We start from the raw sequence: 288,358 nt of genomic DNA on the forward strand, positions 1-288,358 counted from the left end.
TTCACAGATACTGCAGTCTATGCAGCCACTTCAATTGCAGTTATTCACCAAAAGCATTAAAGTGGGGAACTTCCTCCACAACACCATGTCTCTCTGTGCGTGCCAAGCCAGACCAAGCCAAAGCAAACCATCTGACTCTTACCTTGCCACCCACCCCGATGCTCATGCCCTCAGCACATCATGCTCTCCCGTGGGAGTCTGCAGAACAAAACTCCTGGGGCTCAGGAACAGACCCGGGCTACGGTGGTGTTACAGGCCCTCAGTCTGCCCATCAAGAAAAACAAGGAAGGGAAAAGGAACTTGGTTACAAAACATCATGGATCTGGTGACAATGCCTCAAAGGGGAGCATAAAGTAAGGCCAGGTTTATTTTGTGTATCACCTATCCTTAGGTGATATAAAAGCCCTTAGGCCTTACCCAAAATCCTTGTTAATCATGGGTTAACAAGTTTGTGTGGATGGATTAAAGCCTCTGTGGCACTTTCTACACCTACTTGCTTCTCCCAGACATCCCTTGTCCTTTATATGTATCAAAAGGCTGACAGAAAATCCTGAGACAAACAGAAAGACCCTCGTCTGGGTCTGGGGGATATGCCCACCCTTCAGGTGAATCTCTTGTGGCTGCAGAGCTGCCAGCAGAGGCAGGACATGTCCTGCTGTGCCCACACAACTGTGGGCTCACTCAACCCCAAGACAAGATGGAGAAAATGGGGCCCTCTCTAAGCATAAACCCACACACAGTCACTGTTGCTGTTTTCTTGGGTCAGGCAAGGACAGTAAGGATGAAAAAATGTGGAAACAACAATAACGCTCCATAGAAGTATTGTAACAACATGCTCCTCACACAGCTTCGGCAAACCTGCTCTGTGATGGCCGCTGAGGCTGGGGATACAAACATGTTTCTTGACAAATGCAGAGAAAATATTTAGCGCAAAGCCGAGTGTCCAGCTGGTATATTGGAAATGTTTGACAGATGTCACTGTCACATCCATCTGGATTGATTGTGAGGCCTTGGCAACATTGTCATTTTCTGAATTACTGCTTGTGAAGAATGGCAGTCCCTACTTCAGCCCTTGTAAAAGGTGTTTCATTTTTCAGTCCCTCCGACGCTAACCCAGAGCAGACACCAAAAGTGCTCTGTTCATGAGCTACCTCCTCACAACCTTTCAGGGTCCTCATCTCACCTTTCTATTCCCCTGTCCTTACTGGTCCCCCTCCAGTACCTCTCCCTCCTGGATGTCCACACAGTTTATAAATGGGAGGAAATACCAGGAAGTCCAGCCTGGTAATGCAGCTCTGACCTGGGATCAATCACCTCAACCATCAGCACAGAAAATATTCAGGAAAATACCTGTGAATCCATTGCAGACAATCTGGGTCACACTTCAGGCAGAGATTTCTCTCTTCATGAGGACGGTATGTGGGCTCTGATCCTTACCAGGCCCAGAAGCAAAGAAACATGATCAACAATGATGACACAGAGTTAATTAGACATATCAGATGAGGGTTGATCAGAAGGACTTGTCTTTACTTGGGAGCCAGTCACAGGAGCCAGAACTCCATAGATCTGTCTCTCCCTCTCCCTTTTCCTCCCATGTGGAGATGAATCTATAGCATTCAGCGATAAAGTTTTGCTCTGTTTTAAACCCAGCTAGGCCACCAGGCATGGGAAATAGCAGCCAGTGACACCTGAACTGCAGGGAACTCTGAGCAAAAAATATGACCCAGGAAAGGGCTGAGAGCGGATTGAGAAGAATCCCAACCCGTGCATTTGCTGACAGCTGAAAAGGCATCAGGCATCTCCATGAAGCAGCTTTCCCCCTCCTGGGCTGACACAGTGCTGTTGGATCCAAAGGGCACAAACGCCGGCTGCGCTGCCTGACGTGCTTCAGCAGGGAGAAATGCTGCAGCCCGCATTTGGCAGGGTGATGTGCTGTCAGAGCATTTCATAGCCGTGGGGCGCAATTACCAAAAGCTCTGGCGTCTGCTGTGCTTGATCTGTGCTTAGGTAGAGTCAATAGGCTGGTACCCGAGGGGTGCCCAGCCAGAGGCAGAGGGCAGGGTGTGAGGAGCACAGGGTGAGCATACTGCCCCACACGGGGCAGATGAATTTGGCACCAGGCTGTGGGCATTCTGCAGGGGCTGTGGAGCAGAAAGGGGGAGCACTGGGATGCATTTAGTCCCAGTAACTGCTGAGGGTCCCTGGCTGCATGCAGGGCTGGGAGACGGGGACTGAGCAATACACATATGCACAAAGGCCAGCCCCAAGGGAAATAGGAGTGGGGAAGCAGAACGGGGACTAGCAACTTTCCAGGAGAAGGGGACTGAATTGTATTGGTGGTTGTTTTATCCAAAGGGTAAAAACCCTTTTCCCACTGGTCCTCTGGTGGGAAACAGATAAGGGGACTTTGAGGGTCTCACAGGTGCTGTGCAGGTCCCACAGGTGCTGTGGAGCGGGCTGCCAGCCCATCTATCCCAGCTGCTTGGTTCCTGCTGCCCACCAGCAGAGTGAAGAGGCTTTGAAGTGAGAGCTGGAGCTGTGTGTGCCCCAAACTGGTGTATCGCTGGGTTCTGCCCATGGTGTGAGACTTGTCAGAGTGTCTCTATTTCAAGCTGGTTCAGCTACAGCTGATCCATTAAGGTCCCATCAGCTCCCAGGAAGACATGAAGACAATGCAGTTTATTTGGCTGTAAAGCTACCATAAGCATTGGGGACCTCAGGATAAAGCTAATTTCACTCTGTCCCATGTTCCTTTCCTCAGCTCCACTGCACACAATCTTTGGCTCCTTTAAAGCACTCAGCAAATAAAATGTCAGAATATGTCAGATTTTTTTTTTAATTTGAGAGGTTGGAAATTGCATGTAAAATCAAAATGAAAAAAATAATGTAGTTCAGTCTGCTTTCTTATGATGCCTCAGTAGAATGTTTTTCTCTGCAGTCTATGCATAGGAACAGCTGAAGATCTTTTTTTAAGACATCCTTTACTGAAAAAATCCTGTACTGATGAGTGATGTTACTAAATATAAAAGCGGATCTCTACAGTGGCCACATTAACAGATTGCTAAGTATTATGAGACAAAAAGTGCTTGTGTAGGGCTGCAAAGAGGCAAAGATAATACAAACTTTGGAATCAGATAAAGGTGACCAGCGGGACCGTGAGTCAGTAGTCACAGTATGTGGAGTCAGAGCCAGCACAATCTGGAGGAACCAAAACAAACACTGCAGTATTTTTGGAAGGGGAATGCTGGCAAGCATAGCTTTACCTGGGCAAGATGCAGTGCAGCAGATGGCAAGATCCTGAGGGGGGAGAGAAACTCAAAGGTGGGAAATTAAGCCTCATGGTCTTTGGCAGTCAACCAGGAAGTTGAGAAAACTCAGTTGGAACTGTACAAAAACAGCGGCGGCTTTTCCCCCACTCGCACGCTCCAAAGTCGTGCCCTGAGCAGATGCAGCAGTGTGCAGGGACACAAGGCACTGGCCTTTGTGGCCTGGTAGCTGTGCGTTGCTCACGACTTGCTGGCAGCCGTGGTGGGCAGCCATCCTGCTGCTCTTCAGCTCTGGAAGGCTTCTTCCTATAAGGAGCTCTGCTCACTGTGACATGATGAGGGAGTCAGAGTCCTGGGAGAGACTTTTTTTTCCCCCAAGACTAAGACCATCCACCCAAGTTGCCAGGAGTTAGGTGGAGAGATCCTTGCATAGCTAACTCTGGTTGTTTGCAGGGTAAACTGTTGGTTTAGAGGGGGTACTTATGTCTTATGGCTTCTGGGAGGGGTAAAGTGAGTGAATGGCAATTTCTGCTATTGACCATGATCTCAGCTGCCTTCCTCAGTAAAGATAGTCTGAGATCTACCCTGAAAAAGTAACCTCTGCTGTGGACAGGTTGGGGAGAGTTACAGAACTGTGGGTCATGAGAATTTGGGGATGAGCAAAACATAAATGAGCAGAGAAGGTACCTGACTCAAATCTCCAAAATCAAGGACCTGGGAAGGGAAGATGAGCAGAGCAGTGTGCATTGCACTGTGGAGGGCATCCAAAGCATCCAAGGAGATGGTCAGCTTTGCCCTGAGGCCTGGCAATGACAATGAATGCAAACAGTCACCAGAGTCACCAGGAGTGCTCCCTGCTCCCATTAATCCACCTTGCATCAAGCCTCCTCCACATGCTGTGAGATGAGGACAAGGAATTCCACCAAAGTTAGCATGGAGGGTTTTCAGAAAGGGAAAATTGAGAAGAAGGTAGGGCAAACTGGATGAGGGAAGCAAAGTTATTAAAATGCAAATCAATGTAGATAAATAGGTTTGGGGGAGGGGAGTCTGAATTTAATTCATTTAAGAGAGCAGAGATGTGAGGAACAGATCTGACACGAATTTCAACAGAGGTAATGCCATTATGAATGTGTTTGTGTGTTTCAAAATGGTAATAGGGGACACTGAGCTATAATGTTTGCTAAAATTACATTTCTCAACACCTCTTAGTGCCCACTCCTGCACACACATGCACTGTGACAGTCCATCCAGAATCCCAGTTCACACCACTGGAAAAGCACCCAGCAGATTTTTTAGGAAGAAGGTTTATTGTAACTACTTCCAGTTAAGAGCACTTAAGCTACATTTATTTGCCAAGTAATGTTGACTTCCTGATTTTTATGTGAAAGCATTTTTGTTTCAAAGGCAAGCCATAAAAGTAGATTCCCCAGTCTCTTTTCTCAGCAGCCCAAGCAATACAGCACTGAAAATCTGTCTTAGATTGAGGTGGGGATAACTTTTTTTCTGAAAACCTGTTGTTAAAATATTGGCAGCACAAAGCTGTTTTAACACCACTGATTCCAAACAAAAGGAGACACAGACATGAAGAAATTAAAAGACTAAAAACAGAAGCATATTTTGATTTCCCAGAGAATACAAGACACGCAAGAGTTGTGTTTGCGAAGGATTGGCAGGATGAGGAGTTGCTGAACTGGGAGCAGCTGTCATAGCAACCACATCCAGGCGGAGAACTGGTGTCAAGTCACCTGGAAGGAAATTTCCCAGCTCAGAGGAACACTATTTGAGAAGGAAAACTTTGGAAGCTTTTGGCTGAGACACCTTCATAAAATCTGGAGGATGCAGGTGAAGGAGTGCTTGCTAAGTGATGCCTTGTAGGAAGGGCAATGGTTTGAGATAGAGACCTGGCTCACAGGCTTAGTTCAGCCTTTGGTTTTCACAGGCAGCTCTCAGCAAGATTGCATGAATGTCCACCTCATTTTCCTCCCCCTCAAATGGGCAGAACCATTCACCACCTTTGCAAAGTTCTTTGAGATCTGCCAGAGGAAAAATACTCTATCCTGACATGCACCAGCAAAGATGCTCAAGCTTTGATAATGACTTTTGGGTTTCAGCAGTAGTATTTTCCTTATCTGTGGAGTGGTTTTTGCACTTAGCAGCTGAGGGACATCACCCACTGGGCACACATGGCTCCTCTGGGAACAGAAACCTTCCCAAAGCAGCCTTCCTCTCTAGCTCCAGCTACACAAGATCTCAGGTCTTATGCGTGCTGCCCTGGCATGGGCAGCCCTGTGCTCACAGATTCACTTTTAGTGCCCTGGTCCTTTTGCAATGTCAAATGAGAAATATAGACTTTCAATAAAAGACAAAAATAAATAAATAAATAAATAATCCACTGACAGACTCACAAGCTAGCGGGAGACAGGTACCAGGATCTCAGGCATGATTGTATGGCATGACTAGCTCATAAAATAATATAGCTATATCTGAATGGTATTTTGTCTAGTTTTGTCTGTTTATCCCATTTCTCAGAGTACTCCTACCAAGTTCCCCTAAGTGACTGTTCAAAGGTGTCTCAGCATTCTTCTTGTAGTGCCATTACTTTAGATAGGTGTATAAGTTATATTCTTATGAGATCTGATTGATTGCATTTAAGCCCAGCCCTCGCACATTGAGAATAAAAATTGTTGTCATTGAGCAAACGGTAGGATGCTAAGAATAAGTGGGTACTTTGTCACCAGCAGTAACACTGCAGAAACCAGTCCAATTTTTTTCTTGCCTCCCTCAGGTTGCTCCTCCATTGCGAAAGCTCCCCAGCATGTCCCCTCGTCATGTTCAGCTATTTTTGGATGCCATTTCTCCACAGGCAGTTGATCCACAAATCAAACAAAGCTATGGAGTCTCCCAGTGTTACAGAGATTTTCTGAGGTTTAGTCCTGAACTGATATCACATGACAGCTGAGAATATCTTGACTTTTTTCATTAGGCATGGCTCACAAGAGGGAGCCCATGCTGTGCCCATAATCCAAAGCGTCCTTAAGAAACCTCTGTCAGGTTGTGACATAACCTAAGTTCTGTCAGGTTCCAGAAAAGAACCAACTTCAGAGTTAAAGAATAATGATGCAACAGGGCCAGTCTTCCTAACGTCAGCTCTCATGTTCTGTGTAAGATGTGTAGGTTTTAATATTGGTGAAGCCAACAGCTACATTCATGAAACTCACAGAATGTTTAAAATGTTTGCAGCATTTTTTTGTTTTCCCTGCATTAATTTTCAATACAGCAGTGTACTAAAAAGAAGACAAGTGATACAATGGAACACTGACAGTGTGGGACAGTCATTATGATATCCTTCAGATACTTGAGGTGACATTGTTTTCCCACAAAACAAATGGCTTATCACAGACTCCATTACTCAGGAGACAGTAAACAGTTTCCACAATGCATGTTTCTTAGGAGCTAAAAGGATCTTCAGGACATGCCTCCCTTGACTGTTTGGAGGAATCTTTTTTATGCAAAGAAGTCTAATTTCAAGAAATAATACTGAACAACATATACATGTTTCGTATTCCTTTTTTTAACCCATTAAGAAAACACGGATGTCTGTAGATACCAGTGTAGATTCAGACAACTGAATTAGGAAGGAGGTTGGTGAGGGGTAAGCAGCTGCAAGACTTGAGGTAAATAGACTGGAAAAAATAGTGATAATATAGATAACATCTGGAAGTGGTCTTAGGGGTATGAGTCTCACAAAGCTGGGCAAAGCAGAAAAGATGGTTGGTGGACTAGGTGTTGCAATTTGGTCTCCACAGCAGATTATCAGTGAAATGTAAGCTAATTAGGAAACGTTCCTGCTAAATACTTGAATGCCCTTTTTAATTTCCATGGTCCTCAAGATTTTGGTAGTGAGTATCCAGTCAGTATTCTCAGTCAGGCAGAGCACAAGCACTTCAATTCACCTTTGAGTCAGCTAGAGGCATCTTGTGTGGAGACAAGATGTACTAAATCAGTCCTGCAGGTGGTCTGAGTTGTCATTTTGGACATACCTATTAAGGTCATGAGATATACTGGAATTTCATATCTTCATGGAACTGTTACCTCCTCATCCCAGCTAAAACCATAGGCAGATAAAACCATAAGCATAATATCATAGGCAGCTCCCTGCCCTGAAGAACAAGTTACAGAATCACAGAATGGCTGAGGTTGGAAGGGACCTCTGAAGAACATCTAGTCCACCCCCCCCTCCCACATCACCCCCCCCCCCCCAAGCATGGTCACCTAGAGCACAGGACAGCATCCAGGTAGGTTTTGAATATCTCCAGAGAAGGAGATTCCACAACCTCTCTAGGCAACCTGTTCCAGTTTGTGTTCCTTGCTTCTTGTCCTATCACTGGCCACCACCGAGAAGAGTCTTGGCCCCATCCTCCCTTCAGATAATTATACACATTGATAAGATCCCTTCTAACCTAAGATCCCCTCTTACCTAAGTGTTAATTTAAAGATTAAAACATTGTCTTTATTTGGAGGATGACCTCTTTCTGCTGTGTCCTGGAGATTGGCTGGCACTCAGGGCAGTTAGGGTGGCTATCAGAGTCTGTCTACCTCCTTCCCAATCTAGCTGCTGGCAAAATGTACAGGAAAGTTCTCAATCACCTCTGCTTATTTGTTTATCTCATGTGTCACGATTCAATGACTTATGGTCATTAGGAACCTGGTCTCTTTTCTAGCCCATGCCTCTCTTCTTGCCTTACAGAGAGACTTTGACAAACTATAGGGATGGGCAATCACTAGCTGTATGAAGTTTAACAAGATCAAGTGCCAGATTCTGCACCTGGGATGGGGCGATCCTGGCTATATGTACAGGCTGGGCAACGAAAGGTTGGAGAGAAGCCCCACGGAAAGGGATCTGGGGTTTCTGGTCATAGCAAGCTGAACAGGAGCCAGCAGCATGCCCTGGCAGCCAGGAGGGGCAACCGTACCCTGGGGTGCATCAGGCCCAGCACTGCCAGCCGGGTGAGGGAAGGGATTGTCCTGCTCTGCTCTGCACTGGGCAGCCTCACTTCAAGCACTGTGTGCAGCTCTGGGTGACACAGTTTAAGAAAGATATAAAACTATTAGAGCGTATCCAAAGGAGAGCTACTAAAACGATGAATGATCTGAAGGGCAAGGTGTATAAGGAGTGGCTGAGGTCCCTGGGTTTGTTCAGCCCCGAGCAGAGCAGGCTGAGGGGAGGCCTCATGGCGGCCTGCAGCTCCCTCAAGAGGGGAGCGGAGGGGCAGGTGCTGAGCTCTGCTCTCTGGGGACAGCGACAGGACCTGAGGGAACAGCATGGAGCTGGGACAGGGGAGGGTCAGGCTGGGGGTTAGGGAAAGGTTCTGCACCCAGAGAGAGGTTGGGCAATGGGACAGGCTCCCAGAGCAATGGTCATGGCACCGAGCTGCTGTAGTTCAAGAAGCGTTTGGACAACACTCTCAGACACATGGTCAGATTTTTATGTAGTCCTGTGTGGTGCCAGGAGTTGGACTCCATGATCGTTGTGGGTCCCTTCCAACTCGGGGTGAGTATTATTCTATGATTCTGTGACGGAAGGGAGAAAAACATCTCAAAATTGCCACACTGATCCTGAGGTCTGTCCCTATCCAAAGCATTGCAGTTGGTTAAAGCATCATCTCAAGGTCAGCATGAGGGACCAATACCTGTGCTGGTGAAAATGCTGGACAGCTTAAAACCAGCTTCCCAGCTGCCCCAGAAGCTGGATCGTGAATTGCTGTGTTTCTTGAGCAATGCATTTCAAAGACTGTCAGCACCTTCACTCCGCGTTGCTATAAAAGGAAATAAACATTCAGATTGACTGAAATGCCTCCAAGCAGCTCAAAACATTTTATAATTGTGCTGAAGGCAGCTCTGAATGGTCCTGCTGTCTTAGCAGCAATGAAAAAGGAAGAGCATGCTTTGCTGCTAAGTACATTTACTTCTTGACTGTTCAAATCATCTGTCTGAATGAGGCTCAGTCAGCAATGTTTCCTAATTATGAAAGCTAGTGAAGTGCCCTGCATTGAGTGCTGCATTCACAGGAGTTTTACTGTGGCTCCCAAAGGAAACTGTGTATAAACTAGACTGCCAAGTCTTTTGTATAAAGCATTTGTCTATTTTAAAAATACAACCCTGAAATGTTCATGTAGAGAGTGAGAGCATTTGTACTGACGAATACAATGGCTTCCACCAGGAAGGGCAACATTTTGTAGGAGCAGGATTAGAGGAGGAGAGAAGAAGGGACAAGTGCAAGGCTAATAAACATTTAATTAGACCTCAATCTTGCTAATATTGGATGAGCTGGAAAAAAAAAAATAGCTTCACTGTCTGAAACATAAATTATTGAAAAAATGGGAAGCAGCTACGTTTTTTATATACACAAGTCTTCTGATGCAGCATTGGGAATTTCAATACCAAGGATTTTCATTCAAGTGTATTAACAATATCACTTAAAAACAAGTTTTCAGTTTATCTTATTTGTAGACTCCTATCATTTTTCAGCAGTTTCTGTCTAGTCATCTGTTAAGTCTCTCTGATTGCTTGTTTGATAGCTGCAAGTTAAGCATAGCTATGCTGCAGGCCGCAGGTCACACAAAATCGGCTCCTGAAAGGTATGCTTCAGTGATCTGACACCATTAGCTGAAAACTCCTTCAGATTCCCCTTGAGAGACAGACTGGCCCAGAAAGCTGCCCGATAATTCACATTACTAGATGTCGACAGTATGCACAGGCATAACAACCTATAGATTGAGAAGTCATGAAACTGCTTACCAGTACGTGATAAAAACAGTCACTCTTCAGAGAGAGGCAAATATTGCTTCTACGTGTTGACAACAAATGCAAATTGCTTAATATTTCATTTCAGTCCTAAACGCTTAACGTGCTTCGTCTTAGAATGTCACTACACATCTGGGCATGGCTGGCTTTATTTTCTATATGCTGCTGCCTTGTAAAAAGGTAACTTCTTCCTTTTTTACCACAGATTGGTCTGTTGCTTGTGGTGTGACTTCTTCTTGCACATGTTTTTGCCCACCAGGACATCAAAAAAAATTAAAAGATATTAGTGATTACTACTATATAGACATTGTTGACATTTTCGTTGTTGAATTGTTGAGACTGGAGTATAACAACAGCTCAGGAAGTGAACTCACTTAATTTACAGCAGTATACTATGGCATCTTTTGGCATAACTCTGAAATTAGGTACTCTGATCAGTTAGTGTGAAACAGCTTGAAACCTTCCAGAAGTGTCTGCCGTACTCTACAGCAGCAAGTTGCAGCAAAGGGTTGGAAACTGTGAAGTGGAGAGAATGGCAATAGATGATCCCTTCACAGCAGGCTTTTGAGAAGGGATAGGGTCAGGTTCCTGAGGGGGCTTTAGGGGACACGGATATGTTGAAGTCAACACACAGAAGCAGGGTGACAGAGTTGCTGTGCAAAAGAAGCTCTGATTTTAGCCAGAGAGGTAGGTGTAGCAATGCACATAGTCTTTTTAATTCTTCTGTGCACCGTTCCTAGAAGTGTAAAAAAACTAACAATATGTTGAAAACAAAGAAGCTGGCTGTATCTCACACTCATAATTCTTAACATGGCCTCTGAGCTCCACAGAAGTATTCTGTCCTTTCAAATATTTTGTCCTAATTATAGCTTGTGTTTCAACTGCAATTTCCTTGTGGTGTTTCCTTACCATTCAGCAGAAGAAAGTCCTTTACTAATGCTTTCTTTTACTGGAAAGTGGGAGTTATTTTACTTTAGGATAGGAACCAGAAGCCCTATTAATAGATTTGGAAATATTTGTCCTAGGTGCTGTACAAATAGAAAGCTTACTGATTATTTTCAGAGGTATAACATAGAGGAGAATAACCCCAATGCTTCATATGAAGAATTACTGAACCATAGTGAGTAGTAAGTACAGAACGTCTACTACCACCTGTAACAGGGTCCTCAATGATCCCCCAGTATATGACCACATTTCTACTTTCTGTTCTTTGTCCTTTCCATCTGTCAATAGAGAGTCCCTTTAGACCAAACTAGCATGGTAATATCAGCTAAGCACTGCAGCCTTTCATCATATAACAGATTTTACTTTATATTCTTTGAAATGTTCATTATGTTCATTAATCCAATTTTAATTTTCTTCTTCTGGAACAGGCAAGATAAGGACGCACAGCTGTCTTGCATCACAAAAAGGTGTGATGTGGACTTTATTATCCAAATTCAGCTGCTTGTTTTGCTTGTAAAACTAATAAAACATTTTTTTTTAAGTTTCTTATTTGTGAAGACAACTCATAAATAAAGGCTAATTGTGAATATTATGTTCTGTATATTTTCCATTTGTAGGACTTTGTTTTAGTTAATTCTCAGATGATAAGGAACATTTAGATAAGTGCAAAACCAAGAAAGGACATTTCTGTTTATAAAATGTACCTACATATTTACAAATATGCATGTGTGTTTTCTCCATAGGAAACAAAACTGGACAGTTAACCAGAACTTAACACAAAGCCAGGTATAGAAATTTTATCTTTATTTCCCCCCCCCCTCCCCAAGTCTGTGCCTGAGTTAAGCCAGTGGGCTTTTTACCATTTGCTTCTATAGCTTTTGGATCAGGGTCACAGAGTTTGGTCCAAGTCCATTGAAATGACTGGGATCCTTAACAGAAAACAAAGTATTCACATGAACAGTTTGCTTTCCGTTTAGCAGCTACCACGCTTTCGAAAGCCGTAGGTGCTGAAAAGCAGTCATACCTGACGGAGGTTTAGGGTACAAAATAAAATTATTGGGCTTAGGGGCAGAGGGATTTGAACAAAACCACATGCTCTGATGTCCTGTGTAGCATGCTGCCACCTGTGACATGATGAAGCACTCGGTTCTTTGGTGATGAGCGAGAACAAAAGTGTTTTGCAACAGGATCCTGTCTACTTAGCCCTACAGTCTAACATTATCAACTTGTACTTACAGTTTTTCTGGCCAGTGTGAAGATGGTCAAAGTTACCCATAGCTCCTGGAGAATGAAAAGAGTGTGAAGACATTCATGTATGCAGAGAAGGGCTGTGTGCAGTTTTTAAAATCACCTGGATCACCTGAGCACTATGGCCACTGCCATTGTCTGTACCCCTGGTCCAAGAGCTCAGGCCTGGTGCAGGGTCTCATGCACCAGGGATGCTGTGGGATCTGTGTGTTGGCATTTCCTTCTGCCCAAGGTGGGACTGCCTCTGAGGGGGACAGGCAAGATGGGGTTGTTCTGTCTTTAACTTGTTCTCTCTGTGCTTGTCCCCACAGATTGTGAGAGGCACAACTTTGTCCCTGCAATCATAGACTTGCATTTAGCACAGGCTTCACGTGAGAGGTGGCTGCTCTCTGCTCTAGAATTGTTTTACCATTCCCACTCTGACAATGCCAAACCGATTTATGACAGCTCTAGTGGAAGATGTTCTTGGGACATGCTTGGAGATGGTCATACTTTTAGTGATGCTCCTTGAGAAGACATCTAAGGGCCACAAGTTATCACTGTATGAAGGAGGATGCTTAACATATAGTTCAGCTGCAGCCAAGGAAAGGAAATAGCAGTGCTTTGGGTCCCTGTGATGCAGATACACATAATGAAGTTGTGCCGTATGTTCTATTCAGATTAACATTTTCCTTGTGATGGCTTCATTTAATATGCTCATCGTAACAGCATATCCCTAACATACTCATATTCTTAGCAGATACATCTAGCAGACTAAAAGGCCATAAGCTTGTCCTTGAAAGGAGTCAGATTCTGTCCTTTCTCAGTGAAAACATCTCTGTAAATTAGCTAAAACATCCCTATAGATTTCATTTTGTTTCTTGATGAGGAACATGAGAAAAAGCTACTGAGTTATGTTTAACCAAATAACCATGCTTCCTGCCACTGACAGGACTGAGCTTGAAGCCATGTTCCAAAGTTTTCCTCACTTTCTCTGATCCACCATTATTTAAATAACAATAATAAAAACACTTAATACTTACTAGAAGGCATATATTTAAAACCCTGTCTGCTTAAGGGATTACACTAAAATGTCTCTTCTAAAAAAAGACATATCTAATTTCACCATTGTCTCTCTGAAAGGTTAAGTAGGTAGAAGAGAATGAATGCTTATTTTGATGTACAGATTATCTGTCTTGTCATTCAGTTTGATGTTTTCCATAGACTATTTCAAACTCTAGAATGACAGATAAATTGCAGTTGCAACTGGTTTATGAATTTTCTATCACAGAAAAGGAAATAGAGGAGTTAAACCAACACAGGAGCCAGCTAACTCTCATTTCAGAGTCAAAACATTTTTTTTTTTTCCACAGACATACATTGGTATTTTTGGGAGGGAGCAAAGTCTATGGCATTTAGTGAAAAAGTGAGTCATCTGTTAACATGCAAGTCTTGAAAAGTAATGTCTTTTATTACACAAAGAGCACAATGCCCTCTCAAACTCCAGACAGGGCCTTCACATGCTTCATATTTATTCAGTAAAGCTTCCCTCTGACTTAATGCTTAAATGACAGAATTTGCACTTTCTCTCTCAGGAAATAATGCTCAGGACAAGAAACTCAGCACTACACACCATGCTGTTTGGGAGATGAAAGTCCCCAGCTCTCTGAGGCTCGTGTGGGAGAGTTTCCTACTCAATCTGTGTTCTCCTGAAGCCATTCCCAAAGACCTCACTTATGCAAATAAGTTATTGCAGCAAGTTCCTCCACCTCCACTTGTCTCACTCAAATTTATGTATAAATTCTGAACCTCCACAGTTCACTTTTTCTTCTACCCTGAATATTTCTAGCTTTATTGATGACCAATTTTTCCATATTTGGTTATTCAAAGCAAAAGCTAAACCCACAAAGCAACAGGAACCCAGTCTCGTTTCCACTGGTAACCCCCTGTGACCTAGTTTCACTGACTGGGAGCAATCAGCATGCATTTATGAAGAGTAAATTCTGCCAGACCTAAACATTGACTTATATGATAAAAACTATGTTTGTGATTGAGGGAAGAGCAGTGGTTATCATTTGCACTGATTTTAACATGTTTTTTCACATAGGCTGGGCAAATGCCAAGTTCCATACTTTTGAAGGAAAAAGCCCCTGCAGTGACACAGGCCGGGGACTGCATCACCAAGGAGCTGCTCTGTAGAAAGAAAGGACCTGGATTCTGGGGACAGCAAGCTGCGTAGGAGCCAGCAGTGTGACCTGGCAGCAATGGTGGGCAACAGCTTCTTGGGCTGCATTGACAGGAGCAGAGACAATATCTGCAGACAAGTGATTGTCCTCCTCTTGTGGCACTTGTTAGAACACATGTAGGCATCGTGTCTAGTTATGGACTCACTTTTACAAGTCTGACATCAGCAAACTGGAGCGGGTCCAGCAGAAGTAATCAAGTTCATGGCTAGAGGGCTTGTCCTGTGTGAGGAGGCCAAGGGTTGGTATTTACTTGGTTTGGTGAAAAGACAGGTTGGGGGGACAGAGGTGTTAATGATGACCCAGAAGGTTGGACTAGAGACCTCCTGAGGACCATTCCCACCTGACTTACCTTGTTGTAGCTATCCCATGACTTATCTTAAGGTATTTTCTGATACTGAACAGCAGTCTATGGCCATATGACTTGTTTCTATATAGATCCTGTATTAGGAGTGATGGAGGGAACTTGCTGCTTGCTCAGTGTATTTGTTGGAAGCGTACTATGACCACTGATCTCCATGTTGCCAGTGAGCTCTGGAATAAAGGGTTACCTGAAACATAGAAAATGTCAAATTACCCAGAGAGTGAGACTTTGAAATAACAATGTAGTAGTAGAGGGAAGACTGCTGAAATAGTTTTAAAACAGAGCTTGAGAAATTTCTGAACAGGATTACATGATACAATTGCCAGTAATGGCACAGACAGCATTCAATAATCTAGGAGTCTGCCCAAGCTAACATCTTTTGTTTTGACAAATATAAGGCCAAGCTCCTCATCTTCAAGAATAAATAAATGAAAAATTAAGCATAGTAAATATTGTAAATATTTAATTGGCACTTCATACTGAGAAACTGAAAGCAGTCTTTCGTCCAGTTCAAAGTTATTGGAGTTTGTAGCTGTGATAACCATGATAACAAATGTTATTTATATTCTAGTGCAAATAGATATCAGAACAAAAATGAACAAATATAGACAAACCTAATTAAGCTGTGATTGGTTTATTCATATCACAGCAGCTGAAGGTTATATGATAACCAGCTACAGAGCAGGTGCAGCACATATATCATTGGCCTGATTATTAAAAATCAGTACTTCATTCAACTCCAAATTAAAAAGGAGATTGTATACAGATTCAGAGAAAGTCAGTCATGTTATATTGTATGGCATTGTAACAAAACAAAAAAATAATTTTCTTTGTGAAGTAATTGCATAGTTCCAGTTTATCATGATAAATCAAGCCAGAACCTGACCACGGGAAGATCGAAACAAATTCAAAATCACACAGAATCACAGAATTTTCTAGGTTGGAAGAGACCTCAAGGTCATCGAGTCCAACCTCCAACCTAACGCTAACAGCCCTCCACTAAACCATATCCCTAAGCTCTACATCTAAGCGTCTATGTTCTCTATGATGCAAGGACAAGGATATAATCTAGGGAGGGTCAAATTTAGAATAATAACACATATTTTTATAGCCAAGTCATTGAAACTATGTACAGCAAACTGCAATATCAGTGGAAGGAAAGACATGTTTCCACAGCTGCATGCCGTTGAAAGGCAGCATTTTTCTGAGATACTTGCCAAAGATCTAGCTGGCGCCTTGGGAACCACAGCCAAAGTTGCGTTTATACCTCTCTTGGTTTTAATAAAGTGTCAATTCACAACTCCAATGGGCAATCTTGTACTTACCATGAAGATATATGGAATGCCACTGACCTCAAGCAGCAGGTTTGGAAGGGCCCTGAGCACTTGTGAAAAGGGGTGAGCCTAGAAAACCTGGAAGCAGGAGGGAAGAGTGCAGTGCTCAATGTCCTACTGCTGCTGGTACCACTGGAAGATATTACAGGGAGGCAAGCCCACATCTCCATGGCATGGTTGGTGTGGTTCTCAGCAAAATTGTAGTTGGATGTGATGTGGCTATTATGGGCTAATTTGTGAAGGGTAATGTACAATTTTATATTCACCACACAGCACCATAAAGTGAATAAATACTGCTTAGCCTATAATGAAACTCAATAAAATCCAGTTCAGCAATATCAGGATTGATCTCTGTAACTGACGTTGCTATTTCTACAAACCTCTGAAAAGCTGCTGAGAGTAACGTATGGAGCAACTGCGCAATTTCAGAGTTACAACAGCTTCAACCAGAAGAACCAGAAGAACTGTAACTAAAACATACATGGTAGCTTTGAAATACACAATGACAGAAATATCATATCGAGAAAACAGAGCAGAAAAACACATTTGAACCAGAATAACATCAGTTAAAGCCATGATTGGCTCTTACAAATTGTTATTCTTCATGTTTGTTTTTTTCTTAAAGAAAATAACTTTTTTGTTTTGAGTTTTGTATGCATGGTGCCAGTGCCTTGTGGAGGGATTACCTCCTGGCAGGCATTTAATCAGTGCGGCTGCTATTAAAAAAGGAAGGGCTTGTTTCAGTCAACTAAACGGGGGTACACAGCACTTCGTGAGATGCTGAGTCGACAGCTGCCAAGCCAGAATGGAGAAGGTCTCCCTGAAGTCCTGCATCCTGCCTAACAGCATCAGGCAAAACTATTGGATATGCTGGCACATCTCAAGTGATAATAGACATCTATCCTCGGGCAATGCAACTGAACCCTAAATGTATGTGTTTTACAGGGAAAAAGGATACAGCATGGTTTGAAGGTCATGATTATTTCCATGACACAAGCACAAATTGCAAATACTGATCAAGGAAAAATTTATTTACAGAGATTTTTCAAATACAAACATAAAATAGCACATTTATATATATATATATTTTTACAAAAATGAATATTGAAATAATAAACATGGTACAGCACAATACAACATCAATGAGCTAAACATAACAGCGACAAAAATCTATGTCTGGAAGAAGTTTTCCTGTCAGTCGTACAGAACCAACAGAGTTCTACAGTACTGTAAGTGGAATTTTCAATGGACAGAAAAACGTCCATTTACTGCACTTCATAAAAGTACTATAGGCAAAGGCTACATATGCCAAGTTATTATGTTGCATTTTTTGTAATAACGCTGAAAACACAGAGGCTTAATAAAAGATCTATAGGGCTGAATAAGCAGTGGCTAAATGTTTGGGGAAGAGAAATGTGTAGAGAATATACAAAATACTGAAATACTGACAAAGTGGCTTATTGGTCCTTTTATTAAGTTTAATGTATAGATTAAAAAGTGTTGTAACACTGAATTTTAAACCACCAAAAAGAATTTAAAAATAAAAAAATAAAAGGAAAAGAAAGAAGAATCGCACCAAAAAGTTTTCCTCTCTACTCATTTTGTGCCATGGTCAACATCCGTGTGTGTGTCTGTGCTTTCAGGAACACCATGCTGAAGGGACCACCAGGTACTTACTACTCCAGGCCTCCAGCACCATCTTTTCACCAATCCCTCAATTAATTGGTGCACGCAGAATGTCACAATTTGCCAAAATGGAGCTTTCCTTGCTTACACAGTCATGTATTTGTGGAGTAGACCACAGGTGCGCTCTGGTGAAGAAGCCCTTCCCCATCCAACCTGGTGGGGTGGCTTTGGTCCACAGTCCACCCCATTCCCCAGGGCTCCCAGCACCACCCACCATCCCTCCCTGCACCGCTTCAGAGTGAAAGCACTTAAAAATTTCCTTTTTGTTGTCGTTGTGGTCCAGAAGATGCCTGCAAGCCCCTCATGCTCCTGGTGGCAGCCCGTACCCTGGGCCGCTCAGTAGGGGTACTGCTTCTGCTTCTTGCCTGAGAAGCAGGCCAGCCAGGTGCACACCAGCATGGCCGCGGCTGCACCCCCACCTGTGCAGTAATAAGCCCAGCCAATTTCGCAGGTTCCTGCAAGGGAAACAGAGAGAGAGATGATTGAGAAATCTGGGGTTGTTGTCTCCACAAATATGTCAGCAGTGGAGAAGGCGCCCCTTGGCCTACCAAGGCGAAGGAGAGCCTGTGGCACCATTTTCCACAGCAGCTGCTGTCAGAAGAGGGCTTTTCCCCCCTTTCACATTTTCTCCTTCTCCAGACAGCTTTTGAGGGTTTACTTGTTTGTTCCAGCAGTACACCCAGTGCCAATGCATGTCATACAGGATGGGGCCTGGCTCCCTTCAGAAGGAGCCAGGCGGATCCACCTCTGCCATCACTCAAACTGAACCCAAGTGCAAGCCATCAAGTGACAAGGACAATCATGTCCCAATCCCACCAGCGTAAATCCTGACCAGGCCACACTGAAATGCTTTCTTTTATTGCTTTGCCCCTGCAACCAAAACCTTGAGGAAGGCAGGGCAGAGAATTATTTAGGAGCTATTTTCTCTCCTATATCTCTGCTCTAGTGGTATGCATTTACTGACCAAATAAATGAGCTACCAGACCTCTAAGCATATATTCAGGATGTGTGGGTTCATCTGTGATGAAGGTGCTCCTGCCTGTGTAGTCACACAATGAGAAGGGCCTTTGAAAACTGCTTTCCAAGAAGACTGATTTGGGGCAGGACTTGAAGCAGCACAGCTATACCTACCATGCCATGCTCCACCATCTCATGCATTAGGACCACATGGCAGATGTCTCCATCTGGCAGAGCATGATATGGCGTGAGATAAAGACCAGGACAATGGATTTTCAAGAGATGAAACAGAGGCTCTCCAGGGTGAAGGAGCACAGGGGCTTCTATGCAAGCGGAGTCTACAAGTCCTGCCTCTTACGTACCCTGCCAGTAGGGTCAGCAGGCAGTGTGCACGTAGAGCAGTGACAGAGACATCAGCACACCAGTAGTATCATAACAGTATAGGACTAATAGTGACAGCAAAATGGTTGTGTGCTGGTGCAGTGCAAGTAAAGATCCCAGTGGATCCCAGTACTTTCACAAGTTGCCACCACAAACAGAACAGACTTAAGGACTGATCCTTAGCTCCCACTAAGGTCACAGTGCCAGTGAGCACAAGTTTAATTAAAGTGCAAAAAGCAAGACACTTCTCTGTCCCTAACCAATGACTCCACTTAAAACTTCACAGATCTTTAATCCGGTGTGTTTTAATAGTGTCACAACAATATGGCCTTGAACGCATTCAAAGGTTTCAGTATCCATGTGGAGCCAAAGTCATCACCAGTGCATAGTGTTGGGGAATCCCACAGTGAACCATAAAGTCATTGCTCCCCTTCCAGGCACCACTGTGCATGCAGTAGATTAGATGATCACAAAAACAACAGCTACTGAAGAGACTAAGCCTCCTTGCAGAGCTCTCAGAAAATAAAGAGGTGACTGCTGCTACTCCTCAGAGTCTCAGCTCATCTCAAAAGTCATTTTCACTTTGGCTGCACCATGTTGGTCATCTTGATTTTGACTGCTTGGGACTCATTACAACTGAAGTTCTCCTTCAACTGAAGTGTCCCCATCTTGGGTGACACCTCCCTGCTTTGAACAGTGAGTGCTCTCAGTAAGGTACAAGCAGAAATACAACATCTTTTTCCACCCTCTGGAAAAAGCAGCAAAACTCATTTTCATCCCCTCCAGAGAACAGGAGGTAAAAACAGTTTCCAGCTAGAAAGAGCTGAAACAGGTGGCACGTCCGTACTCTGTCCTAATGGTGTGCTCTAGGGTCAGGCTTTGGGTCAGGCAATTATCAAGTCTGCTAATCCTGCCTTAGGCACAAGATACACAAGATGTCTGTACACCCCAACACGTCAAATGCATTAACATGCCTGAAGGCAAACAGCACGTCCATCAACTGTCTGCAGGATACTGGCAGCCTTGTGAAGAGATGTCAGTGGGAGGCAACGCTTATGCTCATGGCTGCTCTGAAGATCTCAGGGCGACACCACAGCACACAGTATACTGCGTCTTTTCTTCAAAAGTATCAATTTTTTAATTAAAATGAAAGGTCGAATGAAACAAAAATCCTGACATGACCGGAGGACTTCAGAAGCTGAGATCTTGGTTTGGGCTCATTAGTCTCTCTCCTTAATGTGCTGTAGTAGAGAGAGATTTATTTGGTTTTGTAATCTTGTTGTGCTCTGTATATCGACATCATTTTTGGCTCCATTACAGAAGACCACACAAAGAGTCTGACTTCCTACAGAGAAGACCATCAGAAACCACAAAGAGCCGCCAAGTGCCTGACAATGTCTCTGACACTGATCCTTGTCTGACTGTACAGCAGCTCCTAGACAGACCTGTCTAGAACAATTCCTTTGCCTGTGCACACAAACCTATGGCTTATGTTGAGAATTTCAAAACCAGAAATAAGCATATACTGTACATCTAAATCCATTGGGCTGCTTTGAAAATTATAGTATTTACACTAGAGTGGGAGGTGCTAAAGCATTTATTTTGATACTATGGAAAAAAAAACTGATAGGTTTTTTTGAACAGCTAGGTATTCTAAAACTACTAAAGACTTGTAGTGGCAGCTTGAAAAATTAAATCTTTCTCATCGTGATGCTTCCAAGTAGAGAAAATAAATGTTAAAATGCTATTTTAAGAATAGTTTAAAGATTTACCTGCTTGCACTGCCCAAAGCTGTGACCTATATGGAACAGAATGAAGTAAATTTCACCTTTTGTGTGGTATTATTTCAACTTTTGTGCAGTAACCATGGGAGAGGGGGAAAGAGCGCCTGATACATATTAAGAAGAAAGAAAGAACTGTTAAGTCAGTGTCAGAGATGTGCCAACAAATACAACATGCACATTTCAGTCTTGGATGAGGAGAATAACGTTTGTTTCTCCATACCATGCTCCATTTACCCTAAGGACCACTGTCCTACTTAGTGCTCTAAGGCATGGCAGGCAGCCTCTTGATCTAACAAATGCAATGCAGTTCACAAGTGTGAGCTGGGTCAAGATGAACAAATGCAAGAACGGGAGAGTGCGGAACAATGGATGAACGAGTAGGGAGCCTGACCTTAGAGCAATAATAACACAGCAATAAACCTGGCCATTATTTCCAGCCTGTGTCAGGAGCAATGGGAGGCCTTAGACAAAATAGTTTGATCTGTGCTTGGATGACACTGAGCAGAACAGCATTTCAAGCTATTGTGCTGAATAAGAACCTGCAGCGGGGAAGGTGTCTAAGGGTATAGGACTTAGACATTCTTTTCATTTTAAGTATAGCCAAGTCCTAAGTTCATAGCTAAGTATAGCTATAAGACCAGAGAGAATCCATTTCAAAGGCACCTGTTGAATGATTGTCCACACTGCTAGCCGCATGTCAAACTGAAATAATGGTACCCCTTTTATAAGGCTGTACTGTACAAGGGAAAAAAATAAATTTGAAGATAATTTTTCTGCTCTGGTATTCTCATTTTAATATGTGTATGAGCTATTTTAATCCACTGTAGCCTAAAGAAATATTGTTAGTTGTCAATAATTGGGTAATTGAACTGCAATTTAAATTGCAGAATTACTTTTGTTTCACTGTGATATTAAATTCTCAATTTATAAGAAACATGAAGATTTATAAAAAGCAGGGTTGATGAGTAATTAAACGCAACACAAAATGAGAAGAAATACACCTATAGAAATGTTTTATCATAGAGAAGATAGACTTTGCTTTCTGACTTCGTAGTTTTACAAATATTGCAATAACAGGTGATAACAAGTGCTGTTGAAGAACCCTTTCTCATGTTCAGCTTTTATTTCACTGACATCAGTAGAACTAGTCATGTATTCAGAAGCAAGGAGATGGTTAAGTGCTTTGTAGAACTGGGCTTAAATTTCACCATCAAGTAGGGCACTTCACTTTCATAGAGCCCATCATATTAAATGTTAGAAACGTTGCACTGCAGTTTCCCATTTTCCTTGTTTATGTCAAATCTATAAAATAAAAAGCTAGACTACCTGATAGAATTAAAACAATTAAGTGAAAACTTGTCAATTTTCATGCAAACACAAAAGCTGTTGTTTTCCTCAAGGGTGCATAAGAATACGTATATACATGTAGAAGTGTGCCAGTCTGCTGGGGGGTGTGGAGAGGCATGCAAGAATGTATACACGTTCTTGCTCATAAGATTGCTGATCTGGTTTCATGCCAAAGTAAATTCCCCACCAGTTCAAGTACTCTTCTAGCTGATAGAGATGATGTGCCCACAGCAGCTTCTTTCTCTGCACAGAAGTGGTGTTGCTTTTAATGAAATAGTCTTTTCCTAACAGCTATGGAGGAGAAGTTGTAGCTTCATTTTTTATTTATTTATTTATTTTTTAGTTCTGGATCCTATTTGGGGGGAAAGGAGGAAAGAAAGGAGAGGGGAAGGCAGGGAAGAGAGCATAAATAATTGGAGTTCTTGCCTTCTGGTTGCTCAGTGAAACAGGGCTGTCCAAGTCAGCTCAGGTAAATTTGTAGCTGACCATTAAGAACTCTGTTTTCACATTTGGTTTTACTGGGATTGGCAGTAAAATAGTGTCATGATTAACTCTGAAATCAGAGAATCATAGGTCTCACAGCTATTGGGCTGGATGGCCACTTTCCAAGCAAATAAAAGGAGACAAGAGTGGCAACATGATGTTCCTCTCTCTTATAAAAGGACTGAAAGAAATTGCAGCCCCTTATTTTAAAGGACAAAAGCAAGGTGAATGAGGACAGTATGAAAAGAAGACTCCACAGAAAGGAGTCCCATAGAATATAAGACAGTACTTGCTACATTCAAAGAAGTCAAAGAATGTGAAAGGTTAGTTTTGGATGGAAGAGCTTATTAGAAAACACTTCTTTGCCTTTTTCTGATTTCTAAGGTAATCTTCAAGGCTGTGATATGTGTCCCCTAGTTCCTTCTCACGCTCCAATATATAAGGCAAATACAGATTAAGACAAATTTGGGAGTGAGTGAACTTTGGCAACAAAAACTCTGTGGATACTTGATCTCTTGTGGAGCTGTGCCAGGATCCAGTTGCCAAAGCAGAGTTTTACCAGGATTTCTATTTGTGATGTCGTATAAAAAACACATAGTTATCAAGGTCCTGGAAATAACATATGATGTTCATCTAAAATAACCAATAAATGACACTTATGGAAAATATCCAGAATATGAAAGTGTCTTGGATGCAAATTTGTTAATTGCAAGGCTAAGTTTCTTAAATATTTGCACCTTCTTTGCTGTTAATGTTAAGACTATCCTGGGCATGCAGACTGCCAGTATTTGGCAGACTCTGTAATCATTTAACCCTAGCTACAGCCTCTTTTCCAAGATGAAGAAAAAAGGTTTTTAGAACTACCCAGGCTGAAGAATACAAATGATACAGCTTTAAAAATAAAACCTACAATTCTTTCTTGCAAAAGCCTGTGCAGGAACTCCAATTAACAGCTTCATATGAGAGTCCAGTACTACAGGGGAATGTGAATTCATGTAATCAATGAGGGTGTTGGAAAAAGTAATCAGTGAAGAAAGCAAGGAATGTGATGTTAAGGAATATACAGGGATTTGGAGATATGAAAGCCACGAATGAATGTAAAAGATAATCAGCTAATTAATAAGAAGGCATGATTATTTTGAAACAAAGCCAAGATAAATTAAATAGTTGAAGATTTTTTTTTTTTCTTGACACAGTTACACAATGAAAAACCATCACGTGAAATCAGCTACAAAAGCAGGAAAAGAACTCAAAACTTGGAATGCATCCAGAAAGGATTAAAGTAGTTTCATGAAACAAAGAAAGTACTCTATGTAAGGTAAAAATGCAGCTGAACAAATAGTTTAATATGCAATAATGAATTTGGCGAAGGTGTTTTCTTTCTGTCTGTTGTATGGGTAGGACTTTCTCAAGGTCTTTTAAAAAATGTATTCTTTCCTTCACATGTACAGATCAAGATATTTTGCTTAATTATAATTGGTCAAGTCAATTGCATGGGCATTTTGGTATGTAATTAAATGCATGGTGTCTCATAAAGTTCAGAAGTGTAAAACTGGCAAGGAAATGACAACGTTGAAATTCTCCAGCTCTGCTGTTTGCAGACACTCCTGTGACTAAATCTCCCTTTCTTTGGAGGATTGCATGATTTTGTTTAATAAAAACTCAAATGTGCTGCATGAATGTAAGGTGGAACAATGGAAGGGGAACTGATACCTTGTCCCATACCTCTTCAATACTTCGCTGAAGAGTGAACTTCAAGCTATTTAAAGATCTAGTGGATGAGATCCACTGGAACTCTGTCCTCAGGGACAATGGAGCTGAGCAGAGCTGGCAACTCTTTAAGGATGGTTTCCTTAGAGCGCAAGAACTCTCCACCCCCCTGGGTAAAAAGTAGGCAGCAAGGGAAGGGAACCAGCATGGGTGGGCAACGACATGCTGGTCAGACTGAGGTGCAAGAAGGAAATGCACAGGCAGGGAAGACAGGGACATGTGGCCTGGGAAGAGTACAAGTATGCTGCCTGGGTGTGCAGGATGGGGGCAGAAAAGCCTCTACTCTGCCCTTGTGTGGCTCCACTTGGAGCACTGCATCCAGGTCTGGGGCCCCCAGCACAAGAAGGATGTGGGGCTGTTAGAACAGGTCCAGAGGAAGGCTACAAAGTTCATCAGAGGGTTGGAGCACCTCTCCAATGAAGAAGAGCTGAGAACTGGAGATGTTCAGCCTGGAGAAGGTTCCAGGGTGACTTCATTACAGATTTTCAGTACTTAAAGGAGGCTTACAAAAAGATGGAGAGCCACTTTTTGCTCAGGCAGACAATGACAGGAGAAAGAGAATGGTTTTAAACTACAAAAGGAGAGATTTAGATTAGAGGTTAGGAGGAAATTCTTCACTCAGAGGGTGAGGCACTGGCACTGGCCCAGAGAAGCTGTGGATGTCTCATCCCTGGAGGTGTTCAAGGCCAGGCTGGATGGGGCTTTGGGCAACCTGGTCTGGTGGGAGGTGTCCCTGCCCATGGCAGGGGAGCTGGAACCAGATGGTCCCTTCCAACCCAAGCCATTCTATGATTCTATGACCTTGTAACAATTACAACGCTCAAAATCTCAAGAGAAAAATAACTCATGTCCTGGCAATGAAGAGCTCTCCTAGCTCACTAAAAGAAGTCAGCAGAAAGCTCACTTAGTGCAGCTAAGTTAATTTACTTAACTTAATTTCACCTCTCTTTGGACATCCACAGTGCAGAAATCCACACTGGACTAGTTCTCCAGATTCCCTCAGGAGACAAAGGGGAGAAAAAGCCAGTTATAAAGAGTGATGCATTTCATCTTAAGGTAGTCATCTAAGGTACATATGGTGAACCCTACCCTAGTAGCACCTATTTTAAAATTTCTTTAACTATTAAGGGATCCCAACTAACTACTTCAGTTGCCCTTTTCAAGCAATAAGAAGCAGCAGGTACTTGCTCCCAGGTGGTCTGGGTCCCCATCTGTAAATTCCTGCTTGTCTCCATTGACTCCAGAGGGTCCCTGCATGGTCTGGCTCAGGCAACTAAGGTAAGTCCTTTAGGTTAGACAGAATACCTTGACCTTGACATAATCACAAGAGGCTTACAAAGAATTAAGAATAAAAGATAGCTGGGTAGCACCAGAGAGGAAAAGTTCCTTGATGAAACACTTTCTTTACTAGCATGTAGGCTGACTCATGCATTTATCTGAGAACTCAGCAGCTGTAGCTCAGGGAAGCTTACAAAAACTGCACTCAGCCACAGTCAAAAAAACTTAACTGGTAAAAACTTTTGAGTTGTTTGCAGAGAATCTGTGAACAAAGAACCCAGCTTTGTCAGATAGACTGCTCATAAACATACAGCTTTGAAGCCCTTGCCTTTAATAAGATTCTAATAAATTGTCCTACCCTCTAAACACTTTTCTTGATAGTGGTGGCACTGTATGTCAACACTCAGCCAGATGCTGAAATGATGCCACCTAAGGCCAATTAACTAGTTGACAAAGCTTCTTTTTTTTTTTTTTTTTTCACTGCTTTCTGTGTTCTGTTCTGTTTTGTTTTGTTTTATGTTGTTGTTTTAGTAACTGCACTGTTTGCTTTTAAAGATCATTTACTCAAATATTTCTATAGAAAAAAAAAAAAAAAAAAAAAAAAAAAAAAACAATTATCAAGTTAACAGTCCTGTTTAAGATATTTCAAGCACTCTAAAAGTAGCAAAAGTGAACCTTAATAACATTTTTTGGAAACAAATAGACCTGCCTGCACGGAGAAGCTTCTGAGAGCTTTTGAGGACAATTCAACTGCTTGTTTAGTTCAGGACAGCAGCCAGCCTTTTAACTTTTTTAACCTGCTCTCCAGACAACCGCTATGGCCAGGAGAGCCTTTTCACAGCAGTTCAAAGACGAACCACCACGGAGGACAAGCAAAGGTGCATGTTTGGAGCCATCTGCCTGGGCTGCTTTGGTTGCTGCTGCAGCCTTGCCCCAGGCCTAGGATGTCCCTGTGCATGATGGGCAGCAACGGAGCGTGACAGCTGGAGAACACGAAACAACGGGAGAGGATCTAGTAGGACTTGCAGAAGAAAGAGGGAAGGGGATGTTCCCAGCCTTGGAAGGATGGCATGAACTCAAACAAGCACAGAATGCATTTCAGGCAGGCTGTGGCAGCAGCACCCAGGTGGGTAGGCAGGGCATAGCGTGCCTACAGCCACGCCTGAGATGTTCAAGCCCTTGCTGCCAGATCTGCAATTTTCATTTACTTTATTAGCAAATAAAAGCATCACAAAAATCAAAGGTGAACCCAAAAGGTAGGTATGCATACCAAGCTATGTCTGTGGGATGCTCCTTAGCATAAATGATCACCCAGCAGAAAAAATAATAAAAATAAAAAGAGAGCTGAAGCAGGACACACACAACATAAAAAGTAATATCTCACAAAAAGGAGTAGGACATAAAATATTCTCAAGCACTAATCACCCAGGCTGAGCCCTGGCTGCCCAAGTACACTGTATCCCCTCAAAGGAAGAGGTTTTTTCTTGATGTAGTTCAACTTAAAAATTGAAGTTCATCTTAAATGTAGTGTCTTCATCCTTTCGGGTTAATAAGGTAAGTGCATAATATCATTTCTTACATCTGATGGTAGGGGAGTGGCAGCTGGAGGTGAGATTAAATTTCCTAGGGCACCTAAAATGGCATGAGTCATCTACGTTTAGACAAACGAATCTCACTCTAGATAAGCATTTTGCTGTTCAGGCATTTAGGTATTGGTCTTGTGTTGCTGTTTTACCAGATGCCAACCAAGGCTTGATTTTGTGAATTAAACTGAACATGTCCTGTCCTCTCCAACACTTTCTGTGGGATTTAGCTACCTCCACACCCATCACAACTGAGATAAGCATGCAACAACTGAGCAGCCTCTGCATATGCGTCTAGGGAAATTGATGGCCTAAAATGAAGTCTCTTACTGAGTTTAGACATTCAAAGCCAATTATAATGTAAACACACATATACACCCATGTTGTCCTTTAAAAAATATGTGCAAGTCCAGAAGTTTTCTTCACACAGTTGAAGTTTTGCAAAATATGCATTCCTTTGCAAATATCTGATGCAGTCTTACTTTAAGGCAGGCCCCCTCACTTTAATGAATTTCCTGCTTAAAAAAAAAAAAAAAAAAAAAAAAAAAAAAAAAAAAACAACTCATTTTTCAGCTGTTATTCTTCTGTGGTACATTTAGGAATGAAAACAAACCAAGGCATTAGTACCTCGAGCTCAGCAAAATTGAATGTGTGTTATATGATATGCTTATAAAGATGGTTGTTTTGGGGAAATTGCTTGCCAATTCCTTTTGCAGACCACAGGATTGTGCACACCCCTCAGACAGCAGCTCTGTACTGCTGAGCCTGACATGCCACATCAGTGCTGTCCTGCATGGGCTCACAGGTGACTCTGGGGTGTAAATAATGCAGCATAACAATAACAGTTTGCACAGTGATGAGAGATTGCAATCCTTCCTCAGACATTTGGTAGAAGAAAAAGGCAGTCACTTAGCATGTGCACTGGTAGTTTATAACTCCAGTCTCTATCTAAGGCAACGGTAATTAGACAAAGGACTTTCACCCAGTCACTGACCAAACTATTATGTTGGTTTTAAACACGAACATCTTTCTTCTCACCCTATTTACTAATATTGCCCTCCTTCTACGAGTTACCACCCGAAAAACATCACCAGAGGACTTCTCTGGCTCATAGTCTCATGGTTTGGTGGGAACTCAGCTCTACCCAGGATACAAACTAGGATGCCAAGGTGGAACACTGCCTCCACACAGGTCCCACCTAATGCTGGGGAGCTGGGAGTCACAAGCAGAGGTGCACAACAGAGACCCAGGAACAACATGACCTCAACCTTCCTGCAACAAAATTTGCCAGAGTTCATTTGTCAAAGTCCTGATTTATCGTTGTGTTTTTTTTTTTTCCATGTTGGCAAAAACAGATTGCTTGAGATGAGCAGACAGCAGGTCCTTCTACAGGTGCACAAGTCTATTTAGAGGTTACTCCCCATCCTCATTAGCAAAACAGCTCATCTATTGAACGTGATTTAATCAACAAATGGGGTTGTCTTTGGCACAGCATCTTCAACTGAAGAATGAGTCCTCTTTTTAGAGATCGAGTTGTACAAATGCTTTCATTTGGTTGAAAAAAAAATTAGACCAATTAAATACACAAATGTTTAAGTAAACCATTTGGTCGTAGTTCAGTTAATAAAAAACAAATATCCAGTTTTAAAGAGCAGCAAACCTCTGGGCATTTCACAATGTCAGCTCAGGTTTTCTAGAAGAAAATAACCTAATCCACTTACATGTAAATGAAAGGCATGGTTATTTTTCCTGCAGCCTTTTTAAATATTGCTTTGGAATTTACACAGAAATGTGTGTTTGATGGGGGTGGAGGACAAGGGTCCCCTCTTCACAATCTGGGCTATCTCAGCACTATTTGGAGAGCCTATTAGTCTAATGCCTTTTCAGAGTGCCTGAAGACACAGAGAAGCATTTCTTATCTAGCACACCCACTACGGATTAGGCTTTTTATGGGTTCTTAGCATTGCTATTTATTTCTTCTATCTAGTTATGAGCATATAACAGACTTTTTTTGTTGTGTTTTGTTAAAGCCATTTTCATTTAATTGCTAATTTTGGAATATTTCTGGTTAGCATTACATTTCAGGTATCACAATCCAGCTGCTTCTCAACTGAGTCCTTGCAGTCCCTCCTCTGCACCTGCCTCTTGCCCTTCTCATTCTCCTGTGATGTAGATGCAGCTCCTGGTTTTTCTTTTCTACATCCAACGTCAACCTTTTTCTTTTTTTCATCTTATCTTTTGCAGGTCCCCAGAAAATCTTACTAGCTGCTGAAGCCCTATCTTTGCTGGCTCTGTGGTCAAATCTGGTAAGCTTTGACTTTTACTAACACCCGTGCTCTCCAAGGCTCCCTTCATCCATGCTGCACCAGCTGCTCTGCCATCCTTGAAGAGGAGGCTGAAGCTGTCTCGTGTTCAACATCCCTCTGCTTTGAGCATAACCACATGCACCAAATCAGGCTTCTGTTGCCGTCCATGCTAGCACCCCTGGCAGCAGGAGGAGCAGGACCAGCACTCCCATTGCCACCATTTACCCCATCAGCAAGTCAGCCCAGAGTTCACAGCAGCTCCTAAGGGAAGGTTTTGAATGCAGTGCATGTATGCGTGGTTCTTGAGGCAACTCGTTTCACAGACTCAGGAACAGAAAGCATATCATTGTGGCTTAATCAAATTAAATATTCAAATGAAAGCAATAATTACTAAAATTTGTCTTGAGAGTTGGTGAGATTAAGTCTTTGAAACATCATTTTTGGTCTGCAGGCTATAATGAGGAAACCAATCTCTAATGATGCAGAAACTACTAGAGGGTTTGGGTTATCATTAACCAAAATATATTTATCAAGTGAGATGAGCATCATGGCTATTAAACAGACTTTGTACAGTACGACTTCTTCACAAATGACCTTGGTAACACAGCATCAACCAAGCACTGACATTACCTTAAAAAAATCAAAGCCACACATCTAAATTTACTGCTGGTGTATGTGGAAAAGAAATGTTTTAGTGGCAGAGCTTCCTAGTGAAAATCACTACAGCAGATTTCAGCTCTCATTATAATCTGTTAATGAATGTGTTAACATGCGATTCCTGCAGATCAGCATTGACACCAAGTCTAGGCATGCAGAGCACATGCCTTACACGGGTCCAGAATAAAATAGGCATACACACGTTCACAGTTAATATAGTACGTCCCCTGCTTATATCCCTTATGTGTACCTAGAAGGAAAGCTGAAATCTTTCACATGGGTTTCTTCACTGCCTTTAATGGCAAAATAATTTAATTTAGGCAAACAAATGACTCAAGAAGCAGGTGTTGAAGGTGGTCTCAGAGAGTGCTTTGATTGAGAGCACAACTGTGTTTAGGGTTATAGTTTGCAGCTGTCTAAGTACTGTCCTCAAGGAGTTCACACTGGTGTGAGACCCACATCCTCATGGGTTTTCAGATAAAGAACTTGGAAAAGTAACCCTTTTCTGCACTCTGGGGAGAGTGGTGAGTGAAGCCTGAGAAGGGGCAGGCTGTCAGGAGGTACAAGCAGGTGTCATGGGAGCAAATTTTGCATACTTTGTTGAAAAGAAAATTAAACATTAATAGCTCAAAAGGATATTGAAGTTCAGAATAACAAGGTAAAGGTACTAGGGCACATAACACATTCCCTGAGCAACACCATTAAGTAGATGCTGGTACCATCAGCAGTGGCAGTGGTATAGGTAGATGTTGTTGCTGGTAATGAGAATTTCTGGTCCCATGCCAGAACAAATGCACTGCAATACACCACACGAATAGTGTAAGGGAGGGTGACCTGAAGCATCTCTTCCATATATATATATATATATATATATATATATATACATATATATATATATATATGAAGCTATTTGTGCAATCCTTTACCTTTTGATCTGAATTGATTTGAAAATCATAGAATTATAGAATTTTGGGGGTTGGAAGGGACCTTGAAGATCATCTAGTTCCACCAGACAGAAGAAACATCTCTGAGTTGGAAACAAAACCCCTTGCTCTTGAAGCCTGCCCAAAATATCAGGACAAAATTAAAAGACAATGCAGCAGGTTTGCATTTAACCCCAGGAGAACGTTTCTGTCCACTGTTCTTTGCACTGTGATTACTGCCAGGCTTCCACGAGCTGTCCACACAAAGCTATGGAAAGAGTTTCTGACAGGAACTGTAAGGCTTAGCTCGCAGGATCTCAGAGATGTGTGTATGCCTTCCTGGGAGCTGGAGCTCAGTGTGCAGAGGGCTGGGATGATCAGTTTCTTTTGCTCCTGCAGGATGATTGCAGATCCCTCTCTTCCTCGAGTGACACAGGACCAAAGAGTACTTATAGAGCAGGATAGCAGCATCTGCATCCACCCTTCTCACTAAAAAAGGACTTGCATGTTCATTTAATCAGATCCTGATCATTCACATTGCTTAATCCTTAGCTCCCTGCTGGGCCTCTGTTTTCTATCACCCCAATGAGCTCTCTACAAGATGCTCACCCCATGCTGTGTGGGTGTGAGCCCAGCTTCACCGCATCCTTGGCTCTCATTTAGCTCAGTGCAGACATCACCGGTAAGACCAGTTGTTTGTTGCAGAAAAGGCTGTCATAGGGAGCAAATGTTATTTACCAGCTTTCTGAGGTTGTGAGTAACCAAAACCATACTCCTACACTTAGTTTAGAAGCCCATAAGCATGCCAGACTGCAAAGATAGTTAACTGCTCTTATTGTGAATTACCTCAACCCATTGACACGATATCTCTGATCTGTCCCTGTCCTGATTTCTAGGGATGTTAACTCACTGATTGCAAGACTATTAAATCTGATGTCTTAAATATAAATATACGTACATACATTTCTTCATTTATTTTATAATATTCTGCTGGAAAACATTCCCAGGAAGCCTTAAGTCCCCTGCCTTAGCACCACGTCAGAAACATGCAATATGAATACCCTACAGCACACAACTGGGCTGTTCCTCCAAGACTGCACTCGTCTCTTTTGCTTTCATGGACAAGAAACAGAAGAGTATAATGTCCCTGAGATGCTCTGATAATGACTTACCCAATTCAAACTGGTTGGAAAGGTTACCACAAGTTTGTCTGACTTCTTCACTGTCCCAGCCAAGAGGATAGAGAGCACAACCAGAGCCAATCAACAAACCTACAAGAGAACAGAAAATAGAAGTTTACACAAGCCGCCCCTTGGGAATCTCAGATTTAAAACAAAACGCACAAACACACAAACAAAAAAAAACCACTCTTTTTGTCCTGAGAACAGTAGGAAATAATTTGGGCTTGTACTGCTTCAATCTGCTACATGGTTTTACAGCTGGTTGGTGTGCTGGAGGCAGACTTGGCTATTCAGCATCAGATGCCAACCTCAGCTTCTGTCTGAGAGCTTTTAAACTTCCCTTGTCTCTGCAGAACTGTTGCATACACTGCTTGGAAAACTCAACACGGGGTTAAACAGAAGCTGTGTTAATCACAGCATTTACAAGCTGATTGCTTCTGATTAATTAAAACAACAATCAACCAGAGTTTATCATGGTTCCAACAGGAGAAAGTGAACTGACAGTTGTGCTAATCCCTCGTTGTTTTCCTTTATTTTTCACCCCTTCAAAAGTCAAGGAAGAGTCATTTCATGTCACCTGATCAATTCATACTGCAGGTACAAGCTGCACAAAGTTTTCTCACATTATTTCAGCAAAACAACCGAGCTCTTGAGCCATTCTACCTGTTGTTGTGCTCAGCTTAGCATTCACAGTATGCTTTGCTTTCTCCAGTCCTCATGCTGTCCAGAACAGATGTGCTTCAGCTAAGTCTTTTCCTTCACCAGATCTTGCTGGGAATCACTCAACGGGACATGATTATTTCGTAGAAGTGGCATTTTTATCATATTGCATTCTCAGCTGTCACTGCAGCAGCTGCCAAAAAGCAGGTGTAGCTGGCAAAGATCTTTCTGTTATTTTTTTTTCTTTTAACAAGGACAGCCTAAAGAGAATAGTTGAATGTGTACTAAATCATTTAATTTTACCTCCTTTGTGTCAGATCTTATAAGACTGGAAGTGAGTCACTATGTAGATAACAGCTTGGGTGCACCTCGTACTTTGCAGGATGAAGAGGCAGACAGTTCCTCAGAAAGTTCGCAGCATGGGTTTTCAGTAGTGCCTTTTACCTGTTAGGTAGGCTGGGACAGGGTTTCAAGCCCTACAACCACAGCTGTATGGCCTTGAGCAAATTCCTTGAGCTCACACCACCTCACTTTTCCTCCTTTGGCAATAGGAATAGAGACAATGTGCTCCCTGGCAGAGCTATTCTGGTGGTATGCTCCTAGTGCAGCAAAGCCCTGGATGTGGTGACAGAGGCCCTGGGGATGTCACACCAGTCTCACAGGAGTCCTGAGAGTGATTCTGACTCAGGGCCTGGACGTATCTGCACATTTCTACAGTCTCTACATTTCTACAGTCTCTATCCTGATGATATCTACGTTTTTCATGTTGCTGATGCTCCAGTAAGATATAGCAATCACCTTATTATTTTATTGACTCACTTAAAGACATAAAGAAGCTCTGTCCCATCTTTCTCCTGATGTTTGATGCTCTTAGCACCTTAGCAATTAGCAGAGGAACCCAGCAGCTCCTCCAGGCCTACCTGCCCCTGGTCAGGCCCAATATTAGAACTTCCCCCTATAAATTCAAATTTCTTCCTGCTACTCAAGTCTACTTCCTTTCTTCACTGAGTAGCCTCTGCCTGCTCCTCTCTCCATATCTATGTTATATAATAGAAAAGAAATTCTGGAGGCAGGCCCCTCACGGATGGTGCATTGACCCACAGCTGTACAGGCAGAAAAGCAATTAAGGGCACATGAATGCTAGACATTTTCAGAACTTCACCTGACCTGGATATGGTTGCTTTTAATGTTCTCACTAGCAGCATTCACAGTATCATCTGAATTTTTTTTCCCCTGGGGCTGCAGAGCTGACAGCAGCTGGTAGGATCCATGTAAACGAGAGTACCTTACACTTAAATTCTCTGAAAGGATATTTCTCAGACAAGAGAACTTCAGCCAAAACTGAGTCTATATTTGTCAACGACAGCTTAAGATTCTTGCAAAAAAAAAAAAAAAAAAAAAAAGACTGATTCTCACATGAGCTGTTAAAGCAAGAAGGGCACTGTGAAACAATTAGAGCATAGAGTGAGTGGGGCAGGACCCTGTGGGGCAAGGAGACACTTCACCATCAGTGATAAGAAAGGCTGGGGAAGGGAGGATGAGCACCCAGGTACCAGAGAGTCTCACAGGGTGATGGAGCCCTGGCCAGCCCTATCGCCTCGTTTCAATCAGCTTGGGTCCCAGCCCTCACAAATGCTTAAAGGGCTGCATTGCGAGGGGCAGGGAGGTGGGTGCAGGGGTAGGAGGGCAGGCGGAGCAGCAGCCAGCCCTTCTGCACAAATAGGTCCTGGGAAAGCCTTCTGCCCCACTCTTCCAGGAGAGCACAACAGCAGCACTGCAGGCAAGTGAAAGGACTATTAGCATGACAATGCTGCCCTTCCAAACCCAGAACAAGCTCTTGCTCGGCACTTGCCAATTACTCTCCTCAGGTGGCAATAGTCTCTGGTGCACACTGCATTCACAGAGGGCTGTTTGTTTTCAGCTCCCTTTGAGTTTTGTTGCAGCAATAGTTTGTTGCTTGTTGGTTGTTTATTTTATTTATTTATTTATTTATTTTCCCACGAATATTAATCACAACATTTTCCTCTGCCACCCTCCAGAGCACATCCTCTTCCAAACACCTCGTACCAATTCACTCTGCCTGCCCTCAATGCTAAATTACATACAGAGGCTGCAGGCCTTGGCTACCAAACCTCAGCCAGGCCTCTTCACCCCCGTTTCATACCCTCTGTCCCTTTTCTGTAAGTACATCTTTGTAAACTCAAAGCCCAGTTTCAGTCAAAATTTAATTTTGGGGGTCAGGCTGTGCCAGTTTTAAAACCTATGGGTTCTTAAAGTACCTCGTATGGGAGTATCTGGTCATGAATTAAAATCTAGCCTCTCCTTTGGTCTAAAATGAAATTATTATTTATTGATAAGAATAATTACTATTAGAAATAATCCTAGATTTCCTTGTTTCTTTCACAAAACCAGGAAACTCTTATGTACTCTACAGAGTAACAGCCTCGAATGTAAGCCTTGCTTAGGCACAGACATAATGTCTAGCCCTGTTCTCTGATCAAGTCATTTAAATCTCAAAAAATTAAATTAGGGGATGGTTGAGAATGTACTAGGAGAATAGAATCAGGATCTTTTTTTATACTAAAACCCCAGAGATACAGTTAAAAATACATTAGTAGTCCAATATACTGTAATGTTAAGTTGCTCCAAAGACGTAACTTCACTCCCATGAGGGTGCTTATCCTGAAAGCCAGCCCATATTGTTTAATAACCAGAGTAATTACTGTCTAATAACCCACTGCCTCACCACTACCTGTGCCTTCCAGAAACGAATAAACCCAATACAGACAAAATAGCATGCTGCGTCAGAAAAACTCTCTATAAATGGGACAACTGCTTCTTCAGTTGAGAATGAAATTTGGCAGGGCTGAGTTTCTTTCATGGAGCACAATGCCAATGTCGCCATGGACCCCTCTACCAAGAACCCATTTCTGAATGACCAAGGACAGCAGGAGCAGAGCATGTAACACCATACCCAAGAGACTCTAAGGTCCAAGTAGGATTAGCATTGCTGTGGTGTGGTCCCCAGGTGCAAGGGGCAGCATGCTTACATGCTAAGGTCGAGGTAGAAAGCCATGGGCAAACACAGAATTTCACAGAATCACAGAATCACAGAATTTTCTAGGTTGGAAGAGACCTCAAGGTCATCGAGTCCAACCTCCAACCTAACGCTAACAGCCCTCCACTAAACCATATCCCTAAGCTCTACATCTAAACGTCTTTTGAAGACTTCCAAGGATGGTGACTCCACCACTTCCCTGGGCAGCCTGTTCCAGTGCCTCACAACCCTTTCAGTGAAGAAGTTCTTCCTAACATCTAACCTAAAACTCCCCTGGCTCAACTTAAACCCATTCCCCCTCGTCCTGTCACCAGGCACGTGGGAGAACAGGCCAACCCCCACCTCGCTACAGCCTCCCTTGAGGTACCTAAAAAGAGCGATAAGGTCGCCCCTGAGCCTCCTCTTCTCCAGGCTGAACAAGCCCAGCTCCCTCAGCTGCTCCTCGTAGGACTTGTTCTCCAGGCCCCTCACCAGCTTCGTCGCCCTTCTCTGCACCCGCTCAAGCACCTCGATGTCCTTCTTGTAGCGAGGGGCCCAAAACTGAACACAGTACTCGAGGTGCGGCCTCACCAGAGCTGAGTACAGGGGGACGATCACCTCCCTAGCCCTGCTGGTCACGCTGTTCCTAATACAAGCCAGGATGCCGTTGGCCTTCTTGGCCACCTGAGCACACTGCTGGCTCATATTCAGCCGACACACTCCTTTTAGCAACCACAAAAGCTGCCAGAGGCCGAGGGGGCTGCCAGGAGCAGAGTGACACGTTGCCATCGGGCAAAAAGGCTTGCACCTGGTTTTGTTACAAGTACCAAGTGGCCACAACTCCTAAAGCTGTCATTTTGACATCTCTTGTGATATCTGTTATTCTATTGGTTTTGATTCACCTTCAAACGTTTCCTGCAGTGGCACTGGTAGACTGGTATGGATTTAAGCCTATTGACAAAGCAGTTATGTTCCTGGTTCTTCTCACAGACAGGGTGAGGGCCAACGCATGGACCTACCTTCTGTGCATTTCCACTGAGACTTAGAGCCCACTAGTCATTAGACTTTAAATTTGCACAAGTTTTGCCTTCTACCCTGTGGTACATATATATGCATGATTGCATGTGTGTGATGGGACAGAATCTGTCCTATTGCTTTCAGCAGGATTCCGCATGACTGCAACAGGGCTAGTACCACCACCCTTATTTTATGCATTAAATCTGGGGTGTGCCTCAAAGCCCATGATGTTAACAGGACTTGGACAAAAGCCCTCAGCCCCTCCTCCCCTTCCAGTCAATCCATTCATGCTTGTAAGCAACTCAGTGTGTGGACCAGATCCTGGGAAAGCAAAAAGACTGCACACTATTATCTCTAATAATTCATACATGTGCTCTCATCCTATCTGTTTAATCACAGAGAACGCAGATTCCATGGAATAGCTGCAACCTTCAGTTAAGTAAATTAAATAGAAAGGCCACAGACCCAACAGAAAAACTTAAGCTAATTTTGCTGCTTCAGTAGAGAGAGGTGGCTGGTTTAGCTCAAGAGTCACATCCCGGCCTGCCCTACAGTTAACGTATTTAGCTAGCTATTCTACCCAGGGCACCACACCCATCTTTACAGCTGCTTAAAATGCTTAGGATGCCTATAACATTCCTTGAGAAAAGGAAAAAAAAACACCCATAGTGCTGTAATTACCATCATCTGTCATCTTCCATTATCCGCTACAGTCATTAAAAGAAATAGAAAGGGGAAGGAAATGTGCAGGTCCCTAAATGGCTGCTTCAAAAAGGGGCTGAAGCTTTGAGGTGCTGATTGCTGGGATGGGGCCAGCAGGCAGCAGAGGTGCTGGTGGCACATGGCTGCTGTTTGGGATGCTGCACTATGTGCCAGTGGAGGTGTTGGCACTGTCCCAGACCACCTCTTCTGGAGCAGTTCTGCATTCAGGAGTGAAAAGGGCTTCTTGCTCAGTGCTGAGCCTGAGGGGCCATGAAACACTGCTGTTGTAAGTGTCATGACTTAAACACAGCCAACTTTGGCTACGCAAAGCTGGAATTAAGAGCCTGGCTTCAATGTTTAAGAGTCCCATCTAGCCACTTGGTTCTTTTTATAGTCCATGCAGGGAGGTGGATACTTCCAAAAAGCAAGCTAAAACCAGCCTATGTGCTAGGTGAAGAGCTGCCCAGACCTTCTCAACACAAAACACTGGACCTGCTTTTAGAAATCCTGAGCCAGTGGTTTCCCACATGGCAGCTGTTGTGAACCTGCAGCTGTGCGAGCCCTGCTGCCCCTCCTGGCTGACTGCACTGACCTTATACAAGCAGCACACCACAACTCCCTGAAGCTGCAGCATCCCCAGGTCCTACAAGTTGTGACACTACAAACCAGGGGAGGAGCCACCTCAGTGATAAACTATTCAGAGTGATTCTCATCCACCCCACTGCCCTCCCTGTCACTCTTGCTGCAGGTATAACGCACGGTTGTACTTTAGCAACCCTTAGTATCTGAAAGATGATCTTGTTTGTCCGGAGGTGTGATTGAAAATAATTGCATCTAGCAGGTTCTGCACACAGCTGATGCTGCTGAGCAGGGGGTGGTAGGGAAGGGGCAGTAATTATATCAGTGGTTTGGCACAGATGGAGGTTTCATCTTTGAAGTGATAAAGGCGTGATTTGTGGCGTGTAGCAATCTGCTTCCTCCAAGAGGTAAATACCAACCACTATTAATAACCCCAGGAACAGCAGTTCTCAAACAATAGCTAGAGAAGGATTAATAAAATGAGAGACATAACCAGATTTCCCTACATCACTGGGCTCAGTAAGGCCAACAGTGATCAGGAAAAGCCAATGCATAAAACCTGAAGGTTGCAATTCCCTGCGGTGGGCAGTCCTCAGCCTGCTTCTGTGGCTTAAACAGGAGCCTCCACCCAACAATGTGCTTCAATAACCCTTGTAGTCATCACCATAAATTAATTGTCTGTAATTCTCATAACAGTACATAGCTAGAAAGCCTTGGTTTACAGGCTCAGCTCTTCCTCTCTCTTGTTGAAGTCATAGTGTGTCCAGTTGTTTCATGGCTCTTTTCTTTTTTGTGCCAGCCCATTTGATCATTGCATCACCAAAATCTGTTAAAATAAAGCCAAACATTTCCCAGCGTCCTTCCTTCTCCCTTGAATAGGATAAACCTAAGTGCATGATTCAGACAAATCTGATGGGAAAACCCATCAGTTTGATCAATAAAGAGAGGTCATGATGGCAGTAAGTGGGGCTCTTAGCATTGGACTTAGCCTCCAAGTCTTGCTGCTAGAAAATGCATTTTCAAATGGGAAGAGAACCAATAATGGTTTTCCTTTATTCTGGCCTTTTTAAGTGTCTGCAATGCTTTTTGCATGGACACTGGAAACTGTATTCCTCTTTGTACATCCCAGCTACAGTTATACCCTACCAACACAGCCAGAGGGACTGCCTAGGCACCAGGAAGGACCTCTGTGGGCAGCATGCAGGGACAGTCTGCCTGGCTGTGGCCTCCTGGGAAGCTTTCTGCACCTGGAAGGAGCCCAGGGCCACTGGGAAAACACACTGAATTTGCACCTAGAAACAAAGAAAATGGATCAAGCATGATCTGTGCACTGCTGAGAGAAAATAACAACAGAACTGAAAGCTGCCTGTTGTGTGGTTTCTTTCTAGTGGGGAAAAAAATATCTTTAAAATATGTTCCTCCTTTCTTTCCCCTTCTCTCCTACTTTCTCCCCTTTCTCTGACCAAAAAGAAACCTTGGATTTTTTTTTATTTATATTTTATTTTTTTTCCTCTAGGCATCTCTAATGAATGCCGCTCATATCTGACAGATATTCAAGCCATCTGGAGAAGCTGTCAGACAATAATTTGGAAGTCATCCCTTTCAAGACCATTTTAATGATGATTTTTCCTTTCACATCTTTTCTCTATTAAGCTGGTCTGAATCTTCAAGGATGATAGAAAGTTTTCACACTCCCATCTGTCACTTGAAGGTATAGTAATATCTACAAGCAAAGCAAAACCAGTTTTTAGATGAGGCACAGACTTTGACTCTCTGGTTCTCGTGATTTAAAAACTCTTCTCACCATTTACCTAAAAATGAGCCTGCAGTGTACATGTAAAATTGAGCTGGCACATGAAGATCGTCTGCTGCTTTGAGATGTACTTTAGTGTTTGAAAGGGATTGGTTAAAAACCATGATGTGAAGTACTTCATTTTCCCTCTTTAAGGTCACACTCCTACTGCTTCTCCTGACATCATCCCTCTGTCCTTTTTTTTCTTGTCTGTTGCCCCATTAGAGAAAAGTAATTATGTCAGTCCCTTCCACTACTGCTCAGCATGTTCTCCAGAAAATCCAGGCACGCACTTGACCTGGGCTTTTAGCAAGTTTAAGCATGGTATCTAAACTTTGGGCAGCAGTTCTCTGCCAAATCAGTAGTCACTGAACATAGGGCATATAACTGGTTCCTTGAGGCTGAATGGAAAGTGTGTATGTTGAGAGAGGTACACTTGCATAGTATGTGAATAAACTCAATAAGGGAATCACTTGTCTGAGTGCAAAACACAACGAAACATAAGAACAACAACAGAAATCCCCGAGAACAGAATCCTACAGCAGGCGTTGCAGCTGCCTGCCAGCTGCCATCACGCGGCACAGCAAGGAGCTGTGGTGCTAACCAGGGGCACCATCGATCTGATCAAAGGTGGTGGGCTCATTACTACAGAGGTGCTTCAGGCTTGGAGGGGGAAATCCTCACCCAGAGATGCTGTGCTACCCACCAGGTAGCAGAGTAATGGCCTTGTCTGTTTTATTTGTCCCTGGGAGGTTTTAAAACAATGCTGAAGGCTTCAGAAAATAAGAGTCAGGGATGGGAAAAACCCAACAGAAATGGAGAAGTGGGAAGAGTAGAGAAATCACAGACCTGTTAATAAAAATAAGTGATTTAGTAAGACCCGTTTGATAAAAGCACGAGTGGCAGCACTGTGACAGCTGATGCCACGGAAAGGAAAGATCCAGCTTCGTTTTCAAAGCCATTCCAAACTGGTGCTCGTGCAGGGAGATCCAGGAGGCTGCAGCTCCCACCACTTCCAACCACTGAAAATCACCACTGGAAGAACTTGTAGTTGGATTTTATAAAGCAGCAGGACTCATACCGCACAGCCTACATGGGTTGGTACTAGATAATAGAATACCCTAGAGTTTAATCCTATTTTATGTATGCAGTAGGAGGAGTAATATGATTTTTGAGAAATAGTTGAATTACAACATCTGCTAGATGGATGTTTCACTGAAAACCCCTTTATTACTATTTATTATACAGCACCATTCACATTCAGAGGGATTTAGAGAGATCCAAGAAGACAGGCACCTGCTTGTGCAATTTAAATCTTATTGCTTATGGTTAAGTGAGGCTAAGGGAGACCTCAGACTCACTGTGGAGGCTATCTAGAGGTCACACCAATCGATTAGAGAATTAATATTCACCAAAGCAGAGACTACAGACTGAGTCCCTTACTATCAGATCACACAGTTCTTCTTATACTTCCATTCTCTCAGACAATGAAGATGCAAGTATTTGGTACGAAGTGGGATGTCCTTGGCTATTGTCCATGGCTATTGTCCATGGCTATTTCTCCTGGCCAGTGAGTGCTGGGTGTGGGCCATTGGATATAAGAGATTCTGGCATCCCAAGGTTTTCTCCTTTGGGCTTCATGCAGTATGTGCTGGTTATGTTCCCGTGGATGAGGTAAGTGGAGGATGAGCAAGACTGAATGCTCCAGTGTTTAGCCATGAGGCACAGCATGAAGCAGTTTGGATAAACCCAGATTTGGCTGCTTTTGTCAAAGGGAACACCTGGAGGTATGAAAGTGATTATTGTGGTCATGATTCAGGACTGGTCCTGCTTTAAGCAGAAGGTTGAACCATAAGACCTCCTGATAACCCTTTCAACCTGTAAGACTTTAGGAATCTGTTTTTCCATCATTCAGGCACCTCAGCTTAAGGCAGTGGGGGCTCAAGTCAAGTGTTTGTATAGGACTACTGGCATTTGAGTGTGGTATCCTACCTGGTAACTAACTCCTGCTCCAAAAGAGGTTTTGTTTTCAAGGTGCCTTACATGGCACAGGGCACAGGAAACCTATGAAGATGCCCATGAAGAGACAAATTAATTTAGACCCTTGTTAGTATAAGCAACGGAGTCTAAAAAGCTATATTTCTCATCCTAAAGAATACATAAAGATAGGTCTACGTTTAGGACACATCGAACTCTGTCTAACTAAGTCAGCAAAGATATTCACAGGGGACTGAAAGACAAGAAACAGGGCCAGCTGGGAAAGCCAGACCCTCCTGGACTGGCAGATGGAGGTTGGATAGCCAAGGGCATCTTGAATGGGAATAGACACGTAGGTCAGCCGCCGAATTATGCTCCACCAGCAGTACTGACTCAGAGTGGGATTTGGCTGCCCAAACACAGCACCTTTCACCAGTTCCAGCACTGTTCAGGATCTCACTTGGCCTCCAGATACCTGTTTAGGGAAATACAAGTCTCCCCGAAGTCCTCTCACATACCTGCCAGCCCATGCAGAGAGGTCTTGCAGACCCTAGAGTATCTCTAACAGCACAAAGCATCAAGATTTAGGCTGAGTTTCACCCTAGATATCTATTGATCTTAATGTAAACTTAGAAACCTACTTCAAGGGAAAATATCTGTATTGTAAACACCTTCGAAAAAACCTGTATGAATCTGTAATTAAATCATGCCCAAAGTTACCTACGCTTTATTTTGAGCCCTTATCTTCTATCTTTCTGCCCTCATTCTGCCCTGAAGATGCAAATGCCTCAATTCCTGTCACAAACCCTGCCTTCCTTTATGGGAAATGACCTGAATGTTAGGGGAGAACAGGCGATTAAAGGAAAAACTGCCTTGTTCCTGAGTGGAAACCTGTATGCTATATCTTGAAATTATTTCTATGGAAACAAGTTGCTGCTTCAAAATGACCCTGACCTGTCTCAATTGCCACCACCAAGCTAGACCACTCAGGACTTGCTTTGGCAAGTCTCTTCACAGTTCCCCACAGTCTGATAATTATAAAAATAAATAAATAAACAAAATATTAAAAAAAAAAAAAAAAAAAAAAAAAAAAAAAAAAGATTGACACCTCTTTTTCTGGAAAGGGTGTGACCTGGTCCTGCTAAAGGCAGAGTGAAGCTGCAAAGTGGAACTGAAATGCCTGAAGAACTCCCTTGACTGTCAGCTCATTTTGTTTGGCAAACCATGATCACTGCTTGTACATTATGAGCTTTATGGAGAAAAAAAAAAATAAATATGCCTGAGAGTTATCACATGCCATCAGACTTCTTTATGTGACAACCCATCTGTATGCTCACCCCATCATTTTGTGGCTCAGAATCAAATGCTTGACAGTTCAAAGAGTCTAAAGCAGCATATGGCATATGACATAGTGTATTTAAATAGAAATCACTCCATTAGAAACACAAGGATGCCTACTGTAATTAATAAAGAGTAATTTAATAATTATCTTCTCAAACTACATAATTCTCCATGTAGCCATTGTAGTGAAGGGGATATTCTTTTTCATTAATATGAATTTTGATAGCACCTGGTCGCTAGATAAAACCAGCCAGAAGCTTTGCAGAAGTGCCAGGCTCTAAGGATTTCCTAGTACATGAACGGATCTCATGCAGGACCATGAGGAGAGAAATAAGGAAAGATAGTCCGTGTCAGTGAATATGCCTAGGCTGACAAAAAAGATAAATGGGCAGGCATTGCCACATCTTTTGAATGCAAACTAAGCAGTCTAAGATTGTTTGTAAGCACAAGGAAAAGTCTGCAGCAGAAATTCAGCCCAACTCTCCTAAGCACCACCACTTCAGCGATGTCGCCTCTAGCTTACCCCAGCATTTGGAAATAATCAGACATGGATTAAACCCCACAGAATTACTTTTCCATGTTTATTAGGTTAGTAATCTGTGAAGAAGAATAGTTTGTAGATGCTGGATAACGCAACAAAGCTGTCCAGACAATTACTTCACTTTGGTGGCAGATCCCCAGAATGAGAGGGGAACTGGAACCGATGCAAAGCATATATCCAGTAGGGGAATGCTACATACCAGGTCTGCTCCCCATCAGTCTTGAGGACACTTTTCTATAAAAGACAATTAGTAAGATAAACTACTATAATGCTGTAAAAGTCACTGGCAAACACAGCTGAGACTCACTTTTCCCTTTCCACTATTTTCAGTGGTGATTCACAGGCTTTAGCCTCCCTCTACTCTGCTAAAATGTACACACCAGCTTAGTTGACACACAGGCCCATAGTCATCAAACACATATCAGAGAGCGTAGAGCTCTCTGATGGGTGTCATAGACAACTGAAGTGTTATGAAATACCTGGAAATTGGTGAAGGAGAAGGCAGTTTAATTTATTGTTTGCTACTGCAGCTGCAACACTTTTTAACAGCTTTTTAAAATACCTTCCACATCCATGAGGCTACATGCAGAGCATGCAGTTAAGCACATGAATTAATGTATGCATGAACAGAGTTGTACTCAATGCAATTTGCCTTTGTGCTGAAATTATAGTGTAAAATTAAAATAAACAGAGTTCAATCTAAGCAATAACAGACTTGATGTGAAATGAGTCATTCCTATGGCTTTCCCAGTTAAACTGAAAACAACTATAGACCCGTTCCCAGCTACTTTGTTTTCAGTAAGAGGAATAACAAGGTTCAGCACATCTCCAATGGGAACTGTGTAGCGCTCAAAATACCCTTTGCATACTGTCAATTTTTTCTCCCCACTATTTTTACATGCTCTAAAGTTTGTTTCATATGACATACCCAAGAAAGGGATTTTTTTTTTAATATTTTTTAAAAGCAAATTAAAACCACAAAATTTTCTATACTTACTTTCCAAAGGTGTTCAAACTCAGCAACTGAACCAATTTGCAGAGGAAAAAAAATGCTCTATCAAGTCAGTTTCCCTCAAATAGGTCCCATTTTTCAGTTTGTCATAAAGTGTGATAAATCATAATTTTGGAGAGGAGCTGTAGTTCGTTACAAATATATTGCACATCTGTAGTTCAGAAACATATGGTGCTGCCACTTATCCTCTCCAGAGAGAATCCATATGGACAAACTTATCAAAATCCCAAGCACACTTAACTCTTGCTAATCTACCTGGGTATGCTTCTTCCATGATGGGTACAAGAGTCCACCTCTGATCTCATTTTAAAATCTTCTCGTCACCCACCTGTGGGTTATCCCAAAGCAATAGAATATCTCAGCACCCTCCAGCTCTTCATGTTGAGAGGATTTTGCTTTCTGTCTTTCTCCTGTATCATTTAGGAAATTCTTTTATACACAGAGCATACTTAAACACACACACATACAAAAATATCTTGGAAATGGGTTGGAATTGTCCTATCAAGAAGTCATCTAACCCATCCTTCTGCCTCAAGTCAGGATAAGCTCCCTTGTATCTTCCAAGGCAAATAACTGTCTTATCTCTTCTTATAAGGCTCTTACAATGGAGATCCCACCCTTTTCTAAGACAATCTGTTTTTGTGTTTCTGTGTCTGCAACAGAAGCTTTTCATATTATCTAACCTAAATCTTCCTTCTGATAGTTTAAGTTCACTCCTTAATCCACAGACTTTGCTAAGCCCCTGTATTGGTTTTACATGACAAAGTTTTGATACAGGGGGCTGCAGGGTTGGCCTTTGTGAGCAGAGTCCAAAAGCTGCCTCATGTTAGATAAGGGCCAGTTTCAGCCAGCTCCAAAGTGATCCACTGCTGTCTAGAGCCAAGCCAATGATGTTTGTGACTCTGGGAGAGCAGACTTAGGAAAGGAAGAAAACTGATGTGCAACAGCAGCTGGGAAAGACGAGTGAGAAGCAGGCCTGCAGCCCCCAAGCTCGGTGCAACAGGAGGGCAGGAGGTGCTCCAGGCACACAGCAGCAGTTCCCCTGTGGCCTGTGGAGAGGCCCCTGGTGGAGCAGGCTGTCCCCCTGCAGCCCATGGAGAGGATCCCATGCAGGAGCCCATTCATCTTTCTGATTTTTCCTTCAAAAATTTAAAAACTATGCTAGAATACTATCAGACCAACCAAATAATGAATCAGTCTCATTGCATTCAGCAGAAAGAGAGAAATGAATGAGAGAGAAATCAAGTTAAATGAAGACCTCAAAGGTGATGGTAGCAGTAACTAGCAAAACCCTAAAATGAATTGTCTGGCTCTGGGAGCTCATTGCTATTCTCTCTTCCCACAAACTTTTCAGAAACAGTGTTTATGATCAGCAAAAGACTCTTCAAGAACAACTTTGCTATAAAGGCTGTCCTTGATAAAAGCCTATCAGTGCCTGGATGCCATCCCCAGCACTTAATATTTTTGCTCCAATTTACAAGATCATTGGCTTAATGGATTAATACTTGGTGACTGGAGCATGCAATTGCTAGGTACAAGCATGCATTCTTATTGGGACCAGGGAGCAGGGAGTGCTGAGCAGCAGCAGTAGCATTTGTTGGACCTCCTACAGGGACTGAGGGAGAATGTAAGCAAAACACATAAACAAAGAAAATAAACCAGGTATGAGACAATGTTAGATGGCTTCAGATGCAATGAATGATGGCACTTAGACTACTAGTAAAGCCTTTAAGGAGAAAGAGGGAAAGTCCTTTTTTTTTTTTTTTTTTTTTTTTTCCTCCTTGTGTAGAAACCATTATCTTCATTCCTCATTCAAAACCAGCTATCTCCTGTGGTCCTCACTGGCCATTTGTACCACTGATCCTTGCTTGAGTTCCCTCAATTTTTTATTTCAGATCTGATACAGGTGACCTTGTTAATGGCACAGTGTTTACTGTGGCACAAATAAGACCACCTGCAAATGTCTCCAAGCCAAAGTTGTTCAACAGAGCTGTTCATCCAGCAAATAGCCCAAGACTGGATCTGGGGCTAGGTTTCTGGTGTGCAGGTTGCCCCAAGCTGGTTACAGAAGCTCAGCTGCAATCCCTCCATTGCTCTTGGTTCGTGCAGGTGGCTCATGCTTGCCATGATTTTCATAAAATAGCATCCTGTTAGAAAATGTTGATGAGGGTCTCATCCTTAGAGCCCTCCTTGACCCCTTTAACATGTGCCAAATATTTACATGCTACTCGATCTTGTGTCCTAGAGTGCTGGATACTTACAGTAATGCTAAATGCAAAAATGGTACAATCAAATTCAAACCTCTTCACAGAAAAAGAAGTTTTACCAATGAATTACATAAAAAACATGACTTTCTCTTATGGCTTGGACAAGTGCTGGAGCAGCTATGGCCCCATAAGGGTTATGGGGTATATTTTTAGACTTCTCAAAATATTGCCATTTAGCACGCAAAAATGCACATGACCTTCTACAGCTACTTCTGACTGCCAGAAATTGTTCAAAACCAAGTATACTGCATCATGAGAGAAACTCTGTCCTTCCTCAGCTTTCTGCTTAAAATGAGAATAACACCCAGTAATTGCTTTGAGGGAAGTGATAGTCTCTCCCTCCTGGATCTGACAAGACTTTTCCTTGTCTGACTTATGTACTCCAGGGGCAACTCCACTGTAACACAAATTATCTCCAGAAGGATCAGAAGAGCCCTGTAACTAAGTCAGAAACATGGAGATCACTTTCATCGTGGCTTTTCTGAAATGTAAATGTTCATTTTAAAATGACACCATCACAGCTTCTAGGTCCAGCTGCTCATCCTTTTTCTTTGTATTTTACTTCCACTGAATCCTTGTTCTGAATTATCAGAACAATAATTAGATTCAGGGAAGGGGGGGCAGGCATTCATATTCCCCTGAGAAGGATAGATAAAAGTTTCATTTCTGAAAGCTGATGTGCCAACAGTGGATAGTGGGGAATTGGGAACCCTGCTTAACTGCATGGGAGAGTTAAGTTTATTAATAAAACAATTTAGATAAACTCCATTTATGCGTTATTTGAACAAGGATCTTGGCAACTCCTTATTTAGCATCTTGAACACATCAGGAATTTTAAAGAGGAGGACTGAAATGTTGCCTCAAACTGTAAAAGCTTTGACAGAAGTGGGTCTGGGAAGTAATGAGTTGATTTTTTTTTTCCTTTTTCTGCTTCTCCTTTTTCTTCCTCCAACTAAAAACAATTTTCAATATCCTTGGCATAACTACTTTAATGAAGCATAATTTATTTGATCCTTACACAGCCCCCTTAGGATTACTTCTTGCAGATAGCCAATTATAAACTCTTACATACTTTATAGCCCTCATTATGTGTGACAGAGGCACACTAATAAATAATGCAAAACCCCTTTTATACCCAGTCTACCTTGTAAGAAAACAGGGGTCTGGTATGGAGGGAAAAAAGCACATTGTAATGCATTCTTATTTCCAAATGGACTGAAAAAGTTTCTAGCTTCAACTTGCTTCCTTGGGACACTTTTTTTTTCTTTTCCCAGACTGGACTCCTGTGGCTTGATTCATTACTAGATAAAAATCAAGTTTAAATAGAAGTGGACCATGACACACAGACTGTCACTGCCCTGTCACTTCCTTGTGACATCCTGTCAGATGCAGAAAAGAAAGGAGGTCTGGAAGCAGAATGACCAGGTTGAATATGAATGAATTGATATTCAATTGTAGGCTTTTCACGGTAATGAAGCAGAAAAGGCCAAGGCCCAAAGAGCACTTCTCACCCTGCCTGCTCTGCCTTTCTGGTGCAACTTCCATACCCTGCCAGCGCTTGGGTGAAGGCTGGGTGTAAGTAAAGCAGCTCTGACTGTCCCTCAGCTGGTAGGATCCAAAGAGTAAAGTGAATACTGCAGGACAGATGAGGTTGAACATACATATACAGTGTCCCAGTGGACTGCTTATGAAAAAAAAATAAAAAAAAATGTTTTTGTCTTTAATTGACAGGATGCTACTTTTTGAAGCAAAAGAAGTTGCTGCTATAATGGTTGAAAAACGTTGCCGTGATCACTACAGAGACCTGATGAGCCACAAAGGTTGCAGCCTGCCCCATCCCTATGCAGGCTTATGTGCAACCGTTGGTACTCACTCCCTTGAAGTCTTCTTTCCCTATACAAGTAGAGGGGATACTAGTTCCAAAAGGCACAGAGATTTCTTGCCTTTAAATATGTGGTGCCTGGAGACTTTGGGGGACAGCAGCAAGAAGGAGGGAAGGTGTTCATACAGAGTTTGAACAGTATGGGACAAAATTTCATTGGGTCAATTGTGATTTTATTAGAGGACTTAGGCTGAACTGAAGCTCATTTCAACTTTCTGTCCTTTTCTTTAACTAGGAAAAAGAAAACTTAAAACAAAAAAATCAAACCAAGAAGCAAGTAAATAAGCCCAGCTTTCCCAAGTACAGAGCCCACCACAGCCCTTGCTCCAGGAGGAGTGGGCACAGCTACCTCCACAGCCTGGATGTGGTGTCCTGGAGCCTGAACACACAACTGTTGGCACCAAAATGAAACATTATTCCCCAGATAGTGTCAATGTGGCCACAGGTAATTACACAGTCTGACTCTAGCAGACAGCTGGGTCTACAGTATCTTTCAATATCTCCATGTGGCTTAACACAGACGTAGAACGATTGCATAGAAAGAAGAAAGCAGAAGGAAAAGTGGCTGTGTAACATAAATGCCTTAGGTATGGTTAAGTTAAAGCTTTACCACGGGGCCCTGCTAGATTATACAATTAACTCAGCAGACCTTCATAGCTGGCTGCGGGGATGGCAATGAACAAAAGAAATAAAGACATTTGACTTTGTGCACAGCTACAAAGAAATTATCTGCCATATTAACTACAGGGTTTGACTAATGTACACTGAAGCACTCACCTTCAATTAGCCATTTAACCCAGCATATCAAGCTGTGCTCTGAAAAGGCTGGGATACGGTAAGTGTTCCTCTTGCAATAGCAACAAGGGCTGGCTACTGCCAGAGGATGCACTAAGCAATGGGCTGACAAATCTCACATTTCCAGCAATGAAAAAAAAAAACATGGTATCTTTTCTATTTTGTACCCTCCTTCACTTATGATGATCTCAGTGGCTACCTAACTCCATCCGGAGCAACACGTTCCTGGGAAATGATGCATAAGTATCAGTAAAAGAACTGATCTTCTACCTCAGTGTTTATGAGCACACATTTTGTCTGCTTTTAAAGTGAAATAACAATAAATTAAACATGAGATACTTTTTGCAGTTCACAGGCAACAACAACAAAACTTATTAGTGTAAACACCTGTAATTTTGGGTTAAAATGTCCCTAGAAATTAACTTTTATCTGAAAACTGACCAAGACAAGGTTCTGGTGTCTACAGTCTGGGTCTGAATCTGCCCCTGTAAACCCACAAGAGCAGTGTCACATTAACTTCAGCAAGGTCAGCAGCAGGAACCTGGATAAAGTTATCTTCCCACCTGGCTGGAACTGAGGTATGGTTTGAAAGGTTTTCTTCTCCCTGTCTGCAACCCTTCTGTTTACAACTGTCCCATCATCACGTCTTCCTCAGGATGAAGCAGGATAATGCCACAAGCATTTACATGGCTGCTTGGGAACTGACACAGTAGAATATGAGCATTTTTTATTTCCTGAGGGCAAGGGGCACCACAGAGTCAGGAATAAGAGGCCAGCAAGCAATAAATACTTAAACAAGCTTAAGCTATAAAAAAATAAACATTTGTGCAACTTCAGCCTACATCAGATTGCTGTGTCCCAGGTCTCTGAGCATAACAGGTCCAGAAGAGTTGCAGAAATCAGAGATGGGAAAGAACAAATTGCATCCATTCCCTCCCTTCAGGAGGTTTGCTCCCCATGGTAGTCTGTGGTGCTCGGTTCCCTGAAGCACGTTGCTCTCATCTGTGCTGAAGACCATGGTGCAGCCAGTCCAGTTTCAAAGGTCCCCAGGCAATAAAGTTTATGGCTTTCCTGTTGCAACTATTCCATGGCCAAGTGGATCACTTTGGTCTGACGTCAGGGGTGTGGTTAAATGGAGACTTATATCTCTCTCTCACCAGGAAAACATATTTTGAAAGTTAAGCACCTGCACTTAAGAGCTCTCCTTCTGTGGTTAACAGGACACAAATATGACTTCAGGGTGAATTTCATGTCAAAGCTGAGCAGATCTAATGGTATGCTAACATTGAAAGTGTAGTTGGCACCTCTGTATGTTCCCAGCTATGTCATCTTGCCTCTTCCTTTGGGCCATTTCAGGCTAATATGAGCCAGTTCAGGGAAATACACAGAGGGGGAAAAAATTAAAATAAAATAAAATAAAATAAAATAAAATAAAATAAAATAAAATAAAATAAAATAAAATAAAATAAAATAAAATAAAATAATAAAGACTGATTTTTATATGGTTATTCTGCTGGCTTTAATTCTCAAAAATGGCTTACTGATGGGCAAAAAGATTGTCAAAGGGCCACCTCCTCCTGGGTACCCAGTGAATCACCTAGGGAAAATGAAAACCATAGTCCAGGCCATTTTAAGCCCACTGTGCATCGAAAATGACCCAAACAGGTCAGGACTGCAACCTGCATACATCAAGGGAACAAGGGCATCCTGGCAGCAGTCTGACAGCCCACCAAATGGGCAGAGCCAAGGGGACCCGCAGCACTGCCCATGGCTGAGAGCGGCTGTGGAGCGATGGGGTAAGTTGGGCTGACAAAATAGCTTTGGAGGCAACTGCACAGAAATGAGACAAGGAGGGCACTAACAGCTGCAAATGTGACATTGAAGGATAGTCAGAGGCATATGAAATAGGAGCAGGATGAAGGCTAAAAGCTGAAGGGGCACCAACTTTCAAGAACATGGGAATAGCTTCTATATTAAAGGCAGTTAAAAGGCCAAGGAGGAAAAGATTGTGATAGGAGCCATAAACTTAGATTACTTGCATCAATAAGGGAGAATAAACTGTTGTGTAATATGAAGGGGCCCTCCAGTCAAAAGGCAATTGGTGTTGGAAAAGAGGTTTCTTAAGAGATAATCCCTTCTCAGTTCTCTGATATACAGCCTTGCTACTGTACTACCCAAATTCGTTTGTTATAATGACCTGCCTAACTGCCTAATAAGTATCATTCAGTCTGTCATCAGAAAAGGAGTTCATGACTGCAATAAAAAGCTTGGATGCGATTCAGCAATCCAAAACACCACCGCTCTAATTTATTCATTCATTTATTTTTCAGTGGTGCAATGACGCCGGCCACAATGGTATTACATGAGGCTGGTTTAAGTATCCAGGAGAGCTCAGGGAGCGGAAAATTCAATTCCCATTGCCATGGTGAGCGATGTATATACCACTGAAGGGAGCTTAACTCCCAGGGCAAGAAGGGTGGTCTCCCTGCAATATTCCCTTTGAAGGCAGGCACTGTACTCACAAAGAGCATTATCAACACTCAGAACTCATTACTCCTACTGGAGGTGAAGATGCCTCCAAATCTCATCCGGGTGGAAACCCCTCCCAGCTAGTGGCAGTACTGAAAATATGTTGCTGACAATTGTCAGATAGATTTATTGTACCATGCATTACGAAAAGTCCTCTGCAAAGCTGTGCAAAGGCAATGTTTTCTAATTCTTTGTGACCTATCACAAGGCAGGCTATCTGAGAGCTCCCCCATCATTGCCATGTCACTCAGCTGACAATAATTCAGCTGGTTTGGGATATCTCCCAAACAGAAGACAGTGTAGAGATGCAAACAGCTTTATTTACTGATTCTTTGCATCATACAACAAAGTTAGGTGGACAGTTTGCAACGTTAATGCCTCTCCCAACTCCAGGGGTGCAGCTTGCCTTCCCTCTGCAGACCCGTTGTCAAAGGAGTCTTTGACACCCATCTTCTGGTGACTACCTTCATGGGGTGCTGAAAGCAGGGGTGCACAAAGCACCACACAACGTTGGTGCTCGTTGCATGCACAGAGGACTCTGTGCCATGAATTAGGATGAGGTAGTGTTGTACTCAGCTGTACATAGCTACTGACAGGTCTACAAGCACTAATCAAGACAATGTTGTTCTCAGAACTGTAAAAAAGAAGAGTAGCTTCCATGTTCAATTATATTTAAGCCTTCCCCAGTGATTAAATCTGTCTTTTTGCTTGTCTCTGACAGTTAAAACATGTCCTGTATGTAAAAAGTGACTGTTGCAAATGAATGATTTAGATGAGTGTCAGTAAAACTCTCCCATCAGTAGGGTCCATGAAAAGTGCAGACAGAGAAACTGAAATTTACATTCTCTTCTGAGGGGTTCTCTGGGCTGGAATCCCCTTGGTTTGCATCCTGCCTTTGTGAAGAAGCTCTTCTGCTATGGGAATGCTATGCAGTAATTATTTCCTCCAGCTCTTGAAATCAAGGACAACCCTTATTCTGTTATTGCTACCTGGAGCAAATCCCCGAGCCAGATGTCTTTCCCTTGACAGATGATGCTTTTACCAGCAGAACCATAACACAGATACCTTTTAATGGGAGTGGGAAGAGAGAAAGGCAGCGTGATATTTTACTTAAATACCAGTTCAAATCAGAAGTTAGGGCTGAGCTGTCTGCAGGAATAATCTGCCTCATACCAAGAGGAGAGACAATGAAAGAAGGTCAAGGTAAGTCAAACTGTTTTGCATTTGTGGCAGGGGAAGCGTTTGCCCTGGGGTTGCCGCAGCTCAGTTGATATGGGGCAACCAGTCAAGCCCTGCATATTTCAGTGTCGACACAATGCCTGCATTTCGTGGATATTTCCAGTGAGTCCATCCTGCAGTCCCCAGGGTTGTTAGAGAGGGGCTGACTACATGCAGATCCTGTGGAAGACAAGAGTGACTTCTGTGTAACCTTGTCCCAGCTGTGCAAATACCTGTTCAGTTTTCACTGACGCTCCTTGGCTATTAAAAGGGGAGGTGGGAAACTGGATGATCCCTTCAACAGCCTTTCCAGGTGAAATTTTAGAGTAGAGGTGTCCAGAAACAGTCCTTGCACTGGGAGCATTGGGCACCAATGGCTGCTTTTTGTGAACAATGAAGAAGAAATGAAATGCTTAGAAGTTCCATTTAGCAGAGAGATGTGAAAGATTCCCATTTTGCCCATAGTAGAAAAGAAAATCATCATCATCACAAGGTTTCTTGCCTTAAGCTGCCATTTTATTTTAATAAGACCTGCTTTTCCTGAGTTTCAGTAGAGGTAGATCTTATCTGACACATTTCAGGTGAGCTAGTGTGACTGATTACTTACAGATGGGAGAAGCTGGGGACAAAGAGTAGAAAAAATAAGACATTAATATACAGCAAATCCTATTTCAGCTCTTGGATAGAATATTGCTTTCTCCAGGGAGCAAACAAAATGCTTGTGTCAGAAATAAAATAAAAGATCCAGAGAGTTTATTATGTGTGGGTCTCCTTCCTCACCTCACCAGCAAAAAAAAAAAAAAAAAAAAAAAAAAAAGAGTTAATGAAAAGAGTTAATGCTGCTGCTTGACATCAACTTCACAGCCAAGGAGATCATCCTGATCCTGTTATGGAGGTGGGAGCACAGCAGCACCTTTCCTAAAAGGCAGGGACGGGACAGGCAGCTGAGCCAGCCCGCTCCCTTTCTCCTGCACCCACAGGCTTGATGGATGGAGCTAAATTAGGTCAAATCACTGCAACAAAGGCAGGCGATGTGGCTCGGAAAAACAGTGTGAATGAGGAGCAGCAGCCCTGTGCCCGATTTCATGGGAGGTTGTGGTGTGTGCGGGGGCTGGGTTTGATTTCTGCCCGAACTCCTGGGAGAAATGCATTATCTACTGGTGTCACTTTGCCAATTATTTTAATGCGATACTTTTCCAAATGAGAGTGTAGGGTTTATTACTACATTAATGATAAGCCTAAGGTCTTCATCGAGGGAGAGGAGACTCAGCCTGAAGCAGCACACCCAAACCCTGCAAGGTCCTGCAGCAGCTGGTGACTGAATGCACTGCTCCCAACAGCTCTGCCCCCATTTCTCCCCTGCCCTCCCCCTTCCCTGTCTTGAACTTCCAGCAAGGAATTGTGCCTTTGTCATCATTCAGGGTGTTGGTGAACTCTAACCCCCCTCCAGCAGCCCCATGCTATGTGTGGAAGCATCTCCCCTCCATCCCCCCGGCAGGATCAGGCCCCAGGGCTGGCCCATGCCTGTGCCTCTATACGTGACAGGGCTCTTCAGCATAAAAACAAGCTGGGGATTTGCAGCCATTGAGATGGTATCGTCAGAGGATTTAAAGCATTAGTAGGAGGGAGAATGGGATTAATGGATGTTCCTTCATTTCTAGGCTATCTCTCCGTCAAGCACAGCCAAGCCTAGGTGACACATCGGCACCAAAAATGTGGGAAGATGCAGAAGAGGCCTTGCTTCAGCAACACTGAAGTGTCTTAATAATGGTGTTTATTTTCTCCCTCAGATTTTCTTAAGCACATTAAAAAAAGTAACATCAGTTCCTGATTTCCTTTTCTAGGTGTTAAAAACGCTGTGAGGGGTACCTGCTATGCAACCTGCTCTGCAACGCAATTACACTACGACTACAGCTGTGGAGTCTGATTTACATACACATTTTTGGATACAAGTCAGTGGGATCAAAACACAGTTTCTGCAGGTGAAACATTCTGTGGGGGCAGCTTTTAGGCTGTGGTAATTTCAGGGCCTCAGGGGCCAAGAGCTGGACTGCAAGGGTGGAGCAGTTTTTGCCAAATTTTGGTGTATTTTGGTTCAGGCCTGCATTAAAAAAGAGATCACAGCCATTAATGGTTGTGGAAACCAGATGCTACTGTTTGGTTATTGAGGTTTTACTTCCAGGAAGCATGTAAATCCTCTATTTTATCAATGCATCTTCTTTTTTGTAGTATGAGTGACAGATGGAGTAAGTGGAAATTGCATAATAAAATGAGCAGAAGCTGATATCAGTTTGAATTTGCTCAGACACTGATGATTATCTCGTGCTTTGAATAACAGACATCTATCTGCATGTCTCTCAATAAAGCAGCAGTCTTTGAGCCACAATGTCACAGCTGCAAATTTTCCAAAGTTTTCCAAGTAAAATAACTGGTTTAGCCACCAAAACCTCACAGGATTGTGGTATCTCAGAAAATTAGGCAACCCTGACTTTTCAGGACTCACTGGATCTTTCGCATTAACATCAAAGTCCCACAATTGCAAAACCCACTGTGGGTTTTACAGCATGTAAACAGCCAAATTAATCTGGAGCTCGGTGAGAGATTAACACAAAAGAGCAGAAAGTTGCAAAGCACAGTTTAATTATATCATCACACTCCACAATGCCCAGCAGATGGATTGTGAAGGTTCAGCTTTATTAAAGTCCTGGATTATGCTTCTTTCTGTAGAGAGACAATATTCGCACGTAGTATCAAGTTCATTGAGTAATAATAATTATTATTATTACATGACTTGGATGTAGTGTGATCAGTTTATGTGGGCAAGCACCCATGTTTAAGATTTCTAGCACTAAAAAGCACTGAATAGAAATAATCTAGCTAAAGAGCCTGGAATGGGGTCAAAAGGCAGGGGAAAGCTGAAATAGGAATGCTTGTAAACTAGGAAAATGCAACTTTTGTGAGCTATGATGTGAGACATGAGATAACTGGAGGGAGCTAGAGGGAACATGGGGTGATGGGAGGAGAGGTCATACGGGAACTTGAAGTGAACACATGGGAACAAGAGACAAGCATGAACAAAGTGTCAGTTCAGTAGATTAATGTAGAGTCAAGAAAGTAAGAAGTCAAGGATGTGCACAAGGATTCTGCACAGAGGGATAAGTTAAACGCTTTTGTCCCATGGGAGCGTTCCTGAGTTTAACTGTACTGCTCAATAAACGCCAGGCCAGGAGGCTGAGGCACTGCGTGCTGGGTGGCCACACCATCCACCACTCTGAGGCATTAAACCTTTCCTCCAGGGACATCTAACTCCCCTTAGCACCAGCTCGGTGTGCTCCCAGGGAAAATCACAGATCCAGAAGGCAGTCCAAAAAATTGTCACAATTCTGCTGGTTCAGGAGTACTTTTAAGTGATCAGAGAGGCCATTTATGTCTCACTCACTGCTCCTTAACTCCATCAAAATGGAACAAAATATTTCTAAGGCACATAAAATTCAGGTCGCAAGCTTCTTCAAAGACTTGAACAGTTCAGTTGCTATGAATCACTTTGTTATGAATCATTATGAAATCTGCGAGACTGCTTTTTATTTATCCAGGAACAATCAAGACCTTCATCACAGGACTCCCTCTGTGCAAGATCAGTTGGTGTATTTAACAGTTTCATATTGTGACATGAACTAATTTTTTGAGAACTTGTAATAGAGTATTAACTGCATATGTACAATACCGACGTATATTATTTTTCTATGTGGTTTTGTTTCCAGCCACCTTAACAGGCAGAAAAAAAATACTTATCACTCACAAATGTCAGTTCTGAAAAAGGCACAATAAATCATGCAACAAAAATGCTCTAAGAAAGCCCCTCAACATTCCATTCATGCCCCGGAGCTTGCTGATCATTACATATAAAACACATGCTTATTCTAATAAAATGCATTAAGATTTTATGGCACAGTGTCTTGAAATCACTCAGAAACAACCCAGAAATGTCATTAGCAAGTGACTGTGCCATGTGAATTATAGCTTTTGCCCAGTGTATTATTTCATACTCTGAGAAATCTGATCTACTCGAATCATAATTATTTTCGTTTCCATCCAAACATTAACCTTGCTCCATCTACGGGTGAGTGACCAACCTGGCTCCGAGTTTGTTCCCCTCAGAGAGGGGAGCGCACGCCGGCCCATTAGGAAAACAAAGAGCCAGGCTCTGTTTCATGTTAAACTGAAAACATCTGGTAACATATTTCTTGTTATATTTGGTACACCCTGAACAGCTACTTTGAGATAGCAGGGCAAGCACTGGTATATCAGAGGAAAAGAGGTAATAATGTGTTATTTTCTCACTTGGCAAAGAAGATGCTAAATAAATCATGCGAATTATTCAGTGCTGAGGGACATGTTGCATTTTCTATTTCTGCTCTTTGCTCAGTCTGACATGACTTCAGTATAAACAGAGGTGGGGAAAAAGGCCTTTTTTAATCCCTGAAGTACAGCTTTCTCAATAATCACTGCAAATTGTTATTTTCTAGGTGAACAGTCAGAATCTGGGTCATTTAACACAAGGTTAAATCCCCATCTCCATCATTCCACAGCTTCCTCTAAAACTGGGCAGGCCTTCCCCATTTTACTCCTTATTATTTCTGTGTCTCTTGGATCGGTGTGCAGAGGTGAATGGCTGTGCCAGCAATTCCCTCTGAACCCTAACGTCCCCCCCAAAGTCCTCAGGAGGAGGATGCTCATTGATGCTCCACTTCCATGCAGCCGCATCCTCCTGAAGAGAGCGTGTGGAGGAGGTCCAGCATAAGCAGCATTCCCACAGAAATTTATGCCTCCCTGCTCGGAGCTCAGATCGGGCAAAAAATTATGACACCTGAAAGTACTCTACCAGAATAGCAATAAACATTAACTAATGCAACAGAGTGCCTGGCTTTCATGAAGCCTTTCTTCACAGGCACTTTAAGCAGCGGATTACAGTCCCCTCGATGTACTGTAAATCCTGACTGGCATGTTGGATACCATGAATCACATTCCTGCTCCGAGAGCTGCTGCCAGACAGCGACTGGTCCCTGAAGCAAAGGAGGTGAATTGTCCCCTCCCTGGCCTCACCAGTGCTGGGTAGGCAAGGGCAGGGCTCATTTTGCACGAGTCCGTGAGTCTAATCAGCATTGTAAAAACATGGTTTCAATGTCTCGTTATGCTGCCCTGCTAACTTGTCCCAGCTGGCTTCCTCGGTCTGCTTCCTCCCCATTGTGAGAGATGCTAAAATCATGCACAGCAACTCAGGCAAATCCCATCTCCCTCTCCATCACCAGCCAAACCAAGCCAATGACTTGGCTTTTGCTGCATCCCGACTGTATGTTGGTACAAGAAAAAGTATGCACATTCTTAGCTTAACCTAGGGACACAAACAGAGAGGGTAACTGTGGGGCCAGGACTCCACAGTGCACTGGAAACAGATCTGTTCTGCTTGTCTGAGAGGCTCACCAAAAAGAAGTCTGACACTGGGGAGTATTTTTATTTTTTCACTGCCCTTTATTGTCCTCCTGGATTCACCTGACCACATTCACAAACTCATGCACACCCGTGTTTGGTGGAGGGAAGGGTCTTGATACATAAGTCTTTTCAAAAATAAGCACTTTGTCTTACGGGCAGCATACACTTTGAAATGCATGTTGTTCTGAATTGCAAAGTTAGACCAAATGTCAGGCAGGCCCAGGTATTTCAACTTCAGCTAAGATCAATGTCCTTTTCAGGTGTACTCAATTACACTTCATCTGGCTAGGTGGATACTGCTCCTTTGGCAGTGATTACCAAGCAGATTTTTTGTACTAGCCGAATGGGAATAATCCTACAAAACACTATTACAAGTAGATCAAATATAAATAGACCAAATATAAACAGATGTAACACAATTACAACAGATCCCATTTTGAGAAAGGCTGCTTGTCTCTCTAAGAGGCTGGTTACAGTATCAGCCAGATTAATACTTCTTCCTTGAAATTTTGAATAATGACTCAAAATATATTTAAATGTTATATTTATATTCCCCCAGAAATGATGAGCTTAAAACTTTGAGACGTCACATATACCACGTACTTCTAGCTTGAAACCAGAAAGCTTTAGTCAGAGTGAGCATTTATAATCCACTAATTTCCATATTGTGAAAAGTTCATCTGTCTGGTATATAGTCTTCCTTCTACATGATATTGCAAAGTCATGTAAAAAAAAAAAAAAAAAAAAAAAAAAGCACAAATATCTTGTAGACTAAAAAAAAAATGAAAGATTCCAGTGAAAAATGTAAACAGAGGAAATGACTCAAAGACATGGAAGGAAATAAGTAATCTAAACAGCTGCAGTACTAGAAATGTAAAAATAATTTGAGACATAAGAGAAACATGATCCCCAGTGAGATCTGTGCAGCTGTGTAGATATAAAGATTTATAGATAAAAAGTTCATATGGTGATGTCTTTTCCACTTGCAGAGATGTAGTCAACTTATGTCATATTTATTTCTTCAGAATAATGAAGTAACAACCCCAAAAATTTGTTTCTAAGGAAATGTAATATTTAGATTTTAACACAATAGGTGAAAGTACATAAGGGAAAGGCTGAAGAAGTGTTGGGTAGGACAGAAAAGATGCTTAAAAGAGCAGACTGAGTCTAGTTCAACAATATCAGAGGTTCCATATTGATCTGGAAGTAAGGAATCCATCATCACACTTCCTGTAGTTATGGGACTCTTACTGCTAGAAGAACCTTGGATCGACCAAGATGAGGAACTCAGTTACATAAGATGGAACAAAATAGATTGAATGGAACAGGATTTTACTGGGGTGTCTCATTTTTCAAAAAATATTTTTTTTTCCCTTTCATTCTTAAATATTTCTTAAACTGAAAATGGAACCACTGCCCTAAAATAAGGGTGAAAGGCAAGGCCCAATGGGAAATGCCTAGGACATGTGAACTCCAGGATCTCATAACAAAACTTTAAATTTGTTTCTCAGGGCTAAGTGCCCCATCAGACAGGTTTGGTACTCTTACCAGACAGATTCCTCTCTTTCTGGAATTGTTTGATCCTCCTGAAGTATAATGTAAAAGTCACACACCACCACTTAACGCTCACAGGTTATTCACCTTTCACTTAACCTTTAAAGTTTTGTTTGGTTTTGAAAAATCTTGAAAAATCTTAACATTCAAAGTTTGATATTATTTTGAATTCTCGGAAATGGAAAATAGGAAACCATGTTGCGAAACAGGAAGCTTTTTTTTTCCACAAGCTCTTCCTCATAGCAACTTGTAAGAATAAATCTCAATAGAACTGAAGTCAATTTTAAAACTTTTTACATTTTTTATCAGACATTCCTTTCTGGCCTTTTTAAAGAAGATACTGCTTGTTCTGTCTAGTTTTTCCTTCCAAGTTGACACAGGGCTTCATGTGCTAAAATTCTTATGGATTCTTCACTATTGAGTAGAAAAGCTTATTTTTATCTTTATTGAATTAGCTACATAAAAGCCAGAAGTAGATCTTTTACATTTAACAATTTACAGTCAGATGCAGTGAGATAGTTGCAGTTTTATAGAGCATCCTTCAATAAATGAAATCCTAGCAAATGAAAGTTCAGCACTTAGAAACACGCATCTGTTCAAACTGTCATGTAAAATCTTTTGCCTTTAACTTCTGTCATATCAAAGTTTCCACTTGCATCTAGAGCTACAAAGTCAGACTGATTGCCAATGTTTGAAATGGATGAGTCCTTTAAAAGCTTTCTCCTTTAAAATCATATTATGCAGTCTTCAAAGCAATAACATCAGAGATATTAACAGCCCCAAAGGCTTTATTTTAAAGACCTCATAGAAAAAAGGAAATACTTTAATATTAAAAAGACTTCTGTATAACTCCCAATTCAGGTCATAGGGGGAGAAACTCTTCTCAAAATTTTGAAAATATGTCAACCCTCTTTTGCTGCAAATCCTGGAGCATCTCAGGCTGGGTGATGGATTGCATTAGCTACACTTCCATTGCTCCATCCATGAAGAAAAACACCAACTGTGTTACTGCTGATGGCACACCGACTGTGACAGCATCGATAAAGGAAGGGGTACTTGGAAAGTGTAGTAGTCAATATACAAAATATAAATCGATTACATTTCTTTGCAGCTTTAATAGCTATTGCCTGCCAGCCTGAAGCTGTTCAGACTTGGTTAAGCATTCCTGATAGAACTTGGAGAATGTAGTAGGACTTGCTTTCAATAGGTATTACCTATCTCTTGTCAAATCTTCCTCAATGTGCCTGGGAAGCTATTCACACGTTCACAAAGCTTCACTTCCAGTAGCCATGAGCCTTTGGGAAGAGGCACATCACCTTATTGCATGCTGACTTCCAACAAGAAATATTTCTCAGTGACCCAACAGCTGTGTAGTGCCCAATGCAGTGTCAGTAACTGAGAAAAAGCAGATTCCTAGAATGGTCCCTAGACATCTGTCACATAAGGTCACTCAGTGTTGGTTGAGTGTTGCATTTTTTTGAAGCTTCTACATCACAAGAATGCAAGGACCTTAGATCCTGAATCTGACCTGAGCTTTAGTTAAGCCTCCTTCTCCTTGGTGGCAGTGTGGAAGCTGTGGTGTGACGGAAATTACTTTAACATTAAAACATTTCAGGAAAAAGATCCTACTGATTCTTCCACGTGATACACATAAACTTCTAAGATGCCCTCAGCAAACTTTCTGGCTAATACCAATTGATGTTAATACGTGCAAGCAAGAATGCAGTATGAGATACAAGGATATTGCCCTTAATGCTCTTTCCTCAGCAAGGCAAGGATGAGCTCATCTTATTGCTAAGATAACGTCTCTCTGAAGGCAATCTTGTACATGCTCCATGATCTCTGTCTGTGTCCTTACCAGGCACAGATATCAAACTGCAGTAAAAACGAGGACAGAACTACATAGAGACCCCTTCAGTATCCAGATCCAATGGCCTCCTGGCATACTGAGGCTCACTACTTGTTTGTAGCTCCCTGATCTCATAGCAGGTCTCACCAAGACGTACCAGGATGGTACCTGTCTGCTTTCCTGCAATGCTTCAATGTCGGACTGAAACCACCAGCAGACAGATTTATTTTCCCTCTCCTTATTTATTGTTGGTTCATCTTGCTTGAAAAGCAGCTGCTTGCCTTTTCTGAAAAGCACCTTGTGTTTTGTGATATCATCTAATGCAGGTTCTTATCAGCTGCTGTAACAGAGCTGGAGTCTCCATAAAGCAGCACTCCTCACTGGATCACAGCAGGAAACTACAAAACTATAAATATCCAGGTCTTTTTGTCACCCAGATCTCTGAAGCCACATCTGAGAGAGAGGGTGAAGGCAGGAACGCTGCCAGGGTCAGGGTCTGTGCTGGGCGGTCAGGCAAGGATGGGGGAAAATCCACTCTGCTACCTCAGGAGGCTTCTTGTCAGAGCTGTTGTGCAAGCAATCCTCATTTTTAAAATAATGCTCAGGAGGCAAATTCAAAAGCTTTGTTCCTTAAGCAAGCCATGTGTTACGTGGGTTTGCTTTGAACTGGAAGAGGAAAAGAGGGTGCTAGACATCTGGAACTCTTCATCTGCTGTATCAATGCATTGCCTTGATCTTTCCCTGATTCTTTTATTTTACTTATTTATTTATTTTTGAATTTTAGTTCTGAAAAGTTTGTGTTTTGTTTTGTTTTGTTTTGTTTTGTTTTTAGTTCTGAAATAAAAATTCCAGTTTATTTCTGGCAGTCCTACCACCTTTCTGTAAGGTACCTTAAAACACTTTCCTCTTTCTCCTTTCCAAAGCTTTATTTGTGCCAGAGAATGTCACAAAAACCCTGCATACATGGCAAATAAGTCATGTAAAAATAAGTCACAGAAATACTCAGAGTGATTTAATTCTCCAGCAGGTTACCTGGTCACAACGGTCACTTGCTGAAGAAAGAAGGAAAGCATCCTGGCCACCTCCGCCCCTAGCATTTAGAAGATGTACAGTCCTTGTGCTGGGAGCAGATGTCAGAGAAATGGTAAGAGCTGTGGCCAGGCTGAGTTAAATATTTTGTCATGGAAGCTCCCAAACAAGAAGAAAGATATGGTTCATCAGTATCTGGCAAGCAACCTGCAGGCCTTCCAGCCTCTTAAACTTTGTTCCAGATGCAAATTGTATTCTAAAAAAACATGCTCTAAAAAGAAGGACTTGAAGTATACTAAGTTTCTATGAACAGCTTTAGACTTAGTATCTACATTTATGACACTTTAAATACAACAGATGGATACACATAATTAGCATCCTATCTGCATATATTTGTAGATAAGAAAAGAATACTCTTAATGAGCAAGCGGAGAGCCTGTATTTTCCCTATGTTCTGCAGTCCTCGGGCCACAGCTCTACCTTTGCACCGTATGTAAGATTTCTACTGGCATCACAAGGAGCAGTGCAGATGTGAAATGCCTTAATCCTTTAAAAGTGAAGAAGCCTTACATGTCCTACCTCTTCCACCTGCTCTCTTTCAGTGTTTCAGAACTTGACAGGAAGAACAAGAACAACTTTAAGAAAGAACCAATTCAGCCACTGTTAGACCATCTAGCTTTCTAAAATCAGATGCTTTCTAAAACAGACACTGATTACATGGAGCCTGACAGAGCTCCTGTTATGAAGCTGACCCACTCCCTTCCACTGCTGCCAGTACATCTCAGAAAAGACAAACCATTTTTGCTTATATGTCATGATGGATGCTCCAGGCACAAGAAATACCCATTACAGATCATCTTATTTCTTCTTTCAGAGATCAAAATGAATCTTATCAAAAAAGGAAGAGAAGTCAAGAGATTATATGTGCTTATAAAAAATGTATGAAGGAGAATTTACCCTTGATTTTTGAACATTTACCTTTTTGTGCTTTAAGCAGACCAGAGTTTGCACTTCAACATTAACAGTGTGCATTCTCTGACTAAAACAAGCCTATACTCCATGGGCTTTCATTTATCCTGCCATGAACTACTTAAGCAACCAAATCAAAAGTCAGACATCGATAAACAAGTCAGTGGAAAGGTAAGGAAATAGTTATAATGAGTATTACCTCTGCTTTGATAGGAAGAATATCTACCTGAATGTTGTTTAAGTCAGAATTGCTGAATTACCTCTCCATGAGCACTGTGAAAAAAGGAACAGCTAAGGAGGCAGTGGAGGAGGCAGTGATGGACCAGTGAACAACCTCCATGGGGAAGGATGAGAAGGAAACATTCGCTATAGCTGGCAAGACGTATGGAAAGAAGCAAGCAGGATCTATTGAAAAAGAAGACCTTGCACTCTTGTAAATCCTGTTGAGGGATTTTCCTCTACCAGCTCTGTATGCAGGGAAAAAAAATAAAATAGAATTGAAATCTCTTTGTACGTTAACTTGGAAACTGGACCAGTTTTTTTTTTTTTAATTGACATTTCAGTAAAAACAAATTTAGACGTGAAATTGTGAATTCGATAGTTTCTGACAAACTTTAGAAGGAAAGTCAGATGAAAAGTTCAGATTTGAATAATGCAACTACTGAGCAGCAGGGACAAGCAGTTACAGACATAATGTGTGGAAGACGATTAAAGTCAGAAAGATGTGTCTGCAGCTTCAGCACAGCAATTCTTCTGCCATTTTTCTAATTTGAAGAAAATTAAAGTAGGCACCGTATGCCAGCAAGAGGAAAAGCAATAGATTTATGGCTAAAAATCTTTCTTTCTCGTTCTTTTCTATCTCTTTCAAAAATGCCTTTTCCTAAGGAATCATGCAAACGGAGCAACTGAACAAAAGAAAATTCCAAGCCAAAACAATATCAATAAAAGTTCAATAGTGTTTGTTACTGGTTCAGCAGAATTTGAATCTATTCAAAATCACTGTTTCAATCTATTTATATTTTATAGGATTTAAAAAATGAAATTTTGGATTGTTTTATCTCAGTATATTTCATACCAATTTTGTTTCAAGATGTAAATTACAATTACTATCTTTTGGATACTAAATGATTTAACTTTATAGAAGGACTAAGCATACTGATAACTATATACCTTTCCCAAGGAGCAGAATAAAACTAATCAACCACGAAAAAACACTTCTGAGTTTAACAGAGGCATTTGCTAACAAATGGCAGTGCAGAGAGTACTGCACCTATTAAAATGAAATTAAGGCACCTATTCTGCATGAGAACTTTTTGACAAAGCCATGCATTTGATTGCAGACTAATTTCAGGGCTGTGGTGTGCTGCACATCTCCATCAGCCATCGGATAAAGGGGTGATGGTAACAGGAGCCTGCAGGCAGCTCCACTTGGTGCCAGTGATTGCCCCCCCTGCGTGGCCCTGCCTTTATCTAAAGGTACAGCAACAACCTCTCAGGAAGAAATCCTCTTTTTTTGACAGCACAAATGATGAATAGAGCTGCTTTCTTGTAGGAAAATCCTATAAGAACTTGAATGACCAAACTGGAGTAACTGTTGCATGCCCTGAATGTAGACCATCCAACAGTTCACAGCTCAGGGTTCCTGACATTTCACAGGACCCAAGATTATCTGTGCTACTGCCTTCCTTGTTAGCCCCAACAAACAGCATCTAAACCAGTAATTCACAGAATCACAGAATCATCTAGGTTGGAAGAGACCTCCGAGATCACCTAGTCCAACCTCTGACCTAACACTAACAAGACCTCCTCTAAACCATACCACTAAGCTCTTCAAAGCACAGTCTGAGTGTTTTTCTTACCCAGGTGCTATCGAACCAGCACCTCCTGGCCATGTCTGTGCAACCGAGCTGAGGCCACTCTCCCCAGAAGGACTTCTGTCTTCACAGAAAGTGATTCTGAATGGAGCAATAGTGGGCCAGTGCCAAAAAGCAGATAGGAAAAAAAAAAAACAAAAACATTTAGTGTTCTCCTATACCCATGGATGCTGCTGGTATTACAATTCATATTTCAAAGTTGCAGCTAGTGAGAAGATCAAATTTACTATTTCACCCTCTTCTCTAAATCCCTATTTTTTTAAATCTTTTTGCAAGCAGAAGAAAAAATGAATGATCAAAACTAATGTAAAGGAAATAAAGAGAATTTGTCCCTTTTTTAGGAGGAAAAAAACAAAAAAACAAAAAAACAAAAAAAAAACAAAAAAAAAAAAAAAAAAAAAAAAAAAAAAAAAAAAACAGCAGAGATCTAGCTGCCAGAAAAAAAATGCCTGCTGCTACGTTTCATTTTGACATTTCTTTCCACAGTAAAAGTTAAAAATTCGTTCAGCCAGGACTCAGTGAGACACAAATAATTGTGGGAGGGAAGGAGAGAGTCACTGCATTATTTCATTTGGTATTAACAGTTGTGTTATGCTCCCCACTGACAGCAAGACATCTGGAGGGGGTCAGCAGGGGAACAAATACCTGGGCCCAGCAGTCCTGCAGATGCAGGGAGCAGTTGCAGGGGAGTCCGGTCCCAGCAAGGCACTGAACACCACTAAGGGATATTCTCATCCTCACATAAGCTCCTGACACCTTCAAATGCTGCCAAGCCCATTAAAAAGGTGGCAAATTAACCAGACTAAAAATCAACTATAATTAGAGATCATACAAAGCCTTGCCTTTATTTCGTTGACAGCTCTCAGCCCTAATACTGACTGAGTGACACAACAGCATTCGCTCAAAGTCTCCCTCATTCACAAAAATTCTAATTTAGAAAATTTTGCCATTAAAACAGGAAAGAGATTAGAATTACATGGTATTTAATCTCCAACACCTATATGTGTATATTTTTAAATGAACTGCATCTATGGAGGAGAGCTCAAATGAGAATCAGTAAGCAGTTTCCAGAGTTTCTATTTTTCATTCCATTTTCCAGCTGGTCTGAGTCAAGCTCAAGAGGCACAAATGACTTGTGGAAAGGACCGGACACAGACGAAATCAGTAACCCAGGCAAGGCAGAGAACCAGCTCCTGGAGAACTGGAGCATTTTGCTCAGAGTAAGAAAGAACTGGCTAGTGAAATACTGCTGTGGCATTCATGAAAAAGAGTAGTTGCTACGTGAAATACACATGACAAAGATCTTCCAGGATATAAAGAGCATTGTCCAGAACACTTAGCATGTATAAACCCCCCAAAAGATGCTGACAATGATGTTTGAATGAGTACAGAAAGAGCTTTAGCACTCCCTTGCTGACTGATGTATTTTCCTTTCAGCATTCAGTTTCAACACATGCTGGAGAGTCATTAAACGTCAGGAAAGATCCTGTTTTGGAAATTAAGATGTCTGTGTGGGCGTAAGATTAAATGTTCCTCCATCTTTCAAGCGACTCAATGTCTGAAAGACCCAAATGCAATATTTTGGTAGAAATGCTGCTTAATCCAAGCCTAGCCATAACTTTAACCATTCATAAAGATCTGCAAAAGGGCAAAGTATGCTATCTGTCATTATACTGAATAAGGAGATTTTACATCCCTTCTGTTCAGAGCTTGATTCTCTTGGCTGTGTTCTCAGGATTAAGCAAAACAGCACAGACAGCAGGATTTTATAATATCCTTGACATGGCTGCTACCACCTCTAGTTATTTTTGGGAAGCTATTTGTCTGAAGCTACAATCTGTTCAGCAAATGACAAAAACACAAAGTTGGGAGAGGTAAGAGCTGGAGGGAATTTTCTACGAGGAGCCCGAACTGCGGTCATGGGGTGCAATTTGTGTATTCAGGATTTGCAGTATTTTGTGGGACTAAGTGTGGTGGTGGGTCCACAAGACTCAATATCCAGATTTAGGATATTGAAAACATGAAAGTACTGAACAGGTAAAATGTTACTACGATTATTCAAGATTGATTTAAAAAAAAAAAAAAAAAAAAAAAAGGATTGCTTTTTCCTTGATGACTTTGTTTCAAGTGACCTAAAGCACTCTAATTCAGGCTGTACCACATCTTCTGTCACCCAACAGCCATCACAAAACTTAATATGCATCTTGGTTAATTCAACAGGAATATGACCGTGGTTTCATGCCTGTCCCAGGTCACTCTTGTATGGCCAGGTGATTTTGCAGTGCTGAGATCCGGAACTAATGAACATGGACTGATGGCCTGATTTCTGTCCCAAGGACTAATGGGCAAGGAGGGGAGCTGGGTACTCATGGTGACCACCTCAGAGAATCACAAATGAAATGAGAGAGGCTTAACACACTTGGCTGACTCCTTCCCTGGCATTAAGCATTCAGCATCTGAAACTCAGCCTTCTGCAAGGAGATCCCCGTCAGTGGTGAGGCAACATAATCACTGGTTACTTTTGAAACTATAAACCGTGTGTTATACCCTCTGGATTTCAGAAAGAAGAAAAAAGAAAAACAAAACACCTGTGGCTGTGATTTGTGGTGAGCTCCCTCCACCAAGAGCACTGCGGGCCGTGCAGATTAAAACAGCATGCCTCAGAAACTCAGCAATTCTCCCCAGCGTTATGTGATGGATGAAGTGTGTTCCTGTGACTACAGCATGGCGTTGAGTCACATCCACCAAAACCCAGCAGCCCAGCCGCAAACATTTGGAATATAACTACCCAAGATGAAACCAGGCAGTTTGGCCACAAGGTTCGGTAAGTTAGGTGGGTCGAGGAGTGCTGACCCGAAGGGATGACAAAGGACCAGGGCTGCGGGGCTGAGCTGTGCCCCTCCTTCCTTGCTGGACACCTGGGGTGTCCTCAGGGCTGGATGGGAAGGTGCAGGGAAGAGAAGCACAGTCCCATTGCCTACAAAGCTCAACAGTAATCAGGCAGGAGCATTATGGAAACAATTACAGTGCCTTTTCTCCAGGGAACAAGGCTCTCAAATATTGTATTACCTTTTCTTCCAGCAAACCCCATGGTATTTATTTTCAGTTACACAGTGTATACATTATCCACATGAATCATTAGTGCTAAACAGAGTTATAAAATGAGAAAGCAGATGATAGCACTTTTAACAGCGTTAAGCTATAAAGTGAAGGCTGCTGTCAAGTAGGTAAAACAACAAAGCTGAAACTGAAGGAGTTCAGTAAAGAAAATGCAGAGAGAAATAACTATTGAGTAATCCCCTATATTATTTCTAGCAGGATTATGTCATAATTGGCCTCTGTACTGAAAATGAAAACAGCATTGGATTGAAATATTAATCAGATAAAGCCAGATATTTTTTTTTTTTTTGTATTTGTTAATGAAAGAAAAATCCCAAACAAATTCAGCACCTTGAACAATAGCAAAGGCTATAAAAAAGTCTTGCTTCTGGCACGTTCATCCCAGGGCATTGCCTATTGCCCACCAGTTCATGAATCCACCCAGAGCACCTCAGTGTCAGATGTAGTTCCCCACTGCGCCTCTCCTTCCCCTAGTCCCATGTTGGGGTCCCCACTGGTGACCCTAGTCCTGAAAACCTCTTCAGCAACCTCAAGGCAAGCTTCCAAATACTTTCAGGATGACTAAAAGCCACACTTTTCAACACAGCAACTGCTCAGCAAAGGGGAATGGATGGGAGGAACACTGCTCAGGGCTTGCAGGAACCGGAGGTTTTCCCTCTTGGTGAGTGCTTCACCTGGTTTTGTTGCAGTTCAGTTTCATCAAATAAGGGAAAACACCATCCCTGGCTAATTTGGAGAAGTCAGTCTTTTATGATCTTTCACTTGTTAGAAATGATCCTGGATGAAGAGATCAGAGTGGATAAAATGAGTTTTAAAAGCAGGCTTTCAGGAGTAACTTGCATTGTCAGGCAGTAAAGGAGTCCCCTGCTAGTGCATTTTACAAGTAAATCCTCTCCTCTCCCCACAGTGCCCACTGTAATATCTATCTATATCACTATTATTGTTTCCCTGACAATTTCTCTAGCTCTCCAAAAAGAGAATTTAAAAGTCTTTCTGTTCCTCTGAGAGTTCGTCCTTTGAAGCCCATTAAATCTTCCTCTGCTATGTACACCTCCGAGACAATAAACTGCTACGCCATGATTAATCAGCTCGGATCCAGATATATTTGTGAGGTGGAGATGCTCTGAGAATGGTTGAAGAAATTGAAGGCTATTAGAGCAAACAGGAAAAGAAAGGGAAAAATGAAAGCCCCTGTGCACTAATTGGAAGGTGGGAAAAAAAAAAAAAAAAAAAAAAAGAAAAAAAAAAAAAAAGGGGGGGGGTAAAAAAAAAAAAAAAAGGAACCAAAACCAAAACAGAAACTCTTCCTACTACTTGCAGAATGATGCCACTGAACGTTCTGCTACTCTGAGGAACAGGGACAGGGCAGTACAGGACAATGATGAGTCTCATGGTGGAAGACACTTGGACACTACAGTGATGAATCCTGGGGAAGGGAAGGGAAGGGAAGGGAAGGGAAGGGAAGGGAAGGGAAGGGAAGGGAAGGGAAGGGAAGGGAAGGGAAGGGAAGGGAAGGGAAGGGAAGGGAAGGGAAGGGAAGGGAAGGGAAGGGAAGGGAAGGGAAGGGAAGGGAAGGGAAGGGAAGGGAAGGGAAGGGAAGGGAAGGGAAGGGAAGGGAAGGGAAGGGAAGGGAAGGGAAGGGAAGGGAAAATTGCCTGTAAGGAAATGGAAAACTTCTATTTGAAAAAGGAAAGGAGAAAATGACATGATAAATTTCTGATACTTGAAATGAAGAGTGAAAAATAGCTGTAAAGATTAGATTCCTCTTCTCCTTTTAAATAAAGACCTTGGTTTAATTTTGCCATGCTTTTAAATATCCTGGGTTAAAACCAATTATAATGCTAATTGACTTTGAAGCATTTTCCAAGCAAACACCACTGTAGTAACAGCTGCTTTTAGAAAATGTATGTGCCTGAAGTGGCATGTACCTGCTATGCAGCTCTAGTGGCAGCGTTCTAACAGGAAAGCCACCGTGGAGTGAGAGCAGATGGTAAGACAGAAATAGAGAGTTTCTGCCATTTCTTTTTAAATAAAGAACAACCTGGGGGGGTGAGGGAGGGCAGAGAGAAAAAAATAAAGGAAAAATAAATAAATAAATAAATAAATAAATAAATAAATAAATAAGCTAAGAAAAGGAGAAGTGCAGAGGAAAAAAAAAAAAAAAAAAAAAGAGAGCAAAGCATATGCAACTTGAAATTAATGTAAGACATAATGATCTGCACACAATTAAAACATTCCCTAGCATGGACTTCAAAGGCATACTCTGCTTTTTGCAGTTTGCACGCGTCTGTTAACACAGGTTTCTTTACTCAGTGACTGTTCATCAGTTTGACTCTTCAGATGCCATCCTATGGCTTTAGTACTCGATATCTGAAATGAGAAAACACTACGTCTTTCTTTTAATTTGTAAGGTTCCTCTCACTCTGCTTCCCCTGTTAGGCAGTTTTCACACTTAAGTTTTATTCCCATAAGGGGTGCTGCTGTGAAATGATTTAAAAGGTTTCCTATACAACCAAGGCCTGAATATACATCATCCCCCACACACCAGCAGTGATACGGTGTTGCCCCATAAAGGAATGCAGCCTGTGTAGGACCAAAAAGCCCAGAATGAATTCAAACGTCAAATGCGAACCTCCTCTGAGGTGCCATGACCTTGTCTTCTTAAATCTTGTTGGTTTGCCCTCTCTTGAGGGAGAGGACACCCCTGACCACATCCTCTTGTTTTTATAGTTACTTTTTAAAGTGTCCAGCAACCACTGGGCCCTGAGGAATCCCGACTACAACCAAAACCACACCACGACTGCTGTCCATGTGAGCATAGCGAGGACGACTCACCAAGGCATTTGGCACAGCACCAGTACGATTAGTTTTGTTTGGTGAACTCCACAAAGGGCTAGGGTGTCTCTCAGCCACAGAGTCACATCCAAAAATAAGATTGAATTAAAAGGTTCAGTGCTGATGCCAACCTGTGCCAAAGTGATAGTCAAACTACTCCATCTACCTGCAATCAGCTTAAAATATAACAAAATAAAGGAGACAAAATGCCAGCAAGCTGCATCCTAATCTCCATCTTCTTCCCCACTTCATTTATTTAAGCAATAAATTCCTTAAGTTGCTACTGAAATCCTTTCTCTGGGCACCAAAACTAATTGATCCCTCTGCAAATGGATAGTGCTGTTCCAGAGGAATTGCAAATATGGTGCTTGTCAGCTCATTTGATAGCTCTTGATACATGTGGCAAAGCCTCTCGACTTTGTGATCAAAGTTGCACCAACACTTAGCCAAATGAAAGTCCTCTTAGAAGTGCAGGGGAAATATGCCCAAGGATCTTAGCAAGAATATGAAAATTATTCTGATTTTATTAATTCTCCAAGCTGGCACTCAGTCGAACATCTTTCACAGATACCTTCCCATCACACATTACAAAGACGCCTCTTCTTTGCTTTCACCTTCCCCTCAAAAACAGCCTTCTTGGCAGAAAACAGAGTGTAAAACATGAATCCCATCACACAGTGAATGCAAATCAGGAAAAAGGCATTGTCCCTGCTGGCCGTCATGTCACAACTTCCAAGAAGTCCCAGGAACAACATCATTTTGAGGCCAAGAATTGTTAAATGATTAAAACTCAACCAGATGCACCGTGCAGCAGAAGCAGCCTCTGTGGAAATTTCACGAAGGTTATCCTTTGAAAATGCTAATCAAAAGAAAAATGATTCGCTTTGGTACCAGCCACTCTTTAAAATAACAAAGAGCGTGCTCATTTGGGTTGCAAGACTATTTGTGTAAAGACAGGAAGAACATAGGTTTAGCATAATGATGAGGTCATGTTGTCAGAAGTGAGCCCCAATGAACACGTCCCGAGGGGCCACTGCCATACGGCAAAGGAAAGAAGCACCATGCTGGACTGCAGGGATTATTTTTTACTCTGCAAATGGCACTCGTCACTTCTCATCCATCAAAAATAAGGTGATTGTTCATTATTTCAACTAAATGTTGTTGGTTGGGAGATCCAGGAATCCAGATGAGAAAAAAATCAAAAACAGAGACAACATTATCCTTGTTTTCTACTAGTTCAGCAATAACTTCCCAACTTTTTCTATGCTGTCATTTGTAAAGCTGCCACCAATGACTGGAAGAGAAAGAAAACCCAAAGAAAGAAAACTGACACATCAGAGTTTGACCAACCTTTAGAAGTTACTTTTAATACAGAGCTGCTGTGGAAAGCATGTGTTTGTGATTTGTTAGGAAGTGCCTACAGAGGCACAAAACAGCCACAGCCTAACTTTACTGATTGCCTAAGAAGGCGAAGAAGGTTTAAGTGCAAACCTAATAAAATACATTAGTGAATGAAAAAGTATTGGTAGGAGAGTGTAGTCCTCATAAATGCATCTCTGCAGAGGTGAAGCAGTGCCAGCTCAAGTTGCAGGTTGCCCTGAGAGGTTGTGGGATCTCCATTCTTGGAGATATTCAAAACTTGTCTCAGCACATCCTGAACAACTTGCTTTGAGCAGCAGCTTGAACTAGAGACCTCCAGAGGCCCCTTCCCATCCACATCAACCTGTGACTCTTAAGACAGCTTGGTGCACAAGCAGAATTGATTGCAAGCCCCAGTACTTGTGCAGATACCCCCTGTTGTACAGAGGAAGAGACATAGAGAAGAAGGGGACATCTGAAACAAGTAAGCACTCACTGATTAACCCCTCTGATCCACTTGAGCAAGGTAGGCATTAGCTGCACTTCACAATTCAGGGAACTGAGTGACAGAGGGCTGGGTAATGTACCCAGACCCACACAGTAAATCAATGGACAGCCTCAGGTCCCAGGGCATTTCAGTCAGTGACCTTGCCCTCACTTTGTTATTCCACGATATTTCTCAGAAGAATCAGGGATTATCAGAATATGCCAGTTAAACAGAAAGTGGTTCCTATTTTGACCTCACTCAAAAAGAGTTCTTTGAAGTGATTAATTTGTTTGTGCATTGTAATTTCATTTACACACAGTTCAAAGGTGGAACGTTCTCCTCTTCTATGGAAGCAATTAGAGCCTGTGCTTTTTCCCAATTAAGTGACCCCCTGTCTTCTTCTAAGGGGTTGTAAACCAGAATTAAGATGATTCTGGAGAAAAAAAAATAAATCTATAATAGTAATTCATGCTAGTTGGCCCCTGATGAGGCACTGAATTCAGATGATGAAGTGAATTCTTCTATCAAAGGGTCTTATTCAGCTGAGGTGTGGGAATACCCTTCCGTGATAAAAGCACATATTAGTCAAGAAATAGCTTTCAAGGATGGCTGCTGCCAACCAGCGTAAATCAAGGGCTGCAATTGATTAACTAATTTAAACACTAAAGACAGCTTTGGTTGCTATGGCAATAAAAGAAAGGTCGAAACCCTGATGACCTTGGAGGCTCATGATCCTCTGGAGATCTCAGAAACTAAAGTCTGGAAATATATTAAAAGATATAATGCTAGCCAGATTGCCTCGTAATGGCTTGACTGTTTTGTCAGCTGGAAGGCAGACTTCGCAGCACGTTTTGCACTGGTCTCCAGTGTGCAGATAGCTCTGACTGTCTGATATCTATTCAGCTCAAAAATCAGCTGGGACATCTGAGAGCCTGAAACATTTTCTCTGAGCTACATTGTTGGCCTGTTACTCTCAAATATCAGTTCCTTTTTAAATCGAGTACTTCATTAGCAAGTTCCTATCACTAAGTTAGCTTTCTGGGTATCTGCTCCTAAATTCATTGTGCTTTTCATCCTACGTACCCCCTAGAGATTTGATTCAGAGACTTCTGATGCATAAAAAGTCAGGGTAGAAAGTGGCAGTAGTGCTGTGCCTGAACATCCCAGGAGAAAGGAATACAGCCCACGGAGTGTGGTGGACCTCCAGCTTGCACCACCTGAGGATGTGGCCAGTGATACTTCTGAACTACCTGACCAAGAGTTACACCCGACAGCTGTTTAACCTCAGCTGTCCTCAGCAAAATATCATTAGCATCCTCCTCCACTTATGTTCCTTACCCTGAGAGCAGCAGGGAACTTAGAGACTCTGCCTGCATCAGGTCTGAATTCAGCTGTTGTGTTTTATTAACAGGCATCTGTGAGAAGCAAGCAAAAATAAGCTGACTGCATGACCACAACAGCCTTATTGTGTAGAGCATTTGCCAAAAATGCCTCATGTTTCAATAATCGCACAGGCTGGTCAATTAGCCCTTTTTTTGAAAAAGCGCTCTTTATTTCAAGACATAAAAAATATTCATACGTCTTGTGTTTGAGGACAAAACCTGATTTCTTTTGTAAACATGGTAGGCAGCTTTTCTGAAAACAGGATCATTACTGTGCAGAAGGACCTCACTGTTTCAAAATAAATGCCATTTCCAACTGAAAAGCCTCAGAACATCAAGATTATTTTATCCCACGTTGTATTCATAAAGCTTCGGATTACATTCCAATCTCACTTTCTAGAAAATATCTAAGCATGCTTTCCTCAGTTTTTAATTAAGATGTTTATCTATAATTGGCATTACATTAGCATTGTATTGTACGTTAACCAGGGTAGCATCCACACTTGTTCTACTTTAAAACCACAGCCACCAAAATTACCACTGCAGCTGCAAACTGGCAAAAATCCTGGAGTGAATAGATTCTTGAGCACTTCATATGTCTTTAGATTAACCATTTTGGCTTATTTGTCTGTTTATAGGGTTTAAAATATTTTATGACCTGATCAATAAACTGGAGGTACATTTTCCACCCATCAAGGCATTCTGCAGACTTCATAAAATGCATGAAAGAAAGTTGTTTTTGCTTGACACCACAAAGGAAAGCAGGAGGAAAAGGAATCAGTCAGTTTGTTGGCTTAAGGAGGGTCATAAACTGGAGGATCTGAGGACAATGTTTGACGTTTTGTGTGACAATGACATTTCAGGCAGTGTCTGATTCACCTTCATCAGGGCAGGAATAGGTCAGCAGAGAGCATCAGATCAGCTGCAGCAGTCCCTTACTTTGCTGAATAAGAAAAGCATTCAGTTGCCTGGCTTTACTTTTACTAACAAGAGCCCACTCTGGGTCAGCTCTATGGGATACCAGGCTCATTCAAATATAAAATATTTTAATTGCCACATATCTTTATCCTCTCTTTTTCTTTTGTTTTTTTCTTTTTTTTTTTTTTTTTTTTTTTTCTGCCCTGCATCCATGAAAGCCTTTGTGACAGCTACATGCTGTTTATTTATGTGAGAGCAGATTACAGCCCACTTGGGAATGCCAGTCTTGATGCACAGAGCTCCCTCTGCACTGCTCCAGCAACAGCAGAGGGATGCATCCTTCTGCTATAAAACCAGAGGGTGCTGGGGATGGTTTGGCACATAAGCTTCATAGCTATCAGCATAGCCTTGGACCTTATTGCATGGCATGGATATGTTATAAATCTCCACCGCTATTCACAGAAGAAAGGTGGTCACTGAAGAAATGAAGTTTTCTCTGGTATCCACCCAGATATCCACTCCTTTTCCTCCTGGAAAATGGGGTTTCTGAAGATGAACAGTAGGTGCTTTCTTCACCATGAAAGCTGAAATTTTCACCAGGAAAAGTGCCAAACAGGAAAGTCACGGAGAGCTTGGTTCCTATGTTCCCCATCCTCTTCCAAGTTCCCAGCTGCTGTTCCTCCTCTCTTTGGCACTTCATAACCCCCAGCTGAAAAATAAAAATAGCCTCTGGGTCTTTTCTACAACATTTCTAAATCTTGTTTCCCATCGGAAGGATACATCCATAGGATAGGGTTAACAGCCACATTCAGTGGCTGTGCAGTATGTCATCCTTGTGAGTAACTGTGTCAACAACATGGGTGATATAATGATTGAAAATATCCACAAGCCATCAGCAGACCTCATCACAGTATTGTAGTACTTAAAGGGTGGCAAAGGAGAGGGTGGAGGCTCTGTCTTCACAAACAGCTCCATGGAGAAGACAAGGGGTAATGGGTACAGGCCACACCAAGAAAGGTTTCCTCTTGACAGAAGAATGACATTTTGTACAACAGTGAGAACAATCCATGGCTGGAACAAGCTCCCCAGGGACACGGTAGAAGCCCCATCACTGGAAGCTTTCAAGATGCAATTGCACAGGGTGCTGGATAACCTCATTGAGGCTCCCTTTTCCTACAAAAGGTCAGACCTGATGATCTTTTGAGGTCCCTTCCAACTTGGGCTGACCTACAGTTCTATGAACTGCATCTCTTAGCATTCCCACTCCTCTGCTTTCCCCCACCCACACTTCTTTCTTTCTCTTGCCTTCATTCTCCTCCCAACACCAGCTGACATCCCACTACACCACCCCGGGGGCCATGCGTTCCCCTCTTGGCAATAACACTCCTGGGTTTCCCTCTGTGGTTACATGGCACATGCCCAAGGTTTACAACAGAGGAATGTTAATAGGAAAACTTTATTGAACCAGGCAGACATTTAGCAGATTTTCCACTCCAGGCTGACAGAGCACGGGCCGTCAATGGGGGCTCATCGATTGCTGGGCTGTCTGAGCACGGCACGGTTTATCTCCTCGGACCACCTCACCGCAGCGAGCAGCAGTCGCTGCAGCAGTGCCTATGCTTGCTGGTGCCTCATGTACACTCCTGGCCTTTTTTACAGCCCTGCTCTTGCACGTTCTGCATCTTGTGGCTGTGAAAGGGCCATAAAGGCTTTAAACAGAATGGTTTTACAAAGTAAAGGGTGAGCTTGCATACCTTTTTATAACCTTTGCGGTTTTGTTCAATCTTTTCTTTAAAATACATTTGTCCACTGGAACTGTTAATCTGTAGGTTACTGAGTTTCATTGGTCATCATTTAATTCATTTGACCTAATATCAGATAGGCCTTTCCTTTGCACCCAGTTCCATGAGGGAGTCACCTGAGGGCCAAATCCAGCTTGTAGTCCCAGCTGAGCCCATCTCCCTTCTGTGGTGGCCCCAGAGGGAACAGGCACTCGCAGCCACCACTGTGCCTACACCTGGCTAAGTGCTTGAGGAAATTGGTCACCACATCTTTGTGGCCCTCCAAATGAAGCCCCAAGCCATGAGTTCACCTGAAGCACTTCAGACAATAAGAACATCTAGAGCAGTGAAAAAATGAATGTGCTTCAGCTTACTCCTCCCTCTGGAAACACCAACTCAGCAGTGAGGAGGACTTCCACAATGTCCCAGAGCTGAAGGATCCCAGCAGCTCATAAAAGCCCTGAAGCTCTGTGCTGGTCTAAACACAGTGAGCAGTGTCACCCCAGTGTTTCCAGCATGGGAAAGGGCAAGGCCCATGGGCAAGAAATATCCAGCTCATGTCTCACACACCTTTCTCTGAGCCATCCCTATGAGGCCAAGAAGAGATGAAACCCATAGCTTGGGACCAACACGATGCGTCCCACAGGGCACAAGAGGAAACGCTGAGGAACACCTGGGAGCCACTTCTTATGGTGAACTGGGGGACAAGGGAAGTGTTACGATGCAGGAGGATGGGAGCAGGTTGCCTCTTTGGCTTGGGCTCTGACTTTAATGGGGCAGCTGAGTTTTTTCTAAACATATATATATATATATATTTTTTTTTTTTTTTTTTGCAGTTTTCTTCCCCTCTGATTCTCTTGTATCCTGTATGGAACAGTTAAAATTAGCATTTATTACCATGGATCAACCGATCATTTTTATTTGGCAAACATTGCCTTCTCAGTTCCAGAAGGGAGCAATATGCATTTGTTTGCACGTGTTTAAAAGAGGCTCTCATCTGACGAAGGAAATACCAGTGCAACAAGCCTGCTTTTGTCTGGTGCATTCCCTCACTCCCACCAGCAGAACTGGCCCATACATATTACCCTTCACTCCATAATTCTCTTACATGATTCAGTAACCCTAAGCAAAGGCAATGTGTTGTCATCCATTACCAGCACTTTCCCACCAATGCCAAATTGTTATAATCACTCACTCACCCCAGGCAGTCCAACTCTATGTTTGATATGCAGCCTGACATTCATAGTCCTGCGACATCTGAGGGTTTTTGAGCTCCCCTTTTCAGAATATGTTTGGGCTATATATTCAGTTGACAAATAAAGTAATAATATTAAGACAAAAGTCATCTTATGCAGTCTGAGCACAGGCCAGCTTATACAGCAGAATTTGATGTGCCTCTGATTTGATTGATGCTCACCACATAAATTCCCCTAGTAATTAACCTGCAGTAATAACTCCCAGCCGTGCTTAGGAGACCACCCTCGTGCCCTCCCCAACTACAGACTCATCATTTAAAGTCAAATGGCTTAGTGGCTGCTCCTGGCAGGCTGGGGAGGAATGAAAGCATAAACATTTCTGAGAGAGCAAGAAAAGGTGGGGAGGAGGGAAATGACAAGGCAGTGGGTTCCCAGCTGATATTTTCATTTTGGAAGGATGCATTCTCTTGTTCATTTCACTGACGTGAATTAGGCAAGTGGATGCAGTATGCAGAGGGTGGGCTGATGATGAGGGTGGAGGAATTCCAATCAACAAAGACAGGAGAGCTCAGGAAGTCTCTAAACCTATGTTCAATTTGCCTGCAGCAATCTAGCAGGCCTGACAAACTAAAGTGAGCTTAGATCACCAGCAATAGGCTGCATTTTCAACAATAGGAAAAAAAAAAAAAAAAAGAATCCCAAAGGTATTTAAAACCAGAAGAAATGACCCTCCCGTTACCTACAGAGGACTTCCCTCCCTTCATCTCTTTGTCCCTTTTGCTGTGTATCCTCTAGAAGCAGACACAAGGAGCAGACAATAAAGGCTGTCACGCTTACGGTCCTCAGGATAAGGAGTGCATCAAGGACTTAATTGAAGTGCACTACTCTCCTGCTACTTGTTTCCCAAAGCTTGTAGAAAGATAAGCATAAATTAGAGCAGCTCTGAAGTAGCTATCTTCATATCAGGAGCTGGCAGACCTTGCAATGCACTCTGGAAAACAGTGGACCCCCAAAATTCCCATGGTAACTTATGCTATCTTTCACTTCCCAAGTCTTTCCCTAGTACAGAAACAGATAATTAAGCCCAGTACATTTAGCTCGTTAGTGTATAGCTGTGTTTTTTGTGATTGGGAAAAATAAAAAGAAAAAAAAAATGTTTTAAAAAGTACTACGAACATACTTTAAGAGAATAAGCACAGGATTTTGTTCCATTCCGCATGCCAGTCTCCCAGGCTGTAGCAACAGGAGTGTGCACCCATATGGTTAAACCAGCGAGCAGCAGTGTGCATGTGGAAGAACAAGAAAACCTTTCAAAATGTTTCAAGCCGACCCTCCCACAGACAAGCCTCTGGAACAGACACAGAGGGACAGAAACCCTTCCTGAATGTTAAGACCGCAAGCAGGGCTTTACTGGGTCAGATCAAAGATCCTCCTAGTTCCCTATCTGGCCATCTGAAGAAGAACAGAGCCAGCATGTACAGACATTTCCCCAGATACTCCTCCAGGCTTGCAGGTTTTGCAGCTCAAGGACTTTGCCAGCCAAAGGCAATTTCCTTAAACTCAACAGCCCATGTAGAATTTTTCTGCTATGAATTACTGTTTCATAAGAGGCAGTTCAGCATTTCCACCAACTGCTATGAACATTACTTACTACCTGTGTGAAGAAATAACTCCTTTTGTTTGTTTTCAGCTTGCTACTTGCTAATCTTCTTTGATGCCCTTTAGTTTTTAAAGTGGATGGGAGAGTCTGCTGTTCACTGTTCCTTATAACTCATAAGCCTGTGCCATAACCTTTTCAGTAACCTCTTTTCCAAGCTGAATAGTCCTACCTAGTTAGCCTTTCCTTATGTAAAAGCTAGTCTGAAGCTTTTAGCAAATGTTACCATTTTTATTACAGTTCTCTCATTACCTCTATGGTACCGTTAACCTGTTTCTCCTCCAGACACCAACCACCAAGTTCACATCCCCTCCATACGTATCTACCATGCAGGCACATTTATCACATATGATATATTGTCCTATCCAAAGTTATGTTTCAGATGTTTTCATTACCAAGTAACAACATGATAGCTTCTGTAGTATCTTTTCTCTCTCTGCCCCCAAGATCTACTCAGCTGTGAAGAGATTTCCATTCTGCACACACACTGTCCTCTCTCCCCTTCAATTAATTTACGTGGAGACACCAAGACGATCGTCCTTATGAATGTGTGAGTGTCTGCTGAAGCTGTCCCACAGCATTATGGAGGATCAGGGATTAATGAAAAGAGAAAGTGCAATAAAACAGCATAGATAGCATATAAAAGGGGAATATTGACAATGGAGGTGAAATTAAAGTATTTTATAACAATGTTCTTTCTATGCTTGGAATTAACCATCACCTAATTTTGAACAAAGCGTTTGTCGAACAGCTTAGTTCAACTTTCTTTTTGCTGTCATTCAACTTTCTTTTTGCTGTTTGTGATGAGTTATTTATGCTAGCGTATGCCCTAGTGATGGCTTTCAATAACAGGGATAAAAGCCAGTCAGAGCATTCAGCATTATTAGTTATTGCTGTGACTATGTAAAGAGATCTGGGGGCCCTGGGGTTTGCTAGGGTTTTTAAATCTAATTGTGCTCACCTTGAGAGGGAGAGTTACATTGCCACTCCACTTCTCCGCAGTTGGGATTTTTTACTTGAGAGCAGGAGCAAGCTCTTTTGTGGGGCTGAATGTAGAGGAAGGCTAATGAAAGCAAAATCATTTGATCAGAAAACTGACGTTCTAATGAACGCAAATTCGGGCATTGTAAGCAATGTGGATTCCACCTTGATAAATCACCCACCTCCTTTCTCATTGATTTAGTGCAGTAATAAAACACAATAGGCTCCTTTTTTATTTTCTTTTTTCTTTTTTTTTTTTTTTTCCCTCATTGGGTTGTAATGATTTACAATTGCTTTTTTATTTCCTTTCACACAGTGCCCTGGAGCTGCCTCCAACCTTTTCCCTATAAGCGCAAAGAATCCGTATCCTTTGTTCCCGGGGAATAATGCAATATTCATCCCCTGCCAGTGGGCTGGCTGGCGGGAGGCAGCCCAGACGTGAGCCAGCCGCTGCCTTCCCTTCTCACTTTGAAGGCAGGTCTCCTCACCTGTGTGACAGGCTGTCTGCACCAAGCTCTATGTGACAGGGAATAAAATCTCCCCTGCCTCAAAGAGACTGCTCTCCCCTCTTCCACTGAGACACCAGGAGGTGCTGGGAAGTGCCCCAGGAGCACTAATAAGTTGCCGTGCTGTTATTAATTCATTAGCTGGAGCAAGGAACTGACAGTGGATGGGCACAGGCATCTGGAAGCCGCTTTTCTTTGCAGCGGCTGAGGGAAAGGCAGCATGATCCCCAGGGGACTCTTTGGAGATCTAAGCCTAGCAATGACCTCCTGCTGCCGTGGATTCATAGAAGCGCGGCTGGTAAGGGACCACAGATCAAACCCACTGATGGCTTTGGAGCTTGGTTTCTGGTGGGAACTCCAGCTGGAAGTTAGCAGCAAGTTCTGACATGAGTGCTGAAAGGTAGCAGTGAAGCTCTTCTCCCTCCTTTTCACGTGCACCTACCCAAGCCTCACTTTTAAGACGTCTCCACAGAATCTCTTTAAGCACAAAACAAAGCAAGATCTTGACTGTCGCATCACATTAGACAGGGCAGAATAAATGACCACCTTCACTTACATCAGTCCTTCTTCCTACCTTGTCCATCTTGTCACTGAAGTCAACAAATCTATCACTGTTAGAAAACGAAGGGTAACAATGTCATGCATTTAAATTCGTATTTCACACCCAAATGGAGAAACTTGACTTTGCAGTAGGGTCAAAAATCAGAGAGAGGGCTGAACAGAGTCCCCAGCTCTGAATATGAAATGGTTTTGGTTTGAGTTTGAGTAAATGCCGGATTTTGGATTAAAGGTGCCATTATGTTCGAGTCCATAAACTCTTCAGGTGCAATATTTTCATTGGCAAGCAGAATGGATCCAAAGGAAGACCACATGTGTCCACCTGCAGAGTGAAAACACCTTGCCTTCCCCTGTATTTAAAGCCTGATGCACTATTACACTTCTAAGTAATAGCTGTAAAATCTCAAAAGCAGAGTCAAGAAAGGAAAACCCTGCACTGCTACAGAAGGAAAAAACATATTCAGCTCTCCAATGACTGAGTATGGAATTGTTCCGTAACATTGAATTTGCAATGTTGAAAACAAGTTAATCTCACGAACAAAAGACAAGGCTACAGGAAAGCAAGTCATCCCTGTGCTGTTACTAATGATAAATGTGTGTGCTCTCAGCCTTGGCAATACAATGCACTCTCCCCAGATGAGTAATACGCTCAAATAATCAGCCCCGGAGACAGAAAATGGGACAATTTATTCCATCTTTATTTAATGGTCAGCAAACAACATATAATTAAAACAGGTTGTATCTTCTATGGCATGCCCAAGGATTTTAAGCACACGGGCCTTCCATGGATATACTGGAAAGCAAGAGGGAGATTTCTCCGTAAGTTCTTTTTAAAAAATAGCATGTTAAAATGAATTAAAATTCATGTGCATGGAGTGAGACTACAGCTTGGACCACACACTCTTGCAAGGGAATAAGAAACTCCTCCAGTCATTATTTCCTTCCTATGGCTAATGTAGGCACAGAATAAAAGATATCCACTCCCTTTACAGGGCTGGTAGGCAGCCAAAGATGGAACAGGTGAAGCCCTCAAGCCTACTGGCCAGTAACACGAGATGCTTTACTGCTAGTTCATGGCAGCAGCAAATTGCTTCCCAGGTGCACAAGCAGAATAATTGCTCCTGCTGGGGGATGCTGCTGGAAGCCACAGGCACATGCTCACAACGCCACAGATGATATCCAGAACAAGGGTAGTACAGAGAAGGAAGATGCAAGACCACGAGTCCTCCTCCTCTGCACTTTGTTTGGGGTCTATACCTCCCTTGGAAATCATTCCTTTATTTCATTGCATAACCACTTAAAAAGCACTTTCTTTCAAGGATGATTTGAGCTATTTTCCTTTTTTTTTCCATCCACTAGAACTCAAACAGGGGTGTGTTATCAGTTAGCCCTGGCTGCACTGTTTTCATACTTGTTTTTTGTACTCTGCTCCCTACCACTCACACAAAAAGAGACACACAATGAGCCTTCCTGTAGACAGCTCCAGACTTGGTGAAAAAGGCTGGGACATGAGGTCCATGCGTGGTCTTTGTGTATAACACTAGAGAGAGACCACCACACACCTTGTTAACTGAAGTTAACCATAACTGTCTCAAGCTGAACTATAAGAGCAATTCAAGTGCCCAGGAAAATACATGTAGTGCCACTTTAGACATCCTTGCAGAGAGAAGATACCTGCATAGGCCTGGCAGGTACGACAAAGGACTTACCCTCTGGAGCATCAGCTAGAGGCCCAGTGCACTCTGAGGTACACAATGTGCAGCAAGCACCTCTGCTTTGGCACCTAAATGGGTTCATTCATCTAAGTTTCTTCACCTACGTGGTCAACAGATAGACAGACACCTCTGGAAGATGATTATCCCATGCTGGGAGATACATATTTTGAACACCAGTTTACAGTTTTGGCATTGGCAGTACACAGGTTTTCCATCCCCTCTTTCCTCCCCATACTCCACTGCTCCTCAGAGGTGTTGGTGCAAACATTTTGAGAGGGTATCCTGTGAAACAGATGACAGAACTTGTCCAGCTGAAAAAACATGCATCTGAGGGAGGGGGAGAAAGAGAAAGAGAAAGGCAGAGAGAGAGACAGTTTGTCCTGCCAAGAGTGCTACTTTAAAGTATTTGTTTTATATGTATTTCATCTATTTAAAAGATAAATTCAAGAATGTGTTCTTTTACAGTACATATTTGACCCTTAGGGAGCTGAAGTCACCTGAGGCAAAGCCTGTCCCTCTTGTCAGGGAGCTTCCCTCATCTAGACTCTTTGGACAATACCACCATTGCTTTGACACTCACAGGTGGACTTTACTATTAAACAGAAGAAAAAGGCATGCACATCTGTTCCTGTGGCAGCAATGGGAGCAGAGGCTCTCCAAGCCGTTTGGGTGGTTGCTCTGGACTTTTGGATTTCCAAAGGCATTTGTCACCTCAGCAATGAACTATGGCACTTGGGCTATATTTATATTTATCAATGAAAACCTATGCTTCCCCCCAGTTATTCCTCAGAAATCCCAACTCCCTTCACACCAAATAGGCTGAGGCAGGATGACTGTTTCGCCTTGAGTTTACCTGCTTTCCTTCCTAACAGCAGAAACTGCTTCTCCTATTCTGTAAGAGGTCATGGAAAATATCTATAAGCAGGGTGACCAGGACCTATCATTTTACTGTAAATTAATGAAATTACATCAGCAGGTACTGACAGATTTGGAACTTTTTTGAGAACATTTCATTAGTCTTTGATAAAATGCAAATGATTTTATTAACCTGCTGTGCTACAGCTCACAGTGCTCAAGGGTTGTTTCCCTATGCAACTTAATGATGGGAGAAGAAAATTAGATTTTTCACAAAAATATTTTCCATAGAAAGTTTTCAGAAAAAACACCTATTGGCACAATATTACAGCCAAGAATGTACACGAAACCTTGATTCCATTTATATAAATGGGAGTGTTGCCAGTGACCTGGGCAGAAAAGAGGGGATAGGAAAATTCCACTCAACCGCTCCTTCCCCCAGAATTTGCTGATTCATCATTTTTAAATCTTTCATATAGGCAAAGCTTTGGAAAAGTTCAAGCAACCCTGAACAGTAGCATAAGACTGATTTTGGTTTCTTTTTTTGGTCACCAGCTCCTCTGCAGTCTGCCATGGGAAAGGTCAGGAGACAAGTATCCTCCAGGCTTCCAGCATCAACACTAAAAATACATGGAGCTAATCAATCATATTATTTTAATTGTTGGGGGTGGTTGAACACAGAAAGTCTATTCTAGAAATACCCAGGATTTGTGAAAGCAAGGAAAACTATCATTTATATATATATATATATATATATGTAAAGGATATATGTATTTATATATATATATATATATAAATCTTTTTTTTATTTCTCCTGCCAGTGGAAACCAGATACTTTTTGGGGTTGGCAGTTTTTGATATTAACATGTATGCAACACTTTCAGCACTGGTGCAGAATGACTCGTCCTTCAGAGTTCCACAAAACCTAAAAAGAGACCCCGTGTTTATCTCCTCTGACTTCCTGTTTACTGCAAGTTTTCTCTTCCACTCAGATACAGCAGCACAACAACAAAGGCACACTTCACAAAATAAATGCATTGGGAGAAGAACCCTGTGGCAGAGTTCAAATCTCCTCTAAAGATTAAGTACAGGACTTTAGCACTGGGAACCAATCTACAAGGAAAGTAGACCACATCACACTAATGATTTTTTTTTTTACACTACACTCAACAGAAAAAAAAAAAAAAAAAAAAAAAAAGTGTTTGGTATCACAAGCATATGTCTCAACCCAGCACGGTAGATGCCTAAGTTACTGATGTCTCCATCTCTCCAGATATAATCTGGAAGCTATGCAGTACTATTAGTCTGGCACAGTGCTCAAACTAATTATGTACAGAGACACAGCAATTTTGCAGTTTTCAAGTACAGATGGAGAATCTTCAGTTGGCTCAAGGCTGCACCTAGTAACCTTTCTGCACATTGGTAAGACACTTAGAAAAAGTGGAAAGTGTTGCAACATGTACAAATAGCAGAGAAGGATATGAGTTTGAATGTCTCCACATCCTGCAAAAACTTAAAAGCAAATATCTCACCTGGCAAAGGGGTTGCATTTTTTAGTGAAATGCTCATAGGAACAACAGACTGGACCTATTTTCCAGGAGCCTAAAGAACAGACCAGCAGTTTTATATTTGTCTTGGTGCTTTTAAACCAGTAAAGCCTCCTCCTTTATATTCTTCCTCCAGCCACACACTGATTTTCTCATTTCCTGAAAGACAGCTGAATTCAAGTTTTTATTACACTTGTTGGGTTGCAGCAGTCTGATTTCTACAGAAAAGGCTGATTCCCACCCACACACAGAAAGGGAGAATACATGCAAATATATGGCTATGGCTGGTACACACTACGAGAGGCCTCATCTTACTTCCATTTGGATTTCTTCATCTGTTCTGCTCACCTAGTCTTCCTTCGTAGTCAGCTGAGAGAAACAGAAGTTTCTGAGACAAAGCAAAACATTTAAAACTGGCCAGATGAATCACAGCTCTGAAGTGCCCATTTCCTCCCTTGGAGTATGAAGAGTGTCTAGATAATTATTTCAGACATAAATATTACATTGTAAGCATTCCAAAATGGGGTGATGGGTCCCAGTTTAATATTTTAGCCCAGTATTTTTCTATCATACCCTGTTTCTAGGGCCAGCAGTTATGTTTGACTCCTGATCGGTTTAACTCATGTATATTAAATACGTTATATTAGATAGTATTAATATCTTATTTTAGATATACTGGTTATTAGAAAGGAAGTTTCTGAGTAGGTTTATGTTATCAGACAACAAAACGGATTAAAATCTAATATGCTTTATATTTGGCAAGAAAGCAAAAGAATGTGTGATTGAGAACTCTACAGAGAAGAGAAGGGTCCCTCGTCTTGGATCCCTCCTTTGCTGTGACTTAGCACATTCACAGCCCCTCTAAGGAGGTCCTGCCTTGGAGAAACACCCTGAAGATCAGCAAGTCTTGAAGGTGGTGTGGAAAGCTATGTTCTAGGTCCTGTTCTCTCCTGGTATGTACAACATCTGAGCAGCTGAGGATGCAGAAGAATTTATGTGGCTTTTTGGTGCCATCTGAAAGTAGCCATTCATGTAACTAAGCAAGATCTTCCAAGCAACCCTTTCAAAACTGTCAAAGCTTGTAAACTTTTCCTTTTGAAAGACCTTTTCAAAGAATCTTCAGAAAGTGTCATCCAAAGGCTTTAATTTCTCAATCACATGGTATATCCATTTGCAACAGCATCTACTGCAGTGCCTTAAGTGCTATCAATAAATAATGGATGACTCACCCATAGCCTTTGTTCTTTTTAAATAAGTGAAGAGGCTCCAAGAATACCAAATTACCACATCGTTTGTGATGTCCTAATGGAGTCCCCACTTAAATCAGTTAGAGACAGGAAGTCAGAAAAGTGCAGTGATCAGCTGAGGTTTCTAAGCACAACATTAACATCAAAAACCAGGCCCAGGAGTGAATTGATTTTAACATATCATGAAAGACATTCCCTGAGCCTTCCAATCCTTCACAACAGCTGCATTCTGGGCCTCAAGGAGCACTTATATTTAGCTGCTTACAGTGACACTCATCTTGCCAAACCTCAGCCATCTGAGCTAGCCATTTAGTCTGAGCAGCATCAAGACTCCACCTACAAATGATGATGTGAAATAGGTACCTGGAGTGAACAAAACTCCTCCCAGATATATAAAGGTTGCTCAAAAAGATGCTGATCTGGCTGACATATAAAAGCCATATAAAAGTGGGAGACAGCTCCTAATCAGGGAACCACTGAGTTGTTGAGGTTGGAAAGCACCTCTTGAGAACCTTTCACAGAATCATAGAATCGTTAAGGATGAAAAAGACTTCCAAGATCATCTTATCCAACCATCCACCTGCCACCAATACTGCCCATTAAGCCATGTCCCTAAGCACCATATCCAACCTTTCCTTGGGGACAATGACTCCACCACTTCCCTGGGCAACCTGTTTCAATGCCTAACCATTCTTTCTGAGAATAAATTTTTCCTAACTGTTTCTTCCAAACTAAAATTTCCTATTTTTTCCCCTTAGTCTAAACCCTCTGTTCAATCAGGGCCACCTAGACCAGGTTGCCCAGTCAGTGGCCATGTCCAGTCAGGTTTTGAATATCTGGGCACGGTCCAGGGCAACCTGCTCTAAAGCACAGCATAAAGCACAACACAAAATCTATGATCCTGTGACTGTATAACCTTTGCCTCTCACCCAGTGACCATGTAGTGGGTTTCAGGAGTCATTTTGCATCTGAGGAAACACACACTACCATCAAGTGGTTTGGTCCAACCTCCTTCTCAGTCTGTTCCCTCACCACCAGTGCTACCATTCTGGTAGATACAACAAGAAGAGCTTGATGTGGCTAAAAAAAAGTTGTTATTTGTTATATATTTATAAAAGTTATTATTGGTATCATTCATTTTCTGCTCTGTCACTTCCCTGACAAATTCATCATGCAAGTACAGGAGCATCGTGCTGACAGAGAGAGGACAGAAACACATGGCTGGGCAGGGAAGGGAGTAGTAGACCACTCCTGTCAGAGAGGAGGAGGGGAGATGACTGAGACCTCCACCTCTCAGTGCTAATTAGCCATTAGATCAACTCAGCTGCCTGTGAAACCATATCCTTCATTTCCAGAAGAGTCTCTTGTGAGGTTAAAAAAAAAAAAAAAAAAAAAAAAAAAAAAACCACAAATCTATTCAGATCTATTTGTCTTCTTCTAGCATGGTCCCAGCAACAGCTGTACCAGCATATGCTAAGAGACATGAATTGCAAATTTGGGAGTGGCAGCTACTTAAACCAGTTTTGCCACTGAAACAAGAATTACAGTAAATGAAACATTTAAACATGCTTTTTTAGGATGGAATGAACTGCCCTTTGGAGGTTCTTTTCCTCTACAGTGACTAAAGGCATAGCCTAGATAACTAACTTGGATTAGGCAACTGGCAGGTAGACTGCTACAGGCAGCTGAGATGAATCTGACTCCTGTGGTCATATCTTGCTGGTAAGAAAGCTTGGCCTTCAAATACTTTTGCAGTTCACACATTTCACAGGGAGAGCCAAAATGCCCTGTCCCTTAGCAACCACCAGAGACCATTTATTTTAACTTGCTAAAGCTTTTGACCAAGTCCCTCACTAGAGACTGTTATGAAAAATGAGTAGTCACAGGATGGGAGGTAACATTTTGTCATGCATTGGAAAGTGGCTAAGAGACTGAGATCAAAGAACAAAAATAGTCAGCTTAGTTTTAATGTGGCAAAAGATTAACAGCAGGATGCCCACAAATTCCACACTAGAACTGTTGGTTAATGTACTTATTAATGATACAGAAGCAAGAGCAACAGTTACGAGTGACAAAATTATTCATGCTTAACCTTTCAGCAGCAATTGAGATTTGAGAAGGAAAAATATTTTTGTCTATGTGTGCTCTCTGTTGATACAATTTTGAAAGAGATTTTGCCATTAGCATTCTGAACTTTTCTGCATCCAGAACTTCTTTTTCAGATACATCAACCATTACTGGTGAGAGGATACTAGAGTAACTTTACTGACAGCTCAGAACAGACAGTTGTCTGCTCCCCTGTAACCTCCAAGTGAGACATTAGACAAAGACATAAGACTTTGGCACAGGGAAACTACCAACAAACATTCCACAGGCTCAAAACTCAATTCCAACTAGTAGATCTGATTTAATGAGGTACCAGTCAATGAGGCACCATTGTGAGGTCTCCTTTGAAAGCCAAATTGCTTTGCTTTCTTTTTGGTTGCCTTCTAATCTAGGTTATTGCCATCCAAGACATTCAGATTCTTCTTTTTTTTTTTAGTGTCCCATAAGGTTTATCTGATCTGGAGGAAATAATTAAATTAATAATAGCATTCATAGCCTGGGCTAGTCTCCAAAGCTCGTAATAGGCCTGGGACCCCAGGAATGCAGTTTTAATGGATGAAATAGCTTGATGCAAGGTCAAACTCACATGCAATGCCTGCAGCTGCAGGACCATCACAACATCACAATGGCCAGTCTATCATGGAAAAATGGCAAAGTAATAACATAGAGAATGTTTTCCCCCTTAATGTGGTTGGACACCTCTACAGCATTTCTTTCAGAGGCAAAGACAAAAGCTGCAGAGTTGCCTATAGGGTATGATTAATCCTACATGATATTAAACCACAGGTGTAACAAAGTTGTCCCAGAACCCAGAACAAGAAATTGCGAGGCTTTATAAAATACAATCTGCAGGTGGCTACATGAAACCTTTGCACTAAAATGATAGGGCTTTGCCATCTGAAATGCATAAGCCTATACAAAATCTAACTACCTGCTGTAAATTGAAGCACTATAAAAATAAAATTGAACAATTACCTTTTGTGGGCAGTGTAGATTGAGCTATATATCAGCTTTAACATGACTGCAAAGCAGTAAAGTCCCACCAAAAGCAGATGAAAGGCTCCAGCCATGCCCTATTTAAACTTTGGGCTGGGGGTACAGATGGAGTTCAGGAGACAGAATTATCAGAGGGAGCATCATGGCCGTGACAGGGAAAGCCATTGTGTCACCACATCTATTCAAAAGCTTGAAATGACTGGAGGTGCACAAAAAAAAAAAAAAAAAAAAACAAAAAAAAAAACAGAGTTTGCAAATGATGAGACCCAATTCTGCTGGATGAAGGGAAATGAAGGTGTTCATGCCTATAATAGCTCTTCTTTCTTTCACTCCTTCCTTTGATGTCTCTCCTTAAGCAAAACTGGCACTGGACAAAATGATTCTCCTCAGGAATAATAACAGGGCTTTAGAGATGGTTCTCTATTGTTAGCCAGTTATCCACTAATTCAGAAGGTGCCTCCGGTTGTTCTTTATCCTGGTTTGTAAATTATACTGATGAGCTTGCTGAAGTAGCAGCGGTTGTGGAAAGGAGAGGAGTTTGGGGGCATAGGATTTCTGGTTTGGGGCTGTGGGACATTCTCTGCAGAAAGTAGCAGAGTAAGAGTATTTCGTCACCGCAGGGGCACACATCTTTCAAGGTAATCATGTTAGACACAATCTTGTTCAATCTTGTTACAGAAAGAGAGGTTCACTGCATATCTAACAGACAGGTAGGCATACCCAGGCATTACTTGTGTTACGAGCTAAGCAGCCTACTACCTGCTCTGGTCTGGAAGACTTTATAGCCACATTACCGAAGTAATGTGCTAAAGCTAAATCTTCTTCCAGGTCTTTCAGATAATACGCTGAGAAAGAAGATACACTTAACCCAAACACAACCTGGCGCTAGGGCAGCTTTACAGATACTGAAGGCATGCTGCTATCCTGCATTTGATGAAATCAGAGTTGAAGGCACAAGATCTCTCATCAGCCTGATATCCTTTACATCAAAGTGATTCCTACCGACCAAAATCTGATGAGAGAAAACTAGCCTGAGGAAGGCTTACTCATAGGAGTAAAGCTCAGCTGAACCAGACCTTGGGAAGCCAAGGTAGCAGTATATCTATCACATATCAGTGTGGAATAATTTCCTTGACAGTTTAGCTTCAGCTGGGAAAGCCCCTGATCCCCAAAGGATTTTGTCTAAGACAACCATCACAAAATAAACACAAGCTACCACCCATAGTCAGCTGCAGGCAACTTCTGCCCACATGTATGGAAATATTTTGATGCCAAAGTATGCAGTAGATGTTTTTGTTATCTCTATCTTGGCCAAAGGTAATCAAAGAAGGAAAAATAAAAATAAAAAATAATAATAATAAAAAAAAAGCAATGTATGCATGTTACCACTTATCACCAGTTATATCCCTCATGGCACCTAAAATTCATACCCCTCCCAAGCCTTTTGGCTGTTCTGGATTAGGCTGAACTGGAAACATGCTTTCCTGTCCTCAGAAATTCCTGGGATTTCAAAAATGTTTCCTGTTCTCCTTTAGAATGATCTCAGTAATGTTTTCTGAAATATCATGAGGTACCAACACCAACACCTTAATCCCTCCTTGCCTAGAGGAGGCAGCAAGTAGATTAGTTAGAGAGCACATCACACAGGAAAGGGATGCTCAATAGCCTGATAGAGAAAAATTTCTATGGGCTATATTTTCAAAGGTATTTTGGGCACTTAAAGATACGAGATTGATTATCTCTGGTATATCTGAATAGCAAGGTAGACTACAATAGGGTAGTATCTGGCATCACACTTGGCCTTGGGAGTTAGCTTGGAGGCTTTTGTTTGTACAGTCCTCCAAAAGATATTAAGTATATTAAACAGTGGTAGGTTCTATGACCTGTCCCTCAAATAATGGGCTATTTAATAAAGGTCAACTGAGGTGCTATCTTGCATGTTATGGGTTTAGGTAGCAATTCACAGATCTATATAAATACATTCCAGTGATTGCACCCTATCACGGTTTCCTTTGAAGATACTTCTACAAGAATTAGTAGGTTTCAATACTATCATGACTATTTAAGATTATGTTTAAATGCCTCAAGGTCAGCTCTGAACTTTTTCTCCCATGTAGGAATGTAAGACCTCAATCACACCCCAGTGACTGAATGCACTTTTTTCCCTACTTAAAAATCCATAATGCCATTAAAAATGAATACATTGTTGTTAAATAAATGTATGAAGCTCAGATTAAAGCTGTTTGTATTTCCTGCCCTCTGTCAATTATTAATATTGCCTATAATAGAGAGATTAATACCTACACAGTGGGGGATAAACATCCAGAAAACAATATAAGCTTTCTCTTCGGAAAGAGAATTATTTGCTCAGGTTTCACACCCAACAGGAAGCAATTCGGAGGCAAGGAGCCTACTCTTGCACCGGTCAGCATACATTTGAACAGAATGAATTGCTGCTCAAAGTCTGGTCACAGAGAAGGGGCAAAGGCATGGCCCGTTGGTGGATAAAACCCATGCGTTAGCATCCACAGAGTCAATATGGGAGGGGAAATGCATTTCTGAGTACAAGAACCAGAGTCAGAAGCTAAGCAATTAACATTGCTTTCATGCCCCTCTGTAATTAACATAGATCAAAGAGGACCCAAAACCATCGATTTCACCAGAAACGGGAGACAGCAGAGTTAGCACCAGCACTAGCAACTCCACAGCAGGTGTAAAAACGCCAATCTCAGCCACAGGCACAAGGCTGTAATACTAACACAAAGCACCCAAGAAGAAAAAAAAAAAAAAAAAAAAAACTTTGAAAAGAAACAACAGTATTTTAACACTCCGAAGTCTATCAACATAATGACTTTGAATTAAAAACACTGCTGTTTCGCAAACAAAGCACATAGGGTTTATGCTACCACAACTTGTATTTATTATAAGTGTGTGATGAAGGAGAAAATGATGTGAGATGATCATGTTATGGGCAAAGATATTAAGCACAAAACAGAAAAAGAAGGAGGGAAACAAAGGAAAATGTGTCAAGTTGTTTTAATTGCATGTTTACAAGCTGATTTTCTTTATTTGCATGTCTCAACTGTATTGGTAACAGTATTTGGTTTCTGCAAAGCGCATTACATTTAAATTCAGTGATGATGAGTTTTGTGCTTGGCACCACCAAGCAAATGTGTTTTGACATCCCATTTGTTTGTCCATGAGAAACCAACTAACACGGGGTGCTGGGCAATTAAGAAGAACAAAACTTGGAAATGACCTGGAAAACAAATCAGGATGCTTTGTTTAGAACACAACTAGTACGAAAGAAAGGCTAACTCAAAACGTGAAAGCAACACACAGTGGCCTTATTTCTTTAAAGGAGAGAATAAGAAGAAACAAGTACTTATCCACTGCATTATTCCAATTCCACAATTGTGTTTGAAAAGTGACGCCTGTGTGAGCTACATTCACAGGCAATATTAAAGGTAATAAAAGTGCCACAACTATAAATCAGCAAATCTATATGGTATACGTGAAACAGAGAACAGCTTGGAATTATAGAGCAGGAAAATTTCCCAGCAGGAGATAAAGGACAATAAAACAGAAACTGCTTTTGCCTGTATTTGGTGCTTTTCTGCTGATACAGTTTCCTGGCGTCACTTTATCTGTCTGCCTTTTTTGATCTGCAAGGTAAAACTCTCATCTGCTCCATGATATTTTGTCACTGACTCCACGGAATCATAAAACATTGAGCTGGAAGGGACAAAAGATGCAATCCAGCCCTTGTTCTGAGGCAGGATCAAACATATTTTGCACTTTGCACTAATTCCAGGAAACTCAGGTTTGGCAAGTAAATTCTAGGCTGAACTTTGAGTCCATCCGTCCTTTATGTATAGCACCTCCAAATGTGTTTTTTTTTGTTTACATAAAAGGAATCGTAATGGATGTCAACCCTTACTGAAACCATTCCATTTCATGGATTGTTATTAGGGTCTACTATTGCGGAGTTATGTTAGTGCCAAATACTTCATGTAGCAAAAGCAGTGGGCTTTGACAGGTTGTGTTTCCTATCAGTCCACTGTCTGTATACACTAGGAAACAAATAATAGGTTTTATATTCAGTAAATAATATGTTGCTTGGCACATCCACAGACTTCCGTGTACAATAAATTATCATGGCAGTAAATGATAAAATTGGTCAGATTAATCCTGTGCTTTGCTCCAGCATCTTGCCACAGATAATACGAATAAGCAAGGCAAGAAATTAAAAACATAAATGTTTAAATCCTTTAAAATTATTCCCATTCATTGGGCTTTACAAAGGAGTATGATCATTTACAAACTGAATCTTTAATATTTAGATGCCAATAGTGGTTTCCTTTTGATCAGTGGGCCTACAAATGAATTCAGATCATCTGAGAGGCTTTAGCTGCAAAGCTCCTGAAATCTCCGAGTGCTGCTACTGCATGTTCGCATGTACCTGATCAAAAATTACCATGAATTATTTCTGATAAGTGTTTATTAAAAGCCGGAGCATGGTAAATTACTAAGTGTACTAGCTTAAAGCAGTTTAAACAGAATATGGCTTCTTGTCACAGTGATGTGTTCAAGCAGCTATTCCAGATGAAGAGATCCGTATTATCAGAGAGCTCCAGCATCAGAGAGCAACCAGTTGTGTCACATAACCTCTGTGCTCCTCTCTGCTGCCTGGGCTAGATTAGCATTCAGTGTGAGCCTGTCCATGCCAATGGCTGGCACTTTAACTATCAAATGTTCAGCCACTATTTTTCCCACTAAACGGCATTTCTGAGCACATTTCTCTTGTGCTCAGAACAATGCCACATACTTTTATGAAGACCTTGAAAGAGGCTTCATCAGATAAAGCACAGTGAAAGTGCAGTTAGTTCATTCTCATCTCTTGTGAGGGCTAGCAAAAGTGGCAATTTTAAGGTTGCAATAACAGAGTCACTTCAGCCTTGTTATAAATCTAGGGTGCTCAGAAGAGGTCCTCCTGCACACCCCTGGCTCTTCTTCCCTACAGTGCCACAGCTCTAGCTCCAGTGTTCGTATAGCTGCATGGTGGGGCTCATCTCATCAAGTCAGGTTAATATTTTTATTTTTTTTCCATGAACTTATCTTTCAGCTGCATCACTTACCTAACCTGTACAGCCATGCAAGTGTATGAAAGCTGATGCTGCTCAAGGGAGTTGGCAAGAACAAGCCACCTCAGGTAGAGAAGAAGGTGGGCCAGCCACTCTTGGAGGCAGCATTGATGTCTCTGGGATGAGAGAATCTGTATAACCACAGATTAATGTTCAAAAGGCAAAATCCCATAATGAATATAGCATTCATCAACATGCTTTCCTGATTTAAGGAGACAAACATCCATCGCAAAAGAAAGTAAGGCTGTTGTATGACATGATCACCTGCAGTACTAAACTAAACTCAACATCACTGGAGTTTCTTTGTAATTTCATAATCTTATTATTACCTATTAATAACATACCACGACTGACCTCAGGATCAGTGCTTTCTTCTATTAATGATTGTACAGACACACAAATACCAAACATAATGGCAACCTACTAAATAAAAGAGGGGTAGGGACTGAGCTCCAGCTCTGGGCCATTGGTTGCCCCTACTCCTACGGTAAACACACCTTCCAGGTCTGTTTTTGCCAGATCCGAGTAGCATTCTCCAAAATAAACCTACTCTAGATATCTTAAGTATCAGAGATGCAGTCATTCAATACTATTTAGCCTGAGGGTCAGGGATGTCTTCCAGCCCCTCTGCCATTTAGTCAACACAGAGGCAGAAGATCCTTGCCTGGAAAAACTACAGGCTGTGGTCCCAGTTACCTGAAAGCCATCCCAGTGGGTGCGTGGAGTTGCTCTGGAGTCCTGGGAGCCATGTGGGGGTACCACAAGGCAGGGAATGGACCAGAACTGGGAGGCAGGACCTCAGGGCAGGCCAAGAAACACAGGGCTGTTGATCTTTGGGGATCAACAGGCTTGTTCACATTTGAAGGAAAAAGAGAAGAACGGGAGAGAAAGGAAGGGGGAAAAGTGTGAAGAAGCAGAACATGAAACAGCAGGAAAAAAAAAGGGCATAAGGTACAGGTGCAAAAGGAAAAGGAAAGGCTAAGGGAGAATAAAAAGAAGGATTTGGGCTAAAACATTTATCAAGCACTCAAAGGAGAAGCAAGGCATGACAGCATTTTGCACGAGCATAATGCAGTAACGTGGCAGGGTGGATCTGAAAAGCAGCAGCAAGATCCCAAGGAGGGTGAGCATCTGTCAGAGTCAGTCTCTGTCCAATTTCACGCTCCAGAGAGAGTGGGGAACTCAGGCCACCTCATTTTCCACCCAACCACATCGGGCTGACACCCTGCGGCATGAAACTTTCCATGTTGTAGGCATTTACTCCTTTAGCTTGTCACCTCATAATGAACAAGGACCACAGCTAGTCATCTGCTTATTCGAGGGAGCGCTGGGATCCTGACAGCCTGTTAAGCAAGCGGCAAAGCTAGGGAGGAGAGGAAAAGGTGTGGAAAGAAATGTGAGAGATCTCGCAGATAATGTGGAGCGGAGGCAGCTATGTAATTATAACCCTAGTTTTATTTTCACTTGACGGCACGAAAAAGGAAGGTAAGGAGAAGCTTTTAAATGAAACATGACATTCCCTTATTAAAGTCTGATTTAGACTTCGGCAGGCTTGCTGCTTTGTGTACGTTCCAGTGCTCCTGCACTGTGGGTAGCCAAACAGTAGAAGTTTAATAAAATAAATTTAAATGGTAATTTCCTGAACCATGAGGGCTTGTTTTCTGAGCAAACAGTCCTTCTGGTGTTGATACCAAAGACAACAGAGCTATCCATGTTGTAAATATGAAGAGGAGAGATATGGTCTCATTTATAGACTTAAAAGTCCTGTTATGCTTGTTTCTTGAACAAACAAAAATCTTGTGGGGACTGCATGGAAAAATCTCATTATCCAGGCAAGTTTGGGTTACCCTCTTCGGACAATAACTGCATTGCTGCCTGTTTGTCAGAAGCATCATAGTCCAGCATGGTCCAATGTGGCTGCACGGAGGTTCCTGTATTTGTTGCTGCAGTCTGACCCAGGCAGCTTCCACTCACGTCGAGGTGGAGCAGTCAGCAGTCCCTGCTGTTTCTTGGGGTGATATTTGGTGATAAATCTGCTTCGTTTTGTCCCATGAGCCAGGGAATCACAGGGTCTGTCTGGATCCAGAGACAGCAATCAGTAATCCCTCTCAGTCATTCACAGTCATCTCCTTTATGCACCACAAAGGGCTTCCCAAGCAGAGTGTTTACACTAAATGGGCAGGTGCCCTTACCCTTTAGACAAACTCAACAATAACTGACCAGCCTTCGTGAATGCTATTAACACCACTTTCAGACAAGGAAATGTGGGTTTCCCTACCTGAGAAGCCTGACACTGCAGCCACAGTTTGCCCTAACAGGTTTCAAAGTTCCTCCCTGGCTTGTATTTGCCCCCAAGGGTGGATAAATCAGAGCTGGCATCTTCTGACACAGCTTTGTCACTGGTTTATGAACATTGCCAGCAAGTGACCAGAAAGAGTAACAATTATAAGCAAATATTTCCTCTAATGAAAGTTGCAGCAGCCAACAATTGAACAAATGCCAGTGGGAGGCTTTTCTCACTTTTCTGTGGAGTCCACTTTTCCCAGTAATGCACAGTGGGAGACTGCTTTGTTGTTGCTGAGTTCAATGGAAAATGCAAAGTTGCCACATAATTTGATATTATATACATTTAGGGCCTGACCCAAAGCCAAGGGACATCAACGGAAGGATTGCTGTTGTAACTAGTAAGGATGGTGATTTGGGCTCTCCCAGACAGGTTTTCCCAAGCATAAAGCCTTACAGAAGATTATCAGTTAATTAACAACAGCACTGGAGGGATGCAACATTGAGCTCTCAAAATTACTTGTTTTAAACCCAAAAACTGGGTTTTGGTTCAGGTTTGCAAGTCAGCCTCTACCTAAGGAGTGCTATGAGCATTCTTTAATCCTTATAATCCTTTCCAACTCACACACATTTCTAAGGATGCTATTCTGGTCTCTCCTCGGGGAGATTTTTGGGCTGTCTCCCAAAACTGCAACATAGCAAAGCACTGCTCTGAAAAACTCTCAGAGGTCATGAGTTTATGCTTAGGTATTCTTAAATGCTTTGTTATTCAGTGCTGCTGAGAAAAAAAAAAAAAAAAAAAAAAAAAAGTAAAAAAAAAAGTCTTGATGGTCACAAAACTGAGAATGCAGCTCACGGTTTATAAAGGTTACCTGGGGTATGGATTAAAGAAAAACCTCCTGTAGGTCCCAAGACACCTCTCCCATTATAGCTGGCTCTGAATAGGCTTTTCATTCCATTGCAATGTCCTGAGGTTCATCAAAGTATCTGGGTTCTCGGGAACAAAAAAAGGTACCTCAATGTCACAACCAGGTACTGTTGTGCTACTGTCCTACTGTGGCAGGACAGAACTAAAAACAAGTCTAAGCACAGGCTTGGGACTGGGACCAGATTTTATTTCTGTCCAAACAGCCATGGAGAGGAGAAGGCACAATGGTACTGCTGCAGAAGTGTTTCTGCCAGTGTCCCCAGCTCCTGATCAGAAAAGCTTGATCTTTCAAAGCCAGCAGCTCTTTCAGATGTGCAATTCTGTACACAACTGCATAACAAGATGCATGCAACAAGAGGCAAAAGTTAACTCATCCCAGCATCATCCAAAAGCTCATCAAAGATCTTTCACGAGTAGGTGCTCCTTGCTTTTTAGGTTAGGAAAACACAAGTCCACTCATCCAGTGGGATTAGACCACAAAGTCTTTCACCATCTCCACTGGAACAAAACCTTTGCACAGAAAATGCTTTGAAAACCAGGAAGGCAAAAAATTCAGTGTGCTGAGATATGGCAGCTGTTGTACAAGCACCACCCTGATAAGAAAATGATTTAATATTGATAAGTAGTTACATCCTTTAAATACCCATATGCTTCTCAAGCAACTCATGTCATGCAGAAGGCCAGTTTGAAGTCTAAATGTGTTTGGAATTAAATGCTAAGTGTGTGCGTGTGGCTTAGAGGATACATAGGTTCTGTGCTGGCTTCAATGCCAAATTGCTACCAGTGAGGAACTTTTCTGAATGTCTAAATACTAGCATTTAGTGTGTTTCTTTTTAGAAAACAAACAAGCAAACAAACAAACAAAATAGCATCTGGAGGTCTTCTTTACTGATATCATCTGTATATAATCAGGTGATTACAAAGGTCACAAAACCTTCTCTTCAATCATTTCACAAAGTCTTGTGCAGCGACTTGGAAGGAGTTTGAACTGGTCATGCAGAGCTGGTCTTCTCTGAACAGCACAACTCAGCCTCCCTGAAGCTTCTCTACAAACCTCAGCATTTCATTCTGACACCATATCCACAAGATTTGGGGTCCACAAAGACGAAGGCATTTCTCAGAAAACTTTCAGGGAAGTCTACATAGATACCAATGGCAGATCTGCAAAGATGTAAGATCCACTGCAACCTATCCTGCAGATCCAGGTGCACGGCACCCCTGGAAGCCGCATCCTCCTGAACTGCTGCATCCATTTTCAAAGAGACCTGGAGATTTTTGGTTCTCCAGAGATACAGAGGAAGGAGCTCTAGGCTCTGTACTTAATGACCTCACACAGTCTGGGGACAAAGCAGACATTCATCACTTTCATTGATAAACAGTAACTTTAATAATAGAAAAACCTCCATCACTGTCAATTACTTATACGTATGCATATTCTATACAAAGAACAGAGAACAGACTTCCCATCAGCACTGTAGTTGGTAGAATAACTTCTGAAATGCAGCCTTGGTTTTTAATAGTTTTAAAATATTGTTTTATATCACTCTCATTCCCTAATTTATCTCTGCCAAGAAGCAAGGCAGGCTCAGAGCAATCTGAATGGTGAGATTAACTAGTGTGCTGATTATCTGTGTATTAACATCAGGTCTGCGATGGTTTCCCATTGCTATGCCACATACTGAAGTGGAGAAAAAAAATGACTTGCTCATAGATTATTAAGGGCAAAATTCAATAAGAGATGGATCGCATATCTAACGACAAGAGCAAGCTCCTTCCCCACACCTCCCTCGCTCACAAATTGCAGCCGTTGGAGTGACTCAGCAGCTCAAACCTTTTTCCTCCTTTGGCTTTTGCTGAGAAGTTACCATACTATGCTCCAGGGCTCTGCTCCAGATGCCTTCCTCACTGCCTGGTGGGGTAGGTGGACTGGAGGGGGCAGCAGGGATGCATTGGAGACATGGTAGGCATCCATCCTTCCCCAGTAGGCTCTCTGCACCCCAGGTGCTTTCCCCTCCCATGCCATACTGAGGAATTAATATAAGGATGTTACAAGAAGTTCATTTGGCACTGATGTTATCACACGGTGTGGGTGCTTGTGATATCAGGGCTAGATTTGATGGTCCAGGTCCCCTTTTGTTCTCATGTAAGAAAGGGATGGCATTTAGCTATGGCAGAGGTTCAAGAGCAAGGCCTTCTCCAGGAATGATGAATACTGTCACTGGCTGAGAGGCCAATCTTGCCTGGTTAAACCCTTGATTTCAACATATATAAATAAGTGTAACAAGTTCCACAATGCAGAGGTTTCTGGGGAGCTAATTACAAGCTCTGCTTTGTTCACCGTAGGTATTTTTCAATTAAAGTCACACCAAGTTTTCCCTGCGTTAACTTGCATGCCCCAAAAGCCCAAATTCTGTGGAGGCTTAATTACAGTTTCACGCTGCTGAGTCCCTTTGGTGCATCTTCTTGTAAGTCACACTTAACATATGTTATCAGCAAACTTAGGGCCCTGCAGCAACAACAACAACAACAACAAAGACCCTTAACAGCTATTCTGCACATCCAGGAGCCTCCAGGAAAGGAATACAAAACATTTCCAGCCAGCTTTCATACCATCCAAATGATGTAATTTATTTACAAGCCACCTCACATTCCTCTGCTACGTTTCACAGGCTAAAGCATCCATAATGCCTCTACACCTACTGGGATCAGAGATCTCTTCAAAGCTGACATGGTAAGACAGCTTTGTGTGACCTCAGCAAAGCCATCCAACCTCCTTAGAGCTTGTTAAACCAAGCCATGAAATGAGCTGAAAGAAGGACCCTTATAAAAAATATACGCTATTTCTAAATTAATCCAAACAAGCTTTCTTAGGTAACTTCATCATTTCCACATAAGGGACAAAATAACATAGCTGGGAGGAAAAACACCTACGACTAAACAGAAGACATGTCTTCTGAGCTTTAGGACACCTCTTCTGAGCTGTCCATCTCTCAGAAGAGAACTTAAAGATCAATATGGTGTTAGACAAGCCTTCGTTTTGGTATCAAGTTGAAGAGGATAAAAATTACACAGATAACCACTTGAACCCTTCTTAGTAGCTGAAGGTGGGTCTGGACTAGCTGGAGCATTAGTCTCATCTCCTATAACCATACCTACATCCTAATACAACTTTTGACTAAAGTTGTTAACATGAATACCTGTCTTAAGTTTTCTACAGCATCCATCATGGGGATATCAAAGCAGCATAGCTCAAGGGGAGTGAGTAATTCTGAAGCCTCAATGTGCAGAAAAAGAGTAAGTTTCCTTCCTAGAAAGTTAATTTCAGAAATCCTACAGTGAGGTTAAAGGGATTAGTTCTCCAGCTGCCACTGACTTTGCAAGAATAACACTAGATGAAGACTGGAGGGGGAGAGGGAAGGGGAAAAGGGAGCTGTGACTCTTCAAAATGCTAGTTAATTGCAAAGATTCTGCTGCTGCTTCAGATGTGACTTGCTGACAGGGAGAAAAATATATCAAAGTGCAAAGGAGATACATCAAAATATCAAAATTCAGCTGAATAAATCTCAAGGGATGACAGAGGATCCATCGTTTAGAACTCATCTAGAAGGATTTTTCAACTTGTTTGCATGAATCAGTCCCTTTTTTTTTTTTTTTGGTGTACTGTAACTCCATTCCTACAAAGTGAACCATTTTTTCAAGACCCATCAGAAATGATTCCATAGAGGCCAGGGTCTGTGACTTGAAGCTACCAGTTGGTACGGATAAAATATCCATGAAAATAAGGTTAGGGAGTTGCATATCCAGTAGGGATGGGAGGTAGCTGGCTGCCTACCCTTGGAGGTACTCTACATTATCACATCATTGCATTATACATACACAGTATGTATGGAGTGATATTATTCTGAAGGTAGATGAACTTCAACAGTCCAGAGGCAGTTGCTTTAAGAATATGAATACATTGCCTTGCTTCATTTCCTGATGTGAGGGCTCATCTCTGCTCCCTTGAATTCCCCACCCTAAGCTAGGGCGAGGCACCAGTTTCGTGAAAACATGCTTTGGAGACCAAGGGAAAGAGAGGGTGAGAATTTTTCCCCAGGGAACTGCCTTTGCCAAAGAAGCACACAGATAATCACTGGCTGGGAAATTTCCACCAGCCTGAGTGACACTTCCAACAGCCTGAATCGGCTCAATTTCTCCATGCAAAGTTACAGTTCAACCTACTCATTAGCAATCAGCAGAAATCAATACCCCGCATTGGCAACCGACATCCTTTATCTAAGGGACACACTGCCATCAATATACAGGCTCAGCAGCATCTGAAGTGACAAGAACAAAGAAACTAGAGGCCTAAAGAAAAACTCGTTCATCTACAAGAGCTGCCAAAAAAGATTCTTCTCAAGGTAGGGCAGTGCTGTGCTTGGGTTTGGCTGTAGAAGGACACATGCTTTATGCCCCCACCCCATGCCCAGGTAGGAGTCTGCATGAAAGCCATCTTGCCCTCAGGAGGAAGAAATACAGGGGGAAAAAAGGGCAGAAAAGAGTAATTTCTGGACCTGTTGTGTTTTGGAGAGGCTGGTTTACACCCTAACAGCCTCAGTTACTGGGGGCAGCAAACTCTGCCTTGCACAGGCCTCTCAAGCCCCTATCTGAATCACTCCGGCGGCTTCTGGGGAAGACACCTTAGGCTTCCTTCAGTCAGAGTCCAGGTGGCAATTCAGAAATACAGCAGAGTATTCAGGTATACACTGAAAGACCCAGAGAGAGCCACCTGGTGCAATTACGAAAAAATGATAGAACCATTTGGTTCATCAAAGTTCACTTAGGTTTTCTATTTAACGCTCTATTTCCTCTGAAAAGGCAGCTTATGATTTACTGAATAACACCAGTGTCTTTCTACCTCAAAGATAAATGTTTGTGATGAAGGCATCCAGTACACATCACCTGTCCTTCCATTCTCTACCTATCCCTGTTGGGTGCTACCACCAATTTAGGTAATTCAGATCTTTACTTTTACCATCCTTCCCATTTACTGGCCTAACACCTTTGGCATCGCTACTGGTTTACACCCCAGCCCAGAAACCATTTGGCACGGGACTGAATAAGACAAATGTGCAGGTGCATTTCTTGTTCAGCCCCCACATCTCTACCGAAAGTTGGAATGCAGCATCCCACCCACTGTGGAGAAGTGTCCTGAGGTTACACCTGAACTTAAATGCCACAATATGGAAAGAAGAAATAGAATGGAAGTTTTCACAGTTTTCCAATTAATTTCCCAGTTTTCCTTCCTACTTTTTCTCTGTGGCTTCCTGAGCTGCAACTGCCTGTTCCCATTAGGGTGTACATGCAGCATCCCTAGGCCTCCAGCAGAGTACCAGGGAAAATCGCTTGCTTAGGACCTGCTCCGTTTCCTCATCCTGCTCCCTTTTAGAAGCTTTCAACAAGGAGCTCTTTGTTTGATCCACAATTTTAAAAACAGATGTTTTAAAATCCCCCATGGATTTTGTAATTGGTTTTCTCCCAAGGCCTCCCAGAGACCCTTCCCCTTGCTCTGATGGACGAAAGATTCTGTGGCTCTCCCCAGAAGAAGGATTAAGTTCAATTTTCCTCACAACTTCAGAAGAATTTCAGCTGCAACGGCTGAAAATGAGGAAATCTGCAGAAATCAGAGCAGGCTCCACATCCTGCTCAGGGTCAGCTCCCCGACCATAACCCAAGTAACGAAAGCAGTTCTCCCAAGCTAAAGAGCTGACTGCTGTGGTCAGGTGTTTTAGCAGGTTCTCAGGTTTTGACTTATTGTCTGGAAACTAATCTCTCAAACGTTCAGTCCTTTCAGTAAACGAGGCAACTGCTATTCCAAAGGCTTTTCTTTGTGAGCTGTTCTTATTAGCTTCATTTATTTCATGTTTTTACCCACCATTTTCTTTATATTTTGACATTAAATTCCATTTGCTGTGCACTGACCCAGTTTCTCAGTACATCTGACATCCCTTTGATTTCTTTTTGCTGCCTGCTCTGCACTTACAGGTAAGAGCAAACATAAGAAGCCTGCAGCTGGGCTCTTTGTGCAGGTCATTTAGACAGATTAGAAACACTGAAGGAAGCAGTAACTCCTCTTCAGGCTTCAATCAAAACTTCCTCCAAGTTTGACACAAGTACTCTCTGTTTTTAAGCAATCCTTTGCTATGCGATGCGTGGACAGCCTGATCCCTTCAGGTTGAATGGGAACCCGGCAAGTGGCACTTCACTGGGTGTCTGCAAAGCCCAAACACAATGTCATGCCAAGTCTCATCATTACCCAGCCTCCTACTTTATGTATGTGTATATGTGCTTTTTAGGACAAAAGCAATGAAAGGCAGAATAAAGCCAACAGAAGGGAGAGGACGTGTCAACCTTAAATGTACCTTCCCTGACTGTAACAATTGAGCAGCTTCCAGGGAAAATATTTAGCTACGTTCATTGTGTGCAGGCTCTGGTGCCTTGCCGTCTCCATACATTTGCTGAAGTCACCCAGTGAGCAGATGCATCTGCATATTTATTAACTCCACCTGAAACATTCAAGATTCTCAAGCATCACTGTCAGCCCTGAGGATTCAAAAGCCACCTGACAAGCCCTCCTTCATCACCCTTCCACTGCCTGGGCAGAATTAGGAGAACCAGAGCTGGTGGCACAGGACCATGTGAGCCTCCCCACATCAGCCCCATGGTGGGCGAAGATTTGAGGCAAAGCCACGGCTGGTCCAAAGTGGCCGATGCTGTAAGGAGAAGGAGACGTGCAGGTGCCGTGACTGTGATGGGCCTAGTATCCTCAGAGGCCTGCTGCCCACCCCCTGCCAGTCCTGGCCTGGAGGTCACCGTGCTCTCCCACCACCCCGCTGTGGCTCCTTCACCCCCAGGGTGGGCCCACCACAGGGGAGCAGCACACACATCGGGATGAAGCAGGGGACCAGTCCTCTTCTCCCTCCCCCATTCCTTCTCCATGCTCCCAAGCATACTTTAAATTCCCCCCCCCCTCGCCTCTAAGCCTTTCCAAAACCCCACGTTTTCCTAGGAACAAGCTACATGTATCCCTCCCTTCAGCTCCCTTTGGATCGTGCTCTCATCCAAACAGGGATGCCACAGCCCCGATAACCCTGTGCCAGCACAAAAGGCAGCTCTGCCTCTCAGACACCTCATCATCATCCTCTCTAGGGCTTTCCTCTCAGTTCTTTCCAGCTCTCTCATCTCACAAAAACCCTGGAGCTTTTTTTTTTTTGCTTTTTTTTTTTTTTTCTCGTGGCTCTGTGCTTTCCTCTCTTTTAATGCAAGCGTGAGTCAAATTCTGTTCTTTGTCATCCCCACCCAGACCTGGAGACACAGAAGAGATCAACAAAGTTACACTGGATCTACATACGGATAATGAGAGCAAAAACTGGCCCTTTGTCTTTGTGTTTTAACTTTTACCTGTTGTATTTTTATTTGTGGCAGTGTTATTGTTAGATTTGCTTTGATGTGTCTGTTTGAAATTCATTAATCTGCAGCACGCTCTAGGAAAGCTCTTTATATGTGCTCTCTACTTAGAATATAAAATTACTTCGCTTTACAAAGTATGTTACAATATTCTAAATTTATGACATTACTATTATCTGAGGAATCTCCAGCTATTCATGAATATTCCCTCTTTGTTTCAAGCCCTTCAAAGTTAGTACAGCTAATTCTACATTTTCTTCTCTTGGCATCAATTGCACATTATACTAAATGCTATTATATTAAAGATCCTCACTGCTTTTCCTGGAAACTTGCTGGCTGGCAGAGTAAGATTAGATCTGGATATTATATGCAAGGCTTTTTTAACAGCTTTGGTTTAAGATGCAGATAGCATGTGAACCTTCAGCAAGATGATGTCCTTAAAAGCATTAAAAAAATTGCATTAAGCTAAATGATGTCACTTCTAATCAGAATTTTTATCCCTTTCTTTCCTGATTAGTGCAGCCTGGGCAGATTTACTAAATATCTCTGCTAGCCCCAGCATCTTCACCTCATGGCATCTTGAGTCAGCATTTCTGACAGCGAGCACACTGCCGTGGAGTGAAATGCATAATGTAAATTAGCATTTAGCAGCGGGACCAAGAAGGTCATTAGCAAATGCTTCCAAATGACCTGTGGCAATACCACCTCCTCTCCAGGCCTGCTTTAAGAAAAATCTTAATTATTGCTGGAGGGAAGAGGGAAGAGTTTCTTGGTGTTCATCTAGGCAGCTGGTGGGGAGCGATGCTGGCATGTCATGCTGACAGCTCCGTGGGCATCTGTCCATGCCTGGTGGTCCCTGGGACAACAGAATTGGGGGCAGGGAGCTGCTTGTGATGGATGGGGAGCCTCTCACACCTGCATCCTGCAGAGCCACTCATTCCCCACCAGGAACAAGCTGGACAACTTCATGCTTCTGCTGTTCCTTTCCTATTTCAGTAACACTATGTGCCAAATGTAAATTGCACCACACGTTGTAGAAGTCCAGCTATAAAAGTGAGACCTAGCACATTTGCTAATTATTGGACTTCTGAGAATCTTCTCATTAATTTCATGCATGCATGCCTGTGTTTGCCTGTGTCAAAGCTCTCATCTGTACCCTAACTGATAAAAGCAATAAAAACCTCTCTACAAATTTGCAGCCTACAAATTTATTCTCTCAGAGTTTCTTGTGTAAAGTACATGCAGTTGCTTTTACATTTTTGTTTCCTTTGGAAGGAAATACAATTCTTCTTTTTAATTATGTATAAATATTTTTACTTAATTTGAAAAAAAAAGAAAATACTTTTGGAATATTTAGTGTCAGCAGCAAGGTCATTAGCTATTATTGGCTTTGCTGAGAAGGGATTCAGAAATGCCAGGTGAAGAACAAACTGTTATTTCTCACCAACCCAGGACAGACAGTAGAGGTTCACCTAGCACAGGACTACCTCAAATGATGACAGACGTGTGGCATAAAGTAAAGATGAAATGTTTTGGCAGAAAATGTCTCCTTATCCTGCCATGCGAGTTTGCAGCTCAGAGATTTCCACAGGAAGCGATAACAGCTTTCCAGCTCCACTGATACTAGTGGTTTCCACAGGACTGAGCCCTTCAGATGTTTCTTCACATAATATACCCCAGTGGGATGACTTGTGGAAGAATAATGCATGTGAGTAAGGATTTGTGGGTCTTTTAAGCCAGATACAGGCAGCACAGTGTGTGGACCACTGTCAGTATGCACTAGCACAGGATCAGATACCCAGAAAAGCCTGGGAGAGACCATTCATCAATGTGAAAGCTTATTATTACATTTTGCAGCATCTCCTTTCTACCACCCCTCACCCCAAGCAGCCTCTGGGCACTCCTGATGGAGCAGGTGCCAGATAAGATTGGGATGTCCATGGGGGAGCACCACGCTACACCACTAAGGGAAAATAAATGGGATTTCTCCCAGGAGAAATGAAGGCAGATAAGGGCTCCTGTGCTGTGTCTGCAACCCACCAAGCTGCTGACAGCTTGGCCCCACGCAGTGATACCCAGTGCCAGGGGAGATTCTCCCGAAGTCATCTAAAATAAAAATACTCTCTGTTTTCCAAAGGCTGCTTCTCCAAAGCACCAGCCTAAAAGCAACAGGTTTCCAAAGGCAAAAGGTGAGATTTCCAAAAGCAGGGGTGAGAAGAAAGGGGCTGCATGCTCCGCGCCTGCACCCCGTCACTATTATGGGTGCTGGAGCTGCTTTGGCCAGGGCTTCTCATTTGCAGGGAAGGAGATGAGTGCAGATTTCATCTCAGAGGCATCATACATGACCCTCATTTGAAGTCCAGAATAGCCTGCACCATTGTCTGATCCCCAAGGGTCTCCCAGGCTGGCTTTATGTCTCCAGCATGTGCTGGTCATGTTCCTCCACCAGCAGCACCGTGTCTTCCACATGTGTGCAGCACAGGCCCCAAGCTTCTCTCCCACCCAGAAAGAACCAGAAAGGACTTGCCACCCAGCTATACTTGCAAGACTATTCCAGGTACATTACCTGCTGCCTTACAGTCAAGACACAATGCCCAAAAGGGTGTCAGAAGTCACCAGACCCCTCCGCTGCCACCACCAGCAAGCACCTCCTGTACATCTGTCCTGCTGAGCATCGTCCACTGAAGTGAGTGGCTGGGGAGGGAGCTCACCAACAGCCTCTGAAGAGCTGCTGCAGCACTTTGCATCACCCCTCACATTCCTGTGAGGTTGGTGCATGGACCCAGCCCTCCGCTGTGGGCTCAGCACCCTCGTCTGCACTTAATGCTGTTCTTTTCTTATTAAGGAATGAATAAAACACGGGACCAGCTACCCAAGCCCTAGAAGTTGCCTAATTAAATGCATAAATTAGGTGGCAAGATACAAAAATGTGTCTGTGGCTTTGAAGGACTTTGACAATTTCAGGCAGATGGCAAGATAGGAATTAGCACTTCTTTCAGCACCCAGCCAGAACAGATGCAACACATAATGAGGGTCAGACAGCAATGCACAACATAATTCCCTTTGCTCTCCCAGGAAACACAGAAATGCTAAGTCACTGTGTCACTACAGATTTTGTTGCTGGAAACATAACAAGTGTCAATTGTCGAGGTGAATTAAGAAAGCTGCATAAGCAGAAGCTGAAGGTAGAAGAGGATCTGCCAAAGAGGCAGCACCAGAGACAAAATACTTCCTAAAGCAGCTCCTCTAAGCTCTTCTCCTGTACACATATTGCTGTTTGTGAGGGGTTTACAAAGAAGGTAACTCTCCCTGAAGCAGTTGTTTCTTTCTCAGTGCTGATGGGAATATTAAGTTAATTAAAAATTGTTACAGGGGTAGTGATTCAAGAGGCATCCGACTACAGGAGAATATTACAGCTATCTGTCTGGCTGTCTTGTTGGTCCATTTATCTATCAGTTACAGTATTTTAACTCACAAAAAAAACATCAGAGCAAAGCAATGGAAAGTTACTCTGTGCTTAACTGCCCAAGAATTATACTCAGGAAGAAAAAAGCATAGATGTAATTTGTCAGCAGCTATAAAAATAGATCTTCTTGAGGCATTACCTGAACTTGGGAAAAAAAATGTTTAATTTGTTGCCTCGGGCCCTCCAGTATTTTCATTTTTCTAAATTAATTAGAGTACATTCGCTGTACAATAGGTAGCTACAAGTAGGGAAGTGTTTCTGTGCATTCATTCAGCTGTTAATTCACAGCCTGACAAACAAAGCTGACCAGGTGTAGAGAGGAATCCCTGTTCAGGTGGCAGAGTTTCTCCTTTGTTCTGCTTTTTCACTGGCAGCATTCAAAACCCGAATTTGCATGAGTGAAAGTCTTGCCTGGGAAAGCAAGCTCACACTTTGGGGTTCTGTTACAATGCCAAATAATTCAAGCAGCTTAAATGGATTTGCAAGGTGGATGCTCAAATGCAGATTAAAGCGTGAATCCACTTCCCAGAAAATCATCTAATTTATAGACGAGGAATCTTCAGACCTCAAGGTAGCCAAAGTGACTTGGCTTTTAAAGGAGATTACTGACAAAAAGCTCTGGCTACCAATCTGCCAGAGACTGACTGCGTGACTCTTAAAGCCCCAGAACAAAAGATCAAAGCCTGCCTCAGTGAAGCCCAATATTCAACCGCTGAGTAAATAACTCCCACTCGGCAAATAGCATTTTCCCAAATACCATATCATGATTCAGATCTCCTCACAGGTGCAAACACAGACTGGAAACGTGTGAGAAAATGTGTCCTGTGACTTTAGAGAACAGTCCGGGAACCTGCACGCACCCAGCACCTTTGAACACTGGGGTGCAGGTGCCATCATGCTCATGAAACCCATGGGCACAGCCTCACTGCAAGGTGATGTCAGTAACGGCAGTACTTTTCAGGCTGAAGCCTTCAAAAGTGAGCTTTTGGCTACCCAACCATCACCAAACCCCCAAGGAGTTTCCCCACCTCAAAGCAGTGGCTCAGCAGACTGGCCTCCTGACTAGGCCCCCAAAAACTGCTGCTCCACCTTCTCAATGGGGTTCTCCCTCACCCCTCTCAGTGATTTTGCTTACAGGTTTCTTTGGCAATCAGCTGAGTCCCACACAGCGGCATAGAAGGCTGTGTCCCCAAATGGAGGGGACAGGGGAGAATGGCTAAAGGGGGCAAGGGAGTGCTTACCCAAGAGACTTTTCCTGTGGGCATGGCTACCAGAGGGGACAACTTCACCTCCCGAGAGGCACTGAGTACCCAAAAGTCTCATTCTGGGACCAAGCTGTCTGCTCTGTGATCATTTTTTGCTGTGTATTGTGAGTACTGGAAGGCTTAAAATGTGAGTAAGGCTGTAAGCAGCCCAGCAAGGTGCAAGGGATGCTACAACATCTGGCCTCCATCTATACCAAGTGTCAAATATAATTATGTGGACGTGCAATAAATAGTCAGGAGTAATAAAAAGGGAAAGTAAATCTCTTGAAACCTGAACATGAAGCCACAGCACATTCACCTGGTAGAGGCCCAAGTGGCCCAGTAATGAAGAATCACCTCCAGAGGCTCTGAATCTGTCCCTTGGGACGTGTGCCATTAGCTTAGCGTGGAGCAGTAGCATTCAACACAGAAAATATTTTTCCCAGTGATCACCACTGAGAAGAACTGAAGAATCTTGACCAAAGAACATTAACTGGTGAGCTAAAACATAAACCCTGCAGTGTTGACACAGTCTTCTTGCAACTCCCGAAAAGCATATTTTACATTCCAGCTGATTCGAGGCACGTCCTGGGTAATGGATAAGAGCACTCAGCATGCCACAGAGAAGCCTGATTTTAAAACAGCAAGCTCCAGTACTCGCTGGAGAACTAGCAGATGCCTGCAGAAGAACAAATGCAACAGAGTCTTGTTCCTGCGTGGCTCTGCAATTTGACTTCTGTCCAGTAGTGCTCACAGCAGTGGCAGAGTGGGAGCAGAAAAGAAAATAAAAGAAAAAAAAAAAAAAAAAAAGGAAATAAATGGCAGCCAGCCCTGCAGAGTCAGGATTCGGTGTAATTCTCACATCTTACCACAAAAACACATGATGTGGCCAAGAGAAAAACCAATTTGGCCCACTGCTCCTACTAGCTTTTGGCATGGTCTGCATCCTTAGAAAGAAAACAAAGAGCAAGAACACTTCAAAGCAGCATGCCTTGTAGTCAGGGGTACAGCAATGGGTTAAATAATAGTATAAGATAGTGCAGCAGTAGCACATTTTATAATGATTTTTTTTTCCTGGTTTTCTGCTGTCATTCACAATGCTTTCCCTAGGGAAATCATTTCGTCACCTCTGAAATGGCAGGATGAAGGAAGACTGACCCCTGCCTAGGAAGCCAGATTTATTCCTCTTAGGTGACTGCATCCATAAAATAAAAGACATCATTTGCCAGCTTTCCTGCATGTCACACTTTTATTCTCTCTTATTACATATACATTTTTCTCTGTCGCTACCCTAGTAAGTTAACTTGTATTTTACTTTCCATTCTACTGGAGGTTTCTATATAAATCTAACTTTCTAATTTTTGAACTGCATCTTCTATTTTTCCCTGCCAAAATTTATCTTTCGGTGCCAAAATTTTATCTTTCTAATAAGTAACTTTGGCCATTACGGGGCAAAAAACACTTTGCAGTTACTCTTGTGCAAATCCAAAATAATCCATCAAGGAGCAAAACATGGCCCCTAGAGTGGTCATGTCTGAAAATGCTTTGGTGTGAAATAACTTTCTTAGATGCAATGCAGAACTTGCTACTTTGTCCAGAAGGTGAAAATCATTTCTTCTACCACTGCTCAGCAAAAAGTCTTTCCTAAAAGCCCTTTGCAGATACCCCTATATAGGGAGGAAGGTGTGTAGCAGCACATATCCTCTCTTCTAGCGTGGAGATACTCATTTCTCCTTGTTGGTTGTCAAGGGGTTCTACACCAGTCACCTTAAGAAGATCTATAATTTTATATCTGTGATACATCCAACCAGCAAAGGGACCCTGTGGAGAGGCAGTACGGAGTATCAAGAGCACTGTAAATTTGCATCTGATTCTTATCTTACCTGGGCAGACAGAGTCTTTTATTATAACCTCTGTTCCACCAAGGAGTCTTGCCTATAAATATTAGTCATGCAGCCCAGAAGAATCAATTTTTATGATGATGACAAACCAAAGCACAAAACTGAACATTTATATGCAGGCTGCCGTTGAGCCATTTGATGATTCACAAATTAGTCCTGACCCTCACAGATCCAGCTTTAAATATTTCACTTTAAATGTTTCTACTGTTTCGAGTACCCTTTAACATAGCTGGAATTTGATCTGCCTGCCACTAAGTAATTACTTAACATAGCCTCTGAGTGAGGGAAAATAGATGTTTTCAAGAACAGTTCCTTTTAGCTACTGTATGCAGGGGAGAAAGATTGGTTTTATTTAGTTTCATGTCGTAGGGCCAGATTTCTTCACATCTGTTCAGACTGAGTAGTTCTTTATTTTGCAAGTAGCTCTGTTAAAATCAAACAAAGGCTGTTTGTCTTCACTCTGGCTTAACCAAAAGTACACTGCATAATCTGAATTATTTTGGTTTCACATACCTTCTAAGGGTACGATCTGATTCTTCCCATTGTACTCAACCACTCACCTTAGACCTGTTTGCACTACACTGAAGTTCAAGATGCATCATCTGAAGTGTTATGCTGTTTACTGGAAACAAGAGCTGTCACCCTGAGTTAGTTTTAGGATGTTCTGAGTGGATCTTTGGCAGGTGTGAAGCCTCACTGAAAATAGTGGCAGCTTCTCCGAGTTTCACAGTTTGACAAGAAACAGACACTTATAGAGGATGCTTGTCTTTCTTTTGGGGAAATGTGATCTCTTTCTTTCTCCTTCCTCCACAAAGCTGGGTGATTTTCAAGGCACTTTTAGGAAGAAAAGATTGTGAAGGAATAGTCTGTTAGGATTTTTCCCTAAAAGCTTTGTTTTCAGGAATATACGGATTTAGGATATGCCTGAGGGTCTCTTCCTGCTCTATTCTTGTTATGTATGATAATTTTCAACCTTCAGTTCATGAGTTCACTCTCTAATCAGGGCCACGACACATCTCAAGCTGTTCACTTTGAATGAAAAGCTTTTCCAGGCTGAAAGCTCAATTTACCCCTGCTAGTGACATTAAGATAAGCAGTCCCTCAAGGGGTCCGGTCTTATCTGATACACTGTGTTCTTTGCAGGCTATGGCAGAAATTAAGTGGAGTTTCATGTACACACATTTGGTACATGTGTTCCCTGTTGAACTGGACCTTCCATTTGCACATCAAATGAAGCTTTCGGTAGCTCGGTTGAGGCCCATTCCCTTGCTGAACATCACCCCTATTACAAGAGCCTATGATAATGACATGCCAATATATCATAAAGACAAAAGATTACTGCACCGTAGGAGGTGGCTATCAATCCATTGCCTATCATCCTGTGTAATGAGTTCCCTATAACAAAGTGATACTTTTTATATCTTTTTTGACAAATGAGTTTTCCCCTAGGGGAAGCTTCATTAGATGTCCTTCACAGCCTCCTATCGCAATGCCGAGACCAATTATTTATGCTAGTAGCACCTAGGAAATTGAGATAAGGTGCTGTGCAAACCCAGAACATGCATGCATGCACACTACAGTCATGCTGCTGTGTACTTTACTGGTGTATGCCTCCTGCAATGTCCTTTCTCTGCAGCTGTTGAACCTGATCCAGTCCTTCTTTCACCTTCATGCTAGGGAGATGCATGCCACTAGTCTGAACAAGGCTTTGTGCAGCCTTTTGCTGGAAAATGTAGGTAATGTCATATGATGGCAAGATTCTTACTGACAGGAAGCAGTTAAGAACATTAATACAAGTATCTGAAAATGATCGTTTAAATTGAAGTCATTAAAACAAATTAAACATACATCTAGGTTCTGCCTTTAGACTAGAAATGGACTTCCTTTTGCTTAAAGGATAATTAGTTGTGAAGGATATCTACCACCAAAACACCAAGGGGAACTAAGGGCCTGGAGAACATTACACCTGGGAAGGTTTAAAGGACTGAACAGGGGATTGCCACTTAAAAAAATCCTCTCAGGAGATGTACTACTGAACCCCAGTGCTGCTCCAACTCAACCACTAAATGTATTATGAGAAAAATCTAGAAAATGTAAAGGAAAATAATATTTTCCCGGGGATGTTTGAATAATCTCCCTGCATTGAACTGAGGTCAATGTCTGTCTCGTGGCATGATGCAAAATGGTTCAAATTAGCTTTAAAAAGGGTGTTTGCATTCCTTAAAATAGCCTGCCCATTTTAGAATAATTTTATATAGAATCCTATCAGACAGCCTGGAAGAGTGCTAACTTCCCTGTGGAACATTATAGATGTCTCCATAAGGAGACAAGGTCAAATGCTGTGTGGAAACTGAGCTTGGCTCAACATTAATATAGTGAGTATTTGTGACAGCGGTGGGGGTCAACATCCTTTTTAAGAGAAGAACTGATTGCTCCAGGACTGCATAATTTGCATTGTTGGCCATGGGAAATCTCTCTAGGTGATTTGTCACCTGGCGCTTAGGATGTGCACTGTAGATCATGACAGCTCTCAGTGGAAGAATTTCTGAGAGTAATGGAAGGAACACAATAGGTTTCCTAGGTAATCAGGGGGAGACAGAAGGAGTAAAGGATTGAACCACGCTAAAGGCAACAGCAAAAATGAAATTCTTATTCAAGCTGGGCAAGAACTTCGCTAGATCAGTGTCACATTATTATATATGCTAGATCAAGCTTTATGACAAGTGTGATGGAGAGCAGTAACAATCATATCTCAGAGAATTTCAGTGTTTCTCTTCTGGTTTTACTTACAGACAGATACTGTGATTCATTTCTCAAAGTATCAGAATGCAATATTTTCTTGCTAGGGAGGATCATGTATCCACAGCACTAACCTGAAGCTGGGAAAGAACATACAGACACTACTTCTTCTATAAAATATTCCTATATAGTTAACACACTGCATCTCCAGAGTACAACAGATACCAGGTCTTCCCCAAAATCAAATCATCACACAGTCTTTCCCATAGCCTGTCAAACCTCCTTGCAAGGGATCTCAGCATCATGCCATCCAGTTATGGAAAAGGAAGCTGAGGTACAGATCTGTGAAAAGATCTGATCAGGAGCATCCAGAAACTGATCAGAGAAGCAAGCAATTGTGATTTCCACACAATCTGTTCTCCAATGCTTGGACTTGTATCCCAATCACCTGGCAATAAAGAGGAAGGCAAGGCAAGGCAAGTCCACAGTAGGTTTTTGAAAGTCTCACTTGAACCTTTTTTCCTGCCCCTCTCTGAGGTGAAGGTCTTGTTAGCTAAAGGGGTTAGCCTATGGTGATGGAAATCAGTTGTTCTTCCTCAGTTCAAGAACAACAGGCTGCCTATAACAAACTTTGCATTTCCCTCATCCCAGTTCTAGGGGGCTGTGTAATTAATTTCACTTTCAGTCAGTTGCTTTAACATAAGCATCTGGTGCCATCTGAGTTTCCCTAGGGTATCTAAGATGTCTGCACAAGCCTGGCACATATGACACAAGATCTATGAGAAACCCACGCAATTCTTGTGAGGCAGCTGGAGGTCAGTTAGGATTTCTTTGGGCATCTCAAATGATGCTAAACACCTGTGTTACAGCAACTGAATGGAACTTTTTAGGTTGGTGACAGACAGAGTTAACCACAGATACCGATTCAGCACATTTTAGACCTGAATTTCCCATTGCAGGTGGCCTATTTCTCATCGCTGACATCAGAGGACACCTACGGCAGCCACATGCAGAAGTCTGTTTCCATACGTGCCTGAAGCGGGGAGGGATGAAGCTGAGCCGTAGTCCCCAGTTCTCTGTTGCTTGATCCCCTGAGCACTTCTCAGTTTCCCTGCCAATTGCGTGGAAAATGCTGCCACCGGGATTTGGAAGCACTTTATATCTGCTTCGTAGAAGTATAAATAATTATGCAAGGCGGGGGGGGGAATCAGGCCTGTTTTCTCCCCGCCTGGCGGAGATATGAGAAAGACACCATGAAGAGTAAAATAGTTGAGTTGGATTAAATTTACCATGTCTGCAAAATTTTCTATTAAAAGGTTACCTTTGATATAATGCTTCAGCCTGCAGACTTTTGCTTCCCGACCATTAAATTCCGTTGTAATAAACTTTAACAATATGCATCATTATAGGAAACTTAAATAGGCTTAGCTCTTGAGTGAGGCTCCCAGAGACAGTAGAACCGAGGGACAAAAAAAAAAAAGCAAGGTGTCTGGCTGCTTGAGTATTTAAGAAAATGTGCTTCGATTTTAACTAATGCCCATAAGGAGGGATTGGGAATTCTACTTTTTCAAGGTTGGAATGGAATGGGATCTGCCTGGAGAATTGCTGATCTCAGACCCTGCCTCTGCCCCTGCTGTATGGCCTTGGGCAAATCGCAGAAGCCCAGACAACCACTGAGCCCCTTGGTTCCCGCTGGGATTCAGCCCTTGGGACAAGCAGGTTGTGAATACTCACCCCCCTTAAAGAAGAGTCACGACAACTGCTCTTTAAATTCTTCCTAGCATTGTTCTCATATCTGTGGGGAAAGGCTTAGAAAATATAAAATGGCTCAGTATTATAACAGAACAATTGGTGGAGGTTTAAAGGCAAAATTCAGGGTCGCTCCTCTGCTTATAATGGGCATTGCAATGCAGCATGGGCAGCTGCAGAGAGCCTAAAAGAGAATGAGCCTCCTTGTTATTCCAGTGGGTTATGGAGACATTTGGCCTCAAGTATATTCCCTTTCATATTCTGCTGGTAATTCATTTGTTTAAAGTGTAACATAATTGTCCGCAGGGATCACGCTACACTCCTTTTTAAATCCTTAAGTACGGCGGCTATTTAACAGATCCTCTGTCACGCATGGGTGAAAAGAGAAAGCCTTTCCTGCAGAAGAGTTACAGTACTTTACACATCTGTTTATGGAGAAGAGGGGGTTTATATCTTATTTTGTTCTTTGTGTGCTCTTGGAACATCAGCGTTAGGATAGCCAGGGAGCATACATACATCAGCTAATGCTGCAGTTCACAGCCTGGTGTAAACACAGAGAACGATAGCTGATCCTCACCGTGTGTGAAGTGGAGTTAGACAGGGGCTGAAATTTGCCCACACTCCTGAAATAACAGATTCTTCATCCTGGCTATACAAGGAAAGGAGCAGACACAGCACCACCTCCGCAGTCTTCTGAGAGGCAGAAGCAGGGGAGTGCTAAGACAGAAATAAAAACACAAATACACTCCTTCTCCAATGATTATTCTGCTTTCCCCCCAGCTAAAAGAAGGTACCCATGCCCTACAATAGTCAAGTATTAGATTCCTTGGGATTTTCTCTGTTCCTGTGGCTCAGTGGGAGATTTCAGCTACTCAGGAGTCTGTAGGTTGGCTTGGCCACCCGGGTCCCTGCATACCTCTGGGAGAACTGCTTCTTTCTCTTGATGAAGTGAGCACAGACACGTCCCCAGAGTGGCAAGAGGCGAACAGCATAGCCTGAAACATTGGCTTGCGATTTGCATCGCAGTGTCATTTGCAATCAACATGAGACTCCGGTGCCCTCCATTTAAGATGCTGGCTTTCTTCCCACTAGACTCAATAATACACTTAATTCGTACAACACCCTAACACGTTATTTTATTTCTGGCATTGCTTATTCTAAAGGTCAAAGGCCTCCCTGGCTTTCTCAATCGGCAATGCTATTTCATTTAATTATTTTCAACTGCAGAAGGCACACCTCTCATCTTTCCCGAGGCATGTTTGTAGACACAAAGGAACTGCAGTCCACAGGGCAACCTCTGTTAATGAGTGCAAACAGGGATTCCCCAAACTGGTTCTTTTTCAGAAGAAGGAAAAAAGAATAGCAAATGAACAGACCTGCTGGTCCAGAAACTCAAACTGACTCACAGGCAGGAGTGAGTATCTGAGCAAAGTGGCTCACAAGCACCCACCCAAGAAGCACAAGTATATAAATGTTCAGTATAGGTGATATTTATTGGGTTTGGCTCTGATTAAGGGAAACAAAAGCAAGAATAAATGTTCATTAGAGACGTCACTCTGGCTTTGCAACTTCACTTTAAATTCAAAACACTGCCTGTCAACGGAGAGGGAAGAAGACACGCTGAAAGGTGGAGTATGCTTTGTCCTTAGACACAAGTGAAATGCTGCCCCTGAAGCCAGCAGAGGCTAGGGTTTGACCTTATAAATCTTGGTAGGTCCTAAACTGACATACAATTTACTGCAAACAGAAAATTCAATTTTCTCTTTAGATTTGAAAAAGAAATAAAGATTGGTGGCCATTGTAGATCCTCTTGATCCTAATGGTAAGATCCAGGAGACTTCAGTCTGTGGTCATCATTGCCTATATTAATTGAAGATATCAATTTTCTCTTCTGACGTTGATTCACCTGGGAACTGTGATAAACATTCAAAGAGTAGGTTCACTGTAATAAAAGGTAATCTAATGAAAACCCGAATTTACTCAGGCAAACTCTTACTTAATGTACTAAGTGTCCCTTCTTGCAGAGTTCAACCCATTGTAGCTAACAGAACATTACCAAGAGCAATGCTCTGAAGACCAAGGCTAGGGATGAAATGCCCCTCTGTGTAGGGCCAGTGGTATTGACAGGTAAAGATCTCCCCACATCACTTTGTGCCACCATGTTCTCATTACTTGGCAACTTTCTCCAGGACTTCTGCTTCAAAATGGAGCATTTTGGAGCTCCATCCTTTGGAGCTGCTGTCCTGGTCGAGGAAAGGGGAAGTTCTTGTTTTAAATACGTGGAAACCAGGGCAGTTCCTCGTCCTCAAGCAGGTTTGCAAACCAGTTCAGTGTTTACTTTTGGCAAGGGAGGAAGGGAAGGGTGTTTGCAAGCCTCTGTTCTAGCGCGTTTGCCTTCCTCACTGTTGGGAGGCACAAACTTTGTTCTGACCGTGGGCTGGGCAGCACGGCACAGGCCTGAAGAAGCCTTTCTTCTTGGCCGAATGTGTTGTTTGGAAGCTGGCGGCGGCTGCTGCTGCTGCTATAATTGCTGAGTTTATTGCTGCCCGAAGCAAATGAATGAGTAGGAGGAAAAGTAGGAGGAACAGAAAGTGCCATTAATCTACTCTTTGCTGAGTTTGTGGGAAAAAAAAAAAAAAAAAAAAAAAAAAAGAAAGAAAGGAAAAAAAAAAAGACAAGCATGATTCCTGCAGGCACTTAGTGTGGTGATGAGCACAACGAAAGCAGTTGGATATTACATATTAGCATATTTGGATTGAAGAGGACAATGGAGATCTCGTGCCTTGGCAGGCCAGAAAGCCTCTCACCAGGCTGTCCTCTACTGGAGGTCTCACTCAGGACCCTGTTGACTTTGTGTCTCCTTGCAGCTGCTGTGGCAGCACCCGATCCCATGCTTTCTCCATCATCAGCTCAGGATGTGACCCTTCCTTCTTGCAGAGTTAAAGCTCCCTTCTGCAAAGCATGGAGGGCCAGGTCTCAAATGAAAATATTACGTAAAAACAAAAAGTATGTAGGTATCATCTTGTCTGTAATCATCTTTGCTCCTAGTTTGCTCAGAAAGTATGAGTTGTATTATAACCTCAGATATTTTTCTTAGAAAAGAGAATCTATCAGCATTCTGTATAGAAGGAAAATGTAGAAATCTATCCTTTACTGTAAAGGCCACTGAAAATGATTTTTCAAATGAAGCAAAGTTCATAAAAATAGGAACTCATTTAGAAATCGAAATAATTTATGGGAGCTTTTTAATAAGCTATCAATAGCTTTCCTGCTGCACTAGTTCTGGTATCATAGAGACCACGTAAGGGTATCAGAAAGGCAAAGTATGCAGGAAGAAACTATTTGTTTGTTGATGTTGTTGTTAAACCAACTGATGTAGCTAGGGAAATGGGCAAGCTTCTGAGTACCCAGTTCTTCTTCAAGCCATTTCCAGAAAGAAGCAAAGTGTTTAGCCCAGCAGTGGAAACACCGCATGATAAAATATTGATTTATTCGAGTGTAACCCTGAGCTGATTAATGTGGAAGGAGGTCTACAAGTCCACTGCAAACTCATCAAGGGAAGCAAATAACAAAAGACACGGCAGGAGGGTAGGGGGAGTGTCAGGGGTAATTTTTTGGCTTCTAGGGAAGTAAATGGTAGGTAGAGCTCCCCAATCCAGCAGGTTTCAGACTCCTATCTCAGGGTAACTTGTAATTACATGATTTATTAAGAAGTTTTTTCTTGTTTAAATTGACAGAATGAGATAAGCCACGTCACTGAAACTCCACAGCCACCTCAGATCCAGGAGCATATCAGGAGTTGTGGCAAAAGAGCCCAGGCAGAGAGGAAGGAGAGTTATTTTAGGTTGTTGATGATTGAATCTGCTGCTGGGGCCACCATTTAAAATTGGAAGTGTATTTAAAGTGGAATTGACTCAACCAAAACATTCAGCAAATCCCCAGAGATTCGGATGCAGAACAACAGTGGCAAGCTTCCAGCCTGCAATAGCAAGCGTTCAAAATCCTCTGCAAATAAATGACTTCAAGGCTCAGAAAGGATGAAAGGACAGCCAAGCCAGACAGATCCCAGGGTATATTCCTGCAGGCCCCAGGCATGCACTGCTTTGGCTGATTTCCAGTCGTGTCCGAGGAACATCAGGACCATCGTTAAGTGACTGCTGCCTTCGTGCAGGTGACAGCCACGACTGCCTTTCACCACAGCACCGTGGTTTACGTGAGGACATATGAATGGTCATTTTGGTTCAAGTGAAGGGTCCATCAGTTTCTGTCTCCAGCAGCATCAATAAGTACACACCCAGTTAAAAATAAGAAATGGGTAAACATTTACAGTATTTCCCCTGCAGACTATCTCAGCTTCTGAGTATTTCCAGCTGAGGAGATTTTCTAAGCCTGATGTGCTTTGCTTGGTTAATAATCCTTTGTAAAATCTCTCTTCCAAGCACTTGTCCAGTTTTTCCTTTATTTTCTTCATTCACAACACCCTTTGGCAGGGAGTCCCATGGACCCATTGCCTGTTACACTGAGAACTGCCATCTTCTGAACCTGACTCCCAAATAACTCCATCTGATGAATATTCATCCTCACTCAGGATGAGACTGTGAATGTTTAGCCTTTATATACCCTCTCCATATTCAGGATTTGTAGTTCTCTAGTGTATCCCACCTACACTGACTATTTCACGATGATGAGTCCTTGTCTAACAGCCAGTTCCTCTCCTATTCCCTGACCCCACAGCAAGGCAGAGCCAGTTATTTTGCCCCCAGCATCTGCCAGATAGGCACATACTGTACAGGAGAGCATAAAGATGGAAAGAGACCTCAATCCTGGGCTACTGTGGTGTAGACATGATCGAACTCAGACCCATGCTGAGAGAGGCCCTGCTAGATGGCACACACGCCAGCCACAACCCAGCTCTTGGTGGTCCCTGGTCAGAGAACAACTCTGTGCATCTCCTGCCTCAGGACAGAGAAAGGGAAGGCTGCACCCCTGCAGTATGACCCACGGAGGCCCTTCTCCATCATGTGGCTGAAAACCTTTCAGCAACTAAGCAGAAGGCAGCAGCAATCTAGTAGGAGCACTCTGAGGGCTCCAGAAGCTGTTGAGATGCAGAACAGTGGGGTGGTCCCTCGTCCCAAAAGCTTCATAGTCTAAACAGGCAAACGATGTTGTAGCTTACAACCGAGCGAACAGTGTTGGCTCGATTTCACCTTACACAATTTATGTGTGTATGGCAGGAGTTATAGAGATGTCTCCTATATTTCACATTACAGACCTATTCTAAATACCTCTGCCTTAGCATAACAATCTGTTTCTCTCATTCTATGCTTTCTTTTCATATTTCTTAAGAAAATTAAATAGAAAACTATTCTCATAGAACAAATAGGCTTTTCATATCAAAAAAATAAGGTATTTTCTATAATACAAGTTTCCAGAATCATTCTGTCTGTCATTTGTGAAATGACTGTACTTTCATTAGACAAGACAAATTATCTACAGCCCCAGGAAAAATTAATTTCACGGGGATGTGAAAGATTGAAGACCTATTGGTAGAGTACAATATATGCTTGGCAGATGTCCCCTGCCTAGGGCATGAAATGGCCCAACTATTATCTTGTCTGTGGTTCAAAAGTAATCGTACACATTGCACAGAGAGCAACACACGCTCACAGAGCAAGCACCTAGAGATGATGGATATCACTACTGATACAATTCGCATCTAAAAACTCTAAGGACTGGAAAAAGTATTGTAAATTTTAAAAGGTAGTATGAATTCATTAACTGCAAAGAACACACACAGTTGCATTCAAGGAGTAGGGCTGTGACAGTAATTGCTGAATTGAATATTTTTAAAAAGCCCTTTTGTTCTTACTGGCATCAAAGCTATTGTTGAACAGTGCTGTACTGTCAGCAACGTGAATATTAGGGGTTTAGATCCATGCATGTGAAAGATCAAAAGCAGTGATGAAGGATTCTGTAATTATTAGTAATTGCTTCCCAAGTGACCATTTTTTTTTTAATAAAGACTCTTTCTAACAAAGTGTTCACTGAAAACTATGGGTTGAACTCATATTTTCATAGCAAGAGCATGAGCCCATGGAAATTATTTCACACATTATCATCGTAGCTGGAGACTACCCCTAATAAGAAATACAAATGGTACATAAAATCTGGATATCATTATTATGATTATTACTTGTAATTTTAATGCAGATTACAATGCTACTTTTTTCAGTGAGAAGAATTTAAGGACTCAAAAAAAGAGAAGTCAGTTAAACTAGCTTTCGGGTTCAGCAAAGTCTTTGTTTCTCTGTATTCAGAATGGTTTCATTCAAGCAAAATATAAATGGTGCATCAGCTGTGAACAACCCTTGTCTTGTAAAAGGTCCTTTCTAGGTTCAAGTCTCCAGCCACTCACAGGGATGTAAAACCTTACATGGACATATAACTAAGAGTACAGACACCAAGACAATTACGACAAAGCCAAAAATAAGTGCAAAAGCCAAGTCATGCCCTCCTGTCGCATAACAGCACCCATCCCATTGCCAAATGAGATCAGACGTGACTTTGGAGCCTCATTTTACATTTGATCCTTAGGTTTGCCTTGGAGCTGCTCTTTCTTATTACAGGACTGAACTGGCTCTGAATAAAATAGAAATCAAAACCATGGAATTATTAAAAATAACTCATGAGTAGAAATAATAGTTGACTATATGTCTTATAGGAATACATTCAAAATATCTATGAAATTGTAGTGTTCTAATTTTAAGCTGCAGCATGAGGCAGTTTTCCCCTACCCTTTGCTGAGGACAAAGATCACTTGTGAGGACATCACCTCCACAACTTCTGTATCTCAGTCTAGACAAGGAGAAGAGGGAGCAGCTCTACCACGAGCTTGTAAAGTCCTGTACATTTCCTAGTGGGTCATTTTTTGAGTGTACACCTGCAGCTGTACAGCTTTGGGACTTCTTCCTTCCTAGACATCAAAGCCCAAAGGTCAAAAATCATAGAGTACATGAGACGTTGGCAGGGGAAGGAAAGAATTTGGGCTTTCTGGGGGAGATGTCCCAGCTTTGCAGGAGCGGCCCCTACCTTCCCCCAGTTCTGATTCTAGAAACAACATGTATTTAATTTTAAGTGCTGGAATTATCCTGTTAAAGTTACTGCTATGGGTTAATTATACTCTCATGCTCCTCAGGGCAAAAACCTTACTTCGTCTGTCTGCAAAGTGCTTGTTTGGATGCTATACAAATTAATAAAGAATAATAACAATGGTGCCAGCATGAGAAGCCAGCCCTCATGAATGGATCCTGTTCTACTGAAACCAATGGGACTTCTGTTCACAGCTCAGAGCCTTCCATTGTGAGCAAAAAGCAATATTCAGTATGTGGTCTGTTTGTGACCTCTGAAGAAAAACACATAGAAAACCCCTTCAAAATATTCATTAATGTGGGCCAGCTTTTTGTTTCAGTTAAGTAGCTTTGTTCAATATGCTAAAGCACCCTACTGAACTCATCACGTGGCACTGCTATTTCTTGTATTAAACCCTGTTATCCTTCACAATACGGCCTCCTTTACCATGCCAAATGGCTTAATTCCCTTGCATTTTCCTTTCTGTCATGGTTCAGTCTCCCATCTCGCTCATGAGACACATTGATACTATAACATATATATATCTGCTCCAGGGTAAATACTAATTTATCTCACTGGGGAGGTATGAGTTCTGCCCTGACATACACAAGGCTGTAACAGGAGACTTTAAACAGCCAGCCCAATAGCTTCATTATTCTCCAATGACTCCCTCAATATCATCTCTCAAAATAAAACCAATTTTTCTTCGCTTTCATCAGTGCAGATCAGGATGAACACCACCGAACCCAGTGCTTCCCCTCTGGTACGGAACAGGCAGGGCTGGTGTCTCCAATTTGCGAAGCAACTGGGGAAACAAATCATGTCACTGTTTTATTTATGTTTCATCTAATTATTCATGGCACAGCTCACATTCATCCTCCTTAGTGACTGCCTCTATTCTACACCTCGCCACCACAGCTCACCCATTTTTCAATATGGATTTTGATATCTGCTCAATGTGCTGTTACTTGTGCCCTGCTTTCCCTGCAAGTTGCATATTCGTGTGCCAGGGTGTGATGGCAAGGGGGGAAATTCTGTAAATCTCACAGGGGAAGCTCTGAGAAAGCCCACTGGGGTGACATATGAGATGACAAGAAACAAGGAGGCCCATTCTCCTTTTGATGCAAGGGAGATTTACAGACACAGTTCCCATTACCATTAATGGTAGTTATGCATATAATTTGTCCCCATACTCTGAGAGGAAAATAAACTTGAGAGAGGAGAAATAGAGGGTACTCAAGGGGAAAATATTTAATATGGAAAGCCTGTGGCTGCCAGTTGGTAATGAATGTGGCAGGCATAATAATGGTAATAATAGGAAAAGACACCTACATATCTGAGTTAGGGTTATTGTAATATGTCATACCTATAGAAAATGAAACCATCAAGGAAGCTACTAAATAGAATTTTGAAGAGACAGCAAGAAAATATACTCAAGACTAAAGAGAAAATAAAAAGGAGAGCAAAAGCAGGACTGTGAATAAGCAATTAAGGTACTCAGAGAAATCAGGAGCGTTTTCACCTATGGAAACAGAAGCCACCTGCAAGAGCACTGGGAGGACTGGGGAAGGGACAGTAGTATAAGGGATGCCTGCAGCATGAGGCAGAAGGCACAGAAGCATTTCCAGCCATAAGAAGACAAAAGCAAGCACGTTCAGAGGAGACTGGAATAAATCAGTTTACAGGATAGTAATTAAATCAGACTGTTCAATACAGGAGTGTTTAGGCAATGAGATTACGGACCTGAAATAATCACAGCAGCTACAGTTTACAAATCTGTATTAAAGGGGGACTCTCAAGTGGTGGATCCTAGTGGTTCAGATACTTTGCTAACACAGAGAGAGTGTTGGGATAACACTGACACTTCAGACAGACAGACATCATACGTGAAATCCCATGTCATGGTGTACTGTCTCCCTGGTGCCAAAATCACTGCCATTTATTCCTCGTTGTTCCTTTTAAAATACAGATAAGATGCAACTGCAGCTGTGGTAGGAGTTATTACAACACTGATATCATTCACTTACATAAATAATGCATTTAAGATTGTCTAGAACACTTGAGAGGTAACTGTCAGTGGGGAATCATTCACTGAGTCACCCAGGGTGGCTTCCAGGCAAGTCCAGAAGTTCATGCAGGAGCACCACATAGCAGGAACACCAAACCTCTGCCCTATGGGACAACAATTTTGGAGTGGAATCAGTGACCCAACCTACAAACTGCTCTCTCCTCTAACTGTAGAGAGAGCCCAGGAGAGCAGCTTAAGGAAGGAATCTTGCCTGCAGGTGGATAAATCCCACCCTGAGGGACTCGGTTAGGATCGTAAATGAAATTTCTGGCCTGAATTGTGGCTTCAGGCATCTCTACAGCTGCCTTCTTCTGTCTCTGAACAGGTACAAGCCTCTTTGACATGAGTGGGGCTATGTGAATTTTAACTAGGAACTTGGCCCACTGTATGCAAGACAGACAGAGCATAAATCAGGAGTAATTATTCTAGGACAAAATGGAGTTCCCATTTAAAATACTGATGAATCTTGGTTACATAGAAAAACTATAACTGAGTTTAAAGCCTCTAGCTGAGGAAAAGCAAAGTAAATCCATGTTTGGGGAACTGTAAATTACAAGGAAAGACTGATCAGATGTTGCTTCTATAAATAAAAACAGCTCATTAATTCTTACTGCTAATCCACACATATTTAAAGAACTCCCCAGCCCCTCTTACCCCTATGGGGACTCATCCCGCTTCTCAGCTGAACTTTAATTTATGCTAGTAGCAAGATCTCATATTTCTAGTACTTCATTACTTAAAAAAAAAAAAAAAAAAATTTACAGTATGTTTACTGCCAGGCTAGAAGATATTACCATAAATAATTGAAAACCAACTACAGTTGTTGAAGACATTAACAGACTGCATTGGTGTGTGTCACACTTGAGCCTTACTTTTCAAACACATCTTTTCACTCATGGGACAATTTCATCCCTATGGAGTGGGTCATGAGAAAGGTCTACCTAATCCAGAAAAGGAGTTTACATACTTCATGGCCTTCTGAGTAGTCTGCTGTGCAGATACAAATTTCACATTTAATTGCTAAGCTTAATAAGAGTACAGAGGATGCTGTCATTATCCATGTGAGCAAATGCACAGGGTCTCCCATCACGTAGATACACAGACATGGGATCACCCAGAGCAGATCTCGAAGCCCAAGTACAAAAATTAGTAATGTTGCCCCTGATGCTGAGTAAGGAAATACTTATATTGCCAGTGTTAGCATTCTTCAGAAAGACTTCTCTGATTTGAAGTGTGAAATGCAGATGGAAAATCAATCAGGGAAAGAGGCCTTCCACATGGACAGCAGGCTACCACTTCCTTCCAAAGCTCTCCTATGGGATGTGCTCAGTGCAGCAAAGCGTAACAGATGATAAAGGATTATGCCATGGTATCCATGAACTGATTCCAAAAAAGATTGTGAGGTGTTTTCATGCCCTACAAAGCCAGCTTGAAGGAGGAGAACCACATCAATATGTGGCATGGGTGTCATTATCTGCACTCATACATCATCTCCTAGTCTTACAAGAGACTGACTGCTACCACACATGGCTGTTCAGTGAGGGCAGGATTCATCTTACCAAACTCTAGCCACCTTATATGAGCATCTTATATGAATCAGAGCTAATTGAATATGAACTAACTGTAAAGATCTCTCCATACTGGCCAAAGGCACCTTCAGCAGAAAAAATATTCTCTATTAATACAGGTGGGATCTAATACAGGTGGGGCCAGGCTCCTGCTGGAGGTACTGATCTCCCTTCACTGAAGGTAGAAAACCATGAGAACTGGTGAAACCATACACCTTAAGCACTGAGGGCTGCCAAAATGAAAAACAGGAGCAAGAAATTTTGTGCACGTTTGTGACGAGGACTAACAGAGGCAGATGACTACAAACTCTGGCTTATAAGAGTAGGCAAAACAACTCAAGATTTTTTCTTAATATTGTAATAGAAGTAAAGCCTGACTAGAGATATGATTGCTGTTTATATAAATACATTGGAGCTATTTAAGGTAAGGGTCAACACTGGCCCAAGAGCAAATAAGTACGTACTAACAATACATTGTTCCGCCTGGAGACAAAAAGACTTGTAAACATCAAAGGGCTGAGGGTCTGGAACAGCCTTTCAGAGCAGAGATATCTACTATTTCTGGAAAGTCACTGCTTGTAGAGAAGCTACTCTGCTATCTTTATGGCATGCTCAAAGACATTATCACAAAGCATTTAAAACTGATTGTGTAACCCTGCTTGAAGCACGGGATGCAGAAATATCAGATAACTATTCCGAACCAAGAAATGACCTACTCCAATGTGAGAGACTGCGCGCGTGTCAAAAACAACTCCATGTTTAATCCGAAGTGTTAGGATAATTTAGCACGGTGGTTTAAAACCGGCCTCTTTTTGTTTGGCTGCCAACTTCCAACCCCAGCTTCCCTGCGTGTCAGGATCCAGCTCTGCATTGTTATCACTGCCACCGGGATCACGAGTTTCCCCTCGTGCCCAGCCAGTTCCATAGAAAAACCAAGAGATCGTGGGCACCAGCTGCACGATGGGCAGCCATGCAGTAGGAGCTAACTCCAGCAGCCCACTGAAAATTAGAGATGTGAGGAGAAGGCTAAAATAGAGCACAATGAACTTGGGCTATAATTTTGGTATTGTGGTTTTGGTATTTATGTTCATCTTAAAATGACATAGTGTGCCAGCTCCATCAGACCTCAGACTGGACCTGTAGCAAGCAAATACACTGCAGAGCAATGGGAGAGATAAAAATAAATTACATTATTTTGCACTTTAAGTGAGAGATTTGAAATCCACTGGGTCTCTGAAAGGGGCTCTCCCATTCACAGACACTGAGAAAGCAGTGGTCTGAACTGGTGGTACTTAGAATAAAAGGCACGGAGTCAATTCAGTTCAGCCTGCGATACCATCACAATTCTTTGGAGCTTGGTAAGATTTCTGGAGCCTTTGACAGCTTCTCCTCCGTTATTTGGAAACAGAAAGCTTCGAGTAGATCAAAGTCCCTGGGAACACAGACACTTCTGCAGCTCTCCTTTTTGTAAACAAAAAATATTGAATAATGCAATCCTCAGTAAACTTGTTCTATGTGAGTTTACAACCACAAATAGAAGAAAGTTGCATTTAGAGGATCGTGACTTAAGTTTAAAATGCTACACAAATGCAAGGGAGATTAAGTAGTGAAGCTACTAACACAACATGATGGATCAGTTTGGCGTGCTATGTAAGGAGGATGCTAACAGCATCATAAAGCACCCAAGCATAATAACAAAAACACTTCAGCTGACAGGGCTCTGAAAAATACCTTCTTTATGAGTGCTCACTTTGCAGAGAAAAAGCCTCAAATTTTCACAACCTGGTTGCAGGCATTAAGCAACAATCAGCTCCCAGATAAAAGTGCAGTGATGTATTACGACATTAGGTTTCACAGAGAAAGCCAGCCTGTGTCATGATTACATGCAAAATTAAACCCTAAAAAACTGTATTAGAAATATCCATGACTTTGAATTTCAAATCTACTTTCTTCCCCCTAGAAAGTATTGTTTAAATGTTAGCTACAGGAATCCCACTGACAAGCAGTCAGTACAGGCTTGAAACCATCCTGGAAACAAACAATAAAACTGCTTCACTTAGGCTTATTAAATATACAGTGCATAAACTCTGGCTTTGGAAAGCTCATTGGTGGGAGGTTTCTTTCTTTCTTTTTTTTTTTTTTATTTTTTTTCTTTGGGGATTACTGAAATCTCTGCATTATCCACTGAATAATGACAATGTTCTGCAGCTTCGAGCTGTGACTAAGGATTTGGTCATCGATGCTAAAAGGTAGGGAACCTGGAGGCTGCCACTACAAACATTATAATAGTAGCATTATAATAGAAGTTAATTCTTTTCTAAGCAATTAAGCATGCAACTGTTTATCCCATACATTTCTCACTTGCAGTGTGTACTCAGAAAAATCTGATTGTGGGAGAGAATGTGCCGCTTTTGTGATGATGCTGTTATGTTCACTGAAAAAGCCCTCTCAGGATCAGCAAAGCTCTGTTAAAACTTCTTGCTCTGCAACTCCCAACATTGCTTCTCAGACTGTTCTGGCTGCCTCACTTACATGAAAACATTTACTTACCACATTCATCATGAAATGCTACAAGTGCATGGCCATTTTTCAGGGTGATGCACACAGTTCCTGGTTTCCTCCTTGTGGCTAGTCACTCCCACTCCCACAGCAAACTTTCAGCTGGGCCAGCACAAACATTTGTGGAGCTGTGCCGAGAATCGGATAGGGAAATTGATCCAGCTAAAAATAACTTTTTTTTTTTCCTAAGTCAGTTTTCAGGCAGAGCAGTTCCTGATGCAGCTCACTTGCAGTGGGCTGATGGAAAGCTGGTGTGCTGCAGGATCAGGAGGTGGGGCTGGGAGAGCAGGACGCCTTCCTGCCACCCCAGTGCCTGGTTATGCTTGCTTAAACTGATTGGGATATCAGGTATGAGTTTTCAGAAGAGGATCACTGTTGTGAGGACACTAGCATGGTTCTCCAGCCTGCTTGCCAGGGGTTCTTCTGTACTGTGACCTGGCCAAACACAATTATTAACCACGTTTGCAGAACGTAAACACCGAAACTGGCAGAAGCCCTCAGGCCTGATGCAACATTGAGTCTTACCAAGGGAGTAGGAGGGCTCAGCATGGAGAGATGAGACCATCCTGTAGCCTTCCTGGAGCATGGGCCTGGACAACATGCCACCATGGTCTGGCGTGAACACAACAGGCAACCCCACACAGCCACTCCGTGACAGACTTGCTAAATTCTTATGCTTGCTATTTATTGTACTAGTCCTTCAAGAAATAAATGGCTTAAACAAAAAATGCTGGATGTAAGGAGAACTGCTAGATATCCATAATAGTTTTCTAAAACTTCACTAACAAACTCAGGCCAGGCCTGAGGTCCTTATCTCTTAAAGAAGATAAGAAGTAATGAAACATGCTATAACCTGGAGCACACGTACAAAAAACAAACAAACAAACAAGTGACATTGCTGATCAATGTAAAGACAGGGACAGAAATTATATGAAAGAGAAGTTTCCCTTAAACACCTTAGAAAAGACTGAAGAGAAACAGTAGAAATAGAGAAGCCAGAGGATGAAAGAGAGAGGAAAGAAGGTGAGAAACTAGTGAGACATCAGTAAGCAGCATTGTAGGTATTGGAAAATGTTCAAGCAATGGTGGGAGGACAGTTTGGTGAGTAGATGTGGTGTCAACACTTCCAGACTAAATGTGTCCAACAAGGAACTGGGCTCAACTTCCAAGTCATGTTTCATCCTCTCCCAGTGGCAACAACACAGAAACAGAAATCTGTAGAGACAGGTGAGAATTAAAGGAAGGACTTCAGAGTCAGCCTTGGCTGGTAAAGAAAGAGAAAGATCTGAGCCCTTTGGATAATGCCAGGTTTGCAGTGTGCCAGGGATACTGTAGGCACTTCTCTAACAGAGCACACTCTCCACCAGTCCTGGGGCTCCTTGCCACCAGTTGCTAAGTAATGTTCAAAGATAGCCAAAAATCTATCAATATGTTCTGTATTTTTTGTCTTTAGTAGGAGGATGTTAAAGTGCTGTGAGTTGGTCCACTGGCTCAAGAAGAGGAGAGACAGAAGTCTGGATGAAAAAGTTGTCTGTAGCGTGGAAACTTGAAGCAAACAGCAGCAGTACTCCAAACCAAAGGAGCAAGAAAAAAAAAATCTAAGTGTAGATGTACATCAATGCTGCAATAAGACAGGGATCATCCACAGACCAGTGTTTGGCATCACAGAGAACAGAGTATCAAAATGTCATCCTGGGAACCCCTTCACTGCTTGTACTCTTCCTCAGTTTCACCAGGTTGTTTGGGCTATTCCTCCTGGAACTATTACTCCTCAAGATCAAAATTAAGCTTTTAACTTTGGGAGATGAGTAAGTAAGCCTCTGAGCAAGCCTGGAATATAAAATTAACCAGCGTGAAACCAAGTTCTTTTCTCCTTTCCCAAACCAGGCTGTGAAGCGATTGACATTGAACACCCGTTTGTCTCCTCCAGGCAGAACCGAGGAGCTGGCTGGCCAACGTGGCTGCTCCGCAAGGAGTCATCTGGGTACCTAGGCTTTCCATGCAGGCCAAGGAAACTGTAAGAGACAGCACAGAGGTCCCACCAGAGCAACCCAGCAGAAACCTGCCAACCTGCAAAAAACCTGCTGGAGAAGTGCATCCGTTCACCAGGCAGCTTGCACAACCTCCCTGGGTGGTGGGTATTGCTGTCTGGGAACCCGGGCTGAAACTGCTATTACTGGGGTGAGGCTGCAGTGGTTTGTTAATAAAAGCACCCAGATGAATGTGGCCAAGTAGAAAGGCACATTAACGTTCGAAAAAATAATTTAGAATTTCTTTCATTGTTCCTGTATCAGCCTCCATTAGGCAAATTTTGCTGTCTCTCTGGGAGTTGCCTTTTAATGACAGTGCATTTTATTTCCCAGTGGGTAACTGAGTGGTATGATGCAGATTAAGACAGAGCAGATTCAAGTCACATTAGAAACCACTGGGAAATACGTCTGGTTCATCATTGTTTTAAGGTAAGTTCAAAGAGTTTTTCCGATGTTTTGATCAAAATGAACAGATTTTAGCCTACTGTTAAATTAATGAAAATCTTTGCTTCTTTAAATGACAAACTAAGCACTCTTATGGAAATGGCTTGTAGCTCAAAGTCATAGCACTGATCTCAAGTACACTGCTCCCAGAAAGTATAAGTATAAACATAAGCAAAAGAAAGGCAAAGTTACTTTTGAGGACATGCAATAGACATATTCTCAGAGGCAAAGCTTCCAATAATCTCTTAAATTAATATAAAAAAAAAAAAAGGAACACATGGCACATGGGTCATACTCCTTTCCTTGTTCCTTGTAAAGGGAATTGGGACTGCTTGTGTACCACAGAAAGCAGGCAGATATTTATCTGGATTTCAGGATTTCAGGTGCACTAGGAGTGAACCTGAAAGAGAAATCCCATGGGAGCCAACAGCATTGTCCTGGCAGTAAACAAGTGAATAAGAAAGTATAATTTCAGCTGACAGGAGTACAGACTCCAGTCACTTCACCACTGCTTATGGCATCAAAAAGGACATATTAAATACAGCAGCATGATAAGAAATACCTTTATTCAGTAGAAAACCCTGCCTTAGAGAGGAAGTTGAAAGCACTCTTGAATTTTAGGCAGTAATAACTTCAGTAGGAGGTTCTCTCTGGCAACTGTTGAAAAGACTGAAGAAGATATTCACACAAAAATGCCTCAAACCCCAGAAACTTGACAAGATTGGGTTACGATGCTGAACAGGAATGTTTAAAGCAGCTGGCAACTCTATAATTTATTTCACCTGTCCTTTTCATACTGCCAGGGAGTCTGCCACGTGTCTGAGAACCAAGCTACATCGCTGGATGCCTGATATCACTCCAACCCTCATGAACAGATGAGACAAAATGTCTACTTCATTTAATTGCCAGGTGTCGAGCTTACTCTTTATAGAGCGTGGAAGGTGCTATATGCAACCAATCAACCTGAAGAGACTTATCTCTGTGACTGCTGTCTATACAGCCATAATTAAATCAAAGCAGATGGAGGAGGCACTGAATAATTATGATTGTAAGATAAATAAAATGCTGGGTAAGTAACTTCAAAAGTATAATTTAAGCATCTTACATAAATAAAAAGTATCAGCATCTTTTGTGATATGCTTTCACACTGAGGTAATTCAGAAAATTAAAAATAATCATGAAAACAATAACAAGAAGTATTAAAATATCAAATATATGCGACATGCATAATAGGCAACAAGTACAAAGTCATTCTGACTCACTCATTTCACATGGAAATGCATATATTCCATTTCTACGTGTCCTCTGCTAGCTGCTTGTGCAAATTAATCTTGTGATCACATTATCACAAGACTTTCTGTTCGGCACTTTTTCTTACATGCCAGAACATAAAAGAGCTGCCCCACTTCTTCATGGGCCCACCTCTGTAGGGTCCCATCACTGTGATGTGCCAGAGGGTCATTTGCCTGGCGGGCTGAGTTATACAGGATTCCTTGACATTTTTTCCCTGGGGTATCTCTACACCTTGGTTCTTTTTCAGGTATCAGATGTAGATACCAAGTCTTCTCCTTGAACAGGGTGAAGGATATAGGGACATATTTCAAAGAGATGGTTCATCCTCCACTGAGGTACCCAGGTGAGCATCCCCTTTCCGAAATCAGAAGATTTGAAAGAAAGAAGAACTCAGACTCCTGCAGATTAAAGGCTAAGATGCAAAAAGAGAGTGGAAAGAGGGAGCTTTTCTGCAATGTTTTGTATCTGTGTTCCCCTGCTCCCCTAATAAAGGATATCTCAAGAGTAGTTCATCTGTGTGTGTTAGCTTGTGACCAACAGTGTTTGTACAGTTGCCCATCAGTTGCCCATCAGCTCAGGCTGCACACAGTGTAAGCTTCTCTCTGCCTCAGAAATGCTAAGCAGATAATCCTGTAGTCATAACTCAGTGTAAGGAAGAGGCACATTATTACACCTGTATATTGAAGTCATGTTTCCATATAGCAGCTGTTTCAGTGGCTGCTCATGAGCATAAGACTTGGAAGGTCTCTAATCAATACTTACTTAACTATAGGTTTTATAAGCTACCTTCAGTAAGTTTCTAGCCTCCTATCTGCAAAATGGAAATATTCCTTGCATCTGTGCTAAGAAACACTGTGAAGATAAGGATTTTATGCAAAGGTACTTTTATAGCTTTGAATATTGAATTCTGTCATTCAAGTTTGCCAGCAGAAATGACATCAATTTTTGTGCCTGAATAATGTAAAAAAAAAAAAAAAAAAAGAAAAAAAAAAGTTTTAAGTTCCCTCAAATCTTACTTTTCAGCTATTCTGTTTTGCCTGCATTACCCATCTCAAAGACTGTCTTTGTTCAAGATACACCTGCCTCCTCAGTTTTACTTCTAAATATTTGGAGAGAGGCTGCAATGAAAAATCTGGTTGTAACTTGTGCATTTGTATTTAAACCTGTTGAGACTGTAGGCGTCTGCCAACAAGTGCTTTCCATTCTGGTTTATGTACTGTTCAAGCTCACAGAAAACCATGCCCCCTCTCCCTTTGGTTTGTAGCAACCCAACTCTATTTTCAAAGTCAACTTTTATTCACGATCTGGAAGCAACACCTCTGACCATCTGTTTGCAAGATAGAGGATTCTCCATTGTCCTTGTAGCTTTAAAGGTTAAGAAAAAAAAACCTCTGATATCTTAAAGAGCACCTGAGCAGTCTGGATTCAAGTGGGAACAACCACTACCACAATGATTAAGGCATTCTTGCTGGATGTGGAGTAAAGTACTTCAGAAAGTGTCCTGGGAGGAAAGCGGGAAAATGTGCAAAGGAATCAAAGATATTTTATGAGAGAGGCATGAATGACTTCCAGATGAAGATCAAATCCAAGTCTCTGTGCCAATGGATCAGTACATAGCTCACAATGTGCTAAATCCAGAGGTAAATGGAAGTAGTGAGGGTTGTTATACTCTTGCCAAAGTAGAAGTTAAGACAATTTTGCAACAAGTAAACAGAAAAATGTAAATATTAAGTTAGAAAGGGGAAAGAAACTAACATAGCCCAACACCGCTTCCACTGAAACTTCCTGCTCTCCTGGGTCCTCTCTGACTACCTTGATCTTAGTGTTTGGAGTACCAGCTGGTTCTGTGCAGATCTTGATTTCCTTTCAACTGCTCACTAGGTGGTCTCTTTCAGACTGAAAATATAGCAACAGATTTGCAGTTTCAAAACTAATTTAACAATTAGCTTATGCTCCCTCTCCACCTAAAAATGCCGTCAAGCTCCACCGCACCCAGAAAGACTAAATTGCATTTCTCTTGGGAAGACTCATCTCGACACGCAGACCATCTTATCTTTGCACAGGTACCTGGCATTATTAAACTACAACTTATACCTCATTTATGAAGGTGGTGAGGCACTGAAACAGTTTTTATGAAGGTATTGAGGCAGTGGAACAGGTTGCCCAGAGAAGCTGTGGATGCCCCATCCCTGGAGGTGTTCAAGGCCAGGTTGGATGGGGCTTTGGGCAACCTGGTCTGGTGGGAGGTGTCCCTGCACATGGCAGGGGGGTGGATCTAGATTATCTCTAAGGTCCCTTCCAACCCAAACCATTCTATGATTTTATGATTTATAGTTTTCTTTTTACAGAACAAATAAAACCTAGTTATTTGTTCTGATGCTTTTCAAACTGGATCCTAAAAGCTTTCACTGAGGCTGTTAGCAATCTTTTGAAATGCAGAAAGGCCATCACTGACCTATTTAAAACAGAGATAAACACAGAAAAAAAAAAATGAAAAGAAAAAAAGAAAGAAAGAAAAAAAACTCCGTCACAGTTTGTTCCATTTTCATTACAGACAGACAGCCATGCAGCCTAACATCACAACAAAGTATAAATTTTGACTATTCTCACGAGGGCCACTGAAATGAAAGCATTTGCTTGCTAAGCTTCATTGACTGAAAAATGTCTTGACAGAGTACATTTAAGAACACTGCTTATCTGAACTGTTTCAAGAGATTAGTTTGCATATTAAATATGCTAAAGTTTCACAGATAAGATTTCCAAGTAACTTATTACGGGACAAGTAACTCGGCACAGAATCTTGAGTTTTTTAAGCTAGTGCCATAGTAAATACCAGCTCCACCATCGCACACACCCTCACAGTCTGTCTGTGGCAGTAAGCCATTTTTGCGGATCTCTTTCCAAAATCCAGGCTACGTTCTGTCTTTCAGCAAGCTATTTCTCAGTGGTTTATATTTTCGCTGTCACCAGCATGTCAGGAAGACTGCATATCTTTTGAGCTCTGATTAATTTTGCTTTGACACCATTGAAATGCCAACTATAAACTTTAACTTAGGTTCAGAAATGTTAATCAGTTTTGAAATATCCATAGATTGCATACATATTGAGGCCCATAAATACTCAGAGGAACCTGTCAGAAGCCGTATATCATTAGCAGTCTTGCCTCATTCCAGCTGAAGGGCCACCAAGTCATGTGTTCATCAGCACTGATACTGGAATATGTCATCTTGAAACAATAGGAAGCAGTCCTATTTTAAAGTCTTAATAAGTCATAAAATATGAAGATTAAAACTCTTCTAGGATTTATACCTACCTGCATTCTCAAATAATCTTCTGATTACTCTTTACTCTTTCAGACCTGCCACTGGCCACACTGGAAACACATTTTTAGAAATTCTGGATGTCTCAGCTAATCCTGTCTACTGAATACCTGCATAATTACATGTTAATCATAATGTGATTGCTGTGATGTAAACCTCCACCATTACACCAGATACACAATTTAGAGGAATCTCAAGACTTCAGGACATAAAATAATGATTAATTATCTGAAATGGGAAGAAACATCCCCCAGAGCTATCTTGTTGTTGAGCAGTCTGCTTGTAGGATGCCTGCTAATTACACTGGACCATTTTGTGCTGGAAACAGCAGAGTAAAGATCCTGAATTCTGTGCCTTCATACTAAGAACAAGGAATAATCCTTACTCTTATGTTCAGCTTAGTAGGAAAAACAAAGCTCACAGGAACTCTTACTTGTGCCTTCACCCTTAAGTGAACACACTCAGTCAACCTGGAAAAAACAAGCAAGACTTCAGTCTGTAGCCAGAGGTCCGTGCGCTCAAGCTGTGCTCTGGAAAGACATTTTCCACCCCCAGAAGAAAGGATGAGGCCACCTCTTCCAGCCAGCTGTGAGCCAGGGCTCACTTCAGCAGCACCATGCTAACTTACACACACCGTTTATCTGGCTCCCTGGTTGCAAGGCTTCCGCAGCTCTCTGGCAGCCACTGCTCTCTGGAGACAGCAGGGGACATGTGGAGACACTACTAGCAAGGCACCCTTGCTTCCTTGGCACTCCCCAACAACTCAAGCTGCTGCCTGAGATGGAAATTACAGCCTGCCAACCCACCAAAAATATACATTATATATGTATAGGCTGACCAGTGGGAAATACATGGGAAACCTTTCCCTGAGAGGGAGGTGGGGAGCACCTCCAGCTTCCCCAAGGTGTTCAAGGTCCTTCCCAAGACTGTATGCATTTGGAAATATTTTATCAGCAACGGGAATTATGGAGACCGTTGGGTAGAGGGAAGTAAGCTGCTCCATTTGTTAAACTAATTCCTTTGAAAGGACAGAAGGAAAAGTTTCATCAATCAGAAGTCTCATTCTGAAAATGATTTATGGCCTCCCACGCCCGGCTGCCCTTGGCTTGCAGTGAGACACGGCTCTGTCAGTCTCTGAGTTATGCCTGCATGCAGAGCTTGCTTTTAGGCACTCTTAAACTTCGTTTTAATTAGCTTTTTTAAATTTTACTGAGAAGCCATGACGCATTAGTTTTGCATGTTCTTATTACCCCAGCAGACTACAAAAGGCTGGCATTTCAGACAGGCTGACGCTCTGCAAATTAAGACCTTTCAGAGAGAGCCTCAAAACCACCTCTACTGACAAAAACCTGCCCAGCACCTGCCTTGGGCACAGACTTGAGAAAACACCGCTCTGTGTTGGGGAGGAGGTAGAGGTGATGTGACCGAGAAGTGCCAGGTCCATGCTGGGGTGCCCACCTTTCCTCAACCCACTTACCAGGGACCAGGCATCGCATACTAAATGGAAAACCACCACGTTTGCTCTCTGTGTTCCTGCATGCATCCCTGCACACACACCTTCCTCGCAAACCAGCTTCCTCATCTGGTTTTGAAAAGAAAACTCCCATCGTTACCTAGCCGAGGTTTCACAAGGCTTGTCTCACAACCTTACACTGTCAATTCAGCAGCACTCCGAGAGCTCTGCTTTTAAAATAAAGCTGTGATTAACCTGAAAGAAATGAAATTTGCCTTTTACAGCAAGTTCTTAAACTGCACTTTTGACAGTCTTGGATGATAACGACTGAGAAGGAAGGGAAGCAGCTCCTTTTTGTTATCATCGCATGCAAAAAACACTTGCAAGCTGACCTGCCATCCCATATATTAGTTTTCTACATGGATTTACAACAGTATCTGCATCTTCTTCCCCCACCTGCTCTGCTGAATTATTATGGTACAAGCACTTTGGAAAAAAAAAAAAAAGGAAAAAAAAAGTACAATTTCTTGAAATTACACTAGAGTCAAATGTTGATAAAAAGGTGTCACAGAGGGAATGAAAACTAACTGCTGTGAAATTTAATGAAACCTACTGTGTGCCAAAGGCACAGGCAGCCAAATTGAATTTAAAAAGGTGCCAGGCAGGGAAGCTTGTAATCGGACTAGCCACTGTGTTAGATGAGATAAGCAGAATGACTTTTCTCTATCACGAGATCAAAACAGACGGCAATTCTTATGCATGAGATGAAAAGTTACAGTATTTATCCTCCCAGCTTCCTGTGTACTTAGCACCGGATCTCTGGCTTAGTGGCCTCAAAGGGAATTTGCCATCCCCAGCGCAAGGCTGGTCCCAGCCCTTGCAGGTCACTGAGCGTTACACAAAAGGGCTCTTTCCCAACACAGTTTTTATTGCAAATAGTTATGGAAAAGGGGAGCGAGCTAAACAGAGTCCTTAATGGCTCAGCATAAGCTGTCTTCAGCCATGGTGTCCCTTTCCACCGTCTGGGAAGGGAACTGAAGCCAATGGAAGAGAAAAGAATATAAATATAATGCAAACACAAGAGAAGAAGGAAGCAATGGACAACTTTCAGCAGATGGCTCAGTGCTCACAAGGAGAATGGTTTCCAAAACATCAACCCCCTGTAGGAAGTTAAGAAAGCAATTTGCTCCTTAATTACACAGCATTATTTTGAAACACTTAAGAAAAAGCCTGATCTGTCAAACAGAACTGCGCTTACGTTCATTTATGGGAGCAGTCCCTCACACCACGGCACCACAAGGAACTATAAAGCTGTGTAGCCCATCTTGTTTGTTGGACACGGCTTTCCCTACATTCCTTATTTCAGGGCTTTGCAGAGTGATGAGTAGCTTGGAGGATGGACGGGAAGAGCACATTGGTATTTGCCTTGGACCCCAGCCACACAGCGATGCTCAGGGTCTGCAGCTTTGCCTTGCTGATGGGTTTCATCAGCGATGACCTGGCCTGAGCAGCCAGACCCTGCTCACCCCAAAATACTGCACATCGAGAAAGCAGAAAGCTTCTGGTTAGAGAGATTCTGGGGACTGAACAAAGCTCTCCAAAACCAGCCATTGGGATTCCTATAAAAGGAATTATTGTAAAAAATAACTTTTATAACAACCTCTTGATTTTGCAAAATGTGCCTGCAACAGTTTGGGGGGTTGTCTTGGCTGTAAAGAGCTTTGTGCCAGTGTTTAGTGCTGTTCATCATGTTTTTACTGATGTGGCAGAAAAATGATTGAAAACGAATGGAATTCCTTCAAAGCTAAAGCACAGGGAGAGGAGGCAGTGGGCAGTAGGTGCTGGACAGCACAGGCCAGCTCTGAAGTTTTGTATTTTACTGCACGCAACCCATGCAGCGCCTGAAAACCCCTCTGCAGCTCAGCAGTAGCACACAAGATGTATGTCTGAAGGTATTTAAAGATGTCGTGAACTCAAAGTGCCCCCAGTTTCCTGGCCTAAGTTTGTTTCTGATTTCTTTGCAGTAGCAGCTGTCTCTCCTCCCTTAGTGCTCTGCACGAGGAGTTTCTAGAACCGCCTACGTTACAACAACCACCACCAGAACGACAGCAGCAACACTGTATGACTGAGGGTGTTTTTTGCACTAATTTGCCAGGCAGTCGTACAAATCTCCAAAGGACAGATGAAGTTGTAGTCATACAGCAGCATCTGGGCCAAGTCAAGGCAAAGCTCAAAACAAAATCCAAAGAGTGTTACACATGCACTCAGAAAGGTCCCCTAACATCATGCTACCCCAGTTTCTACATATTTTTGAAGCTAAGTGCTTTTTAACATGTCCTCGTAATCCATTCCAATAATTGGCATTCAGCTGTATAGTGCCTGACCTAAATTGCTCGTGATGCTCTGAATATCAAGTTTATTCTGATTTTTGTAATGCATTCATAAATAGGCCTTCAGTTAGCTGCAGACTCAGACGAAAGCTCCAACTTGTGAAGAAGTCATGAAGCACATTCTTACGAGGCCTTAGGGCTATTTCTTACACTCCACTGTGCTCGTGGGTTCCATATCCTTTCACAGGGTGCTGTATTTCAGAAGCAGCTTTTGTTATTTCGGATTGATCATTCACGGCTTTATCTCAAATACTTTCTCCTCAATGCAAGGGACAAGCGCTGTGACCCTGCGCGTTTATTAGAAAACCATTCTTCTCAAATCAACAATTTCACTTTATATTACAAAGGCATCTTTATTGGGAGACAATGCGAGACAACTAAACTGTCAGATTGCAAAGGGAAGGATGAAATCTTTACATTACTACAGAAACGATATGGTGTTTAGCAGAACACTGCATTTTCTGCTTCATTCTCTCTGGAGCTTTTTGGATCAAGTTAAAAGATAAAAATAACAACAATTTGTAATAGGTTGTAATTGTTTAGGTTTTCTTTCATTAACATTTTCTTTATTTTCCTTCCAACTACTCCCAAACTCACTTAAAAGTCTGTTAGCCTACAAATTTTACCTACAAATAAATTCAGAGTAGTCAGTCTTCAGGAGAGATTGGGGTTTATCAGGCTTATGCAGAAACAGGTGGTCTTAGTTCATGGTGCAGCAACCCTTTAAACAGAAGAAGGTTTTTATTTGTTTGTTTGCTTTTAGTCCTGATGCAATTACTATTTAGTATCCAGAGAATTAGGTAGGATCTGGCATCCCATAAAGTTCTCTGCATTGCTATGCAACACCAACCTCCTCCAAATCCCACTAGCTCAATGAGTAGCAACAGCACTGAGCTCTTGGTCCTGTCCTGCCCTGGTTCCCATGGAGGAATATTGTTGTTGATTTCAACAGACCAGGCTCTAAGGTTTTCCTTAGAGAGGAAGGCCAATCCAGAGGGGGAAAATGTCTGCGTCTGTTCTCAGAGGTACCCGTGACATCAGGGGACTGACAGTGAACAAACAATGTAAATGAGATCTAATCAGGCCTAGTGAGTCAGCCATACCACCAGCATTGTCAGCGTGCATTGACCATGCCCAATTTCTCATGCCTGAGAAGATACAGGACAGCTGCTAGAAGAGATTTGTCAAAAGCAATATTGCCTCTCTGACCTGTGATGTCTTGTGGTGGCAGAGCCATCCCAAGACCGAGGAGAGGATGCACTTCTTGGTCCTCTGCAACTTAAGACTACCTCCATGCGGTCTGAATGTCACTTTGAGCCTTAGACTTGAGCAACAGAGAAAGCTTCACAACTCTAAAGCCAGCAAAGATATTTCAGAGAGACAAAGGAAATCCTTGAACAGGGAGACAGGCAAAATGATGGCCACTGCAAGGCTTGCGGCTGTGGGTGAAGTTCAGGTGGTACACATATATTCCAACTTTCTTCATTAGGGCATGCTCCTTCCAGCTCATTCATTCAGTTTTCACATTCACATTCAGTTTTCATTGCATGGAAACCATACCTCAGTTGTCTTATTCTACTTTATAAAGCCAAAGTCAAAGAGCTCAGAAGGTAAAAATGTGCATTGGAGAAGTAAAGGGATATGAGCAAAGAAAGGAAAATTCAGGTTGAATATCATGAAAAAATTCCAAATGTAATTTTTTCACAGCCTTAAGTTGTGTTTCCTGAGAGATGGAAGAAAAACATTACATAGACACTTAACACCAGACTGGACAAAATCCTGGAAAATGCACCATTGGGAACAATCCCATCCTGTCTGTGGGGAATATGACTTCATCTGCACTGGAAAGTATTGCAACACTTTGATATCTGAGTGAAGCTCCCAGCAATGTTCAAATATCTCATGGAGCTCAGGAACCAAAACAAGCCAGATCTTTCAACGCAGAAACAAAAGTGTCAACTCCCCTCCCCAGATTTTGCTCTAATCAACACAAATGCTGAGGATCTGAAGTGAAATAACTCTGAGTTTACTTTGACTGCACCAGCAAAATAGATTATTTGCTCCCCTGCCTCACATTTCCTGAAGTTTCACTGGGTTATGCAAGCAAAGCCCTTTGAAATGAAGAGCATCACAGAAGTGCCGAGCATCATTGTTCCTTTCTAATGAAAGAGGACAAAAAGAAAAAAAAAATCAAGAAGCCTGAACTGCAGATAAATAAAACAGCACTCCAGGACTTCTTTAGATCAAAAATTCTGTTCTTAATGCAAAAATCTACTTTAACCCAACACAGCTGCAACAATATTCAAAACATCACTTTTTTATTCAACATCAATAGGAAAGCCAAGAGAAGTCAAGTGACTCTTTCCAATATTTTAGCAGCATCTTTTATTTTTTCCTAATACATCAGCATTTCCATTTTAAATGTGCTTTCAAGGCATCTAAAATCTAACTTGCTCCAGGCTGAAACTTAGCATGTTTTTTCCTCTGTATTTAGCTGAATATTATATTAGAAGTGAATTAACTGAAATAATTGGGGAAAAAAAATAAAAAGAAGGCCTGTTTGGGGTGCATAATTCACTATAAACAAGCTAATTCACTTGGGTAGCTCTTTGAGAAGAAACTCAGCCTTGGAGCCTCACCCATTTTAAAGTAATGTTGCAAACAAATAATCTTCTAAGAAATATTGACGTGATTTGTACTAAGCATCATTGACTTCAAAGGACCTATGGAAATCTGCAGCTGAGAAGGGCCTTGCCACTTTTTTAGCAAGATTTTGAAAAAAAAAAAAAAAAAAAGAAAGAGTCAAGATAGCTCAACTGGCTGGTGACAGAAAGAACAAAGACCTAAGTATGAAGACTACTATCTTTTCTTCTTCAGGTTGCATCTCCGATATTCCAAGAGCATTACAACTCCCTACTTGCTCTGTGCTGCTCATGACCTTGCTGGCAGGGACGTCCTCTGATTCTGCACTTTGTGACCAGTAACATTTATTACTGATTCTTGCTTGCTAACCTGCTCCATTAAAATGGTTGGTGTTAGCTACAACAGGAAATCATCGCTAACTCAGGTCTCCTTCGGTTGAACTCCTTGGGGAACAATTGCACAAAGAGCTGTGCTGGTAGATCTGGCAGGGCAGCAGCCTTTAGCAGGGCTCCACAGAGGACTGAACCAAGGTGAAGACAGCCACAGGAAAGGAGATTGTCTCTTGAGAATATGCTGAATGTCAGTCTGCATGTTTTTGTAAACGCACTGCATACAAGTACCTGATAACTTTGATTCTCCTCCAGTCAGATTTGGTGGGCCATGCACAGATGAAAGATTCAAGCAATACAGACTACACCCAATTAAGTGAGTAGAACTCTTAAGTAATGTCATTGATAAGCCAAGAGCAACAGAGGACATATATTGCATCAGTTCAGCTTTGGTCCTGAATTTGTCTAGTATTTTAACTCCTTTCTGTCTGACTACAGCAGAGAGAGCTGGCTAATCTTCAACAGAACATATGCTACAAAATCCGCTAAAGATAACATCACCTTCTAAATTCCCTTGTTCTGAACGTCTTCCCAAACACTTCCATGCCTTACTCAGCTGGACTCCAAACCCAAATCCAAGAATTTGACTCTGTGCTGTATCACAGTATATGAAGGCGCCTTGTAGTGCTGGGAAGCAAATACTGAGCATCAGCATTAGCAGTCACAGGATGCAGTTCAGCAAGACAAAGTGAAGCACAGTCAAGCTAAAAAGGGATGAAGCTGCAAAACTATACACTGCACTTAATCTCTTGGGGGATACCTGTAGAAAAATGGAGTGATAGCTGGTGTGAAACACAGCAGCTATGAAGCTGCCTCTATACTGGTTTTGGTAAAGAAAGCACAGCATAGCACAGTTTAAAGGGATTAAAAGCAAACTAACTGATGGATCTTGAAAAAAAAATAATAATTGTAATGATCCTTAAGCAAATGTGATTTTACAGTGATCTATTCTTGGTGCTACACTTTTTAATATTTGCATTAATGATCTGGAGGAAAAGCAGTCAGGGTAATTCTCCACTGGAACAACTTATGAAGATCCTGCTTTTCTGTAAGTAATTAAATTCAGACTAGAAGGAGAGATTTTTTGGCTATTTTTGTGTGTGTGTGCAGTTTTCTTCCTCTCAGAGATATACTCTTGTTTAAACAGGAATTATATGAAGGCTGTCCTATGACCTATGCTACAGCAGACCTTAGTCTAAATAGTCACAGTGCTCTCTGCTGACCTTATTACTGCTGAATCTACGAGGCTATGACATGACATATAATCACTCACAAGCCACATTTAATGGTGGCCTGTTCCTTGTATGTTCTTCTGTTACCTCCTGGTGAGGCATCTGTTTCTTAAAAATGCCCCTCTTGCTGTGCCTGTATAGGTGCATGAATACATTGGATTAATACCTAGCATGCAGTTTGTCTTTGTCTAGGATGAGGATTGCCCTGTCACATGTCTACATGAGCAAAGTCACTGAAGCTTTCCATCTGACAAGAGGAAAGAGAGGAGAAGACGTGGCAAAACAGCCATGAGCAGCTAACTTGCAGGGGAAGAAGAGAGCTTGGCTTTGGGCAGAAACAGATGCTGCTCCCTACCCTCTCCCTAAAAGTTACCCTTTGAAAAATATTTTAAGCTAAAGAGGATATAAGAACTAAAAAGCTCTTTTTGTGTGTTCTTATGACTGCTTTTTTTTTTCATTTTTTTTAGGTGCAAATTTCAGGAATTTGGAGGAACATGTATAGATGGAAGAAATGGATGAGATAGGCTTAGAAGAACTGCAAATGAGTTTGGGGTAACCATTTGCTTCCTGGAAGCCTCTGGACCATCTTAGATCCTTCCTGTCCCCATCGAGGTTCATTTTCTCCATGCTATTTTCTCGTGCTTACATTTTCTCCCTATAGGCAGAAAATGATCCTGATCTTAGTCTTCCAGGCAGAAAGTCTCACTTCAGCTGTCAGACAAAATAATGGTTACTGGTCACTGCCTGCAGTTCTTTCCCTACAGCTCCACGCAAACCTCCCCCAGGACAGTTTCTAGCCCCTGTAGTCAACTGGAACTACCCTCACCAAAGCCACTGCTGACTTCTTCTTAGCCAGTCTCCAAACTGAGGCTGCCTTCATTCTCCTTGCCCACGGGATGCCTTTGACTGCAAGCCACGTTTCCCGAAGCTTGACTGTCCCTTAGGTTCAGTGACTCCACCTCTCCCAAGAGCTCCTCTTTCTTCTTCAGCTGTTTCCACAAGCATTTCCTTTGAGGGACAGCTTCTCTACATGGTCCCACAGTGCCCTGACCTTAGTCCTCTTCCCTTTTTTTCCCCTATATTTTAGAGCTTCAGCATCTCACCTGCTAAGTCAGACCCAGCCACTAATATGACAATTTGAAGATTTCCTTTGGCTCTGTCTCTTTTAAACCTCAAAGAGTTTCTCTGTGATTTCCTGACAGGCAACACAGAGCCATCACCCACACTCAATATTCTCTCTTGATCAAGCACTAATTATTATTCATAACTCCACACTCAGCAAAAACTACTTGTGAGCAAGCCTCCAGAAGGCCACATTCTTTCAGAGACAAAATCAGAAGTTGCTAGGCTCTGCATCCTCTTCTCTAACTAAATGCTCCTTTTACCACTGCCCACTTAAGAGCTCTCCGTATTTTCCAACCAGCAATTAAAGGACCATTGTTTCGGGAATTTTAGCACTCCCATGAGACACAAGGGAAACAAGACAGAGAAATAAGGAGAGGAAGAGAAAGTGCTGCTGAAAACTTTACTAAAAGGAGCAGCAAAACTTGTGCATTTCATGGGTACAAAGAGTGAGTGATGAGCACTAAAGATGACAGACCACATGGCTACCCACAATTACGGAGAGTGCTCGCTTCTCACATGTCACTCAGAATCAAGGTCAAAGTGTCAGATTCAGAGAGGTCTCCAAGTCAGGAGGCTATTTCATGCTCTGTCCCCTTGGATTCTTACCCCTCTGAGCTTGGCTTAGCTGTCCTACAGAGCTAAAGGGAATCCTGAGCAAGTGTAGATTTCAGCCATAATTCCTGCGTGCTGGCCATTTTAATGAAAAACTTCACCTTGCCAGCATAACGCTCTTTAAATTGACCATCCTTGCAACGCTTGCGTCTTTTGATCCACTGCCTCACATAAAACTGGCTAACCTTTCAGTTCATTATGTTCTTAAAATTATTGCTCTGTTCTTAAAATCATTGCTCTGCATTCACAGAGTGAAGCTATTCACCAAATTAGTATGTCATATCTGAGCTACCTACCCGCAAATTTCTAGTCTCCTCACTTAAGTGGAATTGACTTGCCAACGCACAATGAAAAGAAGATCAATAATTACAGACTCCAATTTGCCATAGATTTGTTAAACTTCACTTCCTGCTGTCATGCCCTCAATAGTTATGGTCAGAGATGCATCCCTGCAATCTGTTCTAGCTAGATTACATATCCCTCTGTCTTCCAAACATTCAAAGGAAACCAGCTGGAAACACTGCACTTACTGCTATCAGTGAAGACTGTATCCATCTACATAACTGTGCCCTCAAGAGGTTACAGACAGCATAACTTTCACCTCGGTTGTCAGCTCTTCGAAGCACTTCAGCAGCAATGTTCACGAAGCATGCTGCTGAGATACTGCAGCAGCAGTTTGCAGACCATAAACTGCAGGCCGCTGACAGCCACTGAAGAAATGGCCAGCCTTGGGGTGTTGGCTGCTTCTCGTCACCCGCTACCATGTTTTGCCTTGGAAGAGGCTCAAAATAGCATTGTTTTTTTGTGGAAGGAGTTGCTGCAATGGCTACAGAGCTGCCACGTGATCTTCCATGGGAAAGGAAGTGGTTCCTATAATTGCAAATGGGTGGAAAAGTCGTGATGCAACCTTTCTATTAGAGACATAGACTCAGTGCATCCCAGAGTCATCTTAAAATATACGTATGCTCTGTAGCTGGGATTATCTGAAATAGCACACACGGGCTAAGTATGTAAAAACAACGAGTATCTACAGAGCTCTTCTGACTCTGCACAGATCTGCAGTTTCCTGCAGGCTCTGCCACTCAATTTTTTATAAGAGCAGATTTATGGTATAAGCACTCATGAATAATTCACTCGCATGAGTTGCCACATACAACTGGGGGAAATCCCAGCTGTAAAACCTTGGCACCACTTAGCTCGCGCTACTTCTGTACAGGTGCTATTCCACTGACCTACTTGGAGTTACTTTTCCTTGCCCTGCTGGAAGAAGAGGATCAGGCTGTTTGCTTACCACCTCTGGAGATTACACCTCCCTGCCACCTCTTCACAGCAGTAAACATGTCTCCAGTATTGGATTAAGCTAGTTTTAGCAGCCCTGGTGCTCTGGCCCACCACAGCTGCAGGGCAGCATACATCTCACCCACCCACGGGCCTCCTGTAATATGCCACTGTCAATTGGCTAAGTTCTTCATCAAGTCCATGTTCTTAGATCATGCTGAGAAAATTATTTAGATCCCGGACTAACAGAACACCATTAAAACTTTAAACTAGCTACGCCGAGCATGACCATGCTGATTTCTAAGTTCAAGAAAAATACAGTTTATTCAGACACCCACCCTCCGCCACTGAAAGTAGCAATCGTGTTGGTGCAGGTGACTCAGATGAGAAGAAACAGAAAGTGAAACTGCCTCTCCATCTCCTTGCCCAATGCAGAGAAAGGCACAGAGGATGAATTAACAGCATCTCTCAGTGCTCTGCTTATTTTTCCGCAGGCTTTTTCTTCACAATAAAGATGGCAGGGGGTTCTTTTACCCCCAAGAAAAATATTTGTGAGGGTTTTATTTGGTTAGATCTCCAGCTGGAGGCCAATTAAAGTGACAATCACAAAAGTGCCACTGAGCCACAGTCAAAGCACACCCCATGGTATATAACTAAATCTATAATGGTTACACAGGGAACAAAGACCTGGCATTCCTAGATAGCAAGTAATCTGAACAGCTCATGACTATCTTGATTTAAAACAACCTAATAATTACAGAGCCTAATTTCAACATCTGGATAAATGTTGTCATGTCATTTAAGCAATGAAGCTATGCTGACTGATGGCAGCTAAAGATCTGATGAAGGATGTAAGGATCTGAACTTTACCTTAATCTGTGCCTTCAGTTCAGCCAAATTATTGCCTGCACCACCTGGCCTCTCTCCCTGATGACCCCAGAGTCAGTTTTTAAGCAGGTTAAGAAATGATGGGTTCTCGCTTTGTTCATTTCTCACACATTTCCAGCAGCGCTGAGCGAAATGAGAGACAACCATAAAACCCAGCAGAGGGGAAAATTGGACATGCTGTGTAAATAATTTCTGATCTGTGAATAAAGTTGTTGGCAATTCTGATTTTCTACCACAGGTTCACGGATCTTTGAATTGTCACCGACTGAGGAGAAGCACTACATGCTCACACCCTTCCTGGAGGGAAAGGATGCTGCGCAGTCACCTGGGGCAAGCTCCAGGAGCGGTCATGGCATGGTCTGAAGAGTCCTCCTTGAGCATCCTGCCTGGCAGAAGGGTGCACACCTTCAGTCCACACCATGGGCACAGGTTTCCCCACACCTCCCCTGTCCCTTGTCTGTTTGTCCGGCCACCCCTTGGGCTGTCATCTTTCACCAAGGTGGCTGTAACCAGACCCAGGCACACAGCACCACCAAACGCAAATTAAAACCAGATGAGCAGAGGCAGCAATTGGAAGGAGGGGGGCGGTTAAAGCACAAGCACAGCCTGTGATGGCTCTCGGTGAGAACAGCCAGACCGAGTGGACTTGCAGAGCGTCACTGAATCGAAAATCCTCTCCACCCCCCAGCTGCCCGACCGGAGTTTTATAAAGGAGCAGCCTTCATGAAGCAGCAGCTTCCAGCAGAGTTAACTCTCAAGCAGCTGCTGCGTTTTCCAATTGTCAGCCAGATTAAACACAGGAATGCAGCACCGAGGGAAGGGCGAAGTGACAGGGGCACTTTGCTGTAAAGCGCGGAAAACGCCCAAAAAGTCAGAGCCAGGGCTCCTGGAAGCCAGGAGAGAGCCGTGCCAACGTGGCCTGGCTGTGGGCTTGGCACAGGTCCCTTCCAGAGCCTCAGCTGTGTCCCCCAAGCTGCACCTTTTTCATCTTGTGCCTCCTCCTGGCTGCATGCTGGCGATGTGCATGTGCTGCCCTGCCTGGGTGCATCCCACTTTGCAGGGCAGAGGGGCAGAAGCCCCCCCTTAGCTGAAAGCAGACCCAGAGGCACATCCCAAATGCTGGTGCCTGGGCAGAGAAACCCATCCCCTTACGGGGGCGAGCGCACGCCGAGCAGCACGAGGTGACAGTGAGTGCCACCGAGACGCGTGTCAGCGATGACAGGAGCGCGATGATTTACTCGGAAAACAGCCCTATAAAAAACACACTGGAGGATCCTGCTTATTGTCTCGTACCCTTCAAACACTCCACGGCTAAGGCCGTGCAGTTTGCAGGCTAAAAAAAGGAGGGGAGGTAATTCTCCCACGCACTGTCTAGACCACAGGCTCCACAAACCCCACACCCCACCAGGCAGCGTGGACCTGGCAGGGCTCCTCCTGGCAGCTCGTGGGCCACATCTACCAGGGATAAAGGTTCCCTGCTTCCAACGGCGGCCACAGACTTGCCAGATGGTGGAGGGAGCTGTTGGTGACAGGAGTGGGAAGGAGAAGGAGGAGAGCCAGGGCTGTCCTCACAGTCACACAGCCTCTACTCTGCAACACTTTGCAGGGCTCTACGGCCCCCACACTCCTCCAGGTGCCACCACCTGAGCTAAGCTCTGCTGCAAGCCTACAAAGCCTACAAAAAAACCTCCACAAAGACACAAGTTAGTTGGTCTTCAGCACACAGAGCTGCACCCAGCAAGCTGAACCTGTCGTGCAAGTCTCAAAGGTCATACAACAACCGAGCAGGGATTTACGCGCAAGAGAGCGACCACAGGTGACCAAGCCTTTAGGCCACGTTCAAGCCATCCAGACAACCAGCTCAATGGTCAAGGGAGCCAAGAGGTCTCCTTCACTAGCGGAAACTTGGCATCAATCCCTCCTCTCCCCAAAGCACCACACGTGGATACCTGCAGCCTGAAGACGCCCCCGTCCCCGCACGAGCAGGCAGCACTTACCCCCCAGGAACTGGATGCCTCCTGCCACCCTGCCCACGGTCCTGGAGATGAGCTCGGACACGCAGCAGCCCATGAGGGCCGTCAGGGCCACCAGGAGGAGCAGCCCGCAGCCCAGCCCCGTCACCACCGTGCAGATCCTCCACTCGGCGCTGGGGATGGCCTGGAAGGAGGCGTAACGGCCGCACTGCTCCACCATCACGGTCGTCTGGCGGCTCTCGTCCCGCACCGGGTAGGAACACCGCCGGAAAGTGCCGAAGGAAACAGACTTCTCCAGCTGGGACCCCAAGAGCCAGTAGGGCATGAAGAAGCCCACGCAGGAGGCTGCAGCACAAAGGAAGGAGAGGAAAGCCCAGACCACGCCGGCGCAGGTGAGGCTGGAGGCCATCTTTACGTGCGCGCCGAGCCCCCTCGTGATGGGGGGACAGGAAAGCTCCTGTGTGTTTTAGAGGAGGTTTGGGGATAATCCAGAGTCTCTCAGCCTTGACAAATCCTTGCGCTGGGAGAAGCCCGGATCCTAACAGCGAGGGGGATGTTTCCTCCCATCATGAAGACAAAGGTCCCTGATGAAAGAACAACAACAAAAAAAAAGAAGAAAAAGGCAAGTTCAGAACCATTGAGATTAGGGAAAAGCAACGTTTATCTGCCAGAGCATTTCTCCTTCCTGCAGCACTTTTCATGAAGACATCTCATGCCTCTGTCCCATCCTTGCGAGCGGCCACTAGCACCGCTGCCGGCAGCTGTGGGGACGGTGACGGGAGGCGGCGTGGCTGTGCAGGCTGTGCAGCCACCGCCAGGGCTTCCCTGCCTACTTCCCCACTCGCTTCTCACCCCCGTACATCTTCATCTTTCCCAGGCGAGGTCTCGGTTGTTATCCTTCCTCCCGCAATGCCTGGGGAATGTACTTTAGATGGGGCCCTGCAGCTTCAGTGCAAAACTGTCCATGGCTTTTTAAGCCTGGACCCCCGTGGCAGCAGAAAACCTCGCTAACACAAAGCCTCCTCTTCTTTGCCTCTTCCCAGCCCAAAGCCAGGACCTTTAACTCCTCTGCTTCCTCCTCAGAAAATTCCCAGCCTCCAAGCTCTGTACTGGCATGACCGAGCGCTTTTGGCTGTCACAGAAACGCTGCTCCCCAGAGGCTGGGGGCACATTTCTTGTTCAGTCCATGCTGGATCGCTGCTCCTAGCGCATTTGTAAATTTATGATCATCTCTCACCGTTGCTGCCAAATTAATCCCGATAGCTATTTACAGGGGCTTTTTTTCTAAGCATGATTAGACGCCAATCAGTGAACGCAATTAATGCGCCGGCAATAAAATTAAAACTCCTTCTGCACAAGGAGGGAACGTAGGGGAAGAGTCTGGAAGTGAAATTAAGCATGTGCACCGCACAAAAGTTTTGTTTACTTTTACAACACTGCGAAAAAGAAGTCTTTTCCCTAACGTTGGCAAAGGCCTGTGCCGCTTCCCAAGAAGCACACGCCTACCTCCTCGCAGACGTAGCCCATCTGCAGAAATGCCTCCCAACCTGCAAAAGCCCCAAACCCCGAGGGACAGAAACTTGGCGGAGGGCACGGGCTGCCCCCATCCCTCCAGAGGCATCTTCTCGGGGAAGGATCCGCCCGTGCCTTGGCGTGGCACCAAGCGGCTACGGCAAAGTGGGTCACGGCACGCGGGGAAAGCGTTCCCTCAACCGGCAGAGGAGACACGGCTGGAAATAGGGGACAACATGGAGGCTTCCAGGGGCAGGACCCTACAAATCCAGCAGGACCCTACAAATCCCCCAGCAGGACCCCCCACCTCCCGCGGGCTGCCAGCCAACGCCTGGGACTCTCTCTGGGGAGCGGGACTCGCCAATTTGGCCCCAAAACCCCAGCCCTAAAGCAGGAGGGGGCGGTGGAGAGCTGGGGGGGGGGGGGGGGGGGCAAGGGAAAGCGGGGGCCGGGAAGCGAAACTCGCCGGGTGATGCGAGGGGAAGGCTGCGGGGCGGAAGGGGGGCGAGGGGCTGGCAGGGCTGCAGGGGGGGTCCGGGGGGAGCAGGAGGACAGAGAGGGGAGAGGGAAAGGGAGAGAGGTCCGGAGCGGCTTGGGGATCCGGGAAAGACGGGGGGCGAGGAGGGGAAGGGATGCTGGAAGGTGTGGGGTTGGGAGGGCAGGAGGGGAAGGGGGACCGGGGGGTCCGCTGGGACGGGGAGGGGATGCAGCCGGGTGTCGCTGCGGGGAAGGGAAGGGGAAAGAAGGCGGTGGGGGAGGGAAGGGGGTCCCGGGGCTCCGGGGGCAGCCGGGTACTTACTCGCAGGCCGGTGCCGGCAGCACATGGGAGAGCCCCGCCGAGGAGGGGGGGGGCGCGGGGGTGGCCGCCCCAAAGCGACTGTCCCCTTGGTCCTCCGGACACGGGAGGGACCGGGACCCTCCCCAGCCCGGCCTCCCCAGTCCTTCCCTGCCTTCCTCGGCGCGTTTCTCTCTCTTTCTCTCCCTCTCTCCCCTCCCTTTCCCCACGTCTGATGCCTCGGGAGGCAAGGCGCTCCGCCGCCTCTCCTCCCACTTCCCCGGCCGCCGCCTCCCCGGGCGGGACCCGCCGCGATCGGGGCCGGGGGCGAGGGGTCGGGGGATCGGGGGGAGCTTCCCCGAGCCCTCCCCGGGAGGAGCTGGGGGGTCCCGGCTCCGTGGGGCCGGCCCGGGGGGGTCCTGGCTCACCCAGCCCGCCCCCGGGGTGAGCGGGGCGCTGGAGCCGGGGGGCGAGGGGGAAAAAAAGCCGGAGGGGTGGGAGGGTGTCAAAAAAGGGAGGCTGCAGCCCTTAGATAGGGAACAAATAAAATAAAATGGGGAAATCTGCCGATGGCGTGTGCGTGCGAGCTGCTGCTGATCCAGCGTTTTGATCGCAACAGTTTTGGGAGGCGAGAGCAAATGTGAGCGGAGTACCAAGCAGCTCAGCCCGGCTGCGCCAGGGCCAGGCGGAGAGGGGAGCCCCGCTCCCTTCCCTTCCCTTCCCTTCCCTTCCCTTCCCTTCCCTTCCCTTCCCTTCCCTTCCCTTCCCTTCCCTTCCCTTCCCTTCCCTTCCCTTCCCTTCCCTTCCCTTCCCTTCCCTTCCCTTCCCTTCCCTTCCCTTCCCTTCCCTTCCCTTCCCTTCCCTTCCCTTCCCTTCCCTTCCCTTCCCTTCCCTTCCCACCGCCTGAAGTGGGAAACTTTTGGGGAGGGATGGTGCGGGCAGAGCCGCTGGGAGACGGAGATTTCCTCCTCCTGCTCCTTCCTCTCCTCCCCGCAGCTTGAACAAATTCCCGCAGACAGAAGACAATTTTATGCCACGTTTAATTTATGGCGGCACCAGACGCGCAAAATCTCTTTGGTAATGTTTCTTTTACAGTCCGGGAACATGGCGTGTGATTTAAGTACTGATCATTAATATTATTAATGCTAAATGGAAGTGAGGTTTATTGCGCTTAGTCTGTATTTACACCATTTAATAGTAACAACAGTCATGTTCAGAATTAAATTATAAAGCCACTTTATTGGATTTAAAAAAAAAAAAAAAAAAAAAAAAAGAAGGTTCTCCATTTTTTCCCTGTAATGCAAAGTCTTAAAATCAGAACACTACTGAAAATGTGTGTTTTCTCAAGGGATAAAAAATGGATGGGGAAGTACATAGCAAGAGCTAGTTTTCCACTCTAGCATTTCAAGCATATTCTTTGAGGAAAAGTGCTTGAAATAAAAGAAGCAGGCTACATATAGGTTCAGTGCTGGAAGCTATTCAGTGATGTGCTTCACAAGGCAGACAATAAAGGCATACCTCCAAAATAGCCATGCCTCCCCCCCACCCCCAGCTACATCCACAAAGCCTTCATCTGTATTAGCAACTGTTGTGGATCAGCCTGACCCAATCTCTGCAGCAAACCGGTTGGTGTTCAAAGACCTGATGGATATTCATGTGTCTTCTGATTCACTCTAGCACTCAAGACTCATTAGATGCCCTTCCAAAACCTGTCTTCTTGTTTAGTCTCATCTGAACAGCATCCTCTTTGTGTACACATCACTGCAGGGTAAACCAAAACGTGGTTAAGGGAGGATGATCTGGAGACTCGCCCCGAAAGTGTGCCCTTGATCCACGCCAAAACACGAATGGGGATGTGCCCATCGGGTGACTTAGTGAAAGGGCGCCAGGATGACTTTCCCAGGGGTGAGAGACGGAGCCTGCTCTGCCACATACCTTGCTAGCACCCTCCCCTCACATCACCTTTCTGCCTGCTGCCAAGCCTCCACCCAGAAAGTGCACCAGCACCCAGCTCCACTTTTGCACAGAGCTGTGCACTTCCCGATGAACACAGGTGCTCTTCAGTGACTGGTCTCATGCCTTCAGCCAGCACTTGGCTCGGGAGTTTCATCTCCTGCTGGTCATTTTTCCAATGTGGGAAATGACAGGGGTACGAAGCTAATGCTGTGATATTTGAACTGTGCTCTTGGTATAAAGAAAGAGGAGTTCAGTGTACCATTATTACGTTTGCAATTGCCTAAAGACCTGGTCTTACATTCTGTCTTTAGCCAAAGGCCTTGATTAGAATGAAACAATGATAAATGTATCTAAATTAGGTGCACATTGGGATTAGATATGGGTAGAAATTGCTTGGCAGTACAGTGAGTGTGCAAAAACTCTATTTCACGCATGTAAAGCCTCTCAGTTAAAACTAACTTTGTAAACCTAGGGAGAGGCAAACAAGTCTGCATTTATTCATGCAATTTATCTCTTCCATGGTATATGCCAAGGTCCCCAAGTCAGTGTTTGCTTTGCTAATGGCATCTCTACAGCAGTCCATTTGCTTCCCTTATATGGCCTTTATATTCACTCCCTGAGCTGCTGCCATTCCACATTCCCTCATGGAGACTGCACACTGCGTTCTGCATCTCTCCTGGAGCATCTTATCTTGCCAACTGTCTCCGAGTGCCCCCGCAAGCTGGCCGCATGGCATACTCACTTGTGGGGGAATAAGCTTTATTTCACCATCCATTTTCTGTCAGAGAGACAAGTAGTTTTGTTTTGATTAGGGACAAAGTAAACACATTGCATGTAGAAGTTAACATCCAAATTGTTATTCCTTTCCCCCCCCCCCCCCAATGTTTGCAATTCAACATGCTTCAACTATATCAACATTTGCTGCCCTTTTCAGGGAACATTGTGCTTAGATGTATTTTCACTGTGGAAACCAAAATATTTCAACCCACATCTAACCTGTCTGAAAGAAAAAGGGGGTTGCTACATGGCGCTTCTGGACCCACGGTCTTTCTTGTAGCCACAAAAGCAGACACCTCCTCAGAGCAGAGCAATAACAAAAGTCCTGGTCCCTGGGGTCTTGTCTATACTGAAATAGCAACTGGCTTTAGAATTGTTCAGGTGTTTTGATATTTAAGAGAATCCTCTTTTGATAGAGCCTCAGAGCTGGTGCAGGAACGCGAGATGTGGAATTCCCACTGCTGGAACCACCAGAAATCAGACTGGATCAAACGCCCACGAGCACACTGTCAGAAAACTGCCGTAGCAGGGAGATGGGAAAATATGCTTATAGATTTTACCGTCTCTCTTCTCCCTGATCCATTGACTAAGCTGCTGTTACATCTGGGGTCCTACAGCCTTGATGGAGCTAATCAGTGCAGCAGAATAAAGAGAAAAAATCCTGTCAGCGCACCTAAATCAATCCAGCTCGCACACACCACAGCCTCGGCCAAAGAATCTTTCATTATAGCATATCCTGTAAGACAATCCACCACCATATAAAATGCCATAGGGGAGTACGTATGTTCCTGAAAATGAAACAGATACTGAACCTCCATCTCTTTTTTCAATCTTTAACAAGAAAAAAGGAAAAAAAGAAGCTTTTCTTTTGCAGGCCACCATCTGGCTTTCTCTTGTGTGGTCCATAGGAGAGTGATAGCGTCTACATGGTTCCGAGCATCTTACAAAACTGGATCTTCAGGTCATGTCTGTACTCGATTTTAAATGAAAAAGAAAGGTGTAGGCACAACAACAGACTTGAGGCTATGTACTGGGAGCAACAGAAAGTCAACTCAATTATTCAAATATAGTCACTACAGACCAAGCAGACAAGTATTACAGGGAGCCATCTGATAATTAATACATTTACTTTAAATTCTGCACAGCAGTAGGAAAGAAACAACAACTAATTGGGGGAAAAAAAAGTAGAATCTCAAGTCTAACACCTGCAAATTTCTCAGCCAGAGGAACGTAAGAAAAGAAACTCAAGTCACTAAATCATCGTACATCTGTATGGTGTCTCTTCCAAATCAAACACATTGTATGTTTTCTAGCGTGGGTGGAAGTGGACTCCAGAGAGTTGGGGCTGTCACACTTGAACCTAAATCCTGGCCTAAAAACTTAGCTCTAGGCAAAACATCCTCTCTCCAGTTCCTTTCCAATGCTATATTATGATTAGGATCTATTTTTATGGTGGTTATGGTGGTAAATTTTACAGATCACATTACTGAAAATTCATGAACAGGACGCATTTCTGAAGCACAGCTGTCTCACTGGAAACACTGCTCCTGTTGCTAACATCAGCCATGATCTCTGGACGCACCTACAAACAACATGTCAATGAATAAGAAAAAAAAGGGAAGCATCCTTCGTTATGTGCAATAAGCCCTCCTTATGCTGTTTCATCTTTATACCGTTATTACTTATTATGTATTACATAAAAGCCACCAGGTGCTCCCAAATAGCAGCTACAGCAAATCAAGCTCCTGATTATCTCTTTCATGTCCTGTTGCTAATGAGCCTGGTGGCTGCGGGAGAAGCTGGGGAGGTTCATTCTGCACCAACCCCACGGCCAAGGAGGGGAAAAGCCTACTCTGCCCTCACAAACTCTGCCAAGGTGACAGAGCTCAGAGGTGACAGGTCCCAGACCTGTCCTCCTTCAACAGGGAATTGGCTTAGTCCTGCACAGATGGAGGAGAACTGCATGGGTGATTTTAATCCTAAATTTCCACTCTTCCCAAGCAGGCTTGGAAAAACAAGGAAAGTCTGGATTGTGAACAAGTGATTTCTCAGACACTCATTTACTGGCAGCCCATTCCCTGTGCATATAGACCGATGCAAGCAATTTAATCGTGGCATCTTATTTACCAAGGGAATTTGTCTATCTTCCCCAGACGTTGTTTCAACAGCATGGAAGAAAGATCTAGGGAATGTCCTAAGTGCAGGTCCTGCCACAGTGCCTTCTTGCCCTTTTGGGAGCACATCTTTGGAGGAATGATTGTTTAACCACTCATTTAATGGGACGAAGATTTTCCCTTTGAATTTAAAGCCATGGTTAGAGATTGGTTTTCATCGCATTTAGAAATCAGGGGTGGAAACTGACAGTGCCCAAGTCCACAAGGGTAGAGGGGGGCTAGTATGCCAGCATGGGGAGACTGCGTGCCCTCGTGTCCTTGCTTGGGTGGGAGGTGACTTGGTTGCTACCCCTGAAGGGTTTGGTGCTCCTGCCACCGGTTCCGCAGGCTGCTGGTGGGGCAGGGTGGGTGTGGGAAAGGTGGGGGCAGGGATCTGAGCTTCTTTGTGTTCGCCACAAAATTTATCTGATTCATAACTACCCTATTCCAGTCCTAAGGTTCATGAGCTGCGTTTGCAGAACATGTGAGGCTGCCTTCCCTGGCATGTTTTGCATAAACTGTGTCTGTGTGAACGGGATGCAAGGCATCGCCGTGTTTCTCCCCCCAGCTTTTTGCTGCAGGACTGGAGCTGAGCTGCCTCTCCCCCCGAGCTGCAGCAATCGCCTGCATCTAGGTCACCATATTAGATCACATTCTCAAGGATGAGGCTAATGTTTTCTGGTGGGTTTGAAAGGAAAGCTGAAAATCCTCTTGTTGGGGACAAAGGGCAATTCATCGTACAAGTGGAAGCTCATTTTCCCCAGATCACACACAGAGGTTCATACGGCTCTCAGGCCCTCTGAGAAGCTGGAACCTCTGGACTCTCTCATGGCTTCATTCGTGGAAAAAATGTCACACTAACACTGACTTGAAACCCAAGCAGTGCCCCCTTTCTGGTTTATCCCCATCCAAAACACAGTGGATGCTCTCAGCGGGGGAAGAAACAAGTTCATTTTTTATAAAGCTGTCTAAAAGTCAATAAATAGCATCCACATATATATATGTGTATGCATTGATGTGTTATGCATATATAACTATACCTACATATATATATATATATATAATAAAAATACTGCACAGGGAGTCAGTGAGACTCAAATTCACTCTGTGTAGCTGTAGACCCCAGGCTACCTGACCTCTGCTGCAGATGGAGGGGGGTCAGGCCCCTATTCAGCCACATATTCTAGCCAAGCCTTGTGTGTACAGGGCAGCTGCAGCAAGCCAAAGAAGGATATATCTCCGTTAATCTTTGGCTTTGGCCCGTGTTTTCCTTCCACATTACAAGTTGTTCATCCTGTGTCATTAAAAAACACTTTTTCCTCCTTCCATCAAAAGCTGTGTGCTCTGGAAAGAGCTCTTAGCAGCACGTAAAACGGTTTTCTCTATATTTTGTTGTAGCAAAATAACATAGTCATAGACTGTGCTTCTGCAATATAACTACATATTTCAATATTCCTTTTTGTGATGAAAAAGCTAATTAGCTAGGTCGTTACAGTTGCCACTTGTAAAGGGGAAGATAGTAATACCATTAATGTGCTCACAGGAACTTCATTTATATTACCTCTTAACCTTTACAAGGATATTATCATTTCAATAATTAATTGCTTTTTGCCATTTAATTTGCAGTTTACCATTTTCAAAGGAAATTACCCATTAAACTGAAGACTCTTTAAAAAAAAATAAAAAATCCCTTACTTAACTATACACCACAGGCTGTCCTTAGAAAAGCTAGATATTTTGTAAGCCACTTTCACGTGTTTGTCTGAGACGAGAGGACTCTGTGGTAGCTCTGAATATTAAAGAACTGCCCGTCCCATGGATGTTTAATGATCTGGAGCAAAATGAGGCAGAATGGGGCCAAGACAATGCTGAGCAGGGAATTAATCCTTACCCTCTACCTCCAAATTCAGGAAGGCAATGCATCCTTTCTCTTTGATTGATGCAGTGAGAGTTGTCTTCCCTGTTCACAACCATCTCATTTCTTCAGCTGAAGTTGATTTACACTGCAATATGCATACATGAGTTCTTCTGCTAACTTCAGCAACTGACAAAATAAAGGAACTTTGGCTCAACCTTGGAAAGCACAGAAACGCCGGCCGTGAGTCACCAAGCGCTTACGCACATCTTCAAGCCAGTGCCCGACACTTTGGAGAATGAAGCTCAACACACATATTCCTGCTCTCTCTCAAGCTTCTAGTAAAACAGCTATTCATTTCAATGAATCAAACATAAGCTGATATCCCTGTGGAGCTGTGCCGGCACATTATCTCTGTTACAGATAATAAAAAATTGTGCCCAAATCTCACCACGCTAAAGGAAAAATGGATTAATATTGGTATCCAAGAAAGGGAGTCACGCATCCCAAGTAGGCTTATCTATGATAGAGTGAAACACATGCCTCTGAGAGATGGATTTGGATAGGAAGATGGAGAGGAGGTGACAAAGTGAGTGAAAAAATGAGATAGAGAAGAAGAGGAAAGAGAAGAAGCAGGTATGAACTAGATTATACCATTGATTTATGAATGAATATCTAGAAGTTTTTGTGATTCAGGTGCAAAAAATAAACTAGCCTTTGGGCAGTTCCACCTTCGCAACTGGCAAGTCAATGATATGTCACCCAAGATGATATGCATCTGCCTGATATGTCACATGCCCACAGGCACCAAGTGGATCATTTTACTGTGAAAATAAGACTTTCCATTTACTTCATTGCAAAATAAAACATTCTGTTTGTTTTATTTTTTTTTCACTCCCTTCCCCATGAGTATAAGAACAGCATTCACATACAGGATGTCATTTCCACTGCACTGATGCTGGAGTATATTCTCTGTATCATTTGCAGCAAAGTCAAAAACCACAGTCAGACCTAGTAGGGGTCAATGAGGTCAATGATACAAGTGTACTAGGCTCCTAGTTGAGAGGACTAGGTAAGAACTTTAGGATGAAATTACTTCTAACCATCTGTTTCTTTCACTCCTTTGATAGATATGAGGTCTGGACAATTAGCTATGGCCTTCACCATGGACTTTTAGATGGTAGAAGGTCGGTGAGATGCATCCCACCACAGGTACTTAATTATGACTTCAGGCATACAGGCTCAAGAGAGAAGAGACTCAGATCCTATTCAGAGCTCCCTATACCAGCAGTCACACCACTGCTAAAGCCCCCAAATAGTCTGCTTTTGGACAAGTGGGAGGAAAGCCTAACTCCACGTCAGCATCAGCATTTGTTGCCTTCACATTTCCGCAGTGAGGCACAAATATTGCTTGAAGACAGCCTGCTAATTTCTGCCAGTTAGTGCTGCAGCCTGCTGCTGCTTAAGGTACCTGATGTTTCATTTTACGGTGTTACTCTGCCTATATTACCAGGGCTCTGGATTTTATCATACAAAGGGCCATGTATGGGACAGAAGTAGAAAGAAGCCACTAACCATCAAAATTAACATTAAAATATTCAAAACCTCCAGACTGGCAGTTCACCCAGCATGAACTTGGCTTTCAGAAAGGCATGTGCTCTGCATGCACAACAGTGGTTTAAGGTCTCAATGCTGACATGAAGTTACCTGATGCATGAGGTACAGACAGGCTGACGGTGTTCTGCAGACAGCTCTACCTGCATGGACAGGATAGTCCTTGCTGGTTGGCATGCAAAAGGAAGCTTGGGGTCTATCCTGGGGAAGTTGATAATCTCTTGTAATTAATACCATAATTGGAGGTGCTGGAAATGCTCGTTGAGTTCCTGCCAGGGAATGTGAGTGTTTCACAAAGCTGTTGAGGCTGTACTGTACACCAGCCGAAGCAACCTACTCGGCTGCTGTACATGCTTACACAGAACCCCTGCGTTGGCAAAATGCTCGTGTGAGCAGCGAAATGTGCAACACTTGTTCCTTCAGATGTAATCACAGAGTGACATCAATACCATCCAGCCATCTGACAGCAGCCAGGGTGGCAAGGCTGAGCTGTCCTCCCTCTGCATTTAACGGTAGGCAGCCTGTCAGCGTTACTAGGCTTCCACCAGCCATCCCATAGCCACACGGCGAGGCCAGGATCGGGCCATTCCCATCTATTCCTGGCAGAGCTGCCCAGGCCAAGTCCAGCTTCACTATTACAGATCGCAAATGCACACAGAGGCACCAAAGACACTGAAGTTTAGAAAAAAAGTTGCTTCCTATAACCTTTGCTGTCCTCCAGGGACATAATTATTGGCTTCCAGTGTGCCAGCCTTAGGGATGCCAGCCCTGCAATAATGCCATGAAGGCAGAAATGACCACCAGAAAGGAATGGCTGGTCATTTTAGCAAGAAACACACACTTAAAACACACTTCTTAAACACACTTAAACACACTTCTTCTGGAGGTGGGGAGATCTTTGCAGAGAAATTGTTTGCAGCTCATCTGCAGTGACTGAGACCAGTGTCAGCCATTAAGTAATAAGTTATTTTTATCCACTGCAGCTCTCCAGCATCTCTGAGGGTGATGGCATCTCGCCAAGGCTTTGGAAAGGCTGCTTCAGCTGACACACAAAGATGAATTGTTGAGGCAAGCCTGGAGGACACTTCTGAGACAACTTTACAGAGGGAATCAAGTCTAAATATACCAGGTAGTTCCACAGCGGAGTTGCTGAGAGGTGTTTTTTGCTTCCCTCCTGAGAGATGACACAGAGTGTGACTTCTCCTGGCATTTTGGAAACTTTTGCTGCTATAGCAAAGAAGTTCCATTAAATTCTCCCAAACAAAATTGTAATGAGTACTGGGGAAGCCTGTTTTTTGCACCCGTACATGCACAGTTAGGTTTATGTCATAACGCTGAAATAAAAATGGCCATGTTTGTGAACAGTTTTTGTGACCTGCTCTGGCAACATCTCTAAGGTGCAGTTTCACAAGATAATGGCCTTTGTGGTGAAGCAGCTTGACTTTTGCCACTATGCCACACCATTGCTTGTTCCTTCAAAAGTTCCTTCTTCCCTCATGGTTCCAGATTCACTTTTTCATGGCAAAATTGTCAGCTTAAAAGGTAAGTCCTATACCAAAGGTCTTCCTAACCATATGCTCCTATCTCTTCTTTGCCAATACTTGTATTTGTGCAGGATTTGCTGGGACGCTGAGGTGAGAAATCTATCATTTTATGCAACTACTGGACCCAGTATAGCAGTTATTAATACAAAAGACTGTACTTTGAATAATTCCTGTGGTAAAGAAATTGGCCAGAGCTGAGAGAAGCCAGTCATTGCAGCCTGCCTGCATGGCAGAAGTGTGCAGGAAAAGGCCAAAAGGGCAGAAGTTACACAACAGGGGTTTAAAATGAGGCTCTGGAAAAGACAAACAGGCTTCAAAACAGAGACCAACTAATGAACACAACAGAGAAAATGAAGTGGAGGAAATCTGCAAAAAGCACTTCATCGCATATTTTATTATTAGGTATATATTCGTACATCTCTTGTCCTGGCAAGTAAAGTAATAGTATTTTGGAATCCTGAATGACACAATATATGCTACTTTTATTGTGTTTGTCCAGCAACCTGAACTGTAAACACAAAGCAACCGTAATTGGGTTCTGGGGAAAGTAAGAACACCTAAGCTTTGCAGGCATTTCAGTGATGAATAGTCATGGTTCATCGCTATCTATGGGGGCTTAAAGTAGTGGTATGGACTTCATTTTCCATAAAGAGATCACAACAAACAGTCTGTTCACAGGAAACATGGCAGAAAATTCAGGGGAAGAAAAAGTAAGATTCTACTGACATGCTTAAGACAGGGACAATTTGACCCACAAGTTTGGGTTTAAATACAGCAGCTTGAGGAGCTGTCTGAAAAGGGAACTCTGCCAAGTTTGCAGCAGGTATGGTCCGTGTTAAAACTTGTGCTGATGATGTACTTGCTCAAAAGGCATTTTTTTCTGCTCCTGTTAGAAATCCATGCAGTTGGTTAGGCCCATTGCTATGATTTATCTACCTACCGTTGGCTTCTCATGATCCATGTCACGGCCATGTTATGATCCTATAGATGGCCTCACACTGATGGGCTGATGCAAAGGCAGTGCCCTGTAATTGTCATTCTCTATCATTATCTAGGTTTTCTTTGCCAGAGACTGACCTCAGCTGAGATCAGAACCACAGTAAAGAGAGCTGTTTCTTTACCTGATGGTGAATATTTTGTTGTTATTGTTGTTCATATTGTTCAGATGTTTGGACTACTTTCACTTCATCTGTAAAAAGAGAATGCATTCCAGAGACTTTTTAGTAGCAGGACTGTAGGGGGTTTACGTGGCAAGGTTTTGGTAGTAGGGAGCCATAGGGGTAGTTTCTGTGAGAAAGATCTAGAAGCTGCCCCATGTTTGGGAAGGGCCCCATTGTTTTCCAGATCTGAGCCAATAAGTGATGTTGTTTTGCACCTCTGTGAGAGCATATTTAAGACAGGGAAAAAAAACGCTGCGCCAGACAGCAGCCGGGAGTGAGAGAACAGCCTTGCAGGTGCCAAGGTCAGTGTAGAAGGAGGGGGAGAGGTGCTCCAGGCGCCGGAGCAGAAGTCCCCTGCGGCCTGTGGTGAGGACCATGGTGAAGCAGGATGTCCCCCTGCAGCCCATGGAGTACCATGGTGGAGCAGGGTTCCACGCTGCAGCCCGTGGAGGAGACCACAGTGGAGCAGGTGGCCCTGCACCGATGGAGGCTGCCGCCTGTGGAAGACCCCTGCCGGAGCAGATTCTGGGCTGGACCTGTAGCCCATGGAGAGGAGCCCACGCAGGAGCAGGTGACCTGGCAGGAGCTGCTGCCCGTAGGGGAGCCAGGTTGGAGCAGTTTTCTCCTGAGGGATGGACCCCGTGGTACGGACCCATATCTGGAGCAGTTCTGGAAGAGCTGCTGCCTGTGGGAAGCCCACGCTGGATCAGTTCATCAAGGACTGCATCCCATGGGTGGGACCCCACAGCACAGGGGACGAGAGTGACTGAGAAGGAGCGGCAGAGAAGAAGTGCTGTAGACTGACCATAACCCCCATTCCCCCGTTCCCCTGCGCCACTCGGGGGGAGGAGGTGGAAGAGGGTGGATGGGGGGAAGGTGCTTTTGTTTTTTTTTTCCCTTTGTTTCTCACTTCTCTCGCTTGTTAGTAATAGGCAATAAATCTTACTATCTTCTTATGCTGAGTCTGTTTTGCCCGTTACAATAATTATTGCGTGATTTTCTCGTCCTTATCTCAACCCTTGAGCCCTTTTCACATATTTTCTCCCTGTTCCTCTTTGAGGAGGGGGAGTGAGAGAGCAGCTGTGGTGGAGCTCGGCTGCCCACTCAAGCGGAACCACGACAGTCTTTTTTGGCGCCCAACGTGGGGCCCGAGGAATTTGAGATAAGGATGATAGTTGGTAGAAGTAACGGGCAAAATATGCACAGGATGATTGTTAGGAACGTACAAGTTGTGAAGAATTTAAGAAAGCAGTAACTGTGAGATGTTAGTGTGGTGAAGGGACGAGGGGTGGTGTGTGTGTAAAATGTCCACCTTGTCGGTGCTGTGATGATTTAATGTTTACTTTGGTGTGGTGAATTCTTTTTCTTTTTGATGTAAGTGAAGTTTGTGAAGGTTGTTGTGATAATTGTAAAGTAAGAGTATATTGTGAGTAATCTTAAATATGCTTTTAACAGAGGCGAGGGGTGGAATGTAGTGGGTTTACGTGGCAAGGTTTTGGTAGCAGGGAGCCATAGGGGTGGTTTTTGTGAGAAAGATCTAGAAGCTGCCCCATGTTTGGGAAGGGCCCCATTGTTTTCCAGGTCTGAGCCAATAAGCGATGTTGTTTTGTGCCTGCTACTTTTTAGTAGCAGGACATAGGTGGACATTGTTAGAAGAGAAAGGATAGCAGGTCTGGTATACATCATTAGCATTACATCATGTATATGATCCTGTTTCTACTTCTTCTTCCCCCTGCCTCCCCCCACCCAAAAAAAAAAAAATAAAAAAAATCCCCTTCATTACTACATTATCATGTTAATAATAATCTTCCATATTAAAGTTCTTATCAACATGATAAAGGCATATGCAAAGAATGATAAGCTTTATACCTGAGCACAGAGCCACAAGAAGATACTAGTGCTCTTGGCTCCACCATCTAAGCCATTTGTTTCTTCAGAAAATTTTTCTTCCTTTTTCTAGATGCAAGTCTGGTTCTCACTGAAGTTAGTGGCAGTGCCATGACCAATGTTATTGGCTTTGCTGGGAATTCGGCCACATAATCTAGACAAGAGCTTCCTTGGAGAAGTCCAGTAGAGGTCTAGAGCTGAATATATTTCAACCAAATCCTGTTAGCTTTGCTGACACAGTATTTCCCCTGAAATCAATGGTTGTTTTTTTAGCAGGAGATGAACAGCAAGATTTCATAGGTTTGGTATGCATTAAAGTGCATACTGTACTGCTAGCGTTATCTTTTTCAGTGAGTTATAACAAACAGGAGTTTTACAGCTCCTCAACCAGGTGGCTGATTCAGCATCACATATATTATAGCCAATGCTGCTGACCGTGAGGTATGACAATAAATCCTCAAGTGAGATAGCATGAGCTAACCAAAAACTGCAGAACTTTACATTTTTCTGGAGCTTCGAGGGATGCAGACATGTTTTGCTACATGACTACAGGTTGCTGTCAGGGTGATCTCTGGCCAAATCACTCATAGAGTCATACCTTAATTTACAGATCAGGTCAGATCAGATCAGGTCAATGCTGTCTGAGCTTTTGAAAAGTGGTTAGCTTAAGGAATGGGTTGGTTTGGTCTGGTGAAAAGTATCTACAATAGTAACCTCTTTCTTGACAAAGAGTCCCTCCCCAGCTTTCCTGTAGGCCCCCTTTAGGGATGGGAAGGCCACTGTAAGGTCTCCCCAGAGCCTTCTCTTTTCTAGGCTGAACATCCCCAGCTCCCTCAGCCTGTCTTCATAGGAAGGGTACTCTGGCCCTCTGATCATCTTCATGGCCCTCCTCTGGACTCATTCTAATATATCTATGTCCTTCTTGTGCTGGGGACCCCAGAGCTGAAGGCAAAACTCCAGGTGGGGTCTCACAAGAGCAGAGCAGAGGGGGAGAATCCCCTCCCTCGCCCTGCTGGCCACCCTGCTTTTGATGCAGCCCAGGATATGGTTGGTTACTGGGCTGAAAGTGCACAGTGCTGGTTCATGTCAAGCTTCTCATCAACCAATACCCCCAGGTCCTTCTCACTAGGGCTTCTTTCAGTACATTATCTGCCCAGCCTGTGTTTGTGCTTTGGATTGTCCCATCCCAATAAAGGACCCTGCATTTGGAGAGCCTGGCAGAGCCAAGTTCAACTCACCTGATATTCTTGTGAGCAACCTGATCTAGCAGAAGGTATCCAGGCACATGACAGAGGGACTGGAACTAGGGGATCTTTAGGGTCCTTTCCAACCTGAACCATTCTATGATTCTGTGAATTTCTCTGGGGACCATGACACAGAGGGCTGCTGTCACCTCACCAGGGATGGGGTAGCTGAGCAGCAAGTTACAATGGCCAGCTTCCTGCAGATACTCTTCCTTGATACATCTGAAATGATCAAGGCCTACAAACTGTATGTAACAGTAGCATTGTCAATAGTCTTTTTATCTATTACACTGTGAGAAAATACTACTAATTATGCATCATACTGAGGCAAACTCTATAATAGTCTTCCTGTTTTTCCTTCCTTCCTTCCTTCCTTCCTTCCTTCCTTCCTTCCTTCCTTCCTTCCTTCCTTCCTTCCTTCCTTCCTTCCTTCCTTCCTTCCTTCCTTCCTTCCTTCCTTCCTTCCTTCCTTCCTTCCTTCCTTCCTTCCTTCTTTTCCTCCTTCCCTCCTTCCCTCCTTCTGTCTTTCCTCCTTTGTTCTCACTTCCCTCCTCCTTCTCTACCTCCCCAAAAGATTCCTCAGTCTCTTCTATTACTCTACTTTCAATGCATTTTTACATTCTCTTCTTCCTTCATCACAAAAATTCTCCTTTCTCACTGTCATTTGCTTCTGATGACATTTATAGCAAGAGCTATTCTCCCCTCTCTATATTTAAGGAAACATTATCTTTATGTTGTGCTCTGTCACACATCTTTAACCATAGGTAGGGAAATGCTAGGGAAATACTAGGGGCAGTGAAATACCAGCTCTGGCCGCATCTTTGTCTGATCCTAGCCAATCTATCTATCCAGTGGATTTTTCCTCTTATTTAGCCTTTTGAGAAACAGATTCAGGCGACTACTGCAAATGCTTTTGTCTTTCCCTTCCAAACACACATGTAACTCCAAGCGTTTGAAGATACAATTGCAATATTAGCTTGGGCTACTTAAACAGCAGGTGGCATTCCACAGGAGTTGTTCCACAGGATAAACTGTGCTCCTATCTGTTGCGCACCAAATGTGTGTTTTGTGAACACGTTCACCATAATAAGGAACTGAGATAAGCGAATTAACAGAAAACACTGTGTACCAGACATTTCTTTGCTGACACCTATAGTTTTGCTGCCATATCTAGCTTTAGTGAGGAGAATTATGCTTGCTTAAATTATGCACAATACACAAAGTGTCTTCTACTGGCACACAGAGACTGCTATCTGAAATCAAAGCACCCTCTGGCAGTTACAGATCACAAACACCCAGTCATTTTATCCCACAATATTCATCTGGTTGACTTAACAGGAAACAATTTGCTGGTGGACAAGTAAGTCGGTAAGAATGCCACGTCAAAAGTTCCCTCATGACACTACGACGTTTACGAGCCGTGAGACAGCAGCTGAGTTTTAGGCAGTGATCTCACTGCATGATCACATTTGAATATATATTTTTTTAATCATTTTTTAGGAAAAATCTAGCCTGTAAACATTAAAATAAATGATTTATTTGCTTGTTATTGTCTTTGTAGATGCATCTAATATTCCTAGACACACATGCGATATATATGTGTGTATATATATATATATAAGCCCTGGTGCCCTTATACAAATGCTTCTCTCAGTTATAGGAGATTAAAATGTGTTCCCTTGATTATTTCTTTTTATTTTTCTTGGGGAACACATGCACAGATAAACACATACTGTTTCAAAATCCTATAGGTTACTGACTTACCTAGAAGTAACCTGTCTCATGAAACAAATTCATGAAAAGATACACTTCCATCAAGGAGCGTCTGAAAGCAAAAGTGGATGCTTCAAAAGACAGTGCATGAACCAACTGACAGAGGAAAATGTTTGTGGTTCCTTATATGTCTGTGGTATAACTTGCTGGAAGAGGCTTGGCAATGATTTTATCTTGACACTTGTGGTTCTTCAGATGTTAAAGTCCTTCTGAGTTCAAGGTGTGCCTTTGCTGTGTCAACTCATCCAACAGGTTAATGGCATTGGAATCTTTGTTCAGGCTGGTAGCAATATCCAATTTCAAGTTGGGATGCGATCTTTCTAATAATGGAGTTTTCTTTACATGCTTAAATATAATTGCTCACATCTGTGATGGCATGCACCTGTGACTGCATGTTTTATCTCTTAATTTTTTAAAAAATTAAACCTGTCTAAATCTGTCTAATCTGTCTAAAGCAGATTCTTGACATGGAGAAGGAAGATCCTGGCTCCTGGAAGCTTGGTCAGAAGTAAGGGACGTCTGGGAAGAGGGAACACCAACAAAATAGGGCAGAGAAACAGAAGCTAAGGAGGGAAACTAGGTGTCTAAAAACATGTGAAGATCTGTTTGCTGACTATCGACAAGAAGAAAATGACATGACAAGAAGAAAACAAACGTCTGAGCTATAATCTGTTTCAGTAAATGAACGGCCAATGTAAGATCTCCCCATTTTAACATGCTTTTACTTTCATTTGTATAACAATAGCCCATTTCTTTTACATTTCTTTGTTTAGTTACACTCGTTTACACAGCAAGCATGAAATGAATACAGCCATGTGACCTCAGGAAGAGAATCTTTTTTCCTTATCACAAATCCCCAAATTTTTCTTGTTCCCCTGAGAACTGCATGTACCAAGGGTCGTGTATTTTGGTCTCATAACCAACCTGAATGGTAACGAACCCCATTTCAGATACTAATAAAGTATGTTTGCAGGATTACATATAGGTATTCCAGGAATGCAGTGTGTAAGTAAAACAGAGAAATCTTTTACAATTCCAACTTTAAAAGGTTAATCTTTTAAAGCCCCTCGGCGGCCTCTGTGAGCCTGTGTCCCCTCCACGCCCCCCAGACGGACTCAACTCGGCTCCCGCCCTGCAAGCTGCAGGATCTCGGGACCGTAGCCGGCACCACGCTTGTGGAGCAGGCACAGGGTGACTTTCTGTGTGTCTGTCGGTGTCTGTCTGTGTGTCTGTCTGTCACACAGCGCCAGCCTTGCAGGAGGAACCAAAGCCCGGGGAGCGCGTTTCCTCGGGAGCCGCTCCGCCGCCGCACGCAGCCATGGCCGACACCGCTGCCCCGCCGCAGGTCGCAGCCCCGGCGGGCCCCGGCATCAACCCGCTGGCCCGAAAGCTCAACAAAATCCTGGAGACACGGCTGGACAACGACAAGGTGGGGACACGGGCTCCGGCACCGCCGCTGAGGGGGGCGAAGGGGGCGGCAGAGCCGGGCCGGGGGCCGCAGGGCCCCCGCGGGCTCCCCGAAGGGAGAAGGGAGCCCCCTGCTCTGACCCAGGGGGCAGGCAGGGGTCTGCAGTGGGAATTGGGAATAAAAGTTGGGTTTTGGCCCTTCGGGATATGCCCCGCGTAGCTGCCTGTGCTGGGGACGCTGGTGCCACGTAGTTGGGGTGGCACCGCTGAGGCTTCTCCGGGTTTAGGTGTTTTGTAGTCATGTTTTAACCAGCTGTGACCCTTCTGGTTGAAGCTGTTATCAAGAAAAAAAAATAGGCAAGAGTCTGTTAAAACACATACAAAGACAAGAGACCTGAGCCAGCAGTGTGTCCAGGTGGCCAAGAAGGCCAACGGCATCCTGGCTTGTGTCAGGAGCAGTGTGGCCAGCAGGAGCAGGGAGGTGATCGTCCCCCTGTATTTGGCTCTGGTGAGGCTGCACCTCGAGTGCTGCGTTCAGTTTTGGGTCCCTCGCTACAAGAAGGACATGGAGGCCCTGCAGCGTGTCCAGAGCAGGGCTATGAAGCTGGTGAAGGGCCTGGAGAACAAGTCCTGTGAGGAGCGGCTGAGGGAGCTGGGGGGGTTTGGGCTGGGGAAGAGGAGGCTCAGGGGAGACCTCATTGCTCTCTGCAGCTGCCTGAAAGGAAGGGGTGGGGAGCTGGGGGTCGGCCTCTGCTCACAGGTAACCAGTGACAGGACCAGAGGGAATGGCCTCAAGCTGTGCCAGGGGAGGTTCAGGTTGGCAATGAGGAGACATTTCTGCTCAGAAAGAGCAGTCAGGCACTGGGACGGGTTGCCCAGGGAGGTGGTGGAGTCACCGTCCCTGGGGGTGTTCAAGGAGAGGTTGGACGTGGTGCCTGGGGACATGGCTTAGTGGGTGACACTGGTGGAAGGGGGATGGTTGGACCAAATGATCTTGAAGGTCTTTTCCAACCTTCATGATCCTGTGATTCTATACTGTACCTTTTTGTCTAAAGCAGTGAATTTGGGGTGGCTGCAGGCTATGCAACGTGCTTCTTTGTAACCTACTGAAATATTAATTTCATTTGCCCTTCTACTTTTTAGGAAATGCTGGAAGCACTCAAGGCTCTCTCAACCTTTTTTGTTGAAAATAGCTTGCGGACCCGAAGAAATTTGCGTGGAGACATTGAACGACGAAGCTTAGCCATAAATGAAGAATTTGTCCACATATTCAAGCAAGTTAAAGAGGTAGCAGTTTTACAGTTTGATTAGCTATCTTGTCAGAGTACTGCTGCATAATTTTAAAAAAGAAAAAAGGGTTATGAGAAATCATTATTTTTTACTAGACAAATATACATTTACAATAAAAATGTTTAATCGTTTATACCATTTGATGAAAACATTGCACACAGGTGATATTTCAAACAAACAAAAAAAGATTCAGGCGAACATTGATCTTTAGGGGTGCTTTCTCTCCATTGATTATATAGAGTAACTATAGAATCATCAGGCCAGCTCAGGTTGGAAGACACTTCAGAAGATCATCAGGTCCAACCTTTCATGGGAAAAGGAGGGCCTAGATGAGATTATCTGGCACCCAGTCCAATTGCATCTTGTAAACCTCCAGTAAAGGGGATCTGCCGTGTACCATTGATTTTTCTAGGTGAACAGAACTAACTCCTTCGGTTTTTCTGCAGAGGGCAGGTTCTCCAGCCCTTTGGTTGTCTTCGTGGCCTTCCTTTGGACTCTCTCTGTTCTTGGACTCTCTCTTACTGTTATTTTAACTTATTTAGGAGCTTGAGAGTATAAATGAAGATGTTCAAGCGATGAGCAGCTGCTGTGAAGATATGTCCAGTCGTTTAAAGGTAATATATGAATAGATGTGCTCTGCGTATTTTTCTTTTTAGGATTTAACTATTTTCTTTTAGAAGAATAGTTACTTTGGAGGATTAACAGTGACACAGATGTTTCACTAGTATGTGTATTATGTATTTTAAAATATTAATGTTTCTTTTTACTTGAAAAATGTGTTGAGGAAATTATTTTGCTTTCTTCCAAGTTCAAATTTTGAACATAGCAATATACTTCTCTGAGAATATCAAGGTAGCATTTGTGTTTGAGTGGAGAGAAAATATTTCATTAGATTACATGTGTGATAGATTAAAGGGTTAACTATTTTTGTGGTTTTTGATTTAAAATTTGAATCATTCACACCGACTAAAGCTGTTGAATTACATGTTCACATAAATACATCAAGTATATTTATAAGAAATTATCTTGTTATCCATTGAGCAAGAACAGTCTAGTGTACCATCTTGATTCTGTTGGTTTTGTTTCATAACATGTCTCAGGATGCCTTTGTGCAACAAAAGCAATTTGTTCCATATTAATCCCGAAGCCACAATGTAGGTGTTTCATAACACATTGCTAAATCTTATCTGGTTTCAATGTACAAGTTCAATATTCAGAACAGTCATGAGTTTAAAAGGATTATGGATACTGAAGTGTAGATGTTTGCCAAACCAAATCTGTTCTGAGTACAGCACATAAATTGTAGCGTGTGAATGAGGATTCTTCACTAAAGTCTCCTGTGATAACCTTTCCTTTTTCCCCTGATGTGTACTCAAAAGGTAATTAAGTGAAGAGGTTTCATGGAAATGATACGTAATCCTCCTGAGAATGCTTGTAGTTTGATGAACTTGTGCCAAAAAGTGTGAGAATACAGTTAGCCCGCTGCAGTACTTAATTTTCAGTTTTGGAAAGCGATGAGTAATGTAGCTCTGAGGTCTCACATCTCTTTGAATGCTGTTAATCTGGATGTATTCCCTAATGCAGTTCAGGAGCAGTTTGACTAAACTGTCAGATGTGGAAATGAGTTGAGTGTCCATGCAGCTTTTTGTTCTTTTCTGTCTTTAGATCATGAAGTGTAGCTGTCATCTGTGATTTTTTTTTTTTCTTTTTATGCTAAAGCCATCCCACGGCGATCTCTTTTTCTGTTAAAATCAGTAGGTAGTTTTGTGCTGTGCCCCAGAGGAGGTTTCTGCTAGTGCCCTTTAGCACTCACAACTTGTCTTAATTCAACACATGTTTTCTTTAGCTGTATGAATAGAAAGTAAGTTAACAGGGCCAGGAATTAGCACTTGGTTGTCAAACATTCTGCTGTTTTATCTGTAATAGGACATCAAGACTTCCAAGCATGTGTTCTAGTTGAATAAGAAGGCATCAATGTACTAAGAATAGAGAGAAAACAACATATGAATAGGAATATCCATAGCATATAAGGCATAAGAGTGCTTAAAAAGTAGCATATTAAGAGAGCAGAACAAATATAAGATATGAAAGGGACTGTATTCATTAATCAGAAAGCTCTTTACCTTTTTTGTTTTGTAAGGTTGTGGTATCATGCAGTCCAAACAACAGGCTGGTGTGCAAATAAGAATATATATAATGACAAAAATATGTATAGATAAGATTGTTGTTTTCTTTTTAATGCCTGAAAATTGGGAGAGTTGAGAAATACTTCAAATGTATTATATATTTTAGAAATTGTGTAATGCATTTGACATGTTTGTGCTTTTCACATTCTTGATGATTCTAATTGTATTCTAGGCAGCAAAGGAACAAACCCAGGACTTGATAGTAAAAACAACAAAGCTCCAAGCAGAAAAGTATGTATGCCACCTTATTTATTTCTTGAAAACATGAAAATAGTGATGTAATTTTATTTTAGGTCTGGTACTGCCACTTTTATTTTTGCGTAAGGACTGTTGGTGGTTTTTTTTTTGCATTTGTATGTTGTTTTTAACACTCTCCTGTGTTCGTAGCTCAATTAGAATAAAAATGTAGAACTCTTAAGTTTATTACTAAAGGATACAAAAAGCTAAGAATATGTTAATGCTTATTGTCATAAAAATTGACCTTTTAGGGAAGAGAAACAGTTACAGTTGTACAGTGTGCTGAGTAGGGATTTGCTTACCTATGTCAGTTGACAATGTAAGTTAAATAATTTTATAATAGATAATGTAAGTTAAATAATTTTATAATAGATACAGTCCTACAAGATCAAAATTCTTTAAACATTAGTATGTTATTTTGCATTTTGGACTTAAATTTTTAGAGTAGAGTTTCAGAAACTTTAAACTTAGAATATGTTATTTGGTAACAGTTAAGGTTTGTTTACTTTTATTTTTTTGTCTGAAGTTAGTTTTTTTCCTCCGGTTTGGTGTTCCTGTAGTGTAATGCCAACGACTGTCTGATTGGTATTTCCTGTATAATTCAGAGACATGCACAAATTTTGTGCAATAGATACAAAAGTATCTATTATTTGCTGTGAGCTTTTTCATGTTACAAAGAAACATTTGTTACATGAAGGACAATCACTGAACAAAACAAGGTGTGTTCATCTCATTCAAGCGAACTCCTTCAAGCTACGAATACGTAAATAGAGAGAAATTGTTGGCTGTTATTTTTGTTTATTTTATTTTTGTGCTCTAATATTTGTGCAAGGAAGAACAGTGTAGGTTTAGACTTCACAGGAAAGGTAGTAGGGAGGGAAGGAACTGGGATTTGTACTTTTAAAAAGTTTGTGACCTTGGGGTAATTCCTGTACTGATAAGACCTTACCAAAAGTAGTTCAGCACTGAGTCTTGCATTAGTTTTGTGGGCTTTGTGGTGGTGTTAATGCTTTGCATCCATTAGAAATCACTCTTGTGCAGGGACTGGACATAAGAAGAGAGTTGGTTTATGACCTACTTTTCCATCTTTAAAGCTAACTGTGAAATATATAGGTACCTTAATGAGCCTAATGGAGACCACTTTTTTCCTTGGTTCTCCAGCTTCTTGTGAAAGATTTGTATTTTGCTATTTTCAGTATTTTTATTCATAGGAAGAAGATGATAATAGCCCATGACAGGTTCATGTAATCTTTATCGTTTTTATGGCTAAGGCATCTTGTTTTACAGCTTTAGCCTTTGTCAGTTCAGAAGGATGAATCTCCTTCCTTTACCAACTTTCTTGTGAAAATTATATATAGCTCACTAGAGATTAGAAGTAATTATTTCCAGCGATAAGTTTCTAGTAGAAGTTATGACATTGGATAGCTCTGGGTGTACTTTCAAAATTAATGGGTTCATGTTGTGGACTTCAGTAGCATGTGGATTACCTCCTGTGAGAGTCTGAATGTGAGGTTAGAGTATAATCTGTACATAGTATAAAGTCGAATGTACAATAACTGCATAAAGTGCAGTACTGGTTGGTATAAAATGAAGGATTTGGCAAAGTGATAGTTTAAGTAAGTGAGCAGAAGTCGGGGCTTAGAAAGGAGAATTATGCAGACTGTACATCAGTACTTCTACGATATATTCCTTACAAAATAACTTACTTAAAAGGCTTCCTGCCAACTAACATGTCAGGTACAGAACATCCCTCTAGCATGAGGAGAAAAAAATGTAAAGGAAGTAACCTGTCCTTAAGGCACTCTGTGACCTCAGAGTGCACACCTAGGAAAAAGTTGTATTTTGAAAGGCAATTCTGTAAGCATACCATGAAAGCACTCACACTAGCAGTAGCCAAACAGTATTTGTCATTTTACAATGTAATGGTTGTGGAAGACTCACAGTGCCGTTTATTAACAAGGTTAACTTTTTTTTTCCCCTGGCTAAATTTATGGCAACTTTAAAGAAGAGTTATTGTTGTTGTTATTAATTTTATTTTGTCAAGCCACAAAGAGAAGGCTGTTTTGTTCCATGTGAGATGCCTGAGTCATCTCTTCTTTTGACTCATTGTTTCTTCTTACGCATCTCTGTGATTTAAATCAGGCACAGGAAGAGAACTCTTCGATCAAATGTTCAGGGTTTTTTGAAAAGCTGAATACTTGCCTACAGTCCGAAAAAATACAGGTCTTGTATTTTCAACCCTTCACCTTAACAGGCAACATTTCTTAGACAGAAAAAGAATAAAAGGTGAAACTGGGAGGCCATACCTTCTCTTCTGAGGGTTGTCCTAAAATGCTGATTGCAATGCAGAGAAAGTGAAAGCTGGGCCCATCCAAAACCAGGGCAACTGAAACAGTGAGTCTAAAGCAAGAACAGTCAGTCTAGAAAGCGGCAGTAGCTGCTGAGGATATTCATTCTTTAGAATTCTTCCTATAAGAATGAAGATGTCCCTTTTCTTACCTTACTGAGGAAGTTACAGAACTCATCTGCAAATTTCATCAGTCCCAAATTTCTACTTCTACCCTCTGTGGTCCTACCATTTATTTTATTATAGGCTTTTCACAAGAAAATGAGTTAGTTAGAAGTTGATGAAAGTTCAGTAAAATGTGTATTTGTATTCAAATAGGATTAGTATAGTAGATTTTTCTGTGTAATTTTTAACATCTAAATATTTTTTTCAAAACCAAATTCCATTTTGCATACTACAAATTTGTATTTATGAATTCTTTAAGTTCTTAAATCAGTGCTTTTGAATTAAATGTTTTTAAACGTTGCCCTGAAAAAATGAAATTAATGGTGTTATTCTTTTTTATATTAGTTATATACTTCTTTCTCCCACTAGTAGTTGCTGAACATTTTGTAATAGCAGAGATAAATCTTTCATTTTGCTGAACCAGATGTTTACGCTGTCCTTCAGGAAAGTTATTTTGGCTCTGACCTTCTCACAAAGTTCTACGTTAAGTCCTCATCTCTTGTTACCTTTTTAGCTGTTTTTTTTGTTTGTTTGTTTGTTTGGTTGTTGTTTTTTTTTTTAATAACTTCAGAAATCACACCATACTGGGTTTGCTGTACTAGCTATAGATGAAAAAAATAATTCCTTCTATCGTGATTAGCATTTATCTGATTTACTTCAGCTGACTGTTTCCTCCTATGAGGAAAATGTTTTGATTTGATTCATTGTTCTAAAATTGAAGGAAGGCAGTAAACTTTCAGATGAATTTCATATATTTAAGGCAATTAGGGAATTACTTTTTTTAAAACGTGTTATTTTTGTATCTGACAAATTTTAGGGAAAAAGAGCTGGTATCTTCACTCGGATAACCTGATGAAGTTAGCAAGTTACCTATGTTAGGTACTAATAGAGTTAGTAGTTCAGAGTTTTATTTACTTCCCTTCATTTTCGAAGAACATAGTTTTGTGTAACTGTTAGCCCTTGGTTTGATCAAAGATGTCTCATCTTTCTGTACTCTTAAGGCTGTTTTCAGTAAATGACAGGTGGAACCTTTGACTTGGGTAAGCATTCTTCATGCCTGACCTGTTCTCAGGGAAGTAAATTTTGTCAAAAAGTGTTGCAATTAGTATCAAGTTTAAATCAAATTGCAATTAGAAGAACAATGTTTACTGCAAAATCAGGGAAAGGCTTTCTAACTGCAGTTGTAACTTTATTCCCTGAGATACACAAAGCACATACGTAAAGGAAGCATTGAAATACTGTGGTCTGTTTTCTTAGATTGCAGTGGTTTTTGACCTTGCAAACGTAAGTATCTCTTCAGAATTTTCCCTATGTGGCTTTTGAACCTGCATAGTCTGTTTTTTTTTCTCTCTTTTTTTTTTTTTTTTTTTTTTTCCCCAAGAACAGTATAATAACTGTGAAATATGAACACTTTTAACTGAGAATGCTTATTCATGCTTTTGGCTTTGCCAGGTATTCTTTCTCTCCTGCAATACTTGCAGAGGAGTGGCTGTGTCAGTGGTTCCATGCAGGGATTTGGTTTATTATGGTCACCTGTTATTTTTTTGCATAGTTTTATCACTGTTGTTAACTGTACTTCCATTTCCTAAGTTCCATTTTCATGTTCCTAAGCTTCCTACCTGAACTCCTGGTTGCTTTTTCTAGCCTCTCGAATTTGTGATTTGAAGGTGTAGTGGTCCCTCTGCAGCATCATGTAGGTAATGAGCTATTTGGGACTTCCTATGTTGGTAACATGCACGATTAAGACACTTGGTTAAATAGCTGGGGAAGAAAATAAGATGCTCATCTCAGATTTCAGTTAAAGCTATGGCATTCTCAAATTGTTTGCTAGTTGAAATAGTTGTATTGTACATTAGAAGCAGGGCAGTTTTCCTTCACATTAGTTAGGTTATGGAATTTGCTTAATGTAGGAACTAGTTTTTGTTTTTTTTCTCTAGTGTCTTTAGAAATTAAGATCACAACTTGATAGAACCACGCAATGTGAAATAGTGTAGTCTAACCCATTTAGCCCATCTCTCTACAACATAAGATTAATTTATTGATATTCAGTGATGTGGAGTGTTTAATAGAATGTTTTAATGTATTTCATAATAACCTTCAATAATAAAGAAAAACTGCAGTAGTTAATTTTGGCAATTTCTGTAAACCGCTGAAAATCCTCTTCAGTATCTTCAGTAAATTGCTGTACATTTACTTTAGCAGGCTAATATTGCTTTCAGGTTGCATTAGGCTTTGTATGTATAGTAAAGAGTAATTTGTTTTCAAACAACATCTGCTGTTTCTTAAAATATGTGGGTTTGTTTATTCCCTTTGCTAATAGGCTGACAGAAAAATGATCATGTTCCTTGAAGTGTGATTTTTTTTTTAATAAAAGCTTTCTGTGACTTGTCAGTTCTCTTGCTGTATACAAGTTTAATTCTTTTTTTCTTCTTTGTATGAAGCCAAAAGCCTACTTGCAGTACAAACTTCTTTACCTTACACTGGGAGCAAGTTTCCTGGAGCTCAATACAATTCCAGAACCAAAGAAATTACAGTGCAGTTCCAAAATTTCGTGTGCAGAATGGCAGAAGCCTGACTTCATAGTAGTGCTACCAGCTGTTTAATGTAAGGTGTTTTGCAGGGCTGTTTTTGAGATTAGTCACAAATGACAGTTGTGGACTTAACAACTGAAGAATGACACCAGAAGATAAGTTACAATGTAAAAGTAAATAAAAGTAAAAAGACTTATAAAAGTAAATAAAAGTGATTGAGTGTATGCAAGTGTGCAGGGAGATCACAAGGAGATTTCTTCTGTAAAGAAAGAAGACCATAGTCTGAAAACTGTATAAAAGAATGAGAATGGAAATGGATTGGACAGTTATTTTTGAGACAGGCTAAAAGATTGCGGGGCTTTCATTGAGATTATGCCCTTGAACACCTTTACACATTATCTTACATTGCTAATTTCTATTAATTGTAATCTTAAATGGAGCAAAATGTGTTTCAGTGTTAGAGTCCTTATTAGTTCTGTTGATACTGGAAAATCAGTTTTTGTAGTACTAGTATTGTTTTGCTTTTTTTTTAAAAAAAAATAAGTGATTTCTATTTTGAAATGCAGCATGTACTTCAATTTGTTTTAATTGAATTATGTTGAAACTTGCTATTTATTTAAATTCAACAGCCACGGTTCTTGGAGTTCAGTGAATGATTTGAGTGTCACCTCAGTGCTCAATGCAAGGTCAAAAGCCTTAGGAAAAATGCTTCTCAGTGAACATCTGCTGCTTCAATAGCTCTGCTTCAATATACTACAGGTCTCTCATGCTTGTCTCTTAGGGATACTTTTCCATTTTCTTTTCTGTTTTCAGAAACAACTTTTTTGTCATAGTCAATTTGGAAGTGACTCAGGCAGTTCAGCACTATTTGTAGGAGATTTAGAGAGGTATGCTGAGAAAAGTGGAGATCTGGTGGTTTGCGTTAAGGAGATAAATTTCATGGCGTGACCTCTCGAAACTTGTAGTTACATTTATTCCTGTGAAAATTCTTCATGAGAAAAAGCAGTAATTGCCTAAAATGAATTATAATTTGGGGTGTGTGTGTGTGAGTTTTTGAAATTGTGCACCTGGTTTCCTTTCCTGATTTGTACCACAGTAAAGCATAGGTGATGGGGCATAACGCAGGAATCAAAGCAGCTGTAATGAACCTGAAGGCAAAAAAAAAAACAAACTAATTTGTCACATTCTGGCCATGAGCAGCAAAAGGGGAAAAAAAAAAAAAAAAAAAGGGCCTGATTTGATTTCCTATGTGCTCAATCCTGTATTCGCATGAGGCATATTCTTGATCAATATGAAATGAGGCATGGATTTACAGATGGAGAAACATTTCTCAGAAGTGCGCAGTCAGTTATATGATAGCATTCCTGACTGATATTTGTGTGATCTGCTCTTAGGAGAAAAGTCCCCGAGCAGAGAGCCCATGGTGTTCCCTGGAAATTGATTTGGGTTCTTTGTTGTTTCCCTAATATCTGATTTAGTTTTCCTTTTGCTGCTGGTTAAGCTCTGATACTACTCCAAGTCGATACAGAGAACAGCGTGCTGTTTCCATGCCTTTGATGACATTTTACAATTTGATAACAAATTCAAAGACTAGACCAAGCAGTCCCATTTCAAATGCCTTTCTATCAGATCATATAAAAAATGTGCTGAAGATATCAGCCCATTTGATGTGACAGTATCTCACCTCTACAAGATGCAAAAGAATCTATCTACTGGAAACATGCTTCTTTAAATTTAATCTCTCTTCACAGGTTAGAAACCATGTATTGTATCTTAACGATTGCTAAACACTGATATATCTAGTAAGTATATACCTCAAATGACTGCTGTGAAGTTCTGCATGTGAAAATCTTAGCCAGACTATTCTGTAAATGCAGATGATGTCCATAGAAAGCCTGATGATTATGTCAGGGAAAAACAAAAACAAAAAGCTCTGTGACTTTATTTAGAGCATATAAGCTTTTTAATTCTAGTGTTTAGTAATCGGACAATATTTGAATCATTTTGGTGCAGTTAATATCTTACGTTGTTAACCTTTCCATTTACCATTTTTGATTTTATTTTTTAAATCCATTTGTTTTTAGAGTGGAATGTATTATATAGCACAGCTACTGCATTGCAGGTTTACTGTCTTTAGATTGGGACTTCAGCTTGGAGAAACCTAAGTTCAAGTCCACTTTCCTGCTTTCAGCTCTCATTTGCATAACGTCTTTCAGAAACTCATCAACAGAGAAGTACTTAATTATTTTTGCATTTTGTTCCTGCTGCTGTTCTTGGAGCACTTACCTTAAAAGCTTGTTGGTCTTTCAAGCCTTTTCCTCATTTCCCACTTAATTCTTGGATGTAAATCAACCATTTGCTCATCTTGTTCTTGATCTTAAAGGATACGTGTATTTTATTTTTTTCCTTATATGTCTTCAGACAACAGTCATCTGTCCTCTCAGCTTCCATCTGAGGAAGATTCTTAGGCAGACCATCTTGAAGTCTCCTCTCATAAAACAGGTTCTCCATTCCCACTGTCCCTGCTAGCTCTGGTCTGATGGGAGTCCATTGTTCTTGAACACAGATAATCGGGTTTATGATGCTTTCCAGATGAGGTCTCACTAAAGCTTTCTGTAATAATAATGCTATTTTTCTTTATCCTGGAAATACGTTAGACAATTCACTGTGTGCCTTCCTGGTTTTTACTCTAGCAGAAAATATAATAATTATATTCTAAGATGGAATTGGTCACCAAACACCTTCACATAATGACTGTGTTCTCTTTTTAATAAAAGATGTCTGTTTGACAGTCAAAATGTACCATAAACATTTGTTCTACAAATGCATTTTTACTTATACAGCTGGTACTTTTTTTTTAGGAATGGATACTTGTGTGTAGGTTTTTTGTTGTATAATTGCATATATTTGCCTTCCACAAAAACATCATAGAAAAGTAATTTTTCCAGCTTCTGCTGAAGAGCACTTATATCTGTTGAAGATGGTTGTTATTATTATTTTTTGAGTTAAAAATACTAAAGATATCTTTTGAGTCTTTAAAAATATGAACATTGAGTCCTCAATAGTGAAAAATAAAGGACTTTCAGAAAATTATGCTCTGCCTTCCTAAGAAAAGGACGCTAGCGAATTGTTATAGTATGCTTTGGTGGTAAGATAGAATTAAATTTTGGGGAAGTCTGTTTCTCCTCCACCTCATTTTTCGAGCTGTCTAGGTGATAATCCTAACAAACAGTGTGCATTTGTATTTAGTTTGAGGGAAAAGTGCATGAAGTGCATAGTTTTCCCAGCCTTTTGAGTTCTCTTGCAAAAGAATTCTGTCTCCGTGGTAACGATTAAAACGGGGGAAATTGCTCTTTGTTGGAGTCCTGTCCCCCATCCAAGCTCAAAAGTCCACCAGTGCTTGGCACTTCCCTGCTTTGCATCAGCGCTGTGCTCCCGCGCCCTGTGAGCCTTTATGCAGGGGTAACTTTTGTAGGGAAACAACCAACCATCCTCCAGGATGACAACACACTTTGGCTTTTCTTCTTCTGTACTGTGCATGCCAAGAATACAGTGTAGAAATGCTTAGGTTGACAGAAAGGGCTGGGGGTCTCGAAGTCCCTGAATGTCTCCACGGATCCCAGTTCCTGTGGGATGTAGGCAAAGTGGCCTCATTGCAGCTTTTCTTGGGGCTTTGCACAGCACTTAACCCAGTGAAATAACTGTAGCAAGCTTGAGAGATACTGTAATCAATTTCCCTGGTTTAATAATATTCATTAAATTCTAGTTAAAAATCTGTTTATCTCTGAGGAAATACCGATGTCATTTAATACCCGTGTGAGTGTGTTGGTCTCATTAATACTGGGTGCTGCCAGGTAGAAGGCAAGGGTACAAAACACGCATGTTTTGCTACTGATCAGTCATCTTGTAGGAAACAGGATCTCTTTCTCATGCAGATTGATAATCAAGACAATTTACACATTAAGTGTAAGCAGGGATGGCTAACCTAGTTTTTGAAACTGGATTCAAGTAGTTTGTTGAAATCCTGTGTCTTTTGTGCAGAGCCTAAATGAACTAGCTTTATCAAAAGTCAAAGCTGTGTGCTTGTGGATTTAGGATAGATGCTTTTCGTCACTTCCAAATCACTGTCTTGAGAAAAATACATGAAGCGTTGCTGCCACCTTGAGGTGGTTATTTTAGGCTTACATCGTGGAACTTTTTACTTAGCAGTATGTTAGAGAATAATGTATTGACTTTTTTTTTTTTTGTAAGTAGATTGCTGAGAATGTGCAGAGTGGACCAATGAACAGTTATGGCAGGGGTTAGCCAAGACACAGCCAGAGATGGGAATGGCTTTAAAGCATGAATTTTGATGGAGCCTTGTTCTTTGTAGCAGCAGGAAAAAAAGAAAAAAAAAACAGGAGGGCTGTGTAGAGTGACGACTTGCAGAAGGAGAGAGATTTAGTAGTTAATTTCTGTGTGATTTCTCATTTGCAGGATTTTCCTTTACAGGAGTAAATGGGGCACAGAATCCCAGAGCTGACTAACAGTGCCTTTATGTATGTTTCCTGACTCTGGGCCTTGTACTTTGGAAGTCTACAACACTAATTCCAACAAATAAGCAAAACAAACTGAAAAAAAATAAATTGTATGCCTGGTATACTGCACTTCTTAAAACCAGATTTCACCCTGCCCCAGTTTGGTGAAACTGTACAGGCTACTGCTGAAAGCTCCTGTAAAAATATATTTTAAAAATCTGACAAATGAGATATAATTGTAAATGGAAATATTTTGTAAGAAATGCTAAAAATCTTTATGCTCAGACCAGATGCCTCTACATCCCAGTTGTTCCTGTGTTTACAGGAGATCTCATTTCTTCAGCTGAAACCAAAGATAGTTTTGTATTTGCTTTTTTCAGCCTTTTTTATCTTCTTTCTCTTCCCTAAAGGGAAGGATAGTCCAGTGTAAATCTACTCAGATTTGTAGTTAGTTATAAAATAGGAACCTCCCTCACAAGAGAAGAGAGCAACTAATCAAAGGTAATTCACTGAGCAACATTGATGGATTAAAATTCCTCATAACAGTAGCGTGGAGCAGCAACACGTTGCTGAAAGCACCAGCATTTCATGAAATCTGAAGTGTCCGTGCCTGATTTCCAATTTGAGTAGCTAAGGCATATGCATTTAGTTTATGTTTCTATGCATTGGGATGTTGTCAATGTAAAGGCCTAACAGCCACATCTGCATTGGACCCTTGTGAAACCTGACGTCATTTAGAGATGTGGTATTAAATCATGAGAGGTTTTGGTTTTCTGTTTTGTTTACATTTTTTCTATGTAACTTAAATACTGGGCTTTTTGTTTATTTTCTTCTCTGTTAAGCAGTTTTGGATTTTATACTCCTTTCCTTTTCGCTTTTCTGTATGCTATGACAATTGCAAAACATTTCGTTTGACCTCTGAAAAAGTTTGCACAACTGCATGCAGGGTGCGAAGGTCATCGACGTCTACAGAAGGGAAGTCTGTTTTCTGTGCTGCTTCAGCTGAATGCAGTCCAGAGAATAGTTGGATAGTAGAGAACTGGTAAATAAGTAAAAGCTTCATTTTCAAGCTTTGGTCTTGTAAGAAAATTTAATTATGGCAGCCAGTATTAGAAGTGGACCTTTCTGTCTTACCACTCTATTATAGCAGCGTATTTATCTTGCAATAAGTACACTAGAAGCTGAAATGGTCTTAATGTTGTGACAGCACTTGTTTCTGTGCCTAGAAAACAAAAGTATTTATTTCACGGAATATTCTGTACCCAAACCACAGTTTGAATTTCTGTTGCTAGTGGAATTCCCATCCCTCCCTGTGGAATAAAGCGAGATTCATTTGGGTCCTTCTGTGGTTGTAAGGTGTGTGACAAAACGCCTGCTGCTCACAAGATGGAGTTTGGATATTAAATCCCTGTTGTGTTTATTTCAGGAAGGGTAACTAAGAAGGCAATTAGCCATTACATTTTGATTGCTTGTGAGATTAGTACATTTGTATCCCATCAGTATATTGTTAAACAGAAATGCATCTCTTCTGCAGAATAGTAGATTAATCTAATGATCATTTTCTCATTTTGGATGCTGCAGCTTTTTGTGTCTTTCTGAGAACATGAGCTGAAAGCCCATTCTTTCCTGGATGAATTTGAAAGGAGATAATTGCAAGCATTAAATTGTAGAAGCACAAAGTATCAGGATTAGATATCTTGTGTTACAAATGCTAAGGGAATATTTGTAAAGAACTTCATAGTTTTCAGATGCGTTAACTTTGCGTTGTTTTACTCAGTAATATATTTAAGGTAATGGAAAATTGTACATGAAGATGCAACTCAAGTGTTTGATGGCAAATGTACTATTAGAATTTAATAGCATTGGTTTCTAATGCTTATTATATTTCCAAAGGTATGAATATGCAAAATGAGTCGGAGATAAGGATTAAAAGCTAATGTCCTTTTCACTTTGTTTTATTACAGTCAGCGACTAGAAATGAAAGCACAAGTTGCAGATGCATTCATAGCAAAATTCCAGCTGACACCGGATGAAATGAACCTCCTTCGAGGCACAAAAGATGAGCCAATTACCGAGGTAACTCAGCAAACATTAAAAGCTTTGCCCTGAACTTAAATATAAAAAACATCCTAGCTGAATTGTACATGAGATCTTATTATCAGTTTTGTAGCTTCTTTTTTTAATGGAGGAATGTACCTTTTAACACAGTGGTAAGTTTCTGATGAGTTTGAAATGTGCAATGAAAGATTCTAGTAACAAGAAAGAAAATCAGCATTAAGTTCTAGTTTGTATAATGAGTTTATGGGGCAATAAGAGCTATCGTGTTTCTACACTTCAAAAAGGCTTTTATGGAACCTCAATTTTTAGCTAAGATGTTTTAAAATTACTACACGCTCGACTAAAGCAAATGAGAAATTTGGTTGTCTTCGGTAATATGTAGTACTGCCCTTGTTCATGTGCATCTATATGTATATATTGGTATTCAGGAACTTGAAATAATAGAATTTAGAATTTTCTCTCATTATTGTTTTGTTGATGAAGCTATTAGGTACTGATTCACTTTTAGCAACCTTCCAAAACAAGTTTTTGAATCTGTTCTTCTTTTTTTTTTTTTTTTTTTTTTTTTTTATAAGAAGGCTTATTGTTCTGCAGTACAAGCAAACTGAATAATGAGAGCATTGAGTATCATTAATAGATTTTATTATTGTAGTTGCATGGAAACCTTTGCTTTGACTCAGACTATCTGCTGAGATGCAGTATCTCATTTCCACAGGCATCCTGTTTGCAGTTAAAGCATTATTAAAGACATGGAACAGATAACCATAAACAATGCTAATGAAAGCATAAATGGAATGTGTTAAATGATTATGCACTTGAGTAATTGCTGTATGCTTTTGCACCAACTACTACCATGAAAGAATATTCAAGCAACACCGTGCCATATATTCAGTGCTTGGTTTGCAGCAGAACAAGTATTAGTCCTCGTGATACCTTGAGATACCTAAAAAAAAAAAAATATGCAGAAGTAACTGAGGTATGATCCTAGCTGTGCTACTGAAGTTGCAGACTTCAGTAAAGTCATGTAGGTGCTTTTCACCTAGGATAGAATCAACCATTGTGTTTAGAACATCATGTAAGTCAGACTCCTGTTTTGGGGAGATTTTTTTTTTTCCTGAAGAAAGAGTGATTTGGGTTTTTATAAACACATGGTCTTCAACATAGGTGGTGCAAGGCAGTATGTTAAATCATTGAGTACTTCACTTAGAGAAAATATGTATTTTTACATGACTTGAACCAGAACAGAACTCCTTTTTTCTGAGGTAAACTGTGCTCAGGTCAAAAAAGAAACATGCAGTTACATCTGAATTTTCTGGACTCTTTCCTAATGTCTGAAAGATGACTTCATTCATAAGACCCTGTTTGATAATGTTAGTATATTTCTATTAAGGCTCTCAAACAGTAACAAAATAACCTTTTTGTACAAATGTCCATCTAGAGTTTTTCTTGAGTTGTTTTTTTTTTTTTCACTGATAGCAATAAGTTATTTGGGGTGAAAACATCCCTGAAATTCTCAGTTCAGTCTGTATGTGAAATGGAAAGTACAGAGAGCTAGAGGTGTGAACGAGATGTTACTGCTTTTTGACCCTCTTTTTATTTTATGTATTGGTTTAGGATTTTTTCAAGGCCTTAGGACGAGTAAAGCAAATTCATGATGATGTCAAGATTCTCCTCCGGACAAATCAGCAAAGGGCAGGGTGAGTGTTACTTGGAAGAGTGCAAGACAACCATTTGGTAGTTACAAGCAGAAGTTACAGCACGGTGTCATTTTTACTTTATATATCTGTATAGAGTATTTCACATCAAAATGAAGAGTAATAAAGTTTTTAAGTTTTCTTATTTTTCTAGTGGTACTTCTTATGTTTTCACATGCCTATGGTAGTACTACTAAAAATAGTATTTGCAAATAAAATATTTTTATCATGTAGGTTGGAAATTATGGAACAGATGGCTTTACTGCAAGAGACGTCTTATGAACGGCTTTACAGATGGACTCAAAGTAGGACTACAATTGTTTTTATGTTTATGAATATTATGATGATGGTTCCTTTAATTTCTTGATGTGGATTGAACTCAGTAAAAACCCTTTCCAAGATTCATTAATGAAGCTTTGTGTTTGCTTTTGTAAACTAAATGATTAGCTGGAGATTCACCCCTTTTTGTCCTGTTTGTAAATCTGTATTATTTATTTCTGTTTTCAGATGTTTTTCCACAGAGAACAATATTTACAATTTGGTATTCTAAGCCAATTGTGAAGTGTATTGCATTTCATTTTCTTGCAGGTCACAAGGAAGTTCTTGTTTTTGAAAATTTGCTAGTAACATTTAGTTTAGTGTGAGGAGTGGCTCATTGTTTAAAAACAAACAAAACCATATTGGATTGCATGATTTTTTGATTGATTGTAGGTGATTATTTTTTCACATGTTTTCTGGATCCAAGTCTCAGTGGTTGATAAAACATCTTGATAGTGTAAAATGTAGATGCTTTTGAATTATGTCTCTCTTCTCTGTTGACAGGAAGAGGTGTGAAAAAAGCTGGTGCAATAGGAGATTAATTTAATTGGCTATTCTTCTGTGGATACCAAAGTCTCAGATAATGTTTGCAGTTCCTCCTTAATGAAAATTAAGCATTATTATGCTGTTGTGTGATTTAGCCTATGCGATTTCCACATTCTTGTATGGAAAGTACAAGATTATATAGTTACAACACTAAAGCAAAACAAACAAAAAGCCCTCACAGCTTGGTTGCATACTTGCTTCCTTTTTTTCTCAGTAATTTACCTGTAAAGTGTCAGCCTTTTATAAAGGAGCCTAACAGAGTGTTGATGGTTGAATGAGTTAACACTTACATGTGGGTGCAACCACATAATAAGCTTCTTTTCATTGCTATTCTTGAGATTAGCGATGGGCATCCATTTTAGTCAAAGTACTGCTTAAGGAGAGAGTTTAATTACCTTAGTACAAACAAGGGCAGGTAGCATATTCTACAATTCAAAATCAGAAGCCTTTGAGTTTTTAACCCATTTTCTTGTTTATCAGCCTGGTATAAAAAGATACTGCAGTGTAAAGAAAGCACTTTTACCACTGTTATTTTATAGATGAGTGCAGGACTTTGACACAAGAGTCGTGTGACATTTCTCCAGTTCTTGCTCAAGCCATGGAAGCCTTACAAGATAGACCTGTCCTGTACAAGTAAGTAAATGTTCATCATCATCTCTAACAGAAATGAGCATTTTCAGCCTGTGAAACTTAAGTTATATCTCCATGAGTTGCAGTGCAAAGGACAGTGACAATTTAGTTAGCATCAGATTTAAAAATTAATATAAAATCACACTTCTCTAAATTCAAAAGTCTTTTTGACATAATTATGATACAGTAAATGTTGGACTTTCTCCAACTTACTGCTTTGAAAATAAAGTAAAATGTCAGAATTTTGATTTTAACTTAAAAGAATTGTAAATTTCTGCTGCTCTCCTTGTAGGGTTTTTCCGAAGGAAAAAAAAAAAAAAGCAATGCAAAGCATATGGGTGTGTCATTTAAAATCCCAAAGTAAAAATTTGACAAATGCTAATTAGCTTTAACTGAAGTGCTCCTGGTAGTGAGAATGTCTTCCATTATGAATTGTTCAGTATATGTTAAAAAAAGTCTACTAAATTTGGGCCTCCGAAGCATAGGGGTACTTAGATATGTACATTATATACTAGTTTTTAGTTCTTGTCCAGAATTTGCTGAAGGGATTGTTAACTTGAATGAATTAGTTCACAACTAGTATGTAGACAACGTAACCACGAGGTGGCACTCTAAGAACGTTTTATATTGGGGTGACCATACACCTGAGGAGGAACTGTTTTATCGTTAATCCTAGTACATTTAACTTCTTTGCTTGTGAGCAAAGGTTTGAGTCTTTTGATTTGGTTTGATTTTTGTTTTGATTTTTGTTTTTAATTTAAATGCATTTACCATATTTTGCAACTATTGCAAATTACTCTTAGCCGCAGGCATGCAGGAGAGCAGAACACTCAGCTGTCTTTCAAAGGCTATCTTTGTCTTTAGCTCTGTCATACTGTACATTTTCATGGGTAAAATGTGTAGTGTGAATGGACATTAAACATTCTGTCAGTATGAGAGATAGTGCACATCTCTACAGGCTCTGTCAGATCTGCTAGTAATTATAGGAAGAGTTGGTGCCACTTGACCTCTCCAGCTATTGCTTGTGGTGCTAATGCTCCGTACATGCTCTACAGCCAGCTCCTATATTAGGCCAGAGCTGAGGGTTGCAGACCCCTTTTTGCAGCCTGTCCACCAGGCCCTTTTTCACAGCTGCATAGGATTGTTCACAACATTTTATAGGATTCTTTATAAATACGTAGTTTCTACAACAAATATTTTGTTTTATGAAGTTACTTTCAGACTTTACAAAACTATAGCTTTGCTTTCTTAACACTTAAAAATAAAACTAAACTATCTTCTGTAGGAACTCACATCTGTCCAGTTTAAAATGAATCTGCTAAAGAGACTTCATTTTTCATCTGACGTCTTTCTTACGAAAAGCAATACTAATGTAACCTGAAGTAGGGCATTGATAGTACTTCTTTTCTCTCAAAGGCAAAAGTAAACATTACTGTAGAAGATGGAGCCATGTCTCTCACCACAGATAACCATGCTTAATCACTTTCTACAGCAGTATTGCCAAAATAACAGAACTCATGCTTTATAGTTGAAATCTAAAGATTATTTATATGCCTTTGTACATTCCAACTGCTGAGATCAAAATATAACAATTATCTCATAGGAGAAAACTTCAGTTTGTTGTTGTTCTTATGCATTTAAGCACTGCTGCTAAACTTACTTTTTCTTCCAAATCACAGTCCTTGTATCTGATAAAGGTTGTGATTTGGTTGGATGAAAATAAGATGGAGAAGGACAGGAGTTTAGAAACAAGACTACAAATTCTTGTTTACTTATTTTGAGTTATGTTTCCTTAACTTTGCAGTGGAAGAAAGATTGTACCATGGATGGACTTTTGGGAACTGCAGCCAGTAGGGATCTAAAATAAATGTTTGCTTTTCTTCCTGTTTCTAACAGAAAAATTGAAAACTGTTTCATAGATAGTGCATGGAGTCATAGCTGGAAGCAGTGTGCTTCTTCCATCCTCCACTCTGATTTTCAGAGCTTTTCCACTGCCTTCTTCCTCTCCCCACTAATGATTATTACTTCACTGGGTTCTGGAAAAATTGGAGCAGAGCTGAAAAGAATACAAATGTTGTTTTCTTACCCTATCATGAACACATGTAATAACATAGTATTAAATACTGTGTTTCTAGTGTAAATAATAGTTACTAATGATTTTTTATGCATGCAGGATTTTGTCATAGCAATACCCTTTTCTACTGAGAGCAAAAGCAAAATGAGTCTTTTTTTCTTTTTAAACAAAATTATCATTACTAACTGCGTTTTTCAAAACAAACATCGTGCTATTATGCTGCTGTATTTTTAATGATACGGCTGTTTATTGGAGTGTGGTGGGGAGCTTAACTGGTTTCTCCAAACACTTGAGGTTTTTCACTGCGGTGCTGCTATTCCTGGACCATGGGTAGTCAGCAGATCCCAGGACTCTTCCACTCTTAATTGCATAATTTGTGTGAGTACTGATTTGTTATAGGCTTACCAGCCTTTAAAGTTTAGATAGATTGATCTTTACTCTGCAAGTGAGCAAGTACAGTGTGTGGGGAGAAAAAAGATGTAAAAAGAAATTTACTGATTCTTCACTGTGTTCCCTCCTTATTCTCCCTTAAACAGTAACAGAGCAAAAAAAAATAATGAAGGATCCATTAGATTATTTATAGCATAAGAGAAATCTAATTGAACTTACGCTGTGTCAAAAATGTTTCAAGTTATTATTTCCTTTTGTATTTTGTCCTCCGCATCTGTTTAATTGCGAGCGTAGTGCTCATTTAACTTCAGTCAGTGAGTAACGTGCTTTCTATTATTATTATTTTATTTTTACATCTGTTCAGCTGCTGGGTGTCATGGGTAAGTGACACCAAGCCTACTCTGTGGCATTTCTTCAGTTATATGGGAAAAATAAGCTGTTGTGTTTTTTATTTTTATTTTTTTATTTTATTATTATTTTTTTTTTTGCCATTGTAGTTTGTGTGCTTTGTTCGAAATACTTAAATTCTGTTGTTGAAAAAAAAAAAAAAAAGTGTTCCATTGCTTGCAAAGGTCCTCTTTCTAAGCAGATAAGCGAGGATATTAGCAGTGTTCATTTCCCATCACTTGGTATTGTGCTTCAGCCTCAACAGGAAAGTAGGCTGCTCCAAAAATGAGCTGTGTGTATCCCCTGGGTACCTCCTCTTTTACCAGCATGCCATTTGGTGTTAAGCAGTCTGGTCTGTAGTGTCCGTGCATTAAGTATCTTAAGTAAGACTCAGTTGATTGACATAGAGAAACCATCAAATAAATAACTGTCACCATTATTCATCTGGTGGCCTAGAAGAAGGAGATGGAAAGCCTTGTGTTGTGGTGGAGTAAGTTGCTGCTTCTGCCATTTAGCTGTGAACCACATGTGAACAGGACTTCTAGACCTGTCAATACATGCTTATATGTGCAAAACTGAAAAAAGATGATTTTTCATTTATTTATTTGTGTGTGATAAGCAAAGGGAAGCCATCCTTAGTATCTGTAAATGCGGAGTCAAGACAATCAGGAAGTTTTGAACGCTTTATAGTAGAAGCATTGCTGCAAGTTGTCTGGAACTGTAGAAACAGTTACTTGTATTAGCTGTAAAGCTGAACTAATCCAGTGCAATCAGGTGAACTACTTTGTTTTACTCATTTTCATGTTTTGATAACAGGTACACTCTGGATGAGTTCGGAACAGCTCGAAGGAGTGCTGTAGTCCGAGGCTTTATAGATGCTCTTACTAGAGGAGGTCTAGGAGGTACTCCCCGCCCTATTGAAATGCACTCCCACGATCCTCTGAGGTACTGTACTAGTAAGAATGTGTAAGAAATAATTCTTCTTTTCACACTTTAAATCTCTCACACTGTGAACCCCTGATTTACACAGAAATTTCTGTCTTTGTTTAGGTACGTCGGGGACATGCTGGCCTGGCTGCATCAAGCTACAGCGTCTGAAAAAGAACATCTAGAAGCGATGCTAAAGCTTGTAACTATTCAAGGTAGTACTAGATTTTGAAACATATATTGGGAAGCGATAAGCAAATAAGTTAAAAAGTGTGAGTAATTTGTTAGACTGGGCTTAAGTTATGAGAGTTGAACTTTCATTTTCCTGGAATTAACTTCAGAATAGCGTAGGTTGCATTTTGCCAGAAGAAAGCCCTTAGCAAAGAGGAGTACTTCAAATTTTACTCTTTTCACTTTACTCAGAATAGGTTTACGCTAAATTTATAAAGGGACAAAGAGTTCAAAATTGTCTCTATGAAAATATTGTGATAGATTACTTGTTGATCTGTTAAGGATTATTATCTCTTCACAGAATCACAGAATCACAGAATTTCTAGGTTGGAAGAGACCTCAAGGTCATCGAGTCCAACCTCCAACCTAACGCTAACAGCCCTCCACTAAACCATATCCCTAAGCTCTACATCTAAGCGTCTTTTGAAGACTTCCAGGGATGGTGACTCCACCACTTCCCTGGGCAGCCTGTTCCAATGCCTCACAACCCTTTCTGTAAAGAAGTTCTTCCTAACATCTAACCTAAAACTCCCCTGGCTCAACTTAAGCCCATTCCCCCTCGTCCTGTCACCAGGCACGTGGGAGAACAGGCCAACCCCCACCTCTCTACAGCCTCCTTTAAGGTATCTGTAAAGAGCTCTTGATCATTTGCTTAGTAATTTATTTCAATAATTCTGTTCCTTCCTTCCTGCAAGTAAAATGGAGTTTTCTTCTGTCTTGTAACATACCAGCGTAGGTTTCTGAAGGTCAAAGCAGGTCACTCATAGATGTGTGAAGCTTTTTAATATCAAGGCTCTCCTTTATTAATGCATCTACAGATTCTAACACAGATTCTTCATCCCCTTTGCTGTTTTTTAAGTAGATTGAACCATGCTTTTAAGAAACTTTTCATGTAGAAGCTGTAATATGTTTAGCCTGTATGGCTTAAGCCAAAGACTTACTAAACAAATAAAACATGTATGTTCAGTTGTAACAAACCTCAGCGTTAAGAGCTGATGTTTAATCTGTATTTTTGGTGAGTTTCTCAGATTGTATGTCTTAATTGAGTCCTGCTCTGGGATTTAAAGTTAATATGCATTCTCATTTTCCTTGCTGCTGGAAGTATTAAATAGCTTTTGTAATTAAAGGTATATGAGCAAGTAGGCTGTTTAAAGTAGGACTGTTGTAAATCAAACCAAAGGAATGTTGTTGGGTTTTAGCTACAGTTACAGCATACTGTAGAAGTGAATTTAATTTTACACAGTGATAATATCTCAGAGAGTCAAGAACGCAGACCTTGTGATGCCTGCATGGTGGAGAAAAAGACATGGTAATTCTGTACGTGAAGATCTGATGCTTTAGCTGTAAACAGGGAGTTGTTCAGGAAAAGCTGGCCACACAGAGAATGTTACTGCATCTGGTTCTGCAGCTGACTCTGCTATTGCCCAGTCTTCCATTCTGTTCTGAAGTTCTCCTCCCTTGTGCAGTGCTTTGTTTAACTATTAAATACTCTAGTCTTCTGGCAGGAAGTCAGGCTCAGATACTACGTCCTTCGAATATAGATATATTTTGAGAATTTCAGCCATAGGCCAGGGTAAAGTAGTTGAGAATTCAGGGAGTAGAAATGTTTTGGAGAAAAAATTCCCAAAAATATCACCAAGACAAAGCTTTTTTTTTTTTTTTTCCCAAGGGACTGTTATAAACAAGAGTTTCACTGTCTGAAGCAAAAATGTTTTTGAGAGCTTATCAGGAATGGCTTTGCCATCACTGTTGCCCAGTTTTTAGGAAACCTAGGGAGGGATTCTTACCTTCACAGGGGGAGCAACAAAGCCTAGAGGATGCATCCATTAACTGTTCCTCTGCATCTTTGGGAGAAATACTGATGATGATAGTTGTAGGATAAGGTTTGAAGATGAAACAGTATTTAATGGGATACCACTGAGTTTAACAAGGACCATTAAGTGGAATGTGCAGCATTATGATTCAGATTAAGTAGATTAAGATGATATGCATCATATAGCTATACATCCTGAGTTGGTGCTGACTAATCCAGTGAGCACAGCATGTATTGTACTGAGAGATTCAAGATGAATTATCTGTATTGTTATACAGTCTTCAGGTGTCTTGTTGCACAGGCTACAGGAAAAGTTAAATTAGTTTAACTTGCCCATTTAAAAAGTGGGCATCTTGTTGATTTTGATGATAAATCATGAGAGTGATTTGTGTCTCCAGAAAGCAAATCTTCCTAACAAAAGGTAGGTCTGATAGAGGCATTTTCAGAAGCTTCATCAGAACTGTTTGTTCTGTTCTGTTTTTTCCCTCTTTCCTATAGAGGGAGCCCAAGAAGCTAGCATAGAGTAGGCAAGTAAATTTGAAGGCAAAATTTAAGTGAAATAAGCTTTCTCTGTAATAGGTCAGTCAAATGTTTTAACTTCAGTTTCAGCCTGGAGATCTATTTTGGAAGTAAAACCATTTTTGTAATTTGAAATCAGGATTCTCTGAGTTCAGATTATTGTTTAAATTCTCCTATAATGTCTATATAATTTCAGGACTGTGGAGAAGGTGGTAAATTGCATCTAAACAAAAATATTCCCCCTTTCTGTAAAAAAAAAAAAAAAATGAGAGAGAAAAGAAAAGATACATCTAGCTATCTACAGATGGAGGCAGATGTAGGTTTGATCCCAGTGGAAGCAAAACTGTGTGAATGCTATTTTGGAGAGATGTTCACAGTTTTGAGTGTAGAGAGAACGATCTAAATAGCCCACAAATAAATATTCAAGAATAACTTTTTAAAAGTTTTATAAGCTTGCAAATGTTAACCCTTGAAAATTAACCTGACCAAAATACTTCCAAAATTTTAAGCATTTAAAACACATTCAGAAAAGATTAATGATTTTGTATTGTACTGGACAGACATAAAGCATCTGGTTCTCTTCTGTGGAGCTCAGGTATGCTGCTGGTAGGGAGCTTTCCAGTCCTGCAGAGAACTTGTACTTGAAAAGAAGGGAGAATCGCAGGCATTCTGTTTAAGAGAAGCAGTAGAAACCTATTTTTTATGGAGTTACAAGAAGCTAACTGGAGAGCAGAAGCCACATGAAGGTACAAGAAAGATGTCTCTTACAGAAGGGTATGCAGAGTAAAATTATATATGGTGTAGCAGGCAGCCAAAAGCATATGTTCAGTAATGAACTGTTTCCTAAAAGTGATTTTGAGTCCATAAGAATTGTTTAATCCATAATTCTTCCATGTCACTGTGATGTGCTAATACTTGCAACAGTTATATAATCAATCGTGTTGGAAGATTTATTTTTCCTGTTTGCTGAGTCTAAAATATTCTAATTGGACATGAAAGTGTATTTGACAGCACAAGCATGTGATATATCAAAATTGTAATTCCATCTCCCTTGGTATTTAAACTCGTATATTTTTGCAGCTAAAACTTTCATATCCAAGAATTCGTTATTAAGTCAATCTGGTCTAGATACACGACTGCAAATGTGTGCTCGAACAAAAGTGGCTGCTCCTACCAAAAATTGCCTAAATTATTAGGGTGTGTCTGGGAGTTAGCCATTACATAACAGGCCACAAATCTTGTGGTTTGTAATCTTACTATCTTCCTTAGTATTGATACTTCAATATACAGACATGTTTTTATTACTTACCAACGTAGTGTGCTTCAAGACAACCACCACACCGAATTTAGTTGTTTGTGCTTATGTGCCTTTTCATGTGTTTTGGTCTAAAGAGGCTTTGTCACACATCTTTAATCTTTTATATGTTTTTTTTTTCTCTTAGAGGTATTCTCTGCTAGTGTGAAATGAGATCTGCAAAATATAGCTTCAGGTCACCTGATTTTTATCACATGTCACAGTCAGTTTGTTTACTGTTCATTGCATGGGTCCCATCTGAAGATGAACTCCTGTTGACAAGTTTTAAATTAGAATTAAAGTATTGCTGTCTCCATAAATCTATTCTGAGTTGTTACTGAAGTGAGAGCTTGAAGATCTGTTGCTTTCAGTTTGATTGATTTATGACAGTGCTGGTTGCCATGCAACAATTCATTTGTGTTTCACAATAAGATAGGGCAATATTCTCTTTTGTATATAGTTTGTTCTCTGAAAGATCAGTTTCAACTGCTGCTAGAGAGGAAGCATTTGCTAATGCTGTAGTAGTACACTGCAGTGTGCAGGTACGTGTGTGATTTAATTTGTAACACTACAACAAGCACGTCACTACCCAACACTGATAGATGCATGTACTTATAGTTCGGGCCTTTCAAAATGATAAGTACTGTTGCTCCTTGAACATCCCAGTGCCCTTTTTTTTTCCTGTTTAGTTTTGAGAACTGCCTTACTGTGACAGCTTCTGGCTAGATCATTTACTCTTTCCTTTTTTCCTTCTGCCTCAAATCCCCAGGCACTGCATTGTGCTAGGAAGCAATCACATAGCATAAGGTAGTGACTTTTCAGGACTATGGTTTGTCATGCAAGCATTTCTTAATGGCTAGATGTGAAGTTCAGTGGAGGTGTAAACTAGTCCTGTGGAGAAAAGGACATGTAGTTCATAATGCTTTTTTATGGAAGAATAGCTCTTACATGTGTTTATTTGTTTTATAATAGACGAAAAGAGAATTAAATTTGCATATTCTTAGCATGTGCTTGCTTTAACTATAGGTGTGGAAGAAAATATTCAAGAAGTAGTTGGGCACATCACAGAAGGTGTCTGCAGACCTCTAAAGGTGAGGTGTATTGCTTTTCTTAGAACTCTAAAAATAATTAAAAAAAAAAGTTCTGTAGGGTTTTTCCAGGTCCCATGCCCTATCTCTACAATGTATTTTCATTTTCCTTGTTTGTGTTAGGTTATCAGCTTTAAAAATCATAAAACCCTTCAAAATTAAAGGTCCAGTAGTTCACAGATAGGTAGTTCATGGTATGATAATAAATAGTTGTATAGTGAGAGATACTAGGATAGTAAATCTGTATCTCGATTTTCTTTTACTTTTCTTAAAGTTTAATGATGCTTAGGTGCAAAAATTTAGCTTTAGGATAAGGGTATCAGAATGACTGTAGTGGGTCAAATGAAAAATCATTTTAGCTTAGTACCCTGGTTTTTCTAGTGTCTATTTTATATGCTTAGGGGAAGAGTGTACAGTTTGTGCAAGTGTGTCAAGATACTTCCATGGAATAGTTTCTTTGCCTGTTTGTGGACTTATTGAGGACTTACTGAGCCATAGCTACTCCTCTGTATTTGATACACCACAATATATTTTTCTTCCTTGAATATGTCAAGTTGGTATGAAATTATGTTCACAACATATCCAGCAGGAGGGAAGTGCACAGTTCAACTGTACTGTTTGAAAAGCCAGCTCCTTTTGGGTTTGTTATGTTTAATAACTCTAGCTCTTGTATTGGAAGAGACTGTGAAAAATCGTTTCCTAGTTATCATCTTTGTGCCCACCTGATTTGCTGGATTTCTGGCATATCCCTCCACAGCTTCGCCTTAGTTTACTGTCACCAGAACAGTACAGAAACCATTTTCAAAATCTTTGATCATCTTGTTACCTTTCTCTGGACCTTTTTTTTACTTCTGTGGTATTCTTTAAAATCTTTAGGCTATACTCAGGCCAAGAGACTGTACTCAGTACTATGCCCCTGCCCAAATGTCCTTTCACACAATGGAAATGGGTATTTGTATGTGTACGTCTGTATTTATTCATGCTTTGAAGAACAAAGTACACCTGAATGTTGAAATTAACTTCGTGCATCGAGCTTTGCAAATTAGAGTCAACAAATATTCTGCATTTTTGGTCTCTGACCTAGATGCCAAGGGAGCATAATCTTAGTTCCTTCTCTGTGCAGCTGGCGGTGACAAGAAGGCACTGCTGCACATTGCGCTCCTTTGAACAGCAGACAAATAACTTGGGAGGGCGGGTGGCGGCGGGTGATTTGTGTGTAGCCCTTTCACACACAGGCACGTGGGAGAATAGGGCAGTGATAAGTCACTGACTATCACTGCTTCATGAGTGCCCAGAGCTTGACCTTGGCGCAGCCTTTTATGAGTGAATTGAGACTGTGTGTACCATGGAGACAAGACAAGACATCGACTGTCCAAGTGTAAAGAAAGTCAGCACTGTTTTGGTCTGCCTAACCAATATCTCCTGGTTGAGATAAACAGGCAACATAGCTGTTAGTAATAAATAATTACATACGGATAGCAGGTACATGATATCTTCTTTAATAAAGGAGAAATTAATCCAGGTGAAGTTTTGTCTTTTGTGTAAAATACCTCATACTTCGGATGTTTGGAATTGCTGCATGATGCTAATGATCAGCGGTTGTAGATTAGGGATTCTGCAGCTGTTCTTGCTCTGTTCAGTGCTGGGGAGAATTCCAGTATGTACTGGTGTTAATCCATAAAGTGATCTCATTATTTTGAAATTTTCAATAACAAGTTGCAACAAAAACCTATAGAGAAATATTCGCAGCAGTGGGATTACTTTAGTTTAGTTTTTAAGAATATACCTGCTTGTTTTCTACCCAGAGGCTTTGCACCCAAGAAATACTTTGGTTCAAGCAGAAAGCTAGAGTTAACTGGGCATTGTCTCTTGTTGAATTTATTTCTGTTCAAATTTATTTCTCAGAAGTCAGCATTGTATTGTATATAAAATCATAGTGGTTGGCTTTTAGGGTGTTTGACCTGAAGGATGTTTGTTTTTTCTGCAGGTTAGAATTGAGCAGGTGATTGTTGCTGAGCCAGGAGCAGTTTTACTGTACAAGATTTCCAATCTTCTCAAGTTCTACCACCATACAATCAGGTATACAAACTACAAAGTATGTTAAGGATATAATTTTTATTACTATTATTTATTGTAAGCATGAAGATTACTATATTAAAAAGGGTATTCTTGGCCTTAGCAGATGCCATTTATCTGTTCACTCCCATCAATTCATATGGAGTCTGCTTTGGAATATGGCATCAATTTTTAAAAATCGATAAATAAATTTTATTGTGTTGATAGATGTTTTATTTATATCTATATATGTATATATAGATATATATGCACTAAGATGACGAAGTATCCCTTTGAGAAAGTGATAGAATTAAATTCTCTCTTGAAATTCAATTTTTCTTCCTTAAACAGCTATGTTTGGATACCATTTTTTCTGACTGTGCACTTGCATTTTCCTGTTGCGAAGATGCTTGCCTTATTCTGTATCTGGCTGTTCAAGGTACACCAATAATCTTCCAACCTGTCAGGTGCCTCCAAGATCAGTGAACCAAGAGACAAGCCAGAACCTCTGTTTTTTATAGACTGTGGCATTCACAGTAGTTCATATTGGTTAGAAACAGCAGTAGCAGGAAAATTTTCATCCACAGCCCTGGACTGAACTGCTGAGAATTTGAGTCACTAATATAACTACCATTTTCTGGTATTTATATATTTGTTAATAATAAATGGTTCATGGGCATCTCCTCAAGTCTTCACGTGTGATGGCACTACAGGTCTATGGTAGAACACATATCGGACCTTTTTTCTTTTATAATATTGAGCAAAATGTTTTATTCCTAATTTTGTTGCCAAAAACAGTTTCAATACTTTTGCTGTTTCTCTGTCTCCAAAGTCTGTTTCCCGGTGGTAGTAAAACAATTGAATATGTGATGTTAAAATGGAGGAGGGTCTTAGGCAGACCCTCCTTAGGAAATCTGTTGCTTTCTCTCCTGCTATGATACGTTGCCTAAAGACCACTGAAGCACCTTCTTTCAGCTGAGTAATTTCCTCTGTATACAGGAAGTCCATCCAAGTAATGAAGGGAAAACCCACTTGGAGAAATGACCCATTAAATGCAACAAGATCATGTTCTGAAAATCAAGCTACAAGAATTAGCTCCATTATGATGCAATTAATTTTTAACCTGCCATTTTGGTAGCATAGAAGTGTTTTTACTTTAGACAAAAAGTAGATTAGTGAGACGTTCATAGTCAGGTAAGGTAGTTTAAGGTTTATGCAGTAGTTATGTTACATGTAATAGCCTGACACTCAGAACAGCAAGGCATGAATTCTTGTATCGCTGGAAATGCCTCACATCACACTGAATAGAGGTAGGATGCTATCCCTAGAGGACAGTGTGATAGAATAAGGTTATCAACCCTTTTTGTTTATGTAATCTGTTTTGTATAACAAGTAGATTTGCATAATAACAAAACAAAAATCCAGTAAATGTTAGAATTATACTAAAATGTTTGTACTCAACTTTAGATAGACTGTACTTAACCATGTCATCAAGCAGATGTTACTTTTGATAATGCTTGTTCTCACAGTCATCTTATGAGTGAATCTCTCAGAAAGCCAATATGGAGAACTGTTTCCTACAGTGATTTGTTGTACGTTTTGAACTCTGACAAATTTGTGTTTGAAATGCTGTCTCAAGTTTCTGATCCTGTCTTATTCCTCCCTCCCTTCAGATTATGTAGTTAATCTTAATTTTGTTTTCAGTGGTATTGTGGGAAACAGTGCAGCCACACTGTTGACAACAATTGAAGAAATGCATTTGTTGAGTAAGAAGATATTCTTTAATAGTCTGAGCCTTCATGCAAGTAAACTCATGGACAAGGTTTGTTTCAACATCATGCGGCTTTCATATTTCAAAACCAAAACTTTCATTTCTGTTTTGTCTAGTAAGATTATTAGATGAATAGCTGTTTTAGACTTCAGCTTTTCCCAAAATCAGTTATGTTGTGTCTATATTCTAGAAAAGGGATATCGTTAAAACTTAAGAAGTTTTTTAATTCTTTAATTACTGTGGGTAAATATGTTTAAAAATAATGTTATTAGCAGCATTTGATAACAGAGCGGCAGAGAAGTTTACATAGTTCTAAAATCTACAACCAACAAAAGTACTGATTGTGAAATTTCCCAAAGTGCAGTAAAGCAAGGTCAGCTGATTGAGCTAGATAACTTGTATTAATGCATCATCAGATCAGTAGTCAATTACTCAAGTGTGTAATTCCTTTCTTGAAGTTATGAATATATCCCAGGAAGCTAAGCTGAGTAAAAGCAAAACTTAAACTTTTCTGTCTTTTATAAAAACAATTCTATACCGTGAACATGGCTGTTGTTAAAAGGAGAATAGACTTTTGTTAAACCAAAAAAACACCTGTCCCTAAGCCAGCATCACTTCCTTGGTATGTTTTCTTCTTCTGTTTGCATTTCAGTGAACTTTCCATTCTTCAGTACCTAATACAGTTCTTGTTAAGCTCTGCCCGCTGTATTCGTATCTGGTTGCTGATGGTGGATCCACCAAATAAATCTCACCTTCCTGAGATCTAAGCAAAGTAAAAGCAAATTGTTAGGCTGCATATCCTTTTCCATTTGCTAGGGATCTGATCTTTATCCAACATCCCTATTTGAGATGTGGTAGGTTGCCTAGGTCTGAGAATCAGGAAGAGGTGACTTTTCCAAGGCATTGCACAACCCCAGAGTTTGGCAAAGAAGTCCCCACGTTTCTGTTTTTTCAGCTTAGAAACGCGGTTTGAAAGTGGAAAACAAACACTAAAGTTTTGTAAATGCATTTCTGAATTAGTTGTATTTAACCCAATGGAAAAGCACAGAATACATGTAGATTTGCAGAAGCTAATCTTTGTGCAAAACCTCGTAGTTCCCCGAGTAGTCACTGGGATGTTCTGAGTTTGGCTAATGTTGTTCTGTGGTCCCAAGGTAGTTTTCTCATTCTGCTGTTTGCCTCTGGTTCTGCTTCCTGGCCCTTCTGCAAAGGCTGAGGAATGTCTTTCTCAAGGGAATAGTTGTTCCTCTTCGTCTTTCCTTCCTTATATTTCAGTGACTCCTTTCAGTGGTTTTATACCCTTCATCAGATGACTCATTGGTTGCTGCTGGTCCCCCAGTCCTTACTGTCAAGTCCACCTAGCACATTGTTTGTTGTCATGGGGTGTTTTCATTTCAATATAGTGTCATCAGAACAGTAGTTCCTCTACTACTGATGGTGAGTTCATGAAAAGTACAATGAACACAGACCGTATGATTTTACCCAAGTATGAACAAATAAAGCTTATAGTGTATGCTAGCTGCATATTAGTTCCTCAGAGTATTTTCTTTCCTAATGCCTAATCTGAAATAAACTATTTGTTTGTGTATTTGCTCTTTTTATGAAGAGAAATCAGTAATGGACCTTAGCAAAGAACTATGACTGCTTAGAAAGAATGTGCAAAGTAGTGTTTAACAAAAGTTTTCTTGGCTTTGGGCTGTATTCATCTCTGTTATATTTAGCTCTGTTGTATTTAACTTTCTGGGTTTTGCATCTTACTCAGACGGGATCCAGCATAATTTTTCTGCTTACATAACTCAATCTTTGTACTTTTGGTTTGGACGGTAGGCTGTTTTCAGTTTGGAGATGAGTAGAATTAAGGAGGGGTGATAAAGAAATTGTGATCCCCAATTAATGGTGTCTGTTCTTTTTGTGGTCACTAAGGGAAGGTTGTGTAATCCTCTTTGACCTCTTAGTTCCATTCCCCCAGTCTCTGGCCTGGATGTAGCTGCCTCTAGACGCTGCCTTGTTTTATAAAGGAATTGAATTTGGGTTTACTGACTTTAAATGAAGATGGTGGTTGTGCGTGCAACCTTCAATGGCATTTCAGTGCAAGTCATTCAGGATGAAGTGGCATACCCAGCCTACTGTGTATCCCATAAGATCGTAGTATTGTTCTTTCTTGTAAACACATTCTGTATATTAAATCTGAAATTGTCAGTTGTACTTTGCATATATGCACTCTGAAGATCTTTCCTCAGGATATAATTGAGGTCAATGGATTAAAGAGACTCAGAAGTTGATTAGATGTATGAGTAACAAAGGCTTTTGCAATTATTTATTAATATGCACTTTCAGAGTTAGCTCTGGTAACCATTAGGGTGAGAAGAAGCCTGACTGTGGTGATGTGTAGTATTTGTAACAGCGTTTTAGCCAGTGAATCACTTTATATTATTTCCCTTTTTAAATGGGCTACTAAATTGATAGAATCATGTCCTATTCTCTCATGACTAAAATTAGTTTTACTTCACAAAAAATGCAAAATTAGTAGGCTGAATTACACTCAGAAACATTAGTTTTCAGTTGATATAGACGTTTATTTTGTCATAAATTTTATTTTCCTGTTACTTTATTGTGTTAATACGCAGGTAACCAACTTTTATGCCTTTTCATACGTCTCCATTAATATAGCACTGGAAGTCACAATGGTTTTATATTTTGAGGACTCTCAAGACTGCTTTTTATCATCCAGGGTTTTTATTTTTTGTTGCTAACGTGTGTTCAGACCAAAACAATGCCTGTGTGTGAGTATGAGTCTCTTCGCATCCCAACTAGCTTTTTGCTATGCATCCCACTGCATCCGTTTCCAGATTTTCTGTTTTTATTTTCAGAGAAGAGTAAAGTACTGGAGAACAGACGTTTGTGCTTACATATATGATTGCAAAGGCTTTGCTGCTGATCCATTATTCACAAAGAGGATACTCACTTGTAAAATTATTAAATTACTTTTCACTTCTACAGTCTGGAAACCATGTTTTTTTCATAATTCTGCTTACATTTTGCATTTTAAGCAGTTGATAAGCCTGTTTCAAAGAATATCGACTGTCCGTTACTTTGATTAAACCACCATTTTGATGATAGTATTCCCTCAATATCAGCAGTTGTTGATAATAATCTAGAAATCACAAGCAAATAATTTGAAATGGAAATCAGTTCTACAATTTTTATTTCATTTAAAGAGAATGTAACTGTTTTTGTAATTACTGTGCATAGCTACTCAATTCCAGAAGATTTAGTCATCATTACTGATGAATTTGTAACTTGACAGGGGTTTCTTCAGCCATGTGAAAATTTTCTTGTGCTATAATGTGGGGAGAACTGTCTAGATTAAATTGATATGTTGTTATTGTGTCTTGCTATGATATTTTTTCTAGTATCTACAATTTAATAGTTGATAGGTGAGCAGTATTTAAGCAAAACTTGCTCTTAAGTAGAGCTAGTTGTGAACTTTTTAGACAAAGAAGGTTTCACTAAATATGCTAACTCCTCTAGACCATCTCCTTTGAATGTAGAGGAATGACAGGACAGATTTGTCTCTGTCCTCATTACCACAGAAAACTTAATTCCCTGGGTTGTTGATTATTCTGGGTAGAGCATTGCCTTCAAAGCTGGCTGGCGTTTTGTTTCTGAAGCACAATGGGAAACTGAGACTTCAAGATGTTCTTTCTAGGACAAGAAAGCAGCTTCCTGTTCACATCTGTTTTTGAGGAAGAGTCCCATATTGCATAACAAGTTTCAAAGTCACAGGGCTGTATGGAAACTTGAAGGCAGTCTTAGATCAAGATTCTTCTTCTTTGGTTGTCAAATCGTCATTGTAGATGATACAGGAAAATCCCTAGTTATTTCAGAGCACTTATTGGCTTGCTCAGGTGCACTTTCCTGTAAAGGTTTTTTTCATTACATCCGAAAACCTCAAGCATTCTGGTTGTAGTCTGAAAATAACAGAGTCAGCAGTTCTCACAACTTCAGATTCTTCAGTCTGAGAATCTTTTTATCTTGTTCACGGTCACACTTCTCAGGTGGCTCCTTAGGATCTGAAATCTAAGCTTACTGTCTAAATGTAAGTTCATTCTTATCAAAAAAAAGGCAGTAAGTATGCAAGGGAGTCTTTGTCTCCTGTGCTCCTTGAAAGCTGCTGTGAAGCTTGGTGACAGAAATTCCAAAGCTACTTTGTTTTCAGGGTCTGAAATGCAATCCACAGCTCTGAGATTCTTGGATTGTCATAGGACTCAACACTGGCATCATATAGAAGCTGTGCATCATTAGCCTTCAGTGTCATTGAAAGTTCAGTGCATCGACTTTTATTCTATGGGCTTTTATCCTTCAGAGGCAGTCATTCCAGTGCTTTTGAGCTCTGGTAACAATATGTTTAGGTTCTGACTTAGAACACCTTCCTTACTGAACCCAAATGGGGTTTGGCCCACGTTAGTGTCTCCAGTCAGAAAATCTTGTTGGTATTTGTTTCTTTATATCTTTCTCAAACCCCCAAAAACATGCAAGGGAAGTGATTTAGAACTGTGGGTTCAGTCTTTAAATATCCTTTGTGTTTCCTTTGCCCATGCACTGATAAATGAAATGTTCAGGAATTTGGGATTCTGATTGTGTTAATCGCTGTCTAGATCTAAATAAAACCAACCTGGTACAGGTTACCATTTTACAGATGATAATAAATCCAGGGGAAAATACTAAATGCAAGTAATTATCAGAAAACAAACCAGTCCAATGAAACTGGAAGCAAAGTTAATAACACCTAGTGCACTGGAGTGGATGGACACTCTTCAGTTCTCTCATGCTGAGAGAATTGGCATTTGAAATCACGACTCCACTGGTGAGGCACTTTAATGAGCCTCTTACACACGGCTCATTATGACAGCATGTTTTATTAGACCAGCTTGAAATAAGGGAATTTTCAAGCACACCTGTCCTTACTCTGGTTTCAGTAGTACTCCAGAACAATTATTAAAGGAAAGAATTTAGTGAGTAATATTGGTGATAGGGGGACAGTTGGACTAGATGATCTTGGAGGTCTTTTCCGACCTTTATGATTCTATGAGTAATTTAAAACACTGGAGTGAATCAAATGAAAGGTATCATAAGGGTACTGAAGAGAGATTACTCCAAGCTAACCTGTCAGCTGCTGTCTGAAAAGGATGATTATTAGTAGAGTACATAAGGTCAGGCTTTGGGATTTTTGTTACTTAATGCTGGTCTTTTAGCATGCATACTACATGTATGCAAGTTAAATGTTACAATTGCATTATCTATTAAGTTGGAAAGTGGGAGAGGTATTAAAGTATTGCATGGGAATAACTGTAAACTTCTCCCTCATAATTTGGTTCCCATCAGAATAAGGCCTCTTGAGTTTCTGGGAAAACAGCTGTGGGACAGATGAAACGAGGTAGGTTGATGTGGTCTGAGTGATGTTGTGGTCTGAGTGGATCCATGTGAACAAAGGAAAGCTAACAAGAATTTTTCTATTGTCTGTTCTTCCAAGTCCAACTTAAAGCTAGAAAGAAAAGCATGCCATTAGGCATTCTCCTTTGGAATCTGTGATAGGATTCTAACAGGGCTGAGGAGAGCTTAGACAGCTGCTCTGAAGCTTCTCTGGCAGACATGCACACGTTTCTTATGCTGCTGCTGTTTAACCGTGGTGAAAGTTGTCTCATTTTCTAGAATGAAGCATCTGCTGATATGAGCCTGTTGTAACTGAACGGGTGAAATACCCCGATATGTTTTTACAGGGTTGCACATCTTTAGTGCTTTGTCTCTGCCTCCTTGCCAGTGAGGGTTTTGAAAGTCTAATTTAAAAGCTGATTAGGCCGTTCAAAAAGCCACTAACATTTTCATCCTCCCTCTTAGCAGTGCATTCTTTGAGGAGCTGTATACTTAAAATTACTGTTGTCTTTTATTTAACACTGCTATCACAGAATTGCAGAATAGATGAGGTCAGCAGGAACCTCTAGCGATCATCGAGTCCAACCATCCTGCTCAAACAATGTCATCTAGAGCAGGTTGCTGAGAACTCTGTCCCATCGAGTGTCTCCAAGGATGGAGACTGCAGAACCTAGTAGTGCAACTGTCTCCAGTGTTTGACTAATTTCACACTGAAAAATTGTTTTCTGTAATCCCATGGAATTTCTTGTGTTTCAGTCAGTTCACATTGCCTCTCGAATTTTCACAAGTCATTGCCAGGAAGAGCTTTGTCTCCCTCTTCTTTACTCCTCCTGTGAAGCATTTATACACATTGATAACATTTCCCCCAAGCCTTCTCTTCTTGGGGCTGACCAGTCCTTGTATGAGAGACATTCCAGTGCCTTCACAATCTTTGTGGACCTTCACTGGACTTACTCCAGTAAGTCTGTGTCTTTCTGCACTCTTAACTTTCTAATGGTCAGGTAGGGTAGTATGTAAATAGTTCTGATTGTGTGCTTATAGAGTGTTTTCAGGTGCATATATGAGCTTCTTAGAACACTGCTCTCATTGATGTCTGCTCCAGTACTTACTAGTAGTACGTCAGTAGAAACAAAAATCGTGCAAGATTACTTTCTTGGTAATTATTCCCCACTGACTGATATGCAGAACTTCAAAGCTGAAAAGTTTAAATGAAGATACAACCTTTTATACTAAGCCTCACATGCAACTTGTAGCATCCATTATTATTTTAGGAAAACTAGTTTCTGTTTTGTGTATTAAATTTTAAAAATTGGGATTTTTTTTTCTTGTTTTCTTTGGATGAACAGCTGGTTGGACTACTTTTGGCATGTCTGAACTGCTAGTTACAGCTGATTAGACACTTAAATACTCTTAGAGTATGTTTTAATGCTATTGAACCGAACTCTTCTGAGAATTTTTTAGCTAGTTCTTGTCTGGCTTGTGTGTGAACCAGGTACTTCAAAGGGTGCATTTCAAATCTATTTCTCTGGAAATAGCGTCATTTATAATCATTTTTTAGTTCATGTAAAAACATTCAGGACATGATTTTTTTTTTAATTAGAGCAGCAATTTAGTTCTCACAAATTGATGTCAGTAGCTTCATCTATAAATTAAGATACATCTGCTTTAAACCTTTTTTTTTTTGTTTTTAATTCTGAAAAAAATCACCCTATATTTATGTGCAAAAGGTTGCAATTCTCAATGTGAATATAGCACTGCTTTAATTTTCCTTACACTTACTGATAATTCTGCCTCTGTTGAAGTAGTTGGGAATTTCAAGCTAATCCTAATAGAATCTAATGATCTAAGCCTCTCTTCCTTGTGGTGGTTTATTCTCCAGCAGTGTTGTTCCTTGTTCCCATCTAGAAAACAGTGGACTTCAAAAGAACAGGTTAAATGAAAGATGAAGCTAATTTAGAAACTTCTGACCATCATCTACTTCAAGGGACAAAAATTCTCTGCAAAGAAGCCTGAGATTATCATTGCCATGATCTGTGTGTGTATTGGAAGTGAAAGCCCTATCAGTCCCTACTCTCAAATTAATGCCAAAATATCCCTGAACACGGTCCAGTTCAGGTCTGAGAACAAGCTGTTCAGGGCACAATCAATACCCCTAATAATAACAGGAATAAACAAGGAGGAAGTCACTGCTGTAAATTTCAGTAGATTTTACTACTAATCACCGCTGAGTAAGTGCCTTTTTCCAGATTAGTTACTTCATTGCTAGGAGAGTATTTATTTTAAATTTTCAAGACTATTTATGCTGAACAACAACTGTTCTCTGAGCTTATTAGTTCCAGTTCTCCATTAGTTCCTCGAATTCACTATACCATCTCTTGGAAAGTGAGCACAGAGGAACATCTTGTATTCAGAAGGATGCAAAAGAGTTCTTGTTAGCGACAGCTTTGGACCCTATTAACCATGGCTTGAGGGTCCATCCAGAGCTACCTTCTTTTCTTGCTGAGCAGGAGTTTTAAGAGCTTTGCAGAGGTGCCTACTGCCTAACTCTGCTGCTCCCACACGCCTTGAGTGGCACAGGCTAGTCCCAGGCCAAGCCAAATTTTGTTCTCACACCCTTTTGGAAAGAGATTATGCTTTGATGTGTCCGCTTGGTCTGTATTTCTGGGAGTCTCCTTACTCCCACGTGATCCAGCCAGACTTGTGTTTACCCTTGAACAGTCAGGAGATGGGAGAGAGGAAGACAGGTTGGCAGAAGGAAATGGGGTCAGCAGTTTGGGTTGTGGTAAGGGGTCTGGATGCAGCAGGAAGCCAGTTTGAGGTGTCACTGAAGACGGGAAGATACAGCTACATTCCTAGTGAAAAAGGGATTCATTGCAGTTTCTTGAGTGTACTTGAGTTAGCTTGTGCTAGTTCATTTGTGTACTGGTAATTTGTGGCACAAGCTTGCTAGGGATTAAGACTGTTGCATCTATGACTACTGAAGCCTGGCACGGCTCTCATACCCGGCCACTCTGCATGACAGGGGCTACGCAGTCTTGTCGAGAAGATGACTTCATTTGACTGTTTCAGTATGGCCCTAATATCCTAGAGCTCTGCTTGTACTAGATTATGGAGCATTTAAAGGAAGCCTTGCTCAAAGTGAACTCAGTGGTGCCAGCAGTGTGGCTGTTCTCTGGTACTTAATCTAGCAAATGTATTTTTTTTGCTACCAAAACCTGTAGTGTTTGTGTTTCTACAGATTATAAGGTAGGCATGCTTTGAGTGAAAGGAGAAATTCAGTTTTGCTTGTTTGTCACTGAATGGGGTGGTTATTCTGAAAGTTGCAGGCAGTTATAATCTGAAACATGCACGATTTGTCCAGTGCCAAATTAAAATTCTTCTCTGCATGGCTACATGTAATTTTTCAGTTAGAATCACAGAATCACAGAATCACAGAATTTCCTAGGTTGGAAGAGACCTCAAGGTCATCGAGTCCAACCTAACGCTAACAGCCCTCCACTAAACCATATCCCTAAGCTCTACATCTAAATGTCTTTTGAAGACTTCCAGGGATGGTGACTCCACCACTTCCCTGGGCAGCCTGTTCCAGTGCCTCACAACCCTTTCAGTGAAGAAGTTCTTCCTAACATCTAACCTAAAACTCCCCTGGCTCAACTTAAACCCATTCCCCCTCATCCTGTCACCAGGCACGTGGGAGAACAGGCCAACCCCCACCTCGCTACAGCCTCCCTTGAGGTACCTAAAAAGAGCGATAAGGTCACCCCTGAGCCTCCTCTTCTCCAGGCTGAACAAGCCCAGCTCCCTCAGCCGCTCCTCGTAGGACTTGTTCTCCAGGCCCCTCACCAGCTTCGTCGCCCTTCTCTGCACCCGCTCAAGCACCTCGATGTCCTTCTTGTAGCGAGGGGCCCAAAACTGAACACAGTACTCGAGGTGCGGCCTCACCAGAGCTGAGTACAGGGGGACGATCACCTCCCTAGCCCTGCTGGTCACGCTGTTCCTAATACAAGCCAGGATGCCGTTGGCCTTCTTGGCCACCTGAGCACACTGCTGGCTCATATTCAGCCGACTGTCCACCATCACTCCCAGGTCCTTCTCTGCCTGGCAGCTTTCCAACCATTCCTCTCCCAGTCTGTAGCTCTGCTTGGGGTTATTGCGCCCCAGGTGCAGGACCCGGCACTTGGCCTTGTTAAACTTCATGCAGTTGACCTCAGCCCATCGGTGCAGCCTATCCAGATCCTCCTGCAGAGCTTTCCTACCCTCAAGCAGATCGACACACGCACCTAACTTGGTGTCATCTGCGAACTTACTGAGGGTGCACTCGATGCCCTCGTCCAGATCATCGATGAAGATATTAAAGAGGACCGGCCCCAGCACCGAGCCCTGGGGGACGCCACTAGTGACTGGCCTCCAACTGGACTTGGCTCCATTCACCACGACTCTTTGGGCCCGGCTATCCAGCCAGTTTCTAACCCAACGAAGCGTGCGCCAGTCCAAGCCAAGAGCAGCCAGTTTCTTGAGGAGAATGCTGTGGGAAACAGTGTCAAAAGCCTTGCTGAAGTCAAGGTAGACCACATCCACAGCCTTTCCCTCATCCACCCAGCGCATCACTCTGTCATAGAAGGAGATCAGGTTCGTCAGGCATGACCTGCCTTTCATAAAGCCATGCTGACTGGGCCTGATCGCCTGCTTCCCCTTCAAGTGCTGCATGATGACTCTCAGGAGGATCTGCTCCATGAGCTTTCCTGGCACTGAGGTCAAACTGACAGGCCTGTAGTTTCCCGGGTCTGCCCTCCGGCCCTTCTTGTAGATGGGCGTCACGTTTGCTAGCCGCCAGTCGATTGGGACCTCCCCCGATAGCCAGGACTGTTGATAAATGATGGACAGTGGCTTGGCCAGCTCCTCTGCCAGTTCCCTCAGTACAGCTAACAGTTCCCTCAGTTAGGTGGTTTTATCTGTGTTATCAGATTTGATGGTGTTTGCTGTAAATGGAGTTTAAAACAAACAAAACCAGATATTTTTGTTCTTCAGGTTGAACTCCCACCTCCTGATCTGGGCCCAAGCTCTGCACTAAATCAGACACTTAATTTGCTACGTGAGGTTCTGGCATCTCACGACTCATCGGTTGTTCCATTGGATGCTCGTCAGGCTGACTTTGTGCAGGTACACGGGATTTTGACTTCTTTGAGAGAAGGAAAAAAGAAGTACATTTAAGTTAGTCTCGGTCCATTAATCTTTTTTGTCTAGTCCCATTTTGGAGCCTTCTACCAAACCTGAGTTTTTAATGTGAATAAGATGGTGACTAACTAAGTGGATAATTACAGTACAGTATGGAGTGCTACTCTTAGCACAGTGTCTAAATTCTGTTATCCAATTACTACTCCATTAAGTAAATACTCCTTCAAGATCGCACAATTGCCAATTATCTAATCTGGGTTATTCTTCTTCCTGCTAGGTTAGAATCTGTTCTTCTCAGGTTTTTATACTTTCCCCATCACTATGGTAGCCGATCACCTGCTGACAAATCCAGTAGAAAACTCCTTTCACAGTTGGAAACTCTCATTCCTCTTTATTCTTCTTTGAGGAATAAATACATGATAGAGACAGAATGATCTTAGAAGCCCTGTGTGACATGATTTCCTCCCTCCTCTCCCTCTTTTCTGTATGTTTTCTATTTTAGGTTCTATCTTGTGTGCTAGATCCATTGTTACAGATGTGTACTATGTCTGCCAGTAATTTGGGCACAGCTGATATGGCAACCTTCATGGTAAATTCGCTTTATATGATGAAGACTACTTTGGCTCTCTTTGAATTCACTGACAAACGTCTAGAAATGTTACAGTTTCAGGTGAGCATAACCAACCCCAATAGAAAATAAACTTATTACTGTTTTCATTTTTTTTCCAGACTATAAGTCGTGACATGAACATAGTTATCTTTGATTATATTGGTTTTGGGTCAATGCTAAATCAAGGAAATGGGATAAGAGGGAGAGGTTCTTGCCAGAGATCATAAGCAAATACCAGCTATTAGAGCTGATGATGGTACTCAGCATCTTTTATACACAAAACTAATAGAAAAGTTTTGTTTTGTTTTAGTTGCAGATAAATCCTTATTAGTGAAAAATTTTCATTATCCAAATTTTTCAAATACACACCTGCAACTTGAAACAAATAGTAGTTGAAAGCTTGGTCAAATGGCTGGCTATGCTCATGTGGGGTTTTAATACGGTATAGCTGAGGGTTACTGCTAGTGTTTCTTTCTACCTTTCCTTTCCCATTTGTTTGGTTTCACCTCACATGCCAGGGTAGTTGTTCATATTTGGTACCATTTTGAAATGGAAATGTAGTTTATAAACCATTCACTTGGAAAAACCTAGGCGCTACCCATTTATAGTTTTGCTACATGAACATCTCTGCAATACATCTCAGGAGAGCTTTTGGAGCTTGAGGGCTTTGAAAAAAGTCACAACTTCTTATTTGAAGGCATCCGTAAAGATGGGCTGTAAGACATTTTTCCCTATCTGCTCCTAATTAGAATTTCTAGCACCTTTTAGCACGGAAACAAACAAACAGACAACCCCACCAAACTGTCTGGGGCATTTTGAATCTCCTTTATCAGAGCTCCTTTTTCACAGTAAGTGTTGCAATTGATTTATTCCTAAAATAAGCAGTAAAGCTGAAGGTTATGCATTTAATATCATTTGCTTTCTTCACACGTTTTACAAATACAGGAATAGATTGAAAAATTCTTTAAGATTATACCTAAGTAGATTAATAAAGCGGAGGTAGAATGGCATATTAAGTAAGAGAAAAAAAAAATCATGGGAGAAAAGAATTCCTGAAGACAGTTAAAATCTCCAAACTGAAAGATTATGACTTCCCTCCTAATATATAAGGAAAAGTACATTTTTTCTAAACAATTTCAGGAAGTAAAAATGTGAACTCTTAAAATATCACACAGAAAACTTGCATTTTACTAGAGTTTGATATATTATGAATTTCAGCTTTTTTTTTTTTTTTAAGAGAATAGAACTAAACAAGCATGGGGTAGTTTTCTGTAAAAACAAAGTAATAATGTATATATTCCCCAGTCTTCCTGAGACTACTCAAAGGTGGTTGCTTCTGCTATGACTGGATTTATTTATTAGGTTTCTTGGCAAATTGACGATTATATTCAGAATATAAAATGTATATACATATATTTTTTGTATGAAGGTAAATAAAGCAAAATTAATAGCTGTAACTTCATTGTCTGTTGTTCTTTGTCAACTTATTTTTTTTTTTCAAACACACAGCTATCAGTATTAAATGTAGAAGCCTTACTGATCATGCTTGGTTTCAATTTAATTTTCCTTGTAAAACACTGGCATTTTTTCCTTTTGTTTATTATAAAGCTTCCATGCTGTTGTCAATATTTTCAAAGAATTATAGTAGAAAAAAAAAAGGATACAACAATTTATACGGGTTTTGCTTTTTCTTAAATTTTAGTGCTGCTGAATTTACAAATACAAAAAAAAATAGTTTCTTCTGTTACACAGAAAGAATCAGCTCTGTTTTTATTATTGGCTTCTCATAATATGGAAGATGCAAATGGGTAAATTATGCTGTTTGTACTTGTGCTTTTTCCTTGTTTGTTTATAATTCTAGTATTATTTGTGTTTCTAGACCTTTTAACTCAGGACGTGGTTATATTTAATATTCTCCTGCCCATTTTATAAATATATGATGCTTAAAATTTCAGATTGAAGCTCATTTAGATACACTCATAAACGAACAAGCTTCCTACGTCTTAACTAGAGCTGGTCTGAGTTACATATATAACTCCGTGCAGCAACACAAACCAGAACAGGTAAGATTATGTACTGGATGTATTCAGATGATAGTGCATTCCTGCCTAGTAGAAAAATTCTGACACTATGATTTTTACAAATTAATTTTCCTTTGAAAGCAAAAACTCCATACTATCTGTTGATTTTTCATGTGGGACAGTGGCTATTAGACAAAGGTACCTTGGAAGTACAGGTTTTTCCCATGCTCTGTGTTATAGCAGGTTTGGGATGCATCAGTCCTTCTGTGCAGCTTATCTGTGTACTATCAACAGGCTCTGCACACCAGAGCATCCTGTGCATTCTTAGAATAACTGTATAGCTAGTGTAATATCCCTCAGAATGTATTAGAATGAAGCTGGGTCTAAAACACAAGTAGTGAGTGTGTGTACCACTTCCATCTAGAATGTATCAGACCTACTGGGTATGTGGCATTCGTGTTTTTTTTTGAAGTGCATGCTATTGTACCATAGACAAGAGTGGATGCCTTGCATGCATTAGACATTTACTGCATTTTTCGTCTGTGAAAAAACGTTGGAAGAGTTTAATAGTAATTTGAAATCATGTGGCTTTTTGTCTTTATTCACTGCTCTACCTATTTGAGGACCAAGACAGTGTGATTCTCAGAGCGAAAACATCAGATTTCTTAGGACAAGTTGAAAACTGGAATTTAGAGCTTGTGCTCTTTTTTCTTTCAAACCATCTTTCATGCATGATAGGCATTAATACATCCCCTCTTCCCTGTGCCTAAGATCTTTTGTGAAGAAGGTGAATAATGGTGTTTTCTGGAGAAAGCAGTACTATGTTAGAGAGCTTCATGGTTTTTCTGTGGCTGATATTTTTATGTGAAGTGCCCAAGCTCAACAGATTTTTAGAGAACAATTAGAAGTGCAGAAATAATCTGATTAGTAACTCAGCTTGGTTTCCTTTTCATGAGCCTATCTCCTCTTCTAAAACCAATTTCAAACAGACCAGGGCAGATTGTTTAACGGAATGTGGACAGACTTTCCAGTAGCAATTTTCTTTCACATCTGTCCTTCTCCCTGGCTGCAGGGGTGAGGTTCTTAGAGGATTTGCCAGGAGGTTAGGCAGCATGTAATGCCTTGTAAACACAGGAGAGTTACTAGGGAGCAGAGTTGAATTTTGCATGGTCCTGGAACAGATAAAGAGGTGGAAGTTGTTCTATGTAATTCTGGAACACCAAGGGGATTTGAACAGTTGCCAGTTTAGTTTTCATTACAGACCTTGTAGAAAGCATTTTCCTGCATTTTTGTCATCTAATGGTGAAAAAGGAAGAAAAGAACTTGAAAGCACACATGAAAAAGTCAGTATTCCAAGTCTTTGATTCAAGGGAGTGGTGGAATACAAATGAACTGTTACAGCACTTCCAGTATTTGTGTGGTGATTCAGTTTCCAAAAATGTAATATCTTGTAGCAGGACCCAGTAATGATTTAGTACTGAACTGACTGTAGAATTTATAGTTTTTTGTCTTTTTCCTTATGCTAGATTGACTTCTTTTTTTCCCCCTTTTGATTACTGATTCTTAGGGTCCTCTTTCAAATTTGCCAAGTTTGGATTCCGTGTCCCTGAAGGTAGCGATGGTAAGCATTTTACAATTTCATAATGTAGCAGTGTAGCTGTGACATGGGAAAGAATTCTGTTAATTGTGTTATGTAGTAGACATTCATCTAACAAGCCGTACTCTTCAAGAATAGCTAAATTACATGTCTGGGAATACTTTCTTCATTTGTAGTAATTTGACCACTTGAAGTAATAAATTCATAAATTATGTATGAGCTGGTAGTAATAGAATATTAATTTCTAAGTCTTAAGAAGCAGGACTTTATTTGTAAGAACGTTATCCCATGAGTCATCTTAAATTGCTAAAAGCAAATACTTAGCTCTAATTAGTTTTAATCATCAAAATTTATTTTTGCCTGAATGCTTTGAAATATAGGTTCTGCTATCATTTATAATTTTGGTCCTAAGGCTTTGATTTTATGCAAGTATTTCAGCTAAACTAAGAAGTTAGGTGCTGGGCATATGCCACAGTTAAATGTATATTTCTTTAAGCTGAAAGCTGCAATATATTTTAAAACAGATTATTAGCTGTTGTTTTTTCTTAATGTGTGTGAAGGGTACTTTGCATAGAGATTGCAATATCACAGTTCAGTAGACAGTAGCGTATGATCTGTCACTCTTCTTGCTTAGCCAAGTTTTGCTTTATTCTGAAAATTTAGCTGTAAATAAGGGCCGCTCAGCCAGCAGTGCACACGTACACCATGAAAAAGTTCTAGTATAAATCTAGACACCACACAGTGGCTTGAATTTCAGGGAGAGGAAAGGCTGTTTATGTATTTTTTTATTAAGAAGTGGGTCTTCGTAAAAATTGTATGTTGAATCCCTTGTCGTGTCAGTATAGCCTGTTTTCCTCCACTAAAGCTCCAAACCAAAGGTATCCTAAGCTCCTTGGAAGAACAGAGCTCTGGCACAGAGCACTCAGTGGTTTACTCAGATCAGCATGCATTCTTTCCAATATTTATACATTTTGCCTTTAAAATATCTTCACCTTATTACAGCCTTGTTGATCTACAAGAAATCTAAAGACTGCAGCTTGGAGACCATTTTTTTAAATTGCATATATATTACAGATGTATAGTCATACATAATAATTCTACTTGAAAAGTTAGAAAAGAATCCAACTTTTCTTTTCTTCGTAACTTTGTTTAATGTATGCTTGTGTGAACACACTTGAACCAGAATGGAACCCAGTATGATGAAATCAAACCCACATAAATCCCATCTGTCAATGTGTTCTGCTTAGAATTTAAACCATAGGAGGGAGGGAATACTTACAGGTAGGTTCACTGCCTCCCAGCTTAACAGAAATCAGAGTGCTGTGGTATTTTTCACTGTTATGTGGGGCGGGAGAAGTAAGCATAGAAGCAGTTCATGGAGCCTGAACTAGGTCAGTTGGTCTCGTTTCTCCCAGCATAACTGCTCACTAGATTATTAAGCAGTGGCTTCATGTAAAAAATATGAAAGTAATATGTCTAACTTGGACAGACTAGATTTTAAAGGTCTTTTCCAACCTAAGGGATTCTGTGATTCCACTGAACAGAGTAGGTCTGATCTTCAGTGGTGATCTTCAACATGCACCAGCTATATAGAAAACTTGGGTAGTTGTAGAAACTATTTTCTCATTTGTTTGCTCCTCAATCTGTACTTCCCAGAGTCAGAAACTTGAAATGTTGGTGACAGGTGCTGAAATCAGATGTTTGCTTTTGATATTGTATTAAGCTCCTCTTTAAACATCTGTATATTATGTTACCTTCAGTTTTAAATACATAAAAATAGAAAACTGTATCAAGTAAGAAGACGCCATTTTAAAGTAGTCCTTTTTCAGAGATCTGTATTTTTATCTATCCACATGTAACAGCAAGTTCTTTGTATGTTGATCTCATATTCTTTTTCCCACCCCTAGGCTCAGTTTGATCGCTATCTGTCTGCTCCAGATAGTCTGTTAATGTCCCAGCTGAATTTCCTTCTGAGTGCCACTGTGAAGTAAGTATCTTAACTTTGAATTTCTATTATGCCTGTATAATAATCAGAAAGATGAATTTGATTAGGTTTTAGCGGATCGTGATGAGAATTCAAGTTATCAGCTGTAATCACATTTGCATTGTACTTCAGTTCACAATTCAATTTAGTTTCGACTGTCCTCTTTTTGAACAAACAGGAATATGTAATTTTGTAACTTTCTGAAGTAGTTACTCTTGACTTAAGACTGTCGAAATGAATTACCTATTTTGAACGTGTTATGCTGCGTCAGCATTCTTTGTCAATTTAGTTGTAAATTGTTTTAGAACTATTTTGTAAGCATTCCAAAGATAGATGAAATATTTAATTCTCTACTCAAGATTTCTTTTATCTCCATTGCTCCATCAAGTCTAAAATTATCAAATTTGTTGTCTGTACTATGAAGTATTGACATTGTGCCATTGAATATTGTGCTGAAATTACTTCTACGGTTCAAAGGAAAAAATCACTAAAAAACGTGTAAAAGTAAGAACTGTATTATTTATCTCTTCTCTTGTTTCATGAATATATTGTATAATAAGACAAATAAGGGCCAACTGAACTGTAAGGCTAGAGAAAATGCCAAGAATTTATTTCCAATTAAATGTGAACCATATGAAGGCAATTTGTAGTATTTAAATTCAAAGAATTATATGCTGCACTGATCCAAAAGTTTTCTTGACATTATTTTTTGTATTTTTGTCAAGAATGCAGGTTACAGAACATCCGAGAAATTGCAACTAGCACGTCACATTTTGGTGTAACATTCTTAACATTTGGATTCTCATTACTGCTACCTGTTCTCCAAATGGGGTTGCATTATGGCAACTTGTGATTAAAAAAAGTGACATACGTCAAGGGGAAAAAAATACTTACTGCTGCAAACTTGCTGCTCACGTTCTCCTCATGCAGAGACTTCCAGTTTCCTGCCGCATGCCTGGTGCACGGCTTGGCCTGTTGGTTTTTTCCATCACTTTGTTGGGTCTCTCTGCTCGGGTCACTGTTCTCACAGCTCAGCCAGCAGAGCTGACCCTGTCGTGTAAGAGTTGCCCTGTACTGGTACAGCTCAAACAGGGCAGCTTGAGCAGTAATGTAATAGACGCACTGGAACTTCCACTTCTGGGTGTCAAGCTCTTAAACCTGTATTTTGGCTCTTGATATGTATTTTTTTAATGTAGGTCCAATTAACAATCATAGTAGGTGAATTTGGAAAGCCTCTGTTTTTACGTTGCTAACACAAAACCTATCTTATAGAGGCAGATTTTATGCTACCATAAAGACTCAGGCACACGGTAAAATTACCTTGACTTAATCATTTCTTTCTATCAGATGAACCAAGATAAACTGGTCACGTATGCACTCCCACTCTTAGACTTATCCCCTTTATGAGCTTTTTAAACCTCTCTTAAGGTGAATTTGGTTTAAATTGTGCTATCTTGTAACAGTGGGCAGCTGAGAGGTGAGTGAGGAGCTTGTGTGAGGATGATTGCTATAGCTGCTACAGCTCAGCCTACAGAGGAGTTTATTAACCTCCTGTAACAATGTTAAAGGTTAGCTTCTGCACAGAATTAATAACAAAAACTTTCGAAGATACATATTTACGTAGATGGATGCTTGTAGGATTCAGTATTCAGTATTTCCTGTAGTAAATAAACCTGCAAAACTCTGAAGTTTCTCAAAATTCAAGTAAAACATTTAACCAGTGCTATCATTTTAATGACTTTAGTAGCTCAAATTTTCAAGCTAGTTTTGCAGATACTGGTGATCCATTTTGAAGACTTCTTCATTGAAGTCACATAATTATAATCTCCTGTTCCAGTTGTTGAGCTGGAACCCGACAGTTCAATTCTCAAAACCAGACCACATGCTTTTGTTAAGGGAATGTTATATACTCAGTGGCAAAATAATTTAAGCTTTATGACCATGAAGAGCATTCCCTCCAATATTTGCTTTTCAAATTCCTTTATTCATTTAAAACGAAGTTTTAAGCTATTTGTTTACGTGGTTGTTGGTCTTGTAAAGCTCTTTTTGTTTGCGTTGGATCACAGAAACTGAATGCTGGAATTACTATTTTTAGAGAGTGCTGCCATTTGTGTTAGTGATAAAATGTATCACGTTGTTATGGCAACTGAAATCCTCATGTACTGATTAATGACTTTGACATTAGTTGATGGAGAGACTCGTTTGATGCTGTTCAGTCCTATGGAATATTTTAATAAACTTTTTCTTTTAATTTAGGATTATTTTGTGAAATACAGTTAGTCTTATGCAAATTCTGTGTGCGATACTTACTTTCTTAAAGGGTTGTCACGTTACAGTAGCTTAGTGATCCTAGACGGAGTTCAGAGACAGTTGTTTACCTGAAAATGCTGAATACATTATAACAGTCTTCCTAGATTTGCTATTATAAGGACAGTCTGTTTTTCAGGTATTCAAATAACCTAGTAATAGGGGCAGTTGATCATGTTTATTGAAAAAGTGGATACTTTGCATCAGAATCAAGTGCAGTATTTGTCTCTTCATCTTCTTTCTCATAGCTTCCATTTTCTAATATTTCCTGAAAATACAAGGCTCTACACACTTGGTATTCGAGACTCCTTTAGCTTTTCAGTCCACACTCACTGTGGTCAGAGCTGGTAAATTTAGCCCTGATTTCAGTGGATGAAGTTCTGGTGACTTTGTTCCTTGGCTGCGTAGTTCAGCAGGGCTGATGAATCTGGATTCATGTTTACCTCAGTTTCCTTAGCTTCTCCTGGTATTCCACATGCATGGGCTTGGCTGTAAAATAGTTGTAGTTACCGTTTTGTTAGATAAAAATGCAGGTGGAACTGTAAACACATTGCCATGGTGATTTAAGCAAACATTCAACAGGTAACATAAAATAAAAATATTTGTTTTTCTTCAAAAAGTATTAAACTTCCCTGTTAATTTTAGCATGCAATCTACATGCATTGTTACTTGTTTAGATCTGACAAAAGCAAACACGATACAGGTTTCATAGCATTGCTGGTAAAAGCCTGTAGTAGGTTTTAAATCTCTCACCACTATCTCTTTCAGCTCTTCCTCTGAGAGATTATGGAATAGGTGTTGTCAAGATAAAGCAAATAGAATATATTTGCTGGTAGATGGGGAGGGAGGGAGGGAGGGAGGAACAAAAACAACTACAAAGGTCAGCAAGAAATGACAAAAAGTAGAAAGTAGATTACTAAGAATATCAGTCTTAAAAATTGCGGGAGAGTGCAGGTGAACAACTAATATATGCAAATTAAAAACTAAATTAACCTTCTGTAGTTGTTTCCTTCTACATTTTTTTCACGATTGCAGAAATAAAAAAAAAAGCTTCTTGTTTATCAAGATCATATATCTGAGTTCATGTGTGTACAATACAAACAGATGAAAGTCTTTCATTGTAAAACGTTTTTTCATATTTGAAGCAAAATAGCTTTTAATGTAACCGACGCTGAATTTTTAACGTATATTTGTATTATATACTGTGAATTCCTTGCATGTAGTACTGTTACATTCCCTACAATTTGCAAATTATGTGGATGTTTGTTTTATTTTTATTTTTTAGAGAGCAGATAATAAAGCAGTCAACAGAACTGGTCTGCAGAGCTTACAGTGAGATATATGCAGCTGTGATGGATCCTTCAAATAAGTATAAGGATCCAGAAACCATACTACACAGATCGCCTCATCAAGTTCAGGCACTTCTCTCATAGTCTTGCTTCACCCAGATTTATTTGAATCCATAATTCTGTCTTTGAGTATTTAAATTGAGTTATTTTTCTGTTTTGAATTTTGATGTATAACTATATGCTTAAAATATGTAGGAATGCAGTTTTGTTTAATTTGTTTGGCAAAAGTTGAGTCTTTCCTGTATCTTTGAATGCCTTCTATAGGCCAGGAAATAGAATATAGATTAAAAATTATTTTGATGTATTCCTCTAATGGAAATGGACCTTGACAATATGCAATTTCTCTGAGAAAGAGTAAAGGAGAGAGACGCCTTTTCTTTGCCGTGCATAATCCTTTTGACCAGATGTTGAACCAGTGTCTCTTATGACCTCACCAATATTTTTATTTGCTCTTTTACCCTGTTCTTTCACTCTTCTTCTCAGCCTATCATCAATACACACTGATACTGTTTCATTTTAATACAGCTGATATGCTTTGAATGTCTGAAGTCTTTTGCAGCTCATAAATCATTTTAGAATATTAAACATATTTTTTCAAAGCTGTTGATTAAATCTTTGAAGCAAAATTCATATATATATGTATGTATATATATATATATATATATATATATAATCCATTGTTTTTGTTGCTACTCTGGTGGTTTTTTGTAAGAAAAAGGAATACTTGAATAATTTGCATGTACATAACCTGGAACTTCATGCTTTAAGTTATTTTTATAATTTTATTTTACTAGAAAGATTTTCTTAGTGCAGTTGTTCTGTAGCAATCCTTTTATCAGTTGAAGCGTGCAGATCTCTTAAGGTTGGGACCAGTAACAGCGTAGGTTAGGAAGATCGTTTGCACAGCGGTGTGGCCATTAGTTATTTGCATGCATCAAGGGGGAGATGAGCAGTCATTCATATTGAATCAGTTATATACCTAAGATGGATGCTTTTATTAATAATTATATTCCCCATATAAAACGTATGCTTAGTGGCAGTCAAGTCTGCACGTTAGTGTATGCTCGTGAAATAGCAAGAAATAGAGAATAGCAGCAACAATGCCTTTTAGTCTCCTGGAAAGCTCATTGCACGAGTTAGAAATTAGCTTTGGCGGTAATACCACACTATAATATCTTCTTTATGGGCATAATTTGTTAGTATATTATAAAAAGATTTGAAATTGTAAGTGTCCCTGGAGTTTGTGGATCAGGCATAAATTCTTTTGTAAATGTGGATGTTAGGTTTATTCTGTTCGAATACACTAGAGCTGTAAGAAAAAAAAATAAAAATCTAGAAGCTTAGGAAAATTGTATTGGAAAATTATGCTTTTACTAGGTAACGCACTTAAATTATTCAGAGTTTGTGTTACCGTAGTATATATTCAGAAGGCTGTTCATTGTTGTTTAATAATGTTAATATTGCTTAATATGCCTGTAATTATTATCTAATATGTGAGAATTACATTAGTTGTGAAAGGGTTATGAATTAGCTTGTTATTAGATTAACATACTCTTAAGAATGAACTTTTTCCTCAAATTACACTCAGCCTCCGTCTCAAGTAATCAGTCAGTAGTTTGCATGAGGATTAGTATGAAGTTGCTTCCTGTCTTTGAGTCCACCTAGAGACTTATCCATGATTTTATCTTCACTGAGCAATAATGGAAAAGCTATAGAAGTTGTAACTTGTAAAAACTAAAATCAATCACTAATTTTGGTCTGTGCAGTTAAAGTAAATGACAGAGGGTCACAAGTGAGCGAATACATCAATAAAAGGCATTTGATGTACTGACTTCTGTCTTCTGTGTGTTTCTTCTGCCTGCCTTCCTCCAAGGAGGAAGGAAAAGATGATGAGATTTTGACTTGTCTGAACTGCCACGCCAGAAATGGCACTTACATTTTACAAATACCACCCAGGATTTCCACACCAGGACTCGTGATGCTTCGGTCCTCCAATTGCTTAGTTTAATGGCTGACCTGTAAGCATTGCAGTGAATGGGATCGTGGTGGGTGGCAGTACTGGTTCCATATACACACCAGTTGTAGAGCTGACTTGAGTATCACAGTGCATCAAGGGATGCTCACCTGGGCTGGTTTGGTCAGCACATCTGCTGTTGGGCCTTAAACACTTCATACAGAGGGGCTTGCCTTCATAGAGTGAGTCTTATTCTGTGCCGAGCTGCACTGTGCTTGGGAAAACTGCAAAAAGAGGTGTTTGAATACTGGCACTAGTAGGCAGCGTGCTCTGCATTTGACATTCAGACGACCCAGTTCTGAAAGTAGGTGAGTAAAGGGCTTCGAGCGCTTTTGTGGGAAGTGGGAAAACTGGGTTCTGGGCCAAAGGAGTTTGGAATCAACATCCCTCTCATTCCTGGAGAGCACCCAAATCCCTCGCTTGTTGTGCAGCATGAAATGGGACAGCTCTGATGCTTCTCTCCTGAATATAGCAGCTGCACAGAAACCAGTGTAAAGCATGGGAGGCATGAGATAGAACAAGCAAGGAGGGGTTTGGATCTGTGACATGTATGTGAGAGCTCTCCTGAGGAGTCTGAGGGCTAGATCTTCAGCCAGTTGTTACTTAGGGACCTTATGTTTGACCTCCAATTACATGAGTCCCAGAAACAGAATCAATATCCCAGGACTTTATCACGCACAGAAGTATCAAGCAAAGAGAGTTGAGTCTGAGTTGGACCCGAGGTTGTACACCAGCATTGGTGACAATGTCTCTGTCTTCAATCTTTTCTGTGAAGCTTTCTCATCACCTCTCTCTAGATACGTACACCATACTAAAACTAAAACTTGAACCTTGTTTTAATTACAGCAGCCCGGCCACTGATTTTTTCTTTTCTAATAGAGGAAAAGAGAAACTTAAGGAGGTTTAGAAAGGTGATAATACATTTGTTTTGTAGCATTTAAGTGCTCCTCCTTATTCTCTAAGATTTACTCTAGCCCTGAATTTTGTTTGTTAATAGACTCCGCTGTAATTATTTTTATTAAAGTTTTTGAAATGTTTGTTAGAGGAAAATACTTTCAGAACCACTAAACTTCTCCATTCATTTCAAAAAACCTCTAGCTGCTATTTAATCCCTTTGCTTGCCTTGCTGAGTCACTTTGCAGTCAACCCAGGGGGTGGGGAGCTTAGCAAATTTTGAAAACGAAATGGAGGGCTCAGACGTATTTCCATGAGTAAAACACACCCTTTAGAAGCAGCACAGACACGGGTGTGGGTTTGTTTGAAGTCTGCTGCCACCTGCTTCTGAGGGAAAAACGTCGAAAAGAGCCATTTGCGTGTGACGAGGGCACCGATCCAGAACAGCCACGAAGGGCTCACTGCCATAAATCGATGCTAGGCCCATGTTACGTTTGACGAGTCAGGAGAAAGAAACTGGCAGAAGAAGTGAAAGGTATGCTGCAGAACTTAACTCCTTCACGCACTGGGATTCCTTGCTAAAGGTTTTCAGAGCCTCTCCACATCCTTTCCCCCATTGCATTTAAAAACTTCATGCGTTAGACCTCAGGACAATCCTGCGACTGCAGTACCAGCTCTGGCTGAGTAAAATGAGGTTCTTTGAGGCATCCAGCGACATACAAAGCAGTAGTTGAACTTGGAGCCGCCAATTAGTTTCTTGAGAGGATTTCAAAAAATGGGGAGTGTAACTTAAACCTGGATGTTTGTCCCACAGGGCAAGGGAGGCTGTACCCTTCATACAGCATCCTTCATGGAGGAAAGGCTTTGGGCCTTATTTTTTTATTCCAATTCCAAACAAAAACCAATGTTTTCTGTGGAATGGTTGTGGCCTGATGCTGTGTGTCAATGGGCCCTGGGAGAGCTCAGAAACCCTCAGATCAGACTACTGAATAGCTGCAGCTCTGTAGCCAGGATTCCCGGGGCACCCTGTGTTTTCGGGAGCGCACCGAGCAGGCTGTAGGGCTGGGAGCAGGCTCGCTGCTGTCACAGTGCTGGTGGCACAACTGAAAAAAAAAACAAATCCACAGGTATCCAGCCATCCATTGCATGGTAGGGAGCCAGCTTTGTTTGTCAGAATTAAGCTATTTTTTCAAAAAGTTGAATTCTGCTGAAGAGGTGGGTGTGCCTCTCACCACACAAAGGTCTGCTGATATCCCAGCTGTCCACATTTTTGTGTAAAGAGCCATTGATGTGGTGTGGGGAGAAAAGGATTAAAACCCAAGCCATTGCTTCTGCCTCAGTCCTTGACCGACTGTCCAAACCCTCAAAGGTAACGTGGGTAAGTCGTTGGTAATCTCCAGAATCCACTGGTGCAAGCTGATGGAAAGACAAAGTGCAAAAGACACCTGGCAATGGGCATTTAGCCCTACATTATGGCCTGAATCAGGGTACAAAGCCCTCATGATATAACAGGCTTGGCAAACTATAAAGGGTTTTCTCTTAAAAAAAAAAAAAAAAAAAAAAAAAAAAAAAAAAAAAGCTTATTTTGACTACCTTGTTTTAGTAGTAAAGAAACATTGCTCAAGCAAGATATGGCTGAAATATGTTTGATAGATTACTGTAGAGGGGCTGACAAAAAAAAATCCTGTTGCATGTTTCATATTCAGACAATGAAGCTTTCATTTGCTGCCTCGTACACAGATGTGGTATTGTCAAATTGCAGGAAAATGCCTGGCAGACTGTATCATCAACTATATTTAGGGAGAAAAAAAATTCAGCACACACTATTTATAGAAGCCACACAAATAAGCACAGGGTTCTTATCAGCCAAAGATAACATTAGTCGTGATTTATCAAAGTAATCTTTATTTTATGGAAAATGGATAATAGGGTGTAATTTAATCTTTTGTGAATGTAATGTATATTTCAAAGGGTTCTTTCTTGTCAATAAAACCATTTGTTGTACTCGTTAAACTAATTAGTCTTGTTGCTGTTGCTTAGGACAGGATAAAAGATACCCGTTAACAAAATGGGGAGGAGAAGATGGGCTCGAAAGTTTGTACACCAGACTGTGTGCCTTGCCAGCCGGCCTTCAGACCGAAACAGGCTTCGCTGCGAGCCTGTGCTCATGGAGACGGTGCAGAAGACACATCTGCCTTTTTAAATTCCAGAACAAAACACCCCAAAAATTCAGCTCGTCCCTGCAAGCACCAGGGGCTCCCCTGACCTCCGGGCTGGTGGTGGCCCTGGCCATGGCCTGGCTCTGGCACCCAGCACTGCCGGGGAGGGCGGCGTTCCCAGCCGCCTCTCGCTGCTCCTTGCATTTTTTCCACCATAGGCAAACACATTCCAGGAGCTGTGGAGAAGGCAAAGAGGGAAGAAAACAGAATGGCCTCAGTGCTCCCTGCGTCGGGCCCTGGCCATGTGCGTGGAGCGAGGGCAGGTTGGTGCTGGCTGAGGCCAGGCCTGGGCTTGGCTCTGCAAAGGGACCCGGGGAAGTGCCAGGCTGCAGGCAGGACATGAGCTCATCCCCTGGATCTGCTGCTGACCTTGAAAGAACAGAGTCAGAAGTGGGCAAGAGTTAGAAGAGGACACATTTTATTAACTCTTTTTTTTCTTCTTCTTCTTCTTAATGTTTTTGGTGTCCTTGTTTGTAGCCTAGCAGCCTCGTGAACTTTAAATAGGAATTTATGAATGATTTGCAGAAGATGACTCGCTGCTCTCAAACGACCAGCTAAGCTCTTAAAGATCCTTCTCCCTTAGAAATGGTTCAGAAAATGGCCTCAGAAGGGCCAAGTTATGGAGAAATCCTTAAGGAGGGGTCTTGTCCCTACTGGTTCATCAGTTCTGCCTGGTCATTCCAGTTCCTTGGTTCTCTTTGTGCCCTGCATTGTAGAAACTGTCCAAATATAACACTTTTGATCTTGAAACATTGCATCCAGAAGTTTCGCAAGTCCTTGGATCTCCTGGATATGCTGGTGAGGACAGGCCCTAGCTTCCAGCTCCCACAGCCCCACTGGCAAGCTCACAGAGCAGATTCGCAGGGCTTCCAGCACAATGACCTGAGCTCAGCATCCAGTGCACTTGGGAGCAATGCTCCAAAAGGCTCTGACCCCAGAGATGCTGTCCCCCGTTTGAGGACAGGGTGCCTCTGAGGCTGGCCTGCCGGGCTGGCTGCCCAGAGTGGTTTTCAGCTAGCCAGAAGTACAGGGCAGGGCCCTGCATCAAGTCAGGCCATGCCAGAAAATGGAAGTGAGCTTGGCAATGCACAAGGGTATCACAGCAATGATAAAAGCATGTCGGCTTTCCCCTTACATGGGATCACTTTAGGGAGGCCTTTGATATTTATTTTTTATATCATCCGGAATGACAGGAGGACCAAAAGCTGTTTCACAAATAGCATATGAATTAGACAGCAGAATGAGGAGCACTACCCATTAGTCCTTGTGGTTGTTTTATTTTATTTATTTGTTTATTTATTTGTATTTTATTTATTTTTCATGAGATCTGAGGCTATTTTCAACCCCCCTCCTTCAGGTGCAGCCCCTGTACGGTAATGCCTGAACATAAAGCTGTAGTACTGAAGGTGATTCAGGGCACTTACAGAGTGGATTTGAGCATCTTATAGAACCAACACAGAGAGCCAGGTGGCCTCTGGAGACCTCTGAAGGGTGCCTTGAGACAACAAATCAGCTTTTTGGATGCCAGTATCATGTCAGAGCTACTATGGGCCCATGATGAGAAACTGTACAAGCTCCTGCTGCCCTTTCAAATTTTGCTTGAGACAAGTTGGAGGTTTGGGAGGGGTTATTTGGCCATGGCAGATCTTGTAGTGCTGGAGGTCAAGGAAATTTCAGCAGGATACTGACTTGGGATGCAGGCCCATCCCTTCTAACACTATTTTGCTTTTTCCCTGCGATTCCTCATTCCCTATAAAGATGACAGACTGCTGAAGCAGGTGGCTAAACGCAAGAGAGCAGCAGCCTGCGTTTCCCCTGTGCTTCTGTGCAGCCACCCACTCCACGCATAAAACAGAGCCTGGAGAGGGAGGTGCCCTCCGCAACTCTACGTGCAGAATTTGCTCCACTAATCCCCAGTGTGCAGAGGAAAACAGCCACCTGCATTTTTACCTTTCATTTGAACACTGAATGATGCGGCTTTCAGTTCAGGGAACTGATAGGGACTGACAAAATTGCAGTAAGGTGAGATGCGATTTTTTTTTTTTTTGCCAATATTTTTTTCTGTGCCACAGAAACCGCGTTGTCTTTCGTAAACAGGTGAAGAGGTGTCTGTGGTTGTGAACATGTTCTTCCTTTTTCTTCTTGGAAATCCACTCTCAATTAGTCGGGAACATTGGGTAAACTGGTGCTAATGAAATAAAAGGGTTTATTAGGTTACACAACGGTATGCGGGGGCTTAGGGGACAAAGTCAAACATTTACTCAGGCTAACTTTAGGGAGAGAAAACAGGCAGGGAGATCACAAGGGAAAGAGCTGAAAACCACAACTTCACCCACCAGGCAGATTCGTAAGTTAAACAGGGAATAAAGAATATAACAAGGCTTCTGTGTGGAGAGTAACTCCACTTTTTCTGACTCTCTGTTGCAGTTACCACATTCCCTCCTGCTACAACTGAACACTGGCATCAACCTTGCAAGGGCTGGTGTCATTAAATATGTACTTAATATATACAAGTGACTTCAAATTTTTACTGTGCTGTAATTTTTAACTTTTAGTCCAATAGGTGCCAAGAGCCAAAGACAGCTCCTGTTTGAGGCATAGCTCCCAAAGAGTTCAGCAGCACAGGGCTGGTGCTCAAAGTGATGCTTTTCTGATCAGATGGAGAATATTTCAGAAGAGACTGACAGTGCTGCAAAAGTGCTAATTTACTCCCTCAGACAATGCAGAGAAGACAAGTTTAGAGCAAGCCACCTGCCCTGGGTGGGACTGAGCCCTGAGCCCCAGGTCATGGCCTAAAACGACCTTAAATGCCACAGGCACAGCAGAAATGAAATAATTCACTGGGCACTTAGCCAGCCAGCTACATGCATACACTCCTGCCTGCATTTTTCTGGATACAAAGCAAACCTCTCCAGGATCCTTTGGAGAGCTGTTTTCCCCAGCACACCTGGGATGCCACTTAACCTGAGCATTGCAAGTCTCAGCCATTGAGTACATACAACAAAAAATGAGGGTGAGAGCCCTTAATTACCATATAAAATATATGTTGATGCCAGTGTATAAAAAAAAAGTTGATATAAACTTTCATATAAAATGTGTATATTGTTGTATATAAAGTTGATATAAACTTTATATTAAAAAAAAAAAAAAAGTGTGTATAAAAAGTTGATGCCAGTGTATAAAGCTGTAGGGATTGTGCAGTGTATAAAGCTGGGTAGGGATTGCTTGACATGGATTTGGCAGGTATCATTTCTCCCAACCCCCTAAAGTCACATTTTCTCACAAGGTAAGCACATGTTTCTGGGAACAGTGCACCAGCCTTTCTGAATTTTTTTTCCTGATTTTCTGTGTGCAGAAATGTGTTGGTTATGTCCTAAGACTAGAAACAAATGAATATTAGCTTCCTAGGCATACTCACCCTCAATGTATTTTCTGAAACATAAAAGAGGCTGGCCTAGAAACGTTAAAAGTGTTGCCTAAGTGGGCACTAAAGTCAGCCCAGGGCTCTGTTACAGGTGCCTCTGCCCTGGGAGGGATGGCAGAGCATGAAGGCTGGGAGCATCAGATTTTTTATTTTTTTTTAATAATTTATTTCTTCAGTAAGTTCCTGATACTGTAGAAACTTAGGCATACATTTTAGTACATGAGTAATTCTATTGTGTGTGTATGTTTCAAATTAAACAGGGGGTTTCAAAGGAAGGTGGCATCTGCACGTGTGTTCTCATGAATTCTACTATCAGGGATGAGTGATGCTGGAGCTCATTTGAGGTTCGGGCTCTCAGCAGAGGCATGGTCTAGGAGCAACCTCTGAGAGTGTCCCAGCACATCTGAGCTACTTCTGAGTGCAACTGAAGTCAGAGAAATAATGTTCTTCTGGCTGAGGACTAGCAAGTCTAACAAATGTGCTTAGAGGAAAACTCCCTATCCAGCTCTCCCCATGGAAAAGATCATTGACAGACTGGTTTCTAACAAGCCAATAGAAATCGATTCTTGCTGCTTTTAAGTGTGTTAAAATTACAAACAAAGTTTAAACATGTTTATCCACTGCTATTTTTGCTTTTGAAGAATCTCTCATTAACCTCAGTTTAAACTAATCTAGTCACTGCGTTATTTTTGTATCCTCTCCTGAAAGAAAAAAAAAAAAAAAAAAACAAACAGGTGGATTTCATGATAAACTGTGTTAATTTGGACCTTTTATGCTATGTTGTGTTAAATAACAGAGTATGGTACATGGAAATCCTCAGATGTGGTCCTTTCCCATATATCTGCTTTACACAACATATTTCTTAATGGTCTGTATATTTAAGCATAATCACTAGATTTCTAGTCCTGATTTCTCCTAAGCCTGTAGAAATACATAGAGTGCTGTGAATTTAGATGTGTATTTTCTTATGAAGCCTCTTCTTTTGACTTTCAAGGAATAAAGCATAAAATATTTTCAACTTCTTTGACTCTACTTATATATATGCTGTTATTAAATATCCCAGCTGCTAAATGTGTTGCCCACATACCCAATTCCTTGTGAACAGCCCGAGCTGCAGCCACGATTAGAGGCAGGTTTGGGCACAAGCAGCATAGCAAGGGGCAGTGCTGGAGCAGGGGAACCAGCATGTGCAAGGTACGCTGTGAGTGCAATGGAGTTAGCTGAAATACCTTAACCAGATCAAAAGTCTGTATTATACTGCCTAGAGATCCCGACTCCCAAGGACAGGAAACACTAAAATCCCAAGCCAGTAGAGAAGGGATTCAGTGGGACAGGAGGAAACAAGAGGGACAGAGGCAGAGCAAGATATATGGTCTGCAGAAAGACACGGCGTGGCAGATGCTCACCGGAGGCAGAGATTACTCAAGGCAGGAATTAAGATACAAGCAGCAGAGAAAGTACGACAGGAAGCTGCTCTAGACCCTGCTGGCAGGGTGCAAGGATGGAGGAAGGGCTGTTGGGGGCAGATAAAGCAGGCGGTTGCAGCCCAGATAAGGGGGACAGTGACAGGGACAGGGATGGAGCAGGGCCAGCAGGCGCAGCACGAGCAGGGCAGGTGTGATGCAGACAGCACCAGGATGCTCCTGACACCGCTTGCAGGGCAGTGACAAGATGCTTCAAAAGCTGCTGTAAGAAGTGGGAGCGAGAGGAGGAATGAAATGGGAGCTAGTGAACTTTCCAGAGCAAAGGATTGTGGCATGCATTTAAAATAGAGCCTAGTGTGCAAGAATAAAGGCTTTCCAGGCTTCAGGTAATGACACCTCAGACAGGCCCATCTATAGCAGAAGGCAGAAATGTTAAGACACCGTATTGCAGGTGTTTATAGGCCAGATGCAAACAAACAAAAAACAACCCAAAAGTCAAGCATTTATTTAGAAAACGTCAGAGTTGTGCTCCCCTTTGCACAAACCTGATAGCCACGCAGCTTGCACTGATGCATCCTTATACTTTGCATCCTGCAAAGCCGTGGTGAGGGCGGGCTAAATGCCGTGCTGGGAGCAGGCTTTGCTTGCTGATGAGCTTGCTTGGAGAGAGGGGGGGGATAAGCAAAGGACAGTTTTGCAGGAAATCTTTGTGGTTAAAACCCCAAACTGCACAGCAGGAAATCCGGGTTACGTTCCTGGTGGTCACAACCGGTGGGGAAGTCACTTTTAATCTCTGTGCTTCAGTTCCCCCGCTCTGGGTGTCGTGAACAGCTCGGCTGGAGCCGAGAATAGCCGTGGGCCCCGGCGGGATGGAGGGGGCTGAACCCAGGCGTGTGCGAGGAAAGGGGCCCCGTGCTTTGCTCTCCCATCCAAAACCACAGCACTGAATAAGCAGATCTTTTATTACCCCGATGCTGTCGGTCTAATCTGAATCTTTCCGCTCTGTTTGTGCCCTTATCTGGCCACAGCCGGCAGGAGGCTGGCAAGGAGGCTCCGCTCGGCCCGCACCGCGCATCCCATAGCACCCACTGGCAGCACAAGATTAAATCTGGTTACGTGCCCTTCTTATTCTGCCTCTCCAGCGGTGTCTCGGATGGATGCCAGGTCACTGCCCTCATCTGAAATGTCACTTAGCAAGGACTAGGAGGTAGCAAGGCAGTAAGGATAGCTGTATACTTAACTGCCAGATCAGGTCTTAATGCCAGAAGAAAAAAAAAAAAAGAAGAAATGCTTAACATCAAACACAGAAGGTAGCCCAGGACAAAAGCCTGAATGTTTGCCCTCAGTGGACCATAACTCCAATGGTAACAGCTCCCATGGGGACACAGCTTTGGTCCTACCTAAACACCCACCTAAGGCAACTGCAGGTGTAATGCCCTGCTTATTTTCTGGCTGTTGTTTATGTTCATGGAGAGGGATTATTTCTTTATTTTCCACCCAGCCAGATAAAAGCTTTCACTCAGAGCTATGCCTAATATCCACAGAATTGTTTCTTCTACACCAGAGAAGAGTTGGCTTTCTCCAGCCCCATGCTCTTCAGGTCCACTTTGCCACACCATTGCTAAGCTGGTGATGGGGAGTGGTAGTGGGACACTTTGCACGGATATTTGCTTCATTGTCCGCATAAATCCTCAAGATCTTTTGCCTTCTATATTAAAACCCTTTCCTCTTTTCTTATCTTCTTCTGGCCTTATCTTCTCTCTATCAGAATTTATCTTGCAATTTTGACTCCTTTCTTTTGTCCCTGCAGCAGTTTCCCCCATAAACCCTGCTTCCCGTGTAAAGCCTCATTGCCCCCCTGCTCTCTTCCTGGAGCAATCTTCTGTCACAGACTGGAGCCAGGATCTTTTAACCTTCTCCCATAGTGCCTGATTTTAATCCATATCCCTAGTCACTTGTGACTAATTAGGTTGCTTTCATAAAATCACAGACATTTACACTGGGATTTTAGCCTGTGGTAATCTGAATTTAAGTAGCTCTACTGTTTGTTGTTACTACTTTCAATCACCTTTCTACTGAAAAAAAAAAAAAAAAAAAAAAGGGTTCAGGGTGGATTTTTCTACAACTTCTTTACTTTGTGGATCATTAAGTCATATTCTCCGTACTAGAGGTTATTCTTGTTGCTTAACCTCATCCTTTGTTTTGCTTTAAAAGCCACAAATCCTAGGAGAGAAGGTTTGGAGTTATTTTCCCTCTCTTTCTGCACCCAGCAGTTGCTGAAGCCCTTTCTGCTGTTTTCCATCTCCTGGCTCTTTGTCCAGAGGAACCATCATCTATGATTTATTTACCACACAATATCCCTATATCATCCCTAATCTTACAACTGCTGTGTGGGGCACCCTGCACACCAGACCTTGGGTAGCAGCAAGATTTGTGTGCTTTCCCCTCCAACATCGCCCAGCCCAGACAGCCAGGACAGCCAGGAAGACATTTCCAACATGTTCCTGTCTTTCCCATTTATTGCCAAGGATCATCAAGAAACAGGACTCATGCTATTCAGGGAGGACAAATGGCTTTCCCCAGACTCCTGAACGCTTTGTGCTTCTTCCTTTTAAAGAGTAATTGGGAGGAAAATAAACAAAACAAACAAAACAGCAGAATAGCACTTCTGTATTTGTAGAAGATATTTACAAGGCAAGAGATACTAAACAAAACTTGAGAAATTTCAATTAGAAGTGTACTCACTGTCCTGATTTATACTGAGACCTGTAAAGTTTTTTAAAGCCTACACTATTGTTGTAGGCATTTTGTACTATGCTGCAGGAGATGAGTTGCACATAAAAGAATAATTAGTGATTAAAGACATTTCCTGGTTTTATCCAGCCTTCCTCTGGGATCTGGGGGGCTGCTCACCTCTTTTGTTGTCAAATTTCTGTCCACTAAATGCAAACATTACAGAACTGGGGGCAGTGGCTGATTCACCAGAGGGCACGCTGCCATCCTGAGGGATGTTGACAGGCTGGAGAAATGGGCTGAGAGAAGCCTCCTGAAGTACATACTTGGAGGTGTCATAAGCCAGTATCTGTGGGTTTTAAAGCACCATTACGCATGTGGAAGGTGAATGAGAATATCAGAATCTGATGTTGTGAATAAACATTGTGCAATACTTATCACTCTTCATATTTAGATGAACTCCATCCCGGGGACCTTGTGTGAAGATGGATTCCTCCCTGCTTCCCTTTGAGAACTTCTGACGCCTGCTGCTTGCTCCTTCTCCCAGGCCCCTGTACACAGAGAAGGATCCAGCTCAGCTTTAGGTCTAGTCCAGGAAGGCAGATTTGCAATTTCTGCAATATTTGATACACATAGAAAGTTAAACATGCAAGCATAAAATTGGTAGCCCCCACAAATTAGTCATTTTACAAACAATTTTTTTTTTTTTTATTTCTATTTTTATTTTTATTTTTATTTTTATTTTTATTGTGTGTGTGTGGAAACCTCTTTCTATTGTCATCATTTCTGCATGATTTCTGCCTACCTTTTGCCAGGGAATAATTTCACAATCAGTTTCAGCTAGTTCATTTTCCAGAAACCCAGACTGAAAATTAAAAAGAGATTAACTTCTAAAAACAGCTCCAAAATATACACAGAATGGGAAAAAAAATAAAATAAAAATAAAAATAAAATAAATAAAAGGAGGGAAAGGTTTGCCTTGAACCCTGATAAAGGGTTGAAGTGCAATCCTGCCCTGTTCCCTATTTACCCAGTTCAGCAGGCAGCTGCATTTGATCCTGCCAAGTAAAAACAGCAGCAAAATGTTCCTGTTTATATTGGTGCTCCTTAAACCTGTTTCAGTGGCTGTTTGTTTAGCTTTAGTTTATCAAGAGAGATACACCAGGAAAGTGTGGTTCCAGTTGAAAACCTTGAAGCAGGGTCCTTTGCTTGGCATCAACACGGCTGAATGAAGTTGTCCAAAAAGCCAGCCAAGGCTCAGCGAGAGCCAAGCACTCCTGAATCAGGGGGGAATGGAGAGGTTAAAAGCTGGATGCAAGCCAGAGGTTGTGAAAATATAACACCTGGCTCCTACTTTAATACACAAGCTTGTGTTAGCATCTTCCTCTCCTACAGAAACCTCTTCCACCCATCTGTGTTACTTAAGGCCCACCAAGAACCATACTGTTTCCAGCAGCAGCTGGTCATTTCACCACTGACCCCCTCTGTCATTTTCTGTGGTCTAAAGCTGGTGGTGTCTTTTTGAATGCAGTGCCAGCCCCCATGCAGGCAGGGAAATAAAAAAAAAAAAAAAAATAGTAACAACAATAAAATAAATCCTTGTTGCTTACTATGTGAGCTGTCAGAACATCAGCACTGGAGAAACTGGATACCTTTCACGTCAGCAGTGGGGGGCCACTTTTATCACCTCCTTGCATCACAACTAAGGATAAAAAAAAAAAAAAAAAAAAAAAAAGAAAAGGAAAGGAAAGGAAAGGAAGAAGGAATGCTTCAAGGTGAATGAATCCTCTGGAGGTGCTGCAATTTGTCAGATTAGATCAAGGTTTTCTGAAACTTTTGAAGTATCTTCAGATTAAAGGCTTCCTCGGAAACTGATATCACTCTGCTGCTGGTCCACACAGCATTGTAAAATATACCTGAAATTAGTTGGGGTTGGACAACAGAGGAAGAAATCACCATCCCAGGATGCCATTGCCCTTTAACCTGCAGTTCACAGGAGACGGGACCACACAAACTTATTCGGGCAAAGTTGCCAGCTAACCTTTGCACTCTCAGCAGATGTGTTTTGTTTCTGGGCTGTTGATTTTTGCTTGGCACAATAACTTACTATGTTGTGCATAGTGCTGTGATTGCTACCTGCATAGCCCCCGTGATCTCAGATTATCTGAGGAACACTCTGCTATGGAGATACCATTCAAATATGCAAATATGTGCTGTGGGAATGGCCAGAAAAGACAGTTTCCCATCTGACTTTTATTTTTGCAAAGGAAGATAAACATTAAACAGTGCAAAGAACAAAAGTATGATGGGGGTTGTGAGCAGGAGGCAACAGGAGAAGATAGAGAAATTCTGCAGATGAAGGTTTTTGCAAAACAACAAATATGCTTGCCTTGAAAGTCGCAGACATTGTTTTCCTGTGAAAATAGCTCTCACACAGGCTCCTTGGGCACTTAATGTAGTCTTACAAGATATTTTTAGAGCAGGGTGGCTATTGCTACTATCAGAGTGTCTAACCTCAAATATCCAGTTGATTGCTTACCTTTTAAGTCTCTTGCTTTGGCCTTGAATAACAACTAGGATTTCTGAGCCTGTGTGTATGAGCAGGAGACTTACCCCGACAAGCAGAGTGGAAAAATAGTGCAATCTGTAGAGGCAAAGAGAAGCTGTGAGTTCAAGGCAAGGTTTAAGCAATGCCAATACACAGAATCCCAAAGATGAAGGAAGATTTGAAGATCGTTTTGAAGGCATAACTCTGAAAAGGTGAACAATTCCCTTCTTTTCTCTGCCCTTTTTGTATGATTCAGCTGGACAATGTGAACTTGCACAAGGAGATGTTTTAGCTATTCTTAAAATACATTTTCTGTATTTAAATCCATAAATCTGTCACTGTCTTCAAACGGTGGAGAGCTGCAAGCATGAAGAATTGGGGTACCTCACCTAAAAGCAACTTTGCAAAGCACCCAGATGCAACAAACTGTTGGGGGTATGAATAAATAAAATATCTCAGAACTGACAAAACTCCACCGTGACATTTCTGCACTTGAAAATAACTTCTAGCCAATGCAAGGGCATTCGTTTACTGGGGTGGGAGGAGGGTCTGGAAGATGTCTAGCAGGCAAAACAACATGCTCAGTAAGGCCAAGCCCCTGTGTCCCAAAAGTGAAGAGAGGGGAGGTGGAAGAGTGGCAAGAGGAGCTTTAAGTAGGCCCTGAGCCAGCAGGACTTGCAAGAGCAGCCTTAAACATAAATCCTGAAACCATCTCAGCTAAAAAAGATGTCACCACAGTGACAGTTAATTGACAGCTGATAACACCTTTTCTCTTATACTGCATGAGTCATCCTAGCTACAATTAGTACCCCAGAAGTAGCATCTAAATTAGAGGTGTAATTACCCCAAGATATACCTTGCAGTCAAGGAAAAGGAAGAAACTCCAAACCCCATCCCAACCTCGTTCTGGAGGGGTGTCTCCCTTTAATTGACAATGCACCTACACTGGTGATTTAGTTACCTTGTTTGGTGTCTAATTTTAAGTAGGACAAATTGTTTGGGAGGCTGTTCTGGAAGAGGGTAGAAGGCAGCAGTGGTAGAGCAGGAGATGCAGTTCTGCAGAGGTATAAATCAAAGCAGTAAAGGATACTAAGGAGTGGAAATGGGTTGGTGCATGAGCAGCAAGAGCATGCCTTCTGTAGATGCCATGTTTTCCAGTAGATCTCTCTAGTATTCTTTCTAAGATCTTATGAGGTCTTTCTCACCAGTGTATCCAAGCATCCTCCAAAGGATGTGGGTGACAGGAATGTCATCTGCCGCAACAGGCTTTTGGGTTTCACACATAACCCCAAAGACAAGAGAAAATGGTACTTTTAGAAACAGTTGCTATGTGTATGCCTTGTGCCTGGGTTTACTGAGATATTGAAAACAAGCTCAAAGAGGCATAGAATCATAGAATCATAGAAACATTCAGGTTGGAAAAGACCTCCAAGATCATCTGGTCCAGCCATCACCCTACCACCAATGTCACCCACTAAACCATGTCCCTAAGGACCATGTCCAACCTTTTCTTGAACACCCCCAGGGATGGTGTCTACCATGATCCCCAATACCTTTTCTGCAAACATCACTTCCAGCCATTTGGCTTCCAGTATCTACTTGTACATGAGATTTCTCCTCTCCAGGTACAGGTCTCAGCATTTGCTTTTGTTGAACTGCACGATGATCCTGTCAGCTCATTTCTCCAGCCTGCCATACTGAGGTTATTTAATTTCCATAATGATTAAAATTTATTATTGCTGAAGAGTCACTGCAAAACACATAAGTTGCTTAACATGCTTTAAAGCTCTCTCTTAAGTACAAGAAGATGTCTTAAATGGGCTTCTAACATTTTACTGTCACTATATAAGATACATGAGCATGAAGGCAGGTATCATCAGTCTTAAAGACTTATTATGAAGAATTAATTTAATACATCTTTAAGAATTTGATCTCCGAAGTACAAAATATTCTCGCCTCCAAAAATGGACAGCTAATTCTTTGCTAGATAAGGCTAGGGCTAGCTTTGTGATTCAACATCACACAGGTTGTGTACATTCAGAAGCCCTATGGCAAAATAGCAATGTATTTACAGAGTGAAAAAGTTCATGTAGATTATCCATTGTTCTCACTACTTGCATTTTGGAGGACATGCAGTGGAACGTGAGGAACCAGTTGAGTTTGCTAGATCCTGTGTTGGGCAGAAAGTGTATTTCAGGTGCCCAGCATATACATTAGAATAGTCTAAAGGTTAGTACCTTGCCTTAGTGGGATGGAGTCGGTGTCTAAAAACAGTGTTATGGCTCAGGGGGAGTCTTCAGAGGCTAATTGACATTGTTCAGGGTGCTGGAGACATCTAGCTAATGGAAACATAGGGTGTGAGTTGGTCCTGTTGTGGAGCACATTCCTTGCTTCTTGCTTCTTGCTTCTCCTCCTGATGTCAGGAATCTCAATGCCTTTTCTGTATGACAGCCCAGCTTCTCTTTCAGACCAGACTGAAGACTGATCTTCCCCCCGGGGCCCTGGAGACCTGCTGCCAGGTCAGTGGAGAGATGGCTGGTGCTGATCTTTGAAGACAAGGATGGCTTACCTTTTCTTTCTGAGAAAATCGAGGCATCACATTCTCTCTTTAATCTCAGAGCTTTGTAATATCATTCTTGACTCCTTTAATATTTGAGGGGTGTTGGGGATAGCTCAAAAGGAACAGGTTTTATATTTTCCCTAAGCATTACTACATCAGAAGCGGGATGTCTAGGCTGCACAGACCTTGGGTACAATTCCTGTCTTCTTAACATGTGTGTATTTATTACTATGCCAATATTTCCCACTAGATGAAAGATCTTTTAGGTGTTTTACCTTAATGTATTTAGAGGTACCAAATATATCTTTCTGTCTTTGATTTTCAAGACTAAGGAAGCCAACAGCTTTCATTGTCCATTTGCAGAAAAGTTTTCATTACCCTGACCATCCCGCAATTATGACAATGAGTTATACATGAACAAGTAGAGGGATTCCAATGTGTACACTGAAGTGTATAGACTACAACCTGGCATGAAACGTTTCTGAAAAAGTACTGTGCTTTGAGGCATCCTATAATCAGTTTTTTTATTATTATTTTTCCTTCTGAACATACCGAGACTACCTCATAAAATGGATGGATGCCCTAATAATACTATTCAAAAATTTAAAATGAAAATTCATGGAATGGGAAATCTGTAAAATATTTGTAACATATTTTTAAAATCTAAACATTTCCAGTAAAAGTATTTTGATAAAATATACAACCTTATGTTACAAGTCAAAACAGAATTGGTAGTCTCAAGGATGCTTTAAACTAAGATAATTTATACATGTGTTGTTTAATATCTCTAAGCAATATTTACCTCACTTCATATAGATTTCAGGTTGTTTTGGTGGTTTATATATAGCAGCTAGTTCCTTAACACATTTGTGAATCTGATTAATTTATTTCTTGTCTTTTATGGCAAGTTAATATGTTCCTATAACTAGCAATGATAGTAAAGCTCTCCCAAAGCATGCCAGCTACAGATGCAAGCATTATAAAGACTAAATAGTGTGTATCATCTCATAAATGTGTCCTTTGAGATAATGCAAAATGAGGCACAGTCAGTTAAGATATTAATCGTGTATGTTTAAAGTCCCTGACAATGAAACTATTTTATGAAATAGCTTTTAAGGCAGTTATAAGAATGGTTCTGTCTCCATTAACACCCACACACGTTTCATAAGCCTCCATTTCACTTTGATAATTTTAGAACTGGATAGCTTTGTTGTGAAGCTGAGAAAGCAACAAACTCACTATTCCTCCTGTGCTACCTGCGAAATGCTGGAGATGACCTCCAAAACTGGGTTCCCCTTATTTAAAGGACAGCTACAGACAGTAGGGTGTTCCCCCAGGTGATGCCTCTGTGTCTCCCGAGGAGCTGTGGTTGCTTCAAAAGGGGCAGTCGGTGCAGGCACCTCATGTGCACAGTCTGGAAGCTTACAACAGCCCCCAAATTATCTGCTGATGGCAGAGGTGTGACTGAGTGCAAAACTGCACATCAAAAGCTGCACCATAATGCTGTCCATTCAATTTCACCCCCAGGGTATATATATACATATATACGTACATATAGGTAGCTATATGTATACATATTCACATCTGCTTAAGGCATGGAGCTTTGGAGAGATGCTGAGAACTAAGATGATGATCTGAAGAGGTCTAGAAAGGCTATAGGGAAAGGCTATGGGTAAAAAAATCCTCTCCTTATTCCCTTCCCCGTTGCTCATACAGCTCATTAGCTCAGCCAGCATACTGTATTTCAATATGCTGATTTCAAGCTCGGTCCCAGCAGGTTCTCACAGGGCTGATGAGCAGTTACTGATCTGCACAGACACATTCCTCTGTTATTATCTGAATGGGATTGTTGCTGATTGATTGACAAGGGGATAAACCACAAACCAGTAAATCCTCCCCTACATTCCGTACCCTACAACAGCTTTTGGGTGCAGGAAGAAAAAAAAAAGCTGGTGTCACTTAATGAGGATAAGACACCAATGTGCTTAATGAGAATACACACAATTATATGAGATAAGAAGCTTAGGGATATCAGAGCTCAGGCTTCAGGGCAAACCCAACTCATAACTAATAGGTGCTCTGAAGAGATACCCTCAGTGGGCTGTGGGGCTGTCCCTGCAGCTGCAGGGAGGTGGCCCACCGCTGGTCATGCCTGTGCACCACTGATGGAGCCCCAGGGACCTTTCTGCTCCGCTCCCAGCTGTCACAAGGAAGCCACACAGGCACATCTGGATAAATTACCATGCATTATTTTTGGTTTGATGCAAGTGTTTCTGCACTATGTGGTCCCCATCTATCTCAGGGTCTCCAGTAGGAAAACACAACAGAAAGTCCTCTCCAGAGTAATCGCATCCAACAGTGCCAGTGCTGCTTGGAAAAATCAACTAGGTGGTTTTTTGTTGTTGTTTTATTTTCTTTATTTTATTTTTTATTTTCTCCTTGTGGTTCATGTGCTCCTAAAGACCAGTGCATTGGACCTCACCTGAGCAGGATGAGCTGACAGTGCCATGGGACACCCCTGCATAAATGCAGTGCTAAGGAACAGCAACATCTCTGCTACGTCATTAGCTTAGCTGATGTAAAGCCTGTCCCCAGGCAAAACAAGATGCACTGCTGGTTACTGATGTATTTCTGGTTATTATATTGCATTCAGCCAAATCTGGAGCTTTGCCCAGCTGGAGACTGGAAGCAGAGCACCCTACTGCAAGGTGGGGATGAGATATGGAAACTCAGCGGAGCAAATAAATTACAACCCTGTACACCATATGAAGATTGTCTCCATGCTGCTTTTACAGTGTGGGGTATTTCAGGGCCAAGTCTATCTGAGGGAAGGAGGACAGTGTCCAGCTTTGAAGGAAACCCTGCAGCACTGGCAGCTGTCTCTGAGCAGAGGAAGATTGCATCATGGTGGTCTGTCCTCTGCCCTCTAGTATGTAATTATTTATATTATTCACTTCCTAGTGCCTGCTTCAGAGTAACAGATAGTTGTGCCACATATTTGTGCCTTTGTGCCAGATTCTGTTATTGTGTATTCTTCGTATTGAAATGCAGCCGGGGACAGCACCTGCTCCGCAGGGAGCTTTTTCCCTCAGCGGACAGGACAGATAAAAACCAGGTTGTTTTCTGTGGTTTTACACACAAGAGGATGTGCAAGGTCTAGGATGCATTTCAGCAAATCTTAATCACATCTGCTTAGCAGTAGCGTGTGTTGAAGTGATTTGCTAAATCAGGCCCTTCAGAATCAACCAAAGCCTTTCAGGAAAAAGGTCCCAGTGCCAGCTATCAGATGGACACTGGCCAAGTCCAAATTTTCTGTCTTAATTATAGGAAGGTATTTTATTTATTAATGTATTCTTTCAACTCACGTATATAACTCTTCCACAAGTAATCCAGGAGACCAAGAAAACATCTTTCAAAGCTCCCAAGATCCAAGGGGACAATTAGAGGAAATATTTATTTATTTATTTATATTCCACTAAATGGTGAAAACATAAAGAAGGGAGCCACTTCTCAGGAAAGCCACATTGAATCGCTTGCTTCTCGGGGGTTTTTCTAGGAAATAGGATGGGGTTCCTTCGGTTCCCTTTGAAGAGGGCAATGTCACTGAATTTCAAGCCATTCATTTGCAGAGACCTAAGACAAATATTTTCCTGAACTTTGACTACCTGAATCAGGAAAAAATAATGTTTATAAACAGACACTGATGTTACTGATGACATACTTGGATGAAATCACAAAGGCTTATCAGTATTCAGGGGCTTCTGAAGTAGGGTTTGTAAATGTCTAACATGTGTGTAAGTGAGCAATTTCCTGTAAATCAATGTACCTTACTTTAGACTTCAGCTTAATAGCAAATCTACCCTCCAAAACAAATGACACAATCATTGCTTTATCTCTACATGAACGCTGCCCCGTACCGTTTTGCTATTTTCTTTTTTTCTTTTAGCAGAAAATTTGTACTCATCATAAGCTTCAATTACGCTAAATGAGCGCTATAAATCTGGAATACCTGACTGCATAATCAGCAAACAAAGGCTGGTTTCTTGGATGTTTTTATTAAAAGGATGTACCTTAATAAATAGATGGCAACAAATGTTAGAGAGAACAACAGCACAGCAAAACGGGTACTTGCTTTTTATGGTTTGAAGAATGCCTATTCTGATCATTTAAGGGATCAGAAAAGTAAAACAGAGCAAACACGCTGATTCAGAGAGCAAAGAAAACAACCACATTCCTTCTCGGCCTTCGTACTGCAGAAGACAGATGGGCAGAGTTTGCATTTTCTGTGTTTCTGGGATAAGCACTATTTTCATGGCTGGTCCACCCTCAGCTGATGCAAGCAGGTGACACTGAAGTCACTGCAGCCCAGCCGTTTTGCCAGTCCCCAGGATGCCCTCCTCTGTTTTTTAGAGCTGTTATTTGAAGAGTGTGCTTTTTAGCAAAGCAGCAAAAGTTAAGCAAGGCGTTGAAGTGGCTCTCACTCCACTTATAAGCCTGGTCCAAAGCTCCATCTTGCACTTCATTTCCCAGCCAGTACCAGGGCTTAATGCGTATAACTCATCCGACAGAGTTTCTGAAGGAGACCTGGTTTGCCGTTTCCCAGCCACAAAGCCTGCAAAACAGGGCTCAGAGGGTACCAAACTGAATTGACCTGAACTAGGAGCCTCCAAAGCTGTGGCTCAGCAGGAGCTTTCCCTTTTATAAAGAAGCCAAGGAAAGCAAACATCCCGGCCTATCTCTCTCATGGGTCACATGGGATGCTGACCTGTGGGCTCTGCTTGCTGCCCCCTGCTCTGGGTGACGTATGTAAATGTGTGATGCTGTGCTCTTTGGACAGGGGCTGTTTGCCAACCTTCGGAAGAGACCAAGGCTCTTGTTTCACAACTGAAGGGAGAAAACTAAGCTGTGTGAGAGCTGGCCCCACTTGCTTACGTGCATAGCTGTTGCTGAATGGGATGCTTAAATTGCTAATTCTTCAGCAATCCATTTCCATCAGTAATATGGGATTACAGAGACACCTCTTACAAGGACAAGCATACATACAAGACAAACAAAAAAAAAAAACACCCACCAGGTAGGGCTCATGATCACTTTGAGGCCCATGACTACTAAATTTTCTTCTCATATATACAAAAAAAAAAAAGGATAAAATGGCCTGGACCATCTCATACGTCTGAAGCACTACCTAAGGCCAGCAGAAGCAAAAACTGGAGCTTCCTGAGCAGGGTGGAATTAGAGCAGGAACACATATTTTTGGGAAATGACACTGAAAATTCTGATGCTTTCCACATATGTGGTCCACTAAGTACTGATGCCATAAAGAAAAGGTGAATAAAACCTCTTTAGTACCACTTTTCTGTGTGGATTCTCAGATGTCTGGACAACAACAAGCTTATCAGCCATTGCCCGACCTAGTGCATAAGGAGGGGCTGACTTCAAGATGCTTCTATAATCACATACACCTCAAAACTGAGAAGTTAAGCCACTGGGTTCAGGCATCATAAAGACAGGATATACATGTGCATGCCTGCAAACTTGATAAGATTATGTGGGAAATCTCCCCACATGTCCACGGCACAGCCAAGTGTATATAGAGCTCCCATCCAGCCATGCCACAGAAGAGCATCACGGCATCAGTGCTGTGAGGGAATGAAGGAAAAAACCCACACCTTCACTTCTCATCCAAGCTCCTTTCCACATGGGGTGTGGGCTGCATGCAGGGTCACTCTTATGGAGAACATCCGTGTGTGCATGAGTTGCCTGGTGACCATCACCTCCTGAAGCTGAGAGGTATTCCTGGTGGCCCCCAGCTCTACTGCGTGAGGGCTCAGCCAAGGGCTGATACCAGGTATGAGGCACAGGGATTCATTCCCTTGCTGCAGACTTGGTGAGGAGGATTTTATCTGTAATATCTGAATCCCACTTCATAATAAGAAGCTAATTACCTTAAATGAAGCCTCAGCGCAGCTAGTGAACTGGAGGTAATGTATAATCATCCCTCGTATCAACAGGATAGCAAGTAATTGGCTACTTTCCTGCAATCTTCACCCCGGCTCACCTTGGTATACAATAATTTCACTGCTCTGCCTCAAAATTCCCTTCCATGCCAAGTAAATAAGGGTGCAATCTTTTCCATTAATTCTAAGAGGCCTTGGAGCAAGCCCTGCATATGTGGGCAGTGAAGCCACAGTGTGGTCCTGTTGGTTGTGGTGTCCGCTGAAGCACTCATTCACAGAGCTCATCGTACACCAGCCCGCATACCCAGGGCCACAAAGGCACTTCTTGGCTCCCTTTAAATGTGCATGTGATGCAGCTAGAGCAGGAACAGGTATTTTTGTGAACTGGCACACTCTGAAAATACTGGTGCTTTTCACAAATGTAGGCCCAGTGAGGTCTGACCCCGTAAAGCAAACTAAGGCAACAGCCCACAGGAGTGTTTTGGGCATGCTGTGTTTGGGACAGCTGCAACAGGCCTTTCATTTTCTGCTCATATGATGAGCATGTGGACCCTCAGGATGCATTGGGGTTCTCTAGGTGGATTGCTCTGTCTGCATAGAAGAACTTGAACCTGCATTCCTCGAGCAGTGTGCCAGCCACCAGACAAGGAGGACTTTCCATGACTGTGTCATGGTGTCTCTTCCTGGAGTAATTATAAATGTACAGTAATAGTACAGTAATTCTATATGGTGCATAGTATTTCAGTAATCACTGGAGCAGATCCTGGTCCCTAGCTGCCAGTTTACTGTTCCTACATCTCTCACTTAATATTTAAGTATCAAATAGTTATTCTTTATTAAGAAATATTTAAGTGGGAGAAGTATTGTTTCTGAGGTCACATGCAAGAGAGATGGTTAAGGTGCATTTATAAGATAGAGGTAACTTGGCTTAAATCCAAATGCAAATCACAGTGAGGATTTGACCTGCCTCTTTCACCCCCTGAATGAACGCCTAAACCATGTGAGTTCAGAACTGAAGAACAGTATTACTGCACCTTACTACAGGCAGCCAACCCCTTGGTGCGTATTTGTTTATTTATCTCTTATGTGGCATGTCTGGGACTCCTCAAAGGCAGTGTCAGGACTACTCGTGGTTAAATCCAAACCTCTAGAGGACAGCAGAATGCTGTGCATTGTCGCAGATGCTGTGGACATCAGATAACTTCCACAGCAATGGCAGAGCTCATGGCAGCTGGGAAGTGATCAGCAGCCACACTGGGCAAAAGAAATCTCTCCTCAGGTTTTGAAATCACACATGTGAAAGTACACAGTAAGTAAGTGTAAGTACATGGAATTGAAACAATTTCTTTTCAGTCAGCCAATAATATATATACATATATTGTTTTGAGAAGCTTTCTTTTATTTTTTTTTCCCCCAGGTTTTATTTCATACAGTCAAATGAATACATCTTTTATTTGTTTTTCAGTACTTGGAAAATTCAGTGTGTTTGCTCTCTGGATTTTATTGTATGAGGTCCAGTTCTCTCTTACCCACCAACCTGTTTGATCCTAAAACTAGACATGATAATCAACATTTCTGAATATTCATGAGTAGTTTAATGACAATTTTTTCCCCCTGGGATGCTTGTTCCCTCTTTGAAATGGCACCAAAGACAACTCTCATACCTCAATGTCACCTTGCCTTTATTGCCATATAGCTGTCCACTTCAGTACAGTGTCCCAGTGGTAAATGCCAGGTACATTTATCCTTCAGGTACATTTATTTACACAGTAGCACTTTTGTTTTACTGAGATTGAAAAATAAGCTTTTTGTTGTTGTTGTTGTTTGTTGTTGTTGTTTGGTTGTGTGGTTTTTTTTGTTTTTTTTTTTTTTTTTGTTTGTTTGTTTTTTTGTTTTTTTTTGTTTTTTTTTGTTTTAAGAAAAGAGTCAAAACCCAATGGGAGCTAGGTGTCAAGCTCTCAGGCTCCTCTCAAAACAACATGCTTAAGGATGCTGAAACAGGTGCAGAACCAATACTCTTGCATGCAGCTCTCCCCATAAAGGGAGCTGGCCAGTGATACTAAAACACCACGGTTCACCCCTCATTCTTTTTTCAGAGCTGGTTGGGAATCTGGATGGGGTCTGTTTTTAGAAAAGTCAGGACAGTGAAGTTATACACACAATGCTTGTGTGGCTCTGCACACACTTCATGCAGTGCTGCATATAACAGTGGTTTATGTCTGCAAGGGACAAGTTGTGCTGGTCCAAACAACAACTTCAGCAAAGCTCTGGCAGGCTCAGTCATTTGTTCTTTTGTTAGGTAGATGGAGGTGCACCCATGCAGGTGTTGTTCATGCATCTTTACATCATCACCAAATTCTCCAGTTTCCCTTCTCTCAGAAACTGCAGTGACTCTACAGGAGGTGTCCAGCATGCCCTCCAAAGGACTTCAACTTCTTTCTGCACACTATGGTCCTGACTTACTATTGCAAACATGAGCCAGAAATGTGCACTTGCAGCCCAGAAAGCCAAAAATATCCTGGGCTGCATCAAAAGCATTGTGGCCACCAGGACATGGGAGGTGATTGTCCCCCTCTGCTCTGTTCTTGTGAGACCCCATCAGGAGCACTGTGTTCAGCTCTGGGGCCCCCAGCACAAGAAGGACATTGAAGTATTAGAATGAGTCCAGAGAAGGGCCTTGAGGATGATCAAAGGGCTGGAGCAACTCTCCTACAAAGACAGGCTGAGAGATGGGGTTGTTCAGCCTGGGGAAGAGAAGGCTCTGGGAAGGCTTTATACATACATAGTGAGGAGCACTACATTTCCTTCATCGAGGATGCCTTCTGGTGTGTGTCTATTTACAGGTGTTAGTAGATGCCAGGAATACAATAAAGCAGAAGACTTGTTCCCTGGTGCAGTGATATTTCTTTCTGTTTATTCACATTACAGTTATTACACAATGAACATGAAGACAGTTATAATACAGAGGGCAGCAGACATAAGATTGTGTGCCTGGCACAGGCTGCTGGTACTTTGCACGCAGCTTGATCCTATTCAAAGGCTTAGATGTGCTTAAACCCTATCCGAATACTTTATCACTTTAAGCCTCTTAAAGCTTTAACACTTCAAAAATACACCCTGGACAAGTCAGCCTGACAAACGGGAGTGAGGAATGGCTGAGACCTTTGGTGGCACTTGTGGCTAGTGTCCAGCCTGGCCACATGTGGGGAGCTGGGGTGCCCTGGGGAGCAGGGCAGTGCTGGGGGTACAAGCACAGGACACCTCCCTTGCTGGGTGGGGGGTTTGTGGTGCTGTAAATAAAAGTCTCTGCAGCAGTGGGTTGTTTGAAAGGGTCTGAGAAATGACAGCTACAAAATGAATTTGGGAATGGTGTTTATTCTGTAAGGAAAGCTTTTTTTTTTTTTTTTTTTTTTTTGCCTCTTAAGTTTGACATTATGATTTGAGGCAAAGGCATTAGTATCTGCCCCAGTTCCTTTTCCTGAGATGAAATATGACTTCAGTATGCTTGGCATTAAAGTCTGTTTTTAAAGAGTCCTTTTGCAGTATATTTTGTTGCATATATTCATCAAGTGTGGGAATAAAATGTCATAGTTAATGGTTTACTCATCATGCGGCTTCTCTTGTTTCAATGAAAATAATTGATCCCAGGCATGTACATGCAGTGGCGCTTTGCAGAGAGCCACAGACTGTACACATACTGTACCAAACGCTGCATACTCTACTCACAGACTGTGTCAGCCCATGTGAATTATTTGCAAGGCAAAATACAGAGGAATTCTCTCCAGGGTAACACTGAGGTTACAGCAGTTCATTTAGCACAGAGGAATCAGCTTCTGGGCTGGAAAAACATGTTATGTGATCTGCTTGTGGAGTGGTTCTGGTTCAAACACAAGTGTGCCAGAAGCAAATACATTACCAAAAGGAAGAGTAAAACACATTCTGCAGAAGAAGAGTAGAAATGATTGTACTCAAGCACATCCTGCAGGCAGCCCAATAGAGACAAGCTCCTGCTGTGACCATGTGGAAGATGCAGCTGGACTTGGATCATGTTGTGGTGTTGGTGATGCAGCCTGGGCTTGCTCCCTTTTCTCCTCCTCACTCCCCCATCCCAGTCTGTTTGTGATCATGGCTCGATGTGCTTGAGGGTGGCAGAGCTGCTGGGTGACAGGGTGAGGGCACGCACACACCCTACCTATGGGTGATGATGATGATGATAAGGGGGTATGTTTTGGTGTTAGACGCTGCCTTCCTGCCCACTCTCATGACTGCACAGCAACAGTCTCTTCACCTCTGAAGTTCAGATGCCCTGATTCACCACTAAACTTGTATCATCCTGCAAAACCCTCTTATGCTGTCACGTCAGACCTCACTGAAATTGCTCTCTGTGGGCTAACACTCATCGCTGCAGAGCACATCAGTGAGAGTATGCCTATGTCAGCTCAAATGATGCACCTACCAGGTATATTTGGACTCAAATTGCTATCAGACAACTTTTTTTTTTTTTTTTTTTAATAGAGTCCTCTTTGGCCTCATGTGAACCTTGCACAGCAGAACCTGGCCTAGGAAACTGGTCTAGTGCACTGAAATGTTGACTTGGGCTGCAGTTCAGATCCTGAAAGCCTGGGTGCCTTGCAACCCTGCCCCATAGCCTTGTACCACACTCCTCCTCGTGGTGAAGATGCAGTACCATCAATGTTAGGTCTTACTTCCACTCTGCCTTCTGTCATGGTGAGAATTTGTCTGTTCTCACATAAGCCCATGTGCTTGTCCAACTCCATCACCCTCCCAAAGCCTGATGAGAGGGCAGAAAGTACAAGAGGAGCTGCACAGACATGCAGGGCCAGGGGGTGCCTCTGTACGTATTGAGGGTCAGTATTACCTGTGACTCAAAAGCAACAATAGGAGCTGTAGGGTGCTCAGCACATAGCAGCAGGAAGACTTGATGTTTTCCAGAAATGGACAAAGTGAATGTACCCAATAATTAGTACAGATTTAGGGAAATTTCCCTGAATTGTTTAATAGTTACAGAAGCTTCTTGATAAAGTAAGCCAACTCCAAATTTGCATTAAATAGAACAGGTCTTCATTTGTTTGTTTAAGCTTTAAGTTACTTTTTTGTTACTTTTTCATGTCCTTGCTTTGTCTTCATTTCCTTCCCTGCTTTTTCAACCACTGTTCCGGTACTGGGAGGCAGCCCACCTTTGCATTATTTCTGATATGACCCAAGCCAGAAAAGGCTGGCTTTCATTTGCAGAGATTTACAGCCCAGCTTACAAGTTATATGTATACCAGAGCATGAGCTGCATTTGTCACATTATCTACACTTCCAGTCAACAGCCCAAGAAATCCCAACATATGAAGAAAAACATTTTCTATAGAGGTTGACCTAGAGAATGACCTAGATGGTCATTCCAGTTGGAGAATCTCAAGGACAATTACATGCATTTGCTATGGTACATACAACTATTTTTTGCTCATTTGCTGCTTTTTTTTTTTTTTTTTCTGAGCAAATGTAAGGATGCTTCCTTTCAAGATAGCTTCATGCAGCAAGATAATGTTTGTGTGTGGGAACATTTCTTATTAGATACTTGGTTTCTTTATGAGTTGGGAACAGTGGAGAACTGGTATGATCCTCTATTGCATGTATCAGGTATGGTGACACCTGATAATCTTATCATTTTGTATTCTGATTGTTTGTGAAATCTTCCTTTCTCCATGTTTTTGGGCTTGGTTCTGGGGTCCAACTCTATCTGTGTGTCTCTATGTCAGATTTTAAAACTGGTTATTATTTTGCTTGTGCATGTGCGTCTTATTTTTTTTTTCTTTCCTTTTTTATTATTCTTTGCTCTTATGTATGAACCTTTGAAACCAGAGGAGCTGGAGGAAAAAATCTTGTGTTGGATATAGAGGGGAAAATCACCTTCATGGTTGTAGTCCTTTGAACAAAGCAAGCAGTGTAACAAGCAAAATGACAATTTCCCATGACAAACCAGATTTTCCCATCTGAGCCAAGTACTGGGGTGGGTGGGGTGGATTCACCACTCCCCATCTCTGCCCCAAACTACTGCTGTGAAGGGACAAATCAGGAAAGGGAACAGTATCCAGGTGTTTTTGTTGTGAGAGCTATCTAGATGGCAAACAGTTGAAGGTAAGCCAGTTCCACACACTTTTGTGAAGGCCCACAGGCCTGGGCTCCCACTGACCTTCATTTCTCATCCCCTTCAACCCCCAGACACTGCCCAAATCCTGGGTCAGCACCGCAGCTCCTCTCACGCAGGGGTCCAGCCCCTGAAGATGAATGCTGCACCAAAACGGGGACACAACAACAACATCAGCACTCAGCTTCCCCAGCTACCCCAGCTGCCCCACGCCCCTTGCTCAGCAAGGGCCTGGCTGGCTTTTTTGCAAACATCTGTCTTCTAAAAATGACTTGACCATTCATTCCTTCCACTTCTAGACCTCACAAAGAAATGGAGGGCTGGGAGGGGAGCTGTGGCCGCTCGGTGCGGCTGCCAGCAGCTGTGGTAAGCCACTCGGGCCTGGAGCAAGCACAAGGACATCTGCTCCAGCCGCCTCATAGCAGAAGCCGCAGAAGTCCGTGCAAGAGGCTAAAACAAGCTTGAAGACTTCAGTAACAAAGGCTCGGATGTTTAGAGACTCCACTGCAGCCCAGTCAGAAGAAAGAAGGGGTCATCTACATCTTAGGTCCTTTCAGCGTAAGTAGGTCATGGCCAAAGTTGCTGAGGAATAAAAACAATCCCTTCCTAGCACCAAAAGCCAAAGGCAATATCATGGCAACAGGGATGTATCTCAAGGACTTGAAAGCAGGTCTTTCTCTTAACTTGAACTGGCAATTTTCCTGCAAGAAATAAACTTGATTTGTCCTGTGCATTGGCAGGCACAGCTTAGAGAGCTTCCCTTGTGTCTTGGTTTCCGTGTGGCTGGGTATTCCTGCAAATTTTCCGGTAGCTATTCAGCACACTCCCGAGCCTTGGTAGAAAGGTATATTTTGAAGTGAGGTTAAGAAAGGCAATGCTTCTGAGGTCAAGAAGATTAGCAGTGAAATTTCGTTTAGCTAGACAGATCATTAACTACATTGTACTGCAAGATTTCCAGTTTAGCTGGCCTGGCCCAGCTCTGGAGGTAACAGGGCAGTTTTGCACCTTTCAAAAATGCTGTGGGTTGATTTCCCAGCAGAAATACTTGAACTCTGTCCAAGTGAGTGATCAAATCCTGCTTCTCGCCTTTCCCCCTCAGCACAGGAGGACAAGCAAGCCCGCTTGGAAGAGAGCTTGCATTTCTTTCCGCCTTGCTCTCTAAAGGCATGTCAGTTCAGCTGCATCTTATCACTCCAATCTTTGTGGGCCTGCATCTCTGGTGTTAAGAGAGTTCAGGACCACACAGACTCAGATGTTAGTTTAGATGGATAACATGAGACAAAGAACAAGGCTGAGGCTAACCTCGAGAGCTGTGCAGTGGGAAAGCAGACATTGCATTAGCTGAATGTCATGGCTGATGCTTTCAATACATGCTTTTTCAGTACTGTGATACTATTTTATTGTATTTTATAAAAACAGCTTGCGAGTTTTAGTGAAATTTGCACAAGTCTGCTGATCACTTTTAGTATACCTGTGTGTGTCTTTCATCAGAGTGCAGAGTGCTACCCTGTCACTTACTCCACCATAACGATCCTACAAAAAAGGGTTAAAAAGGCTAAATCGACTACACCAGTTTCAAGCAGCTAGGACATGAAAACACAATTTTACAAGCTGCTGCATGACAGTGCATTATAAAAGATTCACTCCAATCAGAGAGGAGACCGGATATGACCTTCTCAAAAAGTCTTAAGAGTGTAAATATTTTGTATCAGCTGTGTAAAATACCAATGCGATGAGCACGTGTAAGAATGCTGTCCAGGCTGGAGCACATCTGAATGACCGTAAAGGCAGCTTGGGACTGAGAGGGTTGTAATGGATGTGGGCTGGGAGTCTTCTGCCTTTGCACACACAGTAATAAAGGGTTTCTAGGATTATTTGAAAAAACAGCATCACTGACTCCTGAATGCAGAAGGACTTCCATAGCTCTCGCTCCCCCTTAAACTTCAGTTCAAAACCAGTGTCATTTTGTTTATTTAAGGAGTATTCCTAAGTAAGTCCCCGCAGATGCCCTCTGTGGTGGTACTGGTGGCTTGGAGAGATTCTCCCAGCAGTGGTCAGCTCTGTTTTCCTTTACCAGACCCCTCCCCTGAAATGTGTGCCCTGGAAAAATTAAAAATAGGCAATAGCCTATGTTCACTGAAGCCCAGCTGTGAAGCTGTTAATTAGAGGGATTTTCCAGAACTTCAAGGCTTGGTAACTTGACTGTACGTCTAGTTAAGCATTTCATTCTGGCACTTGATTTATAAAGGAAAAAGTCAATGTAGTTCTACCTAGATTGGAAAGATTTTGTTCCCCATGGATTTCACAAAACCCTTGCTCAAAAGCTTTGTCTTTCTACATGGTTCCCTTCCCCTTCACATTTCCCTCCTAACTCTACTTTTACTTTAAAATAAAAATAAAAAAGCCACACTTAACAGTAACATTTTTTGCACTCAAAAATATGGACCCCTGACAAGTTCTCTCTGAAGGTACCGGTGGACAAGGGGGTTCAGTAAGATCAGCATCCCTGACCACAGACTCAAAGGAGTCCAGCCAGCTGCAGAGGTGCTCCAGAAAGGCCTTTCTCAGACATAGCAGTGGTGAGAAATGTGCTAAAGCAAGAGCAGAAGGGTTCAATGCTGGTTTTGTTCAGTAAATCTCCTGGTATTTGTAAGGTGTTTGAACCATAAGAGTGCCCAGATAGGCTCTTACTAAAGCACCCAGTGTCTCAGCATTGTTTCTCTGCTGGTATAATCTGAAGGTCCTCAGTGAAAAGGGAAAGTCTGAAGGCACTTCTCAGATGCTCCTTTCCAAATTCCAGCTCTCCATGTCTCAGGGAACTGAAGCTATACTTAATAAACCTCCAGGAACTCTTCTTCCATGAATTTGTGAAAATGGGCTTTTTGGCACCCTGCTCCTTTTCCTCTCGTCTTTCAAACCCAAATACAAAACAAGAAGTTTAAGACAGGAAATGAGCTGAGGGTCATGGCATCAAATGATAACAAAAATGATGAAATATAAAAAAGTGATGAAAGAATAGTAAAAAAAAAAAAAAAAAAAAAAAAAAAAGAAAGAAAGAATCAAAACAAGTTTGCTGTGTGATATCGTGTTATTTTATTGCTTAGCAATGTCAGAATCAGCTCCTGCTTGTGATTTCCAAGAGTTTCAAAGATTACTTTTTCAAAAATAGTTATTTCAGATAAATATTATTGCTATGAAGTGCATATCTGTATATTCTCTAGCTTCTGAGTGGCAGCCATTTAAAGAAGGGATAGGACAAATACCACATGATTTGAGTGACTGATTACACTTCATTAAGAGCAACTATTGTATATCTAAAACATCCAGGGCAGGAGCAGCCTACACAAAAAAAGCATTCCTGTAATCCATACAAATAATCAGCCAATTCCCAGAAATTAGGGAGTGATTGGATGGCTAACTGATTGAGCTATTTAGCCAGAGCAGATGATTTGGTTACTCTAATTAGCATAAGTACGTGAAGAAAAGCTTGAAAACCACTTAGCTGCTGAATTACTTAGCCCAGTGGTAGTTGTCGCTTGTTTTTATTGGCCTTTAATTAACTGATACTCTTACAAAGGCTAAATATAAAAAGGCTCCTTACAAAAAAAATAAAAAGGAAAAGAAAAATGACAGTAGCAAACGGAGCGCTTTGTCTCTCGGTGACAGCTGGAGCAAAGGTCTCTGAGCTGTTATTGCTGCCACCACAGCTCTCATCTGGAGCCTTCACTGCATTTCCACCTCTGCCTGCTATGGCCATGAGATTTTTCATCCCAGGGCTGCGTGGCGAGCGCTGGGAGTAGTATGGGGCCATGGCAGGGATGTTCGGTATCTGTGTGCCGCACGCTGAGCTTCCCTGCAGGAGCTGTAGGGAGGATTTAATCTGGCCGTGGAGCTTTGGTCACGCCTGTCTGCTCACCATGCCAGCTGCAGACAGGTGGCTGGTGTGGGCTTCAGGCATTTCTGTACTCATTTATAACCCAACCTTGCTCCAAAACCCGAGATGGCTGACAGCAGCAGCTAACGTGAGTGCATCCTGGACCCTCATGCTTGCTCTCCTACCAGGAATTGTCAGTCAGGATGCTGTTTTTTGTTTTTTTTTTTTTTAATCCATGAATTAATCTGTTTCTGTGATGAAGTGTCTCTCGGCTGGAAAATGCTGGTTGCATGAAGGAAAACACTCCTTGCAGAAAATGTTGTTTTCTAAAAACTGAGCAAAAGCCACCAGTCAAAAGCATTTCTCTTCAGTCTCTTTGAGACAAAATTTGATTTTTCCATTTCAAAGCAATGCTTCAATTTTGTATTAGGAACTTTTCAGATGTTCTAATTCCCCACAAAACATTGTATTTTTCTTTTGGCAAAAAGAAATTATCTGACCAGAAGCATTATTTTCCTCATTTCAGTTTTGTCTCCTAAACAATTTATTCTTTTTCGTCTTCTTCTTTTTGGTTCCATTCCGAACAGGAAAATTTTTTGAATCACCAACTTTCCTTTGAAATGCAAAAAACTGTTTTCTACACAGCCCTTTTTAGTAGAGGGAATGTGTTTCAGCAAATGTCCCTGCCATAAGGACCTTCCAGACAAAACTGATTTAAATCTCATTTAATTTTGCTTTCCTTTCCTGCTCAAGTCTTTGCTGGTTCTCCCTATTGTTTCTAGACCTCTGTTCCTCATTCACAGCAGACTCACACCAACCTCAAAGCCCACTTCCCACTAAGTCTGGGACAAGTGGAGATACCAGCTTTGCAGCCCTTCATAATCCTGCTCTCCCCACTGGCTGTAGGCTGTAAATTAGCTTTTCCCTTCTTTCTTTCTTTCTTTCTTTCTTTCTTTCTTTCTTTCTTTCTTTCTTTCTTTCTTTCTTTCTTTCTTTCTTTCTTTCTTCCTTCCTTCCTTCCTTCCTTCCTTCCTTCCTTCCTTCCTTCCTTCCTTCCTTCCTTCCTTCCTTCCTTCCTTCCTTCCTTCCTTCCTTCCTTCCTTCCTTCTCTCCTTTCCCTATTTTCTTTCTATTTTATTTCTTTCCTTCTTTATTCCTCCTTTCCTTCCTTCTTTCCTTCTTTATTTTCCTTCTTATTTTTTGTTCTCCAAGGAGACACATTACCTCTCTTTTCGTAATGAAATGAGTTCTTCTTCACAGATCCCAGCTACCTCCTCTCAGATCCTCTGATACCTGTCTGATTTCACTCAGGCAATTGTTCACAATCTGTATTCAGCTTCAGAATTTGCTGCTTCTATTTCAACCCTGAAAAAATGGCTTGCTTGTTTGAAAGCTTGCCTGCTTTTCCAAACTATAGTTGTTTGTTTAATAAGAGATGATAGTATCTCTGCATACAGACCTTGCCCTGCCTTTTATTACAGCTATATTTTACAATAAATATTACTCACATGGACAGACACAGTGAAGAAGAGCACGAGACAGGAGGAGAATAGCAAAACACCATCATTATGCCAACTGCCCCCATGTAGGCATCAGGGTAAGGTTCAGCAGACCAAATACAGTCTCTGCTGTTTGCATCTACTGGTGAGATGGTCCTGCTCTTAGTGGCAGTGTAAAGTCAAGATGCTTCACGCAATCAAGCTTTGCCCTTCCATAAGGTCCCACTAGAAACTGTGCAAATTGACCTTTAGATTGAAGTGAGGTATTAAAATTGGGCAAGGAGGTCTTTAATTTGGTGAAACCAGAGCAACTAGAGCAGAAAGCCCTTCTTCAAATACCCAGAGAAGAACAAAGCTAAAACACAATGGTCTTTCCAGCACATTAAAAGCCAGTCCAGTTTCCAATTCTTCATCAGATAAGAATGTTTTGTGCACATTGGGCCAATTTATTCTGGAGCAGGAAAGCCTGTAGCCATGCACAGCCCACCCCACCACTTCCTGTGGGAGTCACTGAAAAATCTTCTGTCCTGCCATTCCCCTGACCAAAATATTTCTAAACATTCTGGGAGATTCTTGCAGGCACCCATGTGACTGCATTTAGGAAGCAAACAGCCAACTTCAGGCAGTCACCAGGGGATGCACATTCATTCCTAGTATGTTTTGCTGAGGTTTTTATTAAGGGGGCTTAACCTTTCTCTGGCTTGCAGAACCCTAAGCAATTAATTGCTATTTATGTAAGCTAATTCTTTGTAATTATAATAGGATAAATTCCCCCATCCACATCCTTAGAGGGCATAAGGAATACGAGAACATAAAAGAGTGTCTAGCCCTGAATATTTGACCTTTTCTACTAAATTTTAGAATCAGAGTGGAGTAATTCTTCCAGGATAAAATCACTTCTATTTCAGGAGAGAATGTGTACCTAGGGAACTATAATGAAATTGTGCAATCTGTTGGTCATTTCCCCCATGTAGATAACTCCTAAATCTTATTTTCCTAGAGTTCCTCAACTACTGTCTTGCTTCAGGAGTGGTTTAAAGAAATGTGAATTCATCCCACGTGCATGAACACTTCTGCCAAATGAAATTCCATAGGGTATTCTGTTTGTAAATCTTAAGAAACTATCAAGTGTAGTCCATTATTCAGCACATCTCAGAGATAATGTATTAGCTTGAGAGCTGTATAGAAGAGCTTTATCCAAATAAGATAAATCACCAAGAAAAAGCTACATAACAAAGAATATAAATCTGAAATTAAGCCTGTTGGCAAATCTTTTACCAGAGCATAAAGCATTTTTCCTCTTCCTAAGCCTGGTTCATCATTATAATGTGATTAGTAGTAAATGGCTCAATAAAAGGACTTAGGGTACATGAGCTTCATTTTGGTCTACACCAGGAAAGAAGCTGATTGACTCCAGCTCTGCAGCATGCTCCCATGGGCACTGGGTGCTGCTGCCTCTGCAGTAGGCATCTATCCTTCACAGACATTTTAGATGGGCTAGCTGTAACTTGCCTAGTCACAGTCTTTGGAGCAATTCTTCAGTGGAGTGTCTGTAGAAAGCTGAAGGAGTCATAATCATTTCAGCTTTGCACAAAGACGTGGAAGTGCAAGGAACGATCCTTTCTACTCTGTTCCATTGCCCACTTTGTTACAGCAGTAACTCTTGGGCAGCAACTGAGTCAAGCAAGGGTAGGTGCTTCCTTCTCCTGATTTAGTTGTGCAAGGACTTCCAGATCTCATGGCTACAAAACCCAGGAATCCTGCAGCATACTTCTTGCATGACAAGGGCAGTCAGCCTAGCCTTCACCTCACACTGCAGAAGGAGCACTCACAGAAAATGCTGCCATCCCAGAGCACTCCTCCACCTCATCCATCAGAGCCTTTCCCAGCTCCTTTCTTACCCAGATATATGCCACACTTCAGAGAAACCATCCACCTCCTCTACCTATTTCTACTAAACAAGATCCATTAACTAAAGGCACTCCACATCTCCACTGTGGATTCAGCTCCAGTTAAGCAAGCAGGAATTCCCTAATTCCCTTCTGTTAAAGCTTTGTCCTTTCCTGAACAAGGACACTCAGCAGACAAGAAAAACAACTTCACTTTTTCTTTCTCTTTCCTTTTTTTTTTTTTTTTTTTTTTTTTAGGTTCAAACCTACAGGATTCCTCTTCCTGTTAAATATACAGACTGTTTTGTTACTAAATACAAAACATGACACATACAGCTAGAATAGCCACCAAGCTGTTTTTACACAAGCAAACCTGTTTCAGCCTGAGGGACCTGGCTTGGGCCCTCTCCATCTATACCATGCAGGGTTATGACTCAGGCTCAGACAGACAAATGACTCTGTTTTGGAGCTGTGTCCTTGACCAGAAGGGACAAGCTAGTTGATTTTTTGGCCGAGTGCAGGGAGGGGGGAAGCCTGTTGCCACTCCAAAGCCAACACTTGTCCATTGGATAACGCTGGGGCTCAGGCAGGAGCTTGCAGTGCTTCCAGAACCAGCAGTGGAGCTCCTTTGTGCATTTGCAAAGTCTCAGCTTGTTGCAGGAGCCTTTTTGCCCAATGTTAAATGAGACAAGAGTAAGCCCAAGCATGCCGCCACGTCTCCTTCCACCAGCAGCCCTGCCTTCCCCTTGGGCTATGAACTGTCTGGAGCTGCAAAAGCCAAATGTCTTCAGCACTGCACTAGCTCTCCTACTCCATGCATCTAGAAAGAGTTTAGGCCCAAATACATCTTGCCCCTTTTCTTCTGACCGACCTCCTCCTTTATTCACTATCTCCAGGGATTAACATGTCCACTACCCCCAGACTTCTGCTTTCTCTTTGCTCTGTACAGAGTAATGAGCTTTGCCATGCCATGGGAGCAGGCTGGCTAGGAGCAAGGACTATGATAACGTGGTTTTTGGAGCCTTTGAACTCATACTAACCATGGTTGGCACCATGAGATGAAGCAAAGTTCTTAGATCCCCGATGCACACGTGAATAAAGGTTTAAGATCTGCCCTCACACAGACAGATGGCATATGTCCTTGGCCTCACAGAGACTTCACTAGGAAGGAAAAAAACTAATGAGCTCAAAGCCAACGTGTTAGAGATAGATGTCAGAGTACCTGTCTGCATTCAAGCCAGCACATCATAAACAATAGCTTTTTCTTTCTTGGGAGAATCTGTCAGTTCTGGTTCAATGGAGCTTCCTGGATGGCAAAAGTGGGAAGTACCCAAACCTAGGAGATAAAATGAGGGGACTTACTTGGCACTACATCCACTCCACATGTAAAAGGGACCTAGTAAAGCTGAAGATAGTTATACAAATTAATTTAACATGCCCTGTCTTCTTTCTCTCCTTTGGTACAATTTATCCACACCTGGTTGCTTTTTCATTATTGCCATAGCAGCAAATACAATTTCCAGCTGAAATATTACCCTTCCTCTGAAGTAATGGCTAGGTCCATCCTTTTACACCATCTATTTATGTTGCCATCCAGCTCAGCAAAATCAAAAACCATCAGAGTTTTGCACATGCTTAAATTTCTTCCTCTGAGACATTTCAATTCAGCATTTATTTTACTGTAATTGTGAAAAGAATTGACCCTGAGATCCAAGCCCTCTGTCAGGAAAACCCACAGTTATACGTGGAACCGTCTTCTGGCAGAAGTCCTCCAGATCCTGCCAACAACACTGACCATGAGACCACCATGCATGGGCTCCAGAGGTACCCTTATGTGCAAAGGGAGTCTACAGAAGATGGATGCACCCAGGATCTGAAGTTATGTTCCCCTAGGCTCTGTTAAAGAGATGGGCACTGGCAGAGGTGTCAAAGTTTGGCAGCCTTGGCAGGCAGCCTAAATTCCCACTTGGATTTTTCCACAGGAGGCCCTCAACCCAACCATAAGAGATTATTTCCTTCTTCAGCATGCAGCTTCCCTTTTCAGGGGCATTCAATTTATCTGCCTCACAAGGAGCTGTGCAGCCCTTACAGTTACCCTGGTACACCTCAGCCTTCCCTTTCATTCTCACCACAGCTGCCTCCTCATGCTGGACCCAATTACTACCTTCCCACCCTTCACAATTTCTGCCTCTCCAATGACATGTGTGCAGCCAGAGCAAGAAAGCTGCCATGGGGATTTAGTGCTGCTGCAGTGACAGGTCTGAGCACTGCATAAGTTGAGCAAACTTACATAAGAGTTATAGCAAGCTTAGAGCCAGGCTGTAGAAGCTGGTATATAATTCAATAATGTGCTGTAAATTCATTGAGGCAGGACATCTGGGAGACCCATTTCTGACTGCTCTGACCTGCAGCTGGATAAATTCTCCAGAACTGCAGTATATATAAAAAAATAAATAAATCAGAGGCATCATCCCAGCTTCTCAGATATATGATAGCATCCACTGCATCTCTTATTTCATCATCATCATAACAACTTCATCCTCAGTCAGGGGCTGTTTTATTCACAAATTCAATGCAGAGAATCAGACATAAGACTGGGACTGGATACATAACAAAATATTTTATATTTGAGAGTAGCAGTACAAATATTCAGAGTATCCGAGAAAAGTGGAAGAAGGTTTACTGTGAAAGTCAGGGGAGTTTTGCTGCTGCCTTTAAGGAGATCGGCATGTAACCTTAAAAGGTGCAGCATGTTCAAGAGCGAAAACAGAAGTCACCTTTTTTTTTTTTTTTTTTTTTGTTACATTTTTATGGTGCTTCTGCTGCAAAATAAAAACTTCTTCGCTGCCGTTAAAACACCATCCAAAACATGATAGCCTTGATATTGTTGAGTCTGCAACAGAATATAAACACATTCTATTGGCAATGCTGCATGAAATGATCGCCTTCAAGTGACCTTCAGAGTGGTAACACAACAGATCATACTCTTCATTATTATTATTTCCAGGCTGCTCTCCATAATATCTCAAGTATGAGCCAGATAAGCAGAACTGCATCCCACTGAGCTGGTTTTTAATGTCTTGATTTGTCGAGTAATAGGGTGGCTGTTGGCATACATGATTCTCATTCACACACATTGGTGCTAATTGCAGGAGACTATCCTGAGCAGCTTATTTTTCAAGCTCTTAATATTCACGATTATTGTGAAGAATTTCCCAGCCTGTCCTGGATATAATTAACAGCTTGAGTGAAACATTTCTTTTACTGCTATTGCTAAGCTCTTCTGAATACACTTTCAGTTTCAGGGGGGTGAATTGACTAGTGCATGTAGTCTTTAAATGATCAGATTGATAGTGCGTGCTAGGAAGACAAAAGACTCTCTTCAACATGCAAAGAGAAGAAACTTAGTCTGTAGCCTCCAGTGAGGAAGTGCTTCAGGTATGAGGAGGAATAAATGCCACAGTGTGGCGGGCTGTGTTTTAACTCTGTGTGTGGACTTGATCAGCAGCACTGGAAAACTCTTTTAAACAGTAATTCACACAGTTCGGGAGGGGAAAAAAAAGCTTCTGTTCATTGTTTGCACATTAGAGTAAATAACATTTGATGACAGGAAAAGGAACATTTGGCTCTCACCATGCCAGGACTCCGAGTTTGTCTTTTAAATTACTCACATGGTTATGCGGTGGATTCTTTCATGCCCTTTTTGTAGCATCCTGTTTTTGGAGGCTGCTGTATTTTCTTTTAATTAGCGCATCCCTGGCCCACCTCGGGATGCTCGGCAGGGACTGGGGAAGGTACAGTGGCTGAATTGATGCCTGCCTCTGCCCCACCGGAGCTGTCAGCTTTTAAAATAGCCATGCTTGATTACAGGATAGTCATAGAGTTATTGACTGGAAGGGCCCAGGTCGTTAAAAATGGACTTGAATTTATTTTAACCCACTTATACAACCCAAGCCATCATTCACTATTTTTACAGAGGAAACCTGGAAAATGCTGAAGGAGACTGGGTGAGGTCTCCAGCCACCCCCGGGGTGGGGAGATGGGTTCTTCTCCCCACCAACCTCTCTTCTGCCTCTCACCAACATAATTTCACTGGAAGCTATGGGTTTAAAATGCTGGCATTTTCTGATTAAAAAAACACATTGTGTCTCTCCAAACCCTGGCCACTTCCCACCAGTGGGTCTCCTCACCAGGCAATTCCATGTTTTGGGGACTTGCTGTGCTGTTAGACATGGGTAGTGCCACCTGCACAGCAGACTCATAGCCTGAGGATGAGAGCTGGGATAAAAATATTTGAATATTTGATTGTTATTAAAGAGCTCTCACATCTTATGCTTGCATTGCCCCCTCCCTGGTTCCTCTCTGACTCGAACATAGCTGCTTTTTTAAGCCATGATTTTAGACAGGTGCCTATAGAATAGTTTTGGTTGGTTGTTTTTTGTTTGTTTGTTTGTTTGTTTGTTTGTTTTGGTTTGTTTGTTTTTTTGGTGGGGGAGCAGAGGTAACACCAGAGAAAGCAATATGTCCCAGATCTGTGTTGGGTCACGTAGGCTTTGAAGCGGTCTGAGCCCCAGGAGATGCTCCATACTGTGGCTGGGGAACCTCAGCACCAACACAGCCACAGTGTGGCTCATGGTCACCCTGCAAGACATGCTGGCATTCTTGTTCTCCTTAACCATTTTCATTACTGTTAAAAAAGCACACCAGCCATAAATCTTTGCATTGTGTTTTTTTTTTTGTGTGTGTGTGTGTTACTTTTTTATTTTTTTATTTTTTTTCCCAAACCCCAGATATAGAGCTGAACTGAACTTAACAGTGTTTTCTTTATGTTCATCATAATCTTGCTACAAACTCACCACACGCTATGCTGGAAATCTGCCTGACAAGTGTTTTTAATTTGAAGGGAAAATACCAGAAGTTATATTGCTTGCAAGTTGACGAATGCTATTTTTTTTTCTTTTTGCAAAAATGCTTTGGTCTCATTTCCAACACCCTCTCCTTGCAGATGGTATCAGCATGAGCAAATCAAGGTATCGCTGGAGTAGGCTGTTCGTGGTTCAGCTAAGTACACTTCTGTCCCTTTGCATGTCTTTTTGTGGAAAGGCATGAATGGTTTATAAATTCAGCACTATCCCAGAATGTTACTCCAGACAAGATTCTGCCATTTTGCCTTCCATAACATATTGTAGCACTTCACACTGCATACCATCTCCTGGCTAGCCAAGATTGCCAAAATTATCTAGGTGCCTCAGTCCTGTGGGAGATCTGAACCCTTGTTCTTTTCGGACCCCCAAAAAGCAGCCTTTGTTCCATCTGTTTTCTCTGTTCACTTCCACACCTGTAACCAGTTCTACAGGGACCTAGGACGTCAAGGGGAGAGAAAATAATTTTATTTGTCCTAGCAGGATCATTTCCATAGCACCTGTTCACATAACAAAAAGAGAAAAAAGTAAAAGCAAGGAGGGAGTGAAGGCAAAAGAACTTTGAACATATCAAGTAGCAAAATGAAAATACATGGACAAAGTTGGAATGAGCACTTTACTGAAGACCATTTCAGAGAAAAACAGGGAAACATAAACATACGCTTGTATCATCTGCGTTAGGGGCCTACCAGAGAGGAAACACAACTACAGAGGAACTTACAAAGCAAAGCACAGGATTTCTGGTCCTCCTCCTGTTTTTCTCTCTTGGCCACAGACCAGAGGAGCACCGTGGTATTCACAATAAATATTCCTTGTAGGTCAATGCCAGCAAGAGGCACAACGTAGGTCTGAGACAAACAGCCTAACTCTGCCCTGCTGGCCTGCCCCCGTACCTGGGGGCAACCACATACCACCCACCCTTACACTCCTGCAGCACAATGCAAAGTAAAGGCATAAAAGAACACATATACAGTTATATTTCCCATATCTATGTTGTATTCAGGCAAAAACAGTCCTTTTGATCAGATTTTGAAAGAGGGCTTCTACCACAGGTCAGGCTGTATCTGTAGGGCACAACAGAGACTCAGGAGGCAGGGAACATACCACACAAAAATATAGCATCTGCCCCAAATCTGGCAAGGGGTTCTTGAGCTATACACCTGCTGACACACACAATGTCCTTTAACATAAAAGCTGCTATACCTTGGTTCAAGTAGCCCAATTGTATATAATAATATAAACTGTTGCTTGTAAAATTCTGTTCAGTAGGTGCTGAAGAAGCTATTTTAACCCAGGAAAGCAGTCTCCTACCTAAGCTTGCTAGTACTGCGCTGTAACGAGTTAAAACAGACTACAGCTTGTTAAAAGGGCTGAGATGAACCAGCAGATATATGTGGGGAGGTTTATGCTAGCACCTACTCCTACAGGGTATGAGTCAGGCCAGCGCTGTTGCTCTTTCACTTTTGTAAGCACTAAACTTTGCAAGCTTTTGAGCTGCTCTGAAATTTCAGGTGCGTATCTTTTAACTGACTAACCAGCTAAAATGTCTGCAGGCTGATAAAAATTGCAAAACAAGCTTAAAAACAAAACAAAACAGGTAAGGTAGTAGAAGAAATAATTTTGTGTGTGTGTGTGTTTTGTTTTGTTTTGTTTTGTTTTTAAAAAGTAAAACCATAGGATCTAAACCTTGAAAACATGAGGCATCCTACAGATGTATAAAGTCATAAAGACGGTATACTAACTTGTCTCATTCTGGGCCTTACCTGTTAGTTGTAATCCAGTCCAGCCTCTTTCTTAATTTGAACCTGTGGGGTTCAGATTACCTAAACTCAGTGGGTACATCACTCCTTTAAGGCAAACAGTTATAAAAACAACCCTTAAAACATTGATCAAAGCATGGTAATATAAGAGAGGAGATGGGACTTGAGGGAAGTTACTGCTTGAAGGAGGCAGGAAGATGAGAGCAGAAGCTTGTGTTTGAGCCGCTTTCTCACCATGGCTAATGTAACTATTCTGACTCCTCTGGCTTGTGAGGAAGCTGAGGAGAAGCAGAAAAGTCAGTCCTCATTTTCAAGTTTTTGTATGTTGTTTCACAACCCATTGCAATGCAAACTGCATTCAGCACTTCCTTCTTTTCCATCAGGCTTCTCTTCCATCAGGCAACTGAGTATTATGAGTATTTTTTATTTATCTATTTTTCCTTACTATAATACTGTATTAAGTCATTTTTAATTCCTCTCCATCTACTTTTTTCTAGAATGTACACAGACATGGAAAAGGTCAGAGCTTAACTTCAGAGCTATGCTTAAAGTTAAAGGGAAGGTAATTATACCTACCACCTTATGCATAACGTATGTTGAAAAACTGGTGATGTTCAAGGTAACTTTGAGATTTTGAAGCCCCCCCCCCCCCCCAACCCTTCAGCAAGAAACCAGAGAGCACAGAAGCATGGTTTGCTACAGATCCTTGTCACAACATGACACATTCCTCCTGTGAGACGACCAGCACCTCTGTCCTCTTCAAATATCCTGATGGAGGTAGTGAACCTGAGGTACGGCAGTCCTGAAAGAAGAGGGAGAAGCAGATCAGGATCAGAAAAGCAGAACAAGGATCATCATTCTGATCATGGTGAGTCCATGACTGAGGGACATGCCCCCAGAAAGGAGAGCCAGAGCTGGCATTTCTGTAAGTCCCAAAGGCGGTGTAAGTGTACAAAACCAACAAATAACCAAAAAACGCAGAAGGCCTGTAAGAAAACCTAGGACTTTGTGAAGAATTTTTTTCCTACCTACCATTTGTTTCTCTGTACTCAGCCATTTCCAGTTTCGAAGCCTTTGTGCCTTTCTTCCTTCATACATAAAACTTCAAGAAATAATACTTCAAAAAGTCTACATGTCAGACTAAATTCAACACCTCTCCTGGTAAATACATCCCACTGTGCCCCGTAGCTTTCATTGTGAATCAGAAGAGATGACTAATGCCATAACTGCTTATTAAAAAGAAAATTAATCATTTCTTTGTGAGTTAAACTCTTAAAATTTTTTTAACACTTTAAAACCGAGGAAAATTAGTTTTGATGAGATACAGCAGTGGCACTTGGTTTTTGTAGATGTAAAAGAGCATTTTGTTCTCAGCAGCTATTGCTGATTTTTCTTTTTGCTTGACAGATGAGCTTATCAAGTGTCACTGACATTTTTGCAGTACTGTGTTAAAATATGCTTCATTTGCTACTCATCTGAAAACTTAAGATGTGTGTTGTTCAGAAGGCACTAAAGGATTGATCCAATAAATCATGTGGGCTGGAAATGCTTCAGTTTCCTAGAGACCCCTTGGCTTCACTCTCAGTGCCTACACCAAGAGTAGCAGATAACTTGATGAATAGAGATCTTTCCCAGGCAGTGGGAAGTGATGATTTGAACCTCCTCACACTGGTCCAGGATATCTTTTGCAACACGTGGTTGAAAGCAGTTACACACTTTGTTCACTCTATAAGGCAGCTTAAGGGGGTGATTAGATATTTGATGCTTTTCCAGGCAAGAGTACACTTAAACAAGGAAGAGGGCTGCATCCATTGATTATCTTTTGCATCTATAAGCACTTCCTTTTCTCTTCAAATTCTTCTCCCTCACCCTCAAAAAAACACCAGGTATTCGAAACAATATTGTAACAGGGGCCTAAAACGTGACTATACATAACTAGCAAAATAAGATTTACCAGTAGATGTTCACAGAAAAATATAGGATGGAAGAGACCTCTGCAACCACCTCATCCAGCCCTTTTCTCCTTTGAGAACCAACTTCAAAGTTAGATCAGAAGCTGGAAGGTCTTGTCCAGTCAAGACGTGATTATATCCGAGGATGAAGATTTCCCCAGCCTCTCTGTGCAACCTGCTTCAGAATGACCACACACACAAAACTGTACACAGTTCCACAGGAGTGCCTCATAGAAAGGAGAATCACTTTCCTGTGATCTGGCTTTTGCTGATGCAGCTCAGGATCCTGCTGGCCTTCTTCACCCAAACTTGTTGTCCACAGACTGCCAGGTTAATGTCTACAGAGCTGCTTTTCAGCCAGTTTGTCCCCAACTTATACCAGTTCATGGGGTTATTCCACCTTTGCACATGCTGTTGTTGAGTTTCATGAGGTTTCTGTCAGCTTGTTTCATCAGCTTGCTATGATCCTGCTTAATGGAAATCCTACTTTCTAGTGCTCCCTCCAGATTGGTGTCATTGGTATACTTGCTGCAGGTTCATTCTGTATCATCATACATGACATCAATAAAGATATTAAACACTATCAGCCCCCCTTTATTAAGCCCTAAGCAATGCCATTCATGACTGGCCACCAAGACATAGATCCTTATTCTTTCAGTGGGGCAGTTCAGACAATTTTTTTCACCAACCTTGTACACACAGTCTGACCACAACAGTGCTATGGGAAATTGTGTCAAAAGCCTCGTTAAAGCCTTGATAATGCTGTGCTCTTGATTTCCAAGCCATTCATCTCATCAAAGAACACAATCATCCTGGTCAGGCATGATTTGCTCTTGGTAAATCCATGCTGGATGTCCTCTGTCATCTTTTTCTCCTTCATGTTCCCAGACTTGCCTTCCAATAAGGATGTGCTCCCCTTTCTGAGGAGGGAAAGTGGAGAGGGAGATACTGGTTTCTTCCCCTGATAACTAATGCTGGATTGTGAGGGAATGTCACAAAGTTGCACCAGGGAAGGTTCAGCTTTGGACTGGACATTAGGAAAACTCTCTCCTGTGAGGGTGGTAAAACACTGGAACAGGCTTCCTAGCAAGGTGATTGATGCCCCATGCCCATCACTGTTCAAGAGGCATTTGGACTATACCCTTCATAATATGCTTTAACTTTCAGATAGACCTGAAGCAGTCAGGTGGTTGGACTAGATGATCTCTGAAGGTTCTTTCCAACTGAACTGTTCCCTTCCCTTCCCCTTTCCCTGAAGTTGGGAAGATTCTGTCCAATAATCAATTGATTGGTCTGCTACTCATTCCATAGCAAAACTTAATGCTCTCAAAGCCCTCCTCTGTGTATCATTAAAGCCTCCTCTCCTCTCCTTTTCTCTCTACCCTTCCTACAGAACCTGTATCTGTCCATGGCACCAGCAGGCAGGTAAGATCTTCCCTTGCATTTTGCGATGCCAATGGCACTTTTAGTTTCCTCTTTACTTTCCCATATTTTGTCTTTTGCTATTTAAAAACATAAAATTAAAAAAAAAAAAAAAAAAAAAAAAAAAAAAAAAAAAAAAACCTGTCTCTGCAATTACTTATGGAAATGCAAAATTTTTTAAAAATAGAGGATTTTTAACATCAAAATGCCCCTAGGAATGATCATATTTTTTCCTCAGCCTGTTTTAGAGAACACTTGCTTCTGCAAAGACTCTAGCTTTTCAAGACAGCTATTTCTGCTACAGCTAAGAGATAATAGTTTCATCAAGTTATACTGTAAGCCCTTTAAATACACATAAGTATGAAACACTAAAAAATTGTGATGAGGTACTATAAGCTACTGAACATTTCTACTTCTTTCCCTCTTAGCAGCAGATGCAAGCTTGAGGAAACAACATTCACAGGGTGATATGTAATTCCAGAGGTTATATTTGTAGTTTCTATTATGAGATTAAAGCACATGAGCTACTTTGCCCTCCAGTACTGGTTTTCACGGGCTTTGCAGAATTTGAAGACTTTTAACTGCTGGAAAATAGTCTTAATATATCACATCTATGCCAGTAAATGTATCCTTTCATTGAAAAGATTTGGCCATTAGGTTTCTTTACTTTACAGAGATTGATGAGATTTACCTTACACTTAGGGCTATGCAAATAATTGATTTTTCTGTTCAGCAGAACACAGCTAAAGCCAAAACCAATATTTTGGGGATTTTCTTGCCAAAATGAAAAAAAATAATAATAATTTTCTGGTTGAAAGGAACATTGAGATCAACCAGAAACTAAATGTTTCATTTTGTTTTATTTTTAATAAAAACAAAAGAAAAGTAAGGGACAGAGTCACAAAATCAGCATGGAGGATATTTTCCATTTCTACCTGGTTTCTTAGTGGTTGGCAGATCACAGAATCATTTGGAAGGGTCCTCTGGAGACCATCTAGCTTAAACCCTCTGCTCACAGCAGTGCCAACAAGAGCAGTTTAATTTGCAAAACTGGTTCCATCTGTGACCACACTTTTCACAGGATCTGGATGAGAACAATCCCTTTCTTCTCAAGTTTCTTCTCATGTGTTTGCAATGTCACTTCAGTTGCACCAAGCCTGAGTGGCTGCAGGAAGGTTGAGCTGGCAGTGAAACACACTTCTGACACAGGGACTAGGATATAGGTTGTTATACTAGTTAATGAGGTGACCAATCCTCTCCTAAAAATGTTTTGTATTACAGAACAATAGAAAAAGTCTTAGCTGTTCTGCTGCTTAACACTCTTGTTGCAAAGAGAAGAAGATAACAGTGCAGAGATCAGAGAAGATGAAGCAGTTCCCACACTACTGAAGAAGCTTACATAAAGCAGGCTATTCATGTCTCTTACAAAGCATAAGATGTTACATTGATTTATTTTGGTGTATGGTTCTGATTTCCCACAGTGAGATTCTTTAAGATGAAGAACATACTCTTGAGTCTCAGGGTCTGATCCTGCTATGTTTACTTCCCCCTTACTCCCAAACAATAGAAGGGTAACTCTATGTTGGAAGAGGCTACACAGGCAAGGAGGCTCATGCTTCTGCAAATGCCAGACCAGGCACTGCTGTACATTTGTAGCCAGCTCTGGATTCAAGGCTGGCTCTAAATGGGAGTCTCAGAGTTCAGGGCACCCCAAAGATACAGTGCTTTTGCATCTCTCAATATCACAAGCTTGGCCTGAGGTGTACTGTGGGACAAAGATTTGACCTTGGTCACTTTGAGGACAACCTAATACAGATCAGAAGCAGGGTGAAGTAAGCACAGCCTCAGCTTCCACCCTGCTAAGCAGCAGGTTTGGCTGCTCATTTGGTGCACACTGCCTTCTGTCTGTCCCTAGAGAGACACCAAGCATGCCTTAGGGGTATGACACGGCATTTGGTTTCTCATCCTGCTCAGTATGTTTAGCTCTGATGCTGGCAAAAATGACACTGTGAAGAGTCTACAGGTAGTGTGAACCTCATGAGGTTCAACAAGTCCAAGTGCAAGGCCCTTCTTCTGAGACAGGGCAATCCCAAGCACAAATACAGGCTGGGTGGAGGATGGATTGAGAGCAGAGCAGCCCTGAGGAGAAGGGCCTGGGGTAGTTGGTTGACAAGAAGCTCAACAACATGTGCTTGCAGCCCAGAAAGACAAATATATCCTGGGCTGTATCAAAAGCAGTGTGGCCAACAGGTGGTTCTCCCCCTCTACACTGCTCTCATGAGACCCCACCTGGAGTGCTGCGATCAGGTCTAGGGCCCCCTGCAGAAGAAGGACATGGAAGTATTAGACCAAGTCCAGAAGAGGGCCACAAAGATGGTCAGAGGGCTGGAGCACCATACATGTGAAGACAGGCTGAGGGAGTTGGAGTTTTTCAGCCTGCAGAAGAGAAGGCTCTGGGGAGACCTTACACCGGCCTTCCAGTACCTAAAGGGGCCTACAGGAAAGCTGGGGAGGGACTCCTTGTCAGGGAGTGGAGTGAGAAGAATAGGGGTAATGGCTTTAAACTAAAAGAGTGAAGGTTTAGATGAGATATAAGGAGGGAATTTGATGAAGGGCAGCTCCTCTGCAAATTCACATCCAGCTTCCTCCCATGCCACAGTCATAGCAATGCTTTCATGGTATCCAAAATTTCCATGGCATGCGGTGAATAGGAGATCTGCTTTCCTATTTAATTTTGAGTTATGGCTGAAGAGGGTAAGACTAGTAGTTTTGCAGTATAAAATAGCTCTGCATTGTTCTCCCTTAAAACCAGGAATTTTGCCCACAGCCTCAAATTTGAGGCTTTATTTAATCAAGGCGTTATGCACACACCTGGTAATGGATCCTCACTGCTGATACGGTGGCATGGGGGCAGCGAGAACAAAATGACTCCTCAGACAGCACCTTTCAGTAAGTCATTAGCAGGACACATACAGCAGTCTAGCACCTGTGATGCTGAGACCTAGACATTAAACCACTTGTTGCCAGAATTTTTGGGCTCTATTTTAAGCAGGACTGTAATATGGTTTATAAACATTGCTGCAGACTTGAACATTTTGACTTTTTAAAGCAGGTTTACCAAAACAGAAAGAAATTATTAAAGTTGGTTGCAAATTCTGCTGCTAAGTGATTCAGAAACTGTCGGACTCTACAAAATTAGTCATTTATTAAAAGGTGCAAGAATCATTTCTTAACCTATTAATGAATGCACTCTACTGTAAAGCGTGACTAACTTCCCATAAAAAGAGATCAAATTTGTGGGTGCACATAGTCACTTTGTTACCCTTCTACCATAATTCGGTCTGTTTCTGCACTGTGCATGGGCACATCCAGGAACTCAATGCGCAGGTGCTCGAAGGCGTTTGGTGAGGGCTGACAGACTCGCTCCTTGAAGGGAAACCTTTTCTCGGAAAGTCTCACTCTGTGCTTATTTGGAAGATAGGAAAAGCAACAGCAGGCTCTCTCATCTGGTTCACCAAGCCTAGACCTGTTCCCAGTCAAGCTGTTAATCTCAGCCTCTTTTTAACTCTTGTGGCTTTTCTGACCCAGCCTTAATTTTATATTTAGGCCATTTTCTTGTAATGAGTCACAGCTGTGACTGTCATTTTAGTACAGTGAAATGTGTCGACAAGACCAAGAATAGCAGCTGTCTGTCAGACCTGCACCTAACATGTTAATGGAGATACCAAACATTGGAAACAGAACCAAAGGCAGTGAAATGGAGAATGCAACTCTACAGTGAAAGTCATCTTTTAAACAGCGTGTTTTTTTTTCTCCTCTAAAAAGACAGTAGAGGATTAAAAAAAATGAATTTCACTGGGGCTTATCCTGCCCAGATCAACCTTAAGGTAATGGAAATAGCTGGGATAAACCCTCTGCTGGGAGGAGTGGAACAATTAGGGTTATTTCTACCTCATTAGGATCTCCTTACCAAGGTATTCTTGTTGATACAGGCTAAGAACTTGTCCCTTCCAGCTTCACTGTATATGGCCTGAGAGTGTAGCATGAGATTTGAGAGGAGGTTGGCCCAGCTTGTCTTCTGCACCCCTTGAGGTACCACAGCTGCCTCTGTTCTGGGCAATAAAACTTCCCAAACACAAAAGCTTTCACTTCTGCAGGAGCTGCTCAGTTTTGAGATGTGGTCAGTGGTGCAAAGGCCAGCTCACGCCCAGTACCTACTGGGGTCCCTCAAGGATCAGTATTGCTTCCTCATGACTATAGTAACAACCTGGGTGATGGGACAGAGTGCACTCTTAGCAAGTTTGTGAATAACACCAAACATTCAACACTGTTTCAATGGCTCAGCTAACATTTGAAGGACAGGCTGGATAAACAGACTGACAGAAACCTCATAAAGTTCAATAAGAGGAAGTCTTGCATCTGAGATGGAGACAGGACAGTCAGGGGGCTGCTCGTATGGGAAAAAAAATTGCATAAGAGGATCTGGTGGACAACAACGCCAACAGGACCTTGACCTTAGCCAGGTAAGTCCATGAAAAGGACTCTTCCTCCTGCTTGGCATCTGGCGCAGTTTGTGTCTAAGCTCAGACAAGGGGCAGACAGCAGGAATTTTCTTGGTTAGGCTGCTTGAGGAACCCACCTAATGAGTGCATATCTATTTTGTGTTAAGATCAGTGCAATACGACTGGCAATGTCAGAGACCTCCAGGTCTTCAGAAGAGGTCAGAGACCTCCAGGTCTTCAGAAGAAGGCTAATGTTGTGTTGGTGTTGTTTACCCTGCTGTCATCAGTGAGTTTCCACTATCTCGTCTGGAAAGGAAAAAGGCTAGCTCGTGCCTTTCACATCACAGACTGAAGGGCTCTTGAGGGATTTAAGGAAAACTACTATTGTTGAGGTGATGTTACCTTATCAACATCTGGACTGAGATGGTGCAGAGGTTGATGTGAAATCAATCTCTTTAGCTATAGGTGGAAGTGACCCAGACAATGAGGAACTGTTTTTATTCCTACAAGAGAACCTGAGACTTCTAGGCATCACTGTTCTTACCCACCTGCAAGTAGTTTGGATCTGACCTGTTGCTCTGCTGCCATGTGCCTGGTGGCACTCAGTCCCATGTGATTTGGATGTGCCACTTGTAAGTGTAGAAGCTGTTGGTTAGTGCATGTCTGCAGGCAGCTGGGGAGCAGAGCCCAGTGCCATCCTGCACTGATGTGTGTAACGCTGCCTCTCCCTGTCAGCCAGATTCACCCCTGAGAAGCTGCACTCCTCTCCACTCTCCTAGGAGTGACATAAAATGGGAAACAAAAATTGAAGAAAGAAAACACAAGAAGAGTCAGTGGGTCTGGCATTGACTTTGGAGGAAGGAGACCTTGGTCCAAGGTCATTCCCCTGTTCTAGTCAATGATAAATAATTCAAGGAGCAATCCTTGCCATTGATCTTTTATTATCATCTATCTCTGGGCTAGTGTTTAGCAACTTCAAACAGCCCTCTTAGCGTTTGGCTATTTTGGAGGTTTGACCAACTCTCCCAAGCACCGTGTATGGTCTACACATCTCACACAAGTTTATGGATTACACTTTGAACCTGAAGTCTTAAAGCTGGACATCATGGCACCCTCATTGCTCAGCTGTACAAATCTTTATTTGCATCTACTAATCAGTGTCTGTGTATGGAAAACTTTTACCATGGCCACAAAGTTTTCCATGGCTTTGAGCGCTAGTATGTAGTAGTAGTAATAGGATGCTGATGCTGATGACAAATGATGATTAAGTGAGCCCTCTGTGTTTGTCAGGGAAATTTCAAATGCCTTGACAAATCTTATTTCCTTAACTCAACATAACCCATAGTAAGTCAGTAGGTTGGGAGGAATTAAGCACAAACAAATACAAATCTTCATTAGCCTGGTTGAGTCACTAGTGTTTCAACAAAGTTCGAAAGGCTACAGGTCCCCTGAGGCACAGAACCAGAGAAGCTAGCTAAAGCACTTCCTCCAGCATTCAGACTGGTGCTCGAGTGGTTCAGACTACAAGATGTTAGACCGGGGTTCCTAATTTTTTCTTCCTGGAGGGCTGTTTAATGAGCCAAACATCAGGCTGGGGCCAGATAACAAACCTCATGTGGAATGTAATTCCCTTCTGATTAAGAGTGTAATAAAATGTGCTTTACGAATTGAATTTGAAGTAGAATACAGCAGTATTTTTCTGTGTTCATGTGAGGCGTATGCAAGTGACATCCTTGCCAATACAGCCTATATTCAAAACCCACCTCAGCACAAAGAGCTGAGCAAAGGTAGTACACAGTGCAGCTCTGCACATGCCACCCTTAAAGGAGGTTCAAACTGATCCCAGTGACACAGTGTGTCTGGAACAGACCTTGAAGCAGTCTATTAGTGCAACATAGGGAAACAGGAGGGCTTGGTGCTACACAGGGAAACAGGAGGGCTTGGAAGCCCCATTATTGCCTGTTCCAGGAGCCTGAGTTCATCAGTTTCATACAACATTGTGGAGTTTTGTGGTAAAAAAATAAATAAATAAATAAAAAAGTCATACACTAATTTATGCTGTGCCCTTTAAAAAAGAAAAATACCAGCAATAATTACTGTTATGCTGCTCTTGACCATACAGAGAAGTGGTGTAACAGCTTTAAGGACACATTCCCTCTAGTTCTGATGACACGGAAGTCTAATCCATCCTAGATAGTACTATACAAGCATGATGGATCTGCTTAACAGATTCAGAGAGTTTAAAACTCAGGGGAAATTCAATCCCTCTTCTGAAACAACCCACAGTGTTGCATCCCATCACCCTTAGTTGAGTTCAATAACTTGGGTCTGGCTGAAAGCTTTTTTTTTCAGAACAGTATCCAGCGATGGCAAACCCATCACTGCTTTATGTAGCTGGTTCCACTGAATAACCATATTTCTGATTTGAAATCTTGGCTTTTTTCTGATTTGAAGTCCTCTGATTTCTGCAGCTGGACGTTGGCCTGAGCTCTCAACTAGACAAATCTTTTTTGCTCGATGCTACGCTGTCCCAAGAGGCAGTGGTACCCATTATGGTACTTCTCCTATAACAGGGTCATATTGAAGCCTTGTTTTGGATAATTAGACCTAACTCTTTAAGGTTTCCCCTCCAAGGCATTTTCTCCAGACTACAAATCATTTTTATGGCTCTCTTTGTGACCTTGGACACAAACACTGCGAGCCAGGGAACCTCTGAAGCGCGCGGGCTGAACCCGTGAGCGTGACTCTGCCTCAGATGCTTCTGTGAGAGATAAGAGTGTTGGGATGAAAAAGGGATCTGTTTCCCAGGAATGGTGAGAGTTTCCTTGAGAGGCAAGTTTCAAAGCAATGTCTGACAGATGCCCGCTCCAAACTGGCATTAGGGAGAGCTGCCTGTATCTGAAATACTTAAAGTATTTCCAATTCAGTCCAGGACATTTCCAATTCACTATGTAAAGATTTAAATCAGGCAACACAGGCACAAACTAAGTAAGAAGTGAACTTGGATTTATGAGCTTGCATTCACAACCACCATAGTCAACCAATTGTACCACGTGTCCGTAAATAACAGGCAATGTTGAGATCACATTCTCCTATTATTAGAAATGTAATAGTCATATCTTGTTTAAAAACCTGTTTTTAAATCTGTTGCCACCTGGAAAACTAGACTAAACAGATCAAGAGTTAAGGTTATCTACAAATACTCTGGGCAGAAACATAATTAGGGCTGTAATTAGGATTATCGTTTAGTAGGCAATGTAGACAAGCCTGAGAAGATAAGCCACTATCAGCTGCTGTTGAGGGCTAAAGTGATTATTAAGCTCATAAGTTTGGGCCATGTGTTTTCCTGGCAATGTGGAAATAATCTTGAACAGCTTCCAAAAACCCCCGGCAGGACTGCAGGCTGTTTCTCCTAAAAAGCATTCCCAGTGTGGCAGCACCAGCAGGCAGGTAAGGTGCTCACATCTGCCAGCTCTTGCTTGCAGCTCTCCAGCACCAGGTTGGTGGAGTGTGGAGGCTGCAAAGCTGGGTGTAAAGCTGCTTGCTGAGCAGGCTCCCTCCAGTCCCTCCTGGCATGCCCACCCGTGGTCCATGCTTTCCATCTGCATGGATTCACTCCCACTACTGAGATGTGCAGCACCCAGCACCACTGCACATCACCAGGCTGAAGGCTCCTCTCTGCAATAAGAAGGAAATCCAACCTAGGATAAATAGCAAACACATTTTTATAGCAAACCATGCTAAATAGGCAGAGCCTTTAAATGAATGTGCTGCAGGATGTGTAATTGTCAGTCCGAGAGCTTTTTGTGCCCCTGCAGTGTGTGGCTGGTGGACACGGAGGAGCCCCACTCGGAGCCTGTAAGGTGGCAGGGGAGGGCAGACAGCCCTGCAGCAACACATGTCCTTCCCCTCTGCTCCCTCTCATCTCTGCCAGTGAGACAGGCAGCTCCCCAGCACCCTCACCTTACCTGGAGCTACATTCCCCAACTCTCCCATGCCCTTACCATCCTGAACCTATTGCTGTGACCTCCTGCCACATGGAAACCCATCTGGGATCGGGCACTGGGGCAGCCACCAGGACCTGCATGCTTCCCTGGCTCACTCCACTCCCAGGCACCACTGGAGAACAAGTGGCACCTCACCTGCAATGCAATGTCTGCATGGCACTGGGGACCAGTAACAAACCGGTAACAAACCAGTAGCAGTCCCCTGATCATCTGATGTCACTGATATTTATTTATTTTTTTTTTCAATTTGATGAGCTGCTTAGTCAGAAACCATAATTTTGTTTCCAGAAACAGAAAGAAATTGAGTCAGCACTTGCTTTCCTCTAGATAACTGATCTTTTTCTTCCCCTCCCGTTTCTCAATGGACCTGTTTTTATCTGTGTGGTGTTTACTTTCCAGGAGGCTTTGCCACGTTTGCAGCTCCATTTTATTTATTTATTTATTTATTTATTTATTTTTATTTATTTATTTTTTAACCTCAAGCTTCTCCACAAAATACATAGAGAGCTCCCTGCTGGTCCCTGTCATTGGGTGGGTAAATCTACTCTTGAGGCAGAAGGGATGGCACTCCTCATGCTTTTTCTTTTCTTGACTCTGTTCTGACATTTTATCTTCCTCCATGTTACTTGAACAGGAAACTATAGGGGCAGTCACAAACTTCTCCCTGGCTTGCATCCTTCAGCTTCACTATTTTTAAAATGTCAGTTGTTTTCATACATGTGGCTCTACACTTACAGGACAAAACGAAGATGGCAGAACTTCTCTTATTACAAATTCCATCGTATATACAAAGCCCAAAAGCTGTTCCCTTACTCAGACCTAGCCGATGAACTCAATTTATAGTAACTATAATTCCAAAAGATCCTCAGATACCTCACAGTGGTTTTTCAGCATGAATAGGTTTTACAGCTGGGCAAGGTCTTACATTACAGAGAAATTTATGCTTAAACATCTGCTCTTAAATGTCCTTCAGCTAGTCGACATGGTTACAAATCCACCCACAGAACCTCCTGGAAGTTATAAAAAAACTACTACTGAGGCTTAACATGCTAAAGTATTTGTTATTTCACCATCAGTCTGGATAGTAGGAAGGAAGATGTCAGGAAACTTTAGATTCATGTCAGACCTTTCAATTTCTGGTTATTTCATAGTGGTAGGGAAAAACTCTCTCCTTTTTTTTCTTTTTTTTTTTTTTCTCCACAGCCTGTGAAATGTGCTCAGGAGCTGAACTAATTCAGCATTGTTGTGAATACACAGCTTTACATGTCCTAACAGGTAGGAAAGCAGTGGCTACTCATTTATTTTTGCTTGCCCTAAAACTTTTGATAAGGATTTGACGAAGCACATTGCAGCAGGCTGACTTTGCACACATAATAAAAACTCATCCTTGAGATGTGAATTTCAAAGTTGAGAGCTGAAACCTACAAATGCTTGTATATATGCTTCACTTTGCTACCATGAGTAGTGCCTTATTCAAGATAATAGGGTAAGCAAGTCTGTAAGTGTTGTTGCATTACTGAATTACTATACTGAATTACTAAATAGTTTCCCTTGCTCAGCATTGCTTCTCAAAAAAATAAAATAAAATTAAAATTAAAAATATAAAAAAAAAAACAAACAAATAAACATGGAGAGTCATCTCCAAGTAGACCAGCCTGGCTTAGTATGTTTGCCCACTTGAATGAAGATTTATGGGGCCATTCTCCATGGAGCAGGTCTTGTCAGGGGAGTTCCCAGCCTAATGGCCAGATTTGTTACTTAATTTAGTGGTATTGATATTGACCTCCATGCCATTGTATCTCAGCATCTACGCTGTTGTTCTTCCCAGTAAGATAGGCGTTGAGATATATTTACTTTTACTCTTACAGATTTCCAGCATTAATATAATACAAACAACAGCGTTAAAGTTATATCAAAACAGTCATATCTGTTATCGTGGAATTACATACATTTTGTTATAGTAATTGAATACATACAAATACAAATACATTGAAAAAATACAAATACATTGAAAAACAAAACAAAAACAAAACAGTCTTTCAACTAAAAATGAAAATGTAAACTTCTTTAGGTTGGCCTCATTTGGGTTCTGTAAATGCTCAAAATATTTTTTATTTACTATGCCACAACCTTTTTTTTTTTTTTTTTTCCTTTTTTTTTCTCCCTGCCGCTGCATCTGAACCTGAATAGCTCTTTTTACAATGCTGTTATGGAGTTCCTGCATCTTCATCAGAGCCAGATTTAACATCATGGTTTCTTTGAGCATTTTATACAGTGGTTTTCTTCTTTAATCAGCTCATTCAGTGTTGAAATAAAGCTAGCACCTCCCCTGGGCTAGACATTCAAAAGGGTAGACTGGTGGTGCTCCAGATGGAGTTATGCCAACTGACGCCAAGTGAGGACAGCTTTTAGAACCTAAAATCTCTGTAATAAAAGACTGGAGCCCCATACCACAATGATTAAAGCCATTTGGATTATTCCCATTAACTTTATCAGTATATATATTAATATGTGTTTTGTTTTCTTTTTTTTTTTTTTTTCTCTTTTCCAGCAAAACTATCTTCTTTGATGCATACTGTGGCTCTCTTACATGTGACGAAGAGCTGTGTTACACATTCTCTGCTATTTTTTATTTGGGTCTTTTGTAGCCTTTTGCCACACTGGTGTGTGGGACTCCCGTGGCTGGTACAAGTGATGAATTGGCAGAAGATACTACACTGTGGATGAATAAAATAAAATAAAATAAAATAAAATAAAATAAAATAAAATAAAATAAAATAAAATAAAATAAAATAAAATAAAATAAAATAAAATAAAATAAAGAGTTTAAAAAAAGGGGAAAAAAGTGATGTGTGTCAGGAGAAAGAATTTCTGTGTTAAATACTTGTTAAATACTCACTGTTTTGCCAAGATGCAAAAATAAATGTCATTGCCTGGAAATAATGGATGTCCATTTATTCTTTCAAAACTTATTTGGTATTTGTTAACAAAAAAAGACTATGTATAATCTAAACACATCAACATACCCAGCTCTGAGAGAGTCTAGGTGGTAGTTATAAAGCCTAAAAGGAGTCACCGACCTTCTAAACAAGCCTTAAATCAATGTCTAAACCTGTGCTGATTTCAGGGATGTAAAATCATACTGTAGAAGAGCAAAATTAGAGCCTAAATGCTATGCTAGGCTGAGTTCAGTCTAATCAAATTCATTTAACCCCATTATTTTCTTCCTCATGTATCACAGATGAACACAATGGAGCCCTCTTGGCAGGAGGCCAGCCTGAAGCCGTCTATTACCCTCCATGCTGAAGTTCTGACAAGGAGAACAAGGCAGCTGTCCTTACAGTAATTGATATTAATGACTGAGGTTAGAGCCCATAGAGACAGCTCGGGACTTAAAAACAGACAAAGAGAAACCCCAGCCCAGCTCCCTGGCAATAGTAGTCTAGAGTAGTCTGATGTAGTATAGAGACAGCCCGGTGAAATTGGAGCAGAACTGTACTGTTCTGTCCTTTCGTTTGTTTGTCTTGGAAATGATGTGGATGGGATATCAACATGCATTAAATAAGAAAAAGAATTACGGTTCAAATTGGCAGTAGAATTAGGATTTTTATTTCTCATTTTTTTCTGATGTGTCCTGCATTCACCTTTGGATGGGCTGGAAAAAGCAGGGGTGGGGCTGGCCACCCACTCATGGGGCTTATCCTCCATGGCATGGGAATAACAGTGTCCAGGGGGCCACATCGCAGCACAGTGGTCCTCATGGGCTCAGCCCCAGCTGTTTCTCAGCAAGTCCAAGCCTGAGCCTAGGTCTTGCCCTAAATTCTATTCCCAGGCTTCTTACTAAATGCCTGCTAAGGTCATTTTCAGTGGTTTGTGGAAGTTGTGCTAATTTCTTCAGATGCCTGCAGATTTCACACATTTTTATGCATTTGTGTAATGCTGAAAATTAGCTTTTGCATTCAAATTTGCTAGAGATATTTTAACCAGCAGAACCAGTGATTTGCATTGGTGAAAGCTGAAGTGATTGTACGTACTTAGTTTGACTTTTAACAGGCTCTGATTATTTGCTTTCAGCTTTACCTGTTGAACACAGAAGTAGAGTATCCATTAAAATGAAAAGCCCTTCTCCCATGACAGATGTGATCACATTAAAAGTGGCTAAAGGCTGAAATAAAAGGGTGTAGAGACAGCCTTCATGGTACAAGAGACAGCTTTTATATCCAGGAACAAGATTTTTTGAAGCATTTCTTGATATAGTTTTTGACAGTTTGGGGCTTTTAACTGCTGAATGGAAAAGAGGTCAAGGGGACAACTGGATATGACAGTCCTCTGTCATACCAATGTGGTGGCAGCCACTCTGTTGTGACCTTGGGTTTGATAGACCACTGTGTGCTTTCTCACTCTTAACTCAGGTTTCCCATGTCTTCTTCATGTGTTATTTTCACTTTGTCCCTTATTCTACTCTTAGCTATTATACCCTACAGCCTGGAAACTATGTTTAGATGAAGAGCATGGAGAGGTGTCACAAAAAAATCTAGTACTGCTGGGCTCCTAAATCTTACCTCCATGCAAACAGCAAGTAAAATCAAGTGGTTTAGAGTATGAATATTTCAAATCATGTTCTCATTGTGAACCTTAAAGGGCAAGTAGTGGTTGTGGGACACAGTGCACCTACTTGAGGGGCTGCAGTAATCTCAAGAGGTGGGAAATGCATTTGCCAGATGGTCAAAGAGATCATAAGAGGAGTTATTAGCATGTATAGCTGCTCTGCCTCCTAGGAGTGTTTTGTCATTTGGTTACCCTATTGTGAAGGTGTTGAGAAGTTCAGCACTGCAGCATACACTGGCTATTAAAATAAGTGTAGTGTCTGCTGTTGTTGCTGAGTAAAACACTTTCCTAAGCAGGTCCTTGAGAAATACATTCTCTTCTTGACCCAATTCCCTTCAAAAGACTGACAGATATTGTCAAGTGTATCGCACTCTTGAAAAGAAAAAAACAACACTCGAATTTGCTCTATAATTTCTGTTCTCTCATGTAAACATATAGTGATGTTCCCTTCCAACCATCCCTGCTTCTGCACTTGTGGAATTTTTTAGCACAAAGACAAAAGAGCAGAGACTATCCAAGAAGAAAACGAGACTGACTGTACATCCCCACTTTTCAGGAAGACAGCAAATCCCTGAGTTATTGCTAAAAAAACAATGTTTGCAATGCTCTTACTTTCCTAGCCTCTTATCTACCATCACTGCTTTGGAGTTCCAATATACAAAACATGCAGTACAATTCATCTCAGCTGGATCCATTAAAAATTATTTAATGACACAGTAATCTGAAGTTCCAAGACACTGTTACAATCTGATTCTAATAGCTACCTTTAAGCTGCTGACATGACAGTTCCAAAAAGATGTTACAGTCTCCTATGAAAGGGAGTAGGGTTAAATCTCAGAAAGCTAATCCACCATATAACACAGAATCACAGAATTGTAGAGTATTTTGAGTTGGGAGGGACCCACAAGGATCTTTGAGTCCAACTCTTGGCTCCACACAGGACCAACCAAAATCATGCCATGTGTCTGAGAGCATTGTCCAAACACTTCTTGAACTCCAGCAGGCTCAGTGCCGTGACCACTGCCCTGGGGGGCCTGTTACAGTGCCCAACCATGCTCCCAGTGAAGAACCTTTCCCTAACCCCCAGCCTGACCCTCCCCTGTCCCAGCTCCATGCCGTTCCCTCGGGTCCTGTCGCTGTCCCCAGAGAGCAGAGCTCAGCGCCTGCCCCTCTGCTCCCCTCGTGAGAGAGCTGCAGGCCGCCATGAGGCCTCCCCTCAGCCTGCTCTGCTCTGGGCTGAGCAAACCCAGGGACCTCAGCTGCTCCTCAAACATCTTACCCTCTGGACCTTCCACCATCTTTGTAGCCCTCCTTGGACACTTTCAGATAGTTATGATAGTTATGGACACTTATCAGATAGTTCTTATATTGTGGTGTCCAAAACTGCACACAGTACTTGAAATGAGACCACACCAGTGCAAAGCAGACTAGGACAATCATTTCCCTTGGCCAGCTAGCAATGCCGTGCTTGATGCACCCCAGATATATAAATATATATATATGTACATATTTTATGTTTCAGATAAATCAAGAGATTTGGGATCTTTTTTCCCCTTCCTAGTACTAGCAGGGTATTTTTGAGAGATTATTATTGTCTCTATGGAAGCCACAGATGGACTGTGAGTAGGAGATGAGTAGAGGAGGTTCCTTTGATCATGGTTGTATAAATCATGGGCACAGACTCAATGGCGTGGTGTGTGACTTTTGGACCAAAAACCATTTATGAACAGTTTATACAAGACCAAAGCGCATGGCCATGGATAGCTCAACATCTGTGCTCATGAATCATCCTAATCCCCAGCTGTGGAAGAAAGCAATGAAGCCTTAGGCCTACAGTGTGTCATGTCCAGAAGACCCACTACCATCTCCTGCTGGGAACTCTCCAAGGACATTCACATCCCTCAGTTCCCTGAGGTGTGCCATAAATGTCTTCTGGTTGTCAGATGTGTGGAGATTTAGCTGTGTTTTGTAGAGTTGGTGTGGCAGTTTTACCCAGCTGAGCAGCCAAACTCCACCAAAACCTCTCTCTCGCTACCTGTCTTCAAAGGGAAAGGGGGAGAAAATATGATGAAAATGGCTGAAGGGTTGAGATAACGACAGGAAGATCATTCAACAATTATTGTCACAGGCAAAACAGACTCAGCATAGGGAGAATAATATAATTTATTACCTACTATTAACAAGCTAGAGCAGTGAGAAACTAAAAGTCAACTGAAAACACCTTCCCCCCATCCACCCTCTTCTACATCCTCCCCTGAAGCAGTGCAGGAGAACAGGGAGTGGGGGCTGTGGTCAGTCCCTGATGCTTCGTCTCCACCACACCTTCACGGTCCCTCCCTGCCCCTGCTCCCTGTGGGGTCCCTCCCACGGGATTCTGGCACCCCCAGCCCCCTGCTCCTGCGTGGGCTCCTCTCCACGGGCTGCAGCTCTGGCCCGGGGCCTGCTCCTGCAGGGGCTCTCCATGGGCCGTAGCCTCCTCCAGGCCACATCCACCTGCTCCACTGGGGGCTCCTCCGCAGCTGCAGCGTGGAGATCTGCTCCATGTGGGACCCATGGGCTGCAGGGGGACAGCCTGCTCCACCAGGGTCCTCTCTACAGGCCGCAGGGGAACTGCTGCTGCATGCCTGGAGCACCTCCTGCCCTCCTGTTGCACTGACCTTGGGGTCTGAAAGGCTCTGAAGGGCTGTTTCTCAGCCCTCTCTTTCCCAGCTGCTTTTGTGCAGCAATTTTTTCCTTTTTTTTTTTTTTTTTTTTTTTTTTTTTTAATTTGCTCTCTCAGAGGCACAAAAGACATTGCTAATTGGCTTGGTTCTTGCCAGCAGCGGGTCCCTTTTGGAGCTGGCTAGAGCTGGCTCTTATCTAACATGGGGCAGCTTCTGGACTCCTCACAGAGGAGTTGGAAGGGTCACTATCCCTACTATATATAGTATGGAAAACATCCCTTGTTCCTTTCTTGGCAAGTTCAACTTAATCACTTGGTATAGCTCCCTGCTCAATCTACTCCTGAATTTTATCTATCCATTATTTTTATTTTATTTTTATTTTTAATCTTTACTTACACATGTTTTTACACTCTGCCCTCTGGGCTAAAAGCTTCTTTCCTGGGGGAACATGCAGTATCTTTTTTTAGATCTCTCTGTAGAAATCCCTTCCTCTATGAATTCCCCAGGTACAAGTCTTCTATTTTTAGATCAAGGGCTCACAGACAGAGCCTTCCTTTGGGTCTCAAGTGAAGTCTTGGCCTCACAACAAAATTGTTGTCATCATTTACAGAAGCACAGATTGTAGAATTACATGAATTGCCCATTTCTGCCAGATTCTGTTAGAAGCAGCACAAAGGAAAGTTTGGCATTTCCATTTTTTAAAATACTTTCAAAAAATGTAATGAAAAAAATAAAATTTTAAAATATCCACTTTCAAAACAGTAGCACTGACTGTCTGGAGATCTGGGTCTTCCAACTTAAATCAGTTGCTTATTTTTTAAACACTGTGGATGCCTGGAGGCACTGTATGAATGTCATCCATTTGCACATATTTTTCTGAGCAAAGGTGGTTCTATTTCACTGTTTCTTTACAGAGATATTTGGCAAGAAGTGAAGAAGTGCCTTGGTGTAAGAGAT

At 41.8% G+C, this 288,358-nt stretch overlaps 2 protein-coding genes and 1 long non-coding RNA gene across 4 annotated transcripts; 1 reads left to right on the plus strand and 2 right to left on the minus strand.

Annotated features, from left to right (window-relative positions):
• Positions 1 to 17,193: 17,193 nt before the first annotated feature.
• LHFPL6 (LHFPL tetraspan subfamily member 6) lies at positions 17,194 to 155,718 on the minus strand. Its single transcript, XM_084506450.1, has 4 exons — positions 155,484 to 155,718; positions 153,197 to 153,756; positions 32,511 to 32,609; positions 17,194 to 18,324 (listed from the first exon to the last, which is right to left on the minus strand). Exons 2-4 carry the CDS (start codon positions 153,579 to 153,581, stop codon positions 18,206 to 18,208), a joined length of 603 nt encoding a protein of 200 aa, XP_084362576.1. The 5' UTR covers positions 153,582 to 153,756; positions 155,484 to 155,718; the 3' UTR covers positions 17,194 to 18,205.
• Positions 155,719 to 172,464: 16,746 nt separating this feature from the next.
• Positions 172,465 to 226,204, plus strand: COG6 (component of oligomeric golgi complex 6). Its single transcript, XM_084497567.1, has 19 exons — positions 172,465 to 172,851; positions 173,973 to 174,116; positions 174,662 to 174,733; positions 176,478 to 176,536; positions 188,067 to 188,178; positions 189,775 to 189,857; positions 190,089 to 190,159; positions 191,258 to 191,351; positions 195,016 to 195,144; positions 195,250 to 195,341; positions 200,010 to 200,074; positions 202,059 to 202,150; positions 203,831 to 203,948; positions 214,359 to 214,490; positions 215,008 to 215,175; positions 217,071 to 217,178; positions 218,704 to 218,757; positions 220,641 to 220,720; positions 224,310 to 226,204. Exons 1-19 carry the CDS (start codon positions 172,741 to 172,743, stop codon positions 224,455 to 224,457), a joined length of 1,932 nt encoding a protein of 643 aa, XP_084353693.1. The 5' UTR covers positions 172,465 to 172,740; the 3' UTR covers positions 224,458 to 226,204.
• A 10,801-nt stretch (positions 226,205 to 237,005) lies between these two features.
• LOC311429851 lies at positions 237,006 to 238,154 on the minus strand. Of its 2 annotated transcripts, none has more exons than XR_014688411.1 (4): positions 238,112 to 238,154; positions 237,887 to 237,946; positions 237,523 to 237,695; positions 237,006 to 237,430 (listed from the first exon to the last, which is right to left on the minus strand). It is a non-coding gene; the product is annotated as an uncharacterized lncRNA (long non-coding RNA). The 2 variants fall into 2 exon arrangements; XR_014688412.1 differs by having other exon boundaries at positions 237,516 to 237,695; positions 238,112 to 238,153.
• Positions 238,155 to 288,358: the final 50,204 nt, after the last annotated feature.

Source organism: Aythya ferina (assembly GCF_964211825.1).
Source record: "Aythya ferina genome assembly, chromosome: 1".
In the NCBI taxonomy this organism is placed as follows: Eukaryota; Metazoa; Chordata; class Aves; order Anseriformes; family Anatidae; genus Aythya; species Aythya ferina.

Excerpts from the sequence above, each read along its gene's own strand:
- LHFPL6 (XM_084506450.1), bottom strand. The coding sequence starts at position 153,581 with ATGGCCTCCAGCCTCACCTGCGCCGGCGTGGTCTGGGCTTTCCTCTCC. Across the intron at positions 32,610-153,196 it reads AGGCATCCAGTTCCTGGGGG|GTTTGTTGATTGGCTCTGGT; the intron begins GTAAGTGCTGCC and ends GTTCTCTTGTAG. Across the intron at positions 18,325-32,510 it reads TTCCAACCAGTTTGAATTGG|GAACCTGCGAAATTGGCTGG; the intron begins GTAAGTCATTAT and ends TTTCCCTTGCAG.
- COG6 (XM_084497567.1), top strand. The coding sequence starts at position 172,741 with ATGGCCGACACCGCTGCCCCGCCGCAGGTCGCAGCCCCGGCGGGCCCC. Across the intron at positions 174,117-174,661 it reads TATTCAAGCAAGTTAAAGAG|GAGCTTGAGAGTATAAATGA; the intron begins GTAGCAGTTTTA and ends TAACTTATTTAG. Across the intron at positions 195,145-195,249 it reads CACTCCCACGATCCTCTGAG|GTACGTCGGGGACATGCTGG; the intron begins GTACTGTACTAG and ends GTCTTTGTTTAG.